The 288,358-nt window shown below is 33.3% G+C and overlaps 12 protein-coding genes and 1 long non-coding RNA gene across 35 annotated transcripts in view; 7 read left to right on the forward strand and 6 right to left on the reverse strand.

Moving 5' to 3' along the window:
* Positions 1-3,719: 3,719 nt before the first annotated feature.
* On the forward strand, positions 3,720-17,963 carry LOC111055718 (angiotensin-converting enzyme). 2 transcript variants are annotated; one of them, XM_039434093.1, is made up of 13 exons: positions 3,720-3,978; positions 5,521-5,623; positions 6,271-6,414; positions 7,308-7,499; positions 8,918-9,032; positions 9,932-10,084; positions 10,529-10,653; positions 10,974-11,072; positions 11,965-12,041; positions 12,666-12,826; positions 13,739-13,861; positions 14,653-14,837; positions 16,040-16,892. In XM_039434093.1, the coding sequence occupies exons 1-13, from the start codon at positions 3,811-3,813 to the stop codon at positions 16,144-16,146; spliced, it is 1,752 nt and encodes a 583-aa protein (XP_039290027.1). In that variant the 5' UTR covers positions 3,720-3,810; the 3' UTR covers positions 16,147-16,892. The 2 variants fall into 2 exon arrangements, with proteins under 2 accessions (XP_039290027.1, XP_039290026.1); XM_039434092.1 differs by lacking the exon at positions 16,040-16,892 and adding an exon at positions 17,302-17,963 and having other exon boundaries at positions 3,796-3,978.
* A 467-nt stretch (positions 17,964-18,430) lies between these two features.
* LOC111055933 lies at positions 18,431-24,475 on the reverse strand. Of its 2 annotated transcripts, XM_022343241.2 has the most exons (6): positions 24,054-24,475; positions 22,464-22,589; positions 20,372-20,667; positions 19,992-20,130; positions 19,276-19,387; positions 18,433-18,695 (listed from the first exon to the last, which is right to left on the reverse strand). In XM_022343241.2, exons 1-6 carry the CDS (start codon positions 24,244-24,246, stop codon positions 18,593-18,595), a joined length of 969 nt encoding a protein of 322 aa, XP_022198933.2. In that variant the 5' UTR covers positions 24,247-24,475; the 3' UTR covers positions 18,433-18,592. The 2 variants fall into 2 exon arrangements, with proteins under 2 accessions (XP_039290028.1, XP_022198933.2); XM_039434094.1 differs by lacking the exon at positions 22,464-22,589 and having other exon boundaries at positions 18,431-18,695; positions 24,054-24,447.
* A 7,517-nt stretch (positions 24,476-31,992) lies between these two features.
* On the forward strand, positions 31,993-49,308 carry LOC111055727 (nuclear pore complex protein Nup85). The gene is made up of 13 exons (XM_039434095.1): positions 31,993-32,180; positions 34,195-34,300; positions 35,068-35,251; positions 35,449-35,612; positions 36,558-36,817; positions 38,155-38,277; positions 38,568-38,786; positions 39,770-39,876; positions 41,060-41,271; positions 42,564-42,782; positions 45,550-45,649; positions 46,846-47,086; positions 49,162-49,308. Exons 1-12 carry the CDS (start codon positions 32,112-32,114, stop codon positions 47,072-47,074), a joined length of 1,992 nt encoding a protein of 663 aa, XP_039290029.1. The 5' UTR covers positions 31,993-32,111; the 3' UTR covers positions 47,075-47,086; positions 49,162-49,308.
* A 117-nt stretch (positions 49,309-49,425) lies between these two features.
* LOC111055735 (7,8-dihydro-8-oxoguanine triphosphatase-like) lies at positions 49,426-51,733 on the reverse strand. The gene is made up of 3 exons (XM_022343011.2): positions 51,566-51,733; positions 50,284-50,429; positions 49,426-49,979 (listed from the first exon to the last, which is right to left on the reverse strand). Exons 1-3 carry the CDS (start codon positions 51,715-51,717, stop codon positions 49,801-49,803), a joined length of 477 nt encoding a protein of 158 aa, XP_022198703.2. The 5' UTR covers positions 51,718-51,733; the 3' UTR covers positions 49,426-49,800.
* A 308-nt stretch (positions 51,734-52,041) lies between these two features.
* Positions 52,042-118,629, forward strand: LOC111055744 (epsin-2). 17 transcript variants are annotated; one of them, XM_022343021.2, is made up of 16 exons: positions 52,042-52,307; positions 64,518-64,618; positions 68,255-68,332; positions 73,068-73,157; positions 74,436-74,645; positions 94,841-95,065; positions 98,763-98,798; positions 99,885-99,942; positions 101,008-101,182; positions 102,700-102,850; positions 104,655-104,687; positions 105,948-106,065; positions 107,277-107,498; positions 109,321-109,506; positions 113,702-113,864; positions 116,329-118,629. In XM_022343021.2, exons 3-15 carry the CDS (start codon positions 68,267-68,269, stop codon positions 113,842-113,844), a joined length of 1,713 nt encoding a protein of 570 aa, XP_022198713.2. In that variant the 5' UTR covers positions 52,042-52,307; positions 64,518-64,618; positions 68,255-68,266; the 3' UTR covers positions 113,845-113,864; positions 116,329-118,629. The 17 variants fall into 17 exon arrangements, with proteins under 17 accessions (XP_022198713.2, XP_022198728.2, XP_022198735.2 ...); XM_022343036.2 differs by having other exon boundaries at positions 101,011-101,182; XM_022343029.2 differs by lacking the exon at positions 52,042-52,307 and adding an exon at positions 60,350-60,579.
* On the forward strand, positions 52,327-53,712 carry LOC111055794 (GPN-loop GTPase 3). The gene has a single exon (XM_022343083.2). The coding sequence runs from the start codon at positions 52,723-52,725 to the stop codon at positions 53,563-53,565; it is 843 nt and encodes a 280-aa protein (XP_022198775.1). The 5' UTR covers positions 52,327-52,722; the 3' UTR covers positions 53,566-53,712.
* Positions 118,630-122,147: 3,518 nt separating the features above from the next.
* LOC111055799 (WASH complex subunit 2) lies at positions 122,148-131,142 on the forward strand. Its single transcript, XM_022343096.2, has 3 exons — positions 122,148-122,493; positions 123,372-123,460; positions 125,003-131,142. Exons 2-3 carry the CDS (start codon positions 123,453-123,455, stop codon positions 129,507-129,509), a joined length of 4,515 nt encoding a protein of 1,504 aa, XP_022198788.2. The 5' UTR covers positions 122,148-122,493; positions 123,372-123,452; the 3' UTR covers positions 129,510-131,142.
* Positions 131,143-132,757: 1,615 nt separating this feature from the next.
* LOC111055822 lies at positions 132,758-174,435 on the reverse strand. Its single transcript, XR_005571989.1, has 3 exons — positions 173,924-174,435; positions 160,104-160,320; positions 132,758-140,759 (listed from the first exon to the last, which is right to left on the reverse strand). It is a non-coding gene; the product is annotated as an uncharacterized LOC111055822 (long non-coding RNA).
* A 27,274-nt stretch (positions 174,436-201,709) lies between these two features.
* On the reverse strand, positions 201,710-209,590 carry LOC111055829 (rRNA methyltransferase 2, mitochondrial). Its single transcript, XM_022343129.2, has 4 exons — positions 209,209-209,590; positions 204,657-204,790; positions 203,160-203,391; positions 201,710-201,947 (listed from the first exon to the last, which is right to left on the reverse strand). The coding sequence occupies exons 1-4, from the start codon at positions 209,394-209,396 to the stop codon at positions 201,755-201,757; spliced, it is 747 nt and encodes a 248-aa protein (XP_022198821.2). The 5' UTR covers positions 209,397-209,590; the 3' UTR covers positions 201,710-201,754.
* A 109-nt stretch (positions 209,591-209,699) lies between these two features.
* LOC111055839 (WD repeat-containing protein 61) lies at positions 209,700-220,387 on the forward strand. The gene is made up of 7 exons (XM_022343139.2): positions 209,700-210,027; positions 211,269-211,387; positions 212,320-212,483; positions 214,726-214,961; positions 216,367-216,554; positions 218,190-218,364; positions 220,076-220,387. Exons 1-7 carry the CDS (start codon positions 210,025-210,027, stop codon positions 220,163-220,165), a joined length of 975 nt encoding a protein of 324 aa, XP_022198831.1. The 5' UTR covers positions 209,700-210,024; the 3' UTR covers positions 220,166-220,387.
* A 1,812-nt stretch (positions 220,388-222,199) lies between these two features.
* On the reverse strand, positions 222,200-227,612 carry LOC111055960. 3 transcript variants are annotated; one of them, XM_022343276.2, is made up of 5 exons: positions 227,488-227,612; positions 226,370-226,508; positions 225,267-225,479; positions 223,452-223,615; positions 222,200-222,412 (listed from the first exon to the last, which is right to left on the reverse strand). In XM_022343276.2, exons 2-5 carry the CDS (start codon positions 226,493-226,495, stop codon positions 222,277-222,279), a joined length of 639 nt encoding a protein of 212 aa, XP_022198968.2. In that variant the 5' UTR covers positions 226,496-226,508; positions 227,488-227,612; the 3' UTR covers positions 222,200-222,276. The 3 variants fall into 3 exon arrangements, with proteins under 3 accessions (XP_022198968.2, XP_022198960.2, XP_039290042.1); XM_022343268.2 differs by having other exon boundaries at positions 227,469-227,611; XM_039434108.1 differs by having other exon boundaries at positions 227,057-227,532.
* Positions 227,613-230,948: 3,336 nt separating this feature from the next.
* LOC111055848 (mitochondrial import inner membrane translocase subunit Tim17-B) lies at positions 230,949-237,060 on the forward strand. Of its 2 annotated transcripts, none has more exons than XM_039434109.1 (4): positions 230,949-231,000; positions 232,090-232,268; positions 233,247-233,590; positions 236,935-237,060. In XM_039434109.1, the coding sequence occupies exons 2-4, from the start codon at positions 232,122-232,124 to the stop codon at positions 236,957-236,959; spliced, it is 516 nt and encodes a 171-aa protein (XP_039290043.1). In that variant the 5' UTR covers positions 230,949-231,000; positions 232,090-232,121; the 3' UTR covers positions 236,960-237,060. The 2 variants fall into 2 exon arrangements, with proteins under 2 accessions (XP_039290043.1, XP_022198841.1); XM_022343149.2 differs by lacking the exon at positions 230,949-231,000 and adding an exon at positions 231,380-231,528.
* Positions 237,061-247,904: 10,844 nt separating this feature from the next.
* LOC111055858 (homeobox protein Hox-B1b) overlaps positions 247,905-288,358 on the reverse strand; it is an 84,478-nt gene continuing 44,024 nt past the window's right edge. For both annotated transcript variants that reach the window (XR_005571990.1, XM_022343161.2), the window contains exons 2-3: positions 250,768-251,027; positions 247,905-249,614 (exon numbers count right to left, since the gene is read on the reverse strand). Coding sequence is in view for 1 of the 2 variants with exons in the window: in XM_022343161.2 (XP_022198853.2) it covers positions 249,435-249,614; positions 250,768-251,027 (440 nt within the window). In the remaining variant the exon portion in view is untranslated. The remainder of the gene's footprint in view (positions 249,615-250,767; positions 251,028-288,358) is intronic.

Consider the following 288,358-nt stretch of genomic DNA (forward strand, 5'->3'; position numbering starts at 1 on the left):
AATGAACAAATTTCTATTTTTTTCTCAACATAGCTATTTTTTCATACTAAAACTGTAAAGTAAGAAGAATAAAAGAGGAGGTTCAAATTCATGCTATAATAATATCACTGTGATTTGATAAATAAAATAAAATTTATTCTCATGTCAAATTGCTCTCTCAAATTTATGTTTATGAAAAATGCAGTTCCGTGGGATATAAAAAGATACTTCCACTTCTCAAAACTGGGGATGACTCTATTCACTTTTCAAGCTAAATAAACTTAAATCTATCTGGACTTCAAATTTTATGTTGTATTGAAGACCAATCTAATGAAAATAAAAGGAATAAAAAATATTCAAGATAAATATATTTTGCTGGCTAGATAAATACACTTTGTAATATCGGTAGGTACACCGAATCTACTTTTAGGATAATTTTTTTAAATTAATTTTTATTTAATACCGGTAAGTAGGCCCAATTGCTCCTGCACTCGTATAGGTAAATGTATGGTAATATTAATCAATGAAACAGTGGTTACAAAGCGTGACTCATTACTGCTTGTAATTCTACCATTACAATGAAACTCTGATGCATACTCTTTGATAATAATTATTGTACGTGTTATTCGAATAACAGACTGCGTGCATCCAAAACAAAGGCTTTCAGCACTGCACAGGAATAAGTCAATGACAACAATTTTCTCCTTTCAAAATAATATATTATTACAGTTAGTATTTGAATCGCGTTGTTGAATTGGATTGGGATGAGATATATTTTAAAATCTAGATATAGAGCATTAATTCATCAAAATAGGAATAAAAATTGCAAACGATGTATGTATATTTGTATGTATGTAAAGTATATTTATCATCGGATCCAGTTTGTCTTTATTACTTATGAAATTGTGTTATGTACTTCATTGATTCTTTGATTCTTTAACAATGATGAGTTCTCTAACATCTTCCTATCGAAAACTTTATTTTATTGGTTTGTACAATAAGTACATCATTTAAATGATACGGAGAAAAAAATAAGGTAATCTTGTGCTACTCCTCTCCCAAATTTAGATAAGGTTACACATAGTCCAAAATAGATTAAGTCTTGTTGTTGTTCACTTCACAAAATTTTCAGTCCTTAATTATTTTCAGAAAGTAGATTTTTAAATTTAGATGCTTTAACCCTGAATGAATAGCCTAGTTCCAAGATACCTTCCTATGAAAACCTATTCATAGCTCAAAATACTGTAGGCAACTAGTGCATGCGACTGAAACAGTTTCTCCACATATTGTTAGTGATCTAAGATCATTTATCTGGAGGCGATAGATTCTTAATATGTTTGTATCATTGTAGATGTTTTAGATATCAATAATTCTATTTAACATAGATATCAACAGTAAAAATAATTATTTGAATTATCCATTACAAAATCCATTCCAGCACTGAAAATATGATGAACTTATAAATTGTAAATTTGAATGGATAAAACTATGTTGTGTTCCTGAATACAGTTCCATGATTGATATAACATTCAAATAATGCTTATAGTAAATTCTAAGGAGTTTACAGTTTTGTCGTTTTTCCCCAATTTTCTACTAGTCGGGCACTCAAGGTCTCTTCAGTCAATTAATCTATCACATTAGGTGACTTGATAGAAGGGAGTTGTCCGATTGTTTTGAGAATCCCACACACACTCACTTATTCCTGGAACCAAGGTGAAAATGGGTGGTGCTTTGTGTGTAATCAACTTTGTTCTTCCATTAGGAAAAAACCAATAGAGAATGCATTGTAAGGACGTTCAAGAGGTCACCACTTGATCTATTATAGGGCCTATGTGTCTACAATTTATTTTGTTTCATGTGATTTTATTAAATTTACGAGTGGATGTAGAATTTGGGAAGATGGTGCGCCTGAAAATTAGTTTCTCTCAAATATTCAAGATCTATTTATTTGACTATTTATTTAAAATGACTATTATATAAAATGATACTGGAAGAGCATAAACAGGCGAATCCTCTGCCAAATTTAGATTATGATTTTCATATAATATAGAAATATAAAGAAAAATAAAAATCTCAGTACCCTTTATGAATTATTTAATCACAACATGTTTCGGACATTGATGCCATAAAGGGTACTGAGATTTTTATTTTTCTTCCTATTTCTATAAAAAGTAGCCCTTTATAGAAAAGAGATAAAAGTTCATATAATATTGTTATTATTCTAGCATTAGTTCATAAGATCTTCATTTTAAGTCTTCAATAAAATAGGTACACATTTTAATGTGTTGTAGTAATCAGGATACTAAATTGGCGCTATTTTCCACATTTCTATATTCTTTGAGGCTTTAGGAATATAGCGGTTCTATGAAAAGTTTCTCTGATATTAAGCTCCCAATTTCTATTTAATTTCAATCACTGCACTCTTCAATTTTAAACTTTCTCTATTATGAGAGCACAATTTTCCGTGTCATGCGGTACTTTGCAAACTTCAAGTCCATATTACTATTTCAATCAGTAGAGCAGAGCGACTTCCGTAGTACTTGTAGTCAAGTATTTGCGACAATGTAACTTTTTAGTCTATTATCAGTTAAGAAGGAAGAGCGGTTTTAGATGGTCAGGTACCTAGTAATTTATTAGTAGCATCATGTTTAATAGATGTTATATTAAATTTGAGAATAAAAGTAACATGCATAATTCAATCATAAATCGAAACAGACTAATTGCCATTATTCTAATAAATAATTTCTAAATTACAATTTCTAATCCGTTTTGAACTATTTTCGACGACACTACAGTCTAATTTTTGAATATTAGTTTAGTTTCATTTCACACTCAGTGTTGAAAATGGATTTAAAAAATCCGAAAGCGCTCCACATGTGAGTACTAGTTTTTAAAAACTTATATTCAAAAATTAGACTGTAGTGTCGTCGGAAATACAGTAGTTCAAAACGGATTATTACTTGCAGTTCGTCATGGATAATGAAATAGATGAGTACAATTTCTAATTGTAGTTTTGGCTAACAATACGTACTGTAGGCCTAATGAATTTCTTCAATCAATTGATTTTTATTTCCAATTTATTAATTCGATCATTTTAAAGTTAATGAATATTTCTCATTCAAATCTTCTTTATTGTGGATCATAGTTTTAGATTGAAATACTAGTAACGTTCCAGCTAGATACTAGAGATTTCATTCTATATTCGCATGAGAAAATGTGAAAGTTCTTCATAAAATAATAATGAGCCAGTTCCACTATAACAGTTTTAGAAGAAAATTAAAATCTGGCCGCTAGGAAAAACGATGAAAATGGAAATTATATCAATAATAAATAATTTCTCTTTGTTGGAGCATTCATTCCAATAAACCGACCAGAAACAGGGAGCTCCGCCAATTGAAGAAAGGGTCATGCTACGCATTACTGCGCATAGTTCAAGGACCGGTTTCGGTTGTTACCCCATTGTCAATCTCTGATAAATAAGTTTATCTATGTCATTAGATAACATGTTTTTGTTCTGATATGTTTATCAGAGATTGACAATTCTGTAACAACCGAAACCGGTCTTTCTACTTTTAATAAAATCTGTGTTTTTGACAGTTTCTTAGTCTTTTTATTTAATATCAATAATTACCACAATATTAACTCCTCAACTACACAAAAAATAATCCATGATCTATAAATAGTCGCATGTGGATATAATTTCATTTGGGATAATCCTTGACCCATAAATAATAGGTAATAGTCGCTCCATGGTCTTTGTATTTGGCTACAATATAATTTGGGATATTCCATGGTCTAAAATAAATGTTTTTGGCTCCAAAATAATTTTGGATGTTGCAGGTGGAAGCAATGAACCTGCAGTCGAAATTCGACCGCGTGTCGTGGAAGAAAGCGACCAGCTTCTCGTGGACTCGGCTGCCCGACCCCGTTGCCAGGCGACAGCTTAGGCTGCTCACCACCCGCGGGAGGGGTCCGCTCTCCGATGCCAAATACACTGAGGTGATATTTTTATTTATTTGTTAGTAATGGGACAGATTATAAAATGATTTAAAAATAACCACAGGATAATCAAATGAATGAAGAAAGAGAAACACTGAGGTATTTTTTTTATTTCAAATTTACACTATTCCACCTTTTTACTTTCCTTGCCCTACTACTACCATAGGTAAGGAAAGTATTGCTTTCAAAAAAAAAATGTACCCCAATTTCAAGTTTTCTATACGTTTCAAGGTCCCCTGAGTCCAAAAACATTATCTTTGGGTGTTGGTCTGTGTGTGTGTGTATGTCTGTGAACACGATAACTCCATTCCTAATTAACCGATTGACTTGAAATTTTAAACTTAAGGTCCTTTTATACCATGAGGACCCGACAATAAGAAATTCAATAAATTCAATTCATGATTGCGGAAAAAATGGCGGATAATTACTAAAAAACCATGTTTTTCACGGTTTTCTCGAAAACAGCTCTAACGATTTTCTTCAAATTTATACCATGGATAGCTATTTATAAGCCCTATCAACTGACATGAGTCTCATTTCTGGGAAAATTGCAGGAGCTCCGTAATATTCTTGAGAAAAATGGCGAATGATTACTAAGAAACCATGTTTTTCATGATTTTCTCAAAAATGACTTGACCGATTTATTTCAAATTCATATCCTGTATAGTCATTCATCAGCTCTATCAACTGGCATGAGTCTTTTTCCTGGGAAACTAATAGGGTCCACCCCATCCTTGAGAAATGGACTTTGTTAAGTCCTTCTCGTGCATGAAGTAGGTAGGTAGAGCAGTTTATAAAAAGAACACATAGTCGAGATATTACATCTGTAGAATAGCTGTTTTGACGACTTTTAAAAAATCATCGAATTTCACAATTTACACAAAGGAAAAAGTAATCTGAAAACAATTATATATACACATATACAGTAGTATGATTGTAGTTTCAAATATGTTGCCGCCAATCGTCATTATGTTATTCCCCTAAATTATTCTCGTTCAAGAATGAGGCTTAGAGTTCAATGAGCAAGGAAAGTTGTGTGAGTGTACCTCTCCAGATTTTTTATTTATTTGTTAGTAGAGCAGATTATAGAATGATTGGGATATAACAACAGGATATTGAAATGAAAGCATAAGTAAGTGATGGTTGTTGATTCTTTGGAAACTGCAGTACAAGAGCATGTCGTCAACTCAGGCTGCTCACCACCCGGAGGAAGGGTGCGCTGTCTGATAATGCCAAATACACTAAGGTGACACACCTGTCTTATATGGTTATTCATTCAACTACTTACTCATAATTATATAGGCCTACTGTGGTATAATTAGGCCTACTCACCTACCATGAAAAAATATAATGATTTTTCAAATGTGATATTTAACTTATTAATATGTGGATAACTTAATAGTTTCAATTTAATTGTTTGCTTTATATCAATATCTAAGTGGAAATTTACTACAAAGAGACAATAATCAAAAAGTAAGTTGATGTTTATTGGTGCCAATAGTCTTCTCAAACTCAATTGTGTTGAAATATGTGTTTTTCCAGCTGCAACAACTAATCCAGGAGATGAAGGATATCTATACGTCAGCCAGGGTATGTCCTCAATCAGATCTGGCTCCAGTTTATTGTGATTCTCGGCTAGAACCAGGTGTGCTTAATTTTTTCAATTCTTGTACAATTTTAATAATAGCTACAGTTACTCATTTAAAAATATTATTTCAATGAGAACATCATGTACCCTTGATAACTCTCAACTTGATTTTTACGTTCAGTTCTTCTTCAAACATCTCTACTCTTATCAATAGCATAAAGATCAAATGTTTTCCATGTACGGCGGCACCTATCTAAATAAAAAAAGTTCAATCAAATAGACACCGCATGGAAATATTATTATGTTGTTGGTATAATCATTTTTTACTTATAATTTATATTAATATTATTAAAATATATGTTTATGTGGTAGACAAACTGTCTACTAACTTTGACCTATAGTTACCTAAAGTTTCTACGTATACACCTTCGCCTCACGATGATGACAGTTGGTTGGTTCCAAATCGATTAAAACATTAGCAAATTTTACTCAATTTATTCTTAGCTGCCTAAAAGTATAACGGATGCTTATTTTCAAACCCCTAATTATAAAATATTAGAATTATTTAATAATCATCTCAATGAAATTTTTACTCAACAATATTTGATGACCAACTGTATTCAGCAACACACGGTACTACTGTATTCGATTTATATCAATGGAAAAAAATTGATTTGATTGTTCTCAATTCTCTAAATTTGCAGAGCTCACGCATACACTGGCCCATTCAAGGGATTTTGAAGAACAGCTGCATGTCTGGAGAGCTTGGAGGGATGCTGTTGGACCACCAATAAGAAACAAATATATTAGATATGTCGAACTTATCAATGAGGCCGCCAAACTGAACGGTAAGTGAATTTAAATTCATATTAATTTTCTTCCAATTGCATATAGAAAAGCTACCGTACGGAATAAACCACCTTAATGTTATCAGAAAACAGGAATATAATCTGACTTTCTGTGTATTTGTGAAGTTGAAATTTTGGTAATTATTCATATTAAATAAAAAGACTAGAAAATTGTTAAAACCACAGATTTAATATGGAAAATCTGTGGTTTTGACAATTTTCTAGTCTTTTTATTTAATATAATTAGAATTCAGAAATAAAAACCAAATTGGAATCCCTTATAAGAATAGGCACTAAAAGTTACAATATAATTAAAACAATTTTATTTCAGTATGGTTTTTATCGTTACCAGGTTCCCTCAAACTAGGTACCGTACATCATTCAAGGTTTTAAGAATGATCCTTACTGTTTCTTTCTAATATGCATTTTTGGAGGTACCGTGGCTCTGAATTAAAAAGTAAATAAGAAACAATAAAATCTTTTATATTTAAACTGTCTTTGTTGAATTTTTCGGAAGGGAACAAAAAACCTACTGAGAAAATCTGTCTTCATTTAAAGCGAGTACAAGAGAAAAATATTATTGAATCCATGAAAAATGCCATAAAATTACACATAACACAACTGTAATGTTATTGAATCTAGTTTACCAGGTTTAACAAGGTCTAATATAAATACCTTGGATTGAAAAACAAATCAATATCTTGATAAATTGAACACTGTTATCAGAGATTGACTGATATAGAACTAAGGAACTGAGAAATGTTAAAAAATGAAATAGAAACAAGATATTATGCATTTTCTGTACAACTTTGCAATTCCAAGCTTAGTTTTCTATTAAAATTCTTGGTTTGAAACTTAGTTTTCTACTAAACTTGATCGTTGTTGTTTTCTAGGGTTCAGAGATGCAGGCGACCAACAGAAGTCTCAGTACGAAGACGAGGGATTCGGTCAGCAGATAACAGAGATTTGGTCCTCCCTGTCTCCGCTGTACAGACAACTGCATGCCTACGTCAGGAGGAAGCTGGCCGACTATTATGGACCCAGGCGAGTCAGGCCTGATGGACCAATTCCTGCCCACATTCTTGGTGAGACTTACTTGAAAGAATGTGTATTCGATTCTCAACTCTCAGCTATTTTATCAAATTATAGCAATGTTATAGCCTGTATATAATCTTCAACGATGAGCTGCTATTCTATTGAATTATTGAATGAATGAACTAACAAAAAGAACGTTTTAATATAAATAGAAAGTTCTAATTTGAACTATCCAGATATAAATAGTCTTTCTTAAAAATCTGTGGAGAAAAATGTAGTCAGATTACCGACGATAGTGATAGAAGTCAAAAAATTGTCTAGTAGTAGGCTATTTTGATAGATGGTGTTATAGCATGATTCACTCAACCGATTTACTGTTCACAGAATTTGTGAACATTTTACTATAACCTAATGGAACATTTTACTATAACCTAATGGAACATTTTAATGGGAATCGAGAATATAAATATTATAATACATTCCCTCTAAAATCATTTGTCAATTGGTCTATTGTTGCAAAAATGGATATTTCACACTCAACACTAAAGCTGCTGAAAAAGGTTTAGGGAAATTCCGAAAAGTGTTAAATTATACTTCAAATTGAAGAGAATTTAATGCTCTATAAGCTCATAATCAGCATGGATTTCTCCCATCGATTTTTGAAAACTTATAAGAGCAAAAATAGATAAAAATTGGTAGCAAACGTGATTTTTCAAAAATTTCACACCTTCAAGAGCGGATATCTCGAAAACTAGAGGAAATATAAAAAAGCTGTGGGATGAATATTGTGGGAAATTATGTAAGCTTCAATTTGTTATATGACAGTCAAGTCCTTAAGATACATAGCCTAGTTTTTGAGTTTTATGCGAGAAACCAAAAAATGGTACCTTTAAACCTCCTCCACCCCCTTAGCAAAGGTGGTAAGGAGGTATGTTTACCTCCTTACTACTCTAAATAGAACTGCGGAGTCAAAAATTGTCTTCCCAACTTTTCCCTCTATATCCTCTTTTGAGCATTCATTGCCTGGACTATAGTCGATTATCAATATATTCATTACTTGATAAGTAAATTGTCGGCATCAGTGATAATTTTCTGCTAAACACAAATTTCATTATTAATTACATTATTTCAAATTTTAAATTCATTCAAATTTTAAATTATTTCATAATTACAAATTTCATTATTATTACCATCTCATACAGGTCTAGTACCTCGAGATGGGCTCACGCTCATTTGCATTTTATTTTACAATAAACATTTTAACATAAGTTATACAGTATAAGTTTCTAATAAGATAGGTTCCAAGTATCAAAATTCTATTTCATTTTCTTTTTGCGATAGTGATTGAATAATGTTTCGTTTTTTCACCAATGAAAATACAGGATATTTTATACTCTTACAAAAAATAATATGTGACCTGTAATGTAATAGGGCACATCAGTGTTTTCAACTTTATTTTTGTCGACAGGTAATATGTGGGGTCAGAGTTGGAAAAATATTTTCGATATTGTACTTCCTTATCCTGGAAAGCGAAGAGCAGACGTCACACCAGAAATGTTGAGACAAGGCTATACACCTCTTAGGTTAGTAATTCACAATATTTTACTCTATAATAATATCGAGTGACCTGGCTGACTCAGGTCTTGTGTCAGAGTTTTCAGGTCGCAATTGATCAATTCCAGGGCATCTGACATGACCTAACGACTGCTTTATAGGCAGCCGAGACCGACGGCTTAACGTGTCCATCCGAGTTTGACAGATGAAACATGTTTGTAGGTAGAACACTAAAGCATCAACATACTGAATCTGGCAAACAAAATTAATCAAATGATTCATTGACGGCTCAACGTGACCATACGAAGCACGGGAGTGGCCTGACAAAAATATTTTGCTCGGGCTGGGATTCGAACCCGGGCCTCTATATTATAATAAAGCCAGTATCTAATCCACTCGACTACGGCCACTCCTCATCTTACTCAAATCCTATAGTATATCAAACCTAATAACAATATAGAAAGTTGCATTGCCATTCTGTAATAAAATTACTTACTGATATCTAAGTTCAGATAATAGTGTAGAATGAAATCTTAGACCTTGAAGAAATGAAGATCTTCTACAATAAGTTTCCTTAAAGCAGCTCTAACTTTTCAGTGAAAATAATATTACTATTAAATTTTGTAAAACTTTAAAGTGAAAAAACACTCACATTCTTTGAGTGTGGAAACTCAGTTTCTGTTTGACTTGAAAATGTGCGATACCAGCACGAAACGGACGTCGCCACATCAGAGAATGTGAGTGTTTTTTCACTTTAAAGTTTTACAAAATTTAATAGTAATAATAATAGTGGAAACAAGATGAAAATAATATATTCCTTATCTGCTTCTGTGTACTACTTTTTCTAGAATTTCGCAAACACTATATAACAACTTCTCAAGTAGGACAATTATTGTATTTTATAATAATATTTGTATTGAATTTATAGGATGTTTCAAACGGCAGAAGAATTTTTCACTTCGATGGGACTGAAACCAATGCCGGTTGAGTTTTGGCATAAATCGATGTTGGAGCGACCCACCGACAGAGTTGCAGCGTGCAAGGCTTCCGCCTGGGATTTCTGTAATCGGAAGGACTACAGGTGCAAATTATTTACATTCAATTTTTACATAACTTACTCATGAAGTATTATTCATGAAAACTTTCAGGATTAAACAATGCACAGAAGTATTAATGGGATAGTAATATTGTCAACTAAACATCATGAAATTTTGACTGATTTTCAATATTATCTGCATTACCTAGTTAGTAGTATTATACTTGATTTAAATAAAGTATGGTTTTGGTGGTGGCGCCGAAGTAGTATATATTATGTTGAAAAATTATATTTCTCATTCTAAAATATTACATTTGTAATCTGTATATAATTTTAAACATATTTTGTAAGTTAATAAATTTGATTTGATTTTCCATCCATTAAACGAATTACACGTACACCTTTTTCTCGTTAAACGTTATTGATAATAGAATGTAATTTATGTAATTGAATGTGTTTTTTATAATTTTGGTTATTTATAATTTACAGGATCAAACAATGCACAGAAGTGACAATGGAACAACTATTAACTACCCATCATGAAATGACTCACATTCAATATTATCTGCAATATGCAGAGAACCCTATACTGTTCAGGGATGGTGCTAATCCAGGTAAGATGCCACTTATTTCTGATTTATTTCCTGTATGAGATGAATAAAGTATGAGATAGGAACATAAAAAATTCACTCCTTATTGCAGTTCAATAATAGCATGGCTTAATAATAGATAAAAATCTATTCAGTTGAGTAAACACATGAGATTGGAGAACCTTTTAGGATGATAAAAACCGTTATAATTTATTCTTAAACCAGTTTAATAATAATAATAATAATACTGTGTTAATTTGATTATTCTAAAATTAATTCAGGAGATGAATCTGTCCAGTGAAATATGAGTTTTTAATTAACCAATTTTTTTATCTCCTTTCAAGCGTTTCATGAAGCAGTAAGTGATGCAATACTATTATCAGTGACAACTCCAAGGCATATGCATCGAATTGGACTACTAAACAATATAACCGATGACTATGGTAAGTAGCCATATTAAAATTTCAAGTAATGAGGATCATTTAAAAAACAAAGGATATTAATCAAATTCATTCAACAAAACTAATTGATTAATTTGGACATTTTATTGTTCTAATTTTATCTTCCATTATACCTATTTGGAGGGTTGAGTGTAAGAGAGGGCCGGCTGCGCCCTAACTCCGCCCTTCTAGGTAAAAATAAAGGCAGCTATTCTATTCTGTTCTATTCTATTTATATTGTTTATGTTTTATTTAACTTCAGGTATATTATTTTCATATTTCATGGCATATAGTACAGTATATTGATGTGGGCATATTAATTTACTACTTTTTCTTAATATTGTCATACTTAACACTTCGTATAAATGTTTTAATTAATGTATGAATTAGCTCTCGTTTATTTCTCTTCAAGTTTACTTTGAATTTTATTCTGATTAATTTTTCAAAATAGAAATAAAATCTCATTTGGGTGGCTCGTTGGAGTGTAGGTGATAACGCGCCGGTCTAATAATCAAGAGAACCCGAGTTCGAATCTCGACCGGGGCAAAAGTTTTTGACCACAGCACAATCACATAGATACGGCCACCCCGTATTTCGGAGGAGACGATAAGCCGTCAGTCCCGTCCACCCAAAAAGTAGTTGTCATCTCTCATCATCATCCCTCTCACGCATTACCTACGCACAAGAGCTTATGTGGGCATCACCCTAAAAAACATGCTTTGAATATTGAAGTCATGTTCAGACTTATAAGTGAGGTCAGAACTTCACTCCTTCTCTTATTACCAGCCAGAGATCATTACGGTATTAATCTATATAATATTAAGTTTTAACCTTTATCCTGAACTACCATCCACACTATCACTGTTTTAATAGCATATTAATATTCCTGTTTCAGAAACAAATATTAATTTTCTACTAGAGATGGCTCTTGACAAAGTGGCATATCTGCCATTTGCATATCTGGTTGATCAGGTGAGAAAATCTCTTACAACTTATAGTACTATCTTTGATCGTCTATCTGATCGCACGTTTTTCGGCACCATCTACTTTAGTTGACACTAAAATATTTAAGACGTTCAATAATTCTTATTTTATAGTAGAAATATCCATAGAAAATTAAAAACATATTTTTAGAGAATATCTAATTAGTAGCCGTGTTGAATCAAACATAAAACATACATTTAACAGATGAGTTATTCGTTATTGTTTCTGAATATTTTCTGGTTGGAGAAACTTAAAGTCAACAGAACTTGGACATAAGAATTCATATTCCATGTATTCAGAATTTTCCTGATGGTCTAATCAGACCAGATATTGAAAACCTCGACTCCTTCACTATGTTCGAAGTTACAGTTACACTGGAAACAGTCTTTGTGGTGGCATTTTCAGATAAATCCGAGAATTTCTGAAATAAATTGAAACGAAAGAATCTTCTATTGGACAACAATATTTTTACCCCAATTCGGGAGGGAAACTGTTTTACTCTTTACAATCTTTGCTTTATTCCAATCAATGCCAATCTTTGTTATATGCTTCATTGTGAATTATTGAATGAAGTTGGGCTGTTTCATTAGATGAAATCATTAAATGTTTCAGTGGCGCTGGAGTATATTTTCGGAGGGTGTGGAGGGCATCAATGCTAGATGGTGGGAGTTGCGCCTCCACCATCAGGGGGTCATTCCTCCGGTGTCAAGAGGCGAGAGTGACTTCGACCCGGCGGCCAAATATCACATTGTAGCTGACCAGCCTTATATGAGGTCAGCAAATAGCATTTGAATGAATCCAATGATGGATCTCCTGAGTAGATCCATTTTTTAGCCTTATATTTTGATTTTATCAAGTATCATTTGGTCAAATATAATAAAAGATTTGAAAATGGCTTCAATGTACGAAACATGTTGTGATAAAATATTTCAAAAAGGGTACTGAAATTTTTATTTATATTTATAATAAAAGACTTCTAGAGTAGAACCATATTTTTAGCCGTATATGAGATCAGCAAGTAGCATTAGTTACAATGCAACAATTGCTCTCTAGAATAGAACCATACTTCTTACATTGGTTGAAATTCTAATGAATAGCCAATAAGTGGAAGAAGTGGAGAAGTGAAATTCTCACTCATGAATGTGTGACACTTGTTTTAAAATCGGTGTTTCGCATTGTCTAGCAATGAAATGTTTATGAGGAATGATTTTTGAGTCGAATTTGTTTTCCATGACAAAATACTTATTGAAATTCTATTTCAGATTAATGTAGATTTTACGGCGTGAGTTTCAACAGTAAATTAAAAAATCCTAAGGAAATGTTGCCTGTCGTCAGAGTTATCAGTTTTTAAGAATGAACTTGGTGTTCGTAATATATGTGCTTTAATTAGAGCCCGTGGTGAAGGTTGATAAAGCTCCTTATCAAGGATCACATTGATGCATTCCTTTTTGCAACCTGCAACGTCAAAGAGGTTAATAATTTAAATTTGCTGTTGAATTCATGTTCTTGTATTCTGTTATAGAGTTCTACATGTCCTCTTAAGAAGAGCCAATAGAATATGTATCACCTCAATGACAAATTCTATATCATACCATATTCATATTTATTATTCTAATACTTATAAATTATAACAGTATTCAATATAAAATTAGTGTTTAAAACAGAAATAAATGTTGGTTTTCCAGGTACTTTGTCTCACTAGTTCTACAGTTCCAAATTCACGAAGCCCTATGTCAAGCTGCTGGACATATCGGTACCTTACATACGTGCGATATCTACAGATCAAGAGAAGCCGGTCGTTTAATAAGGTGAGAGAATTTTAACATTTTCAAAAATTATTATAAGCTTACAAGTACTAACGTTGAAAATTTCCTGTAACCGTCATCTTGGAAAAACGACACACAAATTAACTACTTACTCAATTTAAGAATTGTATATGGAAGTGTTGAAAAATTGCATTTATTCAAATGCTAATTGATAAATAATTATTAGGTATTATTAAACGAAAATCCAAAGGTAAATGCTGTAAACAGCAGAAGTCTTCAGGGTGGTTAAGTCATTCTGTTGTATCCTTCGTTTTTTAATAATAAATAAACTCATGGGCTCATTAATAATTATAACACTTTATTAATTACTCTCATAATAACTTCGTATTGAACATATTAAATGAATCGTTATATATATATATATTAACTTTGGATTTTTGTTTAATAATAATAAGCTCTATAAAAATATGTTCTATACTATTGTACGTAATGAATTCACTGTATAACTTCAAATTGATGTTAAGTGTAAAATGTTCCAATGTATTGCTCCAGAAATAAAGCGTTGAATTGAACTGTAGATTCTACATCTAGGGTAAGTATATCACAAAGATGTGCAAACTTCACTTATCATAATTTCATAAATTACTCAATTTCAATTTCTATAATTCCATAAATCACTTACCGTAATCTTATTCTACCAATTTCTATAAATAATTCCATGAATCACTCAATATTATTTCTCTTGTTACCACTTTTTATAATTCAATAAATCACCCAATCTTATTTTTCTATAAATTGATTTTAATTTATTTTATTTCGTTTTTCTTTACCAGTGAAACAATGTCAATCGGCTCCTCTCGCAAGTGGACAGAAGTGGTGAAAATCGCAACCAGAGGTAGAGCGAGTAGATTGGATGCTCGTCCCATGCTCGAGTACTTCAGTCCGCTTTTGCTCTGGCTCAGAGTCCAGAATCGTGATGAGAGAATAGTTGGATGGTCCAGTTCTCAGGAAGATACAGGTAAATCTAATTATAATAATTTTTCATACAACATTTATTACAAGCTTGTGCATGAGGAAAAAATTTGTTATGAGTGGAGAGTATTAAACTCGACTGAGTTTTCAAAATAATGGCTTCATCATAAATTCTATGAGTTCTATTAGAAGAAAATTTCTTTTTAATAAAATTGTTATAAAGTAAGGCCTTGAAATTCATAAACAAACAATGTCGTTATTCCATTGAAAAATAATGAATTTGGAATATTGTTTATTTGGCGTACTTAGAACTTTTAAGTCCTGTCTCTCAACCTCGACATTACAGATTAAATTAATAGTTATCATGATTGATAATGGGATAAAAATGCAAGGTTTTGACAACTTTTTCACTAGAATGTTTTCACTTATTGTGTTTTTATATGGTAATTATGGAACAATTCTACATTTCTGATATCAGTGTTCAATGATTGATAATTCTCCAGAGATAATAATTATCTCTTAATGAGATTGATCTTATTGATCAATTACTGATATCTTCCAAACATTTGAAATTATTGTTTTGAACATATTGTATCGTGCAGTGATCACATACATGAACTTCAGCTGTAGAATTTCTTTGGCTAAAATAGTACAGCATATTAAATATACTCTCCATATTAAACATTCCCATCTTTATTTATCAACAGTTGAAAGATTCTACTAAAGAAAAAAAATCATGGAAAGATTCTAGCCTACTATAGAAAAAATACAATAATATATTGTAAAGCGCATTTACATTAGGAAAATTATGCACATTGGAAATCATTATTTTCAAAACCTTTTATTTAGTATTCCTAATTAGATTATTAAATCTTGAGTCAGACAAGATGCAATTTATCATATTCCTTATTCTATTCTCTTTGTAGTACAGTTTATCATCTGGATCTAGTTGTCAAAATCTAGGTAATCCAGTTTGACAGATTAATCATTTATCATTGATGAGCCAGTCATAATTATTGTGATCTGCTGTATTGAGATTCACTAGGAACTGTCAGCATAACTTATAAATAACATAAATGCTTAACATTTAACAAATTCCGACAGTTTTAAATGGATTGCTCTCTAGTTCTATTTTACAATAGCTGAATGTTGAATGTTTATCAGCCTATATTTCTCACTTGATGAGATCACATTGTTTGTCTTTTGTGTGTTCAATCATTGATTTGCACATTTTTATTTTGTTGGCAGCACTGTTTGAGCACTGGTCACGTGGCAACGCACCCACTCATCGCCTCCATTTGGTCACTTATTTTCTCATAAGTATTTTCTCTCCTATGTTACTGCAACTGATTTGAAAAATTCCCGGCATCAGAGCTAAGTGACAACGAATCAAGCTTTAAATCTATTTTGTTAACTAGATGTACGTGTTGAAAATGAATGTGAAACTACTTATTATGACTGTGATAAATGAAGATTTATAGTACCGTACATGAATTGATAAATCTGAAATCCTTGTAGAACGTAAAGTGTTCTAAGAATATATAAATCATAAACACAGTAGATGTAACCAAATGCCTTATTTGTGGTACCTTAAAGGGATCAATATAGAATCACAAAAGTATAATACGAGCTAGATAATTAGCAAGATGGATAGTGAATGATATAGTTTCCAATGCCCTTTTAAGAGGAAAATGTCTCTTACTGTAAACAAAAAAGAATCAGAATCAATCAGTAAACGGCATTGTGTGCTCTTCTAACAAAAATAATAATACCCTTATAGGTAAAATAATTCATGTAATGACAGAATATTTGGATAAAAATGAAATGAGTAATATTTTTTCATATTGATTAGGAAAATAATTATGTCATTTAGACCAACAAATGAAAAATATCAAAGTAAGATTCATGTTATTGATAGAAGTGAGCTACTTTTATTATTTTGAATATGAAATTTAATCAAAAGTTAAAATCTTTTCAGTGTTTCTATTTAATGCACTTTTTCGAATAAAAAAATGGACGTAGAATAGTTGACTAATTTTAATGAATAAAACTAGAGATAAGGAGAGTTTATAATTATCTAGAGTTACCTCATCTGTAATCAATTTAAATAAAAATAAAAAGGTGTACCAATCAGCCTTAAGTCAATGTTTAAAAATTCTGAAATTGAGAAAAAATACATGAGAATGTGCATTGGCTCTTTGGTCTATCTTTATTCTATCTTACTAAAGGTAATACAATTGTTATATTTTTGAGCAACACTGGATGAACAAAAAAATGTTGAATTCTAATTTCATTAATTTTGATTTTCAAAAGTAGAATGCCAATAAAAATCCTTCAGCATTCACAATATTAGAAACATCGAATACCACTGTTGTTACCTTCTATGAAACCAGTCCTTCTGATTAAAAACCTTTTATGAAGTGACATGTTACCAATTTTTTGTTTTAATATTATGATATTCTTTTTTCCAAATATATTCTAGCTACTACTATTTCTAAATTGACTTGCAGGTATAAAAGAAAAGTTTATGTGGCTGAATGAAGCAGCAGGTAGCTGGTCGCCTTATCTAGGTCTGCCCAAGTGGGTGAAAAAACCATTGCAGCGTTATTGGTCCACTAGTATTCATTAGAAGAATTTTGTCATTGAAGAAAGGCCAGACACCTTTCTACTGCATAAATGCAAGGCAAGATTTGAAATACTAAGTGATTTTGTCACACCGCATGAGTGAGTAGTGACTATTACATAAATTAATGAAAGTAATTTGTACTCTTCATTGAAAATATGAGTTATCATATAAATTCTTCATTGAGAAAGCAATACCGTTGATCACTACTGAGATCATCATCAATACTTTGGTTGATTATTGTATCATATATTTGTATAAAGAATAATTATTACGAAAATGAAAAATGAATTAATTTGAAAATGAACATTTTCAAATGAAGTTAGAAACGCTTTGAATATTGCAGTCACTTCCAGGATACTTGATGAATCCATATTTAAGTTTTATTATTCGGCCGAAAAAAATATTTGCTTATCATACCGTTTATGTGGCTTTATGTTTTTTATTTTAATCAGAAATATATTGATGTGAGTTGAAGATCTCTTCTGAATATTATATCCAAGAATTCGACCTGTATGGTGATCCTGTACAATAAGTATCTATAGATTAAATAGAATACCAACAATTTCATATTTTTGTTGCAATAATTAGGCTACTTTTTATTAAAAATTATTTTAATTTACAATATTTTTTATTAATAGGTAACCTCTCTTTACAAATGAAAATTATTGAGATATTGCATTTATTCAAATGCTAATGGATGAGTAATTATTATTAAACGAAAATCAAAATTAAATGCTGTATATCTATTTTTCCATCTAGCTGTTTGCACTGTTGTCAATATTTGCACTAACGTAGCAGAAGTCTCCGGGGTCATTTAGAGAATTTAATTTGGATTTTTGTTTAATAGTAATTATTAGGTATTCCTCTTTATAAGTATATGTAAGACTCTCTCCGATTTAGCTTAGTTGTCTAAAGCTTTGCGAATTGGTATGCGTATATTGGTAGTAGATCCACTCATGAGGGCATCATTAGCATAAAATTAGCATGTTTTGAAACAAAAAAGTAACATCTTTTGATTTTTGAATGCACTTTATTTAATAGCTTCTCCTTATACTCGTCTCAACAAGAATTTATGAACATCCATCAACTATTGTGTGATCTATGGATAGTGATATTTAGTACCGTAATAGAGATATTTGAAGGTAGTCTGGCCGTGAAATGAATATATCCTCGTATTAGAATATAATTTCATACTTCAAGTGAACTGTCAAAGCTAAAGCGGCAACTGACGTAAGATGAGCGTCATACCTACAGGATGACTGAAGCTCCTTAGCATTACTGAAAACAATCACAAAAATGTCAAGGCGAAAATTAGAAAAACCAATATTGATTCAGGTTTTTTTTGTAAAATTCTATATATTATTAATTTGAAGTCGGAACATAAGGAAGAGCTTTCTAATTCATCTGAATATGTTAAATAATTTAATGTTTATAAATATACATTTTTACTGTATTTGCAATATTATGTGCCGGTCGCACAAAAGCCAGTTACATTTCAACTGTGATTAATTCCACGAGAACCAATCAGAGAAGCCGTCTTTTCAAAAAGCCTTCTCTGATTGATTCTCGTGAAATTAATCACGGTTAAAGTTTAACCGGCTTTTGTGCAACTGGGCCTAAGTTTCTTAATAATTTATTGTAATTCGCTTATACTGATTCAGTGGTGGCGAATATCTGTTGAACGTTTAATATCTATTAATGGATAGTTCATTAATTAAGTACCGTAGCATATTACACAAAAATATTTACTGAATTATTTTTTTTTAATTTATCTACTCATCCTACTCATATAGTTTTGTTTTATTTCTATGGATTTAAAAGGATTTTTACAACAATAATAACTCATATACATACTCACCTCGAATCTCCTATAAATTTGTAGCAACCGCAGGTCATCTGATTATTGATTATTATTTTTCTATTTTCCTCATTCAAAAATTCTTCAAAGCCTTCCATACCGCAAACTGCCACTGAAAGCAGAATAAAATGGAATAGAATCAGTTTTTTTATTTGGTGATTGAGTCTGGACATTTAAGTTCACTCTAGCACTTGACCAATGAATTTAAACAATGTAAAGACCCTGATACAATGGGCTGCATTAATTATTGATATTAATGGTAGCCTATATTTTTTGGGGGAGAATTGAAATCGATAGCCTAATCAATAGTTACTACAACATGTTGAGAAAATATAATAGTCTAAAATGGTTTATCTGTCTAAATATAATATAATAGTCTAAAATATTTGAAATAATTTCAAATCTATAAATACGGTAGTCTAATTTATTTCACAAATTCATTTTTTAATCCACACAAATATACTTTTATCAATTATTTAAATAAAAAAATTATAGATCACCAGGATTTTAATTTGGATTACAGTACTTGTTTTTATTGGATGTATTGACAATATCATACATGCTAAATATTGTAGAGCTAGAGAGAAATTTAAAACACAAATTGTTCCTTATGAAATGGATGACACACTATGACAATGAAATTAAAAATAAATCCTATTAATTAGAACTGGCTGAAATATTAATAAGAACTGTAATAATTTGTTAGTGATAATTACCTTGTTCAGTGAACAAATCGAAAGTATTTGAGTCAAGATTGTAGCGTCTTGTAATATAAACTTGCTGAGCATAAACTCTACGGCATTTCTCTTTTATGATATTCTTGATAAGTCCATCATATTCCTTTGAACATTCCATCTGCAAGTGAACAAATAAAAGATTGTGTGACAGTTGAAATGCACCAATTTTAATACAATGTAGAACATTTTTAATTAATTTTATTGTTGTGGATTTCTCAAGATGTAGATTAAGAAGGAATGTGATTGTTTTTCGTTTTTTTTAATTATAAGATTATAAATAATATTATAATTTTGTATATGAACTATAAGTTAAAAGAGCTAAATTTATACTAGAAGTGCAAATCCATTTGAAACCTCACCTGCCTGAAGTTTTGCCAGTAAATTATTTGATGAGTCAAAGAGTATCCAGTATTTTCAGACTCAGTTTCTTCTTCTAGACATTTTCGGTTGATAGCACAATTGTTGTTGAGAGCTATCAAGCAGTTGTTCGACTCAATCTCATTTGGATGACCACTAAGTAATAATTCGCCTTCACTGAGCGATATAATCCTGGAGACTTCTCTTTCATAGAAGAGCTCAAAGTCTCTTGATGATGTGAATAGTATCTGTGGATTCATATCAGTCTCCCATATAGGTGATGTTAATGATCTGTGAACTGGAAAAGCCGTTAGCAAAGAATAGTTTTATTTGTTGTTAATTATGACAGAGTAGTACAATAAGTAGGTAGTATATAATTCTAAGTCAAATCAAATACTTCAGAAGATAAGTACACGTAACACAATACTTAACAGAACAAGTCAAATACTTACCTATGCGGATGATGTGGTACTGATAGCAAGGAATCGCGATAAGTTGAAAGAGATATTCAGCACAATGAAAGAGGAAGCAAGGGAGCTGGGTCTGGAAATTAATATTGGAAAGACTAAGTATATGAGAATGTCTGCAAATGAAAGAAGAAGGCACGTAGACAACTTGATTCTATCAGATGACTGCAGCATTGAAGGTGTCAGTGAGTTTAAGTATCTTGGAGTTACACTGACAGCCGACATTAAGACTAGCCAAGAAATTTGTAGCAGAATTATTATTTATTTATTTATAAGGTTAGCAAAAAATACAAGAATCGGAAAAGAAAAAACAGGCTACTGCCTAAAACTTCTTCAATTTCCTAATTTAGTTTTCCAATTATGATGGGCAATCGAGCGTATTTTGCAAATCAAAGGATTTTTAAGAGTAGAATAGTATCAAGAGCAACTAAAGTGAAAATGTACAAGACGTTAGTCCGACCGGTTGTGACATATGGAGCAGAGACATGGACACTGCTGAGCAGGGATGTAAGAGCACTGATGTCATTCGAGAGAAAGATGTATCGAAGGATCTGGGAAACCTATGTGATGGAGGGGTTTGGAGAACCAGACATAACAGCGAAATCGATGAGGCTAAAGGGGAAGGAAATATTGTAAGATTTATTAAGGCAAGAAGGATGGAGTGACTTAGACATGTGGTGAGAATGAATATGGAAAGGACACAACTTAGACTGCTGGATGGACGAATGATGGGGACGAGAAAGAGAGGAAGACCGAGAACGAGATGGATAAATGATGTGATAGGTGATCTGCGTGTGCTGGGCGTATCCAACAACTGGCGGCAAAGATCACAGAGAAGAGACGATTGGAGGCATTGTGTTGAGGAGGCCAATGTCCACCCAGGACTGTAGAGCCAACTAAAGTAAAAAGTAAAGTAAAGTAAGTCAAATCAAATTAAGACGTTACATTATAATTTAATAAAATTTCTTATCACAGATTTTTATAGTTCTTCTATCTTTATATAGGCCTAAACACACAATTCTTCTTCTTCTCAGCCTTTCCCCACTCAGATGTGGTCGGCGTTTCGGGTCAGTCTCTTCCAGGAGTCTCGGTCATGGGCTTCGTTTAATGTTAGTCTGTTAGTCCCTTCTGTACAAGATCTTTGGCGATACAATTTTTCCATTTCCGATTCCAGATCCCGATCTTCACTTTCTCCTGTGCTCTACACTTTCTTCATCTCGCAAAATTGTTCCCCCCAGAGATCCGTAGGGGGATCTCAACACACAGATATCCGTTACCGTAATAATAAATTATAAACAGGTTACATCACACTATTATTAATTCATAAATAACCTTCTTACTTTTATAATGAATTTGTCAACTGGATAGTGGAAATTTGATTAATTATTTAATAATATTTATTCAATTCTCTAAAAAAATTTTTTTTATATTGACTGAAAACTAAAACTGAAATTTTATTCACAACATGTTTTACAAATGCTTTTACAATGTAATTATTAGGGAAAACAGTATCATTATAGAAAAAAAGAAAAGAACTTCAAAAGGACTGATGCTCAAGTTTCAGCTCTTGGATATTTTCTACACACCAGAAAAAATATTTGGCTAATTTAAAGAAGTTTCTACTCACAAAGAGTAGAGTCACATTTTATTTTCAATTTCTCCAAGACCCTTGCGGCTAACTCTTGTATTCCATGAACCTTTTTGAATTGGCTGCTGTCTGTTTCTAAGACATTCAAAATGCTCTTCAATTGACCTGAAATATTAAAGTACAGACACTGATAATACAAAGTTTTCAATAATCAACATATCGAATAAAATTTCTGGTCGTATTGAGAACGTTTTATTTTTTTATCTGAGAGAAAATGACTGCTGTGTGTTGAGTAGAGTTGAATGGAAAACAAATCTAAAACAATCACTCACATCACTGACTGACGGAATTGAATGAAGCAGGTTCAATTTGAGGACTAACATTTTCTAATCTATAAAACTGAAATATTTTTAAACGAAATCTGGTGTCTAAAAATATAGCGATTCTTCAAAAATTACATGTCGTCAAGTCATAAAAAATAGAGAAAACTGGGCCATTCATAAGAATTTTAGAAGTTATAATAATGTGATGGTATGAAATTGAGTGGGTATATTGTAGTTGTTCTTTTTGTGTTTCTTATTTTTCAGGTTTTTGAACTGGAATGAACTTTGATTCGTACTTTCAGATTTTAGTGTGAGAATATTTGACCATGTGTATTGAATTTGCTAACTTGTTGCTTAGTTGTCGAAATTAAAGCAATTTTCGTGCATTTTTCAAATGCAGCTTCAATTTCTTGTCGAAATAGCTACTGTATTTGGGAATTGTTCGAGCATTGACCTTTTTGCAGCTTTGGCTTTTCCACTGGAAGCTATGCTCAACGCTCGTGGAGGGGAAATAATTTTCAGTGAAAAGGCCTCAGTTATCGTATTGAGACGTAACCGTAAAAACATCATGTAACGGTGTGCGAGCCTCGGTCCTCCGAATGGGTCTGTTACCCATCCAGAGGGACAAATTGTAACGTTTTTCGGTAATCAGTAATTTTGATTTAGTAAAAGTTCGAATTAGATAGAATCAGTATATGTAAAATTAAGAGGTTAATTGTGTGCGTGAATTGAAGTAGTGTAGTAAGTTTCATAACGTCTGAGTTCATTGAGTTTTGGATTATGTGTTCTCAAAAGTTTGAATATTGTTGAAATGGGAGTGCCAAACTTTTGTTGTTTTCTTATATAACTCAAAATTTAGTTACATAGAATGACCGAGGCCCGAATTAAATGCAGCAAGCTAGCAGGTTCCCAAAATGTGTAGATTGGAAATTGATTATACTTTTTTTCTGAATCAATTACTGAATAACTTTGTATTATTCGAAAATTTGAGATGTGACAACATGATTTTATTAAGTAGGAAGTTTTGATTAGCTCAATAAACCTGAAGTTGAATGTTAAAAGTATTTTTTTCAATGGAGTTCCTGGCTCGTAGTTGCTAGTTGCTAAAATAGGTGACAGCAGTACACTTTAGCAAATATTATAGAAGAGAAGAAACACCCCCCACCGTTTACAATAACAAAATCAATTATATTTTCTTCCTGTTATCATGACTAGGATACTTGAAAAAATAATATTCCAATGCTCTAAACAGAGTTTTCAATTAAATAAATATATCATGGAATAAATCTTCAAGAAAAACACTTACCTATAGCTACATTTACTCCATATGCTATGTTTTCGTCACACTTATTATGAAAATTATTGGATAAACTGTTATCAAGACATCCAAATAACTCATTCAAAGCATCCGACGTATTTTTCTGAGCAGATTTGCATTCAGTTACCTCGAATAACAATGTCATGAATAATGAGAAAAATCCAAGTGATAAAACATTCATACTAAGATGCTTATAAAGTGACTGCTGAGTGAAATTAACAAATAATTGTTGTATTACTGATTCACAACAAATTGTTTAAGTTTTTAGTTGGATTGGAAAAACATACAATCAAGTAATTTTATGTATTATTATATCTTGAGCATCAAAACAATATAAATAAAGCTTTGTGATCGGTACTCAAATACAATTATTTGTTCACTTCACTACGTGGTTTCGTTGAACGTTGTTTAGAGACTGAATTTGCATGAGATTGCCAACTGTGAGAAAGAATTGTGGCGAGAATTCAATTGAGTCTCATCCCTCAGGGCTGGGATAAGCTTAGGTGCTTCATTTTCATTCCACCTCCCTTCTGTTTTCTCCTTCAAACTGCGCAATAAGTTGGGGATCTGAAATCCGTCCAAAATGAGTTTTCGGATTATTTATCCACCAGAACTTTCTAGAATTCCAGTTCATCATTTCATACTTTAAGGAAATCAAGGTGAAATAAATATTTTGTTTTTATGATTTTAATTATTGACATTAAAGCACACATTATACATTATTGACAGTAAGTTAGTATTTTATAAAGCACACGAGAAAGGAATAAACAACAATTATATATTGAATAGAATACAGTTGGGTTGACTGATATAATAGTTATTTTTTAAGACACAATAATAAGCGTTGAAGCGTATATGAAGCAAAATGACATTATTACAATTACATTTACTTTAGACTTAAAATTCACAACATCGAATAGCTACCTATATATGGAGTGTGTACTTTGAAAAAATCAAAGAAGAATAGCTTTCATAGTTTCAGAATGTCATTTGAGTTACTTTAGTGCAAACAATTTATGTAGAATAAACCTACAAAATAGATAAAACTTCATTGATTGAATCAACACACAATACTATATATAATAATATATTTTTCAAAGATTAAACCATTTATAATAAATTCAATGAAACTATTATGATTCATGAGACATAAGTTTTATTTTTTTGGAAATTATACCGATTACATTAACTTGTACTTTAGCTCAACTGTAGTTGTGTTTATTGTTGTTAATTTTTATGTTACTTGAAGGCGTTCAGTTTCCCAGGCACTGCTCATGGAACGGTTCAAAGTACATTCCAGCAATGCAGCCACGATCCCTGGTTGATCCCAGCTGGATGCATTGTCCTTTGATGGTTTCAGTCTACAAATATTCAAACAATAAGTTAATAACAGTCTCAGGTAATTAGTTTGAGTCAAATTTTCGGATACAATATCAGCAATTACAGTGTTACAAAACATCTAGTATTTGTAATCACAATAATTTTACATTATCAGCAGTTTCAGGTAATTTATTTTTGAAATAAAAATTAAAATTATGAAACATTCCAGGGGATTTATATAATGAAAAATAGTAAGCATAATAGTAGCATGATTTTTAAACCCTAATTGAAAGTAACAGCAGTTGAAAATTAATCATTTCCATTTAATTGTAAATTAAAACACGTACGGTATTGTTTTTCGTACTTCTTTCAAAAATTGAAAACAATTGCGTACTACATCATTATTAAAATCCTGCGCATAAATGATTATTGAAACATACGATTAAATTGAAAAAAGCATTAAAGATTCAATGATACTAGTAACTAGATGAAATAGATGAGAGATTGAATTATTGTAGTTTCATTTTATAATTATTAATAATATCTAGTAGCCGAATTGATTCATTCTCGTTTCACATGATGTCTTGGATTCCTGCATCATCTGAACAACATTAAAGTATAATAGGTGAGTTAAAAACTTGAAATATAATTGTGAAAAATCATTGTTAATAGTAAAGTGAATCCCTCATTTATTCAATAAGTGGTGATAGATTACAATAATGGTGTGATTGAATCAAACAGAGAAAAGAAGCTACATATAACTCAGATTGATTAGTGTATAACTAGAATGGAAATATTCACAAAATGATCATGAATATCAAAACTTTAAACAAGTTGAATAGAACAAGAAGATACTTACAACATGCAGTTCTATCTCACAAGAGGAGCTGGAGTCCACATTGTTTGAAACCATCAATTGCGACTGCAATAATTCAATACATTGCATTAAAAAGTGAAAAAGCCTACAGGTGAATGGATATTATGAAAAAATCATTTTTAATTTTTGTGATATTTCTATTTTTTTCTTTTGTGTAGAAGCGGATATAATAAACTTTGTTGTAGTTTAGACACTGTGTTATATGTTTAAATATTTGAAAAACATTTACTCTTCTTGGCGAATTGAGGTATTGGTGTATTTAAGTGTTTTAAAAATATTTACAAATGTATGACAGTGTCTAAACTACAACAAAGTTATTATGTAGTGTTTCGTCATGGAAAGAAACATCAACTTTGATAAAATACAACACTTACTAATTCTTATTAATTATTATTTTGATAGTCATTGATTTGAGAAGTTAACATTTTTGAAATAAAACTTTCCTCAAAGATGAATGAAACATTTAGGCGATGCGTACATTAATTGATATGAATGACAAAAACTCAACTCATATTGATCTATGAGAAAAATAATTGAGGCCTGAGTTCCAAAGTGTGCTAAATAACTAATTGGTAGAATCAAGTTCTGTTCTTTAGTAAAATTTAATGAAAATTCTGATGCGTTGAATTCTACGAATGATTTTTTCTCACTCACCGTTTCAGGGTGAGACTTGGAGTGCGAGCGAGATAGCAACTGTTTGAAGAATGCCTCGTTGAGATTCCCAGTCATGGCGAGGGATGATGCCAGTAAAGCATAAAGCACGATGAATAGTTTCAACATCCTATAAATAAATCATAAAACTTTATTTTGTATGGAATTGAAGAATTTTTGTAGCAATACTTATCACCAGTTGATATGATAATTTTCCACTTCAGGACATTCCAAAATTTTCACTTGATAATTTCAGAGAATCATCTCAATTTCATTCTATATTTTATCAGAGCTCAAAGTCTGACTGTAGCTTTCAATATTTTATCTTGCGGTTATTGTACTCTACAAGCTACAACAACTATACATTTGAGTATGTAAATTTCACATCTTATAATATGTATTTTTATTGATATCTTTCTAGAAAGATTATTTTAAAACAGATGAGTTATGATGTGCAGATAGGTACTAGCTCTCAAGTAGGTAGGTAGGTAGGAGATAGGTAGCTCTCAAGTTTCCTTTACATTTGAATACATCTCAAGTATGAAATTTCTGCTTTTCAATAAATTAATATTTCAACAATATCTTTAACATGCTAGAATAAATGATTCCAATGCATTTTGGCATTCTAGAATAGTCTTGTAGCCTATACAATAGCATCCCAGTCTAATTTAAAAAATATAGAATTAAGTTATTTTATAATTAAAAAATTATCTTACCTCTCTCTCTTCCAAAGTCTTTGAAATGACTTCAACTACTCGGTCTCGAATTTCGTAACTAAAGTCAAGGGAATACTTATCTCCGACTCTTCAATAAACTGTGCATACATACCCTGTGCGATTCTGTCTTTTAAACCACAAGGGTGAAGCCTGATAAAGGTTTCAGCAGTTGGGAATCAATTAGCAGTTGGAAAAATGGTGAAGAGGTTCACCTTTCTCAAAAAAAACATTGTTGTTTTTCTCAACTTTAATTAGAGAGTATAATTTGAGAATCTCGGCCTTACCATACCATAAAGGGTTTCTCTTGAAAACTCTACATTGGAGGCTCTTCTGCTACGTACCGTACATTCTAAGATGATCGACTGATTAACTACTAACATACGAAATAATTATCTGAAAGCGATGGGATGCTTCCTCAAATGAACAAGATTGGTCTTGAAAAGTAATATTGCTTCTGCAACAACAGTCCTGCTCCACAATATTTTAATCAATCAGATTCCATTAAATTAAGTTGTTGTTGTTTATATATACGGTACAACCGTACGGTACGGTGAGTATAATCATTTGTTTCTTCTTAGGTGCACTATGATTAGATGTTGAATGAGATGAAACTTTTTTCAATTCATTAATTTGAACTTTCTGAGGTTTCAACGTCGTTTAAATACAAGGCTCCGGAGGTATTCGATCTCATTCATCCTCCAGTCATTGAAGAGACCATCCATCTACTCCAAGCAATTTTTTGTAAGCACAGAGCAATCTTCAACAGAGACAATGTCGTTGTAAGTACCCAAAAATAGGCTATTGTTTGAGTGTTCTTTTATTGAATAACTGAATATATCAAGATTCTAACAAAGACCGTAAGTATTGAAAGATATACTTGGCAACTGAATAGTATTATAATAATATTGTAAATATTATTTACAATAACTCTGAATAATATTGTGAAAGTATACAGGTAATTCAGTGTTTTTCCTTCACTCAAGTACGAGATCAGGCTTGAAATATTAATAATTAGAGTATTTTCAAACAAGTGTACTAAATTCAATAGAGTTATTATAAAGTGTTTTTGTATTTAAAAAAACACCAATAATAATTAGAGCTGTTATTGATAAGATCATTTCGAAGAGCGTTTGAAGATTACTGATTTTATCTTGGAAATTAAAATTAAACTGATACTGGCTAGTGAGTGTGAGTTTGTGGAGGAAAGAGCTGGCTAAATTGGGTGTCTCACAGGTTAATTGAAAATCTACAGAGGTGTTTTCTAAACCAAACACTTTGCTTGAGAGTGCAGTGCACTCTCTAGAGAAAAGACTAGAGAAATTGTCAAAAAATCCACTTTATTGTAATAAAAATTATAATTTCACAGGAACAAGCTCTCATGTGCTACAAATTAATAATAAATAACTTAAGTTATATAAATATAACTATATTGATTATAGTTTTTATAATTTGTATTAAAATTAAGTGAATTTTTTGACAATTTCTCTTCAAAGTCTCTTCAACTATGGAAAAGTTTCACAATATCATCATTTACTCTACAAACTTAATCTAGAATAATTTATTGGTTGACTTTCAGAAGTACTGATCGACTTGTTCTCAGGTGAACTATCTTTTTATTTCAGTAACATGAGATTCGCACTCCTGAGCATCATTCTATCGGCACTTCTCGCTACCATTGCTGGAAACCCTGAGCCCGGTTCTCTCATTGGTGGTTTGATGATGCCTCGTATGAACCCAATCAGCCAACTGGTAAGCCTGAAGAAAATGAATTTATTGAGATTAGATTTAATATTTCATCTATACAGCATTACCCAATTTATTTTTCTATAGAAATTATCTCAAGCCTTTCATAAAACGTTTTCATTTCACAAATTGTGTAACTAAACTGTGTAGCAGTGTAGATTTGTGCGTATATTTCAAGATAAAAGGAGTTCTCTTGCTTATTATATCATGATTTTCTCACTGGTGAGAACATATTCCAGCCAAAGAGAAAGCTTGTATGGAGTCAAGATTCACATAACATTAAATTGATACTAAAAAATATGCTATATTTTTAATAATTTTCAGATGATTATTCATTCACTGGAAAAATAAGTTACTCATAACAAATTCTAAAATAGAATAGAATAGAATTTATTGTTTCTCATAAACAACAGTACAATATTACAAGAGAAAACACAACAAAGATATTAAGCTATTAGCCAAATTTATGCTAAATGCCAATGCTATGGCTCAAAAATATAAAATGAAATAAATAGTAAGCTACAGTATAACCACGCTAGAATAATGTGTTTTCCCTATCTTTCATTTTTAATAGCATTATTTCTATATCAATGTATGAGGATTGAAATGTGTACTAAGGACTGCATGAGAACTGTGTGTATTAATAAGTTTATTTCTCCTCTCAGGAACTCCTAAGAAATTTGGAAACAACCGCTGACACTTGTAACATTGAGATAAGAAAAGTAAGTATGACACCTATATTATGTGATCGAGTATCTAGACATAAGTTATCTGTTTATTGTATTATTTTTTATTGGTACTTTTTCACGTTTAGTCTTGTACTTCAACGTTTATTCAAGGAATCAATATTGAAATCTCTTCAAAATTGAACGTACGGTATTATGTTTTATCGATCCAACAGATTATTAATTGACGATTAATAGAGAAAACAGAATTAATTAAAGTCTAATATGAAAAGGACATCATTATTTGTTCGAGAGGATATTAAAGGCTACAGTTGAACGAATGTACATTTCGAAACGAATAATAGCAGTGTCCTTCTTCAAAGAATTGCCTTCATTCAATTTAATTAAAACTTGATATAAAATGAAAATAATGTTTGCATGATAAAATTATTGTCAGTACCTACAATATCTCTTTAAGTAGGTACCGTACCAGTATCGTTACTTTACCATATTGTAATTAAAAAATCAATTACAGCCTGTATTGATTGATTTGATTGGAAAATTTGTTTTCATGTGATAACAGGTGGAGAAGATTGCGGGCAAATGTATTGATCTTGGAAACAGCAATAGCAGAGGATGTGCTGCAGGAATCTATATGGAGCCATTCCACACTGACTGCATGAACGATTGAATTGCCTATTAGAGAATGTTAATTTAACTTTTGACGAGAAAGATGACTGAGGATCACCATTTTTCATTTATCATTCAATTATTGAACATCAATTTACTAATTATGTCATTTTAGTTTCAGTAATAAATATGTACTATAAAAAATATTGTATTGTTGTTTTTCTTCTCATCAGTATGCGTCTAAAATTGTCTCTTTTTCTTTTGTATAATGGGTGGAAGTGGTGGTGAAATTAGATATCATTATAAAAAAAATATTATCAAATACAATAATTGATATATGCTACCTGCTACCACATCAAATTTTGTGTCTCTGTAGAATGACAAACGAAAGAATCCTATATTATAATTATGATCATATAATAATCTCAAAATTAATTGTCACTGATAAATTAAAACTAAAAATTGAGGGACAACGTTTGAAATGAACATTCGGTAACATTGTTCATAAAAATATATCTGGTTTTCTCTTTTGATACTGCCCACGAATGAAAAAAAATATTAAAGGAAGCTCAGTTGAACGGTGTTTGGTACACTTATAAAGAAAAAAGAATAAATTTTTCATTAATGAAAAGTTTGATTTAAAAGAGAAGGTTTGCATTATTACTGGAATGGAATGAGCGGAGGACAGAGGAGTGTTGATCTTAATAAATAGCAACCCTCCAGGCGCAATTCATTTCAATCCCACTTCTTCTCAGCTTATCCTACTCATGGTCTTGCCCGATGCAATGCTGTCTTCTTAACTGTATTGATTTTATCAGCACAAGCCTTATTATAGCAGACATAAAATAGCTTCTGGAGACATTATTATGTTATCGTGAATAGCATGATGATACTAAATACAAAGTAGAAACTAACTGTAGATTGAGACTAGGCCTGCATAATTTTCAAGATACCGGCACAGAATTACAGAATTATAGGAGTTTTCTCTGATACCAGTAATAAAAACGTGCTGATAAAATAAAAATTATCAGTAACTCACCGCATACCTATATCATAAGTGATGCTAAAAATACGACAATAAAGTTTTTGGAATATAGAACTATTCTACAATTATTACATATAATATGATTGAGAAAATAAAAAATAGTTTAATTTGAATTAGTTTTTAAAATAAATCTTTCTCAAATTCAATAGCATTGGAGATTTAATTCATTGACAAATTTAGCCGCCAAAGCGATTGACCATAATAAGCGAGTATGCGCAAGGTGTCCTGGAATGTGCTGCACTCTGGCATTTAATCTGTAAACTAGAATTCACACTATTCACAGACGTTTTTCTCTCCCGCTTCCTCACGTTGTTGATGTGATGATGTCGGTGAAATTATAGGTTATGTACTCAATTTTACTGTAGACTTCTTTTATTTATGTTCGTATAAAATAATAAAATGGTCAAGTGCTTTTCATCTAAAGAAGGAACATCTAAAAATGAAGACAGTTCATCTTCACAAACAATTGTAAGTCTGTTCTTATGTATTCTTTGATAATATACTAACTTTTTTGTTTCTCTAGACACTGTAGGCAATTGAATGTAGGCTCTATTTGAATAATAATTACACAGTAATTAATTTATAGATTGATATGTAATTATTCTAGATTTTAAGGATAATATTGGACTTTGTTCAAATGTTCCAGTTAACTTTACTCAATATGTAAGCTTATTCGGTTTTAAATAAGCCTAAGCTTATTTGTTAAGAAAGAGTACCTACCTAAAGTGAGGTCCATATAATCATAATGACAGTATTTGGTTAACTTTGATGTTGCTATCCTTGTCTAAGATTCAAGATTCGTTTATTGTCAGAACATTAAAAACAATAATGCAAGACATCGTCAAAAAATATACAAACACAATTTTAACAATTTATCGCAGGTCATAGAATTAGGCTTACCGGTACATTACATTATTTAGTATTTCAAACTGTAAGGTTAGCAGTATATTCTATACTACGCACATCCACACACACACACAGACCAATACCCAAAAACCACTTTTTGGACTCAGGGGACCTTGAAACGTACGGTATAGAAAACTAGAAATTGGGGTACCTTAATTTTTTTCGGAAAGCAATACTTTCCTTATCTATGGTAATAAGGCAAGGAGAGTAAAAAATCATTAAAACCACCAGCTGTTAGACAGTCATTTACATTAACATTATTCAAATCATTCTTATTAAGATTTTCTTTTACAATAGACCATAACTCTTTAGGTTTATTCTTTGCTGTTAATACACAGTTGCAATTATGCTCAAATTTAGCCCTCCTTACAGTTTTTCTAAATGAGTTTTTAAGTTCAACATATCTAACTTTAAAATGATGTAGACCTGATCGTTTGAACAACTCATACATAAGTAAGCATTAATTCTTCAATTGTTTGATATCATCATCATACCATTTACCAATATAAGCATAACAAGCAATATAACATTCGACAAAGCAGATAGCTCTATCCTTTTCTAGCTTCGCAACAATGCCAAATCTGTTTTTGACAATGTAGAAAATTAATTAAGGCAGAGAACAGGCAACGCTGTTGTTCTATCTATATCCACTGCCATTATAACGTGGACCTCACTATAGCATAATACTGTGACCATGAAACCTGTGAAAGAGCTTTCTGATTCTAATACACATTAAAAAAAGTAAATAAAGGATTCACGTTATTCAATTAATAAAAAAATACGAATTTTCTCAAAAATGTATCCTTCTTTGAATAAGCAAGAAAAATCTCAAATTTGGCATTGCATTTTTTAAAATTTGTGTTATACAGAATAGTACTTCCTTCATTTTTATCAAAACAATTCCAGTAATCCAATGTTAGTATATCGCATTTTGCGGATGAGGCCTACTTAGCAGGTCTCGTGGCACACCAAATTGAGAACTACTAAGGTAATAATATAGTGAGGTCTTGCTAGCTAAAGTATGGTGTCAGAGTATTCAGGTAGCACCTAAACAAATTCAGTGTCTCTGATATGACTCAACGACTGCTTTTAGGTTTCCGGTACCAAAGTTAACGTGTCCACAAAGGTAGAGCATAGATAATCAAATTATCGGAAAGATCTCGATCATTAGAGAATGCCGTTAGGAATCACTAAGGTAAAGCACAATAGTAATCAAATAATTGCAAAAATATCGATCATTAGAGAATTCTTAGTTTATCTATTGCATTTCTACAAGTTTCACTTTTCAGCAATTGTGAGATAAGCTTCTTTAAAGTTTTCTGTTAACGAAGCTTATAGGTACAGTTAGGTACAGTTGATGCCAAATGACAAAGACGAGATCAGGGGTCAGGTCCTTCCACTGACATACGATCCACAGCCTATGCAGATTGATAAAATGAAAAGAGAACAAGTATGAATGTAGTATGGCTGATAAGTTTATCTGCACTTGACCTAGAGAATTATTGCAGCGTGTCTCTTTAAACTATTCTGCAAATTAAAACCTCTCATACCTTTATCATGAATTTGAACTTTTCAGTTGATTCCGGATGCACTATGCGAGAAAGCTGGTTTAACCCTTCAATGGTCAGGAATTGGTGAACTTGGAATCCATGCTTTTCAACATGTCGATAAATCCTCTATTGGTAAGTTGTTCAGGTTTGTATATACACTTCTGTATTCCTGCATTAAGGGGGTGGGCAATCAGTGATTTAGTTGCTGGAAGAAATAAAATTTAGCGAGGAATGGAACATTAGTGTTTCCTAATCTACCTGGCACACTAGTATCTGAGATTGTTCTTTGTTTGTATGGTGACTGCATGAATAATACAATCACCACGTTTCTACCACTAGAAGACATCTGGACAGTAGTTGGGAGTATAGTTGAATTAAAAGGTAAATATGTCAAGAGGATACAGCATACTCTGGCTTTACCTAGTGACATTCACTACCACACCATCAGAAACCGTGAGCTGTTGGATGTCCCTAGGAGACGTCTCCACCGATTACAGGCCAGTTATAGAATTTCTGCCCTCAAGCTAATTAACAAGCTGGTGTGAAGCAGTTGGATGAGACAGCCTTCAAGAGAACAGTCAGGAAGCTGCTTTGTCACAAGGCATTTTATAATGTGAATGAATTTATGAGTGATTATTTGAATTTTTATTAAAAGTTGTCAGTGCTTGGATCTGCCATCTGAATCATAGTTGTGTGTGTAACACACAATTATTTATAGGGAAATTGAATTTTATGAAGCCATCGATCCCACAAGTGTCGGTAATGGATGAAGCAGAAGGTTTAAAGGTATTCTCTAACACAAAATTTGAGATATTCAAATGCTGTAACTTTCTACTGCTGTTTTTTCCTACTTAAAACTGAGAAAATTTTTATTGTCTTATACCCGATATTTTTTCCAGATAATCCAAGTGAATTTGCACCAACTGATACATTTTTACACAATTTGCGCACTGATTCAATCCTTTTCGAGCCAATCATCAGAAAACTTGTGAATGAATCGAATGGCACTTTTCTGGCTGTGCAAAAACTCACTCCCAGCAATAGTGCTCGCTCTGAAACACTTGCTCTGAGTCGACAATACAGGTAACGTATAGATGTTATATTTATTATTATTCACCAAAATTTCCTTTTCAAAAAACTAAACTTGAGGCAAATCATTTCTCAATCGTATCTATAGGAATTTCAATTGAATCCTGAATATTTTATAATTCAATTTGTATAAGTTGTATTAATATTTGCTGTCATTAAATAACCTTAATAATAATTTAACTTTTTTCTAGGTCGATAGTGAGAGCGTGCATAGAAAATCTGCAAACTTCTGAACTAGATAAAAACACAACTTACAAATTGAATCCACAACAAAGACAGCATTATGTGGCGATATTTTATAATATTGAGTTCATCTGGCACCTCTGTGAGATTCTGTTTGTCGACTCTGTCCCTGGTAAGTAAATGCTTTCATTTGAATCTATTTATTTTTAATAGATTCTTTGATGTGATATTATTCAATAAATCAGATATTCCAATCCATGAGCTGTAATTGCTGGATAGATTCCGTCAAAATGGAAAATAACAAATTGACGTACCAGCTTAGATGAGTGGTCAAAAATCACTGAGTCGTCACTTCATTCAGTGATTAAAGTGACTTCATCTGAAGTCCCCTTTCAATTATTTTCTTTACACAGAAACTCACCGGCATCCTGTTGTAGTACCTCAGCGCACTAACAGGGAAGCTACTATGAGGCAATTCAATATCAATCCTTCTCCTAGTGCCATAGTCAATATCCCACCTCTTTTCTGAAATGCATGCCTGTACCTTCTCAACAGAAAATTCCTCAGTTAACTACATCTTTCACTGTTGTTCTCTTTCATGAAGGTACTTTTAATTTGAAACTGTTAGAATGATAACATATTCGTTCCAAATTACTTGAGACCTTCCCGTCAGGGACTTCCCACCAACAAAAAGCCATACAAATTGTTCTAAATTTGGATTGTTGTATAAATTAAAATTGGGACCATGGTACTTTTCTGAAAATTGTGTAATTATTAATCCTTTTATCTATAATATAATAAAGGAAAGAACTTGCTTACACACGTACGGGATAGGACATTCACGAATGACGCATCATCACGTCTGAACTACTGGACTGATTTAATATAACAGTTACTTGTTTATTATCAACAGTTACTTCAAACTTTGCCTATAGATTCTTACTTCACCAAGGATAATTTTAGGCCTATTTTCAGTTCTTCAAGATTTCAGTAGGACATGATTTCAGTTTGTCAAGTTTTTAATTAGACCCTTGCGGAGCACGGGTAACCTGCTAGTACTGAATAATTGAATAAATAAATATAATTATACGAATTCACTTGTTTGTTATTGTTTCAGGAGCGGTCGTACTGCCACACCTGCTGGACTGGATCCGTTTCCACTTCCCGGACACAGAACGGGCGGCCGGGCAAATCCTGACCGGTCCCCTGGAGACGGGAGCTGAGCTGCGCAACTCCGACTATTGGGATGTGGTGATAGGGCTCATCATGCAGGGCAGTCTGGAGCCAGCGCGCGCCCTGCTAAGGCTGCACTCTAACGCAGACACTGAGTGCTTCCTACAGGCCGAGAGTCTGCTCAAGACGCTGCCTGTGTTCAAGGTCAGTTGATCAGTCGTACAAATGAATTTTATAAATGAGTTATAATAAAGTTAAAAATAAAGTTATAAATGAATCGCTCATCGGTAAGACAATTGTCACAAATCAATAAATGGCTAAAAGAAAAGTGTCACAATTTAATAAATGGGTCGCAAGAAAAGTGCCACAACTTAATGATTGGATCAAAGAAAAACGTCACAACTCAATTGCTGCGTCAAAAGAAAAGTGACAACTCAATTCCTGTTACAAAAGTTGTCACTTTTCTTTTGAAGCAGCAATTGAGTTGTGACGTTTTTCTTATCAATGAGTGAAAATTAAATAGAATGACTTGAAATTGCCAAAACTGCTGATTTATCACAACAATTTTGATTGGTGAAGTAACGTTAGTCAGTTGTTCCATGATTATATTTAATACAAATTTCTTAAAATTGTGGAAACCACTGATTTACTGAAACAATTTTGATTGGTGATCTTACTGTTGTCAGTTGTTTTTTAATGAATATTTGTGTAATGAAAACTACTTGAAGTAGTTGAAATCACTGATTTATTATAACAATTTTGGTTGGTGAAGTAACATTGGTCAGTTGTTTCATAAAATATATTCAATATAAACCACTTTAAATTGTAGAAACAACTGATTTATTGAAACAATTTTGATTGGTGAACTTATGGCGGTCAGTTGTTCTATAAATAAGTTCAAATTAAATGAAACGATTTGAAATTGTCAAACCTACTTACTTATTGAGAAAATTTTGATTGGTGATCCAACTGTGGTCAGTTGTTTCATAAATAATATAAAACATGAAAACGATTTCTGCTCTTGAATCATAAAAATTCTTATGAAGTAAGTATTTATTATAATAATACTAATATAATCTTGAAGAAGATCAAAATTATTATAGTCAACAGCCTGTCTATTTCCTCAATTTTGATGAATTGTGTTTTGTGTATCATTAAATTGAACACCTCCTCAAAGCTACTTGACATTGTCAAAAATACTGATCTATCAAAACAATCTGATGAGAGATGAATCAATATACAGTTTAAGGTGGGCTTCGAGTCACCGGAATTGATTTTGCAGCTTATTACTTACTTACTTACTTACTTCATGTTAGTAGAGCTGCTGATAAAAGCAGCATGATGGAAAAATTCTACATGTTTGTAATAATAAATTTGTTGGAATTTAGCATAGAATAAGGATTGAGAAATCTTCCATCCATCTTTTCTCTATGGTTTCAGTGAGCTTAGCCGACCCTGGCTCCATCTTATTATTTATGATCTGTGATTCCTGGTAAAATCTCAATACTATTTATTGAATATTGTATAATGATATTTTGCAGGTGTATGGTGGTTTGTCAACAGCAGAGTTCAAAACTAGGTGGCATACTTGGCAAACAAATGTTACCACTAAACTAGAATCTGGAGTATTTGTTTCCGACAAAAATCTCTACACAGTAATGAAGGTGAGGATTTCCAGTAATCTCTGGCAATTTAGCTCATCAATTAAATATTTAAATGAATCTTTTTCAACTTTTACAAAGTTTACAAGAATAGCGTACAGCGTTTAAATCATGAAAGTAATTGTCAATATTCGCTGAATTGGAGCTATTAGGCATTACGATTGATTTTTATCTCTCTTAAATTAATTTATTTCTGTACCATGAATTATCTCCATGTGGCCAAAAACATGCTACATATTTTCATGTATTTATTCTATTAATGTTCTATAAATTATTCTATAATATTTTTGTAGATAATCAGTGGCGATGAGAGTTCAGTTGATGAGATGCAGAGTCATTGTGAAACGTGGTATCAGCTGATGGTGGCCATGCTGCTCTACAAGGATCCGACAGTTAAGACATTCGAACTGAACCGTTATGCCACGGCATGCATGGCTTATTTCGGTGGACCCGATCGTATGAAGATTTTGGACGAAATCATCATGGATTTGTTCGAATGTAACATTTTGGAGGTATATTGTAACGTTTTTCACTAGTCAAAGATTCAACATTGATTCACTGTTATTGATCTTTTATTTGGTTAAAGTATTAGATAATAAATTAACTAATCTGAAATAATAATATTAGGCTAATAAGCATTGCTATCCGATACTGTATCATTAATTTATTTATTTCATTATTATTCGTTGAACACAGAACAAATTCCAGTTTTGCTAAGTATTTTTTTCTAATAGACCTTAGGCCTTGTCTCATCCATCATTTTAGCCATGATGAAGCATAAAAAATCATTACAATAACACAGAAATGTTTTCCAAGAGAAGCTGAAATTTAAAATGTATGGCTTCAAGAATATTATAATTTTTTAGCTATCGAACCATAATGAATTTGACGTGGTGGATGATTTTGGTAATTTATGTAGCATAGTTTCAGATATACTGTAAAAGCTTCTCTCATAAGCACATTTTCATCCTAGCATCTCTGGAATTCATGAACTTCACAGTAATATCCATCATTCAGGATATTATACTGCAGTCAAATTCGAAAATCTCTATAGTGAAGTAAGTTGAAGTTATGATAGGGAAAATATTCTTGAAACGAAAGCCAATATTCACTGTTGGAGGTCGAGGGTCAATTGAGAAAGTCTAAAGCATTTCTGGTACTGTATTCCCCTTGAGGGTTGATGAGTTACTCCTTATCACTGAATACCATGGTGAGAGATAAATCATTAACAGTTTCTAAAATTAAAGGTCCGATATTCATACTCTCCGTTGCATTTTTTTCTGCATTGTAATATTTTTTCTCAATTCTTGAGTCTTATTATGTGACATGTATTACATGAAATGTACTGTGATATGTACTAAAAATGAAATCAATTAATCCATGAGATGACAACAACGCGGTGTGGATTACTAATGCAGTAACTACTATTATGGGTCTCCAAACTAATAAAATCAATGGTGAGCTAATTTGATATTGTCTGTTTCTCTGTGTTCAGGTGATAAAGAAGCTGCATCTGTCTTCAGACAGTGGATGGGCGGCCACTCATCTCACCAATTTGTTGCACTATTGCGGCCGTCTCAACATCGACTCGCAGGCTTATGAGTAAGTTAGCTTCTATTAGTCGCTCTACTATTGAAAATTCAAATTTATTTGTTATACAAAGAGCACCTGATATCACATCCCCTCTCAAATAAATAGGACATTAAATTGAAATTGAAATTCACTCCTAATTTATGAATGTATTGTTTGCCAATTTTGTCATCTTGAACCTCTGTATTATTTTAGATTCAATTGCAATGATTTGTGGAATTTCAAACTTCCCTCATCGGTTGTTACACAGTTTCATGATTGTCTGACAATTTTATATTCATTCTCTTCATGAAGTCGTTTTCCTGACTACAATGATTAAAATATCCCGATTAAAATAAATTAAAAATTGAAATTCTTTTCGTTCTCATTTGAATGTTTGTTGACTGATTATGATTATTAGATGAAATTCCAAATGAAGTCTTTATTTGATCAAATACAATCTCTTTTTTCTCTTCATCTGTAGACTAGTGATGATTATTATTATCTGAACTTGGCATAATCAAAAGTGGCGTATTATGTTGAATCCAAGCTTACTTCTCCATCTTTTTTTCAAATCTCCAATCTTTCAATTCTTATAATTCTCATGTTTACACTAGAAGCTATCAATAGGAACTTTATTTTAAAACAACTGTGTTCACATGTAATTTAAATTTATACTGAGAGAAATGTTTTTTCCAAAAAAAAATAGAAATGTAAATACAAGTAAATTATCACATATCATTTACATTTAGGCTATAGTAAGAAAAATGACTCCCCCAAATAAATTGGAATGTAAACACAAAGATGTAAAAAATCTTCCAATCCTCTTTTTTCATTAGAAGCAATCAATAATAACTTTCTTTGAAAACAACTATGTTCACATGTGATTTTAATTTATACTGAGAGAAATGTCTTTTCCAAAAAAATAATAATGTAAACACAAGTCAATTATCAATGATCAAGTTCTATTTGGAGAAAATCATGATATGTTTCAACATCTGTGATGTAATCTTCAGTAGTGATAGTTGACTATATCTTTGTGCTTTTATCACTTACATATCACCAAACGCTGTGTTAGAAAATAAAATTTATTTATTGCATTATTTATTGCAGCCAATGTACCTAGAATACATTTTTCACACAATTCTACATTGGTTTTAGCTATTTTTGGATTGTCAAATTTATTTATGCCTATTTATTACGTATTTTATTGCAGTGCACGTCTTGATGAGAATCTGCTCCTAGAATACGGATGTCTGTTGATGTCTCATCATTCGCTATGGCAAGTGGGAGTCACCTACCTGGACCATTGTGGCCCTCAAGGCAGAGCTTGCCTGGAATTGCTTCTACCGAAACTCAAACCAGGATCCGAATCGAGAACTCTCAAAATCATACAAATAGCAGCTGAAAGAGATATGCCAAACACAGGTTGCGCAGCCCATTCATAGATCTGAATTCAATTTACATCTTTTATATATTCTCTAATAGTATGTAAACTATCTACAGTATATTTTGACCTTCAGTTATCCTTAAAATTGGCTGACTGAGAGGAGCGGCGAAGGTATAGTGTAGCAGAGATGAAAGGACAGAAGGTAGCTTAGAGTGTTTGAATAATGCATGTATCTAAATGTATCCGTTTACTTCTACCCTACCTTCTTTAGTATAATGATCTAGTATAATGTTGATGGCTTAATATATACTATATTATTTTCTTTGATACTGTATTTGTAATTTATTATACTGATGCAGAACTGTTAAATAATTATTTATCTCTTAAGTTTGATTTAATTTTATTGTCAATTTTTGTAAATGTTACCATAGGCAACAGCCTTGTAACAATCATCAATAAATATATCTATTTATCTATCTATCATTACCTTCACCACTCCACTATGTTCTGACACATTTGAATGCATGCATTACTTTTAACACACTCAGCTACCTTCTCCGCCACCCTCTACCTTCGCCGCTCCACTATTTTTTTACCATATCTCGTGTAACATACAAGTGAAATTTACACTGTAAGTCTGAATGAATTCAAGATTCACAGTATATACTGGAGAATTCTGAATAAAAATATTAATGCATGAATATAAATTGCAATGTATGATTAATGCATAAATATTGCATCCTCGGTTTGCATAATTTGAAAATAATAATTTTTGTCTGATCTAGCTTCTTCTAACTGTCTTCTATTTATATTCCATTGCATTCAAATACCTACTATTCCACAAACAGCTAATTGTACGAATGAGCCATAATATAAACGAATTGAATTGCTAAAATTCTCTTGTCTACAAATTTGTTTGTCTTTGGTCAATTTGCTAAATAGATACAGACTCAAGAACTCACTTTTCTTCAATCAATCCATCCAAAAATCCTTATTTATGAACCCTGCATGTCTTACATCTTGATAAATAAAACCATTTATCAAGATGTAAGACATTGTGTCAAGAGAGCTATTATGGGAAGTATCTCTTCCTGGTGCCCTCATATCGTAATATAAATAAATAATACACTATTTCTTTTCAATTAAATTTTTTTCATTCATTTCTCGACCTACAACTTCAAATTATCTTTTATATTGTTTCCAGTAGAACGTATGATTCTCATCTTCATCTGTTAATTTAATTCTCTTTTTCCAGTGACAATATGATTTATGTTATATCTTTATCTTTACATAAATAAAAGTTTAGTCACTTCAATCTATCTTTTTTCAGTGAACAGTATCTGTAAGGTGCAAGGAATGCGTTGTTTGCAAAGGAAACGAATCGGACAGGCATTGTGCTGGGCTCTGAAATCGCAGGATCCTGGGTTCGCGACACATTTGGCCGACAAACTGTTGCTGGAATACACCAAAGGCGGCACTTTCAACTGCCTCGATCTGCTGGATAACCTTGGATCATGTATGCTAATCAGTGATCGACTCACATTCCTAGGTAAGTGAAAACAATAATTTTTATCAAATTCGTCTCGTGATTGAGACATTGATTATTATTTTCTTCCATCAAGAACATAACACTTGCGGAAAATAACAACAGGCTTAAGTCCAAAACTGTAGTCAATTTCACTTTGAATTGAGTTAATGCAATTATTATAAGCTATTATTGACCGAGCCAAGTGAGGTCTAAGATTCAAGTCGACGGTTTGGCATTTCTCTTAATGTTTAAATGTTTATATGTTTATATGTTGCGCATTTACGGCGAAACGCGGTTATAGATTTTCATGAAATTTGACAGGTATGTTCCTTTTTAAATTGCGCGTCGACGTATTTACAAGGTTTTTGGAAATTTTGCATTTCAAGGATAATATAAAAGGGAAAAGAGCCTCCTTAATACGCCAATATTATCGTGAAAATCAGACTATAGAATTAGTCATCATAAATCAGCTGTCTAGTGGACTATAATACTACCCGTTTAAAAACATCGAACATCTTGAAAATGTATCTTTCCATTAACGTTAGTAGACAGTTGACTATAATACTACCCGTCCAAAAACATCGAACATCTTGAAAATTGTATCTTTTCATCATCGTTGTAGACAGTTGCAGCCAGACCTGATAACAGCGCTCACACTCACATTCCGGGACGACACATCACGGTACGATATAGGACAGAAAGCTGTATGTTTATTTAGGTTTTTTCTACACATTTTTAATTGATAAATTATTTATTAATTTTTGAGAAAACATAACAACAGGTCGATGTAACTCACTGAGCGCGAGGTCTACTGTTCACAGAACTACTAGTAAGTTTTCTCAACAAATAATGGGAAGTTTCTCAACATTAATATATGTGCTCTACAAATTATTTTCAGTGTGATATTCTAAGCTTGCTTTCTGTATTTTCTTGATGATTGGTGATGTAATTATGCTTGCATTCTCAATTTTATCTTTTGTATAATCGATTCTTCAGTTATTTTATTGACATGCATTTTGCTTTTTTACTTTCCTTGCCCTATTACCATAGGTAAGGAAAGTATTGCTTTCCAAAAAAATTTAAGGTACCCTAATTTCATGTTTTCTATACGTTTCAAGGTCCACTGAGTCCAAAAACATGATTTTTGGGTGTTGGTCTGTGTGTGTGTATGTGTGTGTGTATGTGTGTATGTCTGTGAACACGATTACTCCATTCCTAATTAACCGATTGACTTGAAATTTTAAACTTAAGGTCCTTATACCATGAGGATCCGACAATAAGAAATTCAATAAAATTCAATTCAAGATGGCGGAAAAAATGGCGGATAATTACTGAAAAACCATGTTTTTCACGTTTTTCTCGAAAACGGCTCTGACGATTTTCTTCAAATTTATACCATGGATAGCTATTTATAAGCCCTATCAACTGGCATGAGTCTCATCTCTGGAAAAATTTCAGGAGCCCCGTAATATTCTTGAGAAAAATGGCGGATAATGACTAAAAATCCATGTTTTTCACGGTTTTCTCGAAAATGACTATAACGATTTCCTTCAATTTTATACCATGGATAGCTATTCATAAGCCCTATCAAATGACATAAGTCTCATTTCTGGGAAAATTTCAGGAGCTCCGTAATATTCTTGAGAAAAATGGCGGATAATGACTAAAAAAACATGTTTTTCACGGTTTTCTCGAAAACGGCTCTAACGATTTCCTTCAAATTTATACCATGGATAGCAATTCATAAGCCCTATCAAATGACATGAGTTTTTTTTCTGGGAAAATTGCAGGAGATCCGTAATATTCTTGAGAAAAATGGCGGATAATTACTAAAAAACCATGCTTTTCACGATTTTCTCAAAAATAACTTGACCGATTTCTTTCAAATTCATACCCTGTATAATTATTTATCAGTTCTATCAACTGGCATGAGTCTACTTTCTGGGTAACCAATGAGGGGTCCACCCCATCCTTGGGAAATGGACTTAGTAACCTCCTTCTCGTGCATGAGGTAGGTAGCGCAGTTCATAAAAAGAACACATAGTCGAGATATTTCATGTGTAGAACATCTGTTTTGACGACTTTAAAAAAATGACGACTAAAAAAATCATTGAAATTCACTATTCACACAAAGAAAAAGTACTCTGAAAACAATTATATATATATACAGAACACTTATTGAAATGGGCTGCTTTTAAATTAATAAAACAAATATAACTTGTAGCACCCTTGTTTATTATAAAAACAAGATTATATAATATTATTTTATTTAAGTTTTTATAATAAACAAGGGTGCTACAAGTTATATTTGTTTTATTATTTTATATATACAGAAGTCTGATCGTAGTTTCAAATATGAGCAAGGAAAGTTGTGTGAGTGTACCACACCAAATTTTTTTATTGCGGATGATGCCCACATGAGCTATATGCATAAATACTGTATCTTATGATTTGAAATTTTCAAAACATCTAATATAGGCTATCTGAAATTTTTATCATAGCATAGTGCTGTACAACAAAAAATGTATAATTCAAAAGAGATTTTAATCGATTTTGCATCAATTTTATACAGAGATATGGCACATAATCTAGATTTGCTAATTATGGAGAAATAATGCTCTAATAATAGTGAATGTTTTTTTCCTTCTCCTTGTAATGTCTGTTTATTTAAATGAATTAGTTGAAGATAATTGCACGTCTAATGAATCACATCGTAAATGAATAAAAAATATATAATTTATTGTATTTACTTATTACAATATAATAACTTTCTTTATTCATGTTGCAGGAAAATATTGCGAATTTCAACAATTGTTCAGGAATGGCGCCACTAGAGAAGCTGCAGCTCTTCTAACTTCATTATTCACATCGAAATTATGTCCGAAATAGTAAGAACATTTTTTTTCTATTATAAAATGTTGTCCATAAGGTATTACCGCAGAGAAAATGTACACAATATTGTCTACTTACTGTCTTTTTTTCTTTATGGCTACTTCTGGATATAAATAAAAATTAAAATTCAAGGAGGCTTCTCCATTTACATGATCAAGTCTTGATAATGACATTATATAGCCGAAAAATATAGTTATTAAATAATTTTAAAAGGGTACTTAGATTTCAATTTTTGAAATAATGTCTACTTACTCTATGATTTTACTGACGTTACTAACGTTGACATAGAACCAATTCGAAGCTGTAAATATGAGTCATTCTATTTAGATCTTGATCTAATCAGAATACAGTAAAAAATTAAAAAGTTAACATCAAATGTTTAGCTAAGTTTTGATGATTATATCATTTTGAAGAGTATAATATTATTAATCACTGATTGAAACATGCTTTCGGTTTGCTGGGGATCCATTCTTGTTTCCCCTTTTGTCAAAGATTTTTTATTTTAATAATGATTTATACTTTAGGTCATGATGAGTCGAGGTTCACTTTTTATTATCAATCGGCCTAACATGTTAATATTGCCAAAAATGTCGTTATAATATGAGTATTATGTGTATATGACATGTAAAATTTGGAAGAAGAGCAGTTTTAAGCCTGTTGTTCTCTCCTAGTTATTGCTACTGTATATGATTTGTAAGTATATTAATAAATGATTGAATACATATATTATCAATGTAATAAATAATGTTCTTTTTTCCCTGTATTTTGTAAAGTTTTTTTAATACTTTTTATTGTATATCACAATATACTTATCCAAAGTTTGCTATATATCTAGGTAACATTTATAAACATACCGTTTATAAAATAGAATTATAGTACCCTTTAAAATTAATAAAACAATAATACAAATTGTAACGTAACTGTATGAATGCAGGGCTACTTTCTTGTATTTATAAAATAGAATAATAGTACCATTTAAAATTAATAAATCATCACGATGGTGTGATCACCGAAACTAGTAGTTACGTTACAATTTGTATTATTGTTTTATTATTTTATCAATTTTAAAGGGTACTTTAATTCTATTTTATAAATACAAGAAAGTAGCCCTGAATTCAAACATTAAAAATATATGTAACATAACGTTTTTAATCTAAACTCATTATTCATTTCCATGAAAATATTGTTGCAGTTTCACACTGTCGCTACTGATGGACTCTCTGCCGCTGCTGGAGACGACTGAGGTGACGCTGCTCTCATCGGAAGACACGAGCAACCTGCTGGCTTGCCTGGAAGAGTTGGCAGACGACTGCAATCAGCCGGCAGTCATCGACAAAATCAAACTCATCCGATTGGCTATGAACAAAAACCTCGCCAAATCACTCATCTTCGAAGCGTGTAATCCTCAGTTGTTCGACTAGGATCGATAACAGGTTGGTTATCACGAATTTCAAAACCACCTCATTTGGTAAACGAATTTAATTCCCCTCATTATTGTATCACTTGTGCGAGAAAATGTATATTTGGAATAAAGTATTTCAACTTTAGCTGGATGCACACCTGAGGAGGCGCGATGCGGTATTTTATTTATATAGATAAATTTTCTAACTGCAAAATAAATAATTTACTAAAAATCAATCAATTCTGAACACCGAAGACTGCACAATTATTCGAAACAAAGCAATGTCTTTAGAGCATGTATCACTTTAACCTGAGGCCGCATCGGCACTGCTGGATGGTTTCACACAGAACAGTCATTTTGTTTTTAGTTGACGCGTTTAGAATAAAATACATGGGTGGTTATGGAGCAGCACACACTCTTTCTTGTCTACTATCTACCGACGGCTGTTGTATGACGTATAATGATTATAACAGCTGATTTTTATTTCTCTGTGTGGCCAGTTCACAATAATTCTTCTCCCATAAGGATTACATGTAAACTGTGAAGGACCGTAGGAAAGAGTCCTGAAGTCGGATTATAAATTTAATAGGCCATAAACCTGGTCCTGAACATAACAAACAAAACTAAAAAAGAATTATCAAATTCGATACACACATATAAAAGTTATTGAATGTCAAAATTTGAGGCTCGATTTTTATTTATAAGAAGATTATCATAGAGTGATAAGGCTGTCTTTTTACTTTCCTTGCCCTATTACCATTACCTTTAGGTGCCATTTCTTTACAGTAAGGAAAGTATTGCTTTCCGAAAAAATTAAGGTACCCAAATTTCTAAATTTCCATGATGTTTCAAAATCCCCTGAGTCCAAAAAAATTGTTTTCGGGTATTGGTCTGTATGTGTGTATGAGTGTATGCATGTCTGTGTACACGATATATCATCTGCCAATTAACGGAATGACTTGAAATTTGGAACTTAAGGTCCTTACAATATAAGGTTCCGACACGAACGATTTAGATCAAATGCAATTCAAGATGGCGATGAGAATGTTGTCAAAGACAGGGTTTTTCGCGATTTTCTCGAAAACGGCTCCAACGATTTTGATCAAATTTATACCTAAAATAGTCATTGATAAGCTCTATTAACTGCCACAAGTCCCATATCTGTAAAAATTTCAGGAGCTCCGCCCATCTATGCAAATTTTGATTTTAGATTCGCAATTATCAGGCTTCAGATACAATTTAATAAAAAAAAATTCAAGTGGAAAAGATTGAGCATGAAAAACTCTACAATTAATGTTCAGAAACATTTTCACCTAAAATTGAAAATAAGCTCGAAATTCGAAAAAAATGTGATTATTCGATTGCAAACTGTTGGCAACTTTTGATTCTATTAAATAATTCACTATGAAGAGATAGCGGTGTGTATCCAGCGTTATTGTCCTGTCACCAGCTGGCTCAGATCTTTGAATAGTAGACTTGAGATGCGCGTGAACACTAGCGTCAGGTGATCACTTTTCATAACGGCAAGGAAAGTTGTTTGAGTGCGCCACACCAGTTTTTTCCGTTAGGGCTACTCTTGAATATAACTAAAAATAGAAATATATGTACCCTTTTTAAAATGGTCTATTCACTACATGTTTCTGCTTGATAATGGCATCATAAATATATATCCGAAACATGTTGTGAATATACAATTTTAAAAAGGGTACTTAGATTTCTATTTTTATTTATAGTGATAAGGCTGTATATAGTAGCCTACAGGATAAGGCAGTGGCTATACTATCTATTCCTGATAGAAAAATATTTTGAAACTCTAAACTTCCTTAAATATTCAATTGAACTGTATTTATTAGTCCTCACAATAATTATATCCAACATTCTTACTCCATGAGTAAATATGAATAATAATTGTAGATTTCCAAGAATATACATATTTTGGAACGGTCACAGTCAAATTACTTAAATAAGACTAATTAATACCCAAGGAGCATTACAAGGAAGTATTCTACATTCATTTATCAATACCGTAACTTGCAGTATGTTATTTGTTTTTCATGTAATTCTCATTGTCATTTTTTCTTATTTTCGTTTTAATTCTTGTTTCAGGCTACTGAGTTTCACTTCCTACTGCAGTACACTCTTGAAGCATTCAGTTATTCTTAACATAGATTTCAGCCGATGAGTAATATCAATAAGATTGTTTTTTGTAATTTCAATATTTTTTATCAATAAATAAACGTGAAAGTAATAAAATTGTTCATTCATCACTATGGTACCGATGAAAATACTGTATAGATTCAATTCTATTTTTAGCTTTATATTTTTTGTATTACTAATTTAAATTTAATTTGGGTTCAATTAACAACAACCTTTACAATATAAAATAGTCTATTGTCACAACAAACAGTGAATAAATCCATAGAGTATGTCACTTTCTAAATTGACTCTTTGTCTCTATCAAAATTGAATGGGTTTGTTGAATGGGTTCTTACCCGTGAGGAAAAGAATTCATGCCAATGTAATTCTCTTGTTAGTATCTTTCCAATGATCATGTTTTAAAGCTCACCTAATATTTCAAAATGTTGCTTTCTTGAGCCGCCTAACAGGAAAAATGTTGTTTTATTTGTACGAATCATAAAATGAGAAATCAGTCAATGGGATACAGGTAAAACTCCTTTCATATAGGTTCAGAACTGTGCATTATTATCAACGAGCCACCATTTATAAAATTACAAACTACATGACTTATAAATTGAAAATCTCTACAAAATTGAATTTGCTGTAGAGAACTGCTTCATTTCCTTGAAACAACATATACCCTTTCAATAGCTTCCCATACAATATTTTTGGAAGCCAGTTTTTAATATTTATCCACAAGGAATCAAATGGTATTTCTCTTGGTCCGAACCACTGTGGTAATAATTCTGAAAGAAATAGAAAATATCAAGTAATTTGTATTGCAAAGATTAAGATACTCACTTAGTCTATCGATCCTCAAAAATCTATAAACTTAGTCTATAAGATCCTCAAAATTTGATACATTTATGTTTCATGCATTTGTGGTCTAAATAATGAAGCCACTCGTTTTTTTCAAATAGTGATTATAGAAGAACTATTTTTATTATGCTCGTTAATGGTCATGATAAAGTTATTTTACTCGTAATTTGAATTATTATATCGTAAATGTTTCTCTGTTTGTTAATAAATATGATTGATTTGATGACTGACCTCTCGATTCTTCTAAGGTGTCTTCAAATTCAGTGGCAACAAAAACGTGTACTTTCGTTTTGACTGGATCATTCTTGTTTTCGAAATCAAGAATCGCAGCCTTCTCAAATTTTCTCACAACCAATCCGCATTGTTCTTTTATTCTCCTGAAATGATACAAATTATTGTATTCATTGTTTGATGGAAATAACTTTATGTGGAATATTGTAAGAATTTTAACTTTATACTGATGTAGCCTATGATAAACGAAAATAATAAATTCCTTGGTAACTATGGAGAAATGCTATAAGTTACAGTACTGTATTATAGAACTTGTGGTTCATTCCACTTTGACTAGATAAGCTATATCGTTGTTCAATACCCATTGAACTGAATCTATTTAACCATCTATAAGCCATTGCTAATCAATCTTGAGTATAATTTATAAAATCTCGAATATACTTTATGGTGTAAGTTACATTGAAATATTATGAAGAACATCAATACGGTAACTGAAGTTTATTCAAAAGTATGAATAAACCTACTTTGATACTATCTGCAGTATTGAATATTTTATAAATAGAAAAAAATCATCTTATTTTTAAATTACTATGGAATTTATATAGGTAGGCTTTCTACTATAGTGAGGTTCACGTTGAAATGGCAGTGGAGAAAAAGTTTTTTCGGGACTTTTAAAAGTCAAAAAAATACATGATCAAGAAGCTGGAAGCAAGCGAAAATATACTTTTCCTGGAGATAAATCAAGTAGCTCAGAAAAAATAGATCTCATTAGAATTTTCTGGTAAGCTATTTTACATCATAGATTCAAAATCTTTTTAATATAACTGTTTTGTGCTGGTTAAAACTTTTTTTAAATAATAAAATTTAAACTTGAGACCTTTTTATGAACTAACGTATTTTCAGGAGGAAGGTACAGGTGACACTGAGAGGTGGATGGAAATTAAGTGTCCTGGGTTTCTCTGAAAATGATCTGGACACCCCAAACTTTCACTATCTGCTTTGTCAAATTATAGACAGGGATAGAAACTTCAATGTTAATGAAATAAATACTTCCATTATAACGTGGACCTTATTATAGTAGTTATAGCAGGAAGGCCTACCTGCACGGTACCGGTAGGCTACCGGTAGTTCATTACCGTATAGCATTAGCACAATGTGCGAACGGTATAAACCTTATTTTTCAATTAAAAAAAAATATATCAATAATTTTTTCTATGTTTGAAGATAGAAAATAATTAGAAAAAGTCGTACTAGTAAAAAAAGTATAATATAGGTACCTTACCTTCCAGTTGCTTCTTCAATATTTTGATCAGATTCTACCGGACCTCCAAAACAATGCCACTTGTCATGACCAACACCTTTTTTCTTATATCCTAATAATATATCTCTCCCTTTCATTATAAGTGCAAGTGAATAGTACTTCTCCTGCTCCATTCTGAAGAATAATTGAAAGGAAATGATAAAAGGGAAAGCGTTATTTTCTTTCTATAAATAAATAACTCTAAAAAATGTTGGCTGTCAACGCAATGTTCAATTTTGATTTTGGCGCGCAAGCCAATTACACTTTTGGCATGCATCGATTCAGATAAGTTACATTGATGAAATATTAAAATAAAAAATGTATTCAGCATTAAATATTACTTTATGGAGAGAAAAAATATCAAAACTGATCAAACGTTTATAATTATGTGTAACATATTCACAACTATTCCATAACCTTGATTTAATAATGCTTTACTTGTCCTCAATACTCTCAAAATATTTACAAAAACTCATTTTCATTATTATTTTGTAAATTTTGGTGCAGGATCATTCACATTGAACATTCATGTTGATTGTGGACATTATTCTGACATTTCTCGTTTATGGTATTTGTGTAGTAATGGACGAAAAGTTAATATATCAAGGTACCTTTCGCTGATTTGTCGAAAATTGAAACAGTCTTGACTTATTTCGCAATAAATTTATGTTTTAGTGTTTTAATATTAATTTCAGTGAAAAATAAACCTTATTTACATCACTAGGTAAGTTGCTTAACATTTCTTTTAAGTTTTATTAATTGTCATTAACAACACCCAGTGCGTAGGAAATGGCAGAGTGATTTGTTAGAGGTTCTTTTCTTCAGGAAGTGTAAACCTTCAATTATTCACAGAAGTGATAAAATAGCTGTGATTTTAGTGTTAATGTATTATAGGATTGTTTTTCTATCTATTCAGCAATAAGATTCAATTTGAAATAGACTGAGCTTTTGACATTCGTTCAAAGTTTGTATCGCGTTTGAATTTGAGGTTGGTTACGGATCTTCTTCATTGATTCATTTGGGGACAGTCAATGTTTTGATATTCATATCATTTCTAATCAGTAAGTTTTATAATTCTAACATATATTGTGGCTGTGAATAATTAATTCTTGGAATTAACAAATTACCAAGGTCTCGTCATGAGGTATGCTCAATTGGTTATGGGCCCTGCTGGCAGTGGTAAATCTACTTACTGTTCGAATCTGGTAAAACATGCAGAAGACTCCAGAAAAGTTATTAATGTGGTCAATATTGATCCTGCAGCTGAATACTTTGACTACGAACCGTTGGCTGACATAAGAGAGTTGATTCACGTCGACGATGCAATGGAAGATGAAGACATGAAATTTGGGCCAAATGGAGGTTTGGTTTTCTGCATGGAATACCTCTTGGAAAATTCAGATTGGCTCAAAGAGCAGTTAGGAGAAGATGTTGACGACGACTACATCCTTTTTGATTGTCCTGGACAAATTGAACTCTACACACATATGCAGACCATTCGTCAACTTACTGATCTATTGAAAAACTGGAACTTCAACATTTGTGCGGTGTTTCTTGTTGATGCTCAATTCATGGTTGATGGACCAAAATTCCTCTCAGGTACAATGGCAGCACTGTCAGTAATGGTGAATCTTGAACTGCCCCATGTGAACATTCTAACCAAAATGGATTTGCTTAGTAAATCAGCGCGTAGCAAGTTGGATAATTATCTAGATCCTGATCCTCAATACCTGCTCACTGATATTGAAGCTACTCATTCCAAGTGGGGGCGCAATCATCATCGTCTTTCTGAAGCTATTGGACGTATTATTGAGGACTTCAGCCTGGTGAGGTTTATTCCTCTTGATCTTCGTGATGATGAGAATGTAGCCGATGTCATGATGACCATTGACAACATCCTGCAATATGGTGAAGATGCTGATGTCAAGACCAAGGACTTCGAATACCCCGATGAGAACGACAGAGAGGATAGCTTCAGCTGAATAATAAACTTTGAAATTTTGCTTTGTATTTTGGGACTGATGTGTTGTTTTTATTTGACTTTCATGCTGGGTCTATACGATGGCAGCATCAATTGATCCCATTATTGTTGTATTTTAGTTTTATCAATATTAATTTGTCACACTGCATATCGTCTGAACGTTTCTGATAATCAGTGATGTCATTTGCTATACATGTTACATTTCTACTTTGGCGTCTTAAGTTTGTATTGACATAATTACCATTTTTCCGAAACACCAACAATATTAATGATCTACAAGATATGAGGGAACAGGCTATGTTTATAATTTCTTAAATTTTGTATACTCTTTCATCCTAGTTTAAATTTATTGAAATTCAGATCAATTAGTATCAAGTGTCACCCATTTTTGGATTCTGGATTGAGGATTTATTGTTACTATTGACCAGTAGTAAACCCAGAAAATTCATAATTGGCTCATTAAAACCAATAATAAATTCAAATTCAAAAATATTTAAATTAAAATATCTTTTAAATATAACACTCAAGTTTTTTTTTGAGCATCAAGACTAGAGACACTTCTGGGAAGGTATAATTTGTATTTAAGAGCTAACTTGGCTTGAGAATCCAAACAATAATTTGAAAAATATAGGCTATATATTATAATTTTCTTTTGCCAGTCGTGGATTAGATGCCACTAATATTTATCATATGAGAAACTAATATCACAGGCTACATAAGATCTACTGGAATAATTTATTAGATAGTAGTATGATAGATTATTTTTCTTTATTGACTATCAACAACTACTCATCAGTTAGTAGAATGATAGATCCATTTCATTATCTATTGACTATCAATAATTATTACTCATTAATTCTCTCCAATATCTTAAAATTCAATTCTCTAGCTTTCAAAATAGAGCTTAATCTTAGTCATCATTCTATTGAATTACTATTTCAATCTTAGGTTTACATATCATGCTGTATTCTTCAATCTCTTTCTAGTTTTTATTTTGTAAAACCCATATTCACTAATGTAAGGTTCCATAGCCAAGTAGCTGTAATTTTTAATCTGACAAATAATCAATGATTTTATTATTCCTAGGCATAGAGCTATTTTGAATTTCAACTCTTGCATTGAAATAAACTTATTGTAGTTTAAATCTAACTAAGCTTTAATCTCTTACCCTGGAAGAAGGATGTCCATCAATATCTTTTAGGTTTTCCTTTTCCGTAGTTCACGGCCTCCTGTAATTACCATAGTATTCCAATTTCTTTAAAAATCTGATAAGCACAGTAGCACATGAATAGAAATGAATTTTCTGAAATTTCAAAGTAGAAAACTATTGAATTATACATTTTTGAATAATTATTGATATTTGAATTAGATTGATAATTCTTCTTAATGAATCTATAAAACTTTATGAATTTTATGTAGACGGTTATTAAATCAGATCAGTTTCAAATTAAATTAATAGATAAGATTAGTAGAATTTTGACTCTAAAAACATAATAGACTTTCTTTAAAATAACTTTAAATTCACTTTCATTCCAAAGTAGTAGTGCGATCACTTCTAGAGATTAAAGCTTTTCAATAAAATTACTTTATTGTAGGAATATAAATAAATCCTGGTTCAGAAATTGGTACTGTATGGAAATGTGAAACCAAGCTATATTTAATGTAGGCCTACCTATTTAACTTTCTTGAATCTTATTAAATTTCCAATTTATAAGCTTTCAAAGACGCTTACTTTGTGCCAAATCTCATCACGTCTTATCATTATCAAATTTGATCAATTTATCACCATGAATTTGTTTTTTGTATTCTACTATTCAAAGCATATGAATAGTTTGTAACTTTTGAAGGTGTAGCCTGAATTCTCTAATGTCTTGATTCAATAAACTCTCATGATTAACCATGAATTTTATTTAACCCTTTTGAACTAAATTTAACAATGTCTCAAATATCTTTTAATGCTGATGATCTAATAAAATAATTCTTTGAAAAAATATTCAGAGTTACCAAGTTCAAAGTTGTACAGTAACTTATACCATTTCATAGTTTGGCTCTCCTATGATTAAGAAAGTATTGCTCTATATGATAAAAGCAATATTTTAGAGTTTGCATGAAAAGCACTTTTGAAGTGGAAATACTGCACTTAATTTTTAGCAGTGACATATTTTCGACCTGTTATTGGTCATCTTTAGACTGAGGAAACTGATTCTTGTTTCAAGATTTTTATTTAATAGTGGAAAAGAATGAATTTACAACACAGTAATATCTTAGATTAGATTTTCTCACTCATATTAGAAACATTATTGTCAGTTTTTCTATTTGACGTTAAAGTTGAAAAATCTCATATTTGACAAATACGAGTAAATTAACTCATCATGTACTGACTTTGTACTTCTCTCCTTGGTCATTACCAAATCTGGATTGACTGTATCTGGTAGTGGACCTTACTTAGTAACAAAAGTACAACATTTTAATCCTGTGGGGATGGCAAAAATCGACTACTAATTACTTCAAAAAAAGCAAGTTACTTTTGTCTCGTTATGTACAAACATTTTTCCCCACATACATCCAATTCACAAATGTTATTTTCTTTCAAGATTGTTAATTTATTTATTTGTCCCTATTATTAAAAAAACCTATTGAATTAATACCCTATTGATGGGAGAATTGTTCAACTTCTGTTGTAAATGGATGAACTACGGCTCAAAGCTCAATGAAGCAAAAGTTCAGGCTCTGATAGCCCAGACCTCTCTTATTTACTGGCAATAAAATATTATTAGTGGGCTACAAAGTTTTGTAAGTTTTTGGGCTTGATGCCAACTTGCAAGTAGGGTGATGAAGTATATTACTTCCACTCTGTGTTCTCCCCGGAAACACTATTTTGGCCAAGTGGCCCACAATTACAGCGCAAAACAAACACATTATTGGTATCTAGGAGAATGATGATGAGAGAGATTATTACACCCAGGAGAATTAAATATGAATTTGGTTTTATTGATGGATTTGTGATGATGATCTCTTTGACAGTTTCTCGATAATAGAGATCTCTTGATGAAATTCTCACGCTTTGAGAATTCAGCTTTATTGATCTCAAAAATATAAATGAGTTTACACTATGTACAAAGATGTTGCGGAATTTCTCCATATTTAAGGTGGAATAAAAGCGATATTTTTAGTTCCATCATAGAAAAACCGTATATTAACGAAATATCGGATATTGGTTCCACATAATTTATTTGAGCCAAACTAAAGTTTCAATGCACTTTGAGGCATTATCATCATCAGTGATCTTTATTGGTTTGGCCGTAGTCGAGTGGATCAGATGCTGGCTTTATGATTCAGAGGCCCGGGTTCAAATCCCGGCCCGGGCAAGATATTTATCTCTGGCCACTCCCGTGTTTCGGATGGACCCGTTAAGCCGTCGGTCCCGGCTGCCTAAAAAGCAGTCGTTAGGTCATGTCAGAGGCCCTGAAATTGATCAGTTGCGACCTGAAAACTCTGACACCAGACCTGAGCCAGCCAGGTCACTCGATATTATTATTATTTTTTTTTATTGGTTTGACTCTTACCAAAAACTCTTACTGATGATGATGCCTTTAAAGTGCATTGAAACTTTGGCTCGAATAAATTACTGTATTTGGAACTGACAAAATCGCTTTTATTTCACCTTTATATAAATGAGTGTTGGTTGAAGTGAATCCTTATTTATACTTATACCTATATATTTAGAGTTATATTGTAATTATAAAAATTCATTTTAACTATAATATATTTCTCGTATTAAAGGTACAGTTGCGTACGAGTATTACATCTTGAAAAAACTAATCGAATTATATCAATGCACAATTCTCTGTAGAGAATTATTTGAAAGATTAATTTGGTCTGGTTAAGAAGTCAACGAATTCTGTGGAAGTATGATTCATTGTCTGGAAATTCTTCGGAAACTCATCTAATGATTAAAAACTAGTAAATTTCCCAGCCAGCAAACAGTATGATTCATTTGCAAATTAATAATGTGATCGTGACCAATGACCATCGTTCCATTTTTGTAATGAGGTACAATTTAAAAGAAATTCTGTCCCTCATGACTAGAACATTTGCTAATATGGTGTGGAAACAGACTGAAATTGCATCTCAGACCTCCGATTTGTATGAAGTTTTTTTCTTGATGCACACTTTTGATAAAGAGCCACGTTTTAAATATGCTAGATATTTTAATTTACTCCAGCTAGACGATTATCAGTTATCAATAAATTTAGTACTAGTTATTATTACAATTTCAATAAATCTCCTCGTTATTAGAAAGGCTCCATTATAAGTGGTTATCATTCCTTTCACGTGAGTCAGGATTCAGTGGCTTTGTAAACATTTTGAATTATCCTACACAAAACAAGGAATTAAGTACTTATGCAAATTGACTTGCAAATTCCCCTGTACTTGGTCGTAGACCGCCCTTGTAGCTTATTTTCCATATGACGTCCACTGTAATCTTATTTACCATTTATCCATTTACATGTAGAGCGTTTCTCCCATAAGTCGAACTCCTCTACATAGAATACTAAATATATCCAGAATATTTCGAAGGGGAATATGGGCTAGACCTGATATCATTATTCTTGCTGAATTTCAAGAATATTCTTGAGTTCGAGCTAATACTCCAACATGCTTAATAATAATTTATAAATAAAAGTTTTGTCAAAACACACTATAAGACTACTTCTTATACTGAGCTAAGGTTTACAAAGTAATTTACAGTGCACTTCTAACACTTCAATTATTCCGTGATTTTCTTTCTTAAGTGTTGATGTATTTGATTGGGCACTGCTGGCTCAGGTTAATCAATTATTATACATTAATATTAATTGATTAAATATGATTAATAAGTATGATATGTCTGATCCAAGTGTGAGAAAACCTTGATTCAGCAACTATTTCTCCATACTTTTTAAAAATGTGAATCGTTCACTTGTAAATTGGAATGATCCAAATTATTTATTTGAGATGAAATTTAAGACCCTGTGTGTAGGTGTTGACCATCATTTAGAATATCTCTTTCGAATTTTTACTTTCCTTGCCCTATTACCATAGGTAAGGAAAGTATAGCTTATCGAAAAAAATTAAGGTACCCCAATTTCCAAATTTCTATACGTTTCAAGGTCCCCTGAGTCCAAAAAAATGTTTTTTTTTGGTATTGGTCTGTATGTGTGTGTGTGTGTTGTGTGTGTGTGTGTGTGTGTGTGTGTGTGTGTGTGTGTGTGTGTGTGTGTATATATGAGTGTATGTGCGTCTGTGTACACGATATCTCATCTCCCAATTTACGGAACGACTTGAAATTTGGAACTTAAGGTCCTTCCCCTATAACGATCCGACACGAACAATTTCGATCAAATGCAATCCAAGATAAAAAAGGCTAAAATGGCGAAAATGTTGTCAAAAACAGGGTTTTCACGATTTTCTCGAAAACGGCTCCAACGATTTTGATCAAATTCATACCTGAAATAGTCATTGATAAGCTCTATCAACTACAACAAGTCCTATATCTGTAAAAATTTCAGGAGCTTTGCCCCATCAATGCAAAGTTGGATTTTAGATTCTCGATTAAAAGCTTTCATACACAATTTAAACAAAAAAATTTAAGTGGAATAGATTGAGCATGAAAATCTCTGCAATTAATGTCCAGTAACATTTCCACCTAAAATTGAAAATAAGCTTGAAATCCGAGAAAATGTGTTTATTAAATTTCAAACTGTTGGTTCTATTAAATCATTCACTACGAAGAGATAGCAGACCTCGTGTGTTTCCAGCGTTATTGACCTATCACCAGCTGTCTTATATCTTTGAATAGTAGACTTGAGATGCGCGAGTACACTAGCGTCAGGTGATCAATTTTCATAACGGCAAGGAAAGTTGTGTGAGTGCGCCACATCAGATTTTTAGTCATGTTTTAAATTTAAAAAATGTATTAAGTTACAGCAGTGAGAAGTTAGTACTTCTCTTAGATCTTTCCTAATAATGTATCATTATTCCCTTATCTATTCCCAAATAATTAGATCTTCCCTTATCTCTGGTTACAGTTACTGTACAGTCCCAGGTGCTATTCAACTCAGTTGGAATTGGAAATGATGCGTGATGAAGCTAGGATGGGTGTCACTATTCAGTTCTATCTTTTGAATCTTCTATGGATCTCGATCTCCGCAGATAGACTATAAGCCTTTAAATTAATTGGAAGGATTCCACTTCTCACTTTTTAAACGTGACCTGACTCAACTAGAGCTGCTATCGTGACAATATCACTTTAAACTACCAGCATTCTTTACAAATAACACCAAAGCTTCCCATTCTACCAACGCTGCCAGTTGGTAGTGAATCCCACCTATATAGACCAGTTCTTTAATCTTTCTTGTTTAGCATTCAGCTGATGAACGGCCTTATTTCCTGCTTTAAATCCTCTGCTCAACTTTTCCTGTTACCCATATTTTTTATCGCAGTCTCATCCTTGACCTCCATTTTGTTTAAACCAGTCTTCAATTTGCAAACCTTGCTTATAAATATTTAAAATACACATTTGTAACGAACTTTTTATCACGTTTCATTGAAGATTTGATTTTCTCAACTTGACAAGCGTTTTGAGCATATCTTAATCTTGTGAAGTTCTCCATTTTCAGCGATAAGATACAAGCTATTGAATAACACATCTTCGTACGAATCAAGGTGTTGTTCAACTCAATGTCAACGATTCTCTTATTGATTCAGTTTGTTCTATGGATTGGTTGAAATCGCATTATTAATTTCTAGCAATGTTACTTTAAAACTAATTTCAAATTCAGAAGATATGGTCAAGGAAGTGCTACCTACAAATAATCAGTAATTCTTTATTATAAGTGACAAAAATCTAAAATTCCAACTAATTCATCTAAATTAGAGTGATTGAATGTGAAAATAGTTATAACATAGTTATGTTATCACTAATGGATTAGCAGTGTCCGATAGTGCTTTGGAGCTCTTTCCGCGTAAATAGGTAAGCTCTCTCAGTAAATTGCAGGAGTATAGTATGTTCACTGTACTTGGCTTTGTGGATCCATCATGAATTGCATTGTTTTATAAGCTTCTAGCATCATTGGCAAAATTACGAATCTCCGAATGATTGATGGCCTATTTGAATTTCACTACACATACATTGGAGAAGTGATTGTCCCTGCGACTAATATTACTTATAATCTTTCAAGTTGAATAAGTTGCGAACCCTCGGTACTCCCTTTGGACCGGTGACCGCTAAAGGTCAGCTCCGCTAATTATCAAGATGAGTTTGATAATCTTTTCCTATATAAATCTGCTCGTAGGACATCTCATCCTTTTCATTACACATGCAGAAATTATGTCGGCATCACCCTTAATAAATTGAACTTTCAAAAAGGAAACCCCCTCCAAACTAGTGGATGACCTATATTGTGAGCTCTAATAACTTTCTGTATTGACTGCAGGTAGTGAATAGCACTTTTAAAAATATATTTCATTTGTCTAGATTTCTATCTAGATAGAATTTATAATTTGATATAGGAAAAAAGTGTATACTATTTAAATATTTTTCTCTGTGTTGTCATTTCAAAGGAAAATATTCAACACTTTTCTTATTACCAGGCTTCCCCAACAAAGCATTAAATTACACCTTCAGAGTACATAATAATGACCTGCAAGTGTTGTTTGGGTAGTAAATATTCTTGTAATTTAGCACAGTCTACTTTCAGTGAGTGATAAAAACTCTTCGAAAGCATTGTTATTTGTAGCCTTAATTTCAGTTGAAATAATTTTGTAGCTGTTTCGTTATTTTTCACATGACTAGCTTCCTTTGAAAAAATTGTTTTGTTTATTGAATTAATGCGGGTTTCTGGACAACATTTCAAATATTTCAACTCATTTAGTATGCCATTTATAGGCAATCAACGAAATTTTCAGTGTGTACAGTATAGGCCACTCATACTCATTGCGTTTATTCTCAATCAGTCCCTTGTGAGCATCAAAATATTTCATCAGCTAAAATTATTAATTTCCGGGAAATTTTGTATTATTTAGTTTTTCGTCTGCTGATTCAGTGAATTAAGCAGGAAATCGGCAACCAATCTTCCCAAATTTGGATTTTAATACATTCCTAACATATTTATTTGATTTACAACCACTATTCATGTAAGTACAGTCACGGAATAAGCATACAGTTTTTCTTTCCTCTGTGGTACAGTACAGTAGGTATTTATAATTGATGTTTAGTTATGTTGGTAATTTTGTCGAATCGAAATATATTTCAAACTTGCATAAGTGAAATATAAAACAGAGTTTCTTATCGGTGGTCGATTGTTTGGTTGTATCTTGTATGAAATTAATAAATATCCATTTGAACGGCATCGCTCTATTGTAAGATTTCTATTTTGAATAGAGACTGTCATGCAATGTTTTAATAGTGAGTCTCCCTATATAGCCTTCACGAGAAGGTCGTGCTGTTCTCTCGTCGATCGCTTGCTTACATACATAGTAATGAGTTCTGGTTCTTATCGATTTCTTATGTAGTTGGTAGAACAGATCCGCGAAATGTATTTTTTATTTGCACTTGTTCAAATTTGTCTGAGCGCACTTGTAATACTGGGATTTAGCTGAATAGAACAGAGTTATCACGACCCAATAAATCTATTAGAAATGAAGATACTGATTTATTTATTTATTTATAAACGAGATCAACATGTAAAATGAATCAAGGCATGTATAAGGGTACTGAATTGACGCCATTCATTTTGGATAATCATATTTAAATGAAATATCACAAATGTTGATTATTCATGAGGATGGAGCCCACATGAATCCTAGGGTAGTGAGTGGTTGTTGGGAGGGATTACTGGTGTTGATAAATGAATAGACCTCCAGTTTTGGATGGAATCTGAACCACCGTGAAGTAGTTTTCAACTACTTTTATTTATTTTTTTTTTTTTTGAAGGGACGGATTCAAGGATCCAAAGGTTCAAAGAACCCCACACGTCAACCGAAGCTTATTGTGTTCCCTGCAAGTTTTAGCTAAGTAAGCCACCCTTTCAACGGGAGATCTGAGAGCATGACACTTATCTAACATAAGTGATTTGATATGGCGCTGACTGTTGGGATGATCTCTAATTATTAGTCTTTTCTGTTAGTTTCTGTTCATCATAGGCCTAATTGTAATAAACTTTGCATCAACACAAATATAAATAGGATAGAATATATGGAAGTTTACAATTTTTCATTGTGATACTGTATAATTATGAGGGCGTTCTCCAACATAGTAGTATTAGTTATATTACCTTACAGTATTTACTCTTTTGTTGTCTTGAAAACTGGGGTTTCAGAAGTTAATTCTACAAAAAAATATTTATGACTTTGTAACTATTATAGTTGTGAAGTCAGTCAGTCAGTTGTCACTCTAGTTTCAACCTATAATATAGGGCTTCAATAGTAATATTAGTGTATTGTGACTTAATTTTTTATTTTATTTCGTCAGATACACGTTTAATCAGTTCCCTATAACTTTTCCACTTTTAAAAGATATTATTTCAAAAATACACGTGCTTCAAAAATTTAGATAGTTAGCTTTGTAGAATATAGAGATGTCATTTATTTTTGTAATTATTGAAAATAGATTTAGTAAACAATATTATAAAGACTTGAAGCTATCATAACCATTATTTAGTGATGAAACGAGAAACTAGTTTTGTTTAAAAAATAGGTTATTACATTTTTGAAGATTAACAAGAAAATATACAACTAAAACTAGTTCCTTTGTTTTCCAATTTCAAGTATTTAGATTTCTACCACAACACCTTCACTATCGCACAAATGATGGGTACTAAAACTTTTTATTTAAAGCCATTTCAAATACAGTGATACAGTTAATTCTTTATCAATGTTAGGACTTTTTGAAATATTTTATTTATTGAACATTCTATTTTCTGATATTTTGCATTGAATTGGTTTGGAGTTCAAAACCATTTCCTTCCTTGATAATAGAATGACAGCAGGCCTTCAGTGAGGCAGTTAATGATGATACTTGATACCTGTCGAATTTCACTTTTTAACCTGCTCTGGTCGTAGTTTGAGTGTCATTTCTCAGGGTCAATTCATTCAATGGCAGATTTCGTTTCAGTCACTTGGCTCAAATTCAAATAAAATTTATAGTTGTAGCCTACATGTGTCTTTCATTAATATTTTCAACATCTAAAATTAACTTCTCGATTCAAGTGATAATGCTTTTAGTGTTATTTTTGTACGGTAACGAGTCTACAAATAATAGGATTTTTTCAAACGATGTTACAATAATAATGGGATTATCTCTGTTGTTTTGTACACGCGTGATGTTGATTTAAAGAAATGTATTGATTCTGTTCATCGTAAATAAATAAATAAAAGATCAATAAATTGAGCTATTAAATGAAAGTTTTAGTGCTGTCCCTCAAGAGTAGATGCAAACCTTCTCATTGTTTGTTTTTCAGCATTATATTTACTTTTAACCTTGATCTATTAACTTTGGTTATTTAGTATGTAAATGTTTATGTCAATTAAAGGCTTGGGATACACAGAAGCCTGTTAAATTTTAACCGTGAATAAATGCCGGAAGAACCAATCAGAGAAGCCTTCTCTTCAAAAAAACTTTCTCTGATTGGTTATCGTGGCATGAAAACATGCTTCAAATTTAACTGGATTTTGTGAAACTGAGCCTTATTAATTTTGAAATTTTTCATTTCTGTAGTTTACCATTCTGAATCATATAGTCTAATATATTTTACATCGATTTTTGATAAATCTTTCAATTCAATTAAATATAATGTTGGAGATCAATAAGGAATTTTTTGATAGAAAAAATTCCCACAACTTTGTGAGTTTATTATAATTATCCCTGATTACTTGTTTAAAAAAAATAATAATTTTTTCGTCTTTTCACAGATCGAGCTCCTTTTCTCATTACTTGGAAAGGAACAACACAAAACTGCAATCCAATGATCATTAGTTAGCGCCTACAGAAAGCTCCTTCAAAATAATTCAAGGTGAGTATCTATTAATTTTTAAGATGTTTTGAAAATTTTAATCTTGCTATTACTAACAATGAGAATGATAATAATTTTTCAAGACGCTAGAAATTACAGTACATAACAATTATGTTGGAAAAGAGAAACTGCTTATTATTTAAATAACTTACTTCTTTTTCCAATCTATCGTAAGTAAAAATATTTTTTAGGAAAATGATAAAATATTAATTTGACGTTTCAAACATAGGAAGGAGGTAGCAGTCCTCAATTTTCTTAATCGTTCAAACTGTTGGAGAAATCCAACGTTAGTAGCCAGTCTACTAACTTTGGGAGAAATCAATATTCGAAAATATAGGCTCATACAATTCAGTTTCCCATAGATTGAACTGTTGATCACTTAATATAGAAATAAAATTGCTAATTGTGATGAAAAATTGAAAAAAAAACAATGTGAAAGTATTCGAACGCATGAAAATAATCCAAGTTGGAATCCATTGAAGCTTTAATGCTCCAATGTAAAGAATTCAAGCAATTATTGATATGCTCCTTCGAAAAATAATTATGATTAATTCCAGTGTTCTAAAGTCTTTGCGAATGGTTTAAAATAGACTGCCCTTTACAGTATAAAATCCGATTATAGATACTCCCGAACATTGATTAAAAAAGTAGTTGAACTTTCTTGTTGTTAAAATGACTGTGTATGTGTCGGGTATGGACTATGTAGAGAAAGTGGTTGGATTACTTTTAATTTATTGATTGATGCGTTGCTGTCCCACATCTATCAAAACACTGACGCTTGCTTCAAGATACCTTCCTACTCATGCTTGCTTCAAGATACCTTCCTACTCATTGCAATCAATTCCTTCCATAAAATTTTTCTTTTAAAGTACTATGAACTCATATTAGGACTATTGTACTAGTAGTAGGCTACTATTCGAATTTTATGTTGAAATATTTCAATATTATGAACTATTTTTATTTGTTAATAATAGGGTTTAAACAATCATATAGGATAGCTTTCGATTAAAACGTACAATATAAAACATTATACAAATAATCATTGATCATACTTTTCTATAAATATTGTTAATATTGAAAGTGGAAAAGTACAACTTTCTCTTCTATGTTTCGTGTATAGTAGGCCTACTGCTTTAAAGAAGCTGAATTTTCTCGAAATTCTGATTTCACTCAATTGCTTAGAAAATGACCATTTGAAGGTAACTCAATGAATTTCATTTTCCATTTAAAACTGGTTTGAATAGCTCTTTATATTAGACATGAAAATCATTTATATTGTATGTTTGATGAATTCTCCTTCTAAACATCCATATCACAAACATCTAGAATTATTGGATTTTTTTACTATAAAAATTAAACTCCTTCTTTATAAACAATTACTAAAAAAATCCAAATAAAAGATTCCTACATAAATACATTTTATGTGTGTATAGCACTGGTACGAAACATAATATTTTGTGATCCTCTTCTGGTTTGGCAAAACGTTACTTATCAATTAAGGTAGTGTTAATGACGGAAAATGCTACTGAGGAGACATGTTTGCTTTGGACTCTCCAGTTTTAGTTGTGAGTTATGTTCTATGTCGATCGTTATGTCGTGGATTTATCATTCTCTTTATTTGAGTTTTGTGCGGCGAAACAAAAAAAGAGAGGATTCTTGTTCATGGTAAAGTTAGTTTCCAACTTGATCTTTCATGTAGGTTTATAATGAACTAATTTGGAAAATATTGAAATCAGTTTTAATCCCCGAATTTCATTACAAAACATATTGATTAATATTGTGTATTTCCACTAAATTTTTATTTCTTTTCCTATAAAGCATACTTTTGATAAACTATTTTTTAAATTAGGTCAATAATAATTATCAACCCCTAAACTTCTCATCTCTAGTTGAAAGTTGATTTTTGTTTTGTTATGAAATACAATATCATATTTTTTCAATATAGATTCAGTACTTTTTTTCTGTTTTGATAAAAAATAAAGTAATAAAAATACTACTCTTATCTTATTTGTTCATTGATCACCAATGTCTTTCAGAAATCATCTATATTTTGTCAGATAGCAATAATCTAAATCTTCATAATAATAATCGTACTTCACGAACATTTATTTTTTATAATCCCATTTTCCGTCTCTTATCAATTGAATTGAAATTGTCCTGGAAAGTAGGCTTGCAAGTGACGTTAGAAAAACAGGAAGATATTATCTACTTTTAGAACTGAATTGTTTTAGGAAGTATAGATTACAGTTTAAAGAAGTTTGCACCCTTTATTTCATTGATTTTCTTTCCTTAACATGTTGCTTGCCGGCTTCGGTCATTATCACACTTACCTAATAGTTTGAAGCCCTATGAATGTATTCACGTTGCCAGTGCACAAGGCTGGGAAGCTTTACTTTATGCCTTGCGCAATGAGATGTGCATTTTACTTGTATGTTTTCTTCAGTTCGGTATCGAATGGTGAGTGCACATCTGCTCCCTATTTTTGCTTCAATTCCTGGGATATCAAAATAAAACAGTAACTATTTATTTCTTATTATTAACCCTTCTGGCCTGGCCTTCACTCAATTCTGCTTCAAATATATTGTTTATGTAAAAAAAATTGAACCTATTCCCAATAAGTTGGTTTTTTTTGGGGTTAAAAAACATGAAATCTTGATTATTTCAGTTTTATTGTTTATGTAAAAACTTTGAACATATTTCCAATAAATTCGTTGTTAATTGGTTGAGTATTTATTTTTAAAAAATACATGAATTGCTCAATCCATTTAGCTCTATATAGACCTCTTCTATTATTATATACTCTATTTGGTATAGAGCTTCTGGTCTACAAAATAATATGCATTTCTAGGATCCATGTAATTCAATCATTTCGAAAGAAATACTGCATTGTTCAAGTAAGAAAGCATTCAGTTTTTCTACAAAATTAGCACCTTAATCATTTCAACAAACGCAGACTTGAAAAATGTTCTCTTTTATAAAAAGAGTTGGATAAGGCTATAAATGTTGTTAGAAGTTTTTTTAAAGTTAATTTGGGCCATCATCCGCAATAATAAGAAACATAGATAACTCAATCTGAAGGGATTCGTCGATTATTTTTCCAGCACGGTATATAATGTCAGTTCAAATTATATGAGTTTGGTATTATAATACAATAACAATAACCAGGAAGGATTGGTATTAATTTTTGTGAATGAAGTGAGACAGTGAATCTGAATTCATCCAATTAAAAAAAAATGAATTGAAAAATATGAGTGTTTGTATTGCATTTAATATTTTTCATTATCATTCAAATGGTATTTGATGGAATGTTATATTTTTTGCAACCTGCTAGTATTCAAATATAAATTCTGAATGTTCGATGCATTTTTTCAAAAAAAAAAACAAGTCGTGTTCAATTTGATCTTTAATGACTTCATAGTAAAATTTCTCTATAAATGATTGCAAAACTTAGTTTCTGTATTTTTTCTATAAAGATCTAAAATAATTAAATAATATACATAATAATAATTATATGATAAAAATATGAAATTTATTATTTACATATTAATAATATAATGATGTAGGGCTAGTTTAATATTTAAGAATACTGTACCTGTCAGTGCTTTTTAAACTAAATCTGTTTCTTCTTGTGTAAAGGAAACTTCTCAGATGAACTTGAATTTTGCTTTTGAAACCGCTGTACCAAGACAAAGTAATCCCAAAACCCCGAACAAGGTATGGTGTGCCGAAAAACGATTTATTTGTATTTTTTTCTTTGGCTTTTTGCTGCACTTGTCAAAAGGCTACTCTTTGCACTGCATTGAAGTTTTCTGAACTCTTGCATGTTGCCTCATATTACTTCTATCCTCTGTTCTTTCTTAACTATTAGTTTGCAAAAGTAACTCAATGAAATATATTAAAAAAATCTAGTCCATGTGGGAAAAACAAATGGATTATAATATAAGTGTTTGAAAAAGTAGTAAAAATATTTTCCTCTACATCAAGAGATGGGTTTCTTGAAACTCTTTGTTTCTTAATACAATATAATTATTTTGAATAGTTAAACTTGTAATACAAGTTAGATTGTGATCTAAAATCAATAGATTATTTTGATAATATTATTTTATCACAGTGATCAGAATATGAATATGATTTTCAAACGTGCAATACTCAGAAGAAAGTATCCATGAATCATCAATCATTAAAGTGAAGTTGCATGGAAACCCCTGCCCCTTGTTTAGTGCACTGTGATGGATTAATCAATATGTGTATTGTAGAGGTCTGTATTAACCTAGGCAATTCTAGTTGTTGATTGCCTCTCTTTTAATAAGTATGTAAAAATACTTCCAAATATTACTTGTAATAATACTTCTAAATATTCTGTATGCACTTATGAAGTCATTTGAACTTTTGCTTAATATTTTTTGTTATGATTTATTAAAGCATACATTTTGTAAGCTTGTTGAAACTCTGAAATGAGTTCACACATACTTTCAATAGCTATTTCAATGACTTTTTCAAGCTAAAACCTAATGAACTACGTGAACAATATTATTTAGTTCTAGTGTGAATTTAAATACCTCTAAAAACTCAGTATAAATTCTATTAAAATTGACTATTGATAACTCTCAGTATATAGATTTAAAAGAGAGCCATGTTGATAGCTTTAAAACACAAGCTAATTGGTTTCTAAATCTGTGTTATGTGGAAATAAATGAGTTTATTTTGTGGAGATATTGTTCAGAGCTTTCTAGATCATTGACCTCCAATTTAGTCATGCAATTCAAAATACAGTTCAATTTCATCCAAAACTGACTCTTGAGTTGGAAAAGTAGATTTATTTTCATATTTTCAAATAAATTTATTTTATTTAATTTCATACACACCTAATTATTCTCATGAATTTAAATACACACCTAATTCTAAATGTACAGTATATTAAATGAGTTGTATGGGATACAAAAATGTATAAATTTTTATTCTCCAATTGTATATGGAATTCATATTATACTGTGTTGTGAATTTAGCTTATGATTTTTTAAATTCTATATTAAATAGGTATTGTTAGGTAAATTTCATTTATTGTATTTCCTGTGATAAAATTCTTTTCTCTAGCCAATAGAGTTGAAATATTGGAAACGATAGGAATGCAGACCTAAATCGAAATAAAATCCAATAGAGAAAAAAATAAATTAGTGAGGAGTTACTTTTGCATGATTCAAACTTGCCTTATGAAAATTTTTGTTACTGTGAATCATTAAATAATTGTTTGTGTTCTAATAATTTTTGAATGAATCATCCTAAAACCTTACTTCATTGTCTCACTTCATTCACAGATTCTTCTTCCACAATCATTCCATCATTTAACTCTTAATATTAGATTTGACTCGGGAATCAATAATAAGGAGATCTGTAGTTAAGAACGTGTGTCGGTATTAAACTACTCGTCTACTGTATTTTATGTACATCAGTATATGAACTTCTTGATAGCTCTAATACTGTATTGGGGAATACCTAATAAACTTTTTACTTCGGGAACATGAAGAAATATTCTCAATTCATACAGCATATTTCCCAATAAATTTCCAGTAATTTACCAGCAATATTCCCAGTTCATAGAACATATTTCCTTGTCTTTTTTCTTTAGGGCTACTTTTAATATGAATAAAAATATAAATTTCAGTAGCCTTTTAATTATTTTCTTACAACATTTTTATTTAATCACAACAACTTGAAAATTGCATTAATGTCCGAAACATGTTGTGACAAAATAATTTAAAATGGTACTGAGATTTATATTTTTATTTAAACATATTTCCTATTATAGCACAATCTTTACCAATTAATTCTACTATTCTCTTAGCATTAGGTGTTGGTGCAAATAAAATTTAAACGAGGAGTCAGATAATCTTCCTTGTTAAACATACAAATTAAAAATACCTCACCATTTATTTTTGTGCAGTCATCTTTAAAATTTATGATTAAAAATAGAACAATTTCAAATAAAATGGGTGGTATTAAATTGTTTTCCATTCCGTGAAGGCTTCAACTGGTATGTTGACACACATGGGTGTGTTGATGAAACATGTTGATTCCTAAAATCCACATCAACTTATTTTTTGTTGCAATGTGTTAAACTAAATACTGATACTCATGACTCATACATTGAAAACTATGAGTTAAAAGAAGTTCCTGAGTGATTGGAAGTATTGTACCGATATTTAAATTCAGTATTGTAGGATGCGAACTCACAGCCTTTTTCATTCCCTGGGATTATGAGTGTTTTGTTTTTTTGGCCTGTACAAGAAATAAAATCAATCTCAATTTCACTTAAAATGTTTTATCTTTTTATTATTTATTGATTAATTATTCTTTTTTATCTCTTATTTGAATTTGTATCAAACTCATTATTTATTATCATTATTTTATTCTTATGATTATATTTTCCATTGTAATTATTTTATTTTTGTGTTGTCTATGGAACTCTTCTACACACGCAGACGGTTATTCTCCGTGGAGGAATTCCGTAATATTGAGTTTGTCTCTTGTTTCACTGTTGAATACTTGAAGAAATAAAAAATATTCGAATTAAATTTGGTATGTAATTATTCGTGTTCAACCAGTTGACGCTGCAAGGTAGTGTGTTGTTCAACTCAGTTCTAAATTGACTTATCTTCGAAATTTTATTGAGCATTTGTGATCTACTCGACAAGTCTGATGTAATAGATTGTCTCAATTATTATTTATTGATTCCTCTCATGTTCACACCATTTATAAGATAATTGACTTCATATTTAGGACTTAATAATGCTGATAACACTTGTCGCTCTCAAAAAATCTCCTCTTCGTTTTGTTAATCAATAGTTTTTCACTTATCACACCTGAAACTCACATTAATTCAAACTTTTTTCATCATCAAACATTTATTATTTATTTCTTTTGTGTTTGAATGCAATACTTTTGTGTTTTATTACTGACATACTGATTTATTATTTTGTATATTCATTTATTTCTTCTGTTTTTGAATGCAATAATTTTGTGTTTTATTACTGACATACTGATTTATTATTTTGTATATTCATTTATTTCTTCTGTGTTTGAATGCAATAATTTTGTGTTTTATTACTGACATACTGATTTATTATTTTGTAAATTCTAGACTTGAAAATGCAATAGTTCTAATCCATAATTATCATTTTGCTTCTTGAAGTTTGTAAACAACATGTTGAATTATTTTATTTCATCATGAAGTCGTTCTAATTATGATTCAATTTATCAAATTTAGGGGGTCCAACTTTACTATAACAATTCCATAGAACAATATTTGTACGGAATGTCTCTATTTCAACATAACTTGTATATAGTAGGTTTCTGAATATTGTTTTTATAGTGAGGTCCACGTTATAATGGCAGTGGAGAAAGATAGGAGAAAAACGTTGCCGAACCTCTGTCTTGTCAATGCCTTCTATAGACGGTAGCAGATACGGGTTTATTGATTTAATATTAACTGTTCATTTTCGTTTAAGAAAATCAATTATTAATTTAATTTATATAGCAATAAATTATATGTTTTATAAATTCTACATTGTTAAAAGACAATCTGGAAAGAGAGGAAAGCGAGAAAGAGACAGCGCTATCCGCTTCCTCGAATGAAAGACAAGGATAACATCAATTCTATTGCTAATCAAACACTGCCATTATAACGTGGACCTCACTATAGTATTCCTTTATTAGCTATTTTGCTTTTATTGTTTCAAGCTCTTGAATCTATTATTTCCATTGATAAAACAATTCTTCCAATTGTTCAGTTTGTAAGGTAGTCTATATGAAATGGATGTTATCATTGTGCATGTATCTGTCACTAATGTTGTAATTATTGTTTTGTGTTACATTGGTTAAATTACTTTGTCCATATTCTGTGTTACTTTGCTTATTCTTGTAACAAAAAACAAATATCCTCTAATATATTATTCGTACACCTGGAATATTATTTTTATCTTTCTTTTAAATTTCTTACTCGAGTTAATAATTAATTTTGTATATTCCAATCATAGAATAGCCTTATTTTGTTGTTAACTTACAACAATGTTAGTTTCTCCTGATATTATTCATAAGAAGAATTTTTATGTTCGCCTCTGAAACTCAAATCAAATAATAAATCTTGAAGGAATAATCCCTTACTAAATAACTGCAAATATAAAAAATCTTGTTTTACTAAATAAATATTTATATTTAGTATATTATGATCCTCCTATTGATTTTTTGTTTCCTGTAAAATTGGTTCAATCAAGTTCAATAACACTCAAGTGGAGTGTATTAGTATTGGCTTGAGATTAGGCATACACTAACCTAACATCAAGTAAAAATATAATTGTGTATCAGTGAACCAATGCACCTTATTCTTGATTCTAGTAATTAGTTTCAGAAAGTGACTAAATAAAAAAAATTCTTGAATTTCGTTTTTTTGCAGATGAAACGGCAACGGGAAGATATGCAGGTCAATGTGGCCGGCCTGAGGAGGAACATTAAAAATCTTGCTCATAATTATTCGGATGCTCAGGTTCGTTGATAATATTTCGAGTAATTTTCCAACATTCAATTAGTTAGAACAATATGAGTCATAAAAATTATGGCACCACTTAAACTAAAAATCGATAATAGATATTTTTCAATAGTTACAACTTCCAGAATATCACGTCAAATTTCAAAGAAAAATAGATCGTTTTCTAATAGTTACAACTACTGGAATATCACGCCAAATTTCAAAGAAAAAGTATAAAAATTAAATATTGAATCTTGTACACAATATTCAATGTTCAATTTGGTATTTTGAAATAGAAGTACACAGAAATTTTCATACCTTGGTACCGATGTATATAATTCTAACAGATTGAGTTATGAAATAAAGCAGAGAGTAATAGCTGGCAATCGTGCCTATCACGCCAATATTAAATTGATCAGCTCTCGGTCTCTATCTAGGGCAACCAAACTAAAAATTCACAAAACGCTGAAGATCGAACAATGAAATAAATGAAATACTTGGAGGTGAGGATGTGGTCCGTTTCATTAGATCACAAATATTGCGCTGGGCTGGTCATGTTGAGAGAATGGCAGAACATCGAATGCCAAAAGCAATTTACAAGGCCAGGATGGAGGGCAGAAGACGACAGGGGAGACCACGCAACCGATGGAGTGATGAAGTTGAGAATGATCTTCGGAAGATGGGGATAATAGCATGGAGACGAAAGGCATGTGACCGTGATGTGTGGAGGGCTCTTGTGCGAGAGGCTAAAGCTCACATCGAGCTGTAAAGCTAGAAGAAGAAGAAGAAACAGTTCAATTAGAGTAGGCTCTTTACGAAACTTCCTATTTAAAAAAAGAACCAATGTCTTGTAGGCTATCTTTTGATGAGTAAACTTTATCTGGGTGTGTTTATACAATTCAATTTGAATAGTTTAACTTTTTTGTAGTAGATAAGAAATCCTGATATTCTAATATACTCACCACTTGAGCTTTCGAACTAAGATTTACGTAATGAGACATCTTAATCCAGACATTTTTTTATATAAAATCATATTATTGATAAATTTATTAGGTATCATTGATATTCATAAACTTTAATTTGACTTATGATATTTGATAAAATTTCTTATATTTGAAATAAACTGTTGGTTTTGAAACTGTGCCACATCAATTCAAAATATTTCTTCCATTTAATCAATTTTCCATTTTTTATGTATAGCTACTTGATTTCTCATGCTTTCCACCAAGAACCTAATTGCTTTCATCACAATTGTTTTAATGAATGAATTGAAACAGTCTATTTTTATGGTTTCAGGTGAAAGTAAGGGAAGCGACCAGCAATGATCCGTGGGGCCCTAACAGTACTCTGATGTCGGAGATTGCTGACCTAACCTACAATGTAGTCGCATTTACAGAAATCATGCAGATGATTTGGAAAAGACTGAACGATCATGGAAAAAATTGGCGACACGTGTATAAAGCTTTAGTTCTTCTAGAATACCTTATCAAGACAGGTTCGGAAAAGGTCAGTGGCTCTTCGATTCTTGATTAGTTGAGTTATATGCAATATATAAATATATAATATTATATATATGTCGTATGGATAGACAGTGATAGAAACAAAAAATAATAAAAGAGAGAGATAAAAACAAATAAACAATATTCATACATGTATTTTTAAGTTTTTGAGCCAGAGTATAGCATCGTCATGTGCTACATGCAACTTCTGTAGCCCTCCCTGGAGTCTTGTCAAAAATCACTCGGCAATGATGTGGTTCGTGCTTTGCTCCTGACCACATTTACAAAGAGGCGTGTCTGATACCCCATCGATGCATGTTTTTGGCACCTCCCCTGTCCTGTTCTGAATCTGTTCATTCTCACACACACCTGGCGAGGCAGTTCAAAACCATTGCCCCTCCTAGTTGGATCATCAACTATGTCTTTGTTTCTCACTAAACAGATTGCAAAGCCTCGGTCGGTCCACTGTTAATGCTGTGCAAAGGCTAAAAATAAACTCTCTACTGGTGATATTTTTCAATTTTTTCCGATTTGTAGGCCTATATCATGAAGCTATCAAAATGAAAAAGTTTTTTCAGGAAAACATTTTTTTCTGATCATTACTTTTTGAGATATGAGCGCTTAAAGTTTAAATTTTTGGGACAGAACATTTCAATTTCGGTAAGAGATAATTCCATGAGATTTAGAGGATACACTTTTTGGAGCTTCATGGTATTGTTGATCTAGTAAAACCATTTTTTTTTGAAAATATCATTTTTTGAGAAAGTTATTCAATTTACCAAAAATAACTCGACTAAAAGTTAATTTTGGTTATTTTTAGTAAATTGAATAACTTTCTCAAAAATTAATATTTTCAGAAAATTTTTGTTTTATTAGATCAACAATACCATGAAGAATCTATCCTCTAAAAATCTCATGGATTTATCTCTTACCAAAATTGAAATGTTCTGTCCCAAAAAATTATACTTTAGCTCAAAAATTAATCCTGAGAAAAGTTTTTCATTTTGATTGCTTCATGATATACAAATCGAAAAACTTTGAAAGATATCACCAGTAGAAAGTTTATTTTTACCCTTCGCACAGCCTTAATGTGACTGATTGTAATAGGACTGGCTTTGGCGGTATCTGCCAAAAAGGTTTTCTGGATTTGAGCCTCAGTGGAGAAGGCAAATACAGAAGCAGATCTTTGGATTTGGAAGCTCTGGCAGCTTGCTTATCTTGTTAATTCTCTGCTAGCTAACAACTTTTGCTTTCTGAGGTATGGTGGAGAAATGTAACAATTATCAGTCAGCACATTGCGCTGTACAAGGCTACATCAATGTGAAGAGTGTGGCAGCTACCCAGGAGCTCCGTATATATATATAATATATATATATATATATATATATATATATGTACATCTTCCTCAACAAGTGGCATCACATAATGCTAATTTCGCCATTACAAGTGGCAGCCCCTACTTATTGCAGCCATATACGGTTGCCACTTGTTTTTCCATTATAACTCATCTCCCGAATTTCAAAAACGCCTAAACAAAATTATTCAGTAATCTTCAAGGTTCAAAGAACCGATAAAATCGATTATAAGGGTATTCAAAGTAAATGGACGTCAATAAAAAATGATAAAAAAATGTTTTCTGGTTGTCATAAGTTGGGAAGATGTATGAAATGTATAAATTTTAGTTCAGCGTTCTACCGTCAGATAGGGCTGTCATCACCCATGTATATTTTTCCAGAAATATACAAAAACGGTTCTACCGTACAAATGGCAACCGGAGATTTGGCAACAGTGTATGAGTGAATGACCGTGAGTAGTTCTCGCGGGAGTGGGTGCGTCTGACTATTGACTACTGATACCTTCCCTTTCATTTGCAATTCTCTAAACTTAATTCTCCGCCCACTACTCCTTCACAGGCTTCCTCACTCGATGTTTCTCTCTCTCTCACTATGTCTCTCTTCCTTTCTTCCTTCCTTGAGTTTGTGTTTATGTTTCATTTTGATGCAGTGGAGATGATCATATCATCAGTAAACAACATTAAACAACATAATTCCATGAACGGATATAACTCTATAGTGATCTATGTCTATAAAATCAATAGTATTTTCAACCATTATAATCAATGATTCCAGTCAATATAACTTGATTTCTTATGGATGGAGTGAATAGTTAATCTTACAGATTGAATAATAATGTAGATGAAAACTACACATATCTATATTTTACCCTCATTACTATCCCAATTGACATAAGAGTTTCACGGAAATGAAATGGTACCATATAATGTTAATGATTCCATTATAATATTATCTAAGTCAAAAAGTATAACTGGTAGATAATCTTCAATTCTATTTTTCTCTTACTTTCCACATGGTCTCTTAACCCTATACAGGTGTATACAAATTCGGCAGTGCGGTCAGAAATTCACAAATTTAGTATACGAATTCGGCAGTTTTAAGAAAAAGATCCCTCTTGAGTGTTACATAAACTCGGCTATTTTTCTCAGGTATGAAAACTCGGCTATCCTTGTCAGGGCCCTACAAACTCGACAATCGAACTTTCGATTTAAGATGTATTCGACTCTCAATGGATGTAAATGTATAAAAAAGTACGCTATTTTCGTAATAGGACTTATTATTATCAGAAGATTAAAACATTCATTTATCTTATAGCATTTAATGGCTACGGGTGACCAGCCACGGTAATCAAACATTAATATTATGAAGAATGACCAATCGAATATATATTTCATACGTTTAATGAATGCATGGTGAAGAATATAGAATGATCCCATTTAATTTCAACTGTGTCCGTCACATTTACATCAATCATTCAGTAAGAGTCATGATCGAGAATCAGTATGCGATGAATTTTAGTTGGTGTTCAATTAAAATTACTACTCTCATCTCCCATGTAGAAACAATGTATTTCTTGCATCAAACTAATTGATTTTGAAATATTTCTTGCCCTATCTGTGACTTGTTGATCGAGGTCTTCGTATTTAATTTCCTACTTCATATGCCACATTCATGTAATTATTTCCTAAAAGATATAAATATTTCTTCAACAAGATCATATGAAATAATATCAGTTTTCCATATTATAAAATTAATGAATGATAGACTAAGAATAACAATCTTATTACTAACAATATAGGATTATACACTGTAAATGATGGAGTAATGTTCTATTGTGGTGTTGAATTTCAACAGAACCTTGTAAATCTCATAGAAATTGTTATCTGTCAGTATAAGAGTTGTTGAAATCTACTTGAAAACTGGAAAGGACGATTCGAGATTAATAATTATTTGTTAGATCACTTGATTGAGTGGTGTCATGTGCGTTTCATGGGAAGGATCGTGGTGATGAGTGGAAAGGTTTTCTACAAGCAAACACGAAATACAATAGGTGTATTATGTAGTCCCTGCTCAATCTTTACAAAAATTACCGAGTTTGTATAGCACTTTTTGAGGGTCCCATGAAATTCTGAAATTCCTTTGACCATTACTGCCGAGTTTGTATGCACCCTCCAATACTCTCTTGCTCTCTTGTACAAGCTCTCTGAATCCCTATCATTTGCTATCTTATATCGTTTGCTATCTTTTATCATTTCTTTATCTCTCTATCTTACTCTCTTTTACCCGCTCTCAAACTCATGGGTTTGTCTGATGAAGAGAACCTGACTCTCGCACCCTCTTTCTCTTTATTTCCCTCTTTCTTCAAATAAGTCCTTCCAGTATTTATGCTTTGGTCAATCAATTGAATACTGAATTAGTATCATTTTCAAGTCTCTATCTTGAAGTAGTCATGAAAAAATCGATTTTATAGTTCTAGCTTGTCACCTCATGTGTATGGCAAAACGCACCAGAAACCGTGCAGGGTTTTTTTTGAGGGCGCTTGAGAACTCATTTCCTGACGTACAACAGCGCATGAAGATATATCGTTCCAAAGCTGAAATAACGCTCTAAGCTTCATAGATTCAAAATTTCTCTGTATCTCTTGCACGAAAAAATTTATAAAGGAATTAAATTTGTAAAAAATTAGAAAAAACGTTTTTTTGGGCTTTTGAAGGTTATAACTAAAACAATATGCGCTTTAGAGGAAGATTTTATAGAACAAAAATTGTATTGGAGGGTTTTTAAAATATTTTCGTCCAAAACAAAGGTTGATTATCTTGAACGGTTATTGAAATACAAGCGATATAGCAAAACCCTGGAAATTTTGGCGGCCATCTTGTTTTCGAGGTGTTTGCCTGTGATTTCGACTTATCATCATCACGATCCTTATTATGCTAGACCTAACGAAGAAATTGAGACATCTTCCACGGCTGTTACGCAAAAATGACCACGGAGTGCCTTATTCATGACATTTGCGCCCGGACTCGAGAAGGAAAATTCATAAGAATTTTTATGATTAATGATGTTGTAGAAAATATATTAAATGTGTTCCGCTTCGAAATCCCTCCCTATTTTTGTACATAACAGCTTACCAATATAGACTAAAGAAAATCAGGAACTAATTGATTCAAAGTAAAACTGTTTCAGAAAGTGTAAAAATAAGAATAATAAGAATGAAATATTGCTGGAATGAGTGAGTGCATTGGTCATACTGCGAGATTTGAGGATGGAAGTTTATCAAAAATAGAGAAAAGATTGAATTAAAAGTATTCAAATTATACATCTTGAAAGCGTATATCATTGTCAATAATATACGCGTGTATAAAATATAAGTGTTAATTACGGAAGAACTGAATTCTTTTTAATCTATCTGATATTATATATGTCTGAAGCAACTCTTTAGAAACACAATCTTGCGTTCAGAAATTCAAAAATATCATTGATTAATCATTTTTTGACAAAAATAGAATGAGTAGTCGGAATTGTGTTCAACGTTTAGGTAGGTTACACGGAATTTATTGTACTTTGATCGTTTGAAGACATAAAATTCGAAAGATCGCAATAACTTTTTTATTTGTTGACAGATAGACTTGAAAATTCATGGGAAGGACACTAATGTTAAGATAAATGTTCCTGTTTTTTTGTAGAATTTTTCCATGACTCCTTTCCCCTCCAGATCCGAAAAACTTTTCGGGCGATTTGATCCCTTCAGACCAGTTTTGAATCTCCCGGCTTTCATAGTCTTAGGCGCGCTTTAAAGCGATTGGGTGATCATTGCGCGCAGAGGCTCTCTATTGGTTTCTATTGTTCCTAATGTGTTTTGAAAACGTTTTCAATACATGTATTTGTGAACGTCACTAAACAAACATTGTTTTGGTTTGAGTTTCGAGAATGTCAACACAGATATAGCGGACGCCAACAACTTTGGTAAACGATTGTTATTGTTAACTAGCAGGTAACCCGTGCTCCGCAAGGGTCTATTTACAACTTGACAAACTGAAAACTTGATGTAATCAAATCTTGAAGAATCGAAAATAGGTCTATAACCATCCTCGGTTAATTAATAAAGAATCTATATGCAGAATTCCAGGTTAATCAGTCCAGTACTTGAGACGTGATTATTGTGTTAAACATAATTAATTTTCCTATTCCGCACGTGTATAAGCCAGTTCTTTTCCTTTATTATAGTATAGATTATTATGTCGCTTTGGCCTCTGATCTGTATAAATGTCCTGTAACAACCAAAGGTGCGTCCACACATGCCGAACCGAACCTCGAACCGCGTAGCAAACCGTGCATTCCGCCGAGCATCGCGAATTCAGCGAACATGAGCATATATATGTTTCATAATGTTAAAAATCAGCTGTTGAGCAAACCTTAGACGGTCATTATTGATGTCAATAATGATTGACATGATTGATTCTATTGATTCTCTATGATTGATTCTCTTCAGTCCTGAAAAGCCTACCCATAGCATGTTCAATTGTTCAATAGCTGTTGATATATGAGTTTCGACTTGCAATACCACTAGCAGTGGTTTCAAAGTATCACTTATAAAATGATTATTTTTTGTCAATGGAACAATATATAACATAACAATATCATGACATATTTCAAAAGATTATCAGTCATTTTTTGGAGATTCAGCTTTCAGGTTGCGTTACTAGGAACCTTCCATTTTCACTTGCTATTATCTACCATTTACTAATTAAAGTTCAAAAACTCTATTGAGAATATATAAAAAACTCCAGAGAGATTATATCGAAGTAATCACGGAAATCTTATATACTTTAATAAGTGAAGGCGAGCGATCCTACTTATAATTCACTATATGCTGCATTATAAGAATATGCTGCATTATATTTCGAATCTTCATAGGCGGGAAAAAAACTTTAAAATATTCAACCGTGATTTATATATTGATTTCTTGAAATGTTATATCCAATTGAGCTGCAAAAGTATTTTGAAATTAGATCATTAGAAGTTCGATCCAATAAATTGGATGAGTAAATACAATAAAATTGAAATCTATCTGCATATTCATCAAGATCAGTGGCTACCAGAAAGTGGTCCGCAAGGAGCCCAAGGAAAGAAAAATTGATGTTTACGCTATTAGTGTTATTTGAATAAACTTTATCAGTCTTTTTTTTAAGTATAGGCCTAACCAACTTCCCTTCGAAAATGTTATACCAAACTCATCGGAAGTTCAAAATTTGTTTTCAATCGGTGAAAGAAGAGATAAGTACCAAATTTCCAACGCAATAAGATTGGACTATAAAGTTTGTTTGAAATCTTAATGGCGGATTTGTACCACGTGATTGAGCTAGTCAATCAAATACGTGATGGCCATACTGTGGGTAATATAGTTACTGCAATTCAGACTAAAGGAGATCAGTAACTAATTGATTCAAAGTAAAACTGTTCTAGAAAGTGTGGTAATAGAAATTAAATATTGTTATTATAATGAGACAGTGCTTGTTAATTGGTCATACTGTGAGACTTGAGGATGAAATGATCAAAAACAAGTTGAGAACCAGCTTGGAAAACAAACGTAAGATAACAATGAAAAAAACCAGAAGAAAAAACAAGCTATTGTAATTCCTGGTGAACATTATGAGTGATGAAAAATGTTCATAGCGAAGAAACAAAGAGGAGTCAAAAGGTCCTGATTGTAAATCCAATAATTAAGTACCTATAATTAAGGAAATCACATTCTCATTATCAGAAGATTCTTGGATTCTTGTATTATAGTATGTTAGTTGAAATATTTAGTTCAGCTACAATGATTGTATTATTGTATAATGCCACAAAGTTGAAGGAATACTGTTACTTCTTCTTTTGTGGTAATGCTAAAAATAAATTAACAACAATATTTCTAAATCGTGATTAAGAAGAAACAATCAAATAAACTCTACTTAGAATACTTTTCAATGTTTTGATTGTAAGATTCTTGGAAAATTTATTTCCATACCGCAGTGAAAATGCTGGGTGTAATTCATCTTAAGAAACACCCACCCGTACTATTTTATTAATAATTATTTCAAGTATCTTCACTTAGTTCATTGCATTAATTGACTTTACAAGAGAGTAAGTTATAATTTATAATAAAATAATTAGTCGAATGCAGTAAGTCGTAAGTAAGTATGACTCTGTTACACTATACTCAAATAATTGAATAAAAACCTTCAAATAAGGCAATGAAATATTTACGAATCGACTAGAATATTATTGATTCATGTAGTTAATTGAATTAGAAGTATTCAAATTATACATCTTGAAAGCGTATATATCATTGTCAAAAATATACGCGTGTATAAAATATAAGTGTTAATTACGGAAGAACTGAACGATTTAAAATCTATCTGATATGTTAGATATATGAAGGAACTCTTTAGGTACACAATCCTGCATTCAGAAATTCAAAAATATCATTGAATAATCAATTTTTGACGAAAATGAAATGGGTAGTCCGAATTGTGTTCAACATCTATGTAGGTTACACGGAATTTATTGTACTTTGATCGTTTAATGACATAAAATCCGAAAAACCTCAATAACTTTTTTATTTGTTGACAGATTGACTTGAAAATTTATGGGAAGGACACTAATGTTAAGATAAATGTTCCTGTTTTTTTGTAGAATTTTTCCATGGCTCCTTTCCCCTCCAGATCCGAAAAACTGTTCGGGCGATTCGATTCCGTAAGACCGGTTTTGAATCTCCCGGCTTACTAATTCTTTGGCGCGCTTTTACGTGATTGCGTGATTATTGCCCGCAGAGGCTCTCTATTGGACAGAGCTGATAATTTGCTTTGTGACGGTTATCCCACACCTTATCCCATACCTTATTACTCATAGATTCCTTTTAGTGTTGAAATCTTCAATAATAATCATATTGAAGATGTATAAAAAAACTCATTGTACAAAATAATTAAATAAAAAAACACCTGCTCAGAGAATAACAACTTTCATTATTTTTATAGGTTCATATTCATGTATCTGAATTGTGCTGTGTAGTTAATTTAGCTCTCTCTCTCTCTCACTCTCTCTCATTCTCTCTCTCTCTCTCTCTCTCTCTCTCTCTCTCTCTCCTCTCTCTCTCTCTCTCTCTCTCTCTCTCTCTCTCTCTCTCTCTCTCTCTCTCTCTCTATGTAAACAACATCGATGTAAACTCACTTAACAAAATTAATGTTGATGGTGTCGAAATAGCTTACTGTGATTCAGTTAAAAACCTTGGAATTAATGAACGAAAATCTTGACTGGTCTGATCAAATTAATAAGACTTGTAAATTTGTACTCTCTGCCATGCATTCATTGAAGAAGATGCAAGATATTCTTCCCAGAAGAATTAGATTGCTACTAGTCAAATCGCTCATATTCCCACATCTTATATTCTGTGCTCAATGATATACAAGTAACCTTAAACGATAAACTTCAGCGATGTCAAAACTATTGCCTCAGGTTTGTTTACTCTCTCCAACGCCATGAACGAATCACTCAAGCCCATATTGATAGTTCAACTTTTAAGTTACCTGATCAGAGAATTCTTCGAATAATCAAGCTTGTTAGGGACATTTTGAAATATGGTAAACCAATCTATTTCAAAAACGATTTTAAATTTGTCTCTGAAGGTAGGAGAATTGATGCTTCCCACACTCGAACAGGTGAAAATACTCTAAGAATTCCAAATCATCGAACAACTATTTATACAAAATCCTTCCTTGTTAGCGGTTGTCGTGCATGGAATGCACTCCCAAATCAAATTAGGTCCATAGAGAGTCAAGCGGGCTTCACCCGTACATTCAGACATTATCTTTCAGGAAAAATGGCTGAAACTGTCCAACCCTAGAGCAGCATGACATTCAAATTCCTTCCTTAATCCCTATCCTTATCCTTTATAATCATTTCCTTCCACTCTCAAGTAAAAATGATGGTTTTTCTCTTTTGCACTATCATTCATGTAAATTTAGCATAAAAATTGTGTATAAGCTACATTCTAGATTGTTTCTTATTCAAACTCTTCCTGGAGTGGATCTCAGCATTCTTATTCTACATCCCTTCCCCTCTCTTTCGTATTATAGTTCCCCCTTCATAATTCCCTAATTGGAAAATTATTTTTTTGGAACTTTCATAATCATATCATCTTGTTATTTACATAAACTAATCTCTTTTGTATAATAATTTCCCTTTCTTATTAACATTATTTTTGGATTTACATCTACAAATCTCTTTTCTCATGATAACTTTCACTCCCTCATTATTCCACTTATTATTACATCATATCGATTTTCTAATTATTGGGAATTAACTTTTTCTTTATTTCCATCCTTATTATGATTTACTCTTTTCTGTTGATGTATGATTTACTCTTTTCTGAATGATTTATCGTTTCTATGATTTGGTTTTTACTTGATATATTTTCTTAATTTTTTACGCTTAGACATAATATTTCGTTTGAATTTTCAACTTTCTTTTTCTACGGTTAAGTGCTGAAGGGGAGGGTATCTCAGAGAATGGACTTCTTAAAGTTCAAACTTCACCGTTTCATTTGAAAACATTACAGTAGTACCTCAACTTTTGCATATTTCATCACTTTTCTTGCTCAATATTATTGTAGAACTCATCAGTTAAATATGATTCACCATGTTATTTTACAACGTGAGTTTAACTATGTTTTGTTAAACACATGAATAAAGGAATCTGAATCTGAATCTCACTCGCTCTCTTTCTCTATCTCTCTCTCTTTTTTGGTAAAGAGTTAGTGGGAAGGATACTTCGAATATTCTTTCCGAAGAATGGACATTGATATGTCCAAAGCTCCGCCAAAATTTATGTCGATGCATAACAATATTATCCATTTTATCTATAGTTATTACAAATTGCTTTTTTCATATCATATACAGCTCAATAATTATTTTCTTAATTTATATTTTGTAAATTCATCTATAATTTTGCTGTATTGTAAGCTATCGTATAAAGTGTATAAGCCAGTATATACTGTAATCTACATAAATGAAGTAGTCAATCAATCAATCTCTCTCTCTCTCTCCTCTCTCTCTCTCTCTCTCTCTCTCTCTCTTATCTAATCTAATCTAATCTCTGTTATAACCAGTGAGTATAGAATGAATATTCTATACTCACTGCTTATAACATTCGTTCAAAATAAAGAAGTGCTGGACATTTCTTTCTCTCTCATTGTTAGTCTAGAATTTCTGGTTGCAGCTGTAAAACTAATGAGTCCAAATAAACAGTAGATGTAGTAGTAAACAGTTAGTATACATAATAACAGTAGATGTCATAGAAACCTGAAAATGATAACTCAAATTTCTGTTCCTCCATCTCAATTCTATTTGATTAAGGTGAAAAACATTATTTCAACAAAGACATCCATAAGGATACAACTCCATGATCATGTATTATATTATAGTAGAACTATAAATAATGTATCTTTCATTGAACCATTCCATTTCAATTAATAAAAATACTGCACTAATAATATAAAAATAGAAATTGGGGAAGCCCATAGTTATTGAGGTAAGAGAGGAATCACACTCGAGAAAGAGCGAAAGAGAGAGCGTATGTCTTTTTGATATCATCAGCATAAAAACGGCAATCGTAAGCCTCCATTGTTCGAAACTGCAATGTTTTCGCGGAAAAAAGTAGCTCGAAATCATAATATCGAGCTGACTTTGCTTGCATCCTATTTTGAGAATGAATGACTACAATATTAATGTCATTTAGAATTATATTAATTAAATTAATTAAATTTAAATATGAAATAATATAATAATTGTCATTATTTATAATAATCGTAATTATTTATATTAATGGTCATTATTTTATGATAATTGTCAATCATATATAGTTCAGGAAGTTATTCCCATACAACGCCAGAAAAGTAGGGAATCTTCACTAGTAAAAGTGTACGTTTCCGTATTTCGAGAAAAATGTTTTGCCCTTGATAATAGAGAATTGAATTTAAATTGTAGATGATGATTCTCCCTTTCACTTACATTGAATTGGATTACAATAATAATTAGTTCTGAAATTAATTAAATGTAAGTTTAAAAAGAAGCCGAGGATTTCAAAAAATGTATCCTCTTTCCAAAGTTCAAACGGAGTGGATGAAGACAAATTTGAAACAACAGGGTTTATAGAGGAAGAGATTTTCCACAAATCTATAACAATAATTTGTTTTTATTGCATTAGTCTCTAGTTAGTGGTTGATAATTAACTGAAACATAATGAAAAAAAAGGAAAATCTAGGAAAGCCGCTATTTTCACATACTGGCACTTTCCAATGCAGAATTCAATCATGCATAGTGAATTTGATAGTTTTGAATAACGATGCATATTATGATGGGTTTATCAACAGTTTTTAGGATCACAGCTGAAATCCAAATTTTGTACAGAATAGCTTTTTCTGTAAGGCTAGCTACACACACATCGATTTTGGTCGTATGATAAAAAATCGAACGACCAAATTCCAATGGTAGCGCAATGAAATAGATTGGTGATTACAAACACATCGATCAACGATTTTTATCGTACGGATGTCGTGTAGTGGTGGTCTCTTGTCTCGACTAAACACGACATCGTGTAGTGGTCGTTCAGTGGTCGTGAATACAGTGGCGCATGTGATCAAAGCGGCAACTTCATACACATCGAATTTGTTCATACGATCTTTTATCAAACGTTTGAGTAGAGTGATCATTATGGCAATTTAAAATAAATAATTTTAATGATACAAGGCCATCTGATCCCAAGACAGCACCGTAATGAGCATGCGCACGTAACGTTCCATTCAGTTTTTTAGTTCTAATAAACGTTCTAATAAACTAGTAGTTATGTGAACAGTAGACCTCGCGCAGTTATTAACCACAGCCTCCTCTTATACTGTCAATCAGAGTAAATTATGTCCTGTCCTGTCGTGTCAGACTTTAAATATACATTTAAAGTATATAAATTCTATACGAAGTCTTTGAAGTGTTTATAAACTTTAGATGAATAGTAACTCAAGCCTCCTCCTCCTCCTCCTCCTCCTCCTCCTCCTCCTCCTCCTCCTCCTCCTATTCCTCCTTCTCCTCCTCCTCCTCCTCCTATTCCTCCTTCTCCTCCTCCCCTCCCACCTACTCCTCCTCATCAACCACCACCTCCTCCTCCACCTCCTCAACGCTCAACACTCCTCCTCCTCCTCCCCCACATACTCCTCTTCCTCCTCACTCTATTCCTCCTCCTTCTCCCCTCCCCCTCTTCCGACTATTCCTCCTCCTCATCAACTCCTCCACCTCCTCCTCTTCCTCCTCCACCTTCTAATCTCCTCCTCCTCCTCCTCTTCCTCATCCTCCACCTACTCCTCCTCCTCACCATACTCTTCCTCCTCCTCCAACTATTCCTCCTCCTCCTCCTCCTCAACTCCACCACCTCCTCCTCTTCCTCCGCCACCTTCTCCTTCTCCTCCTCCTCCACCACCTACTCCTCCTCCTCCCACGCTTACTCCTCCTCCTCCTCACCCTACTCTTTCTCCTCCTCCAACTATTCCTCCTCCTCCACTACTCCTCCACCTCATCCTCTTTCTCCTACACCTTCTCCTCCTCCTCCTCCTCTTCCTCCTCCTCCTCCTCTTCCTCCACCACCTACTCCTCCTCCTCCCCCACCTAATCCTCCTTCACCTCCTCATCCTCTCCTCCTCCTCCTCCAACTACTCCTCCTGCAACTACTTCTCCTCCTCCTCCTCACCCTACTCCTCTACCTACTCCTCCTCCTTCCACACCACAGTGAAAATGCTGGGTGTTCATTGCATTGATTGACTTCACAAGAAAGTAACTAATAGTTTATAATAAAATAATTAGTCGAATGCAGTAAGTCCTAATATTAAGTAAGACCCTCTTACTATTCTCAATTATTGAATAAAAGTAAGTATACCCAAATACCTAAACAATGAAATATTCACGAATCCACTGAAATATTATTGATTCATGTAGTAAATTAAATTAGAAGTATTCAAATTATACATCTTGAAAGCGTATATATCATTGTCAATAATATACGCGTGTATAAAATATAAGTGTTAATTACGGAAGAACTGTGCGATTTAAAACTTAACTGATATGTTAAATGTATGAAGGAACTCTCTAGAAACATAATCCTGCGTTCAGAAATTCCAAAATATCATTGAATAATCACTTTTTGATAAAAATGGAATGAGTAGTTCTAATTGTGTCCAACATCTATGTAGGTTACACGGAATTTATTGTACTTTGATCGTTTGAAGACATGAAATTCGAAAAATCACAATAACTTTTTTAGTTGTTGACAGATTGACTTGAAAATTTATGGGAAGGACACTAATGTTAAGATAAATGTTCCTGTTTTTTTGTAGAATTTTTCCATGGCTCTTTTCCCCTCCAGATCCGAAAAACTGTTCGGGCGATTTGACTCCGTAAGACCGGTTTTGAATTTCCCGGCTCAAATAGTCTTTGGCGCGCTTTTAGTTGATTGGGTGATTATTGCTCGCAGAGGCTCTCTATTGGTCTATTTTAGATTCTGTTTGTGACTCACAAGTATTATTCAATAACTAATGTACATCATAATAAAAATTTCTATCTCTAAATAGGCTTTTTTCTTCTCTGGTATTTATTTGGTTATTTGTTTGAAACTCAAACTTTTTTAATATGCTCTTTTCTATTTTTTCGGAGGTTATCATTGAAGATTTTCACGATTGTTGATGAGATTTAAATTCTTAATTTCTAAGTTTAAGGGCCACGTTGTCTTGGTGGAAGGTGAGTAGGATTCTTGTCTGAGGGCGGCAAAATTGAGGGCGCCGCCGAAATATATATACAATAAAAATATTGTGTCATACAATATTAAAAATCTAATCTTTATATTTCCAATACAACAATATATCAATAAAATGAATTTGGGGAGATAATACTAAAGTTATAACTATTGTAATATTATATACTAGCAGGTAACCCGTGCTTCACAAGGGACTTTATTCAAACTTGACGTAATGAAATCTAGAAGAATTCAAAATAGGCCTATAAGAATCCTTGGTTGATTAAGAATTTATATGCTGCATTTCAAGTAAATCAGTATGACCACCTTTCAATTAAAAAAAGAAGTTGGATTGAGAATGGCGGAAAAAATTTGGGTGTGACGGAAAACCTGTTTTTATCATTCGAAAAGGATCCCCAATCATACCTATCTTCTAATTTCCCTTTTAAGAGAAATCTTCTGCTGCTTCCATACAAACTGGAAGCATGACAAATAATTGAAAACTTGACAAACTGAAAACGTGATGTAATCAAATCTTGAAGAATTTAAAATTGGTCTATAACCACCCTCGGTTAAGCAAGAATCTATATGCAAAATTTCAAGTTAATCAGTCCAGTAGTTCTGACGTGATAATGCGTCAAACATAATTTTCCTATACTTTACACCTGTATACGTGTATAATCCAGTTCTTTCCTTCATTATAGTACAGAAGATAATAGATGGATGGATGATCATTGTCATTTTACGAAAAGATAGAATAAGTTGAGTAGTTTCCCTTTCAGAGGGAGTTTTGACAACCCACAAAACTCATTTTTCATTTGAAGATAGATATAACGAAAAGGTGCATATGACCTAATTTTTTTGCTCAGCTTGCCAAAATACCCCTCATTCCAATATTAAAATTTTCGACTGACTGTACAGTGAGTCAGTCATTCTATCAGGGATCGAATAATTTTGAAATTTTAATTAAATGAAAATGGAAGAATATAATATCTTTATGTAAATAACAACACCTTCATTCAAAGACATATTAACTGCATGCGTTTTCATATTTCCGTTACAGCATTGATGAAACTGTAGACGTTTATTTAGCACTTTGTCTCAAAAATTGTTCTAGCTGAAAAATTAATAATCCATGCCACGTGTAGGCCTAAACATTGCATCAGGAAAACGAAGATCAAAACTATTGAATGAAAAAGACTAAGAAATTGTCAAAAAACCACTGATTTATTGGTAATTAGAAAGACCGGTTTCGGTTATTACACCATTGTCAATCTCTGATAAACTCTTTGAAACTCTTTGTGAATCTATGTTTTTCAGGTAGAAAGCAATATAGAAACAGATGTTCATTTTTTAATTTCGACCATATGATTTGGTGATTTTTTAATGAAATCGAATGTACTTTCATTAATGAAAAATTTAAACATTAATTCTGAAAAATCTAGAAGGAAAATTAAAATTTGTGCTTCCAGGTGCACGAGATTGATATTTTTAGAATCTATGTGCAAAATTTGGAGATCTAAATCATTCCCGTTTATCCAAGTTGTTTAGCCAACAACTTTGGCGATTGGCGAGCGATTGTTATTGTTAATAGCAGGTGCACACCGACGCGAATGCTCCGAAGTTTTGATGCGATACTACGTGCGTATTAAATTCTGAGAACTTGCCGTGTTTAGTTTATAGTTTATATGCTGAACTCCTTCCAATAAAACAAATATAAGCGCTGTGAATCCATTTGTTGAGACTAGACAAATCTTCACTAATTTCGAGCAAGATTTGGCTGAATTTAAAGCAATTCGTCGATACTTAAAAAATTATAAATACTGATCAAGGCTTTGAAGATTCTGATCACAAATGCTCTGAAATCTTGGAAATCATTAACAAAATATACAGCTCTCTTATTTTGTTCTGTTGGAGGATGAATTTGAAAGTGTGAGGCACTAATCACAATGATAATTCTATTTGTCATTCATTTTAATAGGGATTTTTGGTTTCTGCTTGATTAAAGTCAAGAACTATAAAGCTGAATTCAATCTATCCCGTGCTTTAACAATAGCCTTGCAGAGCATAGGTTACCTGCTAGTATTATTTATATTTATGATTATTGATTATTTAGGTTTATTGATTATAATAGACTAGGCTATTGTATGTATGGTACAAAAAAAATAATCCACTCAAAGACAAAAATTTAGATTAGATCATTAGATTATATTTATTATGTATACCAACACTGGTGAACAGTGCTTGGTGAATAAAATAACTACTGTAGCTTATATAATATTGTTTTATTATTATTGTTTATTATTATTCGAGAAGAATCGCACAGATTCATAGAGAGAAGAATAAAAAGAATTCGATTAATGTAGGTGTAATTGCAATTTCCAATAGGCTACAGTTTATCAATAAAGAAGTAATAATTCAATTTCAATTTCCAATTTATTAAAACACACAAAACAAAACAAAATTACCAAGAATTACAAAACAAATAAAATACAATAAAATGTTACAAATATAAAAAAACCGTGGGCTTTGTGGTTGGGTGTGTTGGAGAAGAGAAAAAAGAAAGGAAGATACCTAGCCAACTATGGTTTCCTATGTAATAGGCTGGCAAAGAAGAGAAGAGAGAAGTGATGAGGGAAAAAGGGAAGGGAGAAATGGGGGAAGGAAGAAAAACAGAGGAATAGGTACGCAAAATGAAGGTAAGCAAGTCCACTGAAAAATGAAAAAAAAATAATGAAAAAACAAAGCTGGAGCAAAAATCTTGAGTCTTATGTAGGTATCTAAATGGAAGAGGAAATTACTGTATGTCCAGTTTAATTTTTCCGCTGATCTTATTGTCCATGAGAGAGTGATTTGGAATAAGGTTTATTATTTTAGTACCTATGTGAATTAACTGCCTCCTTATACATTCAATATTAGTGTTATAGGTTACATATTTGTTAGCAGTGGCCCTTAGATTATAAAAATTGAGTGTAGAGTTCAATGTGAGAGGAAAATCTGATCTATATTTTATTAAGTACTCAATTACGGTTTTTATGTATAATTGACGTATAGACATGACCTCAAAATCACTAAAAACCATATCCGTTGGATAGAACCTGGGTTTGCTTAATATACTTTTAATTATCAGTTTTTGTGCTAAAAATAATTCAGCAATATGACAGTTGAAACAGCCTCCCCAAACAACTATGCCATAGGTACTGCAGAATTGACTTGACTAGAGCATGATATGATCATTTTCAGGTGGTTCTTATTAAGAATTCTGTTAACTTGGTAAAATTTAAAAGATAAATATCTCTTTTTTCTACATATATGTATTTAATATGAGCATCCCATTTAAGGTTTTCATCAATTATGATTCCCAAGTACTTAGTATTAGTGACTTTTTTAATGGTGGGACAATCACAATTACCCAAATTTAAATTGCACTGAGAATGGAGTCTCAAATCTTGATTCTCGTTGGGCTGCCCTACTCTATTTGCAGAGAAAGTTATTTAATAAGTTTTTTCAATATTTAAACATAAGGTATTCTCATCTAACCACGTCTTAATTAAAAGCATATTATGTTCAGCTATAGTATGAACTTCATTTCATGAATTACCGTGAAAAATAGCTGCAGTATCATCTGCAAAGGATAGTTACACTAGATTGATCATTTATGGTTAGAGACTGGGTTCTATTACTCAGATAGCTTTTGAACAATTTAAGCGAGACTCCTCTGAAACCGTTATACACTTCGATAGTCATTATTCAATAACATTCCTAATTAGCCAGATATAATCGATTGTGAGTATTCAGCTCTTGTTGTTCTATAATGAAATTATTCATTTTAAACTGTCTGTATTGCTTGAATGAGATTAAAGCATGCTGTCAAGCGAATTATCACTAATTACTTTTTTTGCAATGATAGATAGTAAGTGAGAGTAGTTGAACAAGATTGTGAGAGAGAAGTACTGTATTGACGTGTGGGCTTATGTGAGATAGAGGGAAAGTATAGGATTGAGAGAAAAAGACTTTGACAGAGCTTCAGGTACGCGCGCGCGCGATATGTATGAGAGAGAATGAATGAGAGTGAATGTTTAAGCCTGGTGTAGACAGAGAAAGATCCCCCTCCCAGTGCAGTGATCGTTTAATGCGAGCAGAGGGAGCAGAGTTGTGGGGTGATGAACGGCTGGTCCTTATCTAGTTCCAACAGAGTTGATGCAAAACCGGCTGAATGAATTTGTAATCTATGATGGTAAAATTGGCAACGTTGCTGGCTGCCATAAGTCACCAGTTGTTGCCACTTGTTGGTCATCATGGGGAAACATACAAAAATATACACGGCTGCCATAAATTTGGGAAGTTGACGGCTGCCATTATTATAGGACAATTTTGCAATGTTAGCAAACTTTTTGTTTATTGATATTATGACAATAAAAAGTAGATCTCGGACCTAAATTCGATGTTTTAAGACATTATACACCATAAAAACGACATATACTCCACTCCTAAGAGTGGCTGCCACACTTATGCTTTACAGGCGGCTGCCACTTGAATAGCAAGATGTATATATATATATATATATATATATATAAATCTGAGTACCCATTTAAATTATTTCGTCACGACATGTTTCGGCTACTAATGCCATTTACTTGAAAAATTAGTAGCTGAAATATGTCGTGACGAATAATTAAAAAGGGTACTCAGATTTATATTTTTATTCATATTAAAAGTATCCCTAGAGAAAAAATACAATAAAAGAACCTCTATGCTCTGCAGCACTGTAAATGAGAGTCAAAGCTGATGTCCTCAGAGTATCAGCCTTACTCTCTCATGATTAACTCACCAGTCTCTGAAGTAGGTTCACTCTAGATGATAATTTTTCCTCAACTTCTGTAGTAGGTGCTCTCGGACCTGTCCAGTGTGATTCCAAGGTAGGTGGGATGGGGTAGGTGGTTCATTGGGATCTGCTTTCGACAAAAGTTCACAACTGGTACTTCAATATTAATAGGTGGTTTCAATATTATATAAAAACAAATAACATTAATTATTTATCAATAGTAAAATGAGCAAAAACATGATCAACGTGTAGCTGTAAGGTTTCTACTCAGGTACTATTACAGATTTAGATTAAGCTTTGTCAGGTATAAAAAACTCAGGGAGCTACTAATTTTGTTTTGTCTAAAGCATGTTTGCATAAAACATGTTTGTTGAAACAGTTTGGACAAATTTTATTATGTTTGACAAACAATGTTTGCCCGTGGCCAGTGTGGACGCGTCACCAAACAAAATATTTGTAAGTGGGTAGAACAGGTTTTTATGTTTTACAGCAACACCGAAAATGTTTGGAAAAACAGTAATTTATTGTTTGACAAATGATGATTGTTCAAACTTTTAAAAATGTTTGTCCCTGAGCCCCTCAACAAACATGTTTGCCGAACATGTGTGTTCAGTGTGGACACGGCTTAAAAAAGTTGCAATTGATTGACCATCTTTGAGTTCAACAGATACCTAACACATTCAGCACTTTTTCCAATGTGATCTAGCACTCCGAGATACTGTAAGACAGCTTATAAACCAAATCAAAAGATTTTAGAAAACCTCATGGAATGTTGATAGAAATTCATTATCATGACTTTCATTTTTGTGCTAAAATAAATACATCCTCATAACCCATGAAGAAATCGCAGATTTTTGATGTGATGCAAACTGATGAATACAATAAACATAAAACAAAAGGTAACTAGAAGTAAAACATAAATGTAACTAGAGTGGACTAAAATAAAATGGAAAACTCTATTGAAACATGATTATGAAACTATCTTTGACTTTTCTGATTGTTGGTTTAATAATATTTGAATTTATGAAGGCTAGATTATGTTTTGTTATTAATTAAATAAATTTACTTATCAATATCAGTTCTGTTGTTGTTCAATATTGACTTGCCATATATTTAATGAGACATAAACACGCTTTCAGCTATGTTGTTCAATATAAAATGTATTTGAATAGAATATATCATATCAGTTTTCTCGTATTTGACTTTCAGGTAGCGACTCAGTGTAAGGAGAACATTTTCGCAATCCAAACTCTGAGAGATTTCCAATACCTTGATGAGAACAAGGATCATGGCATGAACGTTAGAGAAAAGGCGAATAAGCTGGCGTCACTTTTACGAGACGATGATCGGCTCAAGAACGAACGGACGAAGGCGCTTAAAGCCAAAGAACGATTCGCTCAGACCGCTTCTGCGTTCGGAAGTGATACGGGCTTGGTGAGTGCCAACTATTTAGCGGAAAAATTTAATTAATTGTTTTATAGCACATTAATTTATCGTTTGCTCCTAATATTTTGGTTTCTTTTGAGCAGAGTTATTGGCCTTTTCAAAAACATAATGTTAATTTCTCCAAAGTGGCAAATATATTAGCGAAATAAGTGAATTAACTTGTTTTTAACACATCAATCGTTTGTCTCTAATATCTCGGGTTTTCTTGAACAGAATGGCCTTTTCAAAAACATAACTTTTTAAAATTTTAACTATTAGCAACAGTTTGAAATAATCAATCAACTATAATCTCTATTGTGTTTATAGAGTATGCATACCCAACCTATTTTTGTTTTAGTTTGAACTAGAAACTAAAATAATTAATGTCCAGGGTGTTCAGTACTTACTATACATTTATTAAAATTCTTTATTAACATTATTTTGTTGGTTATGAATAATTCCAGAGTGTTATTGAAATAGTGTTGTTAAATCTTGATTATCCGAACTGATTCAAGAATGCTTAGAGTGAGTTTATACTGCAATTTTAGTTGCAAAAACTAAGAGTTGTGTTGAAAACGACTCTACTCATTAAGTTCTCTTTCTCACCCTTCATTAGATAAATCCCATGAACATACTAAAATTGGAGGCTTCTAGGCCCGGTTGCACAAAAGCCGGTTAAATTTTAACTATGATTAATTTCACGAGAACCAATCAGAGAATGCGTTTTTGAAAAGACAGCTTCTTTGATTGATTCTTGTGGAGTTGATAACGATTACAATTTAACCGGCTTTTGTGCGACCGGCACCTAGTGTGCTTATAATACTTTAATTAGCCGGGTGACTTGAAAATTTGCCTATAATATCAGGTGAAAATCGTATTTAAAACTAAACTATCTTTCGTGATAGGAAAAGAAAATGATTGCTCATTTCATACTTTGGAAAGTTTGAATAGCCCAAAACTAATGTTTGGAACAATACTAGTATCTGGTTTAGAAACCAAAACTTCCAATTATAGTAAAACAACACGCTCTTCCAAGTGGAACTTGGTTGATTTGAGAAACATAGCCTACCTTGAAAACTTTTCACGTAAAAAATGTCAGGTTTAAAACCACCTAACATCATTCTCTCTATAAATTTCAAATAACCTCTGCTTAGCCACAATTTTCCACAATGATTCCAAAGAGTTGAGACTTTGAGAGAAATATGTGTCATGCTACAGCAGCATCAAAACCAAGTCCTCATGATAATGTGATTGACTTAATTATATAAAGCGCTTCACTTTGATTGGTGTCTACTTCTATTTATATAATGTAATGGGGAAAAATTGAATAGTTCTGTTAGGTTTTATTAGTACCTGGCTTTAGGTTACTTGTTACTTGATTTTCAGGAACAATATAGGAGTGTCCTGGTTTCATAGTTATTTAGATGAATAATAAGTTACTTCAGTAGTGTCCTAAATTTTCTGTCAGATGAAAATTATCATCTAAAAATTTAATCAATCCATGAATTTAATCGATAGCAATCAAAGTAAACTCGTTATAAATTATTTCTAGAAAAATGCATAAAATGCACCAAATTTTTCATTTCGCGTGCACTTACTATAGCACTGGTGATTTGTTCAGATTATTTCACTATTATTCTTTCTTTCCACCATTCTTGAAATCTGCTGTTCGATTTTCAATTATTACTATCGACTTTGATCTGCTTTGAAGCTGGTGATTTTGTGCTTTTTTTCTTTATGATAGCAATTACAATGCTCATCACTCACTTATCGAATTTTTAAATTGAAAATTACTTCTCAAGGTTTATTGTTTAAAAATGTTGTTCACAAAGCTTGCAAATCAAATAAAATTAGGCCTAATCACTTCCATGGTCCCATGATTCTTTTATTCAATATATCTCACAAATTGAAGCGTCAGTCAACATGATAATTGAGGGTGTGTGCCCACAGATCGGTCAGTCGTTCCTAGTTCCAGCGCTCGTACAAAGATATCTATTTTCTATGGATAAATCGGGTGAGCGTGCTGGCCACAGTTCTTTGAGAATGGCAGCACCACCGTCAATGTCACCTCCCAGCGTATGTGACAATGCTACAAATGTTTCTGCGCCCTAAATTGGAAGAACTTGCTGAGTAACATGACTTGGGAGAAATATGGCTTTAGCAGGATGAAGCTACAAGCCCACACAGGGCGCATTTCAATGAATTTGTTGAGACAAATGTACCCAGGGCGGCTTATCTCACTGAGGGTGGACTTGAGGTTGCCGGCACGCACACCCGATTTAAGCATATGCGATCTTTTTCTATGGGGTTACTGAGGTTACTCCAAAAATAAAGTTTTCAAAGATCGCTCACACACCTTGGAAGAACTAAAGGAGCGAATCAGAGAAGAGATCCAGGCCTTACCAATCGCAGTGTGCCAGAATGCGTTTTAAAACTTCAAAAATACGCTACATCAGTGTATTGTCGCCATTCAAGTGATATAATTTTCAAAAATTAACAATACAAACTACTTTTCAAACTGAATTGAACCCATTAAATTTGTTTTTCCAAGTAAAACGTTTCAGTATTCATAACCCTTCCAAACACGTCAATCAGTTCTGCCCCACCCTGTACCTCAATATCCTCCTAAGACCGCTCTCACCGCTAATCGCTGAACGCTCTTTGTGTGCACACACACACACACACTGAATTTGAACTGAATTTTATTCATCTACCAGTTAGATATAGATCAAATGATTTAGAGTATTTGTGTATTAATAAATTAATCCCAATTTTTAAATCATTTTTTTTTAAATTACCAATTAATGTAAGTATTTGTAAAAAAACGCTTACAATAATACTAATGAATAACTATAAAAATATATAATAGTGTTTGAAGGTTTTTGTGAAGTGATATTAACGATTTAAACATTTCAAGGCCGGTTGCAGACGAACCACTATCGCATGTGGCATGTGGGAGCTACTATTTTCCTTCTGTGGTACCACAAACGCAGCGCATATGGAATCCATTGGCAGACATGGCAGTGGCACTGATACTTACACATGGCGTTGCGCGCTGTGGTAGAGATTATTTTCCTTGTGATTGTGGTACCACTGGTTTGAGCACCACGCTTCTCCTAGCTTCTATACCACAATCGCACTAATGAGCGTTTTCTTAAATGTAGTGTGAAAGACTCTGCGCTAGTCGTATTGTTTATTTTATTTATTTATTTTATCTAATCATCAGAATTTCACAACTTATAGAAAAGTACCACAGGCTTATAAGCCCAAAACGGTTCCAATTCTAATTTATACAACAGTCCAAATGTAGCTAGGTTATGGTGTCACTTAACATTATTCAATTACACACTCAATTTACAATTAAAAACACACGAAAATCATTTTTAAATTTTAAAAAAATACTTCAAAATTAAATGAAATTAATCACAATTGATTAGAAAAGTCCAAACTTTAAAAAAACTACAAAATTTTGAGACCGAAAAGACAAACACACTACCTAGATCCAGAACTTATCACAGCTGTTTAAAGTGTTTTGTGGTATGTCGGTCCCACATCCCACATGCGATAGTGGTTCGTCTGCAACCGGCCTTAGCCTTTTTCTGTGTATATTTCACTGCTAATCGACACAGTTTCTTAATAGTTCACTGTGTGGGTTTTCTGCGTGGTCTTTCTACTCTAACTCTTGCATGCACCTCTTTGTTAACAGGATTCAATGTCACCATCCAGTCCTAGTTTTCCAGGGGTGAGTCTATTCTCTGATGCTATACCATCGCAAATCTTTTCTCTCTTTCATCTATATTTTCGTTTTTGTATCTGCACAATCTTGTTTGTTGAATATTCAGGTTTTGCCGATGCCATGTAATGTTGGGGAATGATTTAGGTTACATTCAAATTATTTTATTTATTCTTATGGCTTTTTATCGGCAGAGAGATCCTTTTGGATGTTCTGCCTTGCCCTATTACCCAATGTCATTTTATATTAACACTCAAGTTTATAGGTTATATATAGGGTTCTTCAAATTGTAAAAATTATCCAAACAGGCTGAACTTTGTATTGGAGTAATTCCTTTTTTTTAAGTTATCGTTAATCAATTGTGTACTTGAATCTCTCACATCATACACATAGATAGGTGGTAGTTCCAAGTTAGAATTAACTAATGTGAAATACACTTTGAATTATCAGCATTTCTCATCAATAACAACAACAACAACAACAACAACGCTTCCCATTAAAACAATGTTGACAGTTTGAAATTAATCAAAACTATAGTCATATTATAAATACAAATAGAAATCTAATTTATTACCCTTTTTAGAATTGTTTACTCACAACATGTTTCGGCATAATTATGCTATTATCAAGTCATATTACTTTGTGAAAATAGCTAGGTGAAATTAATCTTAAAAAACTAATTTTGTGAAATTAGCAGAAACTTAAATAATTTATTTAAAAAAATTAATTTTGTGAAATTAGCAGAAACTTAATTAATTTATTTTAAAAAATTAATTTTGTGAAATTAGCAGAAACTTTAGCAAGTGGTGTATATAGTGAAAATTAAGCATTCATTACCTCCGCAAATTTTCTGTATCAAAATATGTAAAACGAATATTCAAATTCATAACTCAACATGAATTCTCTAGTTTTTTTTTACATAATTTGGAAATGAGATTTTCTTATTTCAAACACCACAGTCTTTGTAGTAAGAAGCTTCTACACTTTGAAATGAATTCAATCACAAATTGACCGTAAATCATTGTAGCATCGCCTTATTAGCTATAATTATAGAAGTAAATGTTCTCAATTATTGAAAAAATATTACTTTTCCAGCAATTCAGAGACTCGTGGCGAACTCCATCATGTGATTCAGATAGTACACCAACCAGAGGTGAGTGAATTTCAGTATCATGAAAACAATTTTCAAAGTAATGTTACATCCAAACACCAAAATATTTTACAAAATAGTGCATATTATTTCAATAATTCATACCATTTTTAAGGGTATTCTAGGTGACTGCCCTGACCTTGATCGTGTTTGAGAGTTTAATGTGTAGGAATTATTGAGTGTTGAATTCCGTTGTTAGCAAAAACGATTTTTACAAAAGTGGTTATTTAGTGTTTTGATGAAGAGTTGACAATAATTTGATAATGTAGGAATGTAGTATCATATTCTTACTTTTATAACAACATTTACTTGTTGTAGTCATTTACTTTATAAAGTCCGAACACGTTTCAAGACACTGTTTGCTTTGGTCAGATGATCATTTATTTATTCATGATATTACTACGGAAACAACAGTTAATAACCCAAATATGCTTCCTTAACATAACAATAAGACTCGTATACAATTTACTCAAAACAAAAAATTACTAAAACTAATGTTTGAAAAGAAAAAAAATTACTTGGAAAACTAGACCTACTTATAAAACATTTTTCAATCAAGTTGATAGTAAAAATGGATATATAAAGTGTAAAGGAGAGGTGACATCAATAAAGAAGATTAGATTAGATTAGTGTTCTTTATTTATGTACGTTACAATATTTACTGGATTATTTACAATAATTTACATTAAATAACGGTATTGCTAATAATTCAAGGAATTTTACAAAGCATAAAAAATTAATCATGAGAATAACGATTTTATGCAATTAGAATAACTTAATAATATAATATTGTGATGTAACTTCATAAATCGGCAGTTTCAATAAATAATTGTAAATATAAAATGTTTTCCCATCTGACCGATTCCCAAATGCTCGATTCCTATTTGGTAGAAAAGTTTTGTAGTTTATCGCAAATGATCAAATCTCATCGGCTAGATGGGATTCGACCATATGGGAAAGTATACTTTTCGACCTTTTGGGATTCGGTCAGATGGGCTGTGTGTAATGGCCTTAGTTAACTTGATGTTAGTGACTGGCTGGTTGTAACGAAAGTGTGGTGTTTGGCAGCAGGTGCAGCGGGTGAGCTAGAGTGCGCGCGGCCGCAGACAGTGGGTGAGGAGGAGTTGCAGCTGCAGCTGGCTCTGGCCATGTCCCGTGAGGAGGCAGAGCAGGAGGAGCAGAAGCGGCGCAGCGATGATGTCAGGCTGCAGCTGGCTCTCTCCCAGTCTGAGAACGAGTTCAAGTCAGTACCTTAAACTTACAAACCAATAACCTATAGTATAAATGCTCACCTGGCTGACTCAGGTCTGGTGACTGTCAGAGTTTCCAGGTCGCAACTGATCAATCTCAGGGCCTCTGACATTGCCTAACGACTGTTTTTTAGGCAGCCGGGACCGACAATGAAACGTGTCCATAGTGGCTCGAGATAAATATCTTGCCCGGGCCATGATTTGAACCCGGGCCTCTGTATTATAAAGCCAGCATCTAATCCACTCGACTACGGCCACTCTATACCTGTAGTGAGATTCATTCTATGAAGTCAGCTCTGTTTAACATTGCTATACCATCCTTGTCTGTAATTAGACAAAGCAGATAACTACATCCTTTTCTAGCTCCGCTCTGTTGCCAAATTGTTTGTTGGCTATCAGAATATTCAATCTCAAATATGAAAATTAATTGACCGAACGTAGTGAGGTCTATGTTTTAACTCTGATTTTCTTTTGTCTGTCTGTATGTAACGCAATTACGGCCAAACGCATTGATAGAATTTGATGTGATTTGGCAGGAATATTACTTTTTCAACTGCGCGTCGATGTATACACAAGGTTTTTCGAAATTTTGCATTTTAAGGATAATATGAAAAGAAAAGGAATTCCTCCATACTCCGATATCACTCTATCATCTTCTATGAAGATAGGATTAATCAGACTATATAATGATTCATAATCAATCAGCTGGCAAGTGGATACACAGATAGATGGAGAAGCCATGTTTATTTCACTTGACACTGGGGAGCGACACAAGAGAAATTCACCGTTTAACGGAGCATGCGCTTTGTATCCAATCGTACTTTATAGCCGCTCTTTCGTGAGCTGTCTCATGGTCTCATATATACAGCGTGAATTCGAGCGAGACTACTACACCTCAGAATTTTGCATTCATTCATACATTCTGCATTCATAAACTGATGCACTAATGTGTGTATAGGGCATCCCTATGCCTTTCTCTCTTAAATAAATGAGTCTTTCTCAATTTGAATAGGCTAATAATAATAATTATTGTACTTGATAAACTGAGAATTCAGTTGAAAAATAACTGATAATTCTGAATAAAAGAAATTTATGATGTTAAATATTATCTAAAACTAAAATAGTAAAGTTGTTGATTTATTCATTTTTATGATTATAAATATTGTCCATAGAAATAATTAATGAAATATAAAAATAAAAATTAAATAAATAAATATATGTTTGTTAAATATATGAATGTTTCTGTATTCTCATTCCTCAGTACCGTACAGCTGATGATGCGTTGGTAAACGTGAAACCATGATACTGTTTTAAAGTCTTTAATAAATATTATAGTGAAATTTGACAATATCTTTCTTTTCTTATTATGGAGAGATTTCACATCATCACCATCAATTCTACTAATTTTATTTTTGATTACAATATCTTTATTATAGTGGATCTCATTTAAAATATGTTTTGTTGTTGAAATCTTGTAGGCTCTTTTTAATGTATAAAATTGTATTTTCAGGCAAAAGAAAGATAGTCCATCTCACATGCTGGATCTGCTGGATGTTTCGATTGGTGCTCCTTCTCCCCCTCCCTCCTCGGCAGTGGACCCGTGGGGGATGCCGGCTGCACCCCCTCCTCCTCCACCACCCTCTCATCCTCCTAGACCTCAGGTGTGACACAACAACCACTAAACTCTATTCCATCTTAGCATATGTTAATGCGCCCGCATGTCTTTCCACTTTGCTATGCTTAGGTATCTTACTAAGTTGTTCATCAACTCCAAGTCTAAGGCTGTGCAAAGGCTAAAAATAAACTTTATACAGGTGATATTTTTCAAAGTTTTTCGATTTGTATACTATCAAGCTATCAAAATGAAAAAGTTTTCTCAGAAAAACATTTTTTTCGATCATTACTTTTTGAGATATGAGCGCCTAAAGTTTGCATTTTTCTGGCAGAACATTTTAAATTCGGTAAGACATAAATCCATGAGATTTAGAGGATAGATTTTTCATTGTATTGTTAATCTAGTAAAACAAAATTTTTCTGAAAATATCAATTTCTGAGAAAGTTATTCAATTTACTAAAAATGACTTTTAGTTGAGTTATTTTTGGTAATTTTTGATAAATTGAAAAACTCTCTCAAAAATTGATAGTTTCAGAAAATTTGTATTTTATTTTACTATATCAACAATACCATGAAGAATCTATCCTCTAAATCTCATAGATTTATCTCTTACCGAATTTGAAATGTTCTGTCCCAAAAATGTAAACTTTAGACGCTCATATCTCAAAAAGTAATTATCGGTAAAAAAATGTTTTTCTGTGAAAACTTTTTCATTTTGATAGCTTAATAGTAGGCTATACAAATCGAAAAACTTTGAAAATATCACCAGTAAAGAGTTTTTTTTAGCCTTTGCACAGCCTTAACTTGGCTTGAAGTTTGTGTTGTATCAACAACTAAAAGTTTTACTTGACTTAAAGTTTGTGTCGTATCATATTCCAAATAATGATTAGAATGTTACTTGAGTGTGCACTTCAACCAATGGAAAATAGCATGAAGGACTGACTCCTCAAATTCTTTCTCTATGCATGATATTATTTGCATGACAGTATCCTATCGACTAATTTGTATTATGACGTATTTGATTTTAAGCCCAATGATTCCATTTCAATATGGATTAAAAACAATGTAAAATGCTTGAATAATAATAATAATAATGTTGAAGGATTGGTTATAAAAATATACAGTTGGAATTTATATGAAAATTTCACTTTGTATTGTAACACAATTAATAATGTAATTTTGATTCAAATCAATGGGAAAAGGCATAATACTTCCAAATTGCATCCATTTATTCTCTCATTAATTACTTAAATCTCATGTTATTTGGAGTATGTTATAAAAAATAAATAAATAAAAAAATGTTAGGTGCTTAGGTTATTTTCAATTCCAATTTTTATGAAACAACTGTATAATCAATCTTTCAACATTTAAAATGCGTTTTTGTATGCTTCGATTGGTGCATGTTTATATGCTAAATCATTCATCAATCCTAAAGAAATTCCTTCAAATCTGAATTTTTAAAATTATTAATAAGTTCTGTATGTGTCTAAATTGAGATATGAGCCTTACAGATAAACTGAATATTGCTTACAATCACACAAATTTATAGCAAATCATTTCCATAAATCACGAATTTCTAATTTCTGTGCATTATTCATTTTATAGGATTTGATAACAATGTATAATATTGGACTAGTTCTCGTAAGTTGAAATTGAATAATTACTGATTCAACGTTTTATAAACAAATATGTTTACAATTGTTTTTACAGTATTACCTACTCGTAAATTGTAAACAATTCACATTGTTTCATGATTGACCTTGGTTGGCCTATTTGGTCTAGCAATACCTTTTCTTTAGTTTAAATTGAATCATTTCACAGTCATATTCATAATTAATTCTTGTGTTCAGACTCTGGACATCATGTATTCCAATTGGGATCTGGTGAGTGTAATAAATGTATCCCAAACTGCTTGTACAAAATACATTTTATCATAATTATGTGAAACTTAATTTTATTGCCAAATGTAATTTAGGAGGTTTTCCCACTTATTTGTTTTCTAGTTTATGCCTATTGTAATATTATAATAAGCAAAGACTTTAATAGATATTTGCCAAGTATTAATTGGTGTAATAATGGAAATTAATAATAGTATAACATTGATTATTTTAATTTCCTTAATAAAAATTGTTAAATGTGGTGCTTTTGTATCTTAACGTCGTATAAGTTTTTTTAGTTTGCTTCTATTTGTTAAGATACATTTAAAAATTAGAATCTGGTGTATTTTTTTAACCGATATAATATAGGTACAGTACTTTCTTTTGTGTGGTATGGTATTTATGAATTCGATTTAATCTGAATCAAGTAGTTTCTAAGTTGGTATCTTAGCTGTATCACTATCTATTGATGTCCTTATCGTGTGTAGTGTAAATTTAATTATTTTTCAATCGATTGATTCATACTAGTGTGTTATTGTTTAGTAACAAAATAAAATTGTGAAAATATTTAGTATGGACTCGGTACATTAAAGAGGTAAAAATACAAACACAGTCTTTTCGCCGTCTAGAGAAAGTTTTCACAAGACAGGTTTAAAATAATAATAAACGAATTGGATTACACTCCATTTCTTTCATTACCAATCTCCTACAAGACATACGACGGACGTGTTCCTGTTTGTGATTTCCTTTACTACAGAATAGAATTTTTTCAGCAACAAGTATCATTCTCTTCAATATAAATTGTCTTCAATATACTTCCATTAGAAGCTGAACATTTTATGTTGTAAATTTAGTTTGATAGGTTCACTTAACTTTCTCAATGTACAACATTTAAAGTTTTAAAGTGTGTGCTTTTTTAATATGAAGATCTGCTACCGGGATTGTTGAATAAAATTAATAATCAACCAATAAAGCAATATTACTATGTACTATGCAGTATAAGAGAGCAGTCCTACTTCCAGTTCATTTCTTGGCATGTGTAGCCTACTTTCGCAATCTAGGTAGATCGAATGATTGTTAATTTCTTGAATTCAGGCTAAAAAACTTTTTTAATTGAAGGAACCAGTTTTCAGGAAACATTTTTCAATGTGTTTTCTTTATATGAATTCTCCAAAAGTTCAAATTTGTGCATACCATGATATAACTCTAATTATCTCAGTTTCAATTGTCAGATCGATTTGTAATTGATGTTATTGTTTTTGGCAGACTGATCCATGGAGCCTCTCGACTGGAACGGGTGCTAGTACAGTGTCCAGTGCAGCTGATCCCTGGGCTCCCGTGTCTTCTCCAGCTCAAACAATCCAGAAAACTCCAGTCATGGCCGGTAATTTCGTGTTTATTGCTTAATTCCATACTAATTTACTTACTACTTTCCCTCTATTGTGTGGGCTATGTAGAATTAGACTTAATGTAATAACAGAAACATTTCAAGTTGAGTAAAATAATAGATCTAATAAGAATGTTATTTAATGTTTTTATGCCTGTTGATTTTCTATTTTTCAAAGCTTTTAAAATTCATCATATTAATTTGTTAAGAAAATACAGAAAGCTGGCTCAGGTGTTGTCTTTTTTTCAAATATAAACATTACATTTTTACTGGCGTTGTGCATAATTATACTGGATCCAAGCTTGCTTGCTACTGTCCTTTGGCTAAAAGGATTAGTTAGCAGGATATGCTGCAAAAGGTTTTCATGCCACATTTTGAATCAATCGGTAAAGGTTTACATTTCACATTGGTTTTTTTTTATTAATTTTTGTTGAATTGAAAATAAATTTCTTTCTTCTTCTTCAAACACTTTGACTATGATGACCAACAAAGAAATATCTAAATAGCCCAAGTGGGTGCTCTTACAACTTCTTTTTTTAAATCAGTCCTAATTATTATCAGAACCGAAAAGTATGAACTCACTACCACATAGTTTTATAACATTCGAGACGAAAATATTATGATCAAATATGAATTAAATAACACTGACTGCTCGAAGATTGCTTTTACGGTATGCTAGAACTTTTTGAATTAAGTTTCATAAGTGTTGAGGTAAATTCATGCGCCTGCTACTACCGTTGGAAGGGTGTCCGATTGAGCCAACTCCTCTGAAATTAATTCATGAGTTGTAAAATCGCTACCCGGTGGTTCGGAACCCACCTAAAACTGTAGGTTCATTCATCTCTCATTATCAGTCACCTCGTTATCCACGCACAAGCCTAGAGCTCATGTAGGCATCACACTCAGCAAAAAAGGGGTTCCAGTGATGAAAAGCAAAAGGTCAAGAAATTTTAGGACAAAAGTAAATAATTAAATCGATGCAATGAAGTTTTATTTATTGTCATAGTTGCTACTACCGTACGTTATTTGTATGTGATTAATTTGACTGTGGTTCTAAATTTAGTTCTCAACTCTGATAATCAAATAAGAAGATTAAATAGATTGATAATGTAATCTATACAGATAATGAAACAAGTTGTGAATCTCAATATAGATTTTGTACTTTGGCAATGCAGAGAATAAAAGCAGTCGAATTCAATTTGTTGTAGGTGCCGGTAACGATCCGTGGCGAGCAGTGTCGCCGGCTGCAGCCAGACCTGCCGTGACGAGTGACCCGTGGTCGCCGGCATCAGTGACCGACATGAGTCCCTCTCACTCGCTCACCTCCCCCACCCCGACACCCACACAGGCCCACTCCGACCTCGACGAGTTCGACTTCATCTCCAAACGAACTGTCAACAATGCTAACTCACTCAACAACAATCGCACTGGTACGACAGACATATTAATTTACATACAACATAGAGAAAAGATAGAATAAGAAGATATCCCTGTTGCAAAATTCAATCTCAACTCAAGCCGATAATCCTAGTATATTCTTTCCGTAAAGCTATGTGACGCTGGTAGTCTCTCATACTGTGCCGTTCTTAAGCTGCGTACACATATACGCGCTTCCAACCCGCACCGCCATCGTACCGCCCTCGTTCCTCCATCGAACCACAGTCGCTCCGCCCACGCACCCATCATGAACGTTACGGAAGATCTTAGATCTTCTCGCGTTCCCCGGTCGAACCACTCTTGCTTCCCGGTCGATCATCAATCGCTCTGCTGGAGTTACGTTCGGTTGCGGAGCAGAGCGAAAGTCTGTACGCACCTTTACACTCTCACCCCAACCTAACAGTAACAGTAGTCATTCAATCTCCTTACTCAAGACATACAATGTATATTGTACATGAATGCGTCATCTTCATTAAACAATACTTATAATTCTAAAACATATAAACAAGAAAGATAGAAAGAAACACAACAAAAAAGGAAACAACAGTCAATAGTAATCGGCTTGAGTTAACAAAAATCGGTTTTAAATATGAAACATAAACGACTATGGGATATCTTCTTATGCTATGATAGAACCATATCAAGCATAGTCCACACTCTCGCCAAGTCGCTGACCAAGCTGGCAAGCTGGTAAGCTTGGCTACGTTGGTCTTGCCACTTGAACTACAATGTGACCATTTGTGGACACTCGCCTTTGCTTGGCTGACCTTCGCTCGACAAAAATCGGAACGATATCAAACAAAGGCGAGTGCTGCCAAAGCAGCTATCCTCACTCTCGCTTTCATCGTCATTTGTAAGCACTTGGCGAGAGTGTAGATTCGGCAGAAGGACTAAGCTATTACAAGCGCCTACAAGCGTCTGAAAACTGGATTAATAATCTTGTTATTACTGACTATAGAGCAGAGCTTATTTTTTTCAATGAATAGAGAATGTGGAAGAAAATCAAACAGTGCAACTTCTTGAGCTGTTCACAGTAAATTGACATGGAAGGAACAAATAGATATGTTGTGTAGTAAAGTACTATATTTTATTGAAAACTTGAAATAGTGTGTAAGCTCTGAAGTGTTATTACTGTGTATATTTCAAGTTGCTAATAGCATATATTAATCTAGATAAATTTCTTTCACTGTGTTGTGGTACTAGTACTTTCATTTTTGTAGTACTGTCACAAATGAATTTATTCTTTTAAAAAAGAAATTTTGCAGAGATAGTTTTGTAAAATATTTCAAATAATGTCAGTAGCAGCTTTATACATCTACAACCATTCCAATTCAAGTCAAAAGTAATTTAAACAGTCTTAAAACATTTACCACTCATATAACACAATAAATTATTCAGGCCAAATTATTTTGCCATTTTCCAAGCAAGATTGTCAAAGTTTCACAAGAGTCATTTCTATAAGAGTATCGGAATTGTTTGATATTCAATAAACTTCCAATGAGGGTATCATTTTCTGATATATACCGGAAAAAAATTGAAGAGTTGTTAGGTGGCTGAAGAACCAACAAAACCTATTCAAGTTCAATGACAATAAGATTGATGTAGTCCTTTGAATTAGTACTATTGTATAGAATAATCTTCATTCGTCTTATAAATCCATTTGATTAATTCATTTGAATGAGTTCTTTTCTGAATTTCTCAACGAATTTAGTTGTGAACAATATCAGCAAAAACTCCCAATTCCTTTCAAAAGACTGTAACATCATTAGAGAAACATGGAGCCGTTGAAACTTATATCTTATTTTGACTTCGCAGATTCGACGAGTCCCGATCCGTTTGATTTGAGCGGCCTGGGTGATACGCTATCCACAACAAATTCTGCGCCCAAGAAGACGCCCCACAGTTTTCTCGGCGAGAATTCCGGTCTAGTGAATTTGGACAATCTTGTTACGAAGCCTGTATCGCCACCAAACCAGCCTATTCATCCTGTTCCTGCAGCTGGTAAGTACCTATTAACCAACATTAGTAGACAGAAGGTTGATCACTCACAGGTGTAAGATTCAAAGAGGTGGGGGGAACGCCAGCGTGACGTCACGTGTAGTAAAAAGGGTAGGTTAGGAGGTGGGGTTTTTGCTTTTAAATGGCAAAATGCTTGTATTATTTAAATGTTTCAATAATTATTGTAAAGCAGAAACAGAAAGTTTGCATGTCAGAACAGGTTTGTGTTATATAATTTTACTATACGTCACCGTATGATTTTCAAGAATGCGATATTCTGCCTACTTTGTACTACAGCTTACGTCACGGCTGCAGTTCCCCCACTCCAATTGCATGTCAACTTAAATTCAATAGATGAGTGACCAACCTTCTGTCTAATTACTTTGCCTATTAACATTATGAATAAAATAGACTATCATTGTCTCTTTTGAGTACAGTCCCCGTCCAGTAGCTTTGCCTATCGGCGGAGGGCCACGAGAAGTCGATACAGGCCGTTCAAAAACATTGACCATTTTAAAAAATGTTCTAATTTTGCTCCAAAATCAATCAAATACCATGAAACTAAACATGACGCATCTTTTTTGTCCTTTGAACTTTTGACGTAAATTCACTCATTCCGAAGATAAATGTAATTTAATAAGAATTTGACTTGACTTGAAAATAATGTTCCCATTTCATTACCAAAACAGTTACTCTCGAACTAGTCATCAGAAATCAATGAAATTTCCGCAATATCATGAGAATTGTTGGAGGATACCAATAATGTCAATAAAGCTCAAATTCGAGCAACGATTCAGTGTGAACGAGGTATATAAGTCGAAAAATTTACAACTTCAAATTTCCATGTCATGAAAAAGTTACGTATCGAGAAAAATTTTTGTTTTTGATTTTTTGTGTATACATATCGCGTATGAAATGTAGAGAATTAATTGAATTTATTTTTAAAGAAAAAATCATGTAACTAGGTCTTTCCACTGAGATTCTGCAGAGCGTTTAAGTTACGCGTATATCTATTAGGCTGAGCCGGCGCATATGCGCTTGCGAGGCTTACAATATACCAACTCAACTGTCGTTACTAGGCTACAACTGTCGTATCTGTACAGCAGACTGATGGTTCAGCTATTGATTGAACAGTCAATAAGAGTAATAATCATAAAAATTTTAAACTATTTAATAGTTTATCGGAAACAATTCAGTCAAACTATTAAATAATAATTGAATGAATATTATTGATGTATTTAATTAATTTATGAATAATTGAAAACATAAATTATTGAGTGATTCAAGGATCGTATGAATTGAATTATCCTAGCTCAATCCAACTCCTCCAGACCAGATAACGAAGTATCACTGTCTTCATCGCTGTCAGACGTTTCCGAATCACTAGCTTGAATCACAAAAGAATCCATCATCCCGTCCACTATCACGTCTTGCTTCAAATATTCTTCTTCAATTTCTTCGACATGCTTGCACTTTGGTCACTGCTGTCCATAGACGAAAACTTTTCCAAACACAGTTTTTCAACATCTTTGAAATTAGAAGACACATTATGCGTAGCAACATGATTTTTCACCTCTGCCCATATCAGTTCAATCGGATTTAAATCAGGATGATACGGAGGTAAGCGTAGAACTGTATGACCATGACGACCTAACACTTCATCAATCAAAAATTTCTTATTTTTACCTTTCACCTCCTTGATTAATTTGTACAATTGGGGCCTAAGCATCGTAGATGAGTATTGTACACATTTCCTCTCCAACCATTGTTGCATTTCAGCTTTTTTAGAATTAGACGTGGGAGCTTTATCGCACTGTATATTGTGATACGGAGCATTGTCAACTACTAAAACTGTTCTTGGTTCAATGTTAGGTATTAATCTTTCCTCTATCCATCTCATGTAGTTCTCCCTATTCATTTGTTCGTGGTAATCCCCAGAGCTTTGTCCAGCTTTCCACATGATGAATGCATTTTTTACGAAACCACTTTCTCCCCCAGCATGAATAATAATCAACCTCTGTCCTTTGGAAATTGTCCTAGTCAAATCACTATCCCCATCTGTCCATGTTTTCGCAGCTACATGTGAAGAAAGAACGTAAGTTTCATCCATATAAATAATTGGGCGATTCTCCTCTCTGAATTTTCTGATGGCATGTAGGTAGGAAATCCTTTTTTCGCGAATTTCAATGCGTTCTATCAGAAATTTCCTATTATTCTCTATTTTCTTCCAACGAAAGCCAAGACCTCTCAAAATTTTTCTTACACTCTTCTCTTTTCCTTTGAAACCTATTTTTTCAACCATAGCCCTTCTGATCAACTCAACAGTGGGAAACCGTTTTTCTTTGACATGAAATTCGTGAACCAATCGACGAACAACGCATTGATCGAAATCATCCAGATCAGTGACAGGTTTGACTCTGTTCCTTTTCTTATTTGGTGTGCTATATGACCTATTCATCTCTGTTTCATTTGAAGTTTTTCTTAGATTCTGATATTCCCTGTTAATGTTGTAAACTGTACGACTGGATACACCGGTTGCACTAGCTGTTCGTTCCTTAACTTTTGATAAAGGGATAGACAAAGTCTGTTTCTCGCCTTCTTTTCGCATGAATGAATACACATTATTTATAACTTCCCTTTACCACCAATTTTAGTCTGAATTTCGGCCATAGTAGGCTACACAGCTACACTTGAAAAATATTATCCACTACCTGAAAAATAGTAATCACTACCGGCTCCTGAAAAAAAGAAGTAAAACAATCGCACACGCAAAAACGCGTTTTAATAGGGACTTTGAAAATATCCACACGCTAACGAAATATGCGCACGTATACAAGTATCGAGCAGACAGTTCGCTAGAGACTGAAACAAATACAGTGCAACGGCATGCGTATCACCCCGCGAGGGGTACCTTGCCTATCTGCCGGTTCAAGGTCGCGTAGGCAAAGCTACAGGACGACTACTGTACAACAATAATGGATCAATTCTCAGTTGTTATTCATATACATCAACAATTTTTAATAATTTTAATTTTTTTGATAGTTTCTTGAAAGTTTTTTGCAGACAAAAACTCATGATCTGTCGACCGTCTAAGGGTTAATCAATTATGAATTAGTTGAAAAATTACTATAATACTTAACTATAATATCTTATCTAATATATACTTTACTATAATACCTTACTGTTATATCTTTGAAGAATACTCTTAAGCTGGATTCGCACACAAAAGTGACAGTGAACAGTGAAAATATAATTATCATAAGTTTTAATGGGATTATTCATACTCACTCGGCCGGGCTGATCCAATTAGAACTCGTGGGAATTATATTATTTTCACTGTCACTGTAGTATGCGAAGCTAGTTTTATGCTCCCTTAAATGATGATATATGCTTTGTAAGATAGAGTGCCGGTTGCACAACATCCGGTTAAATTTTAATCGTGATTAATTCCAAAAGAGCCAATAAGATAAGCAATCTTATCAAAAAGGCCATCTCTGATTGGTTCTCAGGAAATTAACCACGGTTGAAATTTAACCGGCTGTTGTGTTATCGGGCCACAGAGTTTAAAGAATGGTCTTTCAATATGAATTCAAATCAAATCAAATTCATTTATTGTCAAAAAGAAAACAATTTACTCATACACATACATACACGAGCAAAAATAAAAATAAAATGTACATAATACAATTACACATACATGAGAGAAGAAAAACTAATTATAACATTTCTAGGCATCACCAGCTAAAAGATAGCTCTGCCCGCAGGTGAGAGTTGCTTAAAATAACTATAAATTGAAACGAAAAGGTTTTATAACAAAAGTAGAGACACAAAGTATATTTAAAATCAATATTCTTTAAAAATGTGGTCCAAAGTAAAATAATTAACACCCATATTAATAATTTATAAAAGGTCAGAATTCAAGGAAATACCAAACTGAATTATCTTAAATGTTGCGTTCTGCTATTTCTCTAGTTTACGTCTAGTTTCTCTAGCTCTAGTAAGAAAATAAAGGAATAGGTGTTGTGTTTTGTCTGTTGTTCTTTTCCCAGTATCTAGTATGTTTCAAAAATCATTAAATTTACATTCAAATTTTCTGGATCTAGTTGGTAATTACAAATAATTTTTGTTATATTTTATTAAGTTTGAACATTTTATTTTTATGAATGAATGGTGAATGATGACTGGTGATTGATTGCAGCATTAGCGAATCCGTTTTCGATGGTGGGCGGAGGAGGGGGGCAGACAACACAGCCTCTCTTCCCCCCCGGCTACACCCCCTCCAACAGCACGGGGCAACTACAGCAGCCTCTCATGCCGCAGCCCAATCCCTTTCTATCGTAGGAGCCACACACAGGTTACAGGTAGGAGTCACATTCACGTTATAATGTCAGTGGAAATAATAGGAAGGTGGCGTTGTTGCCACATTTCCGTTTCCACTGCCTTCTATAGTAGATAGCTGTGATTCAAGTCATCCCGGTAGGCTATATCTGATTAATTGTTGGTACTTGTTAATTATGATATATTGTATCTCAAAAATATTATATTCTTCAGAGTGTCCCACGAAACGTGTAACAGCCGAAGACCATGAAATTTACAACAAAAAATATACAGAAAATGTTCTTATATCGATCTTAGTTTTCGGGATCTATCTCATGTCATGGCTGTAGGGGACTGTGGAAGAGCTTGGCATCTGAACTCACAAAAAGAAAGAAAACCGGACGAGACATATTTATGTAGAATATTATAACCCTATATTTAGGTAAGTTTTATTTATTAGTTTATCTATTTGTTGTTATTTTTGTGTTTTATTAGTAACTGAACTAGGTCTGAAAAAAGCATAAGAATATACACCGTCTCCCACGAAGAGGTTTACACGTTTGATTTTATATTAGTGCCCGTTCATGCACCGAAATTTTCTAAATTTTACACAGTTTATAAAGTATGTTCTAAAAATATTCTGGCAAAATTTCAACTACCTAACCTTCGTAGAAACAAAATGGCGGTATATTGAAAAACTATACTTTAAAACATTAAAAAGGTGTTTTTGGTTTTATAAAATATTTTTATTGTTGCACTTTAGGGCAACATGACTTTTAAATATGAAAACTAGAACATATCCTAATGATAAATCTTAAAGTCCAAAATTATTCAAATTGTTACCCATCCACAGCAACACACTGTTAACAGTGCTCAAGAAATGATTTGTAAGCTCTTACAAAGAAACTCCGCGGTATCCGGAGAAGTTACTCATCACTATGGATATAAACTTTTTCCTTCAAGTAACCCCATAGAAAGAAGTCAGAAACAGTTGAATCTGGTGAACTGGGTGGCCAATCTAAAAAATCACATCCAATACCAATCCAATGGCCATGAAGTTTGTCATTTAGTAATTGCTTGACATGATTTGCGAAATGAGGAATGAGGTGGTGCACCATCTTGTTGGAAGATCGCTTGATCTATTTCTGGTACCATCAAATGAGGCAAGACTACCACAACGTAGTAAACAAATCAGATTATAACTCATGAAAGTAGTAAGCGAATTGTTAACATTTTCAGTATGCCGCCATCTTGTTTCTACGAAGATTATGGAGCTGAAATTTTCCCAGAATAACTTCAGAACCTACTTTGTAAACTGTGTAAAATTTGAAAAGTTTGGTGCATGGGTACGTAATATACAATTAAACGTGTAAACCTCTTCGTGGGACACGGTGTATTTGAGATCTATCGATTTTTCGATATTTAAAAAAAAAACTTCATTAACTAGAAAACTATCAGTCAAAATCTAATTCTAAGGAAATGGTTGTAAAAATAAAAAGGTTTCCAATAAAATTTATTCAAACAATTTGAACGCTCATAAAACGTTAAACAAAAGCACAAATAATTATATAAATCTTATTGGAAATGTCTTCCTCTTTCCAACTATATCCTTAGAATTTTAGATTTTGCCTGATAGTTTTCTATATTTACAATTTTCAAAAATATCGAAAAATCTATAGATCTCGAAAACTAAGGTCAATATAAGATAACATTTTTCCAGCTGAGCTTTAGTGCTTACAAGTTTGTGTTTCTTCAATGGTTCCAAATTTTCTTAAATAACTCAATATTATTTGTTTCAAGTGGTAATTGAGTGGAATAGGCTATTTCTAATCAATTTATTAATTCAAGCCATCTAAATTCAAAATTTATAGTTTTCATGTTTATTTTGGACTAGAATTTTGTGAAAATTCTACATGTGAAATTCTAACCTCATCTTGGACTGTGTCACCTACAAATTTGGAAGAAAAATAGGTCAAGGACTACCTTATTATTTTATCTACCAATGTTATTACATTAGTCTCATTTGTATTGAAAATAAATGAAATGAAATTTTCTGGACATGTTATGTTGCAAATTTCATGTAGAATCCATGGTCTTCGGCTGTTAAACCTTTCGTGGGACACTCTGTACGTATTTTCATGATTTAGTAATAAATTATCATAATTGAAATGGAAATTCTGGTAGTTCATTTCATTTTCAAGAGGTCTACAAGAGATTGGCAACGATGCGGACCTAGAAAAGTATCTGCTTTGTCTGTCTAATGATTAAGAATAGCAAATCATTGTTAATCAGGACCTAATAATGTGACTCACTTTAGATGTAACAGCGCTTGGGTATTTTCACCATAATTGCGTCAATGCAAACGACAGATAATAATGAACGTTTTTATCAATAGACCAAGGGCCATTCGAAAATGTAGTAACGTACCTTGATGGAGATAATTGATTACTTTAATTTATGTTTAGTTTGTTGATTTAATTGAATTTGAAATGTTGTGTTATGTTTCAGGCTTTCTGGCGAAATGCAATACTGCTCAGTAGTGCTGAAAAAATACTGAGTTCGGTTGTTATGCAAAGTTTGCAGAAGAACTGCGAAACTGCTAAACTACTACCAACCTCCACTACAACACTGCTCACTAATTCTCTGTTAGATTGGCAACACTGCAGCACATTGAATTGACTCGCATGTGTAGAAAATGAGTGCTCACTGTCCGAAATTCGTTTGCCTTTTGTATATCTGTTGTTATTATTGTTTATATAGGGATATATACATTAGTCACTACTAATTTCATACAACATACATGATAATATTATCTCAAAATATATTTTACTATTTGAAAAATTCTGATATTAAAGTATTATAAACGTTTCATTCAACATGTTTTAAGTGTAAGTGAAGAATCAATTTATTTATTATTTATTAGCATTATTATCGACTTGTTATTATAAATAAACATCTATTCGAATTGAATTGAAAAATATTCAATCATAAACTGTAAAATCAATGATTTTATATAGGCTTTAATTTATTTCTACCATTGTCGCAGTAAATTAGAAATGCAATTTATACTAACTGTAGTTCAGTTTGTCAATTCTTCCTTTTGAATTGGCAGCTTTACAATAATATGAAAATTCATAGTCTCCTGGAGAATTCTCCCAAATAACATTCTTCAGATTAGGCTTCTGTATTAATCAATTCTCTCTAACAATAAACTTTTTATTTATTCACTACAGACTATTCCCACTTTGAAAACACTGTAAATTAATTCAAGTAGCAATGAAGCTCAGTTCTAAAATGTTTTGTTCTACCTTGAAATATAAATATGAAGTGGCAAAGAAAACAAAAATATTCTATTTTGTCAAAATTATTTCAATTCTAGGGACAATATCGAGTAAATCCGATAACAATTCAATTGGTTTTGTGTTTTTATTTTGTGTTGGTTCTCATCTTGAATAAAATTCTTGATGCGTTGAGAATTGTTAAATTAACTTTCGTTTTTATTTCAATACTTTCATTTTTCTCAATAATTTCGTGTTTATGTAGTCAATAAACAACTTTGGGAAATCTTGTGTCAAATTCTAAGATATGAAATATTTCAATTCATGATCGAAAAAAACTTTTCCACTTCCGGACGTTACTCATTTGAAAAAAAACTTGACGAAATAGAGCATTCAACAAAGGTTGTGAAATCCCTATTCTTGAAGCTAAAACCCTATATTTCAGGTTTGGTAATGGTAATCTTCATTCATTTCTCCTCAAACGTAATCCATCTTATTTATTTGTGTATATAATTTTCTTTAAATACTCGTTATTGATTAACGATTATAATATATTATGAATTTTATTATGTATATTATGTTGAACTGATGATATTATTAGTATGTTTGGAGAATAGATACATTCATTTTATTGGGAAATGTATTCATCAACTGATTGATGTGGTCTGAAATAAATTATTTTTGTATCGATTTCGTTAATGAGGACTCAAGTCACCGTTGCACTTGTTATCCTATTATGTGCAGGGTGGACCTATTTTATTGGAATTGGATTTCGAATTCCTGATCTGAAAGTCAGGTATTCATATTCACACGTTTTAATGTTCATTGAATTCAGAAAAACAACATGAAAATCCCCAGTTGTTAGCCCAAACTGTTCCAGAGTTTAGACTCGAATTAGAGCTACATTAATACAATAAAACACTGGTTGTTTCAAGTTGTGTGAATTAATTTTGGTGGTAAATTACCGAGAAAAATGTCATACTTTATGTTCACATGTATTATTCAGAAACAAATCAGTCAAACAAAAAATACTCATCATCGATTGATATTAATTGGAATGCCACTTTTGCTTTTAACTGATGAAGAAAATGGGGATCATGTGTATGTTACTATTAAATTTTCCTACTATAATTATTTTTGTTGTAGTGACATGATTCCTTATCTCCAGTCAGAGTACAAAATATAACCTGCATTGATTGTATCATCTATTTAAACTCTTGTAAATTTTATTTTCATTAATGAAATATTATGTCATTGTAAATAAGAGAACTTCATAGAAAACTACGGGATTATTTTCTTCTAGGTGATTATTCCAGGTGATTGGAAATATCTATTGAGTATTACTTTATTATTATATTAAATCAATTATATAATTTTTATTTATGGAAAACTAAAGCATACATTCATAACTAATAAAATTTACTTTAAATAATTTCATTTTATGTCTTTAACATAGTAGAGCATCTATAATTTCATTGTTATGTTTATTGTTTTCAGTGTAATAAATTTATTATTAAATTATTTCAATTGATTGTGTTTTTTATTTGTGATTTTTTTTTAAATTTTCTTCGTAACAAAATCCTTTTATTAAAATCATTTTCAGTTGGTTCAATTTATGTAGCAGAAGAAAGTTGTACTGAATTGGATTAATTTTCAGACTGCTGCTAAACTAGCTTTCAATTGATGGAAAATTTCTCTAAACTCACGCAAAACTTTTCAAACGTTGGATGACAAATTTTAATGGATTATGTAAAACATAATCAGGGGCTTATTTCTTATTGTATTTGCATGTGGATGTACGTAAGCAGACTAAAAACAAACGCATAAAACATTAATTTCTTCTAAAAATTGATTTCCCAGCTAGATATTATCATTAATTCAATTGGTGGTTGAAAATCATAAAATACCTTCCCCTACCTAAATATTATTGATTTTTCAGATGGAACTGAAAAAAGTGGTAGAACGTTCCTTATAGAAAAATTGATCATGACTAATACAATTCAGGTTTTTTCAGACTAAATTTAACTTTGGTACAGAATATTGAGCCTTCAACTATTGCATTCATAAAGCGGTTTTTAATATTTTTCTCAGGAAATTTAGATCAATCTATCAGTTTACTTAGCAATTAAACCTTGTTTGAGTTTATTCTGATGTTTGAAAATATTCCAATCACCTGAAAAGTATTCATATACTTGAGTACAATTAATTGATCAATGTAACACCAATTAAGTACTAATTAGCTTATAGCGTATTCCATTTGTAAATTCAAATAAAGTCAATCGTCCAGTTTGAGCTTATCTCAGTGTTTTGAAAATGCATGCACTCAATATTAACAGTAGTATAAGTTCTAAAAATTTGACGATATAAGGAATGTATTCTAAGATAGGTAGAATTTTGACAAAATTCTCAGTATAATAAAAATCTATTATTTTTATACACAATATGGAATTTTACAAATAATGTGATAGTTCTTTCTATATTTCTGTATGTTCCACCCAGATAGTATAGAATGTATATATTCTATACTTTCTGGTTCCACCTACTCATTCGGGATTCATCTAGATTAAGTTGGTTAAATACAATATGATTATTTTCTCTTAGGAAATATAAAAATTGCTTCGTCAAAGTGCTTCAGTAAGCCCAGTTATGTACTGATGTTTAATGAATTGTTTCTTCAGGTCTTATAATAAGATAAATGAATTGTTATTGAAGTATAATCTTTCAATAGGCGGCCTATTCTATAAAAAAATAATTATGTCATCAATTTGGGGAAACATGACAAATAATGTGCTGCGCTCATCGAAAAGATGACACCATTTGCAGTGGACTCCTAAATTTACAGTATCTTTTCAAGTGAAAAAGAGCAAGAAAATACATTTATATTTCATGAACTCTGATTTGCTGAATTATTCTTCCCAGTTCGATATTTAATTACTGTAGGTCACTTGATAAACTATTAATCTAACTACCGTACTGAATTTGTGATTATGTCGCATATATTTGCTCAATTCATATTGAAATAACAAAATTTAAATATTGGCAATTTCTTGTTTGACTTGAAAACCTTTACTTTTTTGCAGGATGCAGTATTTCTTCATATTATCAATAATATATTATTATTATGAAACAGTTAGTGGCAATGGTGCTATCTTAGTAAAACTTCCATAACGTGACTACAATCCAATAATATTGATACCCATCTATTATAATAAACTACCATCTATTAAACAAACCTTCTTTCTATAAGAGTGCTCTACCAATAGAATTTCTATTTTGTTTGAATTTTCAAATTTCTGATACTAGTAATTAATAATTTTTCATTATTTTATTGCTTTGATGCAATGGTTGAAGGAACCAGAAGGTTTGATTCAATCTGAATCAGATTGAAGATACCAGAATTCAAGGTCTTTTTATATCAAAAACTAGTAACTTGTTATCAAAATACTTGAACCTAATAAATTAATAACAATAGGGATCTAATTACAAGTACTTTATTTTCAATATGTGCTTTCTTAAAAATTGAAAATATACAACACAAAGTTCATTTTTTTAGCTCTAGTGTTATCTCCAACTTTTATCCATCATTTTCAGAGTGTCTTGAGAAATTGTATGTATGTTATTAATAACAGGTTTCCCTACATTTTGTTGACCGAACATTTTCTAGAAACTACCTATGTAAATTATAAGAAAAAGTCATGATCATTTCTTGTCATAATTCATTCATTACTCTCATCTTATTGTGAAATTCAAATGGCAATACGGTATCTATATTGGGTATTTTATCATGATAATTAATAATATTACCATCACTTAATGTGTAATTGTTATTTTCCAATAGTTTATGTTGATATTTTGTTAGGTATGATTAATTTAACGTTTTTGTGTGTAAATTTTAATCAAATAAATTAATTATGGAAATTGTGAATGAATTTGTATTTTTCAATACTACAACATAATAAAACAAGCTTAAATTAAAGTATTTGCTGCATTATTCATCAAAATGTTTTGTCAATCTTCTATATGTCCCCATTCTTTTGTGACATAATCATGAAGTTAATTTAGAAATTACAGTATTGGTACTGGTACTTAAAGTTGATTTATTATAGTAAATACCAGTAGGTACCATTTAGGCCTATTCGTGTTACCATACCTATTGTACCGTTAAGTTTTTACACGAAGAATTTTGTCCCCAATACCTCTATTTGAAATAGATTGATTCTGAAGAGAATAACTTGGATTACTAAGTTTAGTAATTTATTTATTTAGTTAATTTAATTCATGCTACATGAATTTGAAGTATTTCATATAAATTTAATTTTTTTTTAAACAATCAATGTTGTTAATATAAATAAGCAGTACAGTACAGTATCGTATAATAATAGTCGCAAATTAATCAGATCAATGAAATTAGTCATCTTTAGTATTTTAAACAATTTTTATACATATCTAATTTTATAATTGCCTTTAAGGATTATCATTTGCTGAGCTCATATAAATATGAATTAATACAATATAATTCATATAAATGGATTATTAAATATAAAATTCCGCAACGAATTTGTACGCATCGGTGTGCGCATACCTTTTAAGATAGTGAGAATTAAAATATGATGATAGGTTGTTCAACACGAAAATAATATTGGAAAGGTAATATTAGATCAATAATATTCATATATTGATACTGTGTAGTTGAAAAAATAGATTCTTAGATCTAATAGCCTACAGTTGCACAACTTTTTTAACTCTAGGCTACTGTAGATTTCTTTCTACACTTGTGGCTATAACTTAGAGTACGGTATACGGTAGTAGACTATATTTTTTTGAGAACCCAAATATATTTTCATTTCAAATTCAATACTATGTAGAGATTTTCCATTTAAACAAGGCTAGGATAATAATCTAGATATATATATAGATGTAAGTTTAAATCTAGACGCAAAAGTACCATGTTGATGAGGATGGTAGCCGTCAATTTTAAAAATCGCGCCATGAACAAGAAGGCATTGGAATAGCTCGTCACCACACAACTCCACTTGTCAATCAGCAGTTACTTTCTCTGTCATCGTTGTTTTCTTGTGCGGAATTGATACGGAATTCACAGATGATTACGACTACGTTTACGTAGATATTTACTATGATTACGTATTACTATTTCAGTGTAGTTAGATTTACTGTGTGAAGGAAAAAAGATTTATTTATTTAGATCCAAAACTGTATTTCCGAGTTCTATTTGCAATTAGTATTTTCTAATTTATGTATACGGAGAAAGTATAGTGTTGAGTGAGTTAGCTTCAACATTGATGGTAGTTTTTGTGGTGCTATTGAAATTGAATGGTGTCTGATTTATGCAAGATATTTGGCCTCGAGAGTTTTAAAATATATAAAACTTAGTACGGTAAGTAAAATAAAAACAAGAACTTATATATTGTTGTTCAACCATAACATACAAAGTAATAAAAACTTTGAGCAATTTGGTATTAATCATAGGTTAGGTTTTTATTATCTTAATTTCAGTTGAAGGTATACAGTAATATGAATTTATTATTTGTATATTATGCAATATTACAATTTTGAACCTGAACCTGGGTACAAGTCTCGTTAGTTAACAACTTTCAACTATTAAAGAATATATTATTGTCATCCATAAAACTTGTCACTGTGTTATAACATTGTTATGCAAATGTGTTTGTTATGTAAGAATATGCAACTTTGTAAATGTCATTCAATTATTGAGTATCAAAACGTTTTTTAATGTGTGACTTTGAAACTGAGAGTTTAATTAACATTATGAATTGGTGGATTCCTTTTTCCTTATCATATCATTGACAAGTAAGTGAGGCTTTTTTCTACAAATTTGAGAAAGGCTGGCTAGACTATACACTTAGAGTTATCAGTAATAGCGTATATTAAATATTATTGTAAAATATATTTATAAGAGTTCACTGTGAAGTTCTAACTTACTGATAAATGAGATGATTCTAACCTCTAAGTTATTTCACAAAGTTTATAAATATATAGCCTACTCCATTGGTCATGTGAATTAAGCAATTTATTTATCCATGTTTAAATAGAGCAATCAAACAGTTAGGCTATCAAGCTATTCATATATTTTGCCTTAGGCTATTCATTAAGCTATTTAGTGTTCTAATCATTTATGTTGGTCTGTAAATGTTTCTACAACTAGATTTCAAAATTTCAATAATGCATTTTGGAATTCAAGATGACATTTCTGTTCTACGGTATAAATTTATTGCGTTCTTTTACATTTTTCAGGTGCTTTGGTAATTTGATGAAGTAACTTGTGAGAACGCATAGTTTGCTAAATGTCTCAGGAGAAAGAACTATTGTGCGACTATGGAAAGGTAAGAACATCTTGATTTTTCAGGTACAATAGAGTATACTGATGCTCACTACTTCACTATTGGAGTGTCTAATAGCCAGTGGCTACTTGACAAAGCATTTTGGTTTAACATTTAGACTATGAAATATTAATGATTTGTGATCGTTCTCCTGGAAAATTTTAAACACTTTGCCAAACTCTTTTAGGGTTCTACAGCTCCACAAGCCACCATTCTAGAGTAGGGCGTAACTGCATCAATGAGAATCAATGAAATTAATGTTTCACGCTTGTGTGCTGCTTTCTGGATACAATACGATAATAGCCTAATAGATTTATACTCCTTCCAAACTAGTATGCTTTACTGACATGAAGTTGATCAGTGTCTCATAATATGCTACTGTTTAGCATCAGTGTTATCCAATTAGGGTACAACCATTCAATATTGTTGTATTTATAAAATTATTAGAATTTATTTTCTGCTTGATGATGCCCAAATAAGCTTTTGCTCTTATGTGGGAAATGAGATGAGGTAATAGTCATGCATTTGGCGGGACTCGAACCCACGACCAGGCGCAGTGATAGCAGTCTGAAGTTTCGATGCCTTAGACCACTCGGCTACACAGGTGTACAAACTCTCAATTTAGTAGTGGATTCTTAATTATAAATATTTTTGTAAATCTCCTTGTTTGTTGTCTCTAAAACTTGAGATTAAGTGCTTTGGATTGATGTTATCAGGAATTTATAAGAGTTGATGAAAAAGATAATCGTTGTATGTGACATCCTCCCTAACTTTCTACACAATGCAATGCGTACTATGTTATTCCATTTAGGTTATGTCTTATTACTTTTAATAACAAGTACATTCTTGTAGCAAATAAGCTTGTTTAAATCGGATAAAAGCAGCTTTTTTATTTCAATTCAGTTTTTGCTTCATAACTAAACAAGCACAAACGTCGATAATCAAACTGTAATTTCCCAAAAATTTTCATACCTTACGCTGTTTCTTACAGTTTTGTTTACTTGGTTTCAAACAATCTTATTACAATCTTTCAACTCCGCCACTATAATATTCAATTCTTATTATATTCTGATTTATCATTTTCCCAATTAAAATAAATATTATCATTAATTTGCAATCCATGGAAGATGGTGGGAAGATGTAAAAATAAACTTGATACATAAACTCGAATTAGTTTGATTAGTTAATGATCAATTCTACATTAATTTTTTTTCGAACAATTGAGTCCAACGATATATTACCTACATGGGAATTAGATAATTTCCGTTCTGTTTCGGTTTAATCTATTCCAATTCTGTACATCTCTATTCAATATGGTGCATCATATCTGCTGTATCATAGAATCAATATGGATAAATTTATTGGTTTAGCACTATGCTATAGGCCTACCAACCTGTTGATTTAAAATTATGAATGAAGAAGTAATAAAGCTATACTAACCTGTTGATTTAAAATTATGAATGGAGAAATAATAAAGCTATACTAACCTGTTGATTCAAAATTATGAATGAAGAAAGAATAAAGCTTTTGGTACCAATTTTACAGTGGTGGCGGATCAGGAGATGGGAAAGAAAACGGGGTTTGGACAACGTCGACCATCATAGAGAACAGAGCTAAATGGAGTCTCGGCGCCGACGTTGAACTTCTACGTCATCTCAAGAGTTTCTCCGATCGAATCTCCAGTCAACTGGAGAGCACTTCGCAAGCTTTGGACTCACTCGAGGCAGACTTGGCCACTACCTGTGTCGGTGTGCATCTGGTCTCCAATCACTTCTTGTCGTTGGCTGACTCTCAGTTTGTTGAAAATCGAGTCTACGACGATGAAGAACCGACTGAAGACAAACAGGTGAGTAGTGAACCGGTGAAAAAGTCGAGGCAAGAAGAAGAGGCCGATCGTTTCAACAGGAAGAAGAGTGCAATCGCGAATGGACTCGAAGTTCTGCGAGCGAGTTTTGTATCTGTTGAAATTCCCAACATCGATTCTGATGATGACGATGGTGAAGATGATGATGATGGTACTCCAATTGGTATAGTTTATAAGCCGATCAATCGTTTCGAAAGCAAGCCACTTCCGCATTTAATTGGTTCCAAAGAATTTTTGATCGACCCTTATGTTGGTATCAAATCTCGATTAACTGATGATGAGGAGGAAGATGATGATGATGATGAGGAGGAGGAGGAGAACGAAGAAAAATTGTCAGATGAATCGTCAGCCAGTAAAGCTTTCTCCGTTCACGAAGACTCCGAGCCAGAAAGCGATCGTGTAAACGTTGAATCAGTTGGTGCATCTGAATCAAAGCCGAATACATTGGGCAAAGGTGAGTTGTCGTTTGCAGAGCATCTGAGTGCTCGTCTGGAAGGTATGCGATTTGAAGGTAAACTAGATGCTTCCTCAGACGATTCCCTGCCTTCTGTTGCTCCTGTCAAGATACCAACCACAATCCACACCACCTATGAACCTGTTGTACGGCCCTATGATAACAAAGCTGATCGATACTACGATAATGGGTTTGATGACAGCTATGATGATTACAATGATTCAATATTTGCAGCAAACATCACCGAACCTCCCCCTGATAATGATTTTGATGAAGAGGATCTGTTCTTGCCCAATGACGATAGGAATCTAGAATCGCCACTGTGGGGTGGAAGCAGTCAACCTGTTGTCTCTAACAAACAAAACTTGATCCGAGATTTGGAAAGTAAGCTGAAAAAAGATTCGAATCCTCCAGTTATAAGTGCTGTAGACAAGAACTCTTCATCTACTTCATCGTCGCCTGGTAACAGAGCCATGAACCCCGCCAGTCGTCCCACTGACTTGTTCTCGGGAGATAGCATTGAGGAACCTGACAGCCTGTTCTCTGCTGCTAAACAAGTTAACGAACCAGTCAAGAAAAAAATGCCTGCCGGTGCTGTTAGTATATTTGGTAGTAATGTAGATCCGTTTAAAAACAATTCAAAGACTGAGAAAGACACAACAACTAACCGCGCCCCAATTAAAAAGAAGCCAGACATTGTCAGTTCACTCAAATCCAATAATAGTGACAATATGGATGACGATGAAGATTCCCTATTCACGTCCGGTTTGGAAAAGACGTCTAGTAAAAACAGTTCAACCAAACTTTCGGATTCTTTCCATGAAGATACCTTATCAATTAGAAGCAATAAGTCAGGGCTGTTTGAAAGTGATGCGATTCCTCCGCAAACATCAACAAAAGCCATCGATGATCTGTTCAAAGATGTGGATGATGACAATGACGATGATGACCTTTTCAGTAGCTATTTCACAAAAAGTAAAAAAGAAAAACCTCCACCTGTAAAACGTAATGAAGATACTTTTGCATCCTCTTCATCATCAAAACCTAAATCAGTTGTAGATGATTTGTTTGGAGATTTCAAAGACGACTTGTTTGCTAGCGTTAAGGATAAAAGTAAAACTGCATCCACTGAGAAAAAGGCAAACATCAGTAGCTCAAAAGTGCAGAATTTGTTCAGTGATTCTGATTCAGACTCTGAATTTATAACTTCCAAAAAGAGTGCAAGCATTCCTTCAAAATCAGTATTGCCGAAACAGCAGCAGCTACCTAGCAAATCCCTATTTAGTGATAATGAAGATAGTGAAAAATTATCTGATGACATTTTTGCGGCTTCTTCGGCTGCTTCAAAGCCCAAGAATGTGAAAACTAGCGATAATTTGAAACAGGGTAGCACTGACGACCTTTTTGGCAGTTTAGGTAAAGATACTGTCAATCCAGTTGACAAGAAAGACTTATTTGAAGGTATAGGTAGAAGTGATAGCAAACCAAAAACAACACCTCCAGTCAAACAGTCGATTGCTTCTGCGAAAAGTAAAGTATCCATTTTCGATGATACAGACTCTGATGGTGATGATGGTCTGTTTGGTATCACTACCAGTAAAAAGCCAACTAAACCCAAGTCTTTGGATGACGATGACTTGTTTTCGCAGCCCATTTCTTCTAAATTGCCAGACAAACAGGACTCTAAACATTCCTTTAATAAGTTGGATGAAAGTTCAGTGAAGAAACCAGAACCCAAGCCAGTTTTGATTGAGGAAGATAAAGCGCAATCAATTGATAACCCTCCGAATAAGCCCGTGGTTCCTCCCCACCCTTCAATCTCTGAAAAGACTGTAGAGGATGACTGTGATGATTTGTTTAGCACAAATAACAGTGCTGCTATAGATATTAAGACAGCTATTCCAAAGTTTGAAGATAGTAAGAAAGATATTGATAAAAAAGATGAACCTATTGCTGCCGTAGTTGACGACCCATTGTTTGATGAAAGCTTCAATGTGAGTGCATCAAATAAATCGTCAATTAAAACAAAAGAAGGTCCTTCTGTTGCTCGTTCTTCTGCTGATTCACTTTTCGGTGGTATTGATGATGATAGCACAGACATATTTAGTAGTTTGGGCAAACCAGGGTCTAAAAGTTCCAAAAGTAACAATGAAAAGACTGCTTCTTCAGTGCCTTCCACTATTGTAACAAGTAAGAAAGAAGAAGATGGTCTTAGTGTGTTGAAAGATGACAATGATGATGGATTATTTAGTAATGATAAATCTAATATTTCCTCTGCTTCACAACCGCCATTAGTAGATAAAAAGTCAACTACATTATCAGCTGAGAGAGAGTTATTTGGTGAAGATTCACATGTTGACCTAGAAACAAAAGTTGGTTCACAAAAAGAGGACAAAGTTGAGACGAGTGTCCCACCAAAGTCTCCAGTAGATGATTTATTTGAAGCAAAAAAACCAGGTGTTGTAGATTTTCCACCAAGTGCTGAACCTTCAGTACTTAAATCAACAGTTGAGTCTATATTTGAAACAAAGAAATCAGGTGATGCAGATTTTCCTCCAATTACTGAATCGTCACTACCTAAATCAACAGTGGAGTCTATATTTGAAACTAAGAAATCAGTTGATATAGATTTTCCTCCAAGTACTGAACCAACACTTGCTAAATCATCAGTTGAGTCTAAATTTGAAGCAAAGAAATCAGGTGATCTAGATTTTCTACCAAGTACTGAACCAACACTTGCTAAATCATCAGTTGAGTCTAAATTTGAAGCAAAGAAATCAGGTGATCTAGATTTTCAATCGAATATTGAACCAATACTTCCTAAACCAACAGTTGAGGCCAGAGTCGAGACTGATCCATTGTCAAGCGTGCAAACCACAACATCACCTGAAACGTCTCAAAAACCACAACCACCCTCAAAACCTTCCAAACCCATTTTGCCAGAAAAGAGGTCCAAACCAATTCCACCAAACACATTGAAGCTGCCTGATCCCATACTGTGTGATAACCAGGTGACAGATGCAACTGACGGGGGAATATTCAGTTCAGAGCCCAAAGTCGAATCGCCGAAGAGGATAACTCCAGGTAAACTGAACCTACAGAAGACACTGAATATTGATCCTAGAGCTCTTCTACCTGGAGCGATGCCGAAATTCAAGAAGCCTTCAAACGAAGAGGGAGTTGGGGAAAAGAGTGATGTATCTGAGCCTCAAGCGGTGTTGCCCACATTGGTGGAGGGTGGAAAGGTGAAACCACAATCTGAAGGTAAGGTTTCCCCCTCAGGTGTACTCACCAACGTCAATAAGGACAGAGCAAGGATTCAAGCTAAACGCCGACCACCAACTAGGAAGGCTAGAAGAGAGGCGTTGAGGCATTCCACATTTGAAGAAGATGAAACAGACAACAGTTCTTCAATTGCTACTCAATCAGTTGCCGATCAAACTTCGAGCTCTGTGGAGCCTTCAAATGTGCTCTCTCCCTCCACCGATGAAGAAGACCTATTCGGTGTTCCACCTCTAGATTTACCTCCTGATTACACCAAAGTCAGCACTTCTCCGGGAGACCTGTTTGCAGTTCCAACCACCGTTCTCTCCCCCGGTCTATCTGCCACCGAAAACGAGTTCTCAGTCAGCGACAATTCTAGCAAAAAACCTCCCACAAAAACTAATCTATCGAAAAGTGACTCACAACTCCCATTTGTTGACCCGCTTTCTAATTTGGATAACCAGCAATGATGGTAACTCATTTTTTATGTGATAATAATTTTCCACGAACAAATACGATTTTCTAGGTAAATTTAAATTAATAATTTGTTACATGAATTCTAAAATTTTTTCAACCTTGTTATTGTTTAGGGAAATGGATTGGTACAACACAAACTGTAGTTTGTGTTATGAGTATTTTAATCTTGTTAATTCTAGTAATTAAAACCTGAATTATGGAAATTGATATCTCAAATGATTTGAATATAATACATTCCAAATTGATACGCAATTTCCAACAGTATAAATATTTCCAAACAACTATGTCAATTTTATTAGGCTTTGTGGCGTGATTATCGGTTGTTAAGTTGTGTGATTTTCCAATCTGTTCTTGATTGACTTTTTGTGTAAACCACAAATATTGGCGTTATATTAAAAAATAAATCGAAATCTGATGAGTCCAATTGGATTGAGTAGATGAGAAACTGCGTTGAATGAATTACAATAAGATTCATTCCACATTCAATGATGTTGAGAACAGTATATATTTCCCTCCGCTATTCTTTGTTTATTGAACAATTCTTTATTGAACTCATGCCAATATATAAGAATATTCATTGTGTAGAAGAGGCTGAAAATGTATTTGCTGAATAGTTTTAGTTTCTTCGAATTCAGAATAATTTGAAAACTGATCTAGAATCAATCGAGCTTAATTTAGAATAAATGATATTCCAGCTTTATTGCTTTTAGTGCTGTAATTTTATAGTTATTAGCATGTTATTATTCTGTTCTATTGTATTATTATTTATTGATACCAAATATGTTCTTGTTGATTCTATGTTATGTGAACAAATTGTCACAATTGTTTTAGTTATAATTGGCATCTTTAATACATACATATTTGTTGAGCTTCATATCTATTATTCTGCCTATGACTATTTGCTATAATTGGAGAAATAATGTCATTCAGAAAACCAAACAGGTCAGTAATAAATCAATGATGAAAAGTTTCCCATTTATTCAGTTATTGCAAGATACTGAATAAATTTGTTTGTATCATTACTGTCATTGATGATACTTCTCACAAAAATCGTGTCAATTATACAATATTCATTAATATACATTAGATGGAATCATGCTTTACCCTATCATGTTAGGGTTTCATGAAGTACAGTAATTGTCATGATAATTTTATGATAACATGAATAGTTTTGATTTACTGAACGCAATAAGAATGCCTTGAGAATGCAAAGAACTGAGGAGTAATAATTATTTATTGTTTCTAGGATTTAAAACGGCTAATTTATAGATTCCAGTTACCAAATCGAGTGCAATAAATAATGAAAGATCGAAGTCATAAATTATGACCTGTTACTAATAATGCTGAATAATGATAGTGTTGATAGAGTTGCTGAAATTCAACCTAGTGAAATTGGGTTTGTTCTCGTTAAATCACTCATTTTTGTCATGTTCATCAATGATTTCACTTGAATTGTTCACGTTTTGAATGATAATTTCTTCATTGCTTTTATATTATATCTTGAAATTAATTTCTATTGTATGATAATTTTAATGTTCACTTGTTATAAATGTACGGATATTTGACTTTATTGTAAAAACGCTTATATGAAAATGGAATTTATTAAAAAATCTATATACCAACAAACCGTTGTCAACTGTGTTAATTGCCATGTTGAACATTTTTGTCCTGCTCTATTATAACTTACTAATTAGAAATCCACTCAAATTTCGCTATTCCAACACAGGATATACAGTGATAATAATCTGAATAATATTTTTAAAATAATAGAGGAATAGGAGAGCACTGTCGGCCCATCTGTTGTTGAATTCTACTTACAATTGATTCTCAAAATGTGTACAACTTCTTACAATCTTTTACCAGACTTGTCTGCTATTGTAGGTACCACTGTTCTTACTGATGAGTATGAACATGCTTCTGGAAATAGCAATGTTTACTAAATATTTGAAATTTTTTGTTCTGTCGCAGAAGTAGATGACTTGACTCTAACTTTAATAAAAATTATTCCACTCCTTAGAAGGAAGAAATGATAATGTAATCATGTAAAACAAAAGTAGTCTACTCTGTCATAGATGAAACTTTTCTGATGAACTGAAGATGGAAATGTTGTCAATCTTGTTTTAAGATAATTGAAAATATTTTTTATGTTGAAAGGAATGAAATATTTTCTAGCTTTATCTCTTTTCTGTATAGGGCTACTTGTAATATAAATAGAAAGAAAAATAAAACCCTTTTTTAATTATTTAATCACAACATGTTTCAACATTGAAAATGGCATCAATGTTGAAACATGTTGTGATTAAATCATTCAAAAAGAGTACTGAGATTTTTATTTTTCTTTCCATTTATTTCTAGCTTTATTTTGTACAAATTAGTCTCTATTAGTATTAAAACTTATGTTCGTACAACACTTACCTTGAAAGCTTTCCAATTACATTTTTGGATTGGAATCTCAATCTAGTTTCAAAACAACTCAGCATCAATAAGGTATTTAACCAAATATTCATGAAATGAAAAAAATATTTACTAGGCGGAGTTAGGACTTTTAAGTCCTCTCTACCACTCAACCTCGAATGTGAGTGAAATATTAGTGATAGGTAGTTTTACTAATTTATGTGAAAATATTTTCTAGTGGAAGTCTCCACAAAAGTAATCTCAAACATACCAAAGCAAACAATCACCACATAGTAACGTGAGTCATATCCTGGTACTTCTTTCAAGTTATATTACTATGAGTTGTGTGCACACAGAGGTCTCAGGAGGTTTATGGATATTCATAATATATGGATATGTATTTATCTATACCATTCTGAGGGCCATATGCTAGCACAACGTTTAACGCTAAACCACGTTTACTTGTAGATATGGTTGCATTTATCATAATATGTAATATAAAGAGTTTAAACAAAAGCTGACATTTCTCCGTTTAAACCGAGTATCTGCATACGGGCCTGTGGTCCTCATGCACGATCTCGGTTTAAAAGGAGAAGGATCTAATCAGCTGTCCGTTTGAACCCGGAATGAAACGCATACCTACATGTAATCGTAGGTTAGAATTTTACGTAGATGGTAAGATGGTGCTAAGACCATTATAACTGACAGCGCCTGACCGATCTTTGTATGCACACACCCTCTGTTAAATATTTAAACATTAGAACAAATAATGGAAACATCAGGGATCATCAACATCATAAATATACATTCCACTACTGTTTGAAGCAGATCAATAAAAAATAACTCATTTAATCGAAATATGAAATACTTTTATTCAAATAATATTGAATTATCAACCTATTTATCTAAATTAAGGTATATTTACATTATACATTGCATGAGAACACAAAAATTGGGTAATTGTTCAATTATCACAACAAATGAGGAATATAGGTATTTATTGATTTTTTATGAAATTATATTTTAAACGTTGATTATTATCTGTTTCTATTGAATGACAAGAATTAAAAAAAATTTATGGAAAAAAGAGCTGCTAGAAAAAAAATGATTTTGTAGCGTATGGTAATGTTTCAAGGCTTGAGATTTCTTGTTTCTCCATTTTGTCACAAGAATAATTGCATTTTAATATATTATTATTCTTGATTCAATATTATTTATAATAAACAGAAAATAAAATGTTTGGTATGGTCTATACTAATCTTAGAATATGGAGCCATTATGTTAATGTTGGTTCTACTTTGGACATTTCTGACATCGTCAATTTGAAAACTTTCATGGAAAATAGTATACACGAAATGATGTGAAAAAGATACAGTAGGCCTGCCATAATGTATTGTAAATACTCTTATTGTTATCAACCAAGATGAATCAACTCCAGAAATGTAGATTCAACTGGAATTTCAGAACAAGGAGGAATAGGTACATGGAATACAACTCAGGTGCAGCAGATACCTAAAGTTGAGTGTTTTTTTTAGTTTCAAGAGTGATGTGAACAATACATTTTTCCTCTACTCACATTAACGAGATGAGCGGGCAAGTATAAACACATTTTCTAATTTATTCTAAAAGGAAATTTGAGTGGGCCTATGTCTTGATTATGATTTACAAACCAATGGATTGGATAGGGAAGCTCATACCTACTCGTAACTGTTTTTAAAACAATATGAAAAATTGACCGATACTACATAGAAAACCTAAGAGAAAATCGAACACTGTATTCAGATATATTGCAGAATTTCTCCATTATGAAATAAAAACATTCTGTGCAAATAAAAGATTACCACCACAGCGTGTTTAGGTGTTTTTATATATACGATATACACCAGTATATCAGGTTTTTACCTCTTAAGAAATTTTTCCAATAGCATTATAGGCTCTAAAAGAGCCTATCACGGCTCGTGTTTGAAATTCCGTTAGGGTTGGAAAATTTGACTATATTTATATTTATATCAATGCTACGGTACCTATTTTGTTAAATAAATCATATTATTATATTTCTCCTCAATAATAATAATTTTCTCTTTTACCAGTTTACTACAAATAAGATCAAGGAAGAATGAAAGCTTGTTAGTCAACTATTGTTGATATGAACTCTTTGTTTTCCATCTTTAGCTCATTTCTAGAGGAATAAAGACAATATAATTATACCCAGGCTAGGTGGGTACGGTACCTTATTGTAGATTGTAGTTTTTTTAGGATTAGCCGTTCAGTAGGTTTTCCTTGAGTCATTACAGAATAGACTATTATTTTATTTATATATCTATAGACTCTATATAGAGTAGTTCGAAATATATGTATCTATTTCCGATAGTCTCTCATATCCACAGTGAAGAGGTGAAACCTAAGATCAATGTCAAAGTAAATGTCTTTTATATGTCGTTTGATGTGCGGTATCTACTAAAAATATAAATAATACAGTCTATATTGTCAAGAATTAGAAAATAGTCAGTCAGTAGGTAGGTAGGTAGGTGAGAGTAGGTATATAGGTTAAAGTTATTTTGTAGATGTGATAATAATGAGAGTCCAGGTAGTTGAAAATTAACGTCCGTAGTAGTCATTTAGAAAACAACGATATTTTTATTAAATAAAAATAAATAAATAAAAATGTTACAATATGCTGTCATGCATTTTCAAAAATAATAGAAATTTGAATGCTGTCAAGTTATACTCAGTAAACAATTCAAGTAAATAAGTCAGTAAAGTCAAGTAAATAAGTCAGTAGAGTCAAGTAAACAAGTCAGTCAAGTAAAACAATATAGTCATTAGTCAGTAAACAATTTTCAATATCCAACAAGTTAAAGGTAGTCAACAGTAGTTGGTAAAAATTCAAGTACGTAGTCAGTAAACAAGCAAACCAATACCGTACGGTAGTATTAATAAGTAAACAAGTCGGGTAAAAAGTCAGTACCTAACAATAGTATAGTCGATTCAATTTGAATGAACAAAATGATTAAAGTTGATCAATCTGCCTGAAAATGAATTCAGATAAAATTAACTTGAGTGAAAACATAAATCTTCCAATAAAAATGTGTAACATTGTTGTCAAAATGTTCTGTACATTGAAATCTCAGTACCTACGGTGATTTTAGTCAATATTTTATTATCTTTTAAAAGTGGTCAGTCAACGTTAAAATTTTGTATGAAACAATAATAGCATATTATGAAATTCCCATGGTTCTAGTGCCTAGGAATAATAACAAATGCAGGAATCAAGTTTCACAGTCGTCATTTTCATTACGGTATGTCCATTTGATAGAGAAATTTTCTGAACTCATTACAACAAAGTTATAAACAAAATAAATTGCTTAACATTAAAAATGCATATTCTAATCAACAATATAAATGTAATGGTGCTACTTTCATCCTAAGAGTAATTTACAACATGAATAGTGATAAGATAATTTTTAAAACAATTTTCTTAATCTAAGTGAATATAGATATTTAACAAGTGACAAACTTATTATTTTACATTTTTCCTTCAACACATCTGCGTAAATCATACAATCAAGAAAAGTGAGATATCCTTAAAATATATGATACAAACTAATTATCAATTTATTTAATAATATTTATAAATGTAAATCTCAAATAACACTGAAATGGTCTCTAAATATAAGAAAATTATTACACAAATTGATCACCCATTCATACATTACGATAATTTAACCAAACTGAGAACTTTCTAAGAAGTCATGAATGAAATATAAAATGTGAAGAAATGAAGTTTTTTATAGCTGCATTCCACCTTTTGATGAGATCAAAAATGTGCTCAGAATCGCAATATTGTAATGGTATACAGGGCCTATTATTCGTTTCTATTTTATTTTTTGAAGACCCGTATGTGGGAGCTGTACTAATGTGTTTTCCATAAGAAGACTTGAATTCTGTAATAAGTTTCCTTTCTCAATTTCTCGATGTGAGAGTTTCTAAAGTCTCTCTCCTTAAAACAGATGCGTCACTCTTCCCATTCACTCACCTTGTTCTCTAGGTACATATTTCACCACCTTTCTTTCGTAAGGAATATCTAAGAAAATAAAAAGCCATTCACTTCTAGAATTAATCATCTTGATCATCATTTTTCATAGTAAGTCTTTAGTTATATTTTATGTCCCATTAAGTTTTAATTTTCATCGAATGTCGTTATCGTCATTGAGTTGTAAAACGTCTGTCATATATTTAGTATAGTTTAGTGAAAGTAGTCACAATTCCAATGTTTTATTCGTCTGTGAGTCATCGTGTGGTACTGTATAGGTGTTGTCAGTCAAATATGTAATTTTTCGTTTTGGGGATTTAAATATTAATTATTCAATTGCCAAGTTGGTTTCAAGTAGTTTTAAAATAGTCTCTAAATCATTATGTCATTTATAACATCCATTCCCTCTAAACTAATCTTTGGCATCTCATAAATTACGATTTTATATGTTTATATGAAACATTCATTTATTCACTCAATGTTAGTTATGTAAATTATACTTTATTTATTTTATATATTATTAGATCTACTCTCAATCATTTATAATCTAAAAAGTTAATGAAAATCTAAGAAATTTGATAACTTAAACTTTCAAACAGCCAACATAGAGGCGATTTCGCACTTTTCATTGAAAAATCAACTCATTATATTAGTAATATCTTATACTTTTTGAAAAGATTTTTCAAATAAAGTTTTTGTAAGCGAATCTCTCGAAAAAGATTCCAGGAGATATTTTGAAAGAATAGGATAATATATAGTTTTGAAAGTTATAGTAAGTCAAGTCAAAGTCATAATTGTACAAGTCTATCCTATCACCTATGTCTAATGTCTTGTGAGTGACGTGAGTCAAATTTGTACTTCTCATGTCTTGTCAGTTTGTCTAGGCAGTCATTATAGAAAATAGAGTCAACCTATCCTTAACCCCGTTTAACATCATACTTCACTTTTCCAAGTATTATATAATATGTTCAAATATATAGGTTCTACTGCTTCATATACATTTTGTGATTTAGAGTAAAAGAGAGTTATCATCGAGGCCTGTAAGGGCCAATCAAGTATTGGTGCATTTATAAGATTTTTCGTTGCCAATTTTTAATGTCATCGAAAAGTGCTAAAATTGTTACCGGTTACCTGAGAATGACTATTTTATAAGTCTTCAGTCATTCAATTGAAGTCAGAACCATGAGTCAATATATCATCAGTAAATATGAAAGTCAATCTGGAAATTTGTCAAGTCAGTATGAAGTGAATGCTTTAGAAGTCTGGTGGATAAGTGTTGGTGAAAGTCGTGGTTGGTAGTAATAGTCAATATAAAAATTTGTCAGTCAATATAGAAGCGCAGTGTTTTGTCGGTTCAGTAACTTACTTTTAGTCGATTTATTAATAATGTGACAATTTGTCAGTCAAAATGAAGTATTGTAGGCCTTTATTCTTTAGAAGACTGGATGATTCGGTAGTAGCCTATTTCTAGTGGAAGAAGATATTGTTTATAGTCAATATGTCAATCAATATGGAAATATGTCAGTCAATATGAATTTTGTTAGTCAATAGAGATGTATGCTATAGATGTAGAAGATTGGACTTTCAGTTGTTCCATGTCAGTCAGTATGACGATTTGTCAATTAATATGAGTTTATGCCCTAGAACAGGTCCTTTTTCAGTATGGGAGTATAGTTCGTATGGTATTGGATGAACATTTCAATAAATGTTCAGTAAATAGTTGTCAATCTGAAATGTGTTGTCCGTTGTCAATATGAAAGTTAAAAGTCAATTGTCAATATTAATGTCGTCATTCAACCATCACTTTTCAAGTCATTATACAAGTTTCAAGTACAGTATCATTTTTCAATCATTTAGGCTAATTTTCAAACCTCTCATCCAGTAATTCTGTCGTATTTAGCAATTTTAGGATAGTCTAAAACAATAATAAATGGTCATGTTTAGTAAAAGTAAGGCAAGTTTATCTGCAAATCTATTGTCAAATCGAAAACGTTAATTTGTTGAGAATCAAGTTGTCTTTTATTTTTCAGTTGAAAGTAGGGGTAGTCTTCTAGTCAGTTTGCAGTCAGTCTAGTTGGTTATTATTATTTCCTCTTATTACTGTCAAATGTCATTGCTTTAATTCAATATCCACAAAATGCAATATTTTCATGTGTGATGTTTGGAATCAGAATTTTGCAGGACTAAAAGTATGAACGCAAAAATGTTAAAGTCTCGAGATTTTATCTTGTCTTGCATTTTTGTAAAGTTCCAAGTAGAAATACCCAGCATAAAGTTCTGTGAGTTGTCATTTTTACTGTCACGTTTACTGTCGTTTAGGGTAGTTGCCAGTGAAAGTCAGTCAGTCATTCAGTGAAAGTTTAGTCTCTTAACTTACAATAGTTTATTGAATGAAGCATTATTCAAAAATGGGAATAAATAAAATTTTAGAAGCAAATAAGAAAAACAGTGAATCTAGTAGCAAACAATGGTATGGAATTAAGTGAAAAATGTGGCTCTCAAGCAGCAATGTGCACTTTTGAATTAATGTAGGCCTAACTTATTAATGAAAAAAAAACTTCATACTGAAGATGTTAGTTGCATAAAAAAGCATTCAAAAACTTTTAAATCTCCATAGACATATTTGAAGGCAAATGAGTGTCATATCAATTAAAATAATGATGAATTATTGTTATATTATATCCTAATAAAATTGGATACCTTACTCAAATTAATTATAAATATCCAAAAGTATACAATCCTATGAGTGAGCTGCCACTTGAAAAGCTTTAATATAATTTAATTATTATAAGTTAATACACATTAGAATTATATTTACTATATAATTCAATAGGATATCTAAAATTACATATTAAACTATTCACTACTGCACATTACAGGAATATTATAACTTCTTCTACAAGCTAATATTATACAATATCCACGTCTTCAAAACAGTCACTAAGATACCTACATTAACTTGTGAGTTGTGTATTGTGTAAGTCTAGTCAGTCGTATAGTATTATTTTTAAATTTTCACGAGTAATATTGTCAAACAACGACTGTTGAGTGATAAGTCAGTCATACTATATTGTCAAATTGTCAAATAACGTCATGGTCAGAGTCGTCAGAGTTATGATGTTTAGTGATTGGTCAATCTATGAGTGAGTTTAGTCAGTTGGTCAGTCAGTCAGACACACAGTCAGTCAGTCAGTCAGTCAGACACACAGTCAGTTGGTAAGTCAGTCAGACACACAGTCAGTCAGTCAGACAGACACTCCAGTCAGTGAGTCAGTGAGTCATTCAGTCAGTCAGTAAGTCAATCCAGTCAGTCAGTCAGCCCTTGTAAAGTGTTCACGAGTAATATTGTCAAACAACTAGTCAGTGATGAGTCAGTCTTACCTATTGTCAAATTTTCAAATAATTAAATGGTCAGAGTCAGAGTTATGGTGTCAAGTTATTGGCCAATCGGCTAGTGATTGAGTCAGTTAGTCAGTCAGACACAGTTGTCACTTATAAGAAAATCTCATTACTTCAGTAAGAAACAAGTGTTTCGAGTCAAGATTTTAATTCAAAAAGTAAATGCATTTTGTATCCATTCTAATAATCCCTCTGCATTAAAAAACGATTTTATTCTTATAGTTTTGGCTAGAATTTCGTTTCAGCTCACTTTCCTCAGGGTGTCCTTTGTCAGGATTTCCTCATCTCCCTCGTTCTTCCATCCTCCAAATCCTTCCATCCTTCTGAGTCTGTCTGATTTTCCATTCAATTTGGAAAATCTTCTAATGTATCATATATTTTTGGATAAAATTGAACAAAATTATGGGATAATAGTTTCACACAAACCAGTCATACCCATTACGTTTGAATGTCTCATCATAATATTACTGCTTCTTCTATTTACAAAAATATATCTATTCTCAAGGATTTCACGTCTTATCTTGAAAATTATTATTGTTCGGTGGGGCTGAAGAAATATTTATTCAATGCAAAGGAGTTTATCAGGGTTATAATCACAGCCTTATTCATCCTAATGTATTATCGGGTATTAACAGATCCAATCGTATCAAAGTTACAGTACAATATACATTTGGGTTCTATTCTAGAGCCCAGCTCATATTTTTTAACGAATCATCAATATTTGCAGATATTCTATTAAAGTTAACAATTTCTGTATTGAGAGGAATGATAAGTAGGCTACTATAGATTGTTGAAATAACCATCACTATTATAATATATGTGGTCTGCAGACAAGATCTGATTAAAAAAAATCTATTCCAAATTTTTACAAAATTCTATTCCATTTGTAGTAGGCTACGGTACATCATTTTCCATGAAAAAATCTTATTCAGACTATATTCAAATAATATAGAATTGGTTACGAAAGGCACATCCAATCGGATTCAACACTTTTTTCAAATATCAACATAATCACATTATGCTTTCTTGATTGTAACCCTTCTACATCACACTACTGTATATTAGGGAATTGATATGGGTTCATATTCTTGATTTTTGTGAAACATATTCGAAGATCTTATATACAAGACTGTATCCTACTCATTTGTGAGTTGATGTTCTTCTTTTTCTGCCCATTTTATGTGAGTCGAAGAACCACATTTCAACTGAACACTGGCAGGTCTGGCGGATATTTGGGAATCATTGAAGAATTCCCCGTTAAAGGTTCACTGTACCTTTCGGTTTCACGATGGTGAATAATTTTAGCTCGGTGATGTTGACGAACATTTTGTCTTGCTTTGTAAACTTTCGGCGTTGATGATGATTGATAGCAGCCAGATGCACTTCTCTGCACTAGTTCTTAGTCTCCATGAATATCCTGAAACAGAAAATATACATTTAATAAGTATCTAACTTTATTTATTAATTTTTATTACATTTTTTAGAATTCTTTTACTCGATGCAAGCAGAAGCAGCATTATTCAGGAGAGTATTATTGTAGTAAAGCATTGTTGTAGAAGAGAATCATCATAGACGAGCATTTTACTGTGGAGTATTTAATGTAAAATATTATCATTGTAGAATCGAAGAGACTTGAGATGTCAAAAAATCCACTTTATTTCAATGAGAATAATAGTTAAAATAAAGTGAATTTTTAGACAACATCTCAAGTCTCTTCAGTTACCGTATGTAAAAGTTCCACAACATCAATATTAACTCTACAAACATTATCATTGTAGAAGATAATTTATTAAGAAGATAATAGCAGTTGTTAGGTCATGTCAGAGGCCCTGAAATTGATCAGTTTGCAACCGGAAAACTCTGACAGACACCAGACCTGAGTCAGCCAGGTCACTCAATATTATTATTATCATCAATCAATTATTATAGAACATTATTTTGGAGGAGAATTACTCGTATATTGCTGAAAAATTTAGCGTAGAAAGAATGTTATTGAATAGATTATCAAAGAAGAAGTGTTTCAACTGCTAGTCAGTAATTTATAAAATATTAGGTGAATTATTTAAAGTAGTTCTTGATGGCATCCAATATTTATGAAGAATTTTATCATCGATGAATTAATGTGTGAGAGAGATCATAATCATATCAGTTTTGAAGAGCTTTAGAAAGAATAGAATCATTATAAAAGGAGATTATAGTGGAAGAGCACTATATACCTACTTCTGGAAAAATCTTACTTTAGAAGTACAGTATTGGCATACATTTTATTACAGTATTATATTATTGTAGAAAACAAAAAATAATTATTATAGAATATTTTAATATTTAAGAACAGAGAGGGGCCTATAAAAATTTCTCCAAATTGAGACAAAATTTTTTGTGGTGGTCTAGATCACTAGATGAACTGAAAACGTTCACTTTTGTGACTATATTTATAAACTCAATTTTGGAGAATGTTAATCAAGGAATGTCCGATAGGCCTACTGAGCATCTGAAATGTGAAAAGTTTAGAGCTTGATTTTGCACGGGTAGCTTTATTTCCAATGTCTGGAATTAAATCATTTTGGACAGGTTGAAAGTAATTTATTCCAGTAGATGAGACTTGTGGCCACACAAGGCAAGCCAACTAACCGATGCTCAACTTTCATGCCTCTCTCTCTCTCTCTCTCTCTCTCTCTCTCTCTCTCTTCTCTCTCTCTCTCTCTCTCTCTCTCTCTCTCTCTCCTCTCTCTCTCTCTCTCTCTCTCTCTCTCTCTCTACACATTATCACTTTCATTCAGGGGAAAGCAGGTCAACATCTGGAACAACAACAACAATGAATAAGAAGGGAACGGGGAAACTTGACATTGAATGTTGAATACTTGAACACAATCTATAACCTCGATCTCATATGACTTCTCTTTGTCTCTGGTTATAGCCTGAGTGGTTAGTTGTTACACCGGTGGTAATCTCAACACAAACCTCCTAACAACTTTTACCAATCTATTCAATTGTCAAGTTTTTCACATAGTTTGTACAACAGAGAAAAATTTTTATCTGGAATAATGGCTGAAAAAATATAATAGAGTCAAATCAAACAATCCTTCAAACATTTAAACTCAAGTTTGGATTCTGTAAGTTATTCTAAACAACTATTAATAGCAAGGAACTATGAGTTCGAAAGATAATTCTTGAACGTTCAAAGTCAGAGTTGAAAAAATCCTCATAATATGTAAGAATAAGGACTTAAAATTGCGCAAGGACTGCATTTCAAAGCTACGTTTTCTCCTGGAGAGAACATTTTTATCTATCTATTTAGGAGACATTGTTGAAATTCAACGAACGTCTTATTTATACAGTCATGTGAATAGATCGATATTGTCCTTTTTTGGAACACCCCCCCCCCAATTTGCTTTGCTTTGGAGCCCCCCAAGAATTTCAATGATGTATATGCTTCAAAGCCCAGAGGGGGCTGTGAGCACTCTTGCATTATAATAATAATTATATCACAATAATAAAAACATTGTTAAAACATACCACGGCGAACCAATCGTCACACAACATTTAGTTATCTACTGATAAGTGTATCTCATATTTTATAGTTCTTCAATATTAGAGAGGTGAGTCTCATTTTTTATTTTAATAAATATCGATTGTGTTGAGAATGAAGCCCATATATATGACCTTGAACTTAGGGGTCGGTTTCGGGAGAGCAGGTGATGATGATAAAGATTAGAGGTGAATCGACCTACAGTTTTGGGTGAGTAGGTGAGTTCCGAACTACCATCTCCACCAAGGAAAATTTAAAATTCTCGTATCATGAGAGTGTCTAATAGGGCTAATACCATTTGAGTAGGTAAATTTTTTGTTACTGAGGATGTTCCACACAGACTCGTATGTGTGAACTCAACTCGACGATATAAGCTAAGAGTAGTAGACAGCCTTGACCTTTTAAGACAACGTGGATGACCTTGTCATGCTAGTGACTATGCCTGGCCCAGTAGCACTTTCTATGCGTACAAATAGTACTGTAATAGAATTGGTATTGTGAAGGAATATGGTCGTGCCATGTTACTACCACTAATGATGATGATGATGATGATGATGATGAACAATGCCACTGGCGACATGCCATCAACCCACTTTCTTTGAAGACAGTAAAGTCCATCGTTATTTCATCTACTACCATTCTCATCAGTGCTCTCTATCTCTCTCGCTCACGTTTTTCTTTTCACTTCAGCCTACTTTCTATCACGTTCCTCTCCTTCGCACTATAATTTACATTACAGTTGAATCTAAAACCGTCTCAAGAACCACGAATTCTCCAGCCTAATCTGGTATGAAGGTCAGCGCTGTACATGAACTTCAAGATCCGGATTAGGCTAATGCTGCCCGGATTGTAGTGTTTGTACACTGGACACTGGACTCTGAGCGCCTGTGATCCATGAACGGCAAAATGGGCTGATGGTTTTTAGTTTCAAGCCATCTCTCAAGTTACATATGATGTATTAATTACAAAGATTCTCCAGAAAAGAAAATTATGTCCAAAGGTTAGTTCCTCTACAAAAAAGTTTATCAAGAATATTTTAACCGAAAGTTTGAAAAATACTGTGGCATCCTATTCGATATTCGGTTGGGACATTCTCAAAAAGAGGAACAGATTTTTGAAATTATTTAATCACGAAATTTTATACGAAGAATCTCGAGACTCAAGCAATTCTCCCTTAGGGAAACTGCGCCCTTAACACGCCATAGTGCGACAAACTGAGAGACAGTAGCACAGTCCCAAGATGAATCGAATTGAATTGCTGCCTTTATTAAAAACCTAGGAGGGTAAAGTTAGGGCGCAGCCGGCCCTAATATGATAGATAATAATCTAAGATGCATAGATCCAGAAGAGTTGTTGGAAAGTGAATCATTTCTCTATTTGTCTACTGCCGGTCTATGATTGAACGAATCAAACTACACAACTCAGAGCGAACAATATGAGATTTTCATACTTGGAAACTTCATTTTCATTTTCAGACAGTCGACTTCACATAAAACCACAGACTAGTTGATCTAATAACTGGCTGGTTAATCAATGATAAGAAAATCAATTAAAAATACTCAAGACAACGTCTAGTCATACGGTTTTGAATAAGTAAATTAAGAGATTTCTGGGACTTTGGTGGTATTTATCCCTATATACAAGAGTGCTTTCCAAAAGTTTAGAATCACATATCACATCATATTTCATATCAAATATGTTCCTTGTTCTTCGAGTAGAGATATCTTGGATTTTGTGAGTTGTGACTTCCTAATTCATGGATTTTGAATGAAAAATTTCAATCTGAATATTCCGTTGGTAAAGTTATTACTAATTGAAAATTGTACATAGCTATTTTAAAATAACTTGAATTATTCAACTTAGTTGAAACATCTATATCCTGTTCCAGTAAATACGAGTATAATAAAATCTTTTTCAATATGAATATTTAATAATAGAACAGCAGAGGAAGCTTGTCTTCTCTTTACCATCAATCACCATAATTGAACGTTTGTCATAACGTTTGAAATCCCTAGATGAATGAGAGAGGTCTTGGCTTCTAGCCGGGAGCTGAGATAAGATATTTTTCCCCCAGTGACATATCTCGGAGACTTGATAAAAATATAGTCCTGCTTCATTTCTAACTTCGAAAACTAAAACATTGTATTCTTTCGGGCCACTAACCGTTCTTGAGCTTTCTGCCGCTTCACAAACTGATAATTATAATAATCTGCCGCTTCACAATCTGATAATATAATAATCCGCTTCACAATCTGATAACTGAATAATTACTGATTTTTATTAATCCGATAATATTGCAACTGATTTTTGCTTCTCACAAATAAAAGAATAATACAATATATTTATTTCTGTAGATTTATTTATTATAGGTGAATAATATAAGGCGATTATAATAATAAGCCAATTTTTTTCAAGTTGATACAGATCTCTTCACAATCGAATGCTTCACAAAGGACGCTTTGGATATGTCAATGTAGTTAGAATAGACTCAAATCATCAGCTATTTTCATTATTTTGGGATCTATCAACCTTTCCATGCTTTTGACTATCATAATATTGCTACAACAATTAGCCTAAGTATAATTGCTTGAAACTAATTATCAATTCTTCGTTTATTTTTGGTGTTCCTATATTTTGGTGTTTATTTGGTGTTCGTATGTTTTGGTGTTCCTATTGTAAATTGAATTTCAAGTTGTATATCCAATCATTCTATTCTAATACAAATAGACCTATTGTTTATCTCTATACGTTTTGCCCAAGAAAAACCTGTTTGCTTTTCTTTGAATTCATTTTTTTACAAAATTTGGCAATTTAATTTGAAGTAAAAATTCATCCAACCATTCTATTCTAATACAAGTAAGCAAGTGTTCATTACCATAAGGTTTTCTCCAAGACATACCTATTAGTGTTTCTTGAGAACTCCATTTGAAGAGCATTACCATCTAACAATGCTATTATAATTCAAACATGCCGTTTTTTTATTTCCGTTAAGTTTTCCTTTAGACATACATTATTGTTCTTCGAGACGTCGGTGGTTCAGTGCTGAAGATAAGTATTTGTCTATCTAAATAAAATCCTGCTAAAACATACTACTAGATGTTTATCAAGAATCTAATTTTGAACTAGTAGTCCTTCAAATCTGATTCAAAAAGGTCTAGGTAGTTCTATTCTCATTAAGTTTTGCCAATTACATTCCTGTTGTTCTTCAAGACCCCAGTGTGAGTGCTCAAGAAAATGATTTGTCTATTCCCATAAAATCTTCCAAGACATACTACAAGCTTTTATCAAGTACTTAATTTCGAAGTAGTAGTCCATCAAATCTGATTCAAATACGTCTACTTTTATGTCCATACAGTTTTGCCAAAGACATACCTGTAGTAGTTCGAGATCCTAGTGTGAGAGTGCACAAGTTGGGTAGGAAGCACTCTGCTGTGGTGAGGTGCAAGATGAGAGAGTCGAGAATCGAGAGGTGACTGGGTGAGGCGACCCAACAGCAACTAAACAGATCTGGGTTTGATGCTCGTCGCCCGTAACTGAACTGTTTTCAAGATGGAAGCTTTCTATTTATTTTAAAGAGGAGAAAACGCTCCATTAGTTCTTTACATTATACATTGCCTCCTTCTCCTGCCTCATCCTTCTCCTCCTCCTCTAGCTCCTCCTCCCCTCCTTCGGTCCAGAGTGCCATTTGTGGGTCGCTCCAGCTCCAGGACACCTTTCCTTACTTCCACTTTCCCCTGGAGTTGAATTTCAACTGACATCCATCCACCCACACCACAGCCTCCACTCTACTTCTCAAGTCCTTTGCTCTGCTCTTTCTCCTCTGGCAGAGAGGAGTTACGAAGGAAATTATAGAAGAACGTGTTTATGTCCTCCTTTATCAAAGATGAATTGTTTATGTTGAGTTCTATTCAAATTTGCTCTAGTTTGTATCTACTCTTTCACTAACTTTTTGATACATATTATAGTTTTTAATCAAATTTGCTCTAGTTTGAACGTACCATTTTACTAAATTTTCGATACAAAGAATATGTTCTGTTATTATTCATGAATTGAGTGTTTTTTACTTTCCTTGCCCTACTACCATAGGTAAGGAAAGTATTGCTTTCCAAAAAAAATTAATGTACCCCAATTTCAAGTTTTCTATACGTTTCAAGGTCCCCTGAGTCCAAAAACATGATTTTTGGGTATTGGTTTGTGTGTGTGTATGTGTGTGTGTGTGTACGTGTGTGTGTGTGTGTATGTGTGTGTGTGTGTGTGTGTATGTGTGTATGTCTGTGAACACGATAACTCCATTCCTAATTAACCGATTAACTTGAAATTTTAAACTTAAGGTCCTTAGTGCAGGGACACACGATCCGGCGACATCGCCGTCCGGCGTTTTTGCCGGATCATTTAGATACATTTCAGTATAATAAATGGAGTACAACATTTCAAAATTAACTTACACATATTATGTTGTCGCGTAATTAAAATTATTCCTACCAAATCTCATGAAAATCTATCAAATCATTTGTCTGAAAATGTTGCAATAGCTTGGAACTGTGGTTTAGGCGTATTCAACCTTCTAATTTACGTTTTGCTACAATAAAAAATTGATAAGATACGAAAAAACAATCTTTTACTATTGCGATTGAATTTCCAGCTTGAATTTCACTTTAAATACTGAAATGAAGTGTATCTTACTGGTAATTCTAATAGAACATAATCTCAAGAACTTATGTCGTTGTGCAAAATATCAATGTGAGGACAATGTAGTTGGTGATGATGCTTGAAGCTGAAAATTAGGTCTTTTTCATAATACAAGGAGAATTGTTGTCAGGTGTACCTAGAATATGAGATAGATCGCTATACCTGAACATCGATGTATCGATACCCATCCCTACCTACAACCCTACCCTTGTAACCTACCCTTGTAACCCTACCCTACCCATTTGTAACGTTACAAATGTTAATAAATAAAGAAGTGGCATGGGTGGGGACAGCGCCGTCCGGCGTTTTCGCCGTGTCGTGTGTTCATCTCCATATAGTACAATGCCCTGCTACTGCTTTCCGGCGGCAAAACCGGACGGCGAAGTAGAGAATACCCGGCGATATCGCCGGATCAATTTCTCGCCGGACCGGCGTTTTCGCCGTCGCCGGCGTCGCCGGAGTCGTGTGTTCTGACCCATGCCTTCCTGTGTACTTCTTGCAACCGGACGGCGAAGCTTCGTCCGGCGAAAACGCCGGACGGCGATGTCGCCGGATCGTGTGTCCCTGCACTTATACCATGAGGACCCGACAATAAGAAATTCAATAAAATTCAATTCAAGATGGCGGAAAAAATGGCGGATAATTACTGAAAAACCATGTTTTTCACGTTTTTCTCGAAAATGGCTCTAACGATTTTCTTCAAATTTATACCATGGATAGCTATTTATAAGTCCTATCAACTGGCATAAGTCTTATTTCAGGGAAAATTTCAGGAGCTCCGTAATATTCTTGAGAAAAATGGCGGATAATGACTAAAATATCATGTTTTTCACGGTTTTCTCGAAAATGGCTTTAACGATTTTCTTCAAATTTATACCATGGATAGCTATTTATAAGCCCTATCAACTGGCATAAGTCTTATTTCAGTGAAAATTTCAGGAGCTCCGTAATATTCTTGAGAAAAATGGCGGAAAATGACTAAAATACCATGTTTTTCACGGTTTTCTCGAGAACGGCTTCAACGATTTCCTTCAAATTTATACCATGGATAGCTATTTATAAGCCCTATCAACTGGCATAAGTCTCATTTCAGGGAAAATTTCAGGAGCTCCGTAATATTCTTGAGAAAAATGGCGGATAATGACTAAAAAGCCATGTTTTTCTCGGCTTTCTCGAAAACGACTCTAACGATTCTCTGCAAATTTATACCATGGATAGCTATTTATAAGCCTTATCAACTGACATGAGTCTCATTTCTGAGAAAATTGCAGGAGTTCCGTAATATTCTTGAGAAAAATGACATTTACTAAAAAACCATGTTTTTCACGATTTTCTCAAAAACGGCTCTAACGATTTTTTTCAAATCTATACCCTGTATAGTTATTATTAGCTCTATCAACTGACATGAGTCTTTTTCCTGGGGTACTAATGGGGGGCCCACCCAATCCTTGAGAAATGGACTTTGTAACCTCCTTCTTGTGCATGAGATAGGTAGGTACACGGTTTTTACTTTTTCTTCTTCCATATACCGTGGGTACGGTAGGTAGAGCAGTTTATAAAAAGAACACAGTCATAGTCAAGATATTTATTTCATCTGTAGAACAGCTGTTTTGACGAATTTAAAAAAAAAATCATCGAATTTCACAATTTACATAAAGGAAAAAGTACTCTGAAAACAATTGTATAACACATATACAGTAGTGTGATCGCAGTTGCAAATAATATGTTGCCGTCAATCGTCATTATGTTATTCCCCTAAATTATTCTCGTTTGATAATGAGGCTTATAGTTCAATGAGCAAGGAAAGTTGTGTGAGTGTACCACACCAGATTTTTTTTATCTTTTTACACAAATCTACTCATCTTGCTCCTTTTCTTGTACACTCTCTTCTCTCTTCTCTCTTCCATATTCTTTTTCCACTTTCACTCGTCTCTTTTATATTTTTTATACTCTTTTCTCTCCTCTCTTCCATATTTCCTCTTTTTTCTTCACTCGTCTCTCGTCTGTTTTTCTTCTATTCTCTATTCCATATTTTCTCCTTCCATTCACTGGTCTCTCGTCTCTTTTTCCTTCTCTTTTTCCTCTTCTCTCCCATATTTTCCTTTTTCCTTCACTAGACTCTCTTTTCCCTCTTTACTCTGTTTTATTGCGATTAATTGAACACTGTCCTGATTGGTTCTTCTCTCTCATGGTAACTCATGTCATTTAGATCATGAGTAGATGGATGGATAAGAAAATCTCTTTAGTTCGAATTGTAGATATTTCCCAACTAGCGCTTTGAAACAAGAATCATTCTAGTAGGGATTCTCATTTTTGTCAATCGTGTGAATTCTTCCATTCACAAAATATCAAGTCATTAAAGTGGATTCCTTCATTCACAATTACCAATTAAAACTTCTATCTCTATCTATCTCACTCTTGTCAATAATTGAAAATTTCCATTAATAATCCATGGAAATTCCATATTTCCGAGTATATTTAGTGCATTTTACTTTTGAAGAATATTCACACCAATTCTACCAATAAAAGTAGAGAAGTATAAATCCGTAATGTACCTAATCCTATTCTCCGCTGAGGATGACATACCCATGAACCTTTGACTTTGTGGGTTATGAGATAGATTACGTTGAGGGGATGACATTCCTAAGTGGGTTCCGAACCACAGGGATGTGGCCAAAGTAGATGATGTCAGTTGTTAGAGCTGGCCATAGTCAATCTTCCTTTCTACAGATAACAATTCACGTATTTGACGTTGTCTTACAAGGGAACAAGATATGAAACTAACCGCTGGGACAATCCAATCACTTAAACGAAATATTGAAAAATACCTCTGTCAATTATTGAAACATAATTGTGGAACCTGAATGTATAATACATGGAAGATGAGCAATTTATAAGAGTTGTTCCATAACCTCATCATTTCAAACGTGTGAGAGACTACTTGAATTTTTCCCGAGGTGTCTCTCTTTTTTGTATTGTCTGTTGCCGTATGTACTGAGTGAACAGGTTATTAGGAAAGTGTGTCGAATCAAAGCAGCGACTTGGGCTTGAGAGATAAGGACTGTACTTTCATTGTTCGGAGCGTTACGCCGGATAAATTTAATAACGTGTTTGGAAGAAGTTTGACTAGTACCTGACAGGTAACTGTGTCAACTCCTGGCTCCCAGCTGTAACAGCAACCTTGAAAATGGTCATGGATATGAACTTTTATAGTAGAGTTCAATCACATTTAACGTGTCCAACGAGAATTTTTTCAACGTCCATTGGTTGCCTTAGTGACCTTTTCTGCTCACTGTCCCTATCAGAAAATGTTCCTTGTCTGTATTGAATCAAGTAGAACCCAGAACTGGAAAATTGTTTTTCGATTGAAATTCACGGTTGGCTCCGTGATCGTGCTGATGAGTTGTCGCTTATTATATAAGTTTAGTAAAGATCCATGCCCCTGCTCCTCCCGTTGTAAGGGTGACCTCTTGAAGAGCCGACTTCTCTAAATATTCATGAGTTATTCGACGTTAGAATGGATCGCTTTCCTATTGTTCGGAACCCACCTAAAGCTTTAAGAGAATTCATCCCTCATCATAATTTTTGCCTCATCCAGTCTGAAGATCAGGTGCGCATCACCCTCTGGGAAATTAGTAGGCCATCCTTCAATTTATTAATGATTCATTTCTCCGGTAGGAATAGAAACGATAAATTTCTAAAGAGAGTGAGCGATTCAATGACTAATAGAATATTCTCCACTTAAATCATTATGAAACAATTCATATGAGTTCAATGGCAACGATATTTGATATTGCGAAATATCGAATGAAGTACTATTTTTAATAGTTTTGGTTGTTTGAATTGAATCGATCAAGTATAATGAAAAAATGAATTTCCTCACTGACTAGGATTTACCTTCAACCTATTCTGATTAAAATAATACAATTCAAATCGAAGAAATAACACTCATTTGAAACGAATCTTTCAATAATAGAATTTGACCTTATTTAAGATTTCTTCAATCAGTAGTTTGGATACAAACTTGGATCAAAATCCCATAAACTTCAACAAACTTCCATAGTTGCTTGAGTCAAACACGTGCCATTTCCCCTCTGGTGTTCTACATTGAAATTGAATTTCGCGTGTTTCCCACACACGAGTCGGATGAGGAAGGAAAGGAAAATGGTCCTTAGAAAGACGATTTTGGCCAAATTTAACGTGTTTAGGAAGGAAAACGGTAACTGACAGGAAGGGGAACACATTGGCAACTAGGCCTGCCTATTGCGTGGGCGAAGACGTGCAGGAAATTGAGGAAAGTTTGTGATAATTGGCAATGGCGTTCTCAAAAGTGGGACAGGAAAGATAAGGAGACAGGTTGGTGTCGTCAACATGAGTAATGAAAGGAAAATCTCAACTTTCCTTCACTAGAATTGGAAATTATCGAAAATAATATGGATATTCTCATGAAGAAACCTGTACTTCCATTACTTTTCATGTTAAATTCCTATTAACAAAACCCATGAGATAAATCAATGATGATGCAAACATTTCATGGAGTTGTGAATTCAAGGAAAATTCATTGAAAAATTGGTTATTCATAAATCAACATGAATAACCACTAATACCATATAAATAACCAAATATAATATACCAAATAACCATAATTAAAGAGTGCTTGTAACAATTAATTTAATGAAGTCTCCTCATCCTCTAGATCATCCTATCCTCTCTCTCACACTCATTTTTTCCCTATCACCATCCTCATCCTCATGTGATATATTCCCATCTTCATCATTCTCATTCTCTTCCCTATTACTATCCTTAACATCATATAATATATCCTCATCTTCCTCAAGCAAATTCACTTTTTATATAAGATCATATTTTTATCCTTATTCTCATATAATATATCCCCATCTTAATAAGTAAAGTATTCTAATAGGACTACTTCAATGTTAAATTAATGAAAATTACTAGTAACTTTTGTTATATTTTTTATATAAACACTACAAGTGATCGTAACTAGTCGTTTCTATATAGAAAAATATAACAAGAGGGTACTAGTAATATTATCAAGTAGAAATAAATTACAACTTACAGTGATCACTCAGGCTGGATTCGCACAAAACAGTTTCAGTGAACAGTGAAAATATAATTCCTATAAGTTCTAATGGTATTATTCATACTCACTGACTGGGAAAAGTCCAAGTAGAACTTACGGGAATTATTTATTTTCACTATTCACTGTCACTATTCATTGTGTGAGAATCTAAATCAATGAGGATGAGAGTATGAAACTAATAGAGTACGGTCTCAAGATCTGCGATATATTTACTAGCTATCAATGATTTATCGATGATATTTGACGAACTATCAAATATATGATGATATTTGCTGTACTGTTAGCTTTATTGTGAAGAATAATTACCCTGACTGATCAAATAGTATACATCAATCTCAAAAGTAGACTCAAGAGATTATTGGAAAATACTATGATATTTAAGTTAGATAAGGCGCTATCAACTTCGGCATAAACATCCCAATGAATACCGAATAGTCTCGGGTTCGAATCCTGCCAGGCGCATGGATTTTTAGATCAATTCCCATTTGAAAAAAATAAGGTTGATAGTTAAGCTTGAGCTACGTTAGCCAGTAATTTAGTGTTGTGAAATATAATCTATTCACGTCAGTGCTAGCGAGGAAAACTTTGAAGAAAAAAAGTTCATGTTGCTACACGTGTTTGGTTCCAACCTATGATTATCGCTCTCACGCCACATTTATTTACAATGTTTTACCCGTCCTATGTTAACTGCATTACTTGTCACTACTCTCTCTCATGTTTGATGGATAAGTCCTCACTTTGAAGTTTGCGATTTCTTCGGCTGCTTGACAACAAAAATATTCCGATCAACTTTCATTTTGCAGAAACAAACCTGTAACGACACTGATCGTGGGAAGCAAATCGATCCGAGAGAAATGTGACCATTAATATCTGGCGTTATGATGGAAAAATGAAAGTGAAACTGACCATCCAATTTTGCTACTCCAGTTTTATGGAAACAGAAAAAACTGCTCGGAGCGTAAAATGTTCAATGTTTTTTCTGTCACTGTCCTTTCAAACATTTTTGGACGAGTGAAAGTTTGCTCTTGTCCAACGGTGAGCTGCATATTGTGAAAGTGCATTCTAACTGTTTTCCTTTCCCTGTTTCTTTCATCTGTCATTCTTCTCTTTCTATCAATCTTCTCATCAAATTCCCATCCGCTTTATCTCACTCTACGTTTCTCACTCTTCTACAATCACTTCACTCTCTTCGCTGATAAAATGCATTTAGAAAGATCAGAGCGGCATGCTTTTCATTGCATCAACTGTTCCATTTTTATTCCACTGCACGTTTAAATGTAGCATCCGACCTTCACTGCAGATCTCCAACTACTTTACTGATCTGCGTCTAATTGTACTGCAAACAGAAATAATTGAACATGTTCTACTAGTTTTCAGCCTATCCTATTTCATTTTCAATTGACGGCTTGAAATTTTTTTACGATTTCGAAAATTTAACGACCTTTATTGCATTGCTCATATTGAGTTTACTAAAATAGAAGCTGTATCGATTCTTCCATCCTATCAACCTTTGTAGAGAGTTAGTGGGAAGAATATTTTGAATATTCTTTCCGAAGAATGGACATTGATATGTCCAAAGCTCCGCCAATTTATGTAGATGCATAACAATATTATCCATAGTTATTCCAAATTGCTTTTTTCATATCATATACAGTTCAATAATTATTTTCTTAGTCTATATTATGTAAATTCATCTATAATTGCGCTGTATTATAAGCTATTGTATAAGTGTATAAGCCAGTATATTGTAATCTACATAGATAAAGTACGCAATCAATCAATTAATCCTATTCAAAAGGAGTCAAAATTACTATGAAGAGAATAGCTGAATCCCTATTATTGAAAAACAAACCAACGTTTCAGTACTGTTATCTCAATTATTTCAAATAGAAAATCTTTAATTAAATCTTCCAATTTAAGATAATCTATTCCAAATCTTCCTATTTGATAGGAGCATTGGACTTTTATTAATTCACTGATAAGATGAACTTATATGTTGTATAAATATTGATACATGAACAGTTTAGGGCATAAGCCTTACGTGTCTTCTTGGAAGTATTAATATTATACAATACGGAATAAATAATTAAACTTACTATTCCATCAAATAAAATTAAGAAATTAATTTAAAAGATCGTGACTTGTACTGGTAGCTTTGATGTGTTGTGATTGATGTATTGGAATTATATTCATCAAGACAAAAAATATCTGAAGAGAATTCTATTGATAGTGTAGGGTTGAATTGAATTAAAAAGCAATTAAGAATTGCTGTTTGTATTTTAATCCTAGTAGGGCGAAGTCAGGGCGCAGCCAGCCCTTTCTTACACTCAACCCTCCAATACAATACCAATTTACAAACTAATACAAGAGGTGATTAAGTTGTTCAATGAGATATTCATTGAAAACTTGTTCCATTTAAACAAGGACTAATATTATTCTGAAACTCATGCGGTTGAATAATTTATACAAGTGAAATCTATAAGACGAATGTGTGTGCATCAACAGTGACTTTCGAGTTAGCCTTACTAAATTATTCAATAATTGCTGGTCATGGGCAATGAATTTCAAAGGAAAGAGTTTTATTGTTTTTCCACTAGCTTTCATTTGAAGGAAGAGTGGGCACTGAAAGCAAAATGTTCGGAAGTGGTTGATCTACCCACATGCTCTGACCACCTACAAATGGTCAAACAGGAACCGCTTTTATTGTGGAAGGAAGAATTAGCCCACTCAATATTTATTTTTCAAATTTAATTCAATAGAAAGTAGAAGTAGTAATCTGACTGATGAATATCTTGTTAATATAATTTAAACATTAACAAGATCAGTTATTAATAGTAGAATTTCAATGCAATCTTATTTTTTAAATGGAATATGAATTTTCTAGAAGAGGTAAACGTAAACGAGAAGAGCGGAATGGAATTTCATAAACTAAGTTGAATCTACCCGTATTTTTATCATTTCTAATCGGCAAACTTCTATGATTTTTTTAAAGTGTAACTTAATCAACACAAGCTGAAATTATAGAACAATTTTATAGACACACACATTTTTCCCAGGTCTCATAGTTTAGAAGCAAGCATAATAACTGGAAAGCAATGCGATAGAATCTCCCATGTAGAATCTACAAGAACTTCAATTGTAAGAGAACATGTCATTGTCAGAGATTACAGCTCCGATGTGACTTTCAATTAAAGAAATCTCTCTTCCTCCAGATGTTAGACAGCGTTGTACCAGAAGTCAACTCGCAACAATGACTATTGACTAATTATAGGGAAATTCAGCGACCGCTTCAGGAAAGATTTCCTCTATTGTTGGGTACACTCGATCGATCTTCATTGGACAATCTATTTAATTTAACGGACAATACATCTAAACAAAAACGTGCACTTCCTCTCTTCGCTGCTGATAGACTGTGTTTTCACCATCAGAGACACACCATGTCGAAAATGAAGTGTAGCCGAAGAATGGAAAGCATAGCTAAATAGTTTGACAGCTCAGGTTTGAATTTCAGATGACTTGTAATGCTTAATCGATTCAGATTGTCCTCCTCAATTGAAGATGGAGTATTCAAGGATAATACCAAAGGAATAGGATTTTATACATGGGATAAATATTTCTTTGATAATATTATCGTTGAAAAATATGTGGAAATTGGAATTGTGTGCTCTTAGCTGGATCGTGTTTTATCTTCTTCATATATTATCTTATTAGATTTGAGTTGGAATTAGATTTCAGAAGCGGGCTTCAAGCGGTATTCATTCCTATTCCTATATGATAGCCTGAACACTCCAACCAAAGATCAAAATCATATATTATTCCTTGATATACCTGGGTTGATTATTATCATGATAGGCCTACTGAATTATTTTGGTACTATGTTATAAATTATTTGATTAATCATATCACAAATAGTTATTGTTGCATGCCGTTAGTCTTGTGACTAATGTAATGAACAATTTGTCCTGATAAAAATGATGTATTTTTGAAGAATGTGAAATAGACAATAATTATCATAATTAGAATGATGAGATCCACATCTTAAAATTGTTGAAAATAGGTAAATTTCAAAGAGAAAGAAGTGATTCATTAATGAGCAACAGGGCGTATATAGATATTGAAATAATATCAATATTTTTTGAATCACTGAAGCACCTTTTTAAATACTATTGCATTAATGTTCTGCATAATAATATCTTCACAGAATGATTTCCTATTTAAACTGAATTAATAAAGGATAAATAAATCCCATTCCAACTTCATTTCCCCAAATATTAGTGAATTCGAGTTCTCTTTGAGTTTCTCATTTTCTCCAATAAATTACTCAACTTTGCTGATGGCTAGATAAGAGTTGCTTTTCCACAGTTTCGTGTTTAGTGTACGCTATGTAATTTGCAATTGTCTGATTGCAATTTTTACATAACAGAAACCGAAGAACTCGGAATCATTGTTGTAAAACGTGTAAAGCTGATAGGTTACCGAGTTTCCATTAAGTTAATTGCATAATTGCAACAAGCCGAGAACCGATTGAACGGTGTTGAGTTGCGTTTTGGATGAAGAGTTCGGACTATTTCAAGTGCAAACTGTCAGCATTAATTGAATGGGAAGCATTGGTGTTATTCACAAGGATTGCTGACAGTTTAAAGTGAGTCTCGTTGTAGCGAAGAGCGATCAGCTCAAGCTTGAAAAAGAGATCGACAACAAAATTGTCTTCCTTCCTCCTTTTTTTTGTTATCGAACAATTGTTATGTGTCGATGTTTACACGCATAATTATTCCTTTTTTCAAATTCCAATCAGTCGGCTTATTGGCAATTTCAAGCACGAATAATCTGATGCAATTTTCAGAGAAGGAAGCACTCGTTTCAAGGATGAATGAACGGCCTATATTAGAATGTAACTTTTTTTTTACTATTTTAGAAATTATTAACCAAATCTCATTTCCAGTCATCTACAGTCCTTTCAAAAGGTTTGGAGAGATAGGAATTCTGATTTCGGGAGACGGAATACAATGAAAAATCCCCTGTATTAGGTGTCCTTAAAAGTCCTCTTCGATACTCAACTCAATTCCTCAATACTTACCTCAATTCCTGTTGAGAGAATAGATTGAAACATAGACTACAACTAGCAAAGTGTAAATTCATACTTTGTTGAAAGGAATATGAAATCCTAAATTACTGTTAAAAGTATGTTACTTTACGATCCAATATTGGAGATGATGTAACTCAGAGTTTTCAAAACTTCCAATGAATTATTCATCAGTTAGCAGTTATAAGCAGGAAAATCCAATGAGAAATATTTAATATTATAACAGGAAACTCTATTGCTTCAGATATATTTTTGAGCCGCAGAATAAGCTTGCTACGTATAACACAGGGAATAGAGAAGATACAATTCATATTGCTTGAAATTATCCATAAACTCATTACTAATTAATCGGGACGTTGGATTTTATTGGCAGCTAGTTATAGGAGCTTATAATAGGAGCTGGGCCAATCTAGGAGTTATGTTCTCAATATTCAAATCTGTTTATGGTAGAGTATTCGAACATGAATTTCTTTTAAACAGTGGAATGAATGGCACATATAGGAAACATATTTAAAATTCATTCTTATTTCATACAAGGACTTTTATTTTTCAAATTTTTGGATCCAAAATTCAAGTAGTTAAAAATTGAAAATAGAATCCAAATTCCAAAATCTAACGGGAATTTATTTCAGCTAGAGCTAGTCATAAATCCATAAAAATTGGGCCCAATATAAAAGTGAGTTAATTCAATTGTCCTGACATTTGTTTCAAACTGTACAATGACAATTCAATCTTGTAAAGGGTGAAATAGTTTACAAGACAACCAAAGTTTCAATACAACTTCAGTAATATCAATAATGAACACCGCATTCCAATCTGTCACTTCTCTTGTATATTGCTTCAATTGTCTATTTTTTCATCTAGGACAGCTGTACAGCTGTGCCGATGATACGAAACAGGAGATACTCATAGATACAGGAAAGATAAAGATTGAAAAAAGAAACAGAACCAAAACTATTCTTTCCATCGATGGGAGTAAATCAAAGCCACAATCATAAACATAACGGAGCTTTATGTGCGCTACACATACATGCCGTGGCCTGCTCGCTATGCCCCATTATGAGCGATCCTCAACATAAATTTTTCAAGTCGTACAACAAAAATGAAACAAGGAGGTGGGCCTCTCTTTTGTGGATGGTGAACCATTAAATCTAAGGTCAATTGTTTGCCTGGAGTTTATAGGTTTCGTGTGCTACATGACAAACGAGCTATTAATGTTGTATCAACATTCGAGTAATGTAACTTGCTGAGTGTCAACGAATACAATTATTATGGTCTATTTTGATTAAAAAACAGTCCAGGAAGTTCTCTAAATAGTGTCTAGATCTGGGAATTTTGGGTCTATAGTTGTGTAGTCCAGGAAGTTCTCTAAATAGTGTCTAGATCTGGGAATTTTGGGTCTATAGTTGTGTAGTTTTGTTTGGGTTAACTTGTTGGAGAACCCACCCATGCTTTTGAATTATATTGGATCACACTTTTGAATAGGAATGGCCCCGTGATCCTGCTGATACCACTCATATACGTTAAAATATGCACCTGCTATTCCTGTTGGATTTAATTGGATCTATCTTTTAAATCTTTCCCTCTGAATTTCATGGATCTATCTTTCTTTAAAATCTAAGGTTACGAATAGAATGGTCTGGTCGATATGTAGATTTCAGCTCGCTATTGACCTTCTATATCCATATCAATGACTCAAAATGTTTTTATCATTGCACAGCTGTTGAGTGGGATCGATCTTCACCGCGACTTTACTCGTTCTGAGCACATCTCAATAGCTTAACATTTAAGTCATTTTATCTTTTGAATCTTATCGTATTTTACCTTTGAATGGGTTGATGTCAAAGTCTCACCCCGTCAACTTATATATGATATTTCACGATATAATTTCACGAGTTGACGCCTTTACGAGTTTACGGGTGTCATCTGTGGTAAAAATGCCAAGGTGACAACTTGACAGGGTGTCACGCTGTCGAATTCCCCTTTGAATCTCTAATTTCTTAGTTTCATCAACCCGTACATTATCTTATGATTAGTTAATTATTATTGAATTGTACACGTACCCCAATCAGCAATAATAATTTTACTAGGTGACAAGCTGTCGCCTGGAGTCAAAATGCCGAGGTGACAACTTGACGGGATTACACCCTGTCGCGATCCACTTGGAATATTTCATTTCTTGGTTTTTCAAAATCCTACATTATCTTAATAATCGTTGATTCATTATCATTGAATCGTAAACTTATCGACCCGTATCTCTCATTTTTCATCAACGTGACAGGTTCCCCTTGGAATCTTCCATTTTTGAGTTTTACCAAATCGCACACTACTTATTAATCGTTAATTGCTCACTCACCTCCTCATTGAGACCGCTTCCTCTGCAGTTTTTCAGTGTGCTTCATGGTGGAGATGGCGCTGACTGATCCAAACAGAATCTTGGCGGTGACCTGGACGCGACGGGGGGGCGGAGGGGCGACGCCCCCCCCGTGACACGCCCCGCTTCCGCACTTGCTGGCCCCTCCGTTGTTGTTCACTTCGTTGGTGCCGTCTCCCATACTGCTGCCGCACGATATCTAAGGGTCACAACATACAATCATGGGTCACACAACATACAATAATGGGTCACAGTGTGTTAATTGCCCCGGCATGCGACAAATACCAATAAAACCGGGCGTGCATGTACAATATACCTACCGCGCTCCCCTTATTCACTTAAAACTGTCACCTTTGGTTCAATATAAGTCCTTGGTTTCATTACCAAAGATTACTGACACTCACCTATTGCGCTCCCCTTATTCACTTAAAACTGTCACCATTGGTTCAATATAAGTCCTTGGTTTCATTCCCAAAAATTACTGACAACTATCTATCGTGCTCTCCCTCAGTGAGACTCATCTCAATCTGTCAGCATTACTTCAATATGAAGCTTTAATTCAATTCATAAAGAATATACTGACACTCACCTACCGCGCTATCCTACAGTGAGATTCACTTGAAACAGTCAGTATTCCCCATAAAACAAACACCAAGTGCCCCATTCAATCAATGCTGACATCTGGAAGTAAATATTACTGTAGATAACGGTCTTCAGGGGTTCAGCCGCCCCCGTTAAAACTGTATCGATTTCATATATGGATATACTAAACTCATTGAACAAAGTTAGATATATAGCTTCCACATCTATTGTATTTTCATTGATTTTGCAATCAAAGTTGACGTTGAAGCTGTATCGATTCATAAATACAGGTATAGGTTATAGTTCTTACCCAAAGATACATATTTGTCACACAGATAAAGATATATAATGACGTTTCCAGATACATATTGTCACCACATTGATTTTGCAATCAAAGTTCATGTTGAAACAGTATTGATACATAAATACAGGTATAGGTACAGTCCTTACCCAAAGATATATAATATAAATTACAGACTGATATGTGTCATAAATATGCAGATATAGATACGTCGTTTCCACATATATTATCACCACATTGATTTTGCAATCAAAGTTGACGTGCCAGTAAATGTGGAGAGAATTGGTTGGTAAATGAGCGGTGGGGAGGAGGAGAGGCGCTTCAATAAAGGGCGCTTTGACTGTGAAACATCATACAATAATGGAGTTGATCGAAAAATAGTAATTTGAATATAGTATTAGCTACGATAAGGCTTTGGTCGATGAAACTCATTTAGAGTTGTTCCCAGAGTAAGTTGTTATCACCGAACATGATTTGGATGTAAAAAACCAACAACAAATAAAATTTGATTCTATACACAATATGGGTTTGGTGCTTATCCTTATACTGTTGTTCACTCTCTTAAGGTATGTCGTATTTTTAACCTCATGCTACACTAAGCTTTATTCATAAATACAGTAGAATGCGAATTACTAGCAGGCAACCCATGCTCCGTCAGGGTCTAATTGATATCTTAACAAACTGAAAACTTGACCTACTGAAATCTTAAAGAATTTAAAAAAAATCTATAACCATCCTCGGTAAATTGAGAATCTATTTATGCGAAATTTTAAGTTTATCAGTCCAGTAGTTCAGACGTGATGATGCGTCATTCGTGAATTTCCTATCCTCTAAGTGTATAAGCAAATTCTTTCCTTTATTATATTATAGATGACATTATTTCACAGAAATCAGTTGAAAGATCAAGATTAAAATTGAATATCACGTTTGAATAGTTTCAAAGCTATTTACAATCTGATAATTTTGACTTCTAGGAAGAAATCTCTTCATTGCTCGACTACAAAAAGTACGTTTTCACTCAGATACTTTTGCTATGAAGTGTAAACAATGAATGGAGTATGTAAATAAATTTGGCACTTTGAATAATTGTGAATTCTATGTGTTGGAGATTCTTTAACAAGTTGTGCTCGTAAAATATGACAATGAGAAATGAATTTAAATTTATTGTTGAACGCCAATAAGAAATTGCCAATTTATTCATTAATTTATTCGCTTCAGCAATAGAATATTTACAGTGTCATGAATAAATCCACACTGACATTAAAAATGGTTGTTGATGATTCACTAGTTACAGGTGAAATAATGTTGATAAAATCATTTCTTGTTTGAATATTCTGATTGGCTCTGAGGAAGGGATTGGATAAAGAAAAGTTACGATTAGAGAAGGATGTTCCGTCAATTAAACCGGCTTTCTCCAGAACGGTCCTAATTTTTTGTGAATGGGAATCTAGGCTACTGTGCAAAGATAAGTAGCTACCAGTCAGCTGATCTGAGCTTACTGTGATTAAGGTAGCATTGAAAAGAAGCTGCGAAATTCACTATAAATACTGTCAGCATTCCTTATGAATTTACACCGATGCTTCCCAATCACCAATGCTGACATTTTAAAGTGAATCTGAATAGTGGCCTACTGCGGCAATCGAGATCTCCTTTCGCTCGCTGATGGAGCCGCGATAGACGCAAATGAGTGAGATGGCGAGCTTGAATAAATTATTATCACTATCTTTCCAAGGTTAGTGAGCTACTAGTGGCAATCTACTACTGGCTTTTTATGTGGCGATGAAATGGAGAGGATCGTTGATTATATACTCTGAGAAAGATTGTTCGATATTTGTTCAATCTGTTTTTCATTCAGTTTTTTGACAGGAGAAAGAGGAACCAATGATCAAGGAAATGTTTGTCATTCTGGAAAACTGGAATACTGTTTTCAGTTTTGCTCTTCTGCTAGTGATTTTTGCGATTTCTATAAAATCAATATTTGTTTGTTTCATTGTGTTAATAGCCTTACTAGCCATCTATTGAGAATTATACTGCCTATTAATATTAAAAATTCAAACTGCTATTTGAGTTGTTTGGAATTAAACCGGGTCCACACTGAACAAATGTTCGACATACATGTTCGGCAAACATAAATGTTGAGGGGATCATGGACAAACATTTTAAAAAGTTTGGACAATCATTGTTCTTCAAACAAAAATTACTGTTTTTCCAAACATTTTTAGTATTTGCTGTGAATATTTTGTTTGTTGGCGCGTCCACACTAGCCGCGGGCAAACATTGTATGTCAAAATTAATAAAATTTGCCCAAACTGTTTCAACAAACGTGTTTGTCGACAATTTGCTCAGTGTGGACCCAGCTTTAGAAGGGTTCAGATATTTTTCAGTTTCACTTTCCTTATTTCATTAATTGTTTCAAAATCGTAGAGTCGCATAGAACGAAAATATTCTAAAACCCCCACTATCATTCAATTTATCATTTCCGTTATTCGTTTAAAAAAAAAGTTCATGATTAATTCATTTTCCATTTCCACTGTTGTATTGTGGAGCTCCAAAATTTGTTTTTCAGCAAATAAATTTTCATTGTCAGATTTCCTGATAAACTTAAAGGTTCTCTTTTCTCAATGAAATCAGAAAGAAAGAATTGATAGGATGAATTGCTTTGGAGAAAGACTATAATATTAGTTTATATGTTCATCCATTTTTCATTCTATTTCACAACCATAAAGATCCAAAATCAAATAATTGAAGATATTTTGTTCTTTCAATTAATGCAGTACTGGCCACCTTCGAATATTCATTTATTTAATCATATACAAATACAATCCAGGTAAAAACGACAGGCATTCGCCCAAAACTGCTTTAAACCTTAATTTGGAATACACAGTCTAGAGGTTATGTAAAATGATAACTTAATTCACACACTATATAAAGATGCGTACAGATTTACGCGCCGCGAACATGAGCAATTCATTTTTAATCAGCTGATGCCAAGCTATTTTTATCTGTATCTTACCGTTTCTGTAAAAATACAGCTTTAGTCAGCTGACTAAAAGTGAATTGCTCATGTTCGCGGCGCGTATATCTGTATATCTATATTGACACCGCCGTAAGATGCGATCAGTAGGCCTTCGAATGGGTCTTTGTTTAGCTTTCAGTTTCAATTTCTTCCAGTAATCAGCTGACAATGATGGAAACATTTGGATGACATCTTGCTGAAATGCGATCGAGACTTGACCATTCTGTTCACTCCCATCCTTTACAATGTGATAGTGTTACATCGCGAGTGTGACCTTAACTGAAAGCTAAACATCAACCTGACCGTTCTGTTCAAACCCTTAAGGGACAAATTTCATATAGGATGGGATCTAGTCTAGTTAGAAATAAAGGACTAATCCAGGTGACCATCCCCAAGTTTCACATCCTCATGCGACCGTCTTAGTAAAAGTAAACAAGCTCCAAGTAAAAACTCTGAGTAAAGAAATTGCCACTATGAATATGACTTTTGTGTACGCGTATATTATGACGCTTATTGAACGGAAAGGATGAGAGCATCTCCACAAACGACTCATGAATGACTTGAAATTTCCAAGTCACTAGGTCAGGCTCTAATCAACATCAATATGAAAGAAGCATCATTATTCCAAGCTTCAATCAGCATCATCATTAGCTTGTTGCCATTTTCATCTGTAGGACTACAAATAAATTCTATTCAAGTTATAAGATATCAAGTTTGTCTTCTCTTCTATTTAGTTAACCAGGCTGATAAGTAGTCCTCTAGTAACTGGGAAAAACACTTTCGATCTCTCAGTTTCATTAATTTTATGTTTTTGGATACTTTGCTACGGATACGTTTGCTACTTTGCTAGTTGTCTCGTATCTGATTCACGTAGATATCGAGATAAATTGATGCTCTAGAAAATTTATTATTATCTAGCACGGTATTTAGATGAAAACGGTAGGGGTCATGAAATGTGTGCGCAGTGGCCAGCCAGCAAGATACCGTGGTATCTAGTAACTGTAACTTAAGTGTCTTCGCGTTCAAAGGGTTTGGAAAAATTTGAAAAAAGAAATTTCCAGTCTTCCAATAGTCTACTACTGAATCTGAGTTACTCTGTTAGCTTGTTTTTGCTGAGTTACAATCTTAAAAATTTTAAAATATTATAATATTTTTAAAATAAAAAATATTTTTAAATCCAAAGAGGTTTTTGTAACCTTTGGGATTATTCTCTACAATAATGATTTTCTATAATATTCTTTAAGGTAGGCGCACACAGATCGTCATCGGACGGACGGCACGCATCGGACGGATCGGATTATTATATTTGATGCATTGTTTCCAATTGGCGCATACCTATATGGATGCGGATAGGTATGCGCACTCCAATTGAAAACAATGCATCAAATATAATAATCCAATCCGTCCGTTGCGTGCCGTCCGTCCGATGACGATCTGTGTGCGTCTACCTTTAGGGTATGATTGTCATTTTCAGTTATCTTGTAGTTACTTCCGTAACTATGGTAATTTTATGCTCTGTATATACTGTAAAAAATGGAAAATAAATTGATTTATTATGTATCTGCGTGATACTGACCTTCGTATCCGTGTGATTGCACCAGATAGGCCCTAGTATCTTTATAATATACATATATAATGGTGTATACATGCAGTCTCATTACTGGTCAGACAGCAGAAATGTCTTGTGGTGAAAAAGTTTGCCTCGTGTTAGTATGGATGAGGCTCAGTTCAAAATAAAAAGGCACATTAAGAGCGTTTGAGCAGTAAGTGAATAGATTTGAATTCATTAGCATTGCATTAATACTTATGAAGCAGTCTGAGACGAGTGCCAGTGCTAGCTGGGTTCAAGTGGGCCAGCTCTGAATGTGACCCTAGTAAAATAAGTTGAACTCGAGTGTTTATTCTCAAAAAGAACAAGAGCACAATTCTGATATATTTTCAAGAGAATCCAATTTATTTAACGCTGTTCAAATGTTTTCTAGCGAAACGGAAAGTTTCTCTGTTGATTGAATTAGCATTTTACACATATGAGATGTGGAAACAGGTCGAGTCTAATGTTGGAGATTTGTGACTTGTGACGTAAAAAGCCAAGGGCAACCTGACTGTGCGATAAATTATTCGCTTTTCCTCATCCTAATGTGTACCAGCATTAATTATTCGTTTTCAATAATAAAAATATAAGAAACACAATTTTAATGTCCATATAAATCTCCTTACTCGAGAGCTCTTGAGGTTCCACTCTAGAATATCTCTAGAATATCCTAGCATTAATAATCGTTTTAAATAATGTTTTCCGTTTAACTATAAATTAATAGTTTTCAATAAATTAATAGTTTTCAATAAATTAATAGTTTTCAATAAATTGATAGTTTTTCGGCATAAATTATTAGTTTCCAATAATGAAGAAACAAGAAACAAGATTCTCATGTCAATATTAATTTCCGTATTCGAGTGCTCTTGAGGTTCCACTCTAGAATAACAAAGAAATAACAAACAGAATGAGAGTTATGCAGTTCCGAACTGCGCTTGAGAATACTTGACATCTAGCAGGCTGGAAAACTATGATCTGGATTTTCACTTTTTGAATGAAGAAACTAATTACACAAACGAAGAATTGAATTGGAATGTTTTAATGAATGCAAGATCAATATTCAAAAGCCGATTCAGAGAAAAACCAGCGAAAAATTATTTGAAAAAAGGATAAGGATTAAGACGAAGAGGAGAAGATTACTTTATATTGTTAAAAGAAACAAGTGAGCATTCTATCAATGTGTGAAAATTCGAAAATTAATGAATTTCCGTTTACTGTAGCCATGAGTTTGATTTGGGTTTGACTAATCGTTTTCAAGCAGATCTAAAGTACTCACTCATTAATTAATCAAGTTAAAGTAATCACTGAAGGCATGTTACATGTTGCATTTATACTTATGAAGCTGTCTGAGGCGAGTTCCATTGCTAGCAGGATATCCACTTGAGGATGAGAAAATCTTCTCTACTGCGATATTTCTTGTTTTCAACATATAACTTCTTTTGAAGCGTGCTATTCCAAATATGGAAATTGTAGGCAGTTTGAGGAGAGCATTGTCTCGATGTCACCCTGAATAAATTATCATGGCCGAAGGTGATTTACATGTTCACACTGTGACCTGCATTGTCACAGACATACCAAAACTGTGCTGAATTCATTATAGTGCAGCTGAATAGGTATCATTTATTTCCGTAGTTGGGTTGGAAGATTTATGTTTCTTTCTCATAAAAAAATATAAAAAAGGAATTTTTCTCATAAAATTCACTGAAACTCTCGTTTTCCCCTATAGTGAGGTCCACATTATAATGGCAGTGTACGATTGACAATACTGTTGCTGTCCTTTTCTATCATACAACAAAACAGATAGCACTATCTCTCTCTCGCTTTGCAATGTTGTCTATTTGCCAGAATATTTTATATTTACTTTTGATAGTGACTTACAAAACTGAACAAACCATATTCTCAGCCGCCATTTTTTTTCTTCATTCTATCAAAATACTTGAGTACACAAGTCGTATAATATTGATTTAAAATGTATTTTTGAAATAAGTTTAAAACATTACCTTATGAGAAACACAAATTAGAATACCTGAAATGACATTTCAAAAGTTGATAACTAACCATCCTAGACTTCATCCATGCTTAAGTTAGCCTACCCGTATAGGTTAGACCTACTCGTACCGGTATAAATAATATTGAAAAGTTATTTCAGAATTAATCCATTGAAATTACTTATTTTTAAATAGGATTTCTATTATTTTTAAAGGAAATTGGAATAGAATACCTACCAAATAACTCAATTTCTGTTGTTTTGAAATTCAGATTGTTGTATCACAGTTTTTTAAATAAGCCACCATTTCAAGTTGGCATAAAAATAAAAATCTGATCTCAGTCATGAAAGCAAATTTTTGAATTAAATTATGGAAAAAGCATATTCTCTTGATCAATTTGACATTAAATTGATTATTTTATCAAGGAAATGATAATTATTATTATTAGATTAAGTTTACTGGGATGAATTGAGTAACAGCTGTGTATAGTCAGTGGCAAAATGGAGAGACTTGGCAACGTTTTTCTTCTATGTTTCTTCACTGCCATTATAACGTGGACCTCACTATGCAAATATTGTTTTTATTGTCATTAATTAGCTTGTAGAGGAATCGTCCCTTACAGAAAGAAAAAATAAAGATTCAATAATAATTATCTACGGAAGCGTGTTTTATAGGTTAGTTTAGATGATGAGGTCACCGTTATCAACGTCATCGAAACAGATAGGATTTTTTCCAAACATTACGTCCCAAGGACTCCAGCTATGGAGTGTAAGACAAGTCAACAAGTCAGGTCAATTATTTTATATAATCAACATGGCTAACGAGCACTCTATGCTCTGGTAGGAAGGGTGATCGCTCAATACCAGCGCCACTATTGACTGCTGTGAAAATCACGTCTCGATGGTTTGGGACTTACCTTGAGGTTCCATCCATTTGAAATCACCCTCCCTTCCCATATCCCAACCTAAAGTCTCATTGAAGATGTGAGATACAGAGGCTCATAATTTTGTTGAAACGAAGAGTGAGGGGTAGAATGGATTGTTTGATTGGACAATCAACACAAATATTATTTATTGATATTGAGTTTGTATGCGTATGTGCAATATATTTTGAATCAAAAGTCCTGCTCATCTTTATTTTTTTCATTGAATTTTATTCCTTATTTCTTATTTTTTTATTGTGCAAAATACTACAATCATGATAATATATTATTATGACATTGAAGGAAGAAATAGGCTGAGCCTATTGGTTGTTTCCAAGGATTTAAGGCTTGAGGTGCCTTGATAACTTCTAACAAAATCAATGATTCTATCAACAGGATCCTCCTCCTCCTCCTCCTCCTCCTCCAGCACTTCCTCATCCTCCTCCACCTCCTCCTCCTACTCTTACTCCTCCTCCACCTCCTCCTCCTCCTCCTCCTCCTACTCCTCCTCCTACTCTCCTCCTCCACCTCCTCCTCCTCCACCACCACCACCTCCTCCTCCTCCTCCTCTTTTCATCCACCTCATCATCCTCCTCTTCCACCACTTCGTCCTATTATTCTACAATGTGACAAAACAAGTAGTATTAATTACATAGGACAACACAGAACAAGACTTTAAATTCTTCCAAATCAGTAGCCAGGAAATATCGCGATAAATCTGTTTTGCTCTCATCCTTAATTGATTCAGACAGTTCCAGGTATTCTGCAACACTGCAACAACAATAATCTCGTTACCCATTTCTCTGAATCGAGTTGTTGATATGTTTACAAAATGTTTTATCTGCAGGTACATCATCCAACAATATGTTTTGAAAAGAAAGCAAAAAAGATCTATTTGCTTGATTCTCTGGTTTCGTAAATAGGCGTTACAAAGAAAGCTGTAAGGACCTTATCAACAATAATTGGAAGTGTATTATTCTTTTTTTCAATTTAAAATCTGTTCAAACCATCTCTGTGTTGATGGAAATTACGATCTCTTCCATCTTAACACAACTTGTCAAAGATGCCAGGAATTATTCCAAGAAATAAAATGAGAGAAGAATGATTCCAAGAATAAGGTTTCCAGTTTGATCTCACTCGACGTAAACACCATTACAGCAACTTGAAATTCGATGAAACCTTATCCCAGGTTGACGTTGAAATTGCTCCTCTCTAGTTTGAATATAGACTTACTTGATGTAAACACCATCAACTTGAAAGTGAATAAAGCCTTATTCGAAGTTGATGTCAAATCTGATTCATTCCAACTCGACAATACTTGATATTGTAAACTACATCATCATCAACTTGATAGTCACTTCATACCAAAAAATGGTATTCATCATGGCATCCACTCATGATAGTCGATAAAGACATTTTTTGTTGACGGCGTCTCTTCAATCTCCTGGAATCATCGGTTCACTCAGCACTTTTTAAATTCGCTCGCAATTTCTTCACGCTTATTGCTTTGTTTTGCTCGGACCCAAATGGCAGATCTAGTTTTGTCTCCGCACTGGCATGGCATGGCATGGCATAGGTGAGGAGGTCAGTTCAGCCGGCAACTGGAGCGAATCACAATACCTACCCAACATTCGAACTGGGTCACTAAGGACCACTCTCTTTCTCTCTGTCTTCGACTCTCTCCTTGTCTCCCACACCCACCGGGTGCGAGGACCTCTCCGTTCCGCACCGTTAAGCATTATTCAGCTCTTATTTATTGTTATTATTTCTGACAACACCGTCCAAAAATGTGTTACGTATTTTAAAATATACGGCCTGCCGTGAGAGGTAAGTAAGCAAAAAAGTAGTCCTTTGGTATTGTTCTACAACGCTGCTGAAATATTGTCGGCGGTTTTGAGTCCGTCATAAGATAAGAAGCGTTATCCTACAGTGTTCTGTTCTTATTTATTGTCGTGTATATTTGTAGTGACATTTTTGTTGGTGGGTGTTATCTATACCTCATATGTTCTATTTGACATTAGTTTCAAAAGAGTTGAGAGGAGTCTCGATAGATCCTACAAAAAATTGATTCCTTCATGGCGGGGAATCTACATAAAAATCCAGTTCAACTGAGTTTCACTAAAATCCAGTTGTAGGTATGAGTATCTGGATTGACAATGGATAGAATAATAAAACAGTAATTGAAACATCTATATTGAGGGTTGAATTCTTTAATTGAGGAATTGATGAAAAACGATAGATGGAACGGTTATATTTGGGGGAGGAGGTTTCAAAACACGACTCGACAATCTACTGAGAAAGTGATAAAAGACTAAACGTCAAGTAAGTGCAACTTATAACAATGTTTTGGACTATTTAAGAAGATTTTCGGGGATGATTAAGTTTCAGCTACGAACATTTTTCAAAAAAGTATATGTAGTGTGCGATTTATCATTCCAGTCTTTCGTACCCTGTGAATATTGCTGGTTGAATATTCTCTGATAATGTTCGCGACCTCTGTAATAGAGATGAAAAAAGCTGACTGGAACATAATTTTGAGAAATTATTCTGATTTTGGAGGAAGTGACTGCTAAAGCTATTGGTTTGTATGATCTTCTCATAATAGATGACTACTCCATCTATTTGCAACCACTGAACAACGGTGAAATCCGAATTTTTCAACTACAAAGAAGGGCTTGGTTCACAAGTTCAGCATCAACTGACACCCGACATTGTTAGCCTACTTCCGTAAGCACATGCATTGCTTTATGGCTCATTGATAGAGCACGGATATTGTATGATAGGGGAGCAGAAGAGTGAACGAGTGAGAGAGAGTTGGATGAGTAGAGGTGAGAAGGATTGGGTGGAGCACAACTGAACTGGCTATTCCATGTCGGCAGAACAATGTAGAGTAACAAGCAGCTTTCAGAGCAGAGCAGAGGGTGTGGTGTGTCCACGAGTCTGTTCGCTGTCTGTCCAAAGTCTGTCCAGACTCTGTTGCAATCTGAGGTCAACCCAATCCGTGATAGAAGTATTAGAAAGGGACGTATTTGTAGCACTAAAATGCTCTAGAAAGCATTGTGTCTACTTAGCCGGTTTATCTTCTTGGTCCAATGGAGACTGTTCCTTTACTAGGCAATATACATTCTTAGTAAATATTGTAAAGTGTCTGACTAGATTATTGAAAATCTTTTTAAAGTGTGTTAACAGGATTGCATACCTTTCCCCTGCAAGTCAGAGTTCCCTCCATGTTGGGGGATGCATTAGTAGATCAGTACTAGGAGTCGGTCAGTAGATTTCGTCACCTCTCACTAATATAGAGCTTTAAAATAATCTCAACCAAGCAGCCTAATTTTCAAAACATGACTCAATCAATTTCTACATCCATATCCTTGATTTTCCATAATCATGGAATAGTGAGAGTGGAGTAAAACTCCAGTATGAGTTCCAATGTACTCACCTCAAAAACTCGTGATTGGGGTTTCTACAGCTGTGATCAAAATATCTCCAATTTCAACCATCAGGAGCTTTATTGATTGATTGTTTAATTGAAATGTGAGTTTTAAGTCACATCTCGAAGAAGACTTTATTATCTTCTTCTTCTTCTTCGATGGCGCTACAGCCCAAATCGAGCCCTGGCCTCCTCAATTCTGCGCCTCCATTCGTCACGATCTCTTGCCTTCCTTTATTATAGTCCGAACAAATGGAGTAGACTAGAGCTTGTCCAGGGAATCGGACCTGTGCTACATAATCGCGTACATAATCATTTGAAAATGATGATAAAATATGGTGAAACAACGTTTATTTAAAATCTATTTTTTAAAAACTGAAGATGATGTCGATCACTGAAACTCATTTTTGTAATTTATATTTATGATCTATTATTTTATTAACTTGAAAAAGGGTAATATAATTCTATTTTATAAATAAAATATGGTGATATGGAGATATGTTGATAAAGTGAGCATTATATCGATAATATGAAAAGAAATTATTATAATTATGTTTGTAATAGAGTGATGCATCGTTTTTTACATTATCAGTTCAGTTCATCATAAAGCTATTTCTTTCATTGCGTGGTAGGGGAACTCTCTCTCCCTCTCTCCCTTATTTGGTGGGAGTACATTTTCTTATAGCCTAGTTTGGAGCACTGCTATTGATCTGCGAGTTCTGTAGAATTGTGGGGAGGAAAATCAATCATATCAACAATCAGTCATTTTCAACATTAGTGCATCGCAATGTTCTACTTTCCAACACGACAATCATCGATTCTCATTTTCACACTCACGTGATGAGTAAAGCCTCATCCCCATGCTTCTAACATATCTGCCGTATTATTCAATATAACATTATTAGAAAAAAGCAGTGCGGCACTGCTGACTCGTACATGCTTGAAAATTTATGAGGAGGTTTTGAATCTAGAGTAGCCTACTATCTCAAGATCAGAAATAATATATTATATTCACTATTCATAAAATAGAATTATAGTACCCTTTAAAAATAATAAAACAAGAATACAAATTGTTTTATTATTTTAAAGGGTACTGTAATTCTATTTTATAAATACAAGAAAGTAGCCCAGAATTCATACATTTTAAAAAATATATTCACTATACATATTATAGCTTGCAACGATACATTGATGATATCTGGTGAACCAATTGCAGTACTGCTAGTTTGAAGGGGATTAATATCACATCGTTATTCATATTCTACCGGAAAGTGAATCATGGTTGGTAGTTCGAAACACTAGGTTACCTCAACCTAGCTTTCAGAAAGTGGAAGTGTAGTAAAATCTCCCATAAAGAGACCAGTTTACAACATTTTCTACCGACCAAAACCGCGTTTTTCCGTGAAAATCATATTATTATCAAATAACAAACCAATAATCACATAATAACACACACGATTACATTATATTCTCTACAAAAGTTGATACTGCATGATGCTTGAAAAAAGGAATCTTAATTGTGGAGGCTCATTTCTCGGAAACAGAGGACAAGTTTTCCAGCATTCAATCGAATATAGAAAACCATTAAATTTGAATTCAAAAGCTATCAGGGTATCATTATTCTTTATATTTGCAAGTATTACAAAATAGAGTTCTCTTGTATCATCAGATTTGAAGATATACGGGCTATTGAATGCCTACTACTACCATGAAAAAGAGTGATACTCCTATGATAGCTTCACTCATGAAAACCACATTTTCCAATTCAATAATCATTCTCCTTTAGAGTTTACTTTAGAATAACATACTATGATGAATTTTCATTATTTTTATAAAATTTACAGCATTCTTTATTTATAGATTTGATCTACACTGATTCTTGAAAAACACATGCATGAGTAACTTTCACATTCAATTTATTCATAATTATGATCTATCTATTTTTATGAAATAACATATAAAACTCACTCACCATCAGGTTTTAGGTTTTTGAAAGATAGCCGGTATTCGGAAATAAACTTCGCCTCACTTGAGCCGAACAACTGAAACGGTAATACGGAGAAAGTTTTTGATTGTGTTCAAAAGTTCAGCATCAATCAAAGCTTTCTAAACTTCCTTATCATTCTATATAATGCACAGTGTTGATATGATCTCAAAATGTTCTCAACCACTGAAACGCTTTGTCACTACTATAGCACGGTTTAAGTAATTCCTTGCAAGTAGTCTAGTGCACAAATTGTACGAGTTTAGGTTATGATTGTTTTTTAACTGGTATCAATTTCAATAAGGGAAAGAAACACTTTGAGAGTTGTATCAAGAAAATTTGAAACACAGTGGAGTTTTCCAGAGAAGATTGTAGATAGATGCACGTAGACGGTTGAAGATTGTGACGCGGATTTTCGAATTTGAAAAGTGGCGCCAATCACGTTGCTTTCACGTCAGTGAGGAGAGTTGGTTTAACGCGGGCGAGCGGCCCACGACTGAGAGGAGAGGCGAGAGTCAGCTGCGACGGTCGGTCTCCCCACGAGGAGGAGGTGATTGGGCGCTAGGGTGGGGGTGAGAGGTGCCTCTCATCAATGCACTTGCAAGGACGCCACTAACACACTCTCACACGCAAACTAATCATACTAACACACACATGCACTTACTAGTTACTCTATCACAACGTTAGTAGTGATGTTCTGATGTAGTGATGTCTGTCTACTAGTAAGTAATCTTGACACTATCTCAATCACACTAACAAAAATATCTTTATTTTAATCATTCAATACTGCATTTTACTGTATTTGTTTTCATATCCAACCCAGGGATATTTCTTCTATTTAAAGTGCAGCAGCAATGTTATTTACTTGTTTTTCATATGTGACAATATTTGGTAGAGAGTTAGTGGGAAGGATATTTTGAATATTCTCTCCGAAGAATGGACATTGATATGTCCAAAGCTCCGCCAATTTATGTAGATGCATAACAATATTAACTATAGTTATTCCAAATTCCTTTTCCCATATCATATACAGTTCAATAATAATTTTCTCAGTCTATATTATGTAAATTCATCTACAATTTTTCTGTATTGCAAGCTGTTGTATATACGTGTATAAGCCAGTATATATTGTAATCTACATAAAGTAATCAATCAATCAATCAATATCAGAGTTGGCCTACTTCGAATCTTCTTCTTCTTGTATGGCGCTACAGCCGATGGTGAGCCTTGACCTCCACAGCTATCACACTCCACGCATCTCGATCGTTGACTATTCCTGTCCATCCCCTCACTCATAAACTGCTTACATCATTCAACATCTCATCCAGACATTTTTTTCTGTATCTCCCTCTTTGTCCCCTATTTTGAAGCTTTTCCAATAGGAGACAAAATACCTACTTCTACTCTAGCTAAGTAAAATGAGATTACAGTGACCAATTGGAGATTTTTCAATAGAAATCATTGAAATTTTTTATTTAGAAAGATTAATTTTTCAAGATTAAATCAAATCTTATACTAGATTTTCGTCCAAATATTTGTAGAATAGTTTTGAGCTCTCCTTATACCTTCTCGTTTTTGATTTGTAAGGAATTCGATAGACAAATTGATTTTTTTTTACTATAATTGAGTTTCTAGGGTCTGCAGCAACTCCTCCATGCGTACAGAGGGAAGCTTCCCTTGCATGAGAGTATTTATTGTCAAGAGAATTAAATGTATATAATATTCATTATTGTATTTATTATTATTATTATTATTATTATTATTATTTACTTCAAATTTGAGGGTTTTCGTTGACACTGCAGGAGAGAATACAAATAATTATTTAGGCGATTCAAATTTAATTAATAATGCTATAATAATCCCAATCAGATCACCAAAATTCTGTGTATTAGGAGCATAGTTGTTAGATTCGCCCCCTACATGACTGGGCTCTACTCGGGAATGGGTAAAATGATAGACGGGGATGAGACAGTTCTACACAAGATAAGCTTCGCTTGCTAGTTGCTAGGCTCATACCTGTAGATGCATTAGATGCGTAGATACATTCAGCTTTTCTGTATATGGAAAGAAGATGTCTTATTTTAGATAATGGAATAGTAGGAGTTGATGTCAACTTTTTTTTCTGTACTATTTTATATTTTCTTACAGTCAACATCATCAACATATATTAAAAGATCTCAGGGGTTTATTGGCGATATATTAAATGGAGAGTAGAGAATCGCTAGAGCCTGTTGCTTCCTGTACACCATAGAACACTCTTATGCTTTCAATGGCTCCTATTGCATTGAATACACCCCTAGCGTTCAATGAGTGGTGATGATTTTCTCGTGGTAACCAATAGAAGATCTTCTCTCGTTTCCATAGCAACCAAGCTACTCCATAGCTACTCCTTTGTCATCTGAATTTTGCAGTGCTGAGCTGAATCAACAAGATCATTAGTTGTGCGTCTGCGCACATTATATCACCATGACAACGAGTCATTCCCTTCAAATAACTCACCCCTTCTGTATCACCCTTCAAATCTTGTGTTACGGATATCTCCATTGCCGAATTCATCTCTGAATCCAACTTCCCTGGTGTTTATTCATCTTCATCTATGGCAACAGGGGAGAACAGATATTTTTCATTACCAGTATTTGAATTTTATAATATAATCTACTCACCTTATAATCTACTAACCTTAATACCTTATAATCATATCTAATCGTGAATATTCACATAAAATGAAACAAAATCTATTAAAACTATCACTCATAAGTAATGACGCTTTTTAATCTTAATTCAAAAATTTACGATCAATAATATTCTGATCTACATCAATTTCAATATTCACATAGATAATCTGAGCATTGATGATCTTTGAATATGGATGACTTGCGACTAATGTGAGTGTGACACACTACCTATTGAAGTATTTTCCACAACAACAGAGTCTGGTTGCATGCTTAATATTCTAACACACTGTGGAACAAAAGCCTGTTACATTTTTAATCATGAATTATTTCTCGAGAGCCAATGAGAGGGGAAGCCTTCAAGGCTTCTCTGATTGTATCTCGTGACATTTAATCGGGATTAAAAGTTAACAGTCATTTGTGAAACTGAGTGTAAGGCTCAACTCACACTTACCAGTCACTCAGACCAGTCGATTCTAGTCTCCGCGACGTCACCATTTGAAAACACATGCTCTCGACTAAAGTCGAGTCTCTTCTCGACCTGAGTCGCGTAAGTGTGAGTTGAGCCTTAGTGATACCAAATTTCTAAGTAATTCACAAAATTTTCTCAAGATAAGACACTCGGTTTGAAAGTACCTGAACGCCTAACCGGCTCGATAACTAAAATTCGAAGCAATTTTCAAAATTTTCTCAAGATAAGATAAGTTATTCAGTTTTAGAAGTAGCCTACAGTAGCTAGATACTCGTTAACTAAAATTCCAAGTAATTTTCAAAAATTTTTGAAGATAAAACATTCGGTTTGGAAGTACTTGAATGCCCAAACAGCCTCGGTAGACTCTAAAAAACCAGTCCCCAGTATTTTGTGAACCTCTAACTTTCCTAAAATAAATGGACACCATCAATCAGAAGGCAAGTGAAGCGAAACGACCTGGTGCCACGAGCTGGCGATTACTCCACTGGCACAGAACATCAAAATAGGTCAAAACAGTAGCTGAAATTAAGGAAGAAGAATCACCACAGATTACTGCAGGATTACTCTCCGAGAAGATAGATTATTTGCGACCTCAACCTATACGTTCGTATAACGGCAAACTCAATCTGTTTGCAGAGATCTTATATGGAGTTAATATACAAAATGAGATTCAATGTAAACTTTCAGAATTGCTTGGATAGGAAGAATTGATACTATTTATAGGGAATACTGATAGTTAAAGTAGATATCATCGTAGATAAAGCTGGGGCTCATTGTATAATGTTGATAGATTGAAGCATGAAGTAAATAGCTGTAAAGCTGTTACCACTTTCATATAAAATTTTATACTACCTGTATAGTAGTTGATAGGTTTGGTGAATAGAGGGGAGATTTGCTGGTAAGCAATTTATACAGACTATGTAGTCACTGTAAGAGCCGACTGATCGCCCATAAAAAAAAGAAAAAATACAAAACATTGGTGGAGCCGGTTGTAATATATGGGGTTGAAACTTGGATGATATTGAACAAAGATGAAAGAGCACTGATTTGTTTTGAGACAAAGATGTACAGAATAATATGGGGTCTAATATGTGACGAAGGTATATGGAGAGGCAGATATAATTGTGAGATAGATGAAGCAATCGGGGAAGAAAATATTATGCACACCATAAAAGCAAGAAGAATCAAATGGCTGGGTCATGTAGTGAGAATGGCTGAAGAAAGAGGACCGGTTAGAATAATGAATGATAATATATAGTGATTGCGACGAGGAGAAGGGGAAGGCCAAGGATAAGAGGTATTGTTGACGTGATGGGTGATCTACGTGTGCTGGGAGTGACAAACTGGTGGCAGAGAGCACAAGATAGAGATGTGTGGAGGCGTCATGTTGAGGAGGCCAAAGTTCATCATGGACTGTAGAGCCACATCAAGTATGTAGAAACTATAGCAATTTAGCACCAGTGGAGGCCTCTCCGTTTATAGATATTCAAGAATTTTATTTGCTACAAAAACTTATAAGCCATATTCATGAGATTCATTGAATAATAAACTTTTGACTAAACAGTCAACTGTTGAAAATGGACGCTTGCCGTTCGAAAGTACTCCAGTTAGTAAGTACACAAAATTACTCAATTTACTTGGAAAATTGATTGCACGTCCTTGTAAAAAACATCAAAACCGTGTGTTTCAAGAGACTCATGAAGAGAGCTCTGCATGTGGGATTTTAGTATTACTTTTTTTGTTGTCAGCTTCTATTGTTCCTATCTTATGGCTTATTTCACTTTGATCTATATCTCCTGTTTACTGTGTTTTTGTTTATGTATTTTTTGCTGGTATTATTTATTTTATTAGATATTCAAATATGCCTTGTTTTTTCCGCTTGTATCTTTTTTGCTACTGTTATTTTATTGAAATTGTTCCGTTAGAAGTTGAATAAATAATTGATTTTGGAGTAAAAGTTAAATAGATTTAGTGCTGGTTGCACAAAAGCTGGTTGAAATTTAACCGTGACTAATGCCACGAGAACCAATTGGAGAAGCCTCCTTTTCAAAATAGATTGATTCTCGTGGATTTAATCATGATTAAAATTTAACAGGCTTTTGTGCAACCGGGCCATAGTGTTAGATAGACTTGGTAGCATGATCGGGTGAGAACAGCGAGTACAACTAAATTAGCCTTATAGCACCAAACTAGTCTTATTCTATACTCACTTGATGAGAATCACTAGTATATAAGCAATTCAGCATCACGTCCGGAAAGTAAGATAGACGGTCACTATCTAAACTGAAACTCACTGTCAGAATTCTTCATATATAACACCAATGCTTCCCATTCAACTAAAGCTGACAGTTTGGAGTGAATCTCACAGTCTAGTGCCAGTAGATTTATCGATTTGGCAGGCAAGCGAGCTGGTGAGTGCTGAAGCAATCAGTGAAATACCGCGAGTGTTTTTTTATGGCCTGCAAAGATTGCCCGCAGCTCTGCTGCTGATTCCTCTCTCCCTGCTATCAGCGCAGTCAGCAGAAGGTCAGCAAAGGAGCTCAGAAGACACACTGAAGACCCCCCTCACCCCCTCTGTACTGGCACCCAATCACAGCAGCATCCGCCTTCATAATATTTGGAACAAAACATTACGCGCTGACAAAAGTGGTCACCGGTCGTCGCTACTCTATAGTGCGAATGTAATCCACTTTAAACTGTCAGCTTAAAACTGTCACATTAAATTGGTTGGGTGATGGGGGCAGTAATGTTATTCATAAGATATGCTGACAATATGAAGTGAATATGCAATCTCACTCTATACTGGATAATTGCCTCACCTATTAAAGTTTATTGACCGAGTAAAGTATTTTTAAGAAAGACATTTTATCCTTTAACCTTTACATTTTATAAATTGAAATTTGTAAAGAAATACATTTTTTTGAGAATGTTGTAAGCTCATTCTGATAGAAAAATAGGCTCCTGTGCTGTAACCAGTCCAAATTTACCATTTGCTAGAAAACTAACAGTTACTTATACAGTACCAGATATCAACTATTACTATTCGTATCATGCAACGTGGTAATAATAATTACTATTAGTCTTTGTTTCTCTATGCTCATTAGCTCATACATAGAGTTTTCTCAAGGGACCTAGAAAATTCTAGATTTCTTGGGTTTCTTTAACGTGGAATGCATCAAATAGGAATGTGTTATTCTCCAATTATTGACCGAGCGAAGTGAGGTCTAAGATTCAAGTCGACGGTTTTTCATTTCTCTTTATATTTTTATGTTCCGCATTTAAGGCGAAACGCGGTAATAGATTTTCATGTAATTTGATAGGTATGTTCCTTTTTGAATTGCGCGTCGACGTATATACAAGGTTTTTGGAAATTTTGCATTTCAAGGATAATATAAAAGGAGCCTCCTTCATACGCCAATATTAGAGTAAAAATCAGGATATATAATTATTCATCATAAATCAGCTGTCGAGTGGATTATAAATTACATGCAATTCAATATCTCAATGTAACTTGGTAAAAAAAAACAGCTGATGTGTGGACTATTCATTGCATGCCTCATTGAATGCAATTTTAATGCACTATTAATTGAACTATTGATTGCATGCAATAACTCATGCAATTAATAGCTAAAATAACATAGTATTGTCTCTCGACCTTTATATGCTTTGAACTCGGGCTGACCTGTTGCCAGAATGTCTTGAAGAAGATTATCTTTTGATGTTAGCATTTTTGATACACCAACCCCATCAGCCATTAGCCGTTTTCACACCGATATCTCGCCGACACGACATACAGACATGATTTACTCTGATGGACAGTATAAGAGGAGGCTGTGGTTCATAACTGTGCGAGGTCTACTGTTCACAGAACTACTAGTGTATAGTACAACATTAATATTTCTTATTTGCTTCTATTGCTTTGTATAATTTTATTGAAGAATGAATTCAATTTAGATTTTCTTCATCTTTATTTTATTTTATTTATTTACAATGAAAATGACACTAATGTAATGACATTGGTAGATAAAATAATAGTCCTTGAGCTATTTTTCTTCCAAATTTATAGATGACAAAGTCAAAGATAAGGTTCGAACTTCACGTGTACAATTTTTATAAAATTTTAGCCCAAAATAAACATGAAAACTATTAAATTTGAATTTAGATGGCTTGAATTGATAAATTGATTAGATATTAAACAGTCATAAGTTATGACCCTTGTTAAAGTCCTCGTTAAGAGTCATTTCAGAACATTGACTATAACATTCAATTCAATCCATATTATTTTTAGGAAGTGTACATTCTGTTTCATATGTCATTTTACAATACATTCCTCTGAAAATTACTCATCCAATATGTATTGACATTGCATAGATCAATGATGATACAAACGAGGAATAATTATTCTTATCATGTTCCAGCCTAGATTATCTACATGATTATCTCGAGTATTGCAATATTGTAGAACATCTCCATCATCACATTCTTTTACACCACTCAATCCTTGAATAAACCCTTATTACCCTTACATCACTTAAACCCCTTGAATCCTCTTACACCACTCAATCCTTGAATAAACTCTCATTACCCTTACATCACTTCAATCCCTTAAATACCCTTACACCATTCCCTTGAATAAACCCTTATAACACTCACATTACTTCAACCCCTTGAATCCTCTTACACCACTCAAATCCTTGAATAAACCCTTATTACCCTTACATCACTTCAACCCCTTGAATCCTCTTAAACCACTCAATCCTTGAATAAACTCTCATTACCCTTACATCACTTCAATACCTTAAATAACCTTACACCATTCCCTTGAATAAACCCTTATAACACTCGCATTACTTCAACCCCTTGAATCCTCTTACACCACTCAAATCCTTGAATAAACCCTTACATCTCTTCAACCCCTTGAATCCTCTTACACCACTCAAATCCTTGAATAAACCCTTATTACCCTTACATCACTTCAACCCCTTGAATCCTCTTACACCACTCAATCCTTTGATTAAACTCCTATTACCCTCAAATCACTTCAATCCCTAAAATCCCCTTACACCATTCCCTTGAATAACCCTTATAACACTCACATTACTTCAACCCCTTGAATCCTCTTACACCACTCAATCCTTGAATAAACCCTTATTACCCTTACATCACTTCAACCCCTTGAATCCTCTTACACCACTCAATCCTTGAATAAACTCTCATTACCCTTACATCACTTCAATCCCTTAAATAACCTTACACCATTCCCTTGAATAAACCCTTATAACACTCACATTACTTCAACCCCTTGAATCCTCTTACACCACTCAATCCTTGAATAAACCCTTACATCTCTTCAACCCCTTGAATCCTCTTACACCACTCAAATCCTTGAATAAACCCTTATTACCCTTACATCACTTCAACCCCTTGAATCCTCTTACACCACTCAATCCTTTGATTAAACTCCTATTACCCTCAAATCACTTCAATCCCTAAAATCCCCTTACACCATTCCCTTGAATAACCCTTATAACACTCACATTACTTCAACCCCTTGAATCCTCTTACACCACTCAAATCCTTGAATAAACCCTTATTACCCTTACATCACTTCAACCCCTTGAATCCTCTTAAACCACTCAATCCTTGAATAAACTCTCATTACCCTTACATCACTTCAATACCTTAAATAACCTTACACCATTCCCTTGAATAAACCCTTATAACACTCACATTACTTCAACCCCTTGAATCCTCTTACACCACTCAAATCCTTGAATAAACCCTTACATCTCTTCAACCCCTTGAATCCTCTTACACCACTCAAATCCTTGAATAAACCCTTATTACCCTTACATCACTTCAACCCCTTGAATCCTCTTACACCACTCAATCCTTTGATTAAACTCCTATTACCCTCAAATCACTTCAATCCCTAAAATCCCCTTACACCATTCCCTTGAATAAACCCTTATTACACTTGCATCTCTTCAACCCCTTAAATCCTCTTACACCACTCTCAATCCTCTGAATAAACCCTTATTACCCTTGCATCACTTCAATCCACTGAATCCCCTTGTACCACTTAATCCTTTGAATAAAGGATTGAGGAATCTTTGAATCCCCTTACACCAATCCCTCAAATTCCCTTACACTAATCTCTTGAATAGACCCTAACATCCCTTACATCAACCAATCCCATGAATAGAGCTATCCTCATTGGAGAATATGTTTTTAAGGAAGCCGGACATGGCTTGATTGCGCATGCTCAGAGTCACGTAGTATCAGTTTGTAAGAGTGATGTTGTGAAGCATGCAGAGCAGAGAAGAGCTTGCTTTCTCCGAAACCATCCTGGCCGACCCGTGCTGTTAATCGCTCATCAGTTCAACTCTTCATAGCCGCCACTTGGCAAATATTTCACGCACGATCCAACGTTGCCAATACCGGCACATCAACCATCAATATTCGTAGAGTAAGATCGTGTGTTGTTGTTGCCCACTGGAATTTTCACTAGGAAGTTTTACAAATTTGTTGTTAGTTCATTAATTATTTTCAATTTACTTTGCATAAATGTCGTATGCATTGAATACATTATATGAAAATGAAAAGAAATTCTAGGCGGAGTAAGGACTTTAAAATCCTTTCTACCATTCCATCTTATCTTCAACATAGTACATTCTTTGCAGACACACATTATCGGCTCGTGTTATCACTATTATACAGTTCACTGTAATCATATTCATGTATTGAGTCAAAACTTTGTAGTCAAATCTTATTATTCCAATTTTGTGAGTTCTCAACCTTTCTCAATGTTAGGACTTCTCAAATTGTCGATTACACGACTCATTCTAATACTTTTCACATTCGATGTTACTGAATCACACGTAGCTTCATGAAATGCAATGGATACATCTATAATAATAAAGGAGAGAATTATATCTATAATATAATAAGGGAGAGAATTGACTTGTACACGTACGGAATAGGAAATTCACGAATGACGCATCATTACATCTGAAATACTGGTCTGATTAACTTGAAATTTAGCATATTTATAGATTTTTGTTCTCTTGTATGGGTTAGAAGCATGGACACTAAATAAGGAATGTGAGACTAGACTTCAAGCATTTGAAATGTGGAGCTACCGGCGGATAGTCCGTATATCGTGGACAGACAGAGTCACACACGCAGAAGTTCTCACAAGAATGGGTAAGCAACTAGATATTGTGCGTGACATTAAAATACGAAAGTTGACATACCTTGGACACATTAAGAGAGGACCCAAGTACATGATTCTGCACCTCATAATCCAAGGTAAAATAGTTGGTAAGCGCTCGGTGGGACGTAGAAGAATGTCTTGGTTGAGAAACCTGAGGGAAGCATTTAATTGCACAACCAATGACCTATTTAGAGCGGCGGTGAACAAGGTAAAAATTGCCATGATGATTGCCAACCTCCGTAATGGAGACGGTACTTAGAGAAGAAGATAGATTCTTAATTTACCTAGGATGATTATAGGCCTTTTTGAATTCTTCAAGATTTCAGTATGTCAAGTTTTCAATTAGACCCTTGCGGAGCACGGGTTACCTGCTATTCTCCAATAAAATAAGTCACTTGGCCGGGAAGTGGCCGTTTTCAGGACCAGCATGACGTTTCATGCCTCATGACTGGAATTACATGCGAGTCGTCCACCTATACACCACATGCTGCCAATTTATGTGAATTTTATTATTTATATTCTGTGGTAGACGTGGACACCCATAGAGTGATGCGAATCCACCAGAATATAGTCATAAGTATATGGTCATAGGTATATAGTTGTTATAATATAGTTACTTAGTTGGTTGCTTCTTCTACATGAGAGTTGCACAAAAAAGAGCGCATTCCTCCTCTCTGTCAGCCATCTGCACTTTTCCATGTGGAACTCATCCAGTGGCCTTTATACCGACCTTGCCAATGTTATTTTCTCCTTTCTTTCTAATTGGTCGTCTTTCTCCATTCCAGCTCTTTAGCGTGTGTGAACACACATTAGCGCGCTTTTCACCTGTACGTCCACTAATTGCCGCTCAAATTGTAAATTAATGTTTATGAGAGAGCATCAAAGGAGGTTGAGGTAAGTGAATGTTACACACGTGTAAACTTACCTAAATCTTCTGTGACAGCATGCGGGCGTGGATTTGTAATTTCTGAACTTTCCTTATAAGTTTAGTTATTAATACTTTCCTTTGTTGATAATTACCTATAGATGATGATGTTTAGATTTGAATATAGATTTGTTTTTTCTGATATTTCCTTATAAATTTAGTTATTAATACTTTCCTTTGTTGATAATTGAATGGCCCCCGAAAAAACATTACAAGCGCCAAAATTCGAGTACTCGATTTTTTATGGAAAAACTTTCCTTGTGCTCTTGCCTATAATGTAGTGACATATATTGATAAATTATATAACTATTACTAGTAGTTATTGGTGGGAGAAGTTTTAAAAATACTTTTTAAATATTCAAAAAATCAACATTGAAACGCTTTTTTTAGCTCTTGTAAAATTTGAGAAATGGCGCTTGTGACGTTTTTCCTGGTAGCCATTCAATTATAGATGATGATGTGTAAGCACACACGAAAGCATGCTTCTGTAAAATAATAATTTTTATTTAAATAAATTTTATTTTTTTCCCGTCTCTTTAATTTTCAATAATTATAGAATTTTGGGCTAGACCTGTTGCTTTCGCCCAGTCATATACAAAAGTAATTTTTTTCAACCTCCGATTTGTCATAAATAGAAGACAAATGTATATAAAAGAATGTTTCCATCAAAAGTTGCTTACAGTTATAATTATTCTTCAACATAAATGCCGTGAAGGTTGAAGCATTTTTCATACCAGTGGACCAGCCTACCAAAACACTCTTCATAAAATGCTGCCGCCAAATGAGTTTGAATGGGCTATGAAGCTGTTTTGGAGTTCCTCGTCAGTATGGTAGCTCTGCCCTTAAAGTCATGTCTTGAGATTGGGGAAAAGATATAAGTTACTAGTGGCTAAGTCAGGTTGGTATATAGTGGGTGAAGAAATTATCCCATTTGAATTGCTGGAGAAGCTTTATGGTTGAACCAGCACTATGAGTCCGCGTTGTCATGCATCACGACGATCTCGGAAGTCCTTTCATCTGACGTCTTTCATTTTCCGAGACCATTCACGCACAAGACCAGCACTTATAACGTTTTTTGCGCAAACTTGACTCATTTTTCGTTGGATTTATGCTGAACTATTGAATTTAGCTAGCAAAAACTAATAACGCTATGTCACTGGCACTTGGCGGCAGACTCAAGTGAGGCGGCCATGTTTGTGGGTCTATAACTGGACAACAATTGACGATCTGGCCGCACTAATCAAAGGACGTGATGAGGGTGGGGATGATAAGCTTTTCAGCTCTGTGCAAGTCACCCCTCTACCGCTTGTCTGTGAGTCTTATGATAAGTTATGAGATCGGAGGTTGAAAAAAATGACCCTCGTATATGTATCATGATTTGTGATTGTATCATGTACTAGCCGTCAGGCTCGCTTCGCTCGCTATATCCGTCTAGCCAGGGGGCTCCGCCCCCTGGACCCCCGACTGGACGTCCAAAAATGAGATCAGCGGGCTCGCTTCGCTCGCCTGCATGTAGACCTCAGCGGAACCTCTGTACCGAATTCTGGACACCCGACTGGATTGTCCAAAAGTGAGATCAGCGGGCACGCTTCGCTCGCCTGCATGTAGACCTCATCGGAACCTCTGTACCGAATTTGAACGTGTTATGTCAATTTGATCTCGAAAAACACCTGTTACTATATCGGCGTATCTTTGGCGAACAAAATTCTTCCACCTCAGTTAAACCAGTGTACTGAATTTTTTTTTAATATATTACCATCAATTATTGAAAAAGGAGAGGGAACGCAGAAAAGCTGAGAAAACGCTAATTTTGGCTAATTGGATAAATTGGTATTTAGGATGTCCTGGATAAATGCATTTCAATCTTCAACTTGGTGCCAACCTAACAGTCAACTCAACTTAATGCCAACCTGACAAAATTTTTAATTTAGTTACCAGAACAATTGTTTCGAAGAGGTACTCTCTCTAGATTATAGTTCTATATTAACATATGGTATGGACATTTCAATTATAATTTTAAGATATTGGTATAAGAAGAATATACATGCTAAAATAATTTTAAACCCTTAAAAACCACCCTTAGAGTTAAAATATCGCCAAAAGATTTCTTAGTGCGCCTCTAAAGGGCCAACTGAACATACCTACCAAATTTGAACGTTTTTGGTCCGGTAGATTTTTTAGTTCTGCGAGTGAGTGAGTCAGTCAGTCAGTCAGTGAGTGCCATTTCGCTTTAATATATATATAGATTACAGTTGTGGATTGTGTTCCATTTCAGCAGATGAAAGTAATAGGATGAAATGTATTTGTTTAACAACATTTTAGTGAAATTTCTAACTTGTTTTGTTTATGAATTTCTTTCTAGACATAGTGAACATTTCTATATTGATGCAATTGCATTTTCAATGCTGGGGTAACTTTATGAATTTCGTAAATTCCAAACATCTGTAATCGTTAACGAGACAATAAATAAGTAGTCTATGATTAATATTCTCTTCATTAAAACCCATGCAATAAGTCAAATGCTACTTTACAGTAGAAAAATGAAGGCAAGTGGATTAAATTTTAGTGATGTTAAAAAACTGGAATTTTCCTTTTATGAGATGTATACCTGTAGTCAAGTCTTAGTAGATTAAAGTTTAATTGCGTAGCCAATACCATTATTACCTAGCCACTGTTTTTTTTACTTTCCTTGCCCTACTACCATAGGTAAGGAAAGTATTGCTTTCCAAAAAAAATTAAGGTACCCCAATTTCAAGTTTTCTATACGTTTCAAGGTCCCCTGAGTCCAAAAACATGATTTTTGGGTATTGGTCTGTGTGTGTGTATGTGTGTGTGTGTGGTGTGTGTGTGTGTGTGTGTGTGTGTGTGTGTGTGGTGTTGTGTGTGTGTGTGTGTGTGGTGTGTGTGTGTGTGGTGTGTGTGTGTGGTGTGTGTGTGTGTGTGTGTGTGGTGTGTGTGGTGTGTGTGTGTGGTGTGTGTGTGGTGTGTGTGTGTGGTGTGTGTGTGTGTGTGTGTGTGTATGTGTGTATGTCTGTGAACACGATAACTCCATTCCTAATTAACCAATTGACTTGAAATTTTAAACTTAAGGTTCTTATACCATGAGGACCCGACAATAAGAAATTCAATAAAATTCAATTCAAGATGGCGGAAAAAATGGCGGATAATTACTAAAAAACCATGTTTTTCACGTTTTTCTCGAAAATGGCTCTAACGATTTTCTTCAAATTCATACCATGGATAGCTATTTATAAGCCCTATCAACTGACATGAGTCTCATTTCTGGGAAAATTCCAGGAGCTCCGTAATATTATTGAGAAAAATGGCGGATAATCACTAAAAAACCATGTTTTTCACGGTTTTCTCGAAAACGACTCGAACGATTCTCTTAAAATTCATACCATGGATAGCTATTTATAAGCCCTATCAACTGACATGAGTCTCATTTCTGGAAAAATTCCAGGAGCTTCGTAATATTATTGAGAAAAATGGCGGATAATCACTAAAAAACCATGTTTTTCACGGTTTTCTCGAAAACGACTCGAACGATTCTCTTAAAATTCATACCATGGATAGCTATTCATAAGCCCTATCAACTGACATGAGTATCATTTCTGGGAAAATTTCAGGAGCTTCGTAATATTATTGAGAAAAATGGCGGATAATCACTAAAAAAACATGTGTTTCACGATTTTCTCAAAAATGACTTGACCGATTTTTTTCAAATTCATACCCTGTATAGTTATTTATCGGCTCTATTAACTGGAATGAGTCTCCTTTCTGAGAAACTAATGGGGGGTCCACCCCATCCTTGAGAAATTGACTTTGTGCATGAGGTAGGTAGGTAGAGCAGTTCATAAAAAGAATACATAGTCGAGATATTTCATCTGTAGAACAGCTGTTTTGACGACTTTTAAAAAATATCGAATTTCACAATTTACACAAAGGAAAAATCTGGTGTGGTACACTCACACAACTTTCCTTGCTCATATTCGAAACTACGATCAGACTTTTGTATATGTGTATATATAATTGTTTTCAGAGTACTTTTTCCTTTGTGTAAATTGTGAAATTCAATGATTTTTTTAGTCGTCATTTTTTTAAAGTCGTCAAAACAGCTGTTCTACAGATGAAATATCTCGACTATGTGTTATTTTTATGAACTGCTCTACCTACCTACCTCATGCACGAGAAGGAGGTTACAAAGTCCATTTCTCAAGGATGGGGTGGACCCCCCATTAGTTTCCCAGAAAGGAGACTCATGCCAGTTAATAGAGCTGATAAATAACTATACAGAGTATGAATTTGAAAAAAATCGGTCAAGTTATTTTGAAAAAATCGTGAAAAACATGGTTTTTTAGTAATTATCCGCCATTTTTCTCAAGAATATTACGGAGCTCCTGCAATTTTCCAAGGAAAAAACTCATGTCATTTGATAGGACTTATGAATAGCTAACCATGGCTTGAATTTGAAGAAAATCGTTAGAGCCGTTTTCGAGAAAACCCTGGTTTTTGGTCATTAACCGCCATTTTTCTCAAGAATATTTCGGAGCTCATGGAATTTTCCCAGAAATGAGACTCATGCCAGTTGATAGTGCTTATGAATATCTATCCATGGTGTGAATTTGAAGTAAATCGTTAGAGCAGTTTTCGAGAAAACGGTGAAAAACATGGATTTTTAGTCATTATCCGCCATTTTTCTCAAGAATATTACGGAGCTCCTGAAATTTTTCCAGAAATGAAACTTATGCCAGTTGATAGGGCTTAAAAATAGCTATCCATGGTATAAATTTGAAGAAAATCGTTGGAGCCGTTTTCGAGAAAACCGTGAAAAACATGGTTTTTTAGTCATTTTCCGCCATTTTTCTCAAGAATATTACGGAGCTCCTGAAATTTTCCCAGAAATGAGACTTATGCTAGTTGATAGGGCTTATAAATAGCTATCCATGATATAAATTTGAAGAAAATCGTTAGAGCCATTTTCGAGAAAAACGTGAAAAACATGGTTTTTTAGTAATTATCCGCCATTTTTTCCGCCATCTTGAATTGAATTTTATTGAATTTCTTATTGTCGGGTCCTCATGGTATAGGGATCTTAAGTTTAAAATTTCAAGTCGATCGGTTAATTAGGAATGGAGTTATCGTGTTCACAGACATACACACACACATACACACACACACACATACACATACACACACACACAGACCAATACCCAAAAATCATGTTTTTGGACTCAGGGGACCTTGAAACATATAGAAAACTTGAAATTGGGGTACCTTAATTTTTTTTGGAAAGCAATACTTTCCTTACCTATGGTAGTAGGGCAAGGAAAGTAAAAAGTACTCTGAAAACAACTAACTATACACATATACAGAAGTCTGATCGTAGTTTCAAATATGTTGCCGCCAATCGTCATTATGTTATTCCCCTAAATCATTCTCGTTTAAGAATGAGGCTTATAGTTCAATGAGCAAGGAAAGTTGTGTGAGTCTACCACACCAGATTTTTACAATAAGTAGCCTATCACAAGGAAATATTCGATAAAATACAGCAAATGATTTATTGAAGTTTAGTGCATCATGCACGGTGCATGCTAGTTAAAGGTCTATTGCTTCAGAGATTCAATTGCATGAAGGCCATTGCACATTCAATTGCAGTGATTCAATTGCATTGCACATAAAACGTGCCATGAAAATAAGAGAAAAATATATTTGAAATGAATTATTAAGTTAATTGAAAATAATGAGCTTTAGTAGAAATATAAAATGGTAGTCTTGATGAAAATTCACTTGATTGAGAATGAACAAATATAAGTTGATAAACTTTAAAGTTTACTTATTATTATGAAACAACTTCAGCTTCAGTTCATGACAATCATTTTCCTTATGATAGAAGATGAATTTGTCTCAGTTGTATATTTTATTCTGTTTTTATCAATAAACAATGAGAAATTTCCAATTTATTAAGAATTCGTCACAGTTTCAACTTTTATCCTGTTTCTATCGATAAACAATGAGAAGTTTCCAATTTATTCTGTAAGTGGAAAATGCAAGGTTTTTTGCTTTTGTTATTTTTCTTAAATTCATATTTTAATGTGTATTGTTTCCAGTTCTTCTATTTTCATACCAAACCTTCAATACCAATGTCATAAAATATCATTGAATATCTATTGTTAACATTTATTGAATTTTGGCCAAAGAATATTCAAATCAGAAGAGAAACATCTCTTGAATATGTTTCACAACATGAGAAACATCTCATGAATATGTTTAACAAGAGAAACATCGTTTTGAGGCTATCGGTGATGGCGAAGCTGTTGAAGCTTTTAGTCCTGTTCACATAACGATTCAAACCCCACAGTTTTAATTCATTTTGAAAATATCTGACTCCAATGGATGGGTTAAACATCAAAGGTTGTCTACATCTAAAGTCCCAATAACTAACCATTTCATTTTTAGGATGCTGTGAAGAAAAGTACGGTACCGGTACCGTACATTAAAGTCGATGGTCAGTTGAGTTTTTATGGCATTTCAATAAATTTTGTTCAAGTTAACTTTGACTACAAACTTCATGGAAACGATTTCGCTTACCACTTTATAGCTAACACCTATTGTAATAAGTAATATTATTTGTACTTCCAACTACAATAAAATATATGCCTACAGTGCATCTCAGTTTAAGAAGCTGGCCAGAAGTGATAAATTAGCTCTCTGTTGTAGTCACGACATTATCATTATTTTTCAAATTAATTTTGTTTTTAAGTGAATAGCCTATTCCATTTCATCCTTTTGCTTTTGTCTGTCGGAATGTTTTTCAGATTGATTTCTACAGTGATGCAGAAATGAATGTGTAATGTATTCAATAAATTAGCCATGAAATGCAATTTAGTTTGATAAATTATACTGCGATTGTAATTGAATACAGTATTACTATTTTGATGATTAACCGCCTTTTTCAACTGCCTAAACCTTTTTAGTCCAAAATTTGAGAAAAAACAGTTTTGTGCTTTAAGCTTATTGTTCCTTTCCCAATAATTCATAGTTGAGAATGATATTGTAACTATCAATGTATAAATAAACATATCTGTATCCACCATTGACCATACCCACTTGACTGTACTATCATGCTCAGAATAGGCTACTAATTCTAATGCCATCGCAAGTCGGGTTTCAAGATGTGGTGAACGCGATTGTGTTGGTATTTCTTTTCGAGCTGTTGAAAAAACTGGCCGCATCGAAGCTGGTACTCTCGTATCCGTGTAGCATGCAAGTCAAGTCTCCGTGAATCTCGTGTTACAATCGTGTTGAAATTGACCTTCACCCAGTCCACCTTCCATTTAAAGTCTTCAGACTCTTTAGAGCAGCTCAAGCCTCGTCCTTAGAGCCCCTCCACCCTTCCTTACCACTCTAACTTCTTAGCGCCTCACTCTCTCTCTCTCTCTCTCACACACTCACTCTCTCTCCCTTCCTAGGCCACGTGTCGTCGTAAAGATCCTGAAAAGTTGTACTTGACTCCTCGAACAGCTGACTGGCTCCGGTTCGACCATTAAATTTTCAGACGGGTGATTTGTCTGATTCCAAACGACCTGTCCTCCAAACATTAAATGCCTAATCGATTCATCACATTCTTGTGTTGCTGATAAGAGTTGACGTTCCATCTGTACTCGATTATTTCATATAATTATTCAAAAACCATAAATAGAATTCGAGTAAAAACAACAACATATATTTTTTATAGTTTTTGTTTGAGTCCTGCAAGAACGTGACAAGAACCAATCGAATAATGTATCCAGAGATGTTGTAGTATTAAAACTAGAAAAGACAACATGTTTTTATTTAATCGTAACTAGAACATCTAGCCTACTTGTTCAATTTGAACACGTTGTTTGAAAACGTGAATGGTGGATTTTCTTAGGCCTATATAGGTCTAATGATGCATTTGTTGATAAGATGGAAAGATTCACCTAGACAATAATCTAAATATTCCCATTTACATAAGTATATGACACGGTAGTATTATATAGCATTACTAATAGTTCTATCAATAGAATTAATCAAATTTGATCGGAACAGTAGTATTATTCAAGCAAACAAGTGAATTTTACTTAGACTATGTCAGTTGTTCAACTTCCTACTTATACTTTGGTTGTTTAGAAGTTACCTTAGTGCTAATAGAAGTTATACAAGATAGAGGTAAATACTGTAACAAACTTTGTGACTTGAATTTCGCAGGGAATTAATTTTCGAATTGGATTTGAATTCTATCAGTGGAATAGGTAAGTCTTCACCATAATAGAAAGTAAGGTAGGTAATAGAATCAAGGAATGCTTCAACTTTAAGGAATTGATATTGATCAAATATTATGAATTATGTGGTATCGAAATTTGGGTTCTGGTTCTGTTGGGGGGGGGGGGTGCATCATTGAGCTAGGGGATGGGGCACCCTTGAGTAACAACAACGTCTAAGACCAATGTACCAACTTATACTGATGTATCCAATGTGATACCAACCTATCTGCTGATTTTATCAATTCCAGAACTGAATTTGTGGAAATCAGGCTTTATTCGAAGTTGGAGCTGGTTGATTTCTCAAGTGGATTGAGACGTTTCTCTTAATTGAACTCAACAGCTAATCCAGGATTCGCGTCTGACACTGGAAACATTCCGTGTTTGAGTTTAAACCGTCTCATGGCGAATAGTTTATCACATCAAACGCTTTCCTATTGACATGCGCCTGATTCCCAGAATAATCAACTCTTTGTGCTGGATTGTTTCTCAGGTACCAAACTAGATAAGTGACCACTTAGCCGCTGAAAAACGTGAAGACCTTAATCGTGCCTCTCGAGAGGATGATCCTAATCGAAGTCTGGCGATTTCGATTAGGACGATCCTGGGTTGACCTGGAAACTAGTGCCAAATCACGACGATGGTGCGGCTAAATTTGGAAATGGATTCCCTCTCATTAGAGGCAAGCAGGAGAAGAAGGATAAGAAGAGGAGAGAGGAGAAGGAGACGAAAGGAAGCGACAGAGCCAAGGTAAGACAAGGTGAGGCAGTGGCAGTAGGCAGTCACAATAAGTGGACCAGTGTGCTAGTGGAACATCGGCATCGCATCGCATCGCATCGCATCGCATAGTCCAACACAGCAGTGAGCCAGTGAGCAGAGCTCTGTGCTGTGAGGTTACACCCGGTCACACGCATAATCTAGGTCGAAGTAGCCCGCCCTAAGCTAGGGCCGACACTCTGCTCTTCTTCAACATCTTCTCCTTCTTCTTCTTCTTAATCTTCTTCTTCTTCTTCTCCTTCTTCTAGGGTTGTGTGGTAGAGAGGACCAGGAGTCCTAACTCCGCCCTAATAAAGGCATATAATCCATCAATCAATCAATCTCCTCTTCCTTCTTCTTCTTTCTCTTCTCCTTCTTCTTCTCGTTCTTTTCATTTTCCTCCTCCTTCTTGTTCTTCCTCATCTCCTTCTTCATCTCTTCCTCCTCCTACTTTTTCTCCTCCTAGTCCTTCTTCTTGATCTCATCCTCCTCCTTCTTCTTCTTCTCCCACTTCTCTTTCTTTTTCTCTAACTTCTCCTTCTCCTCCTCCTCCTCCTCCTCCTCCTCCTCCTCCTCCTCCTCCTCCTCCTCTTTCTTCTTTCTTTTCTCCTCCTCCTTCTTCTTTTTCTTCTCCTCCTTGATGTTGTTGTTCTTCTTCTCCTTATTGTACTCCTCCTCTTCTTATTTTTCTTCTATTTCTTGTTCTCCTCGTTTTTCCTCTTCTTCCCCTTCTCCTTCTTGCTCACCTCCTCCTTCTTCTTGATCATCCCATCCTTCTCCTTTCCTCGCCCAAGTTAGGGCCGACACTGTGCTTGTTCATCATCACGATGATCATAATCATCATCACCATCATCATGGTCTTCTTCTTTTTCTTCTTCTTCTTCTTCTTCTTCTCCTCCACCTTCTCTTTCTTCTCCTCCTCCTCCTTCTTTCTTTTCTCCTTCTCTTCCTACTTCTCTTTCTTCTCCTCCTCTTCCTTCTTCTTTCTCTTTTCCTTCTTCTTCTTCTCCTTCTCCTCCTTCTTTTTCTTCTTCACCTTATTGTTCTCCTCCTCCTTCTTCTTGTTCTTCTCCTAGCATTCTTCTTCTTCTCCTCCTTCTATTCCTACTTCTCGTTCTTTTTCTCTTACTTCTCCTTCTCCTCATACTCCTCTTTCTTCTTTCTCTTCTCCTTCTCCTCCTCCTTCTTCTTCTACTACTTTTCTTTCTTTTTCTCTTACTTCTCCTTCTCCTCCTCCTCTTTCTTCTTTCTCTTCTCCTTCTCCTTCCTCGAATCCTTCTCCTCCTTCCAATTTTTCTTCTCCTTGTTGTTGTTGTTCTTCTTCTCCTTCTTGTTTTCCTCCACTTTCTTCTTGTTCTCTTCCTCATTCTTCTTTTCCTCCTCCTTCTGCTCCTCCTTCTCCTCCTCTTACTTCCACTTTTCCATAATCATCATCATCATGATCGTTTTTCTTATCAACTACTCCCTCTCTTCTCTCAACTCCAACACCGAATTCAACTCTAACTGCTCTTGCTGCAGCTGCCGTGTGCTGTCCAAGCAAAAGCGAAATTTATAGGCCTACAGTCGGTCAGCTGTTTTGGTCCACTAAAAACGTGGCCTGCGGTTTCTGTCTCCTGTCCAGTGACCGCAGAGTCAGCTTCTAGGTCTTACACTCTTCAAACTTCGAGTTTGAGTTTCCAAACCTAATAGCTGTTCCAATAAATATAGCTTTCACATAATATTAATAATTCTAAAAAAACGTATCGTGAAGATTTTTTCTTCAATAAATAAACCTTTTACTAAAATAGTGATTATGATAGGTTTGAATTCTAAAGATGTTGATTTTTCAGTTTTAGATGTGTTTTGTTTTGCATATTTCAAATAATTGGAAAAAACCAGAGTTTTTCTCTGTATTTAATTGAAAAACGGAATTTTTTTAGAAAATATTCTAATTCTTTGAACTCGAACGATTATTACTAATGTTATAAAATTTATAGATAATTAATCACAACTTCTACTTTTCTGTAATCAATGCTGATGCTATTTAAGCTATATAGTCATTGATCATTTTTTCAAAATATCTACAAAAATCATCATGAAGAAAAAATACTCTTATAAGTTAATAGGCCTATTTGGAAATTTGGAATAGCATTGTTTCAGTTATTGCCCCTTGATGAGGGACCTATTCTGGAATAATACTATAGGTATTCTGTGGAATGGAATGGAATGGAATGAAATGTTTTTATGTTGCATAGTTAAGAAGTCTTTCAAAAGATTAAAGGTCTGATTCCACATAATAAAAATGTATAAATCAGGAGAAAAATATTGAAGACTCTATGAGTATTCACCGAAAAAAACATAATAATATTGATAATCATCAATTAACCTATAAGCTTCTGTATTTTTTATTAATTTCTTGACACAAGTAATTGATACCGTATTTATATGGAACTAAACATGCAGTTTTATTACTGATTCCAATGATAATAATATAATATGATTGGAAATTGTGATATGAAAGTAGGCAATTGTTTGTAGAAAATATATGTGTTTTTCGTCCTTGGAGTGGACTATTGTTGCTTGTTGATCATGGGAAGTGCAGTAATTACGTTGAGATTAGTTGTGTCACTAGAAGCGTGGAGAAAACTGCTTATGAAAGAGCGGGGGAAAGAGAGAGCGAAGGATGGGAAAACTGAAGAAAAACTGGTCGAAGAAGGATTCAAGAAAAAATGACCACAAGAGAAGTTGAACAAGTTAGTGTCTTTGCAGAAGAAAAGGAGGGTGATTGAGTGAAACTGGATAAGAGAGGAGACAAAACTGGAAGAAAAATATCAACCGGCTACGCCTTTATCTCCATCTTGGTTCTTGTTTGTAGTTATTTTCTGCGTTTCTCTCAAGTCATGCTGCCAAGTTATGGCCAAGTCTGCGTAACAAGCTACTGTAGCATAATGACAAGACAGAGTGAGCTCCTCCTTAGTTGTTTTTCTGCAGCCTCCATAAATAGCACTTGCAAAGAAGTGGTAATTACTTCTCACAGTAATCCTGCCATTAGAACTATTATTAGGCCATTCATTCTCATCGACTTTGATGAGGCCATCAACTATCCTTGTTTACTGAAGTGACATCAAATGAATTTGTCTCACTTGGTTATAACCGCTCCCATCAACTAGATCAATATTCGCCACAAAAATAAATATTTATCTATTATTGATACTTTTAATTACGTGGACATTGATGCAGATGCACGTATAGGCTCTGATCAGAAGGATAGCATTTGAAGAAAGCTGGATACGGTACATTTTCAAACTAAAATTTATAATAAAATTTAAGGCCAATTTACAGCTGTGCTTTAGTTTGTGTTTCATTTCTGGTTCAAATTTTTTTTTAATAACTCAATATTTTTAAGTTCTAAAAGTTTATTTAATGTAATCATTCTATTATTTTCGGTTTTTAATCAAATCAAATTCAAAATTTCTAGCTAATTTATTTCTGGACTGAAAAGTGGACTCAAATCTATTGAAGTGGATAGCATAACCTATCATTTTTATTTATTCATAACTCTATCTTCATTGTATTATCATTCATATCATCATCATCATCATCACCTAGGCTTAAAATACTTCTAGAAAGTCGCCTTTGTAAAATAATAAATAAATAAAGGGATTCCATACTGCTAGTTTTTTTAATTTTCTGCTGATTTTAAATCTACTTTTTTATTTAATTCAGTAGATTCCACAATATTATCATGTCAGTGTTATTTTTTAAATGTTTCTTCTGATTCTATATCTACCTTTGTACTTAATACGGCTTTAAATTTAGATATAGCATACGAATAATTATTTAACCAGTTTATAATAATCAAATGAGTAGGTACTTCTTGGTTCTAGACATAAAAACACACTACGTCCATTTCCTCAACAATAACGTTTTCCTCAATAATTTTTCGCCCAAGAGCTTTCAAGGGAAAATGATACTCATTGAAATTCTACTGATTTTTTATCTACTTTTTTATATATTTATACTTTAAATTTAGATAGCCTAGGAATAATGATATAACCAGGTTATACATAATAATCAAATGAGTACTTCTTGGTTCTAGTCTTAAAAACACACTACGTCCATTTTCTCAAACAAAAACATATATACCTCAATCATTTTTCGCCCAAGAGCTTTCAAGGGAAGGAGATACAGAGTATTGATTGAAATTCTATATGTAAAAAACGTTTTTGTGATAGAACCTGACCAATGAGTCCCACCTTGATAGATCACGATATTTTTCATTACAGCTTACAAAACTATTTGAAACAAATATTTTTGGTTCATTCTGCTAAGAAAAAGACAAATCTCAAAACCTGAATATGAAGCATTATATTCCTATGAAATATACACCTTTAGCTTGATAAGAATCAAATGCTGCTTAATGATGGTAAAATCGTAAAATGTAAAGTTTGAATGTTATTTGATTAGTTTACTTTCTAATAAATCTTGAGAAACGAGTTTAGAAAGGAGAACAACGATTGAGGTACACGTACTTGACTGACAGACATGCTCAACTCAGAGGAGCGATGCATCACAATTTGTAACCTTGCTCAACTCAAATAAAATGAATTCTCAAATTGAGCGTCTGGAAGTAAAAATATTGATTGAATTTAGAAAAATAACTTATCTTCTAGGCCTACTAGAAACGTTAACTAAGGAGCAATTAACTAGAGTTTTTTCAACACAGAGTCTAACTTTATTAGATAATAATCTGCACTTTCAAATGTCATTAACTAGTGTGAACACTGATCATTCAACTCAATTTTGAGATATAAGAGTTGTGCAATAAAAACTACTATAATCTATAATGTAGTATATAATCACGTACTGTTATTATTGTTTCTAAAAAATAAATCAGAAAGAGATCGTTTCATATATAATTAATAGAGAGACTGTGGACCAAAGTATAGGCCTACAGTTCTCTAAAAACTACCATTGCATTATTCGGTGATCGGTGGTCTAGTTAAGAAAACCCTTTTTCTAATAAAATCATGAACTAGAATTTGTATTTCCTGCTTTAAACTTATGGTTGGTCGAGCTTATGAAAAGTTGAGGTACCTTATGAAGAACGGTAAATCAGAAGAAATACGTCACGTATTAGCTCACATAATTTAGGACCAGAAACTCATAAAAGTAACAATGCAAAAGGTACTTTGGAATCGTTCAAAAACGCCCATACAATTTTGGCTGCTCGCATTTCATTCGAAATACCGTTAGAATTTACAGTTTGGCAATTCAGCTGCATGTTTAACAACCAAAAAAAAAAAAAAAGAACTCAGACAAAGGGCCACAAAGGAACACCACAGGGCTACAATAATACTTCAAAAGAAGTTTAACTAACTTGCAAAACGGTAAAAAATTGTAATTTGTTTTGAAAATATAAAAAAATGTAGGAAACTTTAAAATATAACGTTTCAAAAATGAAACCTCATCAGTAATTTATGAAAAAAATAACAAGTATAAGAAGAGAATGCTGAATGATGCAGATCAATGAGAATGAGCACGAATTATGAATTTCGTGTAAAATTCACGAGTCGATTTGATTTTGAAGTCTGATATTGTAGCCTTCTTATCCGCAATATACTTACGTATTGAGTATATAGGTTATTAAATAACCTTAAATCAAATTTTGATATTAAATTACCCACACGTTTTTTACAAATATGGATTGAAAATATCTCTCTTATGCTGTCAACCATTTATTAAGGCTTCTCGGTACACCTTTTTTTATTTACTTAAATTGGATAATCTTTTACAATTGTTAAGATCATTATAAGAGTGAGAAAAAGTGGCAACTGAAATTTTCAAGTGGTCTAATAAACGAGTTATGGGTTGTTGAAGTGTTTATTGAACTCCGTTTTCTTTCCAGATCATAAACGGCTTCAATTTTTCAGTTTTTTTTAACACATTCCGTATATCAGTGGCTTTGTTCTAATATGCGTTTTTCGCGATTTATGCCAAAATAAACAAATTATAGAATTTACAAAAAACGTTACTTTTTATGAACGATATGGGGAATAAAAAGTTTTAGTTTGGAAAGATACATTTTTTGAATTTTCAATAGAAGTTCTGTTAATATAGTCGTAACCGTTTATGATCTGGAAAGAAAACGGAGTTAGCACTTTAACGATCCATAACTCGCTTATTAGGCCAATTAAAAATTTCAGGTGCCACTTTTTCTCACTCTTATAATGATCTTAACAATTATATTAAAAAAGATTATCCAATTTAAATAATAAAACAGTGTACCGGACAGCCTTAATGTATTGAGATTCACTTTTCTCGATTCAAATTCAATTATTACCCTACCAATTCAAGGAGCAGCTTTCTATGCTCCTTCAGACAGAATTTAACAAGATATCAAAATTGAATAAGTAGAAAAACTGAGATTCGGCTTGAATCTCCCAAATAAAAGAATAGAGAACAATAGATGACTAGAGAGAATGAAAATAGTTGAATAAATGACTAGCGAAATCAATTAGTAGGTTAATGGGCCGACTCCCGAATATCACCACAATGAAGCTGCATTCTAGGTGTTCCAAGAAGAAAGAGAGAGAGAGATTCAGATAGTTGAGAGCACTAGATAGAAAGCAAGAGAGGTTAATCGTTTCAGTAGATGAAGAAGCGATAAATGTGAATGGAGTGAAGGAGAAATCATCGAAAATAGTTTCACAAAAGATTTATTGTTCAACGTTTATAGTACTAATGTCAGATGAAAAACTACTGAATCATGCCGTGACGATAAACATTCCAATTTTGCGATACAACCACGTCAACCTCTCTAAATCTACAACTAACATATTTTCCTAGATTATTTTAATGAGCCTGCAAGCAACTGGTGTTTGTATTACTATGGGATCCTAATTTATTCTGCAGCTTCAGAATGAAAATTATAACCAATCAACAATATGCATTGTAATGACTGTAATGTTGAGAAAAGATTCCAGCCAGAAACTTTTCTAAAAGCTTAGACCTATTCATTTTTCAACAATGAGTCGCATTTACATGGAAAGTTGGATAATTCTCCTACATTTTTCAATTATATAACTTTTAGATAGAATGAAAACACTGGATAAAGTAGGTAAATTATTCAAAAATGATTTCCACACGCGGACAATGATAATGTATCCAATGAATGTTTTAATGGAGGTGATTAGTTCTTAGTGGTACTGAATAACAACTAACAGTGCAACAAGTTTCAGTTTAATTCGTTTTAGCTTGAGTCCACGATTGCAGTCGCGTTGCACTGAATACATTTTCTGAATCAATTGCACTAAATTAGTTACATTGATTTTACCTTATTTAGATCGGATGTACAATTATTTATTTCAAACTGAAATCTAAAAACCTGAGATCATTCATTACTGTCAACCAATAAATGGCTATCTAATACAATTCCAGGATCGGGGAAGGTTTGATGGACAAATATATCATTTGAAAAAAAGAAGATTTATTGACTATAACAATACAGATAATTACCTTTTGATACCTTTGAATCCAGTACTTAATAAGAACATTTCGGCCGAGTCTCCCCTGGATGATTGAGGTTTGACTCTTTTTGTTTGTGTATAGAACTTTGAGATGATTTTTTCCAATTCTGTAACACCTTGACCATCCCAAACTTTAATGAGTAATGACGCATCTATCGCGGACATTTCCAAAGCGAATCTGGAATCAAACAAAATATTTCGATCACATCATTTATTAACAAATACATTTTCGGTAAGTTTTGTCGTAGAGAAACAGGAATATTGTAATCTAAACAGAATCATTCCAAATAAGGGATGAAAAATTGAATTATCCTTGTTCAAGTGTTCATTATCCAAGCCATTATTTTGACAAGTAAACTCAACATAGCTACATGGAAAAGGGTCTATCAGAGACATGATGATCTTAAAAAAAACAGAACTTGTCCTCAATATTTCTTGTGTGCAGTAAGCTAGTAGATATGATAATTTCTCTGATATTTCTTCTACTAACTGCAAAAGAGAGAACGTTTTTTAAATCTCAATTCCTCCAAATACAAGTCTTTAATGATAACTCTAGTTCCAGTCAGAATTGTTCAGAAATTCAAGATATATTGACATAAGTGGCATACGTTACTACAATATTTTAATAAAGTTATTTCCAATATATTCAAGGAATTTTCGATGGAATTAAGTTTTGAATCGGAGTTTCTAAATACTAAAAATTGCCATTACTTCAAAATGATGAATTGATACGAAAATATAAAAAACTAATTTACAAATCTAATATGAAATGTTTTGTTTAACATGATTGCATATTGATTTATTTTGTTTAACATAATTTATATTGTATTATTTGTTTCAAATTATCGTATATAGTTTTCTTTTGAGTTGACGAATTAAGTTTGATCTACTTCTACGACGTACTAAGAAATTTCAAACAGATTCAATAATACATTGATCACCCAACTAAATAATTGAATTCATACAATGAGAGGGTGGCGTTTTTATAATGCTTTCTTAATAATATTGTAATTATTCTGGGACTAGAACTATTTGTGTTTGAAAGCGCTGACGAATCATATCCTCTCTTGGACTAATTTTCAAGCAAAATTCGGGAATGGAACAGTAAGGGCTATAAGCCTGTTTTTGCATTACACAATCATTTTATGTGTGTTTTTGTCTCTGTTGAATGAATAAATGAATGATTTTCAGTCAAGTTGAAGGAATATAACATTTTCTAGCTAAGATTTAAGTTAATCGAACATACATCTCTTGGTAAAGACAATTTCTACATGAAGTTTTTCATACTATTAACAGGTGAGAGAAGTGATGAAGTAATAATTAAAGTTGAATTACACTTGGGAATTTTTAAAAAAATAGTTGATTGGTAAGAAAAAAAGTCAATTCTCACCTAACAACAGATTGAGCCAGATTCATGATAAGATCTTGATCGAGACTCTTGATGCCTGTGGAATTGGGCGCCATATCACTGAGGACAACATTGATTTGCCGATTGTCCAGAATTTGGAGAATTTTCTTCTTGGTTCCATCTTTGGTGAAATCGTGTCCACCCAACAGGACAGCTCCTTCTATGGGATGAATTGGTCTCAAATCTATTCCAACTACCATACCCTTTGATTCAGCTGAAATGAAAGCAAAGGTTTCATGTTTTTACTACATAAAAATACAATAATATTGAACTTGTTATGGGGAACAGCTTTATAAACTAATATCGCTGCAGATTTTCAAATGTAATTAAAAAGTGATCTCACATTATTTATTGCACGGTTTTATTTCTCTTATAGCATGACCACCATTTAACAAGTACCGAATGGTGACCGACACTCAAAATTGTCCTCCAATTGACTGATTCTTATCAACAGCCAATAAATTTCGGTCAATGAAAGACGTTTTTCATTTAAATAAATTTCAAGTTTTTGAAGTAGATTTCTATTCCAATTAACTATCACATTATTAAGACAAGAATCAAGGCGTTTATTGTGGGGAAAATGTCCGTATAATAGAGATGAATTGTTAGATTAGTGATGTTAGTTGGATTATTTATTTGGTCATGTACAATAATTACTCTTATAATGAAAAGGTACAACAGGATTACGCCCAAAACTCTCCCTTTTCAAATACTAGTCTAAATCTAAAGAATTAAGATTTTCTTAATTGAAGTGAAAGTGAAATCTTAACCTTATTCTTTTTTGAAACTTTTATTTGTAAAAATTTGGGAGAAGACAGTTTTGGGCTATGCCTGTTGTCTTCTCCCAATCATATTATATTTATTATAATTATGATCTGTAATGACAATGGAATAAATAAATAAATCAAAATCTAGGTCGAGTTACTATCACTCAGGCTAGTCATTTTATGTGAGTGGAGCTCATCTGTTAATGTCATTATATATTTGACTTTAACGGCCAATATATTTTGTAAAACGTTTAAACAATATATTTTCCTGTAATGGAATGCTTCAAATTTCTATTCCTGTGTTACTAAAAATTTTTTAACTTACTGATAATTTTTTCTATGAATTTAATTGTTTCACAGCACATGAACATGATAATTGTTTGATTAACAAAGACAAAATGGTTTATACACACTAACTGCATACACAAATGTCTCAAACACACACTTACTGTGTTGAAAAAACATCAATACTGAAGTCAGCCTTAATTAAGTCTATAAATAATCGCAATTCAATATATGAGCTGTAATAAACGATTACTTTTAATTTTATTGATAAAAAATAAACAAGTTTAAATTCAAATTATAACATTGTAATAATTTGTTTCTTGTGGCTATTAACTTATTTATTAAAACTATACACTTTTTGAATAATAAACTCATTCACTATAATTTATATTATGACTGTCAATTTATTAATTGCTGATTAATTCACCATTTGGTCTGACTCGAGAAATTGCGACTTGAGTCCAGCTTCCAGGAGAAGCACCGCAGTCCAGGACAACATGTCCTGTTTTCAATATCTTCGCTTTATCATCTATTTCAATCAATTTGAAAGCACTTCTACATCTGTAAAATGATTAAAAATATGTGTTAATGAATAATGTTGTAAGAAACATTTATGTATCAGACTTCAGGTAGGAAACAAATACAGAAAAACATAGTAACTCTATTGTAGGGTATCGTCTGGAAGAGTGATGCGAATTTATAAGCCTAATTTGAAGAGAATTATAATGTTTTAAAAACATACAGTAAATATGCTATTCCCTATGGAAATAAGACTTATAAGAGAGCAAATATTTTTAAAAGCAGTTTTCTTTTAGATTGACGGGCCTTGAATTCGCTTGATTTTTTCATTCAGTCATGAATGATTCATGTTTTTATTAAAGATACGGTATAACAGTAGCAAGATTCAAGATAAGCAATGCAAAAAAGATACTTATCCTTCAAAAAAAAGGCTTTCAGGATGATTGCCAACTTGCAGCAGATAGATTATTTTAGAGAGAGCTTTACTAATCTTGAAATTATGACTGTACCTTCATTGTACATTTATTACAATTGAATTCATGTTAAAAAAAACAAAGCGATTTTGCTCAAAATAGCTTTAATCACAATTACAATACTAGATCAAACTCTGATCTTCTGACTTCCTATATGAGATTATATAAGACTCATAAGAGCCATAAGTACCAGAGAAGTGTAATATATAATAAAATTCCTCTTGAGATATGAAGTCTACCGGTAAAAAAATTCAAATTGATTATTAATAAATGACTAAGACAAACCCCATTTTACAATTCAAAAGAATTTATGGAATGTGATGTTGTTATTGTTACCTGATTGTGTGAAAAATGTATTGAAGTTTGAATGTTAAATAATTTATTGAAGAATTTATGGATTGTGATATGTTGATATTGTTACCTGATTGTGTGAAAAATCTATTGAAGTTTAAATTTTTAATAATTTATTGAAGAAATTTGGACTTTGATGCACTGTTTTTATCTTGACGAAGCCTATTGCATGTTTGTACAATGTTTAATGGCTAATAAAAATTCTTATTGTTATTCTCCTAAAGTACAATGATCAGAGAAGATAAAGAAACCTATCAAATTGGTAACATCTTAAACGCTGGCTTCACGCAGCCAATAACCGAATTGTATGGACATGATAATACTCCCGATAATCTGGAATCGACAGAGAATTCTCAAACATTTGACCACTTTGATGCAGTTACCGACAAAGAATTATCCAAGATTCTTAGAAGACTAAAACCAAACAACTCTTCAGGTCACGACGAAATTACAGGGAAAATTCCAAAGTACTGTGAGGATGAAATTAGAGACCCACTGTTGCACATAGTAAACACATCATTTGAACAAGCAGTATTTCCATGAAGTTTAAAGATAGCCAAGATCTACCCCAAATTCAAAACAGGTGACCATACTGATCCAAAAAACTACAGACCCATAGCAAATCTTCCCATTGTATCCAAGATTATAGAGCGGACGGCATACAATCAATTGATTTCATATCTGGAGACGAATGGGTTGTTGTCTACGAGCCAGCATGGATTCCGAAAAAAATCACAGTACAGCCACAGCGATTTCCAAACTCTGTGATGAGGTGTATAAGATATGGGAGGATAAAAAATATGCATGAGGAGTGTTTATAGATCTCCGGGGAGCATTTGATGTACTCGATTGGAACATACTCAAAACAATACTAAGAAAATGAGAATTCAAGGCAGAGCACTTAAGTGGATTGAAGACTACCTCCAACATAGAAAACAATATGTAGAGCTGGATTTCTAAAGAAAAAATCGAATAATCACTTTCAAATCAACAGCACGATCAGTCAAAAGGAGAGTACCACAAGGGTCAATACTAGGACCTCTGCTCTTTCTTATATACATAAATGATTTCCCGGATAAATTACAAGAAAACAAGAAGTGCATCTTATTTGCAGACGACACAACTATACAACTTCCTACAAACAGAAAGGAAAATCCAGATAAGATATTTATTGATAATATTGTTACAAGGCTGTTGCCTATGGTAACATTTACAAAAAATAGGCAATATAAAATTAAATGAAACTCAAGAAATAAATAATTATTTACAGTTCCGCATCATAGACCATCTGCGAAAGAAACTAAACTCTGCTGTTTTTGTGATTCGGAGCGTAAAACCTTTGTTAAATATTAAGAATTTGAAAAGCGTCTACTATGCACTGTTTCATTCCCTTCTGTCATACGGAGTTGCGTTTTGGGGAAACTCAACAGAATCAATTCAAATATTCCGAGTCCAAAAATGGGCCATTAGAGTTATGGTAGGTGAGACAGTGAGAACAAGCTGCCGATCTTACTTCAAAGAGCTTGAAATCCTTCCTCTCCCCAGCCTTTTCATTCTTGAATGTATTTGCTTGATAAAGAAAAATGAGAACGATTTGAATAGAGGATCTATGGTTCATTTCTATGAAACAAGGAGACGTCATCATCTTAGAGATGAACATCATCGAACAACCCTTTTTGCTAGAGGTGCTAAGAGTTTAGGTATCAACCTTCTTAATGCATTGCCTGACCATCTTAAAAATCTGGAATTTGGAAAATTTAGAAATGAGTTGAACAAAGAGCTACTTAAATTTTGTTTTTATTCCGTAAACGAGTTTAATGAGTATTTCTCCTGCAATTGAGTAATTCTTTTACGAACTATATTGACATTAGAATTCAAAATTGACAAATCCTTAATACCCCTTTAAAAGGAGGTCATGGGAAGCTTTAAAAAATATCAAATATCAAAATATCAAATATCAAAGTATTAATCAATTACAAATATTGTACATATTGAGCCATCAACATTATACTAATGTATTATCACATTAGCAAACTAAAGTTGTTATTTGCATCCATGTGGAATGAAACTTATTATGAAAGTATACCATGACAAATTAAAGTTCATAATAAAATACAATAGAGGGTAGATGAAATAGGTAATAGATAAACTATGAAGGTGGTCCTATTACAAAATATTGTGATCAGACTTTTAATAAAAAAAAGAGAAGTAATAATGAAATTGTGCATGAAATAGGAGCAATGAAATGAGAGCATCAACGCACCAAACCCTGCCAATCATAATAACCTTATGAATGCTAATGTATATTAATGATGACAGAAGCCTCGATTTGAACAAATAGAAGCTTGGTGAGAAAATCAACTCAAGTGATAGATTATTCCACAGTCGGGACGCTACTACAGTAAAAGAGGAATTGTACATAACTGTGCGGTGGAGTGGAATTTGTAGGAAATACTGGTGCTGCCGTGTGTTTCTGTGGTGGATGAGTGCAAGAGGGGTGAATCTCTCTTTCAGATACTGCGGACCCTTGCCCTCGACAACTAGGTGATATACAAGACATAATATGAAGTATTGTCTCCGGTCCTTCAGTTTCAGCCATTGCAGTCTCCTATAGAAAGGTGTGTTACGGTCATCCCTTCTTGCATCATGTATGAACCTAACTGTTCAATGTTCAATGCACGCTGCAATTTCATATTAAGCTCCTCAGTCATGCCATTGTAGACCATGCTGCCATAGTCCACAATGGGCAGGACAAGAAATCTAGAGAGAATATTAAATATACAAAAGAGGGCAGTGCGAATCTTACCAAGAGCCAAATACATGGAACACTGTAAACCACTCTTTAAACAGACAAGTATCCTCACAGTAATCTCGATATACATCCTGGAATCCATCATCCTGGTAGTAAACCGAAGTCCGAGATAAGCACAGTTACAGAACATGCAACATGGATGACATAAGCCTCCCTCAGCATCGACTTGAAAAGTATAGTAACTCTCCAGCTTATTCGGGGGCATACCTGTTTAACCGGCTTCCTAGCACAATAAAATCCTTAATGAATAGCAATACCTCCATAAAAAGCCTAAAACAATACCTGATAGACAGACCATAATATAGCATCATATAATTCATTGATGACCACACTTTCTCACACCTTAAATAAAGGTGAAAACCGACACCCCACGATGGGAAGAAAAGTACGATTTACCGGTCAAGGAGACTGCGGAGAAGTAACAAGTAAGTAAATAGATATTAACTAAGTGTGCGTTATCTTATTGATCACTGCTATCATGTGAAATTAGTGTTTTTGACTTTGATTGTGACAAGACGTCATTGAAGTATTGGTGATGGATGAAAAGTAAGATATAAAGGCCCGGACACTCAACTTATAGATCGATTTGCGGCCCGCAATCAGAGCGGTCTAAGCTTTAAGGTTCATCTAGGGCCTAGGCTCTATATCTTCTATGTTCTATATCTGTATCCTTCCAAGACCGCTCTAATCGATGGATGCTGCCCACCGGATTGCTCTTTGTGTGTTATAATGCCCAATAAATAAATTTAATACGATATGGTAACATATTACGTAGCACCTATAAGTAACTAATGTAAGTAATTACCATTATAGTTTGGCTTCACCTGTAATTTTCCTTTCTTGCTTTTTCAACATAAGGATCTGCAAATTGTCTTCTTAGCCATTCTTGAGAACTAGGTTTCCTTCCTTTCAGAGATTTTAAAACCTCTTTTGATAAAGAACAAGTAGTAGAGAAACGTTCACATTGACTGATGTTGAATACAGATGTGCAATATTGAATCTTTTTATACATTGCTTATTACATCAATATCAAGTCCAAAAATTCTCTACATGAAAAAATAACTTTAAAACCTTCTGAATGGAGATATTTGAATCTATAGTTTATCAATCTTTATCTATAAAAAATATAATCATACATTAAACTTTAAAGTGAAAGTGAAGAATAAAGTAAGGTTATGTTATTGTAACTCCAGATGTTATTTTATTGTATTGAGCTCCAGCTGTTATGCACATAGAAAACTGAATATATAGAGAGTATCAATGATTGATGCTTAATTCGATCCTCTCTTTTTATTTTGAACGTTTTCAAAGTTATATCAACAAACACATTTTAGAATTAAACTTTTTGGGTTCAAAATAATTTTTGACTTACTTTATCAATAATTTTCGACTTTTTCCAAGTGATATTTGGGATCGCAATTCATGTCCCAATCCCAATCATGTGAATGTTGCATCCATGGCGTTGCATCTTTCATCTTTGTGTTTGCTTTTTGCTTGCTGATTATGCGATGCCATATACTTGTTCACAAATAATTTATGTATTTTGTTCATTTAAATCAATTAATATAATTTTTATTCAACTTCCAGTGATGATCCATCATTATTGATCATACTCTTATCCATTCTAAAAACATCAAGCTATGGTGAGTTGATTTTACAAATTGAATTTATCATAACAGTTTTCTAACCTCAAACATTGGCGTGCTTAGTACAAAAAAAATTGTATTGTAGGCTACTATACCGGCAGTTCAATGATGAAGAACTTAATTTTTTGCTAAGAAAATTGTTATTCAAGTCAATTTAAAAGATTGATTAATAAATGTTTAGTTATTTAATTTTTTTTTAAAGAAATCGGCACACAGAAATTGCCCATCTGTTATCAAATTCAGTTAGTGCATATCTGCATTCTTTTGCCCGCATTAAATTTGGTAATAATGCTGGTTTCCCTGTTGTAGGACACCAAAGAATCACAAATAGTGGTCGTATTTAAAGTAAGCTGAGTCATTAGGATTGGTGGCCGGGATGACAACTCGAGTAAAATAACCTAACTTTGGGCTACTGCTATGGGGTCATTCACCAACCGTCCATGATGTTCTGCTCCTGCATAAAAAACCATGATGATTCTCAGACTTTAGGAAACATTGTCGGCCTCTCTTTAGAAGTCTTGGAATCCTCACTGTGTACAATCAGTAAACCGGGATCTGCTTGACAGAAGAGGTGATATACATCAATAAAATGCTAGACATGCTGCCTCATTGGAGCAGAAGACTGGCTAAAACTTGCAAAAGCTTCCCACCACAAGCCTTCTTCAACAGTCTTCCCAAGTAGCCTAGCTATACAAGGCAAACCACACTCCAGGTTCTACGCAATTGTGAAGAATAAACTTATTGAAAGACCACTCCTCTTGTTTGTAGAATTGAGGAATATCTATTTTGCAGATCCAGCGCCTCCACAACATGAATAGCTATGCAGTTTTCCTAAACGTATGTGACAGGAGTTTTTCTGACAATGCCTATCTGGTGACCCCAGTCCATGGCAACGACTTCAAGTATTCAAGTATAAGTAGACATCCAACATAAAAAACCCCATTCACGTTCCGACGTCGAATGCAACATTGGATATTGGAACTCACGTTGGACTAGAAATAGGATAGTGATTGGCGCGCTTCTATTAAGTTGAATAAAGGTTTTTCAAAAATTATTACCCATATCTTTAAACGTTAAAATACATCTAAAATTAAATATAAATATTTCATTCGGCCTGCCATGAATTCTCAAGTAATTTGAACTTTATTTTCTAGACGAAAATATTGTTGAATTTCTGAGTTGATCGATGCTCTGGTTGTTTCTTGAGATTTCTAAAATATTGTTGTTCTTCTGTACAGTATTCTTTGGCTTATCGTCGACAAAATGCCCATGAGGACAGCATCTGGAGTTGTGCCTGGGGACATTTGGATCCGAAGAAGAAAGATGATCTCAATGGCGATGGAGATGATGACTCAAGGTAACTTAATCTTTTTTTACCTCCATAAGATCACAAAAATTATTAGATTCAGGTGTTGTATTAAAAATTATAAATTTTGTAGATTGTCAATTGAAAAGCTATATGGTTCAGTCACGAAAACAGGACTTCTAGTGGAGAAGACACTGTAGTTGGTTGTCCTGTCATTAGTGTAAAACAGATTGGAAGAGACACAGAGCATAAAATGCGCACTACTTCATTTTCCCCTCACCTCACTATCATTTATTCATCATTCACAATCAACTTAAGGACAATGAAACAGACTACAGTCCAATACTTCTTTTCATCCCAATTTCATAAAATAAATTGTCCAAATAAAGGTTATGTGAGACTTTTCAATTTTATTCTTCACTAACTTCCACACGTTGTTATTATTTGTATTTTTTTTACTGAACTATCTAGATTGTTTCATTATATTCATCTTTCTATTATTTTATACTATACATGTCTATATTCTATGATTGCTTTGTGTTTTCTAGCAATAAGTTAAATAAATTCAATAATATTCTTAAATATAACTCGGTTTGCTCTTCGATTGGCAGCCCTTCATGAGTCACGTCTTAATCAGCACGACAACATAGAGGACATTGAACTACTAGACAACACTCAACTTACAAGAGGATTAAAAAGAACAAAGTCCTTTGAGTTAGTGTAGTGTTGGTGAAGTGAAAAAATATATATGTGTGTATAAATAAATTCAATCGATAAAAACAAATTACATAGGCCTAGTGTAATAATTGTTAAACAGAGCTGAAGGTTTCAGTGGAGGACTTTAGTATTTTACTTTTTTTAAAATGATGGATTAAAATTAATGGTTAGTCCAAGTGACTAGTTTAATAAAATTTAACAAGAAAATAATATTCTTAATTCAGTCTCATGTATATTTTTATCATGACAAATTTGTCCTGTTGCAGAGATTCGATGCAAGACTCCGACCCAATGGACTTTATCGTGACAGGATCGGTAGATGACGCGGTCAAAGTATGGGAATACAAAGATGGCGGTCTAGAACTAAAACATAAACTGGATGGACACTCGTTGGGTGTTGTTTCTGTGGCCATAAATTCGGATTCTACAAGTGAGCATTGCGAAAATAATACCATAAGAAAAGATTGCATAAGAAGATATTCCTTGGTATAGGGCGTTTATTCAAGCCGATATCTTGTTAACTCAAGCCGATCACAGTTTATTATTACTATTTTGGCCGGGTGAGAGTGTATACGTACGGCACATTATGAGAGACCAGCATCACATAACTTCAAGAAAAAAGAACTACTAGGACTATCGGCTTGAGTTAACAATTTGGAACAAAAACTCCCTATACCATGGGATCTCGTCCATGGGATATCTTCTTATGCTATCTCTTTTCTATGATTATACTCTCATACAGAAATAGCTCAAGTTTCATTACTATTTATTTTGTGGAACTTCTTCGTCTTGTAAGAGAAATATAAATCTCTTAGAGTTTATAAATTGAATGTAAACCCTTTGACAGACACTTTCAACTGAAACTATATAATGAAGGTAAGATTGACGACGGCGCTTGCTTCTTACTTCGTTTTTCTTGCTGGTGAGATGGGATCATGAAAATTTGTCTCTGAGGAACTTTGCTATTTCATTCAAAAGTTATATTATTTTTCATCTGAAATAATCCCAATTGGAGTGAAATATATTCTTTTACAAAATGAGTACGAACATTCATTCTAATACTAATACTGAGGGTGATGCCCATGTAAGCTCTTAGGCGTGTGCTTGGGTAATGAGTGAGAGGGATGATGATGAGAGATGACGACTACTTTTTAGGTAGGATCAAGAGCGAAGGCTTATCTTTTCCTCCGAAAGACGAGGTGGCCGTATCTATGTGATTGTGCTGTGGTCAAAAAATTTTTCCCCGGTCGAGATTCGAACTCGGGTTTTCTTGATTATCAGACCGGCGCGTTATCACTTATTCCAACGAGCCACCCGAGCTACTTATATTATCCATCTGCTGGTGAAAACTATCTTTATAAAATTGCTGTACCCAGTTCTTCCATTCTAAATCGAGATTATTTGTATTAATAAAATTTGAGGATTCACTCCTCAATTAAAATGCAATAGTTTATGCTATTACATTTAAATGTAACTATTTAAATGTTACTATTATATTTAACCTCAATATCAATGAAGGAAAACCCTAATATAAATTATCCACCACTTTTTCTATTTTTGCGTTTTCTATTATGGAGGAATACCATAACATCACCCACAACACAACACTCTAATGCTAACAATTAATTGGTAAATCTCAGATAAACTCGTTGATTCATGAGTCAATTACAAATTTTAAATGTATTTGTAACATTGTCAATGTCACAATTGTAACATTGACATTCGTAAAAAATGTTAACATTTTTTCAAATTGTCACAAATTACAATTGTCACATTTTACATTTGTCACAAAGTTAACATAAATAAATAATCATTTTATTTGTTCAAGAACCTTGGATCATACAAATTGGTTGTACATTTTCAATTCAAAAGTAACAATGGAAAAGTAATACTTTAAAAACATAAATCCTCGAAATAAATAACAAATTACAACAATGAATCTTATAAGATGAATAATATTCAAGTTAACAGATGTAGACTAGATAGTTTGGATATTTCAACTCATGCAAATAGAAACATAAATTCTCGAAATAAATCAACAGTAACAAGTTAGCGACAATTAATCATACATGATACATAATCTTTAATATTAACATAATGTAGACTAGATAATATGGATATTTTAACACATGCAACCATAAAAGAAGGTGAATACTGTAAAAATAATTCCCCTGTTAATCCTGTGATCTCCGTAAATAAATTAGAAGCCTGTTGCTTCTAAAATATAGTTACGCAATCTCAAAACGTTCACCATGAATTTGTAAATGTCTCTAATTTTATTCAAGGAAACATTTAAAAGGAGAACCATTACTCTATCGTCGTGTTCAACAATATTATTCGTATACTCTGACAAGAACTGTTGTCTCAATTCAGAATACATAGGGCACCTGACTAGAAAATGAGCTGGTGTTTCCTCCTCGCGCATATTGCAGATTGGACAGTGCCTGTCACAAGCTGTGTAAACTCATTTTTCCTTAAAATACAGATAAAACCCGCTTATAGTTGCCAAACGTAGCTGAGTTATGCATCTCACAAATGTAACATTGTCAATTACAAATTGTTATCAATCCCTACTAACTTTCTTACTGAAGAGTTCTCAGCACCGTTTGCACAGCGTTGCAATGTTCATACTGTGCGAAATCAATTAATTTTTTCTAATTATTTGTTTTTAGTGATTGCCAGTAGTTCATTGGACGCTAGTCTGCGGTTATGGAGCACAGAAACTGGTGAAAAAGTCGGAATGATGGAGACAGGTCCCACCGATATTTGGACAGTGGCATTCTCGCCTGACAACAAATATGTGATATCCGGCAACCATGCTGGCAAAATCAACTTATACAACGTTGAAACCAGGAAACAGGAGAGAACACTAGATACCAGAGGGCAGTATACTCTCAGCATAGCTTATGTGAGTAATTTTCCATTGTCTTTTCCCCCAAACATTTTTCAATTGGTCTTGAAGAATTCTTCAAGTTTTATCATATTACTTGATAAAATGGAGTGAATGGAATGTTATACTGAGAGAAAATCATTTCAGAAAAACTATACTGTAATTATGACTGCAAAGTTGAATCTCACGTCATAAAACCATCCATATTCCACATTGGTTTATCAATTTCTCAAATCTGATACATAGGTTTGGATTCCCTAAATAATGTGCAAGTTAATTTTCATAATATATTTAATTTACTTTCTTCCCTTATCTATAATTACTGAACATGAAAGTGGAATAATTAGTGAGTCCTGGATCACATGAACATACTTTTCTAAACGTATTCAATTAAAAATTAGTCCAAGAAGTCCTAGAAGAAATGAAGTTTGTTGGAAACTGAGTTGAGTTGGAATCGAATATAAGTATCGTACTCGAAAGATAAACTATCCCACGTAATTTTATTTCCGTAGAATTGTGTAGGCTTCTAGAAATCTTGTCAAGTACTTTTGCTTTAGTTATTCAATGATTCTAGTAGAATTCAATAGGCTACTTAATCAGACTTCAAGTATCAACTATCAGACACCTTGTTGAACTGGAGAAACTCAATGCTTATTACAAGTAGTTGTTGTTTTGGAAGTATCATTTTTTGTATAAAAAATAATACTTTTTCACAGGGACCAAGTAAAAAATGTATTTTCATTTGAAATTCAAAGTTATTTTTTCATTTCACATACATATGTATAATTTTAGATATACGTTAAGATAATAATACAAATCTATAAGTTGATACATAAAATAGCTACAAAAATCATAAGGCAGATCCCGGGATCTGTGGTGGAAAAATTATCCCAATATTATTCCTACATCTTGTCACAGAAAGTGCTTATAAATAAATAGAAGTATTTCAAATGATTTTTTACATTATAATTATATTTTCAAGATATATTTGAAACGGATAAACAAAAACGAAAGTGAGATCTTATGTAACCCACTTGTCCACACCATATTCTCAAAACATGTTTGTACAGCAAGATGAAATAGTAATAATAATTTCTCTGGTCGAGGAGTTTATTGAGAATGAAGACATGTTGATAACAAAATTTATAAGCTACGATTATTTACAACGTATTGATACGAATGAAATGAGAATGAAAAAGATTTTATTCATCAAAAAAAAAAAAACAGTCCAATAACAGGATAATCTGTTTCTTATCATCGAAACATAGAAATTTACATTAATATAATGATTTAACATAATGATAAGGTTCTTTTATATGAATGAATAAAATAAAAAACGCCCCGATGCCTAGCCTGTGTGGGGTGAATATCAATAAAGACCTTGTAAATAAATAATCCACTTACCAACTTTAATTTCTTGCAGAGTCCTGATGGAAAATACGTGGCATCAGGGGCCATCGACGGTATAATCAACATTTTCGACGTAGTGCCTGGTAAACTAGTCCACAAGCTGGAGGGTCACGCTATGCCTATCAGATCCTTATGCTTCTCGCCCGACTCTCAGCTCCTACTGACCGCATCAGATGACGGCTTCATGAAGATTTATGATGTGTCAGTTGAAAAAGTTGATCACATTGCAAGTGTTTACAAAACATAACATTTATTGACTAAAGTTTACTCAAAACTCGGGAATGAAATAGTAACGGCTAAGCCTGATTTTCATTTCCAATCATTTCATGATTATGTCATTGATGAATAAATAAATATTCCTAACAATTTTCGCTATAATCCAGACCAGACGAACATTTTTTGTAGAGTAGGGTTGATTGAATCTCCTATACTATAGCTATTTCCTCTGCACCAGTGTTTACAATGTGCATAAGTCTTCTGAGGATTTAATAGTGTTTATATATGGATTTTCTCTGTCGCTGTTAGGATGATGTGGAAGCTATTCGTTTTCAATAAAATCAACTTATCACAAATATTGATTTATTAAAGTATTGTGAAATACTAGTTTCGGGTATCATACCATTATCAATCTCTAGTGAACTGAAATGTTCAACAATATTTTTATAAATGAGTTGTTTCGACAATTATTTCAAGTTGATTTCAGTCATTCTCTATCTGAATTTGAATTACAATTTCCATACTATTAGCATTAATTTTGTGAAATGCCTACAGTTCCTTCAACGTTCTAGCAGTAGTTCTCTGTGAGCATCCACTGTATTGCCCTCTATCAGATGATCATTGACATTTTTCTTGGAATTAAGGACAACATTCAATATGTTTTGACGTATTGACATGTATTCACAAGATTTAGCAAGTAAAATAGATAATATTTATAGGAATATATTATTACTATTAAATTTTGTAAAACTTTTAAGTGAAAAAACACTCACATTATTTGATGTGGCGACGTCCTTTTCGTGCTGGTATTGCACATTTCTGTTTGGCTTGAAAATGTGAAATACCAGCACGAAACAGACGTCGCCACATCAAAGAATGTGAGTGTTTTTTCACTTTGAAGTTTTACAAAATTTAATAGTAGTAATAATAATAGTGAAAACAAGATGGATAACTAACAACGGAATATATTAATTTTTTTCAATGAATTCCATGAGTTCCATTGAGTTTCATTTCACTTATCTTTTTTAGACACGACATATCCCTGCAAATTTTGACACTCTTAATAATGACAGTATGGACGGAACATTGTGTCTACAAAATGATATGTGAAAAGTTACTAGTTAATCCATTAAAAAATTTAATAATCACTTTATAAGGAAAATAAGTGTGTTTATAAACTTATAATAATTACTTTTACTGAAAAGCTACTAGTTTATCAATTAAAAATTTAATAAATACTTTATAAGGATAATAAGTGTGTTTATAAACTTATAATAATTACCTTTACTGAAAAGTTACAAGTTAATTCATTTAAAAATATTGAGTAGTTCTAGAAGATAGTGTACTTCATTAATAAATCAATACAGTTAATTGATTGCCATTTGAATGATAAAAAACAATAAAGATCATATCCTTAAAAAACAGCTACAAGTAAAACAAAATTCAATGTATTATGTGATTTATAAGTAGAATTGAATTTATTTCTGTTCAGTTAATTTTGTACCGAGGTCAAATTTTTACTATTATTAAACTACTATTTCATTGTTATTTCATGTTTTACTTAATTATGATTTAATGTTTGAATATTTATGAAGATTTTTGTTGTTTTTTCAATTTTAGCCAGCACGGCAGCTTGACAGCGACATTGTCAGGCCACCGGTCGTGGGTTTTGAGTGTGGCGTTCGCGCCGGACAACAAGCACTTTGTATCAAGCAGCTCTGACAACTCGGTCAAAGTGTGGGAACTGAAAACACCAAAGGCAGCCGTGCATACCTTCAATGAACATATTGATCAGGTAATCAATCTCATCAGTAATGTCATAATCAATACCATCCTATACTGTAATCAATTGAACTTGCGCATTGGATTGGCTAGAGAGGAGTTTCTCGTACTGTTCCAATAAACAAGTTTTATCAATTCGAGTATAAATCTCAAACATCCACCATTACTTTTATAAATGAATTATCTATTGAATATGCGGTTCAGCTAATTGATCAGCTCATTGGATTAGCTAAATAGGAGTTTCTTATACTGTTCAAATACACAAGTTTTATTAATCCGAGTATAAATTATGTATAAATACATGCTCTATTACTTTTATTTCGTATACTGTTCAAATTCATAAGTTTCATTAATCCGAGTATAAAGTCTGAACACCCACTATTACTTCCATGAATAAATCATTTCGTGTCAACTACCGTATTCAACTCTGTTTAGTCGTAAGATTGAGTTCTTTTCTCATATTCATTAATCAAATCACTTCATTAATATAAACTATATCACAAACAAAATTATTGCCTGTTTGCTCTTTCCTCAATATTGTATTTGTTTACTTCATCCAATAATTGGATATATAATATATCAATATGTAATATTGGGTATCGGAATAAGTAATTGAAAACCTAATCCGTGGATTGAAATTAAGGCTAGCTTCACACGCATTCGGTTCGGTTCGGTTCGTTACCGAAAACGAATGAGGCTTTCATACATGTCAGGTTTTAATCCGTACGGTTCTAATTAGGTATTTTCTTCTCAAACACAACTGTGTTTGGATTTTCACATTTCATGCTGGTGTTAAATTGTAAGATGTTATTTCTTGAACAACAAAATCTTAAAGCTAATTAAAAATTTTGAATTATTTGAATAGTTTCTTTTTGATTATGTTAATTTTGGATGTTCAGAGAGATTATTTTTTTAAATTGAAAATTTGTTTCTTGTTTTGACACATGGTATGTAAACTTCATCTCTTCTCTCCATTGATGAAATCATGTAATATTCGTGGAAAAATGAAAATTATCCCTTAGTTTTAATTTATATCTTTCATATTTTTAGCAAACTATTCATTGAGAAAAAAATGTTCCTGTGAACTAACAGAAATGAATTGACCATACGATTTTGACTTGGAAAATTTTGAAACAGATAATCACGATATCAGGTTAAAATAAAAACAAAAAAGGCAAGCGTGTGTAAAAGACTTTGTTTTTTCTATTTCCCTAGCAACGAATTCGAATATGATGAAACCTATTCGTGTCGAGGCACTACCTCCGTGTTTACGGAGGTAGTGGTCGAGGGGGCGTTCGGTGCTATGCGGTTGCTATTCGGTACCGAATTCAAACCGAATAATCGTTTCACACTTATCGGAATTTGCCGAAAACGAACCGAATGAGTGTGAAACTAGCCTAACGATGATCACCATGTTGAATATCTACCATGGATAAAATAATTGTATTTATAGTTTATCAAAGAAAGTTTTTGGTCAGCTCAAATCAATTTTCATGAATGATTTAATTTTGTATTAGTCAATGAAATAGTTTATAAAATATGACATATTACTCCACTAAAGATCGTTGTTCAAAGAATTTGATTGTGTAATGGATCCCATAATGAAACCATTTTTGCTACATAATTTATTATTAAGATGACAAGACTAGTTCTCACGTATTTCTCCAGTCATCTTGTGTTCTCAAAACATTTTGAAAAGTTATAAAGTGAATCATCTATTGCAGGTTTGGGGAGTGCAATGGAACTCAGAATCGAACAAAATAGTGTCGGTCTCCGACGACCGATCCATCAACGTTTACCAGTGTCCGTACTAAAAATATGAACTGAACTTTTTATGTTTTATTGGATAAGCTCATTGTCTTCTTTATTGGTAAGGGAGGAAACTATTCTATATTATTAAATTTAATTATTCATTATCATGTCTAACATTATCATTCTCCTCCAATCAATGCCCAATGTTATCCCTAGTGATTTTATGAGTGATCGATTTTGATATTTTTCAATCCGGATGAAATATAATTTCATATTTATCAGTATTAATTGTTGTTTTTACTATGTGTCTGTTTGGAAATTCCTGTGATAATCTTGAAAACTCACTCTCAACTTTAATACTGTTGCACAAAAGCCTGTTAAGTTTCAATCATGATTAGGCCTACATTCCATGAGAACCGATCAGAGATGATTCTTCTGAGAAGTTGAGTGTGAATAAATTTGAATTTTTTTGAAATTTGAAATTTTGAAGAAGGCTTCTCTGATTGGTTTACGTGGCATTCAATCGGGACTAAAAGATAACAGACTTTTGTGCAACCGGGTGTTGTTTAGCGTAAAGTGATACATCAATAACTCATCATAAATATATTCTACATGAAAAGTACCCTTTTTAAAATTTACTTATTTTTCTTATAAAAAATAGTACTGTACTTGTAACTGATATTTTATTTTTCATGTAAATACAGGTAGCCCTAAACTATAAAATGGTCATCATATTCTAATATGGTACTTTATAAAGATAATTGACCCCAAGCTTACAATATGTGTAACAAAAAACAATTTTGCTTTTCTAATTTGAGATTTGTCCCCATACTCTGTAAAGTGGTCCATCAAATGGTGATTACAATCGAATCATATTGAAATAGTTTGGTTCTTATACAGATAATAGTTATTAAGTTCACAGTCGTTGCAATAGAGACAGTGTTTCTCTTATAATTTTTGAGAATTTTACTATAAATCAGGAAGTTTATAATTATTTAGTTGATTATTATGAGGTAGATAGGAAAGAAATTGATTCCTGACTATGTGACTATCAATATTATGAGGTAGTTAGATATTCTTCCAGTTTAAGGACCATCTGAACACCAGACATCTTTATACATAGTGATTTTATGAGTGATCGATTTTGATATTTTTCAATCCGGATGAAATATAATTTCATATTTATCAGTATTAATTGTTGTTTTTACTATGTGTCTGTTTGGAAATTCCTGTGATAATCTTGAAAACTCACTCTCAACTTTAATACTGTTGCACAAAAGCCTGTTAAGTTTCAATCATGATTAGGCCTACATTCCATGAGAACCGATCAGAGATGATTCTTCTGAGAAGTTGAGTGTGAATAAATTTGAATTTTTTTGAAATTTGAAATTTTGAAGAAGGCTTCTCTGATTGGTTTACGTGGCATTCAATCGGGACTAAAAGATAACAGACTTTTGTGCAACCGGGTGTTGTTTAGCGTAAAGTGATACATCAATAACTCATCATAAATATATTCTACATGAAAAATTAAAAATCAAAGTACCCTTTTTAAAATTTACTTATTTTTCTTATAAAAAATAGTACTGTACTTGTAACTGATATTTTATTTTTCATGTAAATACAGGTAGCCCTAAACTATAAAATGGTCATCATATTCTAATATGGTACTTTATAAAGATAATTGACCCCAAGCTTACAATATGTGTAACAAAAAACAATTTTGCTTTTCTAATTTGAGATTTGTCCCCATACTCTGTAAAGTGGTCCATCAAATGGTGATTACAATCGAATCATATTGAAATAGTTTGGTTCTTATACAGATAATAGTTATTAAGTTCACAGTCGTTGCAATAGAGACAGTGTTTCTCTTATAATTTTTGAGAATTTTACTATAAATCAGGAAGTTTATAATTATTTAGTTGATTATTATGAGGTAGATAGGAAAGAAATTGATTCCTGACTATGTGACTATCAATATTATGAGGTAGTTAGATATTCTTCCAGTTTAAGGACCATCTGAACACCAGACATCTTTATACATAGTAGATTATTATTGTAAGGAAGTTGGATAGGATTTCAGTATTTTCAAATGGTAGTTATGGTAGTAAATATATTTTATTCACATTGAAAAGTACATTTTTGTTCCATAAAATACAGATTTTGTTGGTCATATTTATGCCTCTTTGTGCAATGCCATGAGTCGCTCATTCTCAGCTAGTACAATGGCCACTTTCTCCTCATACATATCACGAACTTCCTGGAACTTTGCATATTGTTTTTGATATTCTTCCTTCAAACTCGCGTTCAACCTGTGGATCCGTCAATAATATTGTATCAATTACACAATATTTCAAAACATCTTCATATTATCTCGTTATTGGCCCAGCCATTACTCGCACTGATGCGCAATGCTTACGTAAATAAATAAATAGAATCTTTTCGTCATCAATTTCATTGAACAAAGAAAACGTCAAATTTTATGACATCATTCTCAGCGAAAATTAATTAATCAAAATTCATCAAGTTTGATAATAAGTCTATTTCTGGATTTTTTGTAAGGATTTTCCGCTGTTGTTAGTGAATAATTCAACTAGTAATGGAATAATAAATTACTGGATTATTTTCTTAATATATCAGGAATTTATTAAATCGTTACAAACATGTTTCAACACAGTGTGAAGATGATACCGTAGGTATTGAAACATTGTATATTTTTTCTTTGACTATATAATGGCATTATATAGTAGAAACATGTCGTGACTGAATAATTTAAAAAAAAGGGTATTCAGATTTATATTTTTATTTGTGTTGAAACATGTTTGTAACGTTTTAAAAAATTCGTGATATAATATTTAGGCAGTATTCCAGTGTTTTATTATGGACTAGCAACTATACCTTTCTCCGCAAGTGTCTAATTAAGTACCTTGACAAACTGAAAACTTGACCTACTGAAATATTGAAGAATTTAAAATAGGCCTGTAATAACCATCCTCGATAAATCTCTATACAAAATTGCAAGTTCAGTAGTTCAGGCGTGATAATGCGTCATTCGTGAATTTCCTATCCTGTACGTGTATAAGAAGATTATTTTCTTTATTATATTATAGATAAATATCACTATATCTCACCAAAAACAATATTTGAAGGAATTGAATAATTTATTCTAGTAGGCTATTAATGTTCATAAACCATTGTCCAAGAACTCATGCTTTCTATGTTATCAAAGCCAAAATACATGTATACGTATGTTATCATACCCGTTTGTAACTTTGAGTTCTTCGTCTATCATCGATGCATAAAAAGTAAATAAGTAATAGCCTACTTGTTGAAAATATGTTGAATTTTTACCTTGTGACGTGTTCCATTTTCTCGATTATTGTATTTTGACGCACTCGTTCGGTGTTGATTTTCTCCTGCATTGACGAAATGTCTTCTTGGAGGTGGGTGACTTCCATGTTGCGAATATTCAGCAAATCCTTCACTATTCCAACCACTTCTTTCAGGGATTTCGACTAGAAGTAGGAAAAATTATTATGAGTATTACTCTCTCAATTATGATATTTTCTAGAAGTACTTCCAGATACAATTCTTTTCTGTAGGTCTTATAGGTTTCGTTTCTTACAGATGTTCTCCTATTACAACGAATAAATCTAGCTTATAACCGGCCGAGAGAATATTAAAAATTCTCTGATCAAAATAGTAAAGTTTTAGTAAACACACGACTTTTTATGTTTCATAGATGACTCACACTTTCAGACCACTTCACATCAATGACAATAACAATACGGTACCATTTTGGTAATTACAAACCAACTGTCATAAAACAGAGTCCGGCATAAAAACCTGACGGTTTTCAAGGGATAATAACTAAAGTGCCTTTCGTACAATTAAAACATGTAATATATTAAATTAAGTTTTTTTATTTGAAGATTATGTCATCCAAATGATTTCCGTTATTTTTCACTCACTCACTTACACTAATTCTAAAATCTGCCATTGTTCGCTCAATCATCACTTGTGGAATTGCTTCAATTTCTAGTTGAATGACTTCCTTTATTTCTGTGGATTATTGGTTGCCCAATAGCTGTAATTTTGTTTATTCACAAATCCCGAAAAATGAAAAGTGACGAGCCACTCACTTGAAAGAAAAACGGCATCCTGGTGGACATTTTCGAAAATGATCTCGCAAGCGGCTTTGCAATGTGCCCATTCATTTGCATTAAGTTGTTGCACTAACATTATCTTATACGGATGGAATTTCAGGTCGGAATGAAGAATTCGTCGTACACTTCGATCAGAAATGGCTAGTGCAACAACATGTTTCACTGCTGAACGTCGTGGAGACCGTATAACAGCTACTCTTACCGCGTTAATGTTTTGAGGCGTTCTCACAGTCCGTTTTCGTCCTGTTGGTTTCGTTTCTAAAGCAGACGAAGTGTTCCTAAAATTCTTTACCCACAATAAGACTGGGAACAGGCGCGTGTCGATTTAAATTATTGAAATGTCTGCGAAATAAACGCTGTGTTAAAATAATTTAAATCATTATTTAAGCTTCAATCACAATCGCTCGATGTTCACTTGACCACAACATACTAAAATGACACGACTAAATCGATGTAAAACGTTCCCGCCTTTTCAATGACAGTGGTGCCAACTAACAATTACTACAAAATCGTCAGATTAATTATGCCGGTTCCTGTAGAGTTATTATTGCGTCACGATCAACTTATAAATCGATGCTTTTGAGTCAAACTCTCAATAATGAATCGACCTAGTTTTAAGATCAGTATTTCTTAGTGACCCAAACTCAAAATTGGAATTTCAAACAGAGAATTTTTTTCACAATTTTTAGTTATTCAAATAATTCTTCTAAAGGTCCCATTACATACGTGATTACTTTATTAACTGCTGAGTGAGAGTCATGTTCTGTTTTTCCAAAGTAATGCCGGTTTCGGTTCTTACACCATTATCTCAATCTGTGGTTCTCAATCTGGTTCTTACACCATTATCTCAAACGCTGCTACTAAAGACACATAACTAGTATTTTTATTTAGTACAGATAACTACCAAAATATCACCTTCATAATTACTCAGAAAGATTAAATTATTATAATTATCAATTCATTGAATGAATTAATACATTGATACGTATCAATAAATCACCTGCTGAGTGAGAGCCGTGTTCTGTTTCTCCAAAGTGATGCATTCGCTTGTCTTCTCCTTGAGTAGGTCGATCAACTTGGCCAGGTAGCCGAGCAGCTCGGTGTTCTTCGACCTGAGGTCGGCTTCGTTGGCTGTGTCCACTTGGGTCAGCAAATTCAGCACATTCTCCTCGATCAACGCGGACAGCGTTGCATTGGCAGTGCGCTGTGTTTCCTTCCATAAGAAATATACAATGTAAATAATTGTAATCCACCCCGATGGAAAGCTTATTAAACATAAGAAGAGTTTTATAGAAATAAGGAATTCATTTTTTTTTACATATCATAATACACATATCATTTAAATTCAAAAATTTATAGTTTTCATGTTTATTTTGGACTGAAATTGCATAGAAATTGTAGGCGTGGAAGACTTACCTCATCTTAGACTATGTCATCACCTAAATTTGGAAGAAAAATAGCACAAGGACTACCTACCTTATTATTTTATCTATCAATGTTATTACATCAGTGTCATATTTGTATGATAAATAAATGAATGAACTTATAAATTTATAACGGAAATGAAACGAAATTGGAAGACCTAGATGAAAAATGGAAACATTGCAATGATGCAAAGATATTTATAAGATCTTGATTTCTTATATATCTTATTAAACCAAGCCCTGATGAAGATATAAATAATGTAATATTCCAGCGGAAAAATCGAATATGAAGAAGATGGATTTATGAACTGTGGAATTCGAATTTATATTATGATAAATTCTTAATAAAACTAAATCACATTTGAAATGAAATTGCATATTATTACTGTAATGAGGCAAGGGTACAGTATTATTCTGATGTATTCCTATCATTATTCATAAAGGTGGCGCAGTACCATATTTTTAGAGAATCAACTAAAAAATATTGCATTTCCTACAGAATATATTCTTGAATGTCATGTTTTCGCAGAATAAACTATGTTAGTTTTGCCCAAGTAATTCACACATGGACTTACATATCCTACACCAAATATTTATCAACGTTTTTTCTTTATGTTCACTAATTTTATTTAAAAAACTAATTATTTTTAAAACAATTACTGATATATTTGCAACTTACCTGATTTGGTGGTTGAGCGTTATTGTTTGGAGCTGTGTTGTTATTAGCCTGCTGTTGTTGGCCCTCTATGTTTACCTCCACTACCTGCTTCTGCTCTGAATCTTTGGACACTGGTGGGTCAGTCATTTTTCAATAATTCCTGAAACATTTGTAAGATTACAATATTATCCAAGGAGAAAATACAACATAATATTGTGATTTATTTATTTTATTATGCTACAAAATCTTTGATACAGTAACAATGGTTATTTTAATAACACTTATATGCGTCTCCACACACTAGTTTGCTGTCATACGGTAATCGTTCACTCTATTCGATATAAACACTATCAAAGTAATGAACTATTCAAAGTGTTATTAATAATAGAGAATGATGTATATATTATACCCAATAATGTTTCATGGAGAAAGCTTAGATCAAAATAGAGCCATGCATTTACGAAATTCTCGATAGTAATCTTGAGAAAACCTTAGAATTTGTGTATTTGGATTTTAAAAATAAGCCTCCAAATAGCAATATCTGGTTCCTATATTAATAGATCATCTCCTATTAAGTTCAAGCTATTGAAGTGTCTAAGGAGCAAACTAGACTAAGTTTTAATGTAGGACGCAAATGCATTAAATATTTATTCATTCATTTAAAACGGATGAATATATTTTCCTATACAAATAATATATGTAGCCTACCTGCAACATAATAAACATGGGTACTGTACAAAAATTCTTATTCTTATTGTAAAAACATTTAAGATAGGTATTCAATATGTTAATATGATAGACATCCTTCAAATCGAATATTTTGTAGCATATAACAATACTGGGAATTATTTTTGTCAACCCCATGCCCCTATATTGTAGTAATAATTCGTCTGGTTTTTTGACTTGCGCAGGATATTTTCACAAAAAACGTTCCACTCGTCAGAGTTGAAGATTGAAAATTTGTACAACATCAGTAACAAACGACACAGAATATTCAACATTATACATGTATTTATCATAGTATATTCATATGTGCTAATAGTAATGAACATTTGATCAGTAAGATTATCGTATTGTTTTCATGTATGATAATCGTTTAATAAATATAAATAATATTCACGTGTTTTGAAGAGCAGTACCGTAGGAGATAGATATTGTTGACGCACTGAGAAGCAGGACGGGATTTTGGCAGAATGCCCCAATTCTGCTCTCGAAATAGATTGCGGTTATTACTTGGGAGCTCATCTCGAGAGGGAAGTAACTGCTTCTTCAGATGCGCTCAAAACTTTAATGTAGTTCTTACTATAATCAACTGTAAACAAGTGATAATTTATCATGCATAGAATCAGGCCTATACAATTAATTGACAAAAAGTTTTGAAATATTTTTTGATTTTCAGTTGTTTGGAATCTACATGACCAGTTCCATTAGGAGTTTTTTGCTTTACTGGACACTATATAAAATATTCCCAATTATTTTTTGGAATCCTCAACTGTAGTGAGCCATAGATAGTCCAGGCTATGAATGCTCAAAAAGAAGTATAGAATGAAAAGTTTGGAAGACAATTTTTTCCCTGCAGTTCTGTTTAGGATAGTAAGGAGGTGAAACTATTTAAAGTCCCCACCTATACCCCCTGCCTCTACCCCTTTGTGCGAAGGGAGTGGAGTGGTTCAAAGGTACCATTTTTTGGTTTCTCGCATATAACTTGAAAACTATCCTATCCCATGGACATGACTGATCTATACAAAAATGAAGCTTATATTATTTCCTAAAATATTCATCTCACAACGTTTCCTATACTGTATCTTCTATAGTTTTCGAGATATCCGCTCTTGAAGGTGTGATATTTTTGAAAAAAAACTCGTTTGTCTCAAATTTTCTGCTTTTTCAAAATAACTTGCTCTTCTAACTTTTTAAAAATCAATGGAAAAAATCCAGGCTAATTATGAGCTCATAGAGCATGGAATTCTCTTCAATTTGATCTATGATTTCACACTTTTACACATTTCTCTAAGTCTGTTGCAGCAGCTACTGTAGATGTAGTATTGAGTGTGAAATCTCCAGTTTTGCAAGAATAGACCAATCGACAAAGAAATTTCAAGGGAATGTTTTGAACACAATTTTTGACTCTGCGGTTTTGTTGGGACTATTTAGGTGAGGTACATATCAAAAGTCACCATCCCTACTCTGTGTGCTGAAGGGATGAGGTTGCTTTAAAAGTTGCATTTTCTTAGCTTTTTGTTTATAGCCTCATGTCTTGGAATAATATGTGCTCAACCAACATGACTAACAGAAATGAAACATGATACATTTTCTACAGTTTTTGTTAAGCGGAGTTTTGTAATATTTCCCACAGTTTTCGAGATATTCGCTTTTGAAGGTGTAAAATTGTTGAAAACAGATTCTTATCCAATTTTTTGCTCTTTCAGGACTTATAACTCTCCAACAGTTCGTCGTAAAAATTAATGCTCATCATAGGCTAGTAGAGCATCAAATTATCTTTAATTTGATGTATTATTCCACTCAAGTTTCCTTCCATTATTGTAGCAGCTTCTATGTGACGTAGAAATTTTAAATGTTGCAACAAGTTCAATCATTTGACAATGAAATTTAAAAGTGGTATCTGGAACACAATTTTTGGCAATCCAACTCAGTTGAACCTATTAAGGAGGTAGACATAGCAGAAGTGCACACCTTCATTATTATTATTTTGTCATATGAAACTGTATAATTTGAGCATAGCTTCAAAAGTGTATGACACGTCATATTGTATTCTAACCCCGTTCACAAATATTGTAAATAAATCATTGCTGAAGTGAAATTCCCCACTGCTCTCAAAATCACTAAAGTTATACGGTTTTCAAGAAGGGCAAACATGAGGAGATTACAAACTTTAGGCTCATTGCTTTAGTCCCTATTTTTTCAAAAATAATTGAGATTCCATTTGGAAAGCAATTTTATAAATTTTTGAAGGAAAATTACTTGCTTTGTGATAGCAGTTTGGTTTCCACAAAAGGCCTCTCAACCAACCATGCGCTGATTAAATTGGTAGAGGAAATTCTGGACTGTTTTGAGGAGAAATGTTCTGCTGCTGTATCATTTCGCGACCTCAGTAGAGCTATTGAATGTGTATCATATGCAATCCTGCTAGCAAAGTTGAAGCACTTGAAGGCTTAAGGATTAGCCCTGGAGTTATTCTCCAGCTATTTGCAGGGCAGATCTCATTATGTATGTGTGGATAGTAAAAGCTCGGGTTCTTTGACTGTTAGGTGTAGAGTACCTCAGGGCTCAGTCCTATAGCCCCTAGGTCCATTGCTATTTTGTATTATGATTGATGGTTTGAGCATCAATGTCTCTTCAAAAATAATCCTATATATGCAGATGACACCACAGTTCTCAATAGGAATTCAGATGACACTCAGGCTGTGGCACTAACTGAGTCTAATTTGAAGGTAGTTCAAATTTGGTTGAATACTAATGAGCTTCTCAATGCAGATAGAACAACTACTTTCACCTTTGGGCTTAAAATAGATCTGTATTCAATAGTACAATAAATAATCAATTTCCGAAATTTTTGGGAATCATTGTAGACTCTACTCTAAGTTGAGTATAGCAGTGTATTTGCCCAAACGTCTTTGTGTTGAACTGGACCAGGATGACATTCATTAGGCTTATTTTGGAATTTTTCATTCTCGTATTCAATATGGCCTAATAGAGTGCAGCAGAAGCGCAAGATTTATTTTTAATGCAGGAAAAGGCTGTCAGAGTCATTGCCAGATCTCCATTTCGTGAGCATTGTAGAAAAATTTTCAAGAGTTTGCATATATTAACACTCTTTTCATTATACATATATTATTACAATGCTTACTGTTCTTGAAAACTAATCCCTAATGGAGTTGAGAAGTTCTACACACACACATAATACATGATCAAGTCAATCTTTGAATGTAGCAAGAAGCAAACTCTACAAGACCGATCAAAGCCTATTACTAAGCCCCACTATTGCTGCAATCAGACTTATGAATAGGCTTCCCATTTAAATAAGGCAGCTTAATTACAGAAGGTTAAGAAATGTATTAGAAATATTCCTTAATAATACCTTCTACTCTGTTGAAGAATTTATGGAAAAAAGTTTTATTCAAGGATTTTGAAATAAATGAATAATAAGGTATCTTAGCATATGAATAAGGTTTACTGTGGCTGTTTATTGTTGTGTTGTATAAACCCTGTTTTTATCGTGTTGTTTTGACTTGCCTATTTGTCAAATTGTGATATTCTATTGAGGCTAATAAAGATATTCTATTATATTCTATTCTATTTATGGGCGCCTCTGATAACGGTGTGGATCCACTGAGTTGACATTAAAATGCTGCTATAATAATGGAAGGAAAACTTGAAAAAATTGGAGTAGGTAATACATTTAAACTAATGAGAATCTGCCATTTTTGTGTATGGTAATAATATTTATTTCGTACGTATTATGTATTAAAGTGCACTTAACGATAGGTTTTCTATTTATCCACCGAATATTTAACTTATGATACATGAGTTTTCTGTCTAATGTGAATGTCTGGATTTGGCGGAAAACTGGAATTAGCTGGAAACTGAAGCGGAAATAAGAGATTTTTGGGCCAATCTTTAGCCAGCACAAGGTAATTTTGCATGAAATATTTGTTTTAGATTTTTCTTATGTACCCAGACAATATAAAATACTCTATATATTATAGAAAAATTAGAACTCTAATATAAATTGCAAGCTCACTCTCTATTTCATGTCTATATTGACTGGACTACAGGTAGGACGATAGTTTTCCAGTCAAAAATCACAAGTTCTATAAAAACCTTATAGACCTTAGACCTCTAAACCTTATTTATAGACCTTGACAAATGAAAAGGTCTTTAGAACTTGACAAATCATAACGAAATAGGCTACAGCCACAGAATAGAGATATAATTATACTGTGATACAGCGCTGTGGGTGAGCATTTTGTGCGGCTACTATCCCCTTCATGGCCGAACTTCAATGTGACAGATGTGTCTTTGTAGTCACGTACTCTCACTCACTCTGTGGTCTGTCTTTCTGTTTTCGTGCTTTCTGCTCGGCACATGTTGACAAAATTTTCGCATAATTTGAGTTGAGATTGCAGTGTTTAAATTTATTATTTGTGAATAAAAATCATGTAAGTATACATACTCAAATATACTGTCTATTATTCAACGTCTAGATTGTATAAAAGTAATAAGATAGTTCCTAATTTTAATTTTGTATTGATGCTTGTCAAAAGTTTCGTCATCCACTGAAATTTTTGTCTAGTCCAACTTTTATTTCATTTTATCTCTTTTTAGAAAGTTTAATTGCCATCAAATAATCATTTAAAGTTATGTGGAACTTTATGTCTAAGCTAAAACTAATTATCTGTCAAATATTAAAGGTTAGTTTTTCATAGGTTATTTTCAATGTCGAAAAGAAAGTTGTTATCATTACAGTTGCTGATGAAATATTTCAATTTGCCAATTTTGTTTTAGACTATTTTCTTAATTTTTTAATGTTCAATACTTAGTTACCACTTACCAGGCTCTGGTTAGATGTCTTTGACATCGGCATTCAAGTTGTAAGCTTGGTTACATAAACACTTTTCAGAATCAGATTTAAACAACTTTGTAGTATTATACCTTAGTCTAATGAATGATTGTATTAGTAGAGATTTTTTTATTCAATCAACTATATTTTATTTTTCCAGACTAAAGTTATTAAACTACACAAGAAATAACAATGGAAGAATACGCAAGAGAACCTTGCCCATGGAGAATAGTAGATGATTGTGGTGGTGCATTCACTATGGGTGTAATTGGAGGTGGCATCTTTCAAGGAATTAAAGGCTTTAGAAATGCTCCCAGTGGGATATCAAGAAGGTTTCAGGTGAGTGTATTCAAAGTATAATTCAATTCAGTAATGTTTGATAATAATTATAAAGTGGCATAAGAGTATGCCTATATACACTTAAATATTCAAATTTCTCTTCGTCCAATTATCTAAAGTAATAGTACATCGTAAATCAAAACGTCTGTCAGAATCTTTGATAACTTATAAGAAATCACTTTGCTATCTTAGGCTAGGCAAACACCAGTTAGTCAAGACAAGACAAGACATGATCAGACACGTTCCGTCACAATACTTCACATAGTTGCTTATGAAGACTTGTCTAATTGCAATGATTAATCAGTGTGTGTTACGTTACAAGCAACTATGTGAAGTATTATGTCTGATCATGTCTTGTCTTGTCTTGACTAACTGGTGTGTGCCTAGCCTTATTCTTCATTTATTAAAAAAAAAAAAAAAAAAATGAAAATCATGCCAACGAACGATGAGAAACTTGACTGTAATTTTTTTCTATTCTAGCCTTTCTAAAATCATCAGGGAGTATTTCTAGAACTCATTTTACGATTCTAAGTCTGCAGAAGACATTTTTTCAAATCAATCTATGAGAAATCACACATGCGCTATAAATAAAATATAGTTTTATTGAACTTCACTTCATGATATCAACATCAAATTTGTTAATTAGGCTCTTTAAATTCCACAGGAATAACTGGTAGCAGAAGCACTGAAAACAATCGCTTCCCAACTTGCTGGTTGAACTAAAATCCCACATCACTCATGAATAAAGAATATTTTTTTCATAATAAATTATTTTTATTATTACAGCTTCAACTCAATCATTAATTTTATGTATTAATGTAATATAATTTGAGTGGAGATGTCTGGCAGCACTCTCAGACGTTATACAAACGATAAATGGTTGAAATAGCCTGACACATGTTTTATGAGTGTAATGTCTTGTTTTATTGGATAAATCATACCCACTCTTCGTTAGTTAATGCACTTTTAATTTGACAGGGATGCCTGGCTGGCCTGAAAACGAACGCACCAAAAACGGCGGGCAGTTTCGCAGTGTGGGGCCTGACATTTTCGACGATCGACTGCACACTGGTGCACTTCCGCAAGAAGGAGGACCCGTGGAACTCGATCATTAGTGGCGCGGCCACCGGCGGAATCCTGTCCGCCAGAAACGGTCTGCCCGCCATTGCCGGAAGTGCCCTAGTCGGCGGCATCCTATTGGCTATGATCGAAGGCATCGGCATCATCTTCACAAGGATGACCGCCGAGAACTTCCGGCCTCCCACGCCCGTCTTCAGCGACGACCCGTCGCAGCTGGGTCCGCCCCCCAACCAACAGTACCAGTAAATAGATTGTTTTGTTATTGTAGGTAATGTTTTGTAGTTACAGTTAAGTTGCAATGCTGCTGTCTTTGTTGCAATGCCATCGAAATGGCTGTCGATACGTTTATATCGACGGCTTGACGGAAGTAAGTTTATTGTGATCCATCTATCCGGATTCTCCCCTACTAGAGTTAAGTTGCAATGCCTTAGAAGTGTCTGGTAATAATAATACTCGTATGGCTTTTATTGGTGGGGAGTCCCTGACAGAAGTGTCTGGTGGTATGTTGATATTGACGATTTGGGAAAAGGAAGTTACTTGTGATCCATCCATCCGGGAACTGTTCTGGATTTCAATTGCAGTTCCTACACCATTAACAATACATATGATTATCAATTTACCTATAGTAAATACAGTTTATTTAACAAAATTCAAATTAATATAGAAAAACTATATTCTTTGAGCATTGATTTGATTCATTATCTCCCTTTCTTCCCATCGTTCAATCTCTAGTAGATTAGGAATTCGCCAGAGATTGATACTGGTGTTTTTACATTATTACCAATCTCTTGTCAACTAGTAAACTGGGATAAGCCATGTTATTGTCTTTTTTCTTTAGGGCTACTTTTAATATAAATAAAAATTAAATATCAGTACCCTTTTAAATTATTATATCACTACATGTTTCGGACACTAGAGTTTTTCACTTGAAAATGGCATTAATGTCCAAAACATGTTGTGATAAAATAATTTAAAAGGGTACTGAGACTTATAGTGAACTGGGAGTATACTAGATATTTGTAATGGTGTAGCAACCGAAACTAGTTCACGCTTCTCAAATTGTGTAATAGATAAGAGTGTTTGTGATTATCTAAAGTTGTCAATAGTTCAATATGGATATCCTAGGACTCTGCAGACTCTCTAGCAATATTTTTTGCTATTTCGAAGTAGAACTTCAAGAGCGGGAGGGTTATTGTTCTGCAGACATCGGTTTATGAATAAATATATTTTTTCATAAAATCATTTCACTTATATGGGCTACTTTATTAAAATTAATAAAAACGATATAAAAACTTGTAGTACCCTTTTATTAAAACATTTTAAAAACTTTAAAACTTTTTAACGACTAGTTTCGACCATTGGCCATTTTCAAGTTGAAACTAGTCGTTAAAAATGTTTTTAAGTTTTTAAAAATTTTTAATGAAAGGGTACTACAAGTTTTTATTGATATTTTTTCATATTTATTTGTTATATCAGTTCATGGTAAATATATATCGAACGCCACACTATCCCCTCAAAATGATCAATGATAATTATTATCCTTTGTAGTATCAAAATGGGATCTGTGATGTGAAGCTTTCGAAGTGTTAGTTAGCCTAATAGTGGGGGAGATCCAGGGTTGAGTTTGTCCGGGGTATAGCATTAGATACCTTCCATCTTTAAGAAAGCATACAATCGCGTATACTTCCTCTATGCTTATTTGCCTTGGAGGAATACAATGCTCCCAAAGCATACTAGTTTCTTCTATATCATTCCGTTATATGTTTGAATTGTGCTGCTCCTCCTCAGCACCAAAAGCAATTTCTGAAGCTTTTAAAGTGAACAATAAAATTAATTAATAGTTAGCAAATAAAGCTTTGTAAACTATTTAAAATGTTGAATCTTATGCCAGCTTTTTCTAGAGATGCAAGTCTAAATTTATAATATTGTAATTTCATCTAGAGTTATCAAAATTTTTGCAATATAGCCTACTGAAAATTCTAAATGATTCGTTGTTAGGTAAATCAGGTAATTTATTGTAGTTATCAATCTATAAAGATAATCTCATCAAATAACATACCATGAATTCGTGCTAGCTATGTTTATTTGACAAAAATCAATCGGTTTCTTTGAATATATTTATTCACAAAAAATATATTATGTTTCCTGAATAAGATAATATTTAATTAATGTATGAAGTACCTTCTTTGTGAGAATTAGTAAAAACTTATCATTGTTATCACTAGTATTGTGGAGTCGATGCTGCTAAGTCACTAGCCTGTTTAGATGTTATAAAATTGTACATTTATTCGTGTTACATCATAACTGGATTTATATATTTTTCATTTTATGTACATGCTACTTTGTCCTTCTTTCAGATCTGCTTGTTCACCCTGTGTTAATTTTGAGTCCTCATTTCTCTTTAGCGTCAGTTTTAAAGAATCAACAATAAGCTGACACTGTTTTTTCTAAAAAAAAACATCATATAAATTATGTACCTAATGTAGGTCTACATAAAAAACATAAAAACTAGGGTTTTCAAACTAATTTGAAAACTTGTATCTCAAGATCGTTTCTAATGCAAACGATCTCTTTCTAAGACTCATATGCTCAATAACAGTTAAGTTAAATCCTATAGTCAACCGCACGAAAATAGTCTGATGGAAATTGAAACAGATGAGTACTTCCTCACCCCTCCCGCACACAAAGACGTTGATAATTTTTCAGGTCTATTATAAAAATATTAATTCATTCTCATTTATAATAAGCTGTGGACAACGTTGATGAACTTGACAACGTTGCTTATTTAGCAACGTTGCTTCTACTCTCATCGGACTTATTGTGTGGTTGACTTAGCTCAAACCATCTTCTGACAAAACACATTTTAATGTGAACATAGTTTGATTTAATCCTAGAATAATTTAAACTTGGTTATATTGTACTGCTATTGAGCATACAGACCTCAGAGTATACTATAAACGTTATTTCTCAAAATTAACTTTATTTGTGATTGGGCAATACATATTTTAATGTTTTTGTTTGTGTATTTCTCAATATTAAAATTTGAGGAAACCAAAATCCAATTATTATTTGTGTAACTCTGAAATATTTTGTATCTTTCTTGAGGTTTTTCATAATTAACCATTCAGGTTAACTTTTTGTGACATTGACGTTCATTTCTTTACATTTATCCCCAGATTTTTCAGTCTATGATTTGTTGTTTAATCATAGAAAGCGTTCCAAATTGAAGAAAAATGTATTTCCAATGTATTGTACATAATCTATTGAATCAATTTGTAAATACAGTGGTTGGTTGATACACTATGCTGGATTGTTTCTATGTGACCTCATCCTTAACTATGCAGTCCATGTTTCCCCTTTTCATGATCAAACTCAATTTGTTTTTACTTTGGAAACTTAAGAAAAATTCAAAGGAATTTGAAAAAGCAGATACAGTAACTCTTGATTCATTTTTCCTTATATTAACCTTTTTTGAGTATGTGATGAAGATAGAGTCTATAAGACTCATATATTTTAAGTATTCAAAGTTTATTAGATAAATCATGTACTGTACTCTAAATAATAATAATATATACGCATTTTACAGAGATCAAGATTCTAACAAGATGTGATTGGGTTCTCGAATTTCTGACAACAAATTGATCAAGAAAACGTGTATACTTTTGAAAGTTATCGTTGAAAACTATAATTTTCAAAATAATTCAATAAATTCCTATGGAATTGGCAGTAGTTTTTTGAATGTTATTGTATTCGTTTGAATAATTTATGTAGTTGAAGTTCTCAATTCTTAATGACTAGATTATTAAAATAATAATCAGACGTTGATCTATGAAGAATTAAAAAATCGTTTGTTAATACAAAAATATTAGCTTTAAACAAAACTCATGAGAAACCGAAAAGTGTGCTCTTAATCAATCTACTATAACAAGAGTATTAGGAAATTGGAATCAAATTTAAAATTAAGAGTTGAACGATAAGAGCCACAGGCCACAGTATGAGGATTTATTGATTGTTGTTTCATGTGGATTGGATATCAGTGATGTTTATAGTTTGTACATAACTATGACGTATCATGAGATGTAGGATTGCTGCTTCCTTGTTAGTTCCAATTGACGAACAAATAGAAATAAATGAAACAAAACAATCGCGGAGAGAAATTGATGCATATGTTATAATGATAATATTCTATGAACAAATTTCGAAAATGATGGCTATCTTATTAATATTTCTGTGATAATTTCTAATAAGAAAAGATAAGTTCTTGGCAAGAAGTGATGCAGTAATTTCCAATAAGTGTGGTTCTATTAAGAAACTTATGTATCTAGATGTATCATTTAGATAAATAAATAAATGAAACATAACAATCGCGGAGAAAAATTTCTATTGATGCATATTTTATAATAACAATATTCTATGAATAAATCAAATTTCGAAAATGATGGCTATCTAAAAAATATTTTTGTGATTATTTCTAATGAGAAAAGAGAAGCTCTTGGTAAGAAATGATGCAGTAATTTTCAATAAATGTTGTTCTATTATTAAATTATGTATTTATTAAATTGACCTGTTGATGGTACATAAGTTTTCACGTCAAAAGTAGACTTTTAACTCTACCTCTCCACAAGAGGTCAAGTTGCACCTCACAACTATTAACAATTTTTAATTTGAAGCCGACCGGCATGGCTGAGTGGTCTGAGGCTTCGCAACATTAGCCTACTTCATAGCGCCTGATCGTGGATTCGAAACTCACTCGGAACATGAATATTCCATCTTATCTCATACTTTTAAGGTGCGTACAGATATACGCGCCGCGAAAATGAGCAATTCACTTTTAATCAGCTGATGCCAATCTTTATATATCTGTATGTTACCGTTTCTGTAAAAATACAGATATAGTCAGCTGATAAGAAGTGAATTGCTCATGGTTGCGGCGCGTATATCTGTACGCACCTTCACACAAGCGAAAGCTTATGCGGACGTCATCCAGCAAAAAATCGAAGTGTGAAGATTTTAAAGTTCAAATTCTTATATGCTAGATGGAGTGGTGGAACTAACTGCTTTTTCACAATAGATTATGTAAGTTATTTATCAGCGTACTTGAATAATAATACCAAGTGCTCTTTACTCAACTGTTGATAATAATCAGTCTATCCTGTGGATAATAGTTTTGTAGGCCTATTTTGAAAAAATAAATGCTTAGTCTACCGAATTACTCAGCACACCTTCAACTTTCTACTCAGCAACGACTAAAATACTTAGGCTACTGAGAAAGGGAGGGTTTTTTGTCAGTCTTTAAGGTCTTTTTAAGGTGCAATTCTTTAGCGACTACTCTACGATTCTAGCCGCACGGTTTTACCCGTCACAGGTTTATTCTATTTATACAATAATATTTCTCACATGAAATCAGAAATCTCATATTTAGTGCAAAGCTAGTGGTGTATGAAACGTCACTTTAATTCAAATGGAATGATGAATTAAATTAATACTATATTTTAATGGTTACAGCCGCTAGCGACTGAGCGGCTATAGTCGCGCGGGAAGAATCGCAGAGTCGTCGCTGAGGAATTGACCCTTTGCACCACATCACTGGTAGATGGATGATAGTGATTTTACGTTGTGGATTATACATTCTAAGAAAATTATGACAAATAATACAAATGAAGGACTCTTGTATGAGATGTATAGTACTGATATAATATGTACTTAGTATCGTTTCTCATGCAAAAATCTTTCTTATCATTAACAACTGTTCAATCGGAGGTTGACCTTTTTCTCATGAAGGGCTGCAGAATGCATTTACGCTATTCACAGATATGAGCTTAGCAAGCTAAGACCAATTGGAGATTAACCTGGGTCATACCGAAGAGGATACGAATTATTTTCTTTGTTCATACCTATCACGATGTGCTTGAAAACTTAAGCATTGTCGAGTGGGGATAAAAAGTCACGGCATAATCATTAGTGTGTTTGGATTATCATTGCATTTCGCTGTGGAAGGTCATGAAAAGGTGTAAAATCAATTATTTTTATGCCACCTGAATACGGGATATTCACACCTCTTCAATTTCTCCTTCCCACATTGTACAGTAGGCCTATACGTCGATGTTGAGCTACATTGAACTTTATATAAACATCGATGTTACTCGATATTTGGCTCTCGTGGTCCAAGGATGATCTAGATCTGGGGTATCCCCTGAAACTTATTCAAATACTTATTTCAGCGCCTCTCTATGCCTCTTCCTAATTTTTCTCTCTTCTTTCTGTTGATTCACTCCTCTCACTCTGCTGCGTTTCCGTTTCAGTCTTTCTCCTTGAATTTGTCACTTTTTGTCCCTTCCTCCTTGATAATTATCTTTCTTTTATAACAATATACATGGCTCTTAAGCTGAAGATTACATTAATTATTACTAAATACTAATAAATACAAATTATTACTAATACTAATAATATTATTACATTCCCTTTACTAAATTTTCTTTCTCTCTTCTTTATTTTCTGTTTATCTATGGCCTATGAGTCTACCCTTAGACCAGTTATAGAATAGACACTCTCGGAAGTCTAGAATCTGAAGCCAACATCTACTGCCATATCGCCAAATCGTGACGTCATCATCGGATAGAAAACTTTCAAATTGTGTCTATTTCAGAAGGATGTAAATTATTATTCATTAAAATGGTAAACTCCCGCTGGAATGGACACAATCTGCTATGGAAAACAATGTAAACAAACTCTACAGAAAAATTTTCTATCCGATTCTGACGTCACGATTTAGCGATATGGCAGTAGATGTTGGCTTCATCGACTTTCAGTATGAATATACAATGGGCCGTGTCTATTCTATAACTGGTCCAAGAGTCTACCAGATCTACCTTCATCTTTTTTCTCCGTATTTCTTCTAGTCTTCCTTGAACTGTCTCTTATTATCGACTATCATTATAATATTCCTAAATCAAAGCACTCATCAAACCTGGATAATGAACGTGAAGTTTCTAAATGACCTTCATCTTTATCAAGGATAATGAGGAGAGATGATGGGGATACTCAATCTCCGCCGCAAGGTACCATGAATTCAAAGCTAATAGTTTTAAAAATTAGATGATTCTTCATCGATTGGTTAATTATTCATTGCAGAGAATTGGAAAATCTTTATTAAGGAGAATGGGGAAACTCAAACTTCACCGCAAGGTACTATGTGTTCGAAGCTAATAATTTAGATACGGTACTTAGATGATGGGTAAACTCTATCCCTTGAACTCTTGTTTAAGGCGTTTGCAGCTGAAAAATGGAGTGGAAGGGGTTTGCGCAGCAGCTGGAGTGAAAGGTCAAAGTGGCGCAGACTCACAGAGGTCACAGAAGCTATCTTTTGTGTGGGGTGGTGGATCATCCTCCCTCTCGCAACCCTCCAATGAAAGGGACCCCAGCTCCCCGGGCATGCGCCCCCGGTCTCATCTCCCGAGCTCATATCCCACGGGAGACACCTTTCCTTCTCCCCTTTACCTTCTCATCTTTCCACCTTGCAAGATGATCACTTTCCGACCTGGGAACTTGAAAGCACACAGGTCCAGGTAGCGTGTTTTTTTTGGGATTGCTTATAAATCTGGGAGGAGCTCTTCACAATTTTAACAAATCGATTGGAATAAAATCTAAAATACACTTTTTAATGTCTTTTTTTAACACGACATGCAGTCAATTATTAAGTAAATTATTCAGTAAATTCTTAAATTAAGTAAACGGAATGGATCAAGAAATCTAAAATACATTTTTTTTCTGAGGACGATGCCCACATCAGCTACTGACTTCTGCGTTGGTGATGAAATGAAACTAATGATGATGATGATGAAAGATGAGTGGACCTAAAGATTTAGGTTGGTTCCGAATTACCGGGAATAGATTTTTAAATGGAATCTCATAAATATCTAGTAACTTATAGGTCTTAACTCTTAACTTATCATAAACTCATAATGAAGGGTGATTGAATATTCATAAGTATCCCTTGATCAAGATGTAATTTTCCTTCCTTATTTCCTTGATGGAATTTTCAGGTTCCAGGTGTGGAAGCTTCAAGCAACCAAGTTACATAGAGCGTGCTTTTTGTGAATAGGTACTTATGCAACTGGGAGCAAACTTCTATTAATACATCAATGATTTATTTCTACCTTGGTACTAGGTAGAAATCATAATTCACAGTCATAGTGAATTTCAATAGGTTGTATGGTTTTCTAACCTTAATAATTATATTATCAATTGATGCGGTTTTAATGATTGATGTGGCTTCTAATTTTGCTACAAATATCATTAAAATTAAAATAATTCTGCTGCAAATTTGCTAGTTGAAAATATTTAGCCATCTTTCAAATCTAAAATGGATTGAATTCATCATAATTTAGTCATATCATTATTATTCCTTCTTTGATTGAAGTGAAATTCAATGCGAAATTCTAAACTAATAAGAATTATTTTTCTCCTGAGTCCTCTTCCATGGTTGAGTTGTCCTTTAGCTGGTATGAGACTAGGCGTCACCTGTATCATAGAGAATAGTATAAGAAGATATCCTGTAGGTCGTTATGTTCCAAATTTGAAGCCGAATTTTTGTCAACTCAAGCCGATTACTGTCGACTACTGTCTATTACTACTGTTTTGATAGGGTGAGAGTGTAAAAACGTAAGAACGGCACAGTATGAAAGTCTACCAGCGACACATTGCTCCACGAAGAAAACATTAGGACTATCGGCTTGAATTGGCAACATAAATTGAATTGGCCTTGAATTGGCCCTTCACCATGGGATATCTTCTTATGCCTTTTTTTCTCTATGCCTATATTCATCAAATACTGTATTGAATATGATTATTATATTATGTACTTTTATTCAAGGGAGAAGATGAATCATAATTTTTTAAGCATTGATTGATTCATACTATTCGGATTGGAGCACCCTTCTTTATTATCTAAGAAGCAATCGACTGTGATTTCGCCAATAATAATTGATTGCATGGTTTAGTAATGAGAAACTAAGTTCTCAATTAGTTTTGAAAACTAAATACTCATGCTTTCTTCTTGAAATATGATTAATTCTACATAATAGGTAGGTCCTCAAGTACTTGTAATAAATTATTAATAGTGTAGGTATTGCACCCATTCATACTAGAACTAAACCATAAATGTCAAAGATCAGCATTGCATGAATCATTTAGATCATTTATCAAATTTTTGAGAGATCTAGCATTTAGCTAAAAACACGTCTTTCATATTTCGAAAAAAAACATTTTTCATTTTTCTGTATTGCCTCCACTAAGTTTCTTGTCTTCTTCCTCTTCAGAGATAATCAGTAAACTCTTGTGAGCCTCTCAACCATTTGTCATATCCAAAAACTCTTCCAGTTTTGGACATGGAAATTGTTTTAAGTTGGCTTTTATCGTTGGTGATAAAATATTATTTTCAGTTGAAGCGGCACGGTTAGGCATTTTACAACTGGGCTGTCACTCCTGAACGGTCCAATGAATAATACAAACTCCGACAATAATCAACTCTGACTGAAAAATGAACAAACAACTCGAAATACTGATAATTCTTGTAAGCTATTTAGAAACAAGGAAAACCAACACATTCAGCCAACTGATACAAGTTTTTCTACTGAATTCGTTCTTCTGAGTTTTTATTCGTCAATCTTTGCTCCTTTATTTGGGTTTGTAGAACCAAGTAAGCACTATTCTTGTAGACTCCATGTTCAATTATATTCTTAGCTCGGAGTAAGGTGATTGGAATACATTCTAATTACCGTACCTTGGCTGGAATACATTCTAATCAGCTTGGCTTGAACTATGTAAATAATTTGATCAATTTTATAGTGATACCTTTCATCATTCATGATATTTCGTACAAACAACCAAATTCATCAATAGATATAGTAGCAATAAGTTGCATGATATTCGTATCCTGTATTGTGTAGCGTTTAACAATAATGATATAATTTAAGTTAACTACTCCCCTAGACCTATCAGTCGATTACTCCCCTAGACCTATTAGTCGATTTTTTCTTGCCTGAGTTAAAAGTTACTTGGTCCCTGAAGGCATGGCTTTGATGTCAATGGAAAGGTGTGAGTATTGTCATTTGAATTGAAATAAGATCAGAATATTCACTAAACTTACCACCAACCAAGTGATAAATTGCATACCAAAATGTTTAGCGCAAATGGAAGTGGAGGGTTTGATGTAATTTTTCTATTACAAAAAAATTCTGATCCAGTGCTTTCATTTTAATTTGGAATTAGCATTTTGTGGGTAGCCTATTGCCTAGAATCTATATAAATGTAACTTGATGCTCATCCAACTTATGTAAGAATTGAAGAGAATAAAAAAATCCGTCCTATTCATTTCACCCACTCCGTCACATTCGGAAGTTTTTCAATCAATCTGGCTCGGGCTGAATCCCATTGATGGCTTCGGTAATGTTGACTTTCTGAGCATCGATGGTGGACTGGTAATTTATTGGCATAGATCTGTGAATTAGCATAGCCCCACAACAAAAACAACTCAGCGAGTCAAATCATACGATTTTAGTGGTCAGTTGACTTCGCTTCTGCACAGAATAAACATGTCTGGAAATCGACAATTCGGAAAGTCAATTTTGTTTTATGCGCTGTCTGGCACATTGTTTAAATCAAATAATGCTCCCATCCATATCGCCCAGTCGATAATCATTGGCTATATTCGCCAGTTTAAAGTCAGAGAGCCCGAGCTCTTGTGTGCGGTGACTGCCATCAATTTTCCTGCACATTCTCATGTATATTAATTAACGACAATAATTTTGCAGACCTTGCGGTCGTTTGTCGTACGGTTGATGTTCTATTCTAACATTCACCAAACTAGATTCCTCAGATTTGTTCACCACATACAGCGTGTAGTTTTCTCGGAAGAACGATTATTGCGACCATAAAATGGTCAAAGTTCCTGAAACATCACTTGCATAGAGCAATTATTATTTTGCTGAAACAATTTCATTATTAGCACTTACTGTTGAGCACTATAACTTTTCATAGTAATTCTGAAAGACATGCTGAGTAAATTAGCACCAATAAGACACTTGTAGCTTCAACTAGACGGCCGCAATCAGCTATCAAAGTTAGGAGGACCCTATAGAATAAATAAAAAAAATGCAGAGGCTGTATAAAGGATAAATAGCCAACTCATTCCAATAAAATAGGATTTACCATCATTATTCAACTACCTCTCATCAAAATCATAATCACTAATGGTTCATGGAATTTCGCGATTTTGATTAGCAGCGTACTGTACCTGTTCATATTCTACGTGAGTTGGAATTCAAGAGTTTGAAACTTATCGAAATCTTTCACATTCGTATATAACCTACTTCAACACTTACGATACTGTTCATTGTAAGAATTACTTTTGGTTATTTGATGGTAAGTTTTCGATTCATCCAAATAAAAAATCAAGCATTTTCACCTCACAAATGAGTATAATGGTGTATGTGTACCTGTACTCTGCTACTAACAGGCTTCTCTTGCTTCAGTTTCCCTAAAGGAAGGAAGAGCATACACCTAGTTGAATGAAAGTAGCTTCTGGAGAGAACGAGAGAGAGAGTGAGTGAGTGAGTGAGAGAGAGTGTGGAGGAGACTATTCTGCCTGCGGGACTCCTGATAATAATGATGGATCGGCAGCCAGAAAAACTTTCGTGTATCCTAATAACATTATGCTCACCCGACCCTCCCCTCCACCCTGCACTGTACATGCCTCAGACCGTTTCATCCCTGTTTCAGCTTTTGTGCACACTTTTTCCCTCCCCCTCCTCATCACTTTTCCACTCTTCCAACTCACACACATTTTTCTACCACTCGACCTCACTCCCATTAACAGACAGCTCAACGTCCTGGGAAATTATCTAGTTTCTCCCCTCTACTCCCAACCTCTACTTTCATCCCCCCCACACCGCACACTCATGTCACGAATGGAACTCGACGAGATAGGTTGGAATGAAAACTGGAAAACTCTGACGTGCGATTGGAGAAAATGTTTTTGTGAACCGTGTAGGTGTCTGACAAAGTTCTCACTGCTATTTCCCAATGCATTCTAAAAATTGGCTGACTAAATCTATCATTCACTACGTGATAATTTAATAGTTTCGCCGGGTAATTAATTCATAATGGTTCCGTTTAATTCCGGACAATGTATAATGTGATTTATTTCCGATTTTATCATAACATTCTACTTTGCTCATCAAATTCCGTCATCATCTAAGACTGGCCACCAACGTAGAATAGAAGAATACATAGTAGAGTGATTCTTATTTTTCTATAGGAAATTCTACAGCGCATTTAGAGAAGTAATCAAGAGATCAAACTAATGAATAGATTCAATACTCTTTTACAATGTGATGCGAATTTTAAAAGAGAAACTGATACACTGTTCGAGAATTCTTTTCAATAACACTTTTCTGTAATGTTGTATAACTTACAAGTTTTTCTGCCCCTGTTGCACAAAAGCCTTTTCAATTTTAATCGTAACTGAAAGCCACGAGACCCAGACGAGAGAAGATGTCTTTTCAAAAAAGGCTTCTTCAATTGGTTCTCGTGGAATTTAATCATGATTAAAATTTTACAGGCTTTTGTGCAGCCGGTTCTATGGCTTCTATTGCTATTCTTTGACATGCAATAAAGAAGGCGACCTTTCATTAAAGAATGCTCTTTGAAACAGGGACTGGTTAATAGAAAGAATTTGTTTAAGTATTCATTGTAGAAATTATTTGTAATTGTAGGTAGGTTTCCAATTCATACAAATAAAACATCCAACATTATTTTTCACCTCACAAATGAGTGTGATCACGGAATGAATATACCAGTGCTTCTCTACTCTGTGGTGTGATCAAGTATTGCCTGAGTGTGATTGTTTGCGTAGCAGCCTAGAGATCCTCGGTTCAAGCCCGCTCATCACCAACATTTTTTGAACAGATCATTGCCGTGTTATCGGATGGGCACGTTAAACTGTCGGTTCCGGATGAAGTATTACAGTCGTAAAACCCATTGAGGGTTTAAATTATGTATTCAGGCGAGGTGGAACTTCCGTCAGGAACTCCCCACCAATAAAAGCCATACGAATATTATTATTAGAAGAATAGTGAATAAGAAGTGGGGAAATATCTCAACAGTATAACAGATTCAGGATAATGCCGAGAAATTGGAGCAACAAGTAAAATTGACAGCAGATTAGTTGCAGACTTTGTTAATGCCCAATTACCTTGATCAAACACTGTTGAGAAGGAAACTTCTTGAAAGCAAGCAAGCAAACCATGACAAGTTTACAACATTCCTTAGAGGCGAGTGAGTGAGAGAGAAGGAGGCTGAATCGGCAAGAAGGAAGTTGTGTCTCCAAAGCAGGAAGTCTCGGGGGAGATCCTGTACAACCCTTGCAGAGATCCTAAGACAGGCACAACCCTTCTCCTCCACGGGGAATGGCAACCCTTCTGCTTACACTGTTGTCATCTGCAACTCTTGGGACAGAATATTTCCGCACATTGTTGGAGGTTTGCTGAGGGTAACAGTTGACAGACAGCTTTGCTTTCCAACATGTCTTCCTTCATTGATTAATCTTTCTTCTCGATAGAATCGTATTCGACTAGTGATATGTCTGTTTCCAGAGCGTATTTCTAAGAGAGAAATTCAATCCTGACTGAATATAAAATCGATCGTGGTTAATTTAATTCATAATGGATGTTGTTGTTTTACTTAGCATTTGAAGTTAGTGTGAATAATCCACCTCTTTAAATCAGGCGACAGAAAAGCTCTCGAAAACTATCAATGTAGTTTGATGAGCAATTTATCAAAAATATTCGAAAACATATAAAAAACCCATTATTAGAATAAGTACCTTCATGTAAAAATATCCAAGTTATTGCTAATTCTACATGACCACCAAAATTCTGAGACAATCCAGCTTTTGGGTAACTCAACATTAACGAGGAGATTGAAAAGGAAGAAGTCAACCGATCTGATCATCCAGGAGTGCTTAGTGGAAGTGAAAAAATTAATATATTAGTTTAGTGCAGTGATTATGAATGAGCTAATTTAAAAAAAAGAGAAGCTAACACAAGATTCTTCTTGTAAGATTACTTGAAGTACTTAATTTAGGATAGAAATAAACTGATCGTTAGTTCTAGTACTAGTAACAGTTATATTCAATTATAAAAAGTGAAAATAATGGATTATAGGAAAAATAGTGAGCTGCAAAATAATAAATGATGAATTCGAATACTCTACCTTGAATCTCTTCTTGAAAAAGGTAGACTGCAACCTCCAAAACAATATCTGAACAACCTGTATAGTAACATCTATAAAATGAATTTTAGTACATTCCATAAAATGAAAAGCAATCCATTTCATTATTTTCGAATCACATTCTAAGCACAATAAACTTTAATATGAAACTTTTCAGGAGGTTTTGAGTTTGATTCCTGAAAATTCAGTTTGAAAATTGCATTAGCAGCTATTCTCATCATATTCATAACTTGTAGTTTTTCATTATGAATAGGAATAAGAGACCTATTTACACATACATGTATCCATTTTATTTGAATTTAACACTTCCTTATAGTAGTAAATTACACAGATTATAATGTTATATTAATGACTTAGTATGTAGACGGACAATCAATCAATTTGAAAATAGCCTATTGAAAACAACATTATTTACACACATACAAGTGAGAATAATTTTCACTGTATTTCAATCATATTGTTATTGAATAGCCATTCTCGTTCACATTTTTACAACCAAGATTAGTGAAAATAGTTACCGTATAACTATAAATTATAATTCATCCTCTTCACAATAACTTATAGGAACAAATCCGTGGTGAATGTCTTGCGGAACATTTACTTAAAAATGTATTAGCAGACAAAAATTCAGTTTGACTTCTGTACTCCAGTATTCATTTAAAATAATAAGTTCAGAAATAAGTAGTGATAGTTCTGGCTTTTTCAGTCAAACTCTATTTTGACTGTATCATGATAGTGAGCTGATATCTAAATCAATTATATATTTTATTGATTGAAAACGATGGATCACTTCTCTCCTAGATGTAATAGAAGTGAATTCATGATATCAAGATGATGGAATGTAATTTTTGGTGAGCAGCAGTTAAAAAATATATTTCGAGATCCTAACTATGATATTTGAGAATAAATTTTCATTCCTGGAAAACACAGTTTTACTTGTCACATCCACGTTATTTATTAGACATTAATACAGATCTGCAGTTTCGTGCTGAAACCAGCACATCTTCAGCTATTCAAATTATGGAGCAATTTCACAACTTTAATTCTCATTCTGCCGAAGATATTTGCTAGTAACAGAATTAGCCTACAGTTGTATTTGAAGATGAGAAATCAACCAGTAAATTTTTTAAAGCTGCAAATCATCAGGAGAATAATTTCTTAAATACCTTCGAAAAATAAATGATTTCGAAAAGACATAATAATTTTCTTGAAAAGCCTACAGTTAATATTAGAAGATTGGATAATCCAAATAAATTACATTGAATCTGAAACAATAAGTAGACTTTTCCAAGATAATAAGGGAATTTTTCACCTCTATTAAAAACTTAAAATAAAAAAATGAAATCTATCATTTTAAGGTGGATAATCCAAATAAACTCCATTGAATCTGAAACAATAAGTAGACTTTTCCAAGATAATAGGGGAATTTTTTCAACTCTATTAAAAACACAAAATAAAAAATTGAAATCTATCATTTTAAGGTGTCTCAGGACAACTCCTTGAAATACATGGAAATTTGAAATTAAATTTCATGATAAAATTTGAGATATGTTGCATACAGTGTTCATTTTCAACCAAAAATACACCACTCAAACTCCAAAGATAACATCAGTCAAATGAAACAATAATAATGCTTTATTCCAAGAAAATGTATACTTGTAACACTCCCACACCAGTGTTATAATACACATTTCATTATCAAATCTTCAGTCACTTCCTGGAAGAGATCAAAAGTTGGTAGTTAGGATGAGATCGTCGATTGATTCAGATCACAAAAGTGTCGGCGGAGAATAAGTTTCACGTGTCTCGTCCATCGTCAGGAAGCATGGCTGTGGTGGGGGAGTTGCTAGTACTGCTTGCACCAGACAGTACACAGCCCTGTGAGCTGTTCACCCCCGTCAGGCTCTCAGCTGCCACCAGGCCTTCTTTCATGCGTTTCTTCTGCTTCATTCTCCTATTTTGAAACCAGATTTTAACCTGTTGAGGAGACAAATTCGAGTGTTTTATATTTCAAAATAAATTCGAGTTTCAAACGTAATTGACTTTATTATTGTAAGAGTGAATGCACACGAAAGGGTGATTTGAGTTAGCATAAATATAGATGTTTTTGTATTCCAAATAAGTTATTGAAATCCACAGTACAATCTAAAATCTGAAGTACAAATTTCTCATATGCCATTCGAAAACAGAGCGGTACTCAACTATTCAATTGTGGTAGTCTGAGGACAAATCATCAAATTTTTTATCGATTCTTCGATTTCTATTTTGATTCTTTGGCTTCAGATTGATTTCTACGGATTTTGAATGAACTATGAATTCACAGTTGGCTGAGTATGACTCAACTCATGTCCTCTTAACTAAATATACTTGAAAATACGAAATAAAGTTTTCAGGCGGCTATACTTATGTAGAAAATGATAACAGGGCTTGATTGAATTGAATAAATATTACTACCGATGGAGATGCTAGTAGTATGACTGTCTCTCGATAGTCACTGTGGATGTGTGTATTTCTACTTGTTATAAATAATACTATTTTTGGTAGGTTGAGGAAAAATCCTAGATTCTCAAAAGTTAGATTTGAGAAGTTTAATCACCCACAACACAATATAATAAACGATGAAAACAGCCTTAACTTACAGTAATTTTTCACAAGAAATCAAGTGAACTAGTTCTTCAACTTGATGATCGGGTTGACAATCTCAGGAGAACTGAAAATTATTTGAACTAAAATAACAATGAATGAGAAAATTGGCTATTACTACTAATATGAAAATACAACTCAAGTTCTCCTCGAAGAACTAAAAGTTCAAGAGATAATTCATAGAGAAAACGGGAAGTCAGAGAAGATATTCCTCAAGAATTGAGAAGTCAGAGAAGTCATCATTCCTGAAGAAGTCAGAGAAACTCTAAGAGGGGAGATTTCAGTGCTAGTCTAAGAAATTCATGCATTTATAATTATTATTAAACTTATGAGAGAATCAAAAAATTTCTCCCTTATAAACTATATCTCAGTAATTTACCTGAGTTTCATGCATTTAATTGAAACTAAGATGGAATCAACGAATCCCAATGATCGAATTCAACGAATTCGAAACCAACGAATTATGAAGTAAATTTCAGTAATTTACCTGAGTTTCATTCAACTGCAACGCAGAAGCGATTTCAATCCTCCTCGCTCTTGTCAAGTACTTATTGAAATGGAACTCTTTTTCTAATTCGGTGAGCTGCTTGTTGGTGAAATTGGTCCTGCCGCTGTTGTTTAGCAGGGCATTGGGACCTAGGAGACCCCCAGCGTGTGCCCCTAGCAGGGGGCTTGCCCCTCCACCAACCAGACTCCCACTAACGTAGCTGTTTGGCTGGAACTCCGGCGTTGGACTCTGTTTCGGCACTGTCAACAGAAAGTTACAAAAAATTGGTTAATCAATACTAATTTTTCTTAATCAATTATTGGTTTTGTGCAATCACACTCTCAGAAAACTTTCAAGAACCGTAACGATTTCCGCAGTCTCATAGTAACTTTTTTGAATTTGGAAAATGAAGTCTCGAAACAGTCTCAAAACTTTACAGTTTCAAAAACAACGATCTCTACCGTCTCATAGTCTATCTTTTTGAATTTAGAAAATGAATTTAGAAATCTTCAACACATTTAAAGGAAATTATAGTATTCTAGATCTTTGTTAGGCACTTCTGATCAACATAGTCAATTGTAATTCACCACTTCAATACACTTCATAGTTCACAATAAGCCTACTGGATAGGCTACAAGTAAAATTGATACTGAAATTTAGTAGCTTAGAGTAGTATTGATAAAGAAATGGATAATTTTATCTAGTCTCAATCCACTTGTAAGTCGGATGGTTCAAATAAACTTCACAATGCAATCAATTCCTCAATATCGGGAAAAAGCTGCTATGAACAATACAGTCGGACCAAATCACGTATGTATCTCCAGGAATTACGAGGAAAAATCGTTTTATAGTAAGAAAGTAATTCTCACATTATGGACTCTCGTATACACAAAGTAACTCTCGTATTTTGGACGATAAAATGAAGAGTATCAGGGATAAATGAAAAAAGAGTTCAACCATGGATTTACTGAATTACAGTACGGTGGTGAGTTTTGAAAATTTTAAATGCTTTTTGAACTTGCATGGTTCTTGATACTGGACTACGAATTTCCATTGATAAGAGTCTCGAATAGGTTCAATAAGAAGAACTCTAGGACTTTCAACTAGAACCCTACCAAATCCCATCTGTCTTGAAGATTGATTGGAGAAGCGGAGTTCCAAAACTTTCTTTTCTTGGTCACAGATTCATTCATTAGTAGCGGTCACCTGTCTCATTGTTAGATAACTTTTTCGTGGTACTTTTTCCGAAAAATAACAAGTTGAGCTGGAAAAGAGGAATAACAAAGATGAATCAGGTATTTTTGAGACTTGCATCGAGTTGGTTTCCCGGTTATGAGCAGGACTGGTGGTTGAAAAAAAACATGTTTATTATATTGTCATGAGCTCAGAATTTCCATTAAATATTCAGGTGTATTATATGGTGATATGTTACTTAAGCATATTTAGGTGATATGTGATGAAAATCATTACATGATAAATGAAAATTTTAGTGATTCACTATTCTTAATTTTTAATATTTTTGAGCTTTTGATTTTTAATTTTAGCATGTTTTTTAAATTAAAAAAAAATATATTCTATTATGTTATTGTTAATTTCATTTCAGTTTATATGTTTTTCGAAAGTGCCTTATATAGAAATCTGGCAAACAAAAATAATATTGCAGGCAAAATTGCAAGAATCTCTACAAATGCATTTGAGAATGAACCGCCCAAATCCTTCCATAAAATACGATATTCTATCCGTTTTTTCTTAGATTCACACTAATAATAACCAAACAATGTTTTTAATCCAGCCAATGTTTAGCTGAGGACTGTAAAGAAAGGTGTGTTAAAAGTATCCAAAATTATCAAATTATAAGCTTAAAATATAAAATTTTATCCTTTTTTCCAAACCTTTTCGAGAACGATGAGGACAAACAATTTTGAATTCTTTTCACATATTAGGTAAAGGCAAGTTGAGAGATGTCTGTTTATAAATATCCCTACATTTTTGATAACAAATGATTTGTTTAAAATCCTGTTTGAAAAATTGCTAAGTTGACCCAGTTGATACTGTCATCTACTGGCAGAATAAGGAACTAGGTCTCGAATAATAGATTACCAATCAGAGGGAAGAGTAGGCGTGGCTTCGTGTCTTGTTTTCTGAGCAGTTGTACACCACACGGTAAATGCTGCCATCTAGTACCTTAACTTGTTACCAAATCTCCATCAATTGTTGACCAATCAGTGAATATTTAATGAGACTTTTTTCAGTGACGTTTAATGAGTCTTTAAATATATTCTTAAGTGAATATTTAATGAGACTTTTTTCAGTGACGTTTAATGAGTCGCAAAAATGAATATACATCTGAAGGTGGGTTGCCAAACATAAAAAGGTTGTTAGATAATAGTTTTATGATTTTGATATTACGATCACAGAAAACTCCCACTTGATTCAGAATCTGATTCTGCTGGTCCGTTTTCACTGGATATTATAAATATTGGAGAAATTTGAAAATTTTTATTGTATTTGTCAATAATTGATATTACATTTTCAGTTTTCAGGTTTTCAACAGTCCGTTTTCAATGTAGCGGCTCCAATTTAAAGCAATGTGTCTGTGATATTAATTAATAAGTCATTTTTTTTCAAAATTAAAACTAGAACTTTTCACAGCCGAAAGAAAATGCTGCCTAGCTTTATATTAGTAATTTGAATGTTTAAATATAATTGTATATAATAATAATATCGATTGACCTGGCTGGCTCAGGTCTGGTGTCAGAGTTTTCAGGTCTCATAAAAATGATCAAATCCAGGGCCTCTTACATGACCTAACGACTCCTTTTCAGGCAGCCGCAGCCGGGACCTACTTAATTACAATACGATCGTAATAAATTATTATTATGAGTTACTGAAAAGTTTTTTAGCATGAAATCTTTGGGCAAAAAGTGGAAAGATTTATTCACTTTATCCTTTATTGGTTGATATGATAAGTACAGTATTACGAGTATTAACGAATTCACTCTCAAGAAGAATAATTGGGAGGATTACGACATCACTCTGGATGGTATAATTGATTATATTGTACCTGATTTAGTTCATATACGTTTTGAATGAAAAAGACTAAGAAATTGTCAAAAACCACAGATTTATTGATACTTAGAAAGACCGGTTTCGGTTATCACGGTCTTTCTAAGTATCAATAAATCTGTGGTTATTGGCAATTTCTTAGTCTTTTTCATTCAATATGAATAATTACCACAATATCAACTTCTCAACTACACAAAAAGTCATATAATTTTCTCACTGTACAACAAATAGCAAGAGATTCTATTGTTTACTAACTTCTAGTACAATAATAATAAACATTCCCTGAAAAGAAGTTGCGGTTGTTTCAAAATTAATTAGAAATCGTTAATCACCAGTGTACAGCATATTTCGTTCAAAATTATTTTGGAGACAGCATGCCTGAGCCTGAGCAGCTGAAATATGGAATAATTCGATTAATATGAGGTTGGAGGTGATCTATGGCTCACGCTTCGCTTTATTACTGTGGGTTCATTATTATAGGTACATGTGATTGCTATCTGGCTGTCAGCAGTCAGCAGTAGCGTGAATTCGAACATGAGTTCATGTGCCACCCTGTAATTACCGAGAAGGGTGAAAGGTAATCACAACCCTCAGACACACTGATTACTGAAACGAATTCATAAATAGCGAATTACATAAGAAAATCACCCTTGGACATGCTTCACCGGAATGCTACATAAACGTGTTGCTGGATCGCTTGAAATTTTCAAACAGTTACAAGAAACATTACCATGTTACCGTTTGAGAAATGAGTGGTGACATTTATATGAAAAAGATGAGATTACACGATTGTGAGGCAGTTAAATGAAAATAAAATATCTTAACTTTCCAACGTGAAAAATTTGTTAATCAAAAGGCGATTTGTTGAATAATTTCAATACACTCACTTGGATCAATGATTGGATACAATATTAGTAGCTGTTATGTAGCTAAGGTGAACGTGATATTTTCGAGCTCAAAATTTAAGTGGTTTTATTCTTTATTTTGTGAATTTAAAGTTTGTTTCATGTTTTTACGGAAGTTTTACTATCAATCTATCCAAATTTAAAATTGTTTGTTTGGATACAATATTAATAGCTGTTATGTAGCTAAGGTGGACATGATATTTTCGAGCTCAAAATTTAAGTGGTTTTATTCTTTATTTTGTGAATTTAAAGTTTGTTTCATGCTTTTACGGAAGTTTTACTAACAATCTATCCAAATTTAAAATTGTTTGTTTGGATACAATGATTGGATACAATATTAGTAGCTGTTATGTAGCTAAGGTGAACGTGATATTTTCGAGCTCAAAATTTAAGTGGTTTCATTCTTTATTTTGTGAATTCAAAGTTTGTTTCATGTTTTCACGGATGTTTTACTATCAATCTATCCAAATTTAAAATTGTTTGTTCTATTCCAATCTATATTCTCAGATTATGATTTGGTGTAGAAAATTGAAATATGGACATAACCTATGTATAATATATTTGGACAATTTGGAACTAAATTAGGAAATTGTAAAAGTTTTGGGCAATAGCCTGTTTTTTATTTTCCGATCATTGTATTGTTTGTGCTAACCTAATAAATATTGAATGTTTTGTTCCAAATAATGTATGGAAAAGCTTTCGAAAAAGTGCCACCTAATACAGTGCTCATAAGAGACAGTTTTGAAATGAATAGAGGAATGTGGAATTGTCTAGAAACTGAAGTCATAATTCATAATATTTGCAACTTTCATTTGAAATTTGATGATGTTTAGTGGATATATCGTTATCGATTCAGTTGACATCCCCGCACATCTATACAGTACAGTTCAACAATAGAAATTTATTATATTTTTTATGATACAAATGACACCAATGTAATAACAATGGTAGATAAAATAATAAGGTAGTCCTTGTGCTATTTTTCTTCCAAATTTATAGGTGATGACACAGTCCAAGATAAGGTTAGAATTTCACTTGTACAATTTCAGTCCAAAATAAACATAGAAACTATAAATTTAGAATTCTGATGATAAATTTTATAAATTGATTTTTAAAATTTTGCGTAAAGTTTTACTTTGGTCTCCCAATGTAATTCTCATCTAAATTATGTTTCAATGGATATGGAATCCAAAGTACAATTTGCAGCTATTTGATTCTTCCATGGAGAAGGAATGCAATGACACATCATACTCAAAGGCCTGTAGCTCGAACGATATTATAGTCTCACTAGACTATAACAAGAATAATAACAGCTAACAAGAAATACACAAAAATGATATCGTTCTGACATCAAACTCAAACCTTTTGGTCAATAAACCGGTACTATTAAGATACAATAGCCAGATTCACGAGAAATGGAATTGTTCAAAATTAAATCTCTATTACTCTACTTTATTACTTTTTCAAATAAAAAAATCAAATCTAGTTTATTGCCTCAAAATAATACACAAAATAATACATACTATATTTAAAAAAACATAATGATTTAAATCTCTTAAAATTGATTGGTGTTACCAGCAAAATCTTATTGGTTTGTGTGCTGGCGACGTGTAAAAAACAGTTGAAAATTAGATTCGTATGTTATCGTACAGTACTACTATCTTGATTAATTATCGCTTCGGTTTGCTAATAATATTGAGGAATGAGATGTATAATATCACTGGGAGCTCTTACACTAGAATTCACATGAACAACAAGGATTTTACCCACAAAATATAAAATCAAACATGAAAAATGAAGTGGAAGGAAAGTGGATAAGTTTCGTGAGAAAATGAGAGAAGGTGTGACTGACTGCGACTGCACAATCGTACACACGGCATATTCAATAATTTCTTCAAGTGCCTACAGAATAAAGGGCACTTTTCTATTAACAAACTTATCCGATTCGAGCTATTTTCTACTTCTGCTTGAGTCACCCTTTGCCTTTCCCGTTTCCTCCCCGGCAGCGATCAGATAACGCAATCAAGCGGCCTGCAATCGTGTCAGAAGAGTGGCGTGATCTGACTAAGCTGATGTCATTAGGTCTTGTGAAGTGCTCAACGGTGGAAGTAAACTCTGATTTACCTCAACTTTTCAGGGGTAGAGTTCACAGTGACGATTATTGTCAGCCACTTCAAAGGGCAACGAGTTCTTTGCAGTTATTCGTAGTTTTTCAGGCTAGTTACAGTTCAACATTTTTATTTTTCCTGTATTGTTTCTCGAAACACTCTCCAGAAAGCACAACGCATCTATGTTAATAATAATAATTTTTATTGATGGAGACAACAGGTGAAAACCCCCCAGTTGACTCCCTCACAAACAATGATCTATTTGATCGGATGATTACATGTTTCTAGTAGATGATAGTCAATCTATGAATTTTCAGAGAGAGCTTATAATGAGCATTCATAGAGCTATGATAAAGCAATGGTATTTTTTATACGTTGGTCAGTGGGAAATTATTAGGATGTTTCGTATCAACTAAAATGAGAGTCATACGTTTGAAATAATAAATTATAGAGTTTAAACTCTTAGGCCCGGTTGCACAAATGCCGGTTGAATTTTAACCGTAATTAACTTCACGAGAATCAATCAGAGAAGGCTTTCTTGAAAAGACGGCTTTTCTGATTGGTTCTCATGGGATTAATCTCGGTTAAATTTAACCGGCTTTTGTGCAACCGGGCCTGAGAGATTCGTACGAAACAGAGTTTTAGTAACTACATTTTCTTGAAGAAACTACCATGAAAACAACTCTATAGTTGAATGCTTTACTTCCCGACAATTTTGTATGATTTTTCTATCAGAGCGCAATCAACTCTTAGTGCCGGTTACACACAAGCCGGTTAAATTTCAAGTGTGGTTAATTTCACAATAGCCAATTAGAGAAGCCCTCTTATCGAAAAGATCTTCTCTGATTTGTTCTCGTGGAATTAATCACGATTAAAATTTAACCGGCTTTTGATCAACCGATACTTGAGATTTAAATTCAATTCCTTCAAGAATAAGACAAAGCTTACAGGCATAGAGAACCAACAAGAACATTTTGAAGTATAAAGATCGTTAATGTGGATTGTAAAAGAATGTTAAGTTGAGTGAATTGTGTAAACATCAGAGTTCACGTGAGTATTGAATCTAGTTCATTTGTTCCAACTTCGCAGTTACTTCCAAATAATCCACAATAATCCTGGAAAATATTGTGCATTGAAACTGTCTGTGGAAATTCTCGGAATAAGTAACATTATCGTATTATCGTATTCTCCCTATTCTCAATAAGTTATTGAGTCGGTAATCGCCACACCCGTCTTTAACCAATAACTACTATTACTTCTAAGTAATAGTGGGTATTGCTTTAACTCGATTTCCTTGAGCGTATGTGAGTGAGCACTCATTCCGAATTGAAATTTTATTGCCAATGATACATTGAATTCAAATAAAAGTACACAACAAAATTACACTGAATAATTATAATTAGCCAGTATCAGAATCGTGCAAGCTTTAAAGCATTACCCAGCTAAAGCCATAGTCATAGAGCATCATCCGCAAAACACCACCATACTTGGTCATCTCATTTCCATTTCCAATGGAATTTCCATTTTTCAACATGATCTTGTAGTTGTCGTTCATTTTAGTAGTGTGTGTCTGGCCGTCTGGCCTTAGTTAACAATGTTGACGGTGTGTGTTCGCCGCATCCAGCTGTGGCTTAAAAGCTTAATTAATTCGTAGGAGAGAGACAACAACTTATATTTGGTCCAATATTTAGGCAGGTTTATCTACGATCTGAGATGCATAAGTAGATTGGCATGTACAGGTAGAAGATATTATAAGTACTGGCAAGAGAGTCCTGGCCCATACCACCTTGTGTCCGTGTCAATTTCAATATCGCTACGCTTGTCAAGTTATACACACACTCGTGTAGAGGGAAAGAACGATAAAAAAGAGAGGATAGAAGTGAGAGGAGGGTGACAGTGAAAGAGAATGAGTAACATAATAGATAGGAGAAACAGAGAGAGTGGAAGAGTAGGAAAAATATTGTTTGAAAGAGCATAAGTGAGTGAGAGAGAAAGAGTGAGAGAGTCTGTCTACCGGAACGAGCTTCCAACCCCACGAAGGCAGCCAAAGTGACTTCTAAAACCACCGGTCATTTCTCTGTTAGCTGCTTTATCGCTTCCACGATTCTGATCGTGGCTAATTAGAATAAACTCGGTAACAAACCGTTTCCATCAGCATCAGTTGCTCGATTATGTGACTTTGTCAGGAATTTCTTGATGGCTGTTATTGGTATCCAACGTGAATATATCTGTATTAAAGTAGGAGTAATTGTAAATGCATTGAGAAGTATTGAAGATGTGCCATATTCTTTTAGTTTTTTACTGCAAATGGTTTCAAGTATCGTAGTATCATATAATAGAGTATGAGTTAGGCATAGAGAATACCTTGTGAAACTAATTTTGGAGCATTAAATTATTGGAGTAGCGTTGAGAAGTATTGAATATGTGTCACATTATTTTAGTTTTACACTGCAAGAGGTTCGAATATTCTATTATAAGGAATACTAGTGGTACTGTGAACAGTAGACCTCACGCAGTTTTCTCATCCACAAGTATTATTGATGTCACCTGTTCTAGTTGATTTATTTGAATCACAATTCACAGACATCTGTGTAATGCATGCAATGATAATCACTTGTCAGCTGATTGATTATGGATAATTCTATAGTCTGATTGATCCTATCTTCAAAGTAGATATATTTAGTGACTAGCCGTCAGGCTCGCTTCGCTCGTCATATCCGTCTAGCCTGCATTTTTCATTAATTTGAGCATTTTTATCATATGTTTGGACGATCCAGTCGGGGGTCCAGACTGAACGTCTGGCTAAACGGATATGGCGAGCGGAGCGAGCCTGACGGCTAGTAATATAATATTCCCAGGAATAGCTCTGATTTAATAGTGTATTTGAAGTATCTGCTATAGAATTGAGATTGGAAAAGATGCCACAGAATTTAATAGTACTTTAAATTTAAAGTCTTATGTTTGTATAGAGCTCCCAATTTGGATTTCGAAATTTTTATCGAATCACTTAGATCTGTTTTATCAAAAGTCACAAAAGAGAAAGGTAAAATAGTATGTTTATGCGGTGACTTAAATGTAGATTACAATAAGGATGATAGAAACAGAAGTTTGTTCAAAGATTTATTAACAACATTCAATTTAAACAAAATAACTAAGGGCCCAACAAGAGTGACTAAAGATTCAGCCACAGAAATTGACTACATTATTTGGAACTATCCATCAGCTCTCTCTACTGGCGGAACTATTCCCTGCTCTTTTTCTGATCACGATGGTGGTAGTGCTAGACTAAAATTACAGAAATTTAAATCCAATTCTGAGGAGAAAAAAATGTTTACCGTTCGGGAAAAGTAAAAAGTACAGAGTAATTAATGAAAAAAATGTAACAGCTTTAAAAAACGGGCTTTCAAAAGAATGCTGGCGCTCCGTTTACAATTCTACAGATGTCGATACGATGTTCAATAGCTTCATGAACTCCACTATAGGTCACTGTAATCAATATGTTCCAGAAAGATCAGTGGGCAGGGGAAAAATAGATAAGCTATCGTGGATTACTCAAGGTATTAGGATATCTAGAGACAGATTGAAGACACTGAGCTTGTTATTGAAAATGCCATCATCGGTAGGTACTATGATTCACTTAATTACATCGTCAGGTATAAAATACTTTAACCTAGAATCATTTTTTAGAATTTATAAAAATACTTATAGAAAGGTCCTGAATGCCGCCAAAAAAATTGCCGCTAGTACATTTATAAAAAAATCTTTAAATCAAACAAGAGCAATATGGAAACTAGTTAAGACTGAGACAGGAAAGAGTACCGCTCCAACATTAGAAACAAACATAGCCAATGAAACTGGAATTATAAAAGGAGGCAAAGAAGCTGCAGATTTACTAAATAATTATTTCATAAATACTCCTCTGAAAATACAACAATCTATCTGTAAATATACTGAAGTAGATGAATTTTTAAAGTTCTTTAGCAGTGTTCATCGACAGTCGCGCACTTTCCACTTGAAAGAATTTGATCCAATAAGTAGAACAGAACTCAGAAAGATAATTAAATCATTAAAAAAAATCCTATGATCACTACAATATTTCAAACTATCTATAAAGCAAACAGCCGAACATATAATTGAACCTCTGACTTATATCTTTAATGAATCAATGAAAGCCGGTTGTGTACCGTTAAAGTTGAAATATTCTAAGGTTGTCCCCATTTATAAGAAAGGTAACCACAAGCTTCCTGAAAATCACAGACCGATTGCCAATCCACCTGTATTTCTAAAGATATTCGAATACGTAGTGCTCCACAGATTAAGAAAGTACTTGAACAAGTTAAAACTGCTGTCCCCTAAACAGTTTGGATTCAGGCCCGGCACTTCTACAGGTGATGCGCTTTTTTCTTTTATAAATGAAGTGCTGAATTCTGTAGATGGAGGATCTAGGGTATGTGGCCTGATTGCCGATCTTTCCGAAGCTTTCGATCTTGTAAACATTGAAATTTTATTGAAAAAGATGAAATTATATGGTTTTGAAGGCAAGGTTCTCAAGTGGTTCGAATCATACTTTGATGAGAGACATCAGCGGGTGGAAATACAGTCTCACTCTTTTGTGTATCAGTCGGAATGGTTACAGGCGAGGAGTGGGGTCCCTCAGGGATCAGTCCTTGGTCCTTTGCTTTTCCTTCTATATATTAACGACTTGCCACCACACCTTGAGCCAGCACACTGTGTTTTATACACTGATGATGTAAGTATTTTATTGAAAAGTAACAGTCAGCATGATATGGAATCTGAAAGTAGAAGAGCTCTTCAGAGACTAGAAGAATGGCTGGCCTCAAATATGTTGGTACTAAATTACAATAAGACTATGCAGATGCCATTCAGGACGGCTCTGGAAGCAGTATTGGATACGAGAGATGGAAACATAGGTTCAGCAAACGAGGCAAAGGTACTTGGAGTAGTGCTGGACTCTGAACTCTCCTGGCGACCTCATTTAGACCAGCTAAAAAGCAAACTAAACTCAGCAGTATTTGTTCTTAGGACCGTGAAGAAATTGCTGGATGCAGGAGCGCTTAGAAGTGTTTATTTTGCTGTGTTCCATTCTCTTCTTCCATACGGTGTTATATTTTGGGGCAATTCAACTCATGCAATACATATATTTAGGATTCAAAAGTGGGCAGTTAGAGTGATGGTGGGTGAATCTATTAGAGCAAGTTGTAGAGATTATTTCAAAGAGTTGAAGATTCTCCCACTACCAGGTGTATATATTTTAGAGGCTCTTTGTTTTATTGATAGGAATAAAGATAGATTCAATACAGGAGAGTTGTTCCACTCATACAATACCAGATATAGACAAAACCTCAGAGACGACATTCATCGAACTGGTATGTATGAGAGGGGGGTAAAGAGTGCAGGAATTCGGCTTTATAATTCATTGCCAACACGCATAAAAGCTCTTACAGGTGAAAAGTTCAGAATTAAGGTGAGGGAGAAGTTGTTGCAGGTTTGTCCTTATTCCAGTGAGGAATTCTTTTTACATTATAGAATGCAAAGATTGACGACTTAGATTATAATTGACAAATCCTTATACCCCTTTCATAGGTGGTCAGTTGGATGAAAAAAATGAAATGAAATGAAAAAAATTGAAGTAGCAGTGCCCAATCAATTTTTCCGCGATAAATGCATTTCAATCTTCAACTTGGTGCCAACCTAACAAAGTCAACTCAACTTAATGCCAACCTAACAAAGTCAACTCAACTTAATGCCAACCTGACAAAATTATTAATTTAGTTACCAGTTAATAACTGTTTCGAAGAGGTACTCTCTCTAGATTATAGTTCTATATTAACATATGCTATGGACATTTTTCAATTATAATTAAGAGAATAAGAAGAATATACATGCTAAAAGTCGAACTTTAAACCCTTAAAAACCACCCTTAGAGTTGAAATATTGCCAAACGATTTCTTAGTGCGCCTCTAAAGGGCCAACTGAACATACTTACCAAATTTGAACGTTTTTGGTCCGTTAGATTTTCAATTCTGCGAGTGAGTGAGTGAGTCAGTGAGTGAGTGCCATTTCACTTCTATATAATAAGATGAATTCTATAGTATTATAGTATAGTATAGTATTCTATAGTATTATCCATTCAGAGTATGGATGAATTACTTTTCTTTTCATATTATCCTTAAAATGCAAAATTTCAAGAAACCTTGTGTATACATCGACGGGCAGTTGAAAAGGAATATTCCTGCCAAATCTCCTCGAATTCTATCAACGCGTTTGGCCGTAATCGCGTTACATGTATAGACAGACAAAAGCAAATCGAGTTGAAACATAGACCTCACTACGTTCGGTCAATAATAGACTTTTTGTCGGTTGCACAACTGACTGTTAAATTTTAACCGAGATTTAGTCAACAAGAACCAATCAGAGAACCCGTCTTTTTTAAAAACGCCTTCTCTGATTGGTTCTCTTGAAATCAATCATGGTTGAAATTTAACCGGCTTTTGTGCAACCGTGTCCATGAGTTATGTATATAAAGTACCTGGTAAAACTTATTTGTTTCAATTTGGTCATCATCATTCATCATATTACGGCATATAGATATAGCCAGCCAGGTCACACTATATTATTATTATATTACGGTATTGGAGAATCTTGAGACTATTTTGTCAGTTAGTGCCAAAATGATTGGAATAGAATAGCTTGGTTATTTTTGTTACAATTATAGGCGGCTTTCTTCAGCCAAGTAGGAGTTGTTCGTTTTACAAAGTTGAATGAACATTCTAGGTCATGAATAAGAGTTTATCACGTTGAATAGCGTCTCACTGAATTCCTATATTAAAAAACAATGAAAAACCCTATAAAATTGTACATAATGGCTAGATGATATTCATTCAATGGTTTACGGGGAGGCGTGCATTTCTACTTTTATATCTTAAGGTGCGTACAGACTTTCGTTTTGCTCCGCAATCAAACGTCACTCGAGCAGATCGATAGATGATCGACCGGGGAGCAAGAGTGGAACGCGAGAAGAGCTAACATCTCCCATAACGTTCATGATCGGCAGCGATTGCGGAGCGTTCGTGGAGCGATTGCGGAGCGAGTGCGGAACGTGCGCGGAGCGTGTTGGAGGCGCGTATATCTGTACGCACCTAAATAGATATTTACTACTCCTAAAATTTGGACATAAATATCTTCGAGTTATAAAAAAAGAGGGACAGTAATTAAATTCAAAAAGTTTTTTTAAGAACCACCAGTCTTCATTATTAGTCAAGCTCAATAATATCACTCATATAGTAAATAAGGTGCTTGCTATGTGAAGTATGTGGTGAATAAAAATTTTTGAGAAACTATACTAATCTCCACTCCTTCACGGTCAAAAATAAAATTAGATTTAGGCGAAAATATACGTGATGATAGAAGTGTTTAATCCTCTTAAGAGCAGGCAATTAAAGTGAGCCTATGAGACATATTGGAGTAGCAGCATGCCGGGTTGGCTGCTGTGATGATACTGCGAAAATTGCCCCAGCATTTCCTGGACTGACGGCTACAGAAGTGGACACAGCATATTGCTAATACAGCAGACAGGGGTCATTCAATCCAATATCAAGGATTAACTCTGACAAGGCGATACATCACCCTTTCTTTCCTTATTCGAGGGATTCTCGCCCACGTCTGCCTTTATCGCTACGCTTCAATTTCTTTTCCTCTTCATTGTCACTTTCTTACTTACTTTCTCTTCTCTCTTCTCCACAATTACCCTCTCTCTACCACTCCTCATGCGCCAAGACGTGTTGGAGGCTTTTCTTTCAAATTGCAACTGGGACAAGAATTCTGAGACAATTTCTCTCAGATTTCTTTTCTGAAGCACGGTAGTGCTGCTTTTCCTGTGTTAGATCCCATACTATTAATATTAATAAAATGTAATAGAAAGGTAGTACCTATGCTCTCTCTATAATGATGATGTTTACCCACATGCCATATCAATGATATATACCACATATCCATATCCATGATATATTACTCCTAACTATGTAACTATGTAACGTTATCATGTTAATTTAAAAATATCCATAGTCGTTCAATAAAGAACGCTCATTCTCATACCAATTGATTCCATCAGATCATGATTTGCTGCATTTATGGATCTTCTTGAGACTATTCAACTTATATTTCACTTGTATTTGGGTTTGCTGTTTGCAATAAATTAAAATTCAAATTTATTTCAAAAAACATAAAATATAAATGTGAAATACAATATGCAACATATTTTTGAATATAAAACTGTGGATATTTTTTAAATACCACTGTGGATAAGAAACACGATGAACTAAACGAGAGATTGCTGATCATGGACTCAATATCCACAACCAAAATTTCAGAAATCTGATAAGGTTCTAAAAAGCTATTTACTTCACTGATAAGTAACAATTTTTATGTCTAGATATCATAATTTGAGTATCGGAGACTCAAATATGAGATAAATAAGTATGAGACAAATCTGGTCGTGTGATAAAAAACTTTTTCCCTCATAAAAGTAGATAAGAGTAATTTCTATGTAATTAATTTCCGGGCGGCCAAGTCACATGTGTCGCGATTTTTTTCCATTAACTTCCAACGTGACACTAATAAATCTGATCAAACTAGGCTATGAAAGGTCGCAATTTGGCTGGAGTATTTCAGCTGGGTCTAGATTTTCCTAAATCAGAATACCTTTGACCCATTCATGGTGTTTTGTCGGACCAGGAGCTGGAGTATCTGAAGGTGCCTTTCATTCTTGACCTTATCTGGGTCTTTTGATAAAATAATTTGGTCGGAGTGTAGGAGGCTCGAAGCCCGGACACGCAAGCCGTGTGTGCTTGAGCGAATATTTAGTGGTCAGCAAAACAATCACCACGCAATGCTTTTTTCCCCTGCACCTTGATCTGATAGGGACGGCAACACTTCAAACCCATAACGCTCTTGACACTACTTCCTTGTAGCCTACCTTCAATACTCTCCAACTTGAATCATGAAAACATCACTGAAGAGCACTGACATTCATGTGCATTCATTTACTGAAGCCAATACTACAAACATGAACTGTATCCCATATAATTTCTCATGCTCAAATACTCTTCCAGTTGGATAATAAAAACATAACTGGAGAACTCTGACATTTATGTGCATTTTTTATGGGTGAACTCAATACTAGGCATGAACTGTTGGTCATCCAATTTTCTTACACCAATTATATTAGATGAATTCCCGGTCTTTGAGAATGCCCTTCAACCCACTTCGATCCATTCATAAATCTCACTTTAAACATTCAGAAATGATTCACAAGTTTCTGTGTTTAAATGTTCCATGCCATAGATTTCTATAAATATGTACGATTTACAATCCGACGATTAAGCCCACATCTTCACAATGCCTCTAATTTATTGCCTTCACAATGCTAATATTGCACAAACACCTCTCTTATTTGAAAATGTTAGCGCGTGATTATATATTATTATAAGTGAACAGTGGTTAATAAATTATTAGAAGTAACATTGATGTTTTCGATAAATGGAAAAATTAAGGGATTCAACTTTTTTCAAGGGATTAAATTTTTATCATCACCAGAACTCGTTTTATAGGAACCAATCACTTTGAGCTCCAATAAGACTGCTCTGAAAAGTCATTCGGCTATGGCTCATGTCTAAAGAGAGTTTCTTGTTTCTATTCAAATTGCTCAAGTCCAATAAGATCTCACTACAATGGTGGCATTGTTCTTCTCAATAGACATGGATTATAGTGCATTTCCCTTGTCGCTTTCATCTAGCACAGTAAAAGGGAACTCTGTAGAAAAGAATGGTTGAAATCTACTGCAGAAGTAGTTACACTATCTTGGTACTTTCATGGAACAAGCATACATTGATAGCGTATGATTTAATTCTCTCTAGTTCTTCAAAAAAGTAGTCGAACAGAATGTTGATAGACTTATGATAAAAAATATAACTTTTGATTATAAAAAAGACTTTGCGACTAAACACATTGAGGTACAGAAGATGCTTAACGTGAGATAGGTGTTGATGATAAAGTATGAGAATTCAATAAAATAGTCCAATAGAAATACATTCACATAACATAGATGATATATGATGGAGATGCTTATGGATATATAACGGTAGATGGTGGAAAGAGGGTGGAAACCGAAGTAATTAGATCATTTTCACAAATATTTTTATAAGGATTTTGAAAGGATTGGCACCCTCTTAATTCTAGATTAAAATGTGCAATGAAGAGTGGAAATGATTCCTTATTTTCATGGTTTATTGAAAAAAAAATATTCCCAAAAATTTATCGAAATAAATAGGTGGATAGGACAGAGAATGGACTTGAAAATTATTGATATGAAATGTGTCAAAATAAAAAAAGAGATTTTTATCTCTTTCCTAAGTAACCTAAGTATTTTCTAAAGGATTGCACAGATCAGAGGATGGGAAGATACTGAAAAAAATATTGGTATGAAATGTACCAAATTGAAAAGAGAGATAGTACAGAAAGAGAGACCACACTTAAAAAATGAAAAATTGATATGAAATATAAATGGTAAAGGAGAGAGATAGTGTGAATATTGAAGCAAGAGCACGAGTACTGTTGTCGTACTGAAACTCGGTGACCGGTAGGTTAGCTCTCAATGCTAACGTGGACGCTGACGATAGATATGCAAATTTATGTTAATCAACTCGAACACGATCCAACGAATGAGTCCGGTGACTATCCGACTCACTCAAGCTGGCTACCTCACCAATTCAACCTCCCTACCACCACCCCCTCCATCCTAACGACAACCACAACACCGTCCAGCATATCGATTAAAAACCAACTATGACCATCCCTCCCGACATCTCGCCACAGAGAAGACAAATCTGTACCAACATGCGACACTAAAATTGGCTCGTTTTTCAATTTTCACGTACTCAATTCTAAAAAAAAAACTCAACGTCATGATGGGTAGGCTTCAGGCTTCCTCAACGTTACCCGTTGATTAATTGGGTTGGTAGTTGTGTTGTTTCAATTCTTAATCACTTGCAATACGGATAAATGATAGAAAATATCACTGGAACAACAACAATCTATAATTATCCATTGTATAGATTACTAGAATAAACATGAAAAGTATGATTGGGATTAATATAAAGGACTATTATATAGTATTACTTTGAAGGTAATCTATAGTAATCTGAGATTGACGTGAACATGGAGTGATTTGTTTTAAATAATGAAATTAGCTGTACTGTTGTGGAATATTAAAAACAGGCTAAACGTTCCATTCACCAACACCAACTACTTTGATACTATTTTATTATTTAAATTACTGTAATGAGATGGTCTGACAAAAATGTTTAAGAGAACTGTGAATGGCAATTAAACAAAATGCAACAAGGAAAGGAACAGAAGACCCTATTTATTAATCACAATTGAGATTGAATTGGAAGCTTGAAATCGTTTCGGTATTTTATGATAGAAAGTAAGGGGTTAATAAGCTGATGAGCTTAAAAATCTGTTGAGATGAAACCATACAAAAAATATTGAAATGGTTTATTCGGTTATTATAAAATCAACTGAGCTCAAATAACCCCATATTTTGAGCACAGTGTGCTCTACCTAAGTTCAAGAAAGGTACTTTACTTCGAATCTCGATTCTAAAGGGTGATTGTTGAAATAAGTGTTGCAATCCTGGATCATGAAAAATCCATTCTGATTTCATGAATAGAAAAAATAGTCCACTCATATTTATAACAAAATGTTCTAATCATAGCATGAACTAATCACCCGGTTCACTGTAGAACAAGAAAATACACTAGAGTCCTTCCTTTAACCGATAGAAATATCCTAATCTCCCCATTGTCTCTTCAATAATTTCAATGGATAAGTTCACTACATTTTTGGAAATTTGTGATTATATTAAGTACATTTCTAGGCATAACATTGTTGGACCCCCAAGTAGAAAATATGGCCTTCAAGCACATCTGGATGTGGATTCACATTCCAAAATCAGCTACATTTTTTATTCGTCTCATACAGTTTTCAAGTCAGAGAGGAGCTTGGGGGCCTTCAATCCGTGAAAAGGGAAATTACCCCTGAAAAGTCACACAAAGTCGAGTAATTCCCCAGAGGTGACTGTTGAGGGGAATTTACGTGTATGCAACTGAGAATGCCTGCAGGGAAAAAAAGCAAAGTTTTTTGTCAGGATAAATTTGTAGAGCGTGGAGCAAGGGACGAGCTGGCGAATATGAGCTGAGTTTTGATGTCGTTTATCTCGGGGACTATTGATGGGGCCCGGGGGTGGTAAGGGCGGGGGGGGGGGGTCAGACGGTGGAGGCCCGTCCGAAACTAATACGCGGTGATTGATGGGGCACTGGACATTTCACAGCCCTCATCGCGAACCCTGTTATAGCTCAGCTCCCTTTTCACCATCACGCTCGTCATCACACCTTGACACTACCCCCGAACTTCCCCTTCTCCTCCTCCTCCTTCTGCTCCACCTCCTCATCTTCATCCTTTTCCTCCTCTTTCTTCTCCTTCTTCTCTTTTCCGACCTCCTTCTTCTTCACCTTCTCCTTCTTCTTCTCCTTCGCCTTTTCCTTCTTCTCCTCCTTCTCCTCTTCCTCCTCCTTCTCATCATCATCCTCTTCCCCCTCCTCCTATTCCACCTCCTCCTCCTCCTCCTCCTCCTCCTCCTCCTCCTTTCCATCAGTATCATCATCATCATCATCATCATCATCATCATTATCTTCCTCATTCTCCTCATCATCCTCTCCTCCTCCTATTCCTCCTCGTTCTCGTCCTCCTCCCTCTTCTTCTTCTTCTCCTTCTCAAGTCCTACAATCCTTCACCACACAATCATGTTCACAATACCAGCCTCCTACTACCAAAACTTATGACGGTTCTATTGCAATTTCATCTCCTTTGTGAATCTAACTTGAATTTCTTGTCTTCTCTTTAATATTATAATAATCAAATCAGCTTACGAGTGTCTGTTTAATTACTTATTTCTTATGTATAAAAATTACTATGAGAACTTGGCTGGTTTTTTCCCAATATTTTGGCAAGACCTACATGTATGGTCTAAAAATGCTTATATGATCGAAAAAAATGGTACAAAATTTTGGAAATCATCCGCTTTTTTGAAATAGAGGATCATGGGATACTCCAAAAATTTTATTCTATACTTCACAAAATATTCCATCAAGGAATGATCATAAGACCGTTGTTGTACATCAGGATATCAGGTTTCTATTACCTCATCTCATTATGCAGTTTGACAAAGGGGCACTCTGAGAAGCAACTAATGCGACAGGTTAATTCGATAGTCAGACCCCCAGCCAGAGCCAGAGTCAGACTGCTTCTTGCCTTGAACACATATTACCAAGATGACAGCGATCTATAAACAGAAGCGGTGTTAGCTTCACGGCCATTACCGAAATTGCTTCTCATATTGAATACATTAAGCATGGATCGGTTTCTTCCGAGGAAGTAATTTTTAAAGTAGCTCGCAGGTCTTGACAAGAAACCAACAGCCAGCTCCATCCTCCTCCCTTCCACATCTGACATGTTCTATCTCCTCTCTCGTTCTCCCCAGTTCAACACTCCTGTCAATCTTGTTGAAGCTAAATAGCTCCTGGTTCAGCTAGGCTCTGATATGGAAATTTCGTTTGGAAATTCTGTTAACTGTTATTCAGAGAAAAGAAATGCTGTACTCTGCTGATGGACTATCATAATCTGGTTCCAATTCAAGAGAGATTGAAGCAAAACACAGTGAAACATTCCAAATTACACTCAGGTCTATAGATGGGATGTTCAAAATAATTCAAATCGTGATTCATTCGCATTAAGCAAGTTCTATCATTATGACACCAAATAATAGAGATCAAATCAATTTGCTTGGTCAAGGCCGGACAAAGGTGATGATACATCTATAACTTCGCTGGCTTAGCCTGATCTGCGATACCTCTTTCTGCAAAACAATGTCTTATTCCCCATTGAATTGTTGGTTTTTATATAGAGATTTAAACTCAATACACTTAAGCTCAAGTCCAATAAACTCTTAGAAGGCCTAATTAATAGATTCATTGCAACATGATTTATCTTCATGCAGATTTTCCTGTTCATCTTTCCTGTTATTTTCGTAAGGTTTCTTGGATAGAATTAATAGATAATAATGCATCTGAAATGTGATTTATGAGGAAGATATTGAATAATGCCATTTTATTCTATTGCTTTCAAGGGCGGGGAGGTGGGTATTTTTAAAACAATCACCTGTAAATCCTATTCGTAGTAAAGTGAGTGAATAGAATGACCAAAAATGATGTGCAAGGAGGATTTTGAGATTGATTGATGAAAAGTTTCGCGATGATTTTGATTTTCATTTCATATCACATACACATAATAATTTTAACCAGATTTAGATGTTTATAATTTTGATTCATATATACAGAGTGGGTGAAAAGTCCCAGAACGGCTCAATATCTCATACAGAAAGGTTATTTGACGGTGGGTGTGGTTGGGGATCCTACTCAAATTGAAAATACTACTTTACTATGACTTTAAAAATATGGTCCACCATCTTGGATCCGCCATATTGGATGCAACTTTATTTTTTTAAATAGGAAGGTTGTCATGCGATACATGATTTCGATACGAAATTTCAAGAAAAAATGAATGACGAAAACCGCATATCGATATATCAAACCGTTCAGACGATATTCACATTATTAATCAATATCATGCATATCAGAAATGAAATACATAAGTGGTATTGATTAATAATGTGAATATCTTCTGAACGGTTTGAGATATCGATGTGCGGTTTCCACCATTCATTTTTTTCTTGAATTTTCGTATCGAAGTCATGTATCGCATGACAACCTTCCAATTTAAAAAATTAAAGTTGCATCCAAGATGGCGGACCAGATTTTTCAAGTCATAGTAAAGTAGTATTTTCAATTTGAGTAGGATCCCAATTCCGTCAAATAACCTTTGTGTATGAGATATTGAGCCGTTCTCGAACTGTTCACCCACCCTGTATGTTTTCGTGACCAGCATATTGAAACCTGAAAAGATCCATCCGACCTTGCATTGTTTTCGATACTCAATATTGTTGAGTATATTTTGGAAATATTGGATCATCTCCGACCATCATGACGAATTCGCAGATGTCCTTTGAGTGAAGGGTTACCGAATAAACACAGATGGTTGCATAACTTGAATCCAAAACAGGCAAATGCTTCCACTAAAACAAACTTGGACAGTTTACATAGGATATCCACTGAGAGCTCTCAGGTTTCCAAGATATTCCTCCTGGCTTTTGCTGGGCCTATCATGTTTGATCATGAGCTCATAATAGTCTTTTCATTCCAGTTGACCACAAATCATAATGCTATTAGACACAATCATTGGTGTGCTCTATAAGTAATGTTCTATAACTAAATCTATAAGTAATGTTCTTTCTTAATGTTTTTTAATACTTTATTAATTTTTCGCAGTATAATTTTTGCACTCCCCGTGCTTATGATCTGCTGAACACTATTCAAACAATCAAGTCTCAGGCAATAAGCTCATATCCTAGAATTTCGCGTACCATTTGAATAAAGTAAGCAACCAGTAAGGTGTGTTTCACAAGCTATAGCTGCTTATTTTGTTGACCGGAAAACGGTGTCAAAACCATTACAAACCTGCATTTCTATTAATGTATTTGTTTTTAAGTCGTTTTAAAAATATTTATCAGTGACGGGTCCTAATCCAAGTAAGTGCCAATTCGATGTTCATTCAAATGTGATACGCTGATAACTTCTGGACAAAAACAGAACTGCTTTTGAAATACGACAGGAAGTTGTGGCTTGATATTCAAATTAGTAGTTTGTTAAGAAATAACGCTACAAACGGAATTCATTCATATTAAAAGCGTGGGGAAAAGATTTTTCAGGCGGTTTTTTATCGAGTCCTTATCGCACTGAATTTTGCCTGTGTAAGTGGTGTAAACGTCATGCATCGGGGATCCATTGATCTATCCATTAGAGGAACTCAGAAAAAAGTGGGAATATTTTCGTCACTTGAGGTGTAAATTCTCTCTGGAAAGCTCTTCCTGTATCTGGAGAGTCGCTTGACTGAGCTCAACACCTCTAATCACTACTCAGACACAATTATGCTTTCGGTATAATCCTGCTTGTCAATGAATCAGCCAACCGAGAAACGCGTGTTTTGTAACTTTGTAGAATCGGGGTTTGACTAAAAAATTCAGCTACTAGTGTTTCAATTTCTCTAACATTAGTATGTGCTAGTACATAGTTACTCTAGAGATTGGTAGCTGTTGCTTGCTAAAAATGTTTCCGACAACTGAGGGCAAAGAATAATTTTAATTGAGACCACTTTAAAAATAATGTTATTCTCTACAAGTTGTTAACGTGACGTGATGTCTGAAGTTACTCTGAAGCTACTAAAAAGAAGCTGAAGACAAAAATGAGAACACTCGAAAAAGGTTTCGCTGACAAACACAAAGTAATATTATTTGAGTGGGAACAAAAAATAATAGCTTGTTTCTGGAATTAAATAACTACGAGCATTGAGCTCATCACTCACTATAGTATTGAATTAAAACTCTGTATGTGATCTATTGAGAATTAAAATACACTTGGCGTTCATTGTAAAGATTCGAAGAATAATTGATCTATTCCTACGTGTCTAAACGTGTACTGGAGAGCAGATTAATTTGAACTGTTATTGATACTCTGTAGAAGCAGATGCATGTTGGATGATGAGTCACCTTTTACAATTGTATTTGAAAAAGTATCAATCTATTTTGGGAAGATATCAGTTGTATCTGAGAATATTCAGAGTAACTCTATGTAATAGAGAGAAAAACTCGAGAGAATCATCTAACAATATCTCAACTAACTTGATAATGAATAAAATGGACTAGTCTTTCCGATAGATTTCATATTCACTTATCTAGGATGAAACTAAAATGTCCAGGATAGGTTTCAGGTAAATTCATTAATATTAGACACATGTTACACATTCACATTAACGATTCTTTCCTCTCTTTCGATACGGTACTTAACTATTATTCAACTTAAAATTCACTTCACTTTGCTTTTCTTCCCACCTGTCCTATTATTTTCTCCAAATTATACGGAATGTGTTGAAATCGCAGTAATGTATAACTCTATAGGCCCCTAAATTATAAGGAATGTGTGATAATAATAATATCGAGTGACCTGGCTGGCTCAGGTCTGGTGTCAGAGTTTTCAGGCAACTGATCAATTTCAGGGCCTCTGACATCACCTAAGTAATGTGTTGAAATGTCAGAAATGTATGATTCTATAGGCCTACCTATCTTGGACTAACTTCATTTCGTCTACCTTGAAACTTAAAAACAGTAGAAGGGGGGGACTCAACACCAATCCAGGATCCGCACCTACATTTATGTGAGCTTACATTGGAACAAGTTATGGAATACTAATTTGTTTTTTGCTTATTTCCCTTCATTTCAAGCTCCCAATCAAGTTGCAGGTTATGACGTTGCACCTTGTTAGTATTCGGACGGAACAGGCCTCTCGGCTCTCCGGTTGTTTTCTGAAACATTCTGTCTGTCGGATACTTATCTGGCTGCCAGAGATACTGCTGTACCCGTCTCGGCAAATGTCAACAACGGTTTTTGTACGCAGTTCTGCCCCGGCAATGGATACGGGCTTTTTTGTCTGTTTGAAAGGGCAGCCAAAAAAGTGGACAGCAGATTTCTTGGTATGTCTGACACACGGGAAGAAGAGAGAGAAGAGATACACACCCTTTATTGTCCCTTGTGAACTAATCTAGAAATTATGTATAGAAGTATACAGAATTATGATGTGTTTGTGGATAGGTTGCTCCTAGTTGAGTAATTAGTGAGATATTGATCTTCAATGTATTAGCAAATAAATAGCAAATTTTAGGCGTTATAAACAACGTTTAGAACGTTATTTACAACGTTTAGACGTTGTACAGGCCTAATATAAAGTAGCCAGTTAACAGGTATTTTCAGTTCATCTTGACTTATCTACATGTGGATGTGGGATACTATGTAACTCTATTACTTGATACTATGAAACGAGGTTATACTTGGAACTCAATTAAACAATTATTTTCCCAAACTGGTTGAGCATTCAATTTTTTCAATAAATATTGTCACATCAATTTATACACCTTGTAGTTTGATAGCTCTGCCAACAAAGGCTACTTTTCAAAATAATTGGTATTCCAATGAGACTCTTATAAAACCTCTTTTAGTTGAGAAAGTTGAAAAAATAGGATGAGATTGAAAAACAGTAATTCTTTTTCATTGCTGCGCTTTGGTAATCCCGATATTTCACAGTTTCCATCTAGTCCAGCTAGTTTACATAATTGAATAATGCTAATTGAAGCTTTAAACTTCATCTCATTCACAAGAAATAGCGTAGCTAAAGAAATGGAATTGTTATTAACTTCGGTAACTTGAAATGTTAATGTGATGTATGTATGATTGACCGAGCGAAGTGAGGTCTAAGATTCAAGTCGACGGTTTGGCATTTCTCTCAATGTTTAAATGTTTATATGTTGCGCATTTACGGCAAAACGCGCTAATAGATTTCCATGAAATTCGACAGTTATGTTCCTTTTTTAATTTCGCGTCGACGTATACATACAAGGTTTTTGGAAATTTTGCATTTCAAGGATAATATAAAAGGAAAAAGGAGCCTCCTTCATACGCCAATATTAGAGTAAAAAATCAGACTATAGAATTATTCATCACTAGCCGTCAGGCTCGCTTCGCTCGCCATATCCGTCTAGCCTGGACCCCCGACTGGATCGTCCAAAAATTGAACGTATTATGTCAATTTGATCTCGAAAATCACCTGTTACTATATCGGCGTATATTTGGCGAAAAAAATTCTTCCACTTCAGCTAAACCTGTGTATTGATTTTTTTAAAATATATTTTCATCGATTATTGAAAAAGGTGAGAAAACGCAGAAAAGCTGAGAAAACGCTAATTTTGGGCGTATCTTTGGCGTTATTAAATTTGAAATTTTCAAATTCCTTTTAACACAATATTATTGCACCCCAGCTGAGCTTCTTTAGTAAATTTGAACATTTTCTGTTCATTTGTTCTCGATAAAGCTGAGAAAGCGCAAAAAAACGCTGGAAAACGCAGATTTTGGGCGTATCTTTGGCGTTATTTCGAATTCCTTCTAACACAACATTATTGCACCCCAGCTGAGCTTCTGTAGTGAATTTAAGCATTTTCTGTTTATTTGTTCTCGATAAAGCTGAGAAAACGCTAAAAAACGCAGATTTTGGGCGTATCTTTGGAAATTTTTCCAGTTGCGCCTCTAAAGGGCCAACTGAACACACCTTCCAAATTTGAAATGTTATGTCATATTTTCATCATATGTTAGGACGATCCAGTCGGAGGTCCAGACTAACGTCTGGCTAAACGAATATGGCGAGCGAAGCGAGCCTGACGGCTAGTAATATAATATTCCCAGGAATAGCTCTGATTGAAGTAGCAGTACCCAATCAATTTTTCCGCGATAAATAGGTATTTAGGAGGTACTGGATGAATTGGTATTCAGGAGGACCTGGATAAATGCATTTCAATCCTCAACTTGGTGCCAACCTAACAAAGTCAACTCAACTTAATGCCAACCTGAAAAAAATTTTAATTTAGTTACCAGAGCAACAGTTTCGAAGAGGTTCTCTCTCTAGATTATAGTTCTATATTAACATATGGTATGGACATTTCAATTATAATTTTAAGATATTGGAATAAGAAGAATATACAAGCTAAAAGACGTACTTTGAACCCTTAAAAACCACCCTTAGAGTTGAAATATCGCCAAAAGATTTCTTAGTGCGCCTCTAAAGGGCCAACTGAACATACCTACCAAATTTAAACGTTTTTGGTCCGGTAGATTTTTAGCTCTGCGAGTGAGTGAGTGAGTGAGTGCCATTTCGCTTTTACAGACAGAATAAAAAAAAAATATATATATATATTAAATATATAGATAAATCAGCTGACAAGTGATTACACAGATGTGTGGAGAAGCCAGTCTATTGCTGTATTTCCATAAGGTCTATAGTTTCAATCAGGTACTTGTGGATGAGAATACTGCGTGAGGTCTACTGTTCAGAAAACTACTAGTAATTATGATTTAGGATGTATTGTAGCCTGCTTTCAATCATCTGTATTCTTCACTATTAAAACGAATAACTCACGTAAACTACTTAACTTGAATTAATACTAGAGAGAACTAATCACTCCTACTAAGTAGAATTTGCTGATGACAACATAAGCTGATGACAAAGCTAACAACATACTATTGTGAAGCCTTGGTGGTGTTTTAAAAGCATATTCACATGTTAAAAATATTGGTTTCTGATGGGTTTTAGCCATAGAAATCCTAGATTTTCGAGGTAAATTCATAGGGACATATCATTGACAATATTTTCAACATGTGAATATGCTCTTAAAACACCATCAAGGCTTCACAAAAGTATGTTGTCAGTTAAACTCCAATAAATAATGACAAACTATGCATTGGGACTGACACAAATGAATTTTCTCAGACTAGGAGCATAACTTCTGAGAGCTCATATCATTAATCATAAACGTGGCTTCTCCCTCGGGGTGTTTTACCTTCAAGCTTGAACAAGCTCAGCAACAGGCTTCTATGTCAAAGGATGGGTTTCGATATAGTTAGATACTCCAACAAACATGATTGCAGTGAATTAATAAAAATAGAAGTTTTTCACTTTCATTCTGCTCTAGGTCAATTGTTTATTGGCCTTCAAATGAAATATCAGCATTGAATGCATTGAATGAATCTGCAGAAATATCTACTGTGTAATGAACTGCGTTTAACAGGTTACTGCGTTCTATAGGTTGACCAGTATTTTCAAAATAACCGTATTGTTTTAAAAGAGTGTTTCTCTACAACCTCGATGAGGGAGTTCAACCTCCACAATCCAGGAGATTATGCACTTAACATATTATATAATGAATTATAAATCAGTACTAATACGTTACACATGTGACTTGTATAGCTACAAAAGGTGAATCAGGACATCAAAATAGTCAATTATGAAGTCTTTATTTTCATGCTTCTTTGAATTTTACACCTAATTAGGAGGGGAAACCTTGAGTAGGTATAAGTATAGAATAAACAATGCATTTATTGTCTAGATTATATCAAAGATTAGATATTACTATCAGAGATAAAAGATATTACAGAGATAAGCATCCTTTTCTCTATGATCATTTATAAATTGTTTATTCATATTTAGGTATAAGGAGATACTATTCAACAAATACTACATCTATAATTATTATCAAGTTTTTTTAAATATTTTTTTACTGTGGATGATGCCATGTCCACTTGAGCTTTTTTGCTCGTGCGTGGGTAATGAAAAGTGTGAGGGTGATTAGTGAGATCATCAAACGTCCATGCCTATTCGATAGGATTCGGTGGGATTCGAACCCACGACCAGGTAGCACTAGCAGACTGAAGGGTGCAACGCCTTAGTTAACTCGGCTATCCTAGCTAGCAATAAATAAATTATAACTCCATTACTATGCCGACATAGTAATGTGGTTAGAGAAAGCAATGATAGAATATGAATTATTATTGATATTAGCTGATTGTGATTTGAAACTGGTTAAAGCCCATACCTCGTCTGCAAGAAGGAGAAGTGAAGAAAATGAACTTTTTAATAGCCACTAAATGTACTTCAGACCCTGAAATGAATTTATGTTTGTAATGAATGAGATGTATAGATTGATAGATGAATGCATTTTTATCTACACTTTACAATATTGATAGTGATGTGGGTGAAGTTGAGGCAATAAGAACGCCCTCTTCTACTCAACCCACAAAGAAGTTTCCATTTTTTGAAAATTACAATGGTTATTCGATTTGGAGTTGTTGGGGAATTATGCCTAACATACTCTCCTATGCTATAACACACTCTCCACAGGAAAATTCAATTTTAGCTTAATAATATTACTCGACGTGTCTGTCATTTGCTACATGAGAGCGTGGTCCAAGTCCAACACAAATCAATAAATTGTTCTACTGGTTACGGCCCGCACTGTGATTTGTGCATCGCGTATCAGGCAGGGCAATTCAATTAAGAGCAAAACAATGAAATCAACTCTGAAGGTAATTAGGCCAACAAGGTTTGATAAAGGTGAATGGGGAGCTTACCCATGTGGTAAAATTATCAACTTCGATTGAAATGGGGTTGAAAGTGGTGTCTAAGCTAGAATACAACATAACTCACAAACTAATAGATTCGGCATTCAATCATCACAGTTACATTGATCATGATTTCAAACGCATACTCATTTTATACGGTTTACAGACATTGTTTACGAACTTGACAAATCTTTGGACAAATCTTTTGGACAAATAATTATTCACGATTTCCAATATTAAGGCTGTGCAAAGACTAAAAATAAACTTTCTACTCGCGATATTTTTTTAAGCATTTCGATTCGTATATCATTGAGCTATCAAAATGAAAAAGTTTTCTCAGGAAAACATTTTTTTCGATCATTAATTACTTTTTGAGTTATGAGTGCCTAAAGTTTGAATTTATGGGACAGAACATTTCAAATTCGGTAAGAGTTTGAATCCATGAATCAATCTCATGAATCCATGAGATTTGGAGGATAGATTCTTCATGGTATTGTTGATCCAGTAAAACAAAAATTTTCTGAGAATATTCATTTTTGATATGGTTATTCAAATTACTAAAAATAACCAAAAATAACTTTTTGTTGAGTTATTTTTGGTAAATTTAATAACTTTTTCAAAAATGGATATTTTTAGAAAGTTTTTGTTTTATTGGATCAACAATACCATGAAGAATCCATCATCTAAATCTCATGGATTTATATCGTACCGAATTTGATATGTTCTGTCCCAAAAATTCAAACTTCAGGCTCTCATACCTCAAAAAGTAATGATCGTAAAAAAATGTTTTCTTGAGAAAACTTTTTCATTTTGATAGCTTAATGATATACGAATCGAAAATCTTTGAAAAATATCACGAGTGGAAGTTTATTTTTATCCTTTGCACACCCTTAAACTGCATCATTTAATTTGATAATATTCTTCCAGATAAGATAAAATACTAATTTTCGCGGTGTTTTCAACTCATTCACATCTTTTTAACCTTTGCATCCGACTTTTGAAACATAACTCCTAATTAAAACCGCTCATCTCTCAATATTGTGAGGTAGGCTACTTCTTCCAAATGATATAACAGAAACCATTGGAATATGGTACATATTTCATCGAAATCTCTTTCACTTTCTCCTCTATAAATTATTTCGTATCACCATAATTTTCACCTTTCATCCATACTTAAGATATCAATTTCTGAAACTTGATTAGTTCATTGTCAGGAATTGAAATTTTAAGAATTAGATTAGTTTTTCTATTAGTTCATATTCCCAAATAAAGACAAGAAGCATTGGAATAAGAACATTTTCATAAACTTCCTCCTTTCTCCTTCTTGTAAGTTTATGTAATTCTGACCCTCGTCATGTCAGAATTAAGTCTTTTTATTACAAAAAGTGAAAGTAAGTACTTCCTTTCTATTAATAAAAAGTAAAATTCACTTCAAATTGTTACCATTTTTCATGAATAACAAAAATGCTTCCCATTGCACCAATTCAAATCCAAATTGAATCGCTCCATTCTCACTCTTATTGTCCATCATTCTCACCTTCCAATTATCTGACCTTTTCGATAATATTTTCAATCCAGCAACCCCCATCCAAAAATCCCATTCATTTCTTCCCCATAGAGATCCTCTGAGCTATTTCAAGAGTAATGATTAAAAGCTGTAGGTAGCATGCTAACTACTAAGCTGTCAAGCACAAAGAGCTAAGTGACATATGGCGTGATTAGTTCCAATCACAGATACAAAACACTTGAATTCGTGTTTCGAATATTGTTTTACGGCGCCCTTCCGCTCTAATAAGCGTATCACGTCATGCTGCTTCTATTCTCAAGCTTGCTCTTCAAAACTCGATCAAACCCACCTCAAAGCACGGTTCATCATCGAAATCCCATTAAACCACCCAATCATCTTTGAATTCAGTAATTGTTGAATGCGCCTTTGGCTATCTAAATGATGAGAAGAAAATCATTATTACTTCGAAATTAATAACTCACACTATCGATTTGGGAAATTTTATTTGTGTCGTTCTTTGTGTCTCTGCAAATTTTGCTTAATGGTTCAAACAGAAGATTAACTTGGAAATTAATAATTCACACTATCGATTTGGGAAATTTGATTTGTGTCGTTCTTTGTGTCTCTGCAGATTTTGCTTAATGGTTCAAACAGAAATTTAACTTGGAAATTAATAATTCACACTATCGATTTGGGAAATTTGATTTGTGTCGTTCTTTGTGTCTCTGCAGATTTTGCTTAATGGTTCAAACAGAAGTTTAACTTGGAAATTAATAATTCACACTATCGATTTGGGAAATTTTATTTGTGTCGTTCTTTGTGTCTCTGCAGATTTTGCTTAATGGTTCAAACAGAAGTTCAACTTGGAAATTAATAATTCACACTATCGATTTGGGAAATTTTATTTGTGTCGTTCTTTGTGTCTCTGCAGATTTTGCTTAATGGTTCAAACAGAAGTTTAACTTGGAAATTAATAATTCACACTATCGATTTGGGAAATTTGATTTGTGTCGTTCTTTGTGTCTCTGCAGATTTTGCTTAATGGTTCAAACAGAAGTTTAACTTTGAAATTAATAATTCACACTATCGATTTGGGAAATTTTATTTGTGTCGTTCTTTGTATCTCTGCAGATTTTGCTTAATGGTTCGAACAGAAGTTTAATTTGAAAATTAATAATGCCCACTATAAATTTAGGAAAGTTAAATTTTCCTTGCCCTTTGTGTCTCTGTGTCGATTATGGTCCATGGTTCGAGCAGGTTCAATGTAATAAGTTACATTAAGTTTAATGTAAGTTATATAAGTTGAAGTTTGATGTAAAGAACTCATATGTGAGTTAGAACTGGTGAAGGTTAGAATTAGATCGATTTAACTGTACTAACAAATCTATTGTTTATTACTTGTTTAGATGAGTTTCTAAATTGTTTATTCCAAAAAAATCATCTAGTAATGTGAAATTAGTTTGTTATTATTTTGATATAATAGTAATAGAGAGTTTAGAAATCTATATCACGAAATGTAAGGTTCAATCACGTAGGAGAGGGTATAAAATACAGAATTGATTGAAGAAATGGTGGAATTAGGCGAAAAAATGCTATATAATATTGTTTCATCTTCTCAATAACTAAATAATATCGAAATATTCAAGACATACAGAAATATCGAGAATGAAAAACTGTAAACTATTAATGAAAACCAGGATTGTAGAACTGTTTTGTAGACAGAGTCGAGCAGCCTCCTTGGATCATAATTAAAGGTTGTAAAATTATTTTGGCAATTATGAAGGTGCTAGAATAATGAAATCTATTGTCTCTAGAACCGAGAATAATTCATCTGACTACCTGTTACTTTTATATTTCAATAATCCATAGTTATCAATCGTATGATTAAAACGAAAACAGAAACTCCAATCTATAATTTTTAATTAATACAAATGACTAGAAACTGTTGAGCAGGTAATAAATTATCAGGTGTCACCAATAATTCCAAAGCAAACAACGAATGTCGATCACAAGTCGATAGTGGAAGAATAATAATAGAAAATCAAACAAGAAGTGGCTGTAAATAATGATATTTGACAAGCAATTCCATCTCTCACATCTGTTCTATGAGTGAATGCGATATTCGAAGACTATTCAAGTCTATCAACCTGTATGTAATGTGCTATGAAACAATTAAACTATTAGCTTCAATTGTAGGTAGCATTCTAGAGCAATTTCAAGCAATCGAATAACTTTAAAGACTTTCGGTCTAATCGTATGATTGTATGGATGCTTTTTGGTCATTTGTTCCTAATATAAAACCCTTCATTCTCTTCAAGTTCTTCATGCATCTTCTAGCTGCTTATTACTTTAACTTGAGCTTTCTCAAATTATCGTTTCCGTGTGGATCGAATCAGACCACGATCTTGTCTATAAATAATTTATTTTTTATTTTTTTATTTATTTATTTATATATTTTCAATTTTTACTAAGTAGCACTAATTGGGAGAGAAAAACTAAGGATACTCCTTGTACCATTTTTCTCCCAAATTTAGATAACATTATAAAAGTCCGAGTTAGGGTTATGGTTTCTTTTTTCTAAAATTCAGTCCATTTTCACTAAAAAAACAACGAAAACTAAGAGTTTTAAATTTTGATGGTTAAAAACAGAATAAAAAACAAAAATATTACACTCAAATCATCGTTAATATTGGAACATTTTTGCGTAATTGATATCGAAAGTATCAGCAATCTCTTATAGAACTGAACTTCATTTAATAAACTATGTCCACGCCCTAACTTCGCCCTCCCAGAATTAAATGAAGTGCAGGAATTCAATTCAGTTCTATAGTGGTAATTATTATTATTATGAGAAATAAGTGAAATTCATTCTGTGTTGTTGTGAAGGTCATGTCGTGTTAGATCATAATAATTGAATGAAAAAATTTTGATATTGACAAAATCACTAATCATTAAAACAATTTGAGGTACTTGTTTCGATTATTAAACTATTCCCAATCTCTTATAATATGAAAGCGTTGAACTGCAGAATATAAAGTGTAAGTGAAGCCTGAAGACCCCGAAGAAGCCCGAAGTCCGAGTGAACCCCTGTGAGTGAAGTGCGATTGGTCATTAGCCATAAACCAATGGAGGCTGAGCTTCACTGTCATTAGCCGAGACCAGACACGCTAGAATAATAGGGCGTGTCAAGTCTTGGCCAATGAAAGTAGAGCTCAAACTCCATTGGTCTATTTCTAATAACGAGTGATAGGGCTTCATCCACAATATATTACAAGTATATAGTCTGCTGTCCAATAAGTTTACAGCTCACTAGAGATTGTTGTTTAAAAAAGAATAGTTTGATAATATTGAGCCGTTTTCATTTGATTAAATTTTTCTGTACATTGAAGCCTCTTTTGCTCAAACTTTAGAAGTATGACAGTGGGTCATCAAAATTAGAATTGGAATTGAAATTGAAATTTATTCACAAAACTGACATAGAATAGATAATACTATCTAACAACCTTTTCAAAATTCTATCTAGTTGATTATTATAAATTATAAATTTTATATAATTGTTTTTTGTTCTTATGTCTTATGCAAATGAAAATTATTATCATTATTCACTCATGATTTTGTAGTACTGTGAATGCATTAGAATTGTATAGAAGGGTTGAGTGGGATAGAGGGCCGGCTGAGCCCTAAGTTCGCCCTCTATTTTAAAATGAAGGCAGTCTATCTATCTATATGCATAAGTTATTCCCTGTACTTTGAATTGAAGATCTTCTCATAACACTGTAATCTCTAATCAGATTGACGATCATAAGTTACTAACTAATTGGATCATAACTTTTGCGACTTCCTTCTCGATGCCTGCTAAACAACCCGTCAACCACAGATAATTAATTATTGCCGTATTCATGTCTACCTTTTGCATTTTGATTGACAGACTGACCGTGTCTGCTAGTCGAGGGTAGATAGGAATCACCCCTTCAAACTTTTCTAGAGGGTTGATAGCCGTAAGTATTTCCGAGATGGAGGAGTAGAAAGAATAATGCGAAAGAAAAACTCTTATGCTTATCGTAGACTATATGGCATGGCGTGTACGACAAGAAATGGGCTAAGTAACCGCCTATCAAAATGTCTTTAGGCTCTCCTTTCAACCAAGTTAATGGACCGAAGGCTTTTAGGTACCACATCGGGTTCAGAAGCGTTTTTCAAAGCAATGAGCTTTTCATATTCTTATGTGACCTCTATTTGTAAAGGAGTGAAAATTAACCTTCAAATGTATTGCAAAATAATCCATTATTTCGAGAATGAAGCAATCTACTTCGGTCTGGTGGTTCACAGATGATGAATTACAATATGATTGAATGCCACAGTTTAAGGAGAGCTCTGAACCACCGAGACGTTATACCGCATTAAATTTAATTTAAAACCACGCAGTTTTGGTACAATTTGTAATAAAGCAATTGCGAATCAAATTACTTTGGGAATCTCATACCCTTTATCAAAAAGGTCATCATTCAACGGGTATCCAGAGCAATCGACATTTATGTGAATAAATATAAACTTCACTTATGATAAACATAATTAAATATAAAATGTTATGAATAAACATATACTTCACAAGATTCAACTATAAGTTAATCTCAGAAAAATCATAATAAACTCTCATAACTTCATAGGATTTTCAATCCTGAAGGGTTCTTGGAGGTTCTAATGCTATTCATACAGGATTAAAAAGACTCATGGAGTTATTTCGAATCAAAACTGACAAAATAACGCATGAAAGTCGTTAAAAACGACTGAAGCCTTTAACATTATAAACCGAGTCATGAAAAACTTTAGAAATTGGCTTACTCAATATTCAGTTATGTATTGAGAATAAAGAACTTCAGCTTCATGATTTAACTTTCAATAATATGTAAAAGCATACTCTAGGTTTTACCTATCATTTGAGAGCAAAATATAAAAAAAAACGTTGCCAGATCCTAACCAATGTTGGTTCACTATAATCAGGTTGAAAGATCTGATCGAGTTTTATAAAAGAGCATAGATGATAGCTTGATAGGTAATATCTAGTGGTGTACTTCGACAAATTAATCTATTGGATTCACGGAAAATGTTTTAGGAGACTGGTGTGTTATAAAATCTGGATATTACTTAACCTCTATTTATAAAGGGGTGAAAATCAACTATCAAATGTATGTCTCTCATGATTTGAGAACGTTTTCTCAAATAAATATTATTAAAAGTAATTTACGGAATTGCTGTGTTTTCATTAAATGAGCTTTATACAGAGGTAAGTCGATATCCCATGGAAGCCCTTTACCATAGCCACTTCTAATACAAGGCCCCGGCCTACGATATTGCAACGTCGCAGCGTAGGCCTAGAATCTAATACATGATTGGTGGAAAGGATCAGCTGGTATTTTTTAAAATATTTTGCACCAATCATGTATTAGATTCTAGGCCTTCACTGCGACGTTGCAATATCGTAGGCCGGGGCCTTGTATTAGAGGTGACTATGCCTTTACAGAAGTAATATGTCACTTAATTAGATTTGGATTGTTTGAAAAGTGATTTCAAATGTGGAGTTTGATTAGAATCCTAAAATATGAATCGTAATTAAGTATTCGAAGGAAGACAAACACATAGCTACGGTTTCAAAGTAATGGGAAACATGTTCCTCAACTCACAGAACAAGTTAAATGCAGTTTCATAGAAAGTATACTCTATACCATTCTACTGAACTAACAAACATAATATAAGAGCCCAAATGGAATCCAACTCATTTTGTATCCCTAACTTTTTTCCAAAACTATTGAAAATGACATTTCCGATTACTGTAGTGGTCCATTGGTATCATGAACGTAAATATGATAGAATGTTTAATCGAACAGGAACTTCATTGATAACAAAATACAAATTGGAACTTAGAATGAAAATTCAAGAATGATGATTCTCATTGACTGATAACCAGTTTAAGCTATCGATTTTATCTAAATTCAAAAACGAGAACATAATATTGATGTTGAGAACAAATGACATAAAAATTCCAATAGAATTTTAAATTATCAATTCGAAGAAGTAAATGCAATCGATCAATACTGTGAATTTATTTATTATTTTACAAAGGCGACTTTCTAGAATTATTTTAAGCCTAGGTGATGATGATGATGGGATGAATGATAATACAATGAAGGTAGAGTTATAAATGAATAAAAATTATTATAGGTTATGCTATCCACTTGAATTCATAGGATAAGTTGAAGTCCAACAACTGCTAGCATATATCTATGCTTCAAGAAAATACTTAAAATTGTATAGTGTTACAATGAGTTTTATCGCTAGAGTAATGACAAAATAGTACCGAGCAAGCTAAATAGCCCGACAAGCAAATTGATCGAGATAAGAGTTTATAGAGCATGTTCCAAACATAAATAAGAGAATAGTACAATATTGAGAAAATGAGAGGCCTCAACTTGGAAATTAGCTATTCACGAAAAGCAGTCGTTATGCGGCAGCCTATCGTTCTGGAATCGATAAAAATTACCATACAAGAATAAGCTTTTCTTGAAGCCAATGGCTCAACAGCAATTGACTCGGTCAAAACGTGGAAAACTCCATTAAAAGCCGGCCACCAGAATTCCCTGCCTCGCATTTCGTGTTAAACTCTCACTGAGTTGGAATCAACCACTTCGCTCAGCCGGATTTTACGATTTCGAATATCTTACAGCGTTTTATAAAGCAGTAAAAACAGGAAACACATTTTCCCTAATACGGGTATTCAGTTTCCTTCCATGAGAATTTCTTCTACCCAGTGGTTTCACTTATATTGAAGCCTAGACGTGTTACTCACATGAACATTTTGTAGTATTCACGTTGGAGTGATCTGTTATTACAAGCTTTCCTAATAGGTATACAGGGTTTTATGACTTCAATAAGTTTAGGCTATTGTTTTACGCTTGGTTGAATATTGAGCTTTGACTCGCATGAGTTTACAAATTCATATTGATTGTTGATGTTCATTTTTTTCCCTATAATAAAACTTCAGCTACCATTTATGAGATTAACATACATGAAGTTTTACTTTCTCACATTTACTTTAAACTTACTTTCCTATAAATATTTTGACTTGACATTTTCTATACTGTTATAGCTTTGTCTATATACACCAATACTAGAATATCAATAAAATGGGATATACAATGCACTCTGATTGGTAAACTGTGCTAGTTATCTGTTTTATTTCTTCTAATGTTGGTATAACTGGTGTAACATTGAGGCTACTCATTATATTATTGCAACTGATTTTACTTAAAAGTAAAATTGAATTACAAGATCATCTGATGTTCATACTCATTCATTCTCCACGCATTTGTAACTTCATCATGTCTGATTTCAACATGATTCTATCAAAATCAATACATCACAAACAAATAAAAGAGTTTGTCATAATTCGATTTTGTTTTTTAAAGTTGCTATTCCAAAGTTATCTCTAATGATGATCATGGGTAGTAGGCTACGTTATTCTAGTGGGCAATTGACAGTACTTAATCCATGATTTCAACATTAACTAATTGCTTAAAGAACACTTGATTAAACACAAGGAGAAATTATAATTTGACGTCTCAATTAACTGTAATAGAAGAAACATCACTTTTTCGGACCTCACAAGGGCAATAGTGTTTAATTCGATGTTGAAGTTTCAATCACTCCGAAAATGTCAAATCATAATCAACATAAATGGGTACTTGTTCTGTATTCATGA

Source organism: Nilaparvata lugens, chromosome 8, assembly GCF_014356525.2.
Source record: "Nilaparvata lugens isolate BPH chromosome 8, ASM1435652v1, whole genome shotgun sequence".
NCBI lineage: Eukaryota > Metazoa > Arthropoda > Insecta > Hemiptera > Delphacidae > Nilaparvata > Nilaparvata lugens.

What these genes read in the sequence shown, in the direction of transcription:
- LOC111055718 (XM_039434092.1), top strand. Translation starts at nt 3,811, where the DNA reads ATGTTGCAGGTGGAAGCAATGAACCTGCAGTCGAAATTCGACCGCGTG. An exon ending in GCTGACCAGCCTTATATGAG is followed by an intron (nt 12,827 to 13,738) that starts GTCAGCAAATAG and finishes TTGGTTTTCCAG; the next exon opens with GTACTTTGTCTCACTAGTTC. An exon ending in CAGTTCTCAGGAAGATACAG is followed by an intron (nt 14,838 to 17,301) that starts GTAAATCTAATT and finishes ATTGACTTGCAG; the next exon opens with GTATAAAAGAAAAGTTTATG.
- LOC111055933 (XM_022343241.2), bottom strand. Translation starts at nt 24,246, where the DNA reads ATGAATGTTTTATCACTTGGATTTTTCTCATTATTCATGACATTGTTA. An exon ending in ACTGGCAAAACTTCAGGCAG is followed by an intron (nt 20,131 to 20,371) that starts GTGAGGTTTCAA and finishes GTTCACTTGCAG; the next exon opens with ATGGAATGTTCAAAGGAATA. An exon ending in CGATTTGTTCACTGAACAAG is followed by an intron (nt 19,388 to 19,991) that starts GTAATTATCACT and finishes TTCTGCTTTCAG; the next exon opens with TGGCAGTTTGCGGTATGGAA.
- LOC111055727 (XM_039434095.1), top strand. Translation starts at nt 32,112, where the DNA reads ATGGTCAAGTGCTTTTCATCTAAAGAAGGAACATCTAAAAATGAAGAC. An exon ending in GTTCATCTTCACAAACAATT is followed by an intron (nt 32,181 to 34,194) that starts GTAAGTCTGTTC and finishes TGAACTTTTCAG; the next exon opens with TTGATTCCGGATGCACTATG. An exon ending in GCTCTGAGTCGACAATACAG is followed by an intron (nt 35,252 to 35,448) that starts GTAACGTATAGA and finishes ACTTTTTTCTAG; the next exon opens with GTCGATAGTGAGAGCGTGCA.
- LOC111055735 (XM_022343011.2), bottom strand. Translation starts at nt 51,717, where the DNA reads ATGGAGCAGGAGAAGTACTATTCACTTGCACTTATAATGAAAGGGAGA. An exon ending in ATTGAAGAAGCAACTGGAAG is followed by an intron (nt 50,430 to 51,565) that starts GTAAGGTACCTA and finishes GTATCATTTCAG; the next exon opens with GAGAATAAAAGAACAATGCG. An exon ending in CACCTTAGAAGAATCGAGAG is followed by an intron (nt 49,980 to 50,283) that starts GTCAGTCATCAA and finishes TATTTCTTTCAG; the next exon opens with AATTATTACCACAGTGGTTC.
- LOC111055794 (XM_022343083.2), top strand. Translation starts at nt 52,723, where the DNA reads ATGAGGTATGCTCAATTGGTTATGGGCCCTGCTGGCAGTGGTAAATCT.
- LOC111055744 (XM_022343021.2), top strand. Translation starts at nt 68,267, where the DNA reads ATGAACTTGAATTTTGCTTTTGAAACCGCTGTACCAAGACAAAGTAAT. An exon ending in AGATAGTACACCAACCAGAG is followed by an intron (nt 99,943 to 101,007) that starts GTGAGTGAATTT and finishes GGTGTTTGGCAG; the next exon opens with CAGGTGCAGCGGGTGAGCTA. An exon ending in TCATCCTGTTCCTGCAGCTG is followed by an intron (nt 109,507 to 113,701) that starts GTAAGTACCTAT and finishes GATTGATTGCAG; the next exon opens with CATTAGCGAATCCGTTTTCG.
- LOC111055829 (XM_022343129.2), bottom strand. Translation starts at nt 209,396, where the DNA reads ATGTATAAAAAGATTCAATATTGCACATCTGTATTCAACATCAGTCAA. An exon ending in GCAAGAAAGGAAAATTACAG is followed by an intron (nt 204,791 to 209,208) that starts GTGAAGCCAAAC and finishes ATCATTTTACAG; the next exon opens with ATGTAGAAGTGCTTTCAAAT. An exon ending in CTGGCTCAATCTGTTGTTAG is followed by an intron (nt 201,948 to 203,159) that starts GTGAGAATTGAC and finishes GTTTGATTCCAG; the next exon opens with ATTCGCTTTGGAAATGTCCG.
- LOC111055839 (XM_022343139.2), top strand. An exon ending in GATGGAGATGATGACTCAAG is followed by an intron (nt 211,388 to 212,319) that starts GTAACTTAATCT and finishes GTCCTGTTGCAG; the next exon opens with AGATTCGATGCAAGACTCCG. An exon ending in TTCATGAAGATTTATGATGT is followed by an intron (nt 216,555 to 218,189) that starts GTCAGTTGAAAA and finishes TTTCAATTTTAG; the next exon opens with CCAGCACGGCAGCTTGACAG.
- LOC111055960 (XM_022343276.2), bottom strand. Translation starts at nt 226,495, where the DNA reads ATGACTGACCCACCAGTGTCCAAAGATTCAGAGCAGAAGCAGGTAGTG. An exon ending in ACACGGCTCTCACTCAGCAG is followed by an intron (nt 223,616 to 225,266) that starts GTGATTTATTGA and finishes TCCTACTTCTAG; the next exon opens with TCGAAATCCCTGAAAGAAGT. An exon ending in AAAATGGAACACGTCACAAG is followed by an intron (nt 222,413 to 223,451) that starts GTAAAAATTCAA and finishes ACGGATCCACAG; the next exon opens with GTTGAACGCGAGTTTGAAGG.
- LOC111055848 (XM_039434109.1), top strand. Translation starts at nt 232,122, where the DNA reads ATGGAAGAATACGCAAGAGAACCTTGCCCATGGAGAATAGTAGATGAT. An exon ending in GGATATCAAGAAGGTTTCAG is followed by an intron (nt 232,269 to 233,246) that starts GTGAGTGTATTC and finishes TTAATTTGACAG; the next exon opens with GGATGCCTGGCTGGCCTGAA. An exon ending in CCCCCCAACCAACAGTACCA is followed by an intron (nt 233,591 to 236,934) that starts GTAAATAGATTG and finishes CGCATTTTACAG; the next exon opens with AGATCAAGATTCTAACAAGA.